The sequence below is a fragment of the Passer montanus genome, unplaced genomic scaffold, assembly GCF_014805655.1.
Source record: "Passer montanus isolate IOZ18808 unplaced genomic scaffold, ASM1480565v1 scaffold13, whole genome shotgun sequence".
NCBI classification, from domain to species: Eukaryota; Metazoa; Chordata; class Aves; order Passeriformes; family Passeridae; genus Passer; species Passer montanus.
In genome coordinates this window covers 13,106,777-13,395,134 of record NW_024359832.1, presented here as the reverse complement: position 1 = coordinate 13,395,134, position 288,358 = coordinate 13,106,777, and the positions used below count along the sequence as shown (strand labels likewise).

Below are 288,358 nucleotides of genomic sequence, written 5' to 3'. Positions count from 1 at the left end.
TACCATGGAGTTTCTTCTATATACAGTTTATTTTATTTTACACTCCCCTCCAATTTGCAATGGCCAGACTTATGGACCATTTGCATTACTGTATCACAGGTTTCTGGTAAAATAAAAGCAACCTAGTTTTGCAGTTTGCAGATAACTTTTTTAGGTCCTAGGAGGATGTGATAGATTCAAGATGACAGGATATCAGCATTCTGTAGCAGTTACTGATGTACCTATCAGTACAGAAGTCATCAATACAGAATAAGCATTTTGGTGTTCCAGGGTTACATTTCTGTTAAGGTTTCTGTGACAAAGCCTTTTCAGATGTGCTGAAGGTTTCCACAGTGAAACCATTCCACCATTCCACCTATATATTTCAATTGAGAAAATGTCTTTCTTATTGGCTTTAGACTTTAAATCTAGTAGAAACATCATTAATCACAGAGCACTATTCCCTGTTTTTATACAAGAACAGTATAAAATCACTTCTGTACATTTATAAAACTCAATGCTGGAACCAGTTAGCTTTCTTGTCACACTAGTCCTTGTGGGAGGCTGTCCTAGAATCCCACTGATTTACTGGTAAGGAACCTCCCTCCACTGTTGTCTGTTAAGTGGCTGTGCAGGAGGATTCCTCCTCCAGAGCCCATCTTGCTGTGCCCCGCTGTGATGTTGGCAACTTCTGCATTCCCAGTTCAGCACAGAGGGTTCCCTCTGCAGCTCCAGGCACCCCTGTGCCAGAACCACCACTGAGGCTTCCAGCCAGCTGTGTCTCACATGTGGCCCTAGAAACAGGCAGGGGTGTTAGGAAACAGATGGGGTGCTTTGCTCAGGGGAGTCTCATGAAAAATGCTGCTATTCCCAGCTGCAACTCTGCCTGTGGATCTCAGCTCTTCCCACCACGCTCTGGATATCAACAACATTGAGAGAGCTGTTATTTAAGGTTAAGGAGGAAAGCAGTTCAGTACAAAAACACTTTTCATTTGTTTTGCTTTTCTTGCTTCAGTTCCAATGCCCATCTATAAACACCAGGTTTGTTCCTTTTTTTTGTTTTTTCCCATGACGTGCATTTGGTTTCATGATGTAAATTAAAATTGAAAAAAAAAAAGAACTGCTTTTTAAAATTTAAAATTGTATTGAGTGGTGGAACTCTTTGATCTGTGCATTTCATGTATAAATTCAGCCATGTTTCAGTAGAAATGTGACTGTTAGAATAAAAGAAGTTGCAATTTAATTTACTTTTCTTTACTCTGGAAAATATCACCTCAGCACTGGATCATTTCTGCTGTGCTGAAAGGACCAGGCAGAGCAAAGGGGAATATTTTGGTTTTCTGTGAGTCTTTTACTTCTAAATACACTCTAGCAGATAAATATCTCTAAACCAAGAGACATAGAGGTAAATATAATTTGCCATACTCTCAGTGTGGAGACCATTTTTCTACTTGAATAAATACTAGTACAATAATACTGTTCAAAATTTGGAGGGGGAAATAAATAAAAGAGCTTAAACCCAAGAAAACTCAAGCTTCTCAAGGATTTGCCAATCTTTAACCATGCTTAATCTTGTAACATAGTCCAGAGGTACTCAATGAAGAAGTGATGAGGAATGAGAGGCACAGACAGGCAAAGGGCAGTTTGTTGTACCTACAACATCACACGTGTGACACAGAAGCAAAACTAGATGATGGATGGCTCCAGGTGTGATTTCAGGGTTTGTCTAAACTGATCTGACTGCAAACCAATGCAAAAAGGTGTAGTTGGATCCCTCCTGTTCCTCCCCAGGTACATGCTGCCACTTCTGCCCGTTCACACAGACGAGCTCACGGTTCAGCCTGGCTGCCTGTGCAGCTGCAATACAGCAGCAGGGCTGCAGGACTGCACAAAGGTAAGGACAAACACTTCTCTGAAGGTGGCAACATCTGCTCACAAAGCTGGGATTACCTGCACTCTGCACAGAAACTTGACTCTGATTTCAGGTTAGCAACAGATGCGGTAATGACATTTTTGTTCTTTAAATTATGGGCACTGTGGAAGAATGAGGGAACTAAAAGCACGAAGAAAGCTGGAAACATCTACGAAAAGGAAAACATGAGGAGGTTCACACAGCACTTCAGATGCACTTGCAAGGAATAGGAGCCAAAAAATGAGAAAATACATGGGAGGTGGTCTGATTTTCACATAGCACGGCTGACTCAGAACAAAATGTTTAATAGTTTTCAGCTATCTTAGAGAAGTGTAAGTATGAAGCAGTACCAGAAATTCAAGGAGCACTGCATTCCTTGTAAAAATGAAACACATGAAGTATGTGCTTTTAATCAGGCCACAGAAGAATGTGAAATTATAGAAGGGGTTTGTGATCAATCTGAGCCAATTTTACAAGTCTAACTAGGACCAGCTATGAGATAAGCTTGTGACTGAGATATGATCATTTTGGAAGAAAAACTGAGTGTTCACTGAAAAATGCAGAAGTAACCCTGAACTATGCAATTATAACTTAGAGCACAACCAGAGTTGTCCAGTACACAATAAAGACAGGGGGTTTATGAAAGGTAAGCAATTCTCTGACACTGAAGTCACAATTAAGGATACACAACAGAAGAACACTGGCATAGGGTGAGTTTCAAAGTTTGCAGCCATTTTGGCAATTTAAGCTGCCACAAGAGAAAGAAGTAAGGAATTAAATTAAATAGATGACATTGATTCTATCACTTCACAGTAGTTTGCAAGCTCCACTGCTGACAGGAACCACCTCTGTCAGCTCACTGCTCCAATAGAGGTGAATAGTCTGTAACTTGACTAGACCAAGCAGGGCATTGCTCTCTTGTACATCGACCCAGCCCATGAAGCAGGGAGTAGTTAGGAACAGGTAATGGAACATAAATGGGTGAAAAATACAACTTACAGGAAGGACTGTTCCCTCTGGGGTTGGAACTAAGCACATGGGTGTGAAAGAAAATGCAGTGTCAGCAGTGGAAAGGAATAATTGTTACCATGTTAAAAATTCATCCTACATTCAGTCTCATCAAGCAGGTAGACCAAAATTATGAAAGGAGAGTTTGAATCAGTCTTCTGTGGATAAAGTTCACCCCAGAAAACAAAACATAGCTAATTCCATTGCCTGTAGAAATGTTGTTCTTACCTTATGCCAAAAGAGGAGCCCAGGAGACACATTGTTCTGGGCATAAAGAGAAAAACAGATAACAGAGTACACACACTGTGCATCATTTTTAAAAGAGAAGAAATAAAAGCGATAGAGAGATCAAGACCATACTTTATTTACAGCTAAGTTACACAGCAAGGAGCAGGTGCGTAAAATGCAGGCATTTTTGCACCTGATAAACAAAACCTACGGATAGAAGTGAAGGAATAAAATGTAATTAAAATATTTTTCATGTATCATGTGAGAGGTTGTCATAGTAAACAAGCTTTGGTAAAAAAATTATATTCATGTATAACAAAAAAAAAAGAAAAAAGCCAACCATTTTTTCATGGTTATATGGGAATTCCAGTCAATACCCAGGTATATCTGACAACACACTTGATTATATAAAACCCACCTAGGGTTTTTTAGATAATCTTTTAACTGGAGACAAGCAATAGAAAAGCATTTTTGGAAACTCTAGGCAATTTTTGGCAGAGCTACAAGTTAAGACAAAACAAAATGACAAAAATATAAATATCACTTCAAAATTACAGAAATATAAATCCTGTATGAGAGAAAAAATCCAAAACCAAACTAAAATAAATAAAAACCCCCAAAAATACAAAAAAAAACACCCAACAAACAAACAAAAACAAATAGGAAAGTCTTTAACTTAGCAAGGCATTTAAGCAAATTAGGCTAAGGTGAATAATCCATAGGGAAAACTGTTTCATGTGTTACTCTTAAATGTTGGGACAAAAATTCTGACACTTTCTTTTACTTCTTCCAAGTCTCCCTGCTAGTTTTTTTTTTTTTTCTGGAAGGCATTAAGAAGTACATCTGATTCTGGCTCAGGTTTTTGGGATAGATCACTGGAGGTTTTCTAAATTGGTCGGCAGTCGATTTTGCCAGCATTCATCTCAAACTTCCCTAGCTTTCTTCAGGGTGCAGAGTAAGCTGGATCAGGTTTCATGTTTAAATTAATTTGGAATTGCTTGTTCCAAAAGTGAATTGGAGTTTGCAAGTTTTTCCACTTTCCCTTTCTGGAGATGAAATATTACTTTCTGCCATTATACTTTTCAAAATCAGAGTGTCCAGCCTTTCAGCCTATCTATCTACATGACCAGCTCTTTCTTGCCTTCTACCACAATTCATTTGTGTTCCGCACTAAATTTTTCTCAACCAAGTACAGTTCTATTCCTGTCAGATTTAGCCAGCTCTGAGATCCCATCTGCTTGGCTATATATTCTTTAACAGATTCTGTTTGCTATACGCTGACCTAGTTCAAAGTTACATTTGTTCATTGACTGTTCTGTACTCTACCTTCTCCCATGTTTATTTCACAGAAAACTGTATGGGTTTGCAGTTAGGTTTTTCACCTAGAGCACTTTTATAGATTAGAAACAGTACAAATTCAAGTAATGATCCCCAGGGACCCCATTTAATACTTTACCTAAATTGAAATAGCTTCACTTACAATCACTTTTTATTCTATATGGGTAACCACTGTGCTATTCATCTAATTTCATATTACTGGATCTCTTAAGTCCTTGAAGCTCTTTGCTGTGAGCAGTCTTGTGACAGTGCTTGCTGCTTAAATACACCCCATTATACCCCTGTGGTGTACATCTGAAGTATACTGTGTGTACAAGTATAACATTACACATGTTGGGCCACCTAACGATTTTTCTTTTGCTTATGCCTGCTTTGTTGATTAGAAAAGAAAGGATTTTCTGCTCTTACAGTCATAACGTTGCTGATTTTACATGCAGGAAAAATGTAGTGATGAGAATGACTGCCATTTTTTGGCTCTTCCCTCTAACAAGTGGGTTTCGTTGCTCTAATTTGTATACACAAAAGCATCATCATTACAAAATACCTCATAGACAGATCTTAAACTCCTCCTGAGCTGCATCTTCTTTTTGAAAGCTTTACCATTCCCCATAAAACTGAGATACTGGGTATTAACTCAGAGCCTACTTTGAGGAAGCAGATCTCCTACCATATAAAGGCTCCAAAATACAATGATTCCTGTGCAAGCTCAAGTGAAGACAAGCTAATCTAGCAGCAAGAAGAAAATCTCCAAACCAAGCAAAAATTTTCATGCTGACTGGAGGGGTGGAAGGGAGCCAAGCAGAGAAGCAGGTCTGACACACCAGGTTCCAGTAGCTCCCATCTCCAAACCAAGTTTCCAGAGGCTGCCACTTTTCTCTTTGGAGGAAAACTACAAGTCAACAGAAACAGCTGAGCCGTTCTAATGTTCTTTTCCCATCTTCACCCGGTTCTTAGAGTAAAAGAAGCAAAGAATCTTTAACGTTGGAAAAAGACATCTAAGATCGAGTCCACCTGATAACCTAGCTCCACCTTGTTCACCTGTCCCCAAGTGCCACATCCACACAGCTTTCAAACATTTCCAGGGATGGTGATTCCACCACTTCAATGGGCAGCTTGTTTCAATGCCTGACCATGCTTTCAGTGAAGAAATTTTCCTAATATCCAACCTAAATGTCCTGTGGGACAACTTGAAACTATTTCCTCTTATCCTGTCACTTGCTACCTGGGAGAAGAGCCCAAGCCCCAGCTTGCTACAATCTCCTTTCAGGTATTATGTAATTCTTTGATTTTTTTCTATCTCTCCTTTATACACCACCTGATGCATACCACCCATCACCACTTAAAAATCCTTCTGTCCATGGCTGAGAGGACAACTGGACTTGATCCAATAGATCAGCCTATCCTGCCCATTTAATTTCTTATCAAATAAACCCTGTACATTTTTCCATGCTACTGCCCACACATGGACCAGTGTCCTTAAGCATCTCCAAAATTGCCTCATTATCCTGCTTTGAACTTTTTTTGCATCAAATCTTGGGCTGAGGTGGGATGGGAAAGAGAGGACAACAAGAGCTAAAAGCAGGTCCAATGCAGAGCTGCAGCAAAGGGCTGAGGTAGCAAGTAAAGAATAATTTTGCTGCTCTTAAGTAAATGGAATGGGGGTTTTTTTACCAGAATCCATGAAATAATTGTACATTAAGTTTAGCTATAAACCATATAGCTAAACTTAATCCATGACCCTGGAAAAAGGACTTGGCTCTAAAGAAAATGTTTTTTCATATTCAGTTTCACTTTCCTGGTATAAAATACTGAGGAAAACATCATTCTAATTAAAATAATTCTATAAAAAAGTCATCACATTCTTGTCTTTTATATATATCACAGTCAGACATTTCAAAATTATTTCATCCAGCACAAGGCTTCCACGTCCCTTATGTTGTAAGTGATCAGTACTTGTGAAAGCCCACAGAAATTACACTGAAAGGCAAGACAATGAAAAAAATAAACCTTATTGCATTAAAACACTTCTTCCTCTTATCTGAGTGTTTGTACTCTCATCAGCTTTGGAGAATGTGAATGTTTCTACATAAAAATGATTAGTGCTAATGAAATCTCTAGTAAAGCATGTGGAATTTCTGGCCCTTCTATCTGTTGGGGCTGTAAAAATATTCTGTTCTTAGTGATATTTTAGAGAATTGTAACTATTTTTTAAAAAGTGAGTGCTTGGTGTTGCAAGTGACATTGTAGTTTCAATGGAAGGACTTTATCCAACACAGAGGTTTTAAAACCTTTCTTAAAGAAGGTCAGTTTCAATTCACCTAATATCCTCTCAAAGTTCATTCCACACCCAAGACCTTTTGTCCCCAGACTTTACATGTGTTTCTGCATCAGGTTTGTGAGGAGAGGAGAGGAAAGGAGAGAAGAGAGAGACATTACAATTCTGAAGCCCTATAAAGTAAAAAATGGTTTAGCTAAGAACTAAACATTACAAGTTTTATAGCTCAGGAAACTGGTTTTGTTGACCAGTAGAATTGATGGAACAATTTCATTTGCATTTTTAAATAAAGGTTTTATATAACCCAAGCTTTATAGAACCTCAATAGGTATTGTAATAATTACATCATGAATACTTGGGCACATTGGATCCTTCTTTTGAAACTGGTATTTTTGAAATGTGTAAGATTTATACAGCAAGCAACAAAATTATGTCCATCTTAATTCTGATCTTTAATGCTGCTGTCGTGAATACACAGATGTGGAGGATGCCCTGGAGGAGGAAGCTTTTCCTTTAGTAGCAGTCCCAGTGCTTTGGCCTTTCCCAAAATTGGTACTTAAATTTCTGCCATTGGGCTGCCCAGCAGGGCAAAGTCTGTGAAACTCGATGTATGGCATAGGGTGGTATTTGGTTTGTGTTTGTTTGTCTGGGTTTTTGTTTAGGTTTTTTTTTCTGCACTGCCAAGGAGAATGATTGATTTTTCCATGGGGTGGCTGCAGCAGAGCCAGTTTTCTTCTGCTCAATCTGTTTTATGGAGGTCACTGAAAGCACCTGATGTGTGATATAAGCAGAGAAGGAAAAAAACATTTGACAAGGATCCTAGGCCAAATACCACCTTCTTTACAGTGTGAACAGGAACCAAAGTAATCTTGAATCACTCATCTCCTGATGTCACCAATATCTCCTTTCTATGATGTGAAGTCAGTATATTTAGTAACTGTACTTAATAGAACAAGAGTTTCCTTTTGTTTCCAGGAAGAGAACATGAGTCAGCAATCCCTCAAAAAATGGCCACAAATAAACTCCCTCATTCCCAGAGATATTCCTGAAAAATCAGTACCCTAATGTGATATACAAAGACAAGGAAGCAGATAATATAGGGAAGTGCATCATTTCCTCACAGAGTGCTCTGCTGGTGGTCTTCTTTCCCCTTCCTTTCTTCTCAGAACACACCAGTCTGTGTTCTGCCAGATAAAACTGTCCCACGCAGCCTCCAGCTATAGCCCTCTGAGTCTTCAGGGCCAAAACACCCACATCCATTCAGAGATTCAGGTCTCATGACAGTATTCTTTATGAAGGTTCTAATTTTTAGAACTGTTGGGAAAATAGCAAACCAAAACAATAAAAACAAGCCTAATTCATTCTTTGAAAGTAATTAACTTTCAGTGGAATAATTTTCAGTGCTGCATTTCAGAAGGTCAGCAGTTAAAGGATGAGCACCTTGGCTGCAGCTCTCCAAGCAGCACGTACTCCCTTTGAGGCACAGGGTATGGAGTCAAGCCTTGGGTCAGATTTAGTGACTTTCTGCACAGTTCACTTGGGTGCGAAGTGCAGCTTTTTTGGGTTTTTAAGTACAGTACATTATCAGAAAAATATTTCTGTGTATGCCAAGGCATTTGGTAATGTTAACATTTGCTAAGACCACCTTCCAGAATTTCTGATTTGGTTTGCCAAGGCATGTAAGTGGATGCTCTTGTTATACTTGGGAAGGTGTAGCTTATATACATGCAACAGAATCTTTGAGTTTAAAATAAAAACTAAAGATGTAGCTCTGTACTGGAATTTTATGAAGGGTTACTATTTATACATATTTTCTGTTTAGCAAAGTTTTTATCTCTTACAGGACAAATGCACCCAACATTACTAAATATTACAGACATACTAACCTCTATTACTTATGCCTTTTTATTTTGGTTTCTCTTTAGCTTTTCTTCTCTTCCTTTTAGGAAAGAAAAAAACCCTACAAACTGTTATTTTGAGCTTTTTATAATGTACCGTGTCTTTTCTTGTTCTATTTTTAACGTATTGGCAATCACAACAACAATCATTCACTGAATCTGTTCCTGGCATCTTACAACCAACAGCTGAGTTGCTGACAGTGTATTGAGAGGGCTTTTTTTCAACTGGGAACAATGGGAATTCCTTTAAAAACTGAAGCTTTATCTGTCCAGTCCAATTACTTGGGGATTTTTTTTCTCAACCTGGTTAAATGTTAGAACACCATTTCCAGGCAAAGCTACTCTACTTGTGTCCCAAAAGGAGGCTGTTTCCTGCTGTTAACCACCATAATTTCAATCCCTACATTTATTCATTTGAATCTTAGTTAAACTGAGGTTTATCTCTTGTTCTTGATCAGATTATTAACCCCACCCTCACCTTGACTCAATCCCATTTATTTCAATGTCTTTATCTTCACAGAAAGGCAAAACTTATGAAGTGCAAGTGATCTGAAAGCTGGTGATTTAGCAGCAAGGTTATTAGCATACCTAGCACTGACAGCTCTGTTTTCTACATTATTTTTGATTTTTATTATTTTCTTTCTTTCATTCCATTTTAGCTCTTTAATCAGTCTTCAGCCGTGAAACATTTTCTTCTCTTAAGATTTGCTTGATAGAGTAGCTTTGGAAGAAATTTTTTTTTATTAGCATTTCACAGCAATTTTGTTTTATCTTTAGTTTATGGTTCAGACTAAATTAATCCTTGGTTAAGGCACTGCATGGCTCCGTGGGGCATTTGACATGCCTAACATATTAATGGTTCAAAATCACCAGTCATTTCCTTTCTCTCTCTCCTGGTTTATCTCTCTGTGTCACATTTTAAGTAAAAAAAGGCTCTTTTGGGATGAAGTCTATGCCTGTGCTAAGAATAGGGTCCCAGGCATCAGAAGCATTTACAGATGTTACTCTACATTCCAGGAAGTTCTGTGTGGGAACCTTTTGAAATTAGCAGGTTACATTTCGTTACTGTTTGATGGATATTCTTGTGTTTTTCCAGCAAGATATTTAGCACAACAATTTTATATGCAACTTTTTATTCAGCAGAACTGATCACCAAAAATATGGTTCAGATATTTTAAATTTCAAACTGCATAGTAGGCATTTAAGAGGAAAATAATTTAGCAGTGACTAGATTCTGAAATACTTCCTCAAGTTAACTATATATAAAACAAATTCTGTCTACAAAGTACCATGCAAACTTATCTCTGTGATGAAGATTATTTTAGAGGTGGAAAATACAGATTACTTAGAGTCAGATTTTCATATCACCTGTTTTCTTTCTGTTCTAAAAGGAGGGGGTGAAAAAACGGAGTTACATTTTCTTCCCTATTCTAAACAAGCAAATACCTTAAACTGTTATGTTGCAGAATTTTCCATTTCACTATTCATAAGAAGAGATTGTGTTCACTGAAATATACTGATCTTGGCTTTACTTCCATCCACTGGGTGAGGGAGTTATATTTTGTGCTCTAGAGCAAGGATGCCAGCACTTACAGCACAGGTCTACCTAGTCCTGTCCTACTCTGGCTGCAGCCAGCAGCAGCAGAACAGTGTTACTTTCCCAGGGACCCTCGAGCCTCCGTGGATTTGCTGCTGAGAGACAGGGCCACCTGAACAGAAGGTGGATTTGTGTGGGTTTTGCCGTTAATTTCTCCAGTCGTTATTTAAACCTATTAAGTACACTTTTCATTAGATATGCCACAGACAACACACTGATTTGAAAATTTGAGGCAAGGCATTTCACAGATACTGTGCATCACTTTTACTTCAATTTTAATGTGCTCCATAAAATGAAGAATCAAAGCCTAAAGGTTTACCTAGTATCACTCTCAATTCCTTAAAAGCCAAATATCAAATTGGGTTTTTTCATAATCATATTCAAAAATACAAATTTATCAAATTTTAATTTCCATTTATAAAAATATTGTTTGAAGTTAATTTTTTTTATATTCTAATAGTATGGTAATCAACAGACATACTGAGAGGCTATACAGCATAACCAGACAGTTGTTATTTTGTAATAGCACTCTAAAACTTCCTTCAGCTAATAAAAGTTACCCCATGCTGAGCACAGAAGCACTTTTGCTCTACACAGCATTGTACTACTGATGGGTGAGATCTTCACATCTGAAGTAATATTAATGGTGCCTGTGGATATTTTCATGTCATATTAAAGATTTCTTCTTGTGGAAAGTTCTAGCTACAAACATGCAATAAAAATGTAGCAGTAAAATCTGATAAATGAATGCACAGGGTACTTCACCAATAAGTAGGTTCCATCCCCAAGGGTGAAAGCCATGTCTGAGGGCAACTTCACTATAAATGACAGGGCAGGAGAAGGGAAAAGCATTGAAACTGGTCTTGCCTTGGAGCTGCACTGAACACTGGATCAATAGCTGTCATTAGCAGAGGTCCCTTAGAGGAAGCTGGCTGCCACAATGCTGACATTTAACCCATGTCATGTGGCACCACGTGCACACGTACAGAACTTCTAGTTTGGGACTTGAAGACACAGAAAATTAAAGGAGATTCCTAAGCTGAATATCAGCTCTTTCCTGGAATTTGAGTAGTTGTTGCATTTCAAGCAAAAGCAAGCTCTTGTTACAAGAGATCAGTGAAGTTACAGCTAGTTTTAATACTACACTTCACACAGTTCAGCTAGTTATGTATACTTGGAATCACTGGAACAGAGAAAGCAGTGCGCATCTGCACAAACCTCATTATCAGTTGAAGGCATGCCATATTCTTTTGATTAATCTCAATTTGCCATTGAATCTCATTTCATTCCAAATGTGTGTTGTCATTTCAACTAATATAACTAAAACCCCCTCTGAATAATGATCTTGCCAAGCTTGGTAAAAACACTGTTTGTGTTGTTTATACTGCCTGCCGCTACTGACAGCCCTCTCTACAACAGTCTGTATTTTTAATATTGTAGCATGATCACAAAACATTGAACATTGAGATAGCATACATATGTCCACAGAATCAACAATGAGATCAAAAAAATTGTAAAGAACTTTTATCTGCATATAGATACAAAATCCTTTTGTCTCCAAAGGCACAGAAGAAGTAAAACCAGACTGCTCTTGAATGCTGGATGACTTCACATATGGCAGCACTGTCTAGAAAACCCTCCAAAGGAATAGATTGCACAATCCCCTAACATCAAGAAAATTATAGTCTGAACAGACAAAAGGAGAAGAATGGAATGAGCCACAAAAGCAAAGTGACATATCCAGAAATATAGGACAGGATCTACCAAACGCAATTCTAATACCAGAGTCATCAATACTCAGACAACACTACTGGACACATAAGCAGTGTACTAACACATATTGCTGTTGACGCTTGTTTAAGGATCATCTTCTCCATTCCAAGAAACTACATTTAAGAATGTCATGCTTGAAACACTGAAGGCAATAATTCTCCCTGTAACTTCATTCCTTCTGCTCTAACAGAATGCCAAACACAAAAAATCTTGACTTCCTAATTTCCTCTCTGAAATTTTTAGACAGTAGTCCTTTGCTGTATGAAGCATAACAGAAAGTGTTTGCTGTGACCAAAACAATTATAAAAGCAAACTCTCACTGAAGTCTACAGAGGAAACAGAAGACAGAGTAATTTCAAGCAAATTACAGATCTGTGGTGTCTTCCAACAGGAATGAACTAAAGAGATCTTTAGATGCATTTTGCAATTTATTTCTGTCAAAAAGGTAGCCAAGATATTTTTGTCTTGAGGAAATGAATATAAATTTCCTCATAAATACCATGAAAGTTCATAATCTTGCAAAATTATCTTCATACCATGCTATGCCTGATGAAAATAGAGTAATAAAGAGTCCTAAATCTGTATTCAGAGAGGAGATCCTCCATAGTTCTTTTCATCTCATAGTCCTTTTCACCTTCTCCTTGGTTTATATTCTCCACCTGCACCCACCTTGCCATCATTGAAAACCTCACCTTCAGCTTTCAAATCCTTTCTCCTTAGAGCCTCACAGGAAACAGGCCCAGAAACTCTCAGTAATCCTGGTAAATCAGTTAGCAAGCTACAAACTTATTTTTTAATTCCAATATGAGGATGGGTTTGCTTTGATCTACTCTGGTGTACACTAAGATTTTTTCAAGAGCAACAAATACAGAGCTAACAGCAATGTCTTCTTCCTTTTAAAGCTGATGAAATATTCCTTTTTAGCAGTAAATCATAAAAGAAACTGATGATTCATTACCAGGGTTTTTTAATTCTCTCATCCCCATCAGAATTTTTTCATGGTCAAACTTTTTACTTCTGGTGACTGCCAAACAGTTCAGAAAAAAGCAATGCAACTTTTGAGAAACAAGAGCTGCATCCAGTGAGAGGATTTTAACCTTGTCCCTCCCCTTCCCATTTCCCTTTTCCTCCACCTATCCCAGCAAAGTTTAATGCCACAGAGGTCAAAGGCTTGGAAACAAACACAGAGTTCCCTTTTGTGCTTAGATTTAGTTGTATATCCACTTGAAAGGGCTCTAACCACACTTTGAGGGGCTCTTAGGTGAAACTACTCTGACAAATCTTGCTTTCACAAAATCTTTCCTGTTTCTCAGACTGCATCATCCATGCACACAGCTCCCACAAATCTCAGGTGGCAAGATCCTGAGGAGCCTAAATAAAAACAGCCAAGAACTAGTGTAGAAGAAAAGCTAGGAAAAATTGGATTGGTGAACAGTTTGTCATACCTAAGGAAGCAATGACACTCTGGGAAGAATTCATGCAATACAGAAAAAAATTTATCGGTATTTCTCTAGAACAAAACTCTGTTCCTAAGTGGCTTTAAAGTTTTGTTCCTGAAATTTTTCAGTATGTTTGAGCCAACATTTCTGAGGAAATAATGAGAAAGCAGCAACAATAAGTCCCATGACTCAACGAATTTAAGTTAAAATTCATATAATGCCATTAATTTGAAATCTGCTGGAGCTGAAAAAACTGGAAGTGTAAACCCAGAAACTTGGAGGAAAGTCCACTTGAGAGTAGCCATAAGTTATATGAATTCAAATTTTGAGAATGTGAGAAATACTTTTCATATTTAAAATAAACCTGGAAAATATAATGAAAATTAATTTTCTATTTCATAATTTTTAGCTGTAAATAATAGTAAACTGCTGATTGTAGGCTAAAAGCTAAGAACATCTTTATCAAGCCATTTGGAGGAAAGAATCAGTACCATCTTTCATTTGTACTCTTCCCCCATTCCTTCTTTTTCTTTTAAATTCTTCTTTTCGGACACACAGAAGGAATTTTCATTGTGTGGGGAAAAGAAAAAAAAAAGGAAAGCCTTAAAATATAAAAATTAATTTTACTAGAATGCTAATGAATGCACCATAACCCAGATTTTCTATGGCTATTGCATTAGGGAGAAAGAGTTATGAAACTTCATGCTTTTATAAATTCTGTTGAGCTTGCAGTCCTGGCTGAAGGAGAGAGCAAATTCTCAGGTGCTAAACATCAAATTGCTTATTGGAACAGCTGCTGCACTGAGCTGAGTAAGCAGGACGAGCAGGGAGTGGCTTTTTCTAGGCTAATCTCTGACCAGCATCAGTGCTAACACAAATTAAAAGGAATATTTCGCAATTAAAATATTATTATTGTTATTTCCTTTCCAATAAATGTACAGACACAAGTGTTCTTTTTGCACCTCTTACTTTTGGTTCCAGTTTTTGTCTTACACTGACTAGGCTCTGAAATAGGAACTTTATGTTTCCTATTCTCCAAGCTGTAAAATCTAGGTTGTTTTTTCTTCTTGTTGTTGGGTTTGTTTTGTGTTAGTTTCTGTTTTAGAGGGGTAGGGTGGTGTTCTTGAACAAATACTGCTTGAACTGGGGAACTGGAAAAGCAGATCTTTTTCCTTTTTGTGGAACACTGAAATGCACTGGAATAAAGATTACTTTAGAAAATTACATACTGGTTTTCTTCTTCCAAAGAAAAAGATTCTTATAATGTCACTAGCTCGCTAAACCCTTTAGAGTATAGAGGTTTTTTTTCTTTACACTACAAAGAAAATGTTCCCTGATTTTATGACACATGGGCAGAAAATGTTAAATATCAGGGAATGATACAGATTAGAATGTAGATTATTCAGTATTCAGATTCTTTAACTTCCAGATATGAGTTTGGGTGCAGTTAGGGTTGAGCAAGTATTAGTTACTCTGTGATGGAAACATGATTAATAATATAGATTAACAAGATTAAAATTAATATTATTATAATTAATAATATTAGCAACCTATTTTGGCTGTAAGGTAGGAGTCCTAGCGCATCTTTCACTGCAGGCCCTCTACATTGACAAGCTCTACAAGCAGATAGGAATGCCTGAAGTAAAAGGCATGATCCTGAAGAGCAGGCTCCATCAGACTTGCATTAATACCTCTATCCAACCCCTTTCTTAACCTCTATTTCCTAAACTTTTCATTTCACTCCTAGTGTTTCTGCATTTTTTTTCTTTTTTTTTTTCTGCAGTGAAGTAGGGGTTCCACTCCTGCTGAGGAATAAAAGGTGCCACTCCTGAGATCTCCTGCTCACTTTGAACAACGAATTACCAAGAAAGTCAGCTTCTGTTTCCAGCAGGTTCCAATTCCTGTTAGGAGCCCGCAGGAAATGGGCACATTGCAGCATCTGATTAAAGTCTTTCATAGCTTAGATTAATGCAGGGTCAGATGGTGAAAATTCTTTCTGTAATAGAGAGCAAGCAGAAACAAAGCTAAAAAGCCTATTCACTTAAAACTCAAGCACAAGGGGGAGAAAAAAAGTAATCCTAATAATTATATGGATGCTTCTGAAAACTCTCCTAGCATGTACTTTTCCCCTCAACTGCGAAAGAGTGTCCACAAACCTTCACATTTCAATAATTAGTGGGAGATAATTATCAGGAGAGCAGAAAGGAACTTCCATATGTTTTCATTACAATTAACAATAAACAAGTATAAAAACACAAGAAGCTTGATTTATGAAAGTCTAGCAATGCATTCTAGGGCACATCCAGGATGGAGTCAGACCTTCCCTCTTCACAAGCAGAGACAGAACTTTTAGATTTTCTGAATCACCACTTCCCACTAATTTTCATCTCAATCCTCTAGTCAAGCAAGAATCCTGCCAATCACTAGCTTGAGCCATAACTGTGGTACTTCACATGGTCTCAGTATATCAGCAGTTGCCTTCTCAGGGTCTCAGATTTCTTGCCCTTTTAACAACCCACGCTGAGATTTAATCTCCCAGGTGCTTCCTGTTTGCAGATTGTGCAGCAATAAACAACATGTAAGTATGCAGGTTTGCTGTGTACTGCTAGTTGTGAATCTGGAAGTAGAGAAGGGGTCTGAGAGAAGCAAGATGATATTTTTGCACATTGTTTTGAAAACTTGGTAAAAAAACACAATTATATTTTATTTCAGTTGAAAGTACCTTTACAGACACTTCATTTACAGAGATTTGTAAATACTCCCAGGCTAATGTTTTCTCAAAAAACATTCAGTTATTCTGTTGACCATGGCAAAAGTTGCTCTTGGGCCATTTAATTTCCAAATGAGCTACAGAAAAAACATAGGAGAATCTGATTAAATGTTTCCTGATCAGACAGTTTTTTAAATGTCCAACATACAAGTGTCTGTAAAATAAGTCTCTTGTCAAAGTAAGTGTATGCTTACTTTCCTGCATAATTAATTTATTAGAAAAACATTTCCAGATCAGACGTTGGGTATGTTTTGCAGCAAAAGACACTTGGTCTAGAAATGCTAACTGAAATGGTGGGAAAATGTTAGTCTTTGGAAGTTCGCATCAGCAACTTTTTTTCTCAGTCTTTCTAAATTTTAACCTAAGTGTCTCTTAATTATTATATTTTCCTCTATTTGAATTCTATGGCCTTTGCTATGTATTTTAACAAATAATCTTACAACTCTTGGATGCTCTGCCCTCAAAACATGCTGTGTTTCATTTTACAGGCATGGCAATTATAAGCAATTTCCCAGTCTTGGTGTGGACAAACAGGTGGCGACCCCAAACAGACTCTTAAATAAGCTTTTTATTCTTACTTGTCATTTTCCTGATTACTTACCCTCTAAAGTCAGTCCATCTTTGACTGCAATGTTTTTCTATATGTAGGTAAAACTTAAGTACATAATGTTAAAATTTGTATGTAGTAAAATGGAGTCATGCTTTTATTTCCTACGTAATCTATCTCCTCTTTTTTGTAGAATGCCATCCAACAGTGGCTGTTCTTACAGACAGAAGGACTTAAAGCATACCCTTTTCCTAGATGTCTGTGTATGAAAAAGAAATTTTTTCATCCCTTTTGTTCCCCAGGTATTGGAAAGAAATGAATGCAGAAATGAGAAAAGAAAACAGGTCTTTCTGAATCTTTCTGCAAGATGTTGTGGCAATGATGTACTGCTATTACTGAGTATATTTCTCATGGAAAAGGGGACTGAATCTCAAAACTGATTAAAGTCTCTGCTGTGAAAAGGCAATAGACCTCAGCTGAGAATCCAACCAGGATTTCAAAAATTATCCCTACAGCAGCTTAATGCATAAACAGCAGAAGCAGACACAACAGTTATTGACAATAAAAAATTACTCAGAAAGATAAAGATTGACATAGCAACCAGAGGGGTTGTGTGGCACCCCTCCAGTAGTTATTGGCATGGCATGAGGAAAATGGCACTTCTCTTTTGCTCCTTGAAAGTGTGCATGTGAGGTGGGGTGGGGGTGATGAAGCAGACTATCACCATCATAAATTTGACACAAGGTATTCATCCTTTTCTAGTTGTTATGAGCATGATTTCACATTGCAATAAAGAGATGAATTGCTATAGTTCAAACACACATAAGTCAGCAGAGGCCAAAACTGAAGATGACTTAGTTAAGCTACAAGGTTGCTGATAGGAGCTTGCCTATATAGGAAATCTACTGCAAAGTGAGCTAGAACACAAATTTATAGTATGTTACTCATTTCAAACAACTTTCCTGCGATGGTGAAAAGTAGCTTTCTCCAAAGAGAGCAGCCTTTACCCCATACCAAAGCCTGAGAAGACTGCATTGCACTCCTCAGTAAGTGTCTGGATGATTCAGCAGCAGAAACCTGCAAATGTACTGTGGAACCACGCCCTAGCTAACCTCATAGGTCTACTCTGTATAAGACATCCTCTGCTTAAAAGAAGATAGAGAAATTAGCTGAAACTCTAGAGTATCCAACCATATCATACAAAAAGGATTAAGTTTAGATTTGTTCAAGCATTATCAATTCACTTAAGCTATTTCATTGTTACATGACATTTCATTTTTCATTATCAAAGCCCAGGGTGTTTAAAAGGTCTACAAGAACTCTTCTCTCAATTTGTTTGCTGCTGTAGTTCAGCAATATTTAGCACCAAGATGTGCTGGCCCTTTGGCACTTTTCTTCATCTTTAACATAATTTATCAAAGGAGGTAGCAAAATACAAGTTGATCAGTCTCTCTGGTTTAATTTAACAAGGCAGGTCATACAGGCTTTGTTCCTTGACCAGCCATGCCAAAGTGCTGCTTTCACATATTAATGTGACATGACTTGTACAGTCATAATTACTATGACAAGATAAAGGGAATTAGTTAAAACTTAATTAAAACTACATGCCTTACAACTGTGACCCCGTACACATTTCATAACTTTACTTCTTTGTTTCTGGTTTATCAAAAGGGGAAGAGGTCCACATGAATTTCCCCACTATTACAAGTGCATCAATTAAGAAAGAAAATTAAACACTGATCATAAATAACCAGATAAGAAACAAACCTGAAACCAGACAAGTACTCTGATTCATGGTTAGTAATGAATTTCTTTGCTTATACCTATGTACTAAAGCAGCAATGCCTCTTCTCTGGGTATGAGAAAAATTGATCAGTGCAGAGGTAGGGCACAGAGATGGAAATCTGCAGTGACTCTGTGTTGCATTATTGGTAGCCTTTTCAAAACAGGCATTACTTAACAGCACCATGAAGAATAAAAATAAGGCTTGTCTTTTCACATTACAAATCAGGGTGATCAAAAGGAAACAACAGCTTTCGCTGGTTTATCATCACACTGTACAGCTCTGTAGAAAGCACAGAGGGAAAGCAGATAAGCCGTACTGGACTATGCTAAAAGTTTAACCCTGTGCAGGGTATTAGAAATAAGCATCATCAATCTAGTAATACATGCTTTGCTTTAGCAGCTACACTATTTTCCCACAAAAAATTCATAGGATGCCCTGTTGTCATTTGTTGTCTCCTCTTTTTGGTTAGGCACTTCCCCAAGGGCAAGACCACATTATTGTGGTACAACCCATTGGCAGAATCAGAGCAAAACATCCTCCTTTCCAGGTTCTGGCTGCAGAATAATGGATCTCTTCTTCAACTATTGTAGAAGTCATATGCTGCTTTTAGTGCACACATTCTCAATATGATGTGAGCTCCATGGTGACAGGTTCCCATCACTTGGGTTTGACTGTTTCAATCAGCTTTATGGGCTTCTCATTTTCAACAGCTCAAAAAACTCTGTATGTGTCAATGCGTTTCTTAACCCTTGTTCATCAGAAGACAATAATGGCAACAACTACAGGGAAACAGAAGAACAGGAGTGGGAAAACTTATTGTCCCAGTGTGACAATTGGCTCTTTTTTGATTGAGGTAAAGACGTGGCTCATCTCTGACTCTGGTACTACTGGTACCACATGAGCTCTGGCTCATAGGTTTTGCAGATGTTTCTAATCCTGCTCCAAAATGCTTCTGATGAGCAGTGAAATAGTTAATAGCACATGAATTTACAGTATAACTGACTATCAGCATTAATAGTGCTGAAATGAATGAGCCTGTCACACCTGTCAAATCTGTTGTTGCAGACCCTGGCAGGCAGTGGCCACTCCAAGGCTCTCAGCTAAGGACTGCCTTCTATGAAAAGCATTCCAGCACAGAGGACCGGGAGTTTGCACAAAAGAAGTGTTTTGGTGCTGTTGCACCTGCACAAGGAGACCTTCAGTACTATAACCTGAAGCTGCACGGGTGTGTCTAAAGATCTAGGAATTTAAGGAAATTATTAAGCAAAATTCATGCAAACACCTTTCTGGTTTTCTTTGTAAAGGAATGCTGCAAAAGCAGACAGTTCACCAGACTCTTGGACCCCCAAGTGAATTTGACCCAAGGTCTGACCACTTCACAGCTCTTATATGCTGCATCAAAACTAATTCAGGTGCACTGGTCACTGAGCTACAGCAACACAGAATGTGACACCACCTACCTGCTGCTTTAGTCAGCACCTCAAGGAAGAGCCTTGGTGTGAGCTGCCATGGCCATGCCTTTCTGCAGAAGGCTAAAGCAGGCCTGTAATTCTATTCACATTACATGAAGCAGAAAAGCCTCACAAGAATCAGAAAAGGATGCAACAAGGTTTTGCTTCTGCCCAGTATTTTGACATTTTCTCTAAGACTTTTTGGTGTATAAGAGCATTTAATGAACACCTTTTAAAGGGGAATCCCTTTTTTTTTTCTGGCTGCTGGATGAAGGGGAATTATGTGAAATACAGTTATGAGGTTTTGAAGCAGAATTAGCAGCTTGAACTCTTAAAAGTAGGAATAACAAAAGCGAGAAATAGCACAATCAATACAGTATAATCTCTGTTTTCCTATCCTGGGTGAGCCACACTGCAGCTAATTCAATCAGAGCATATCTACACAACAATTAGACCATAGCTATATAAGTATCACACTACTGTTATATAAACAGATTATATGAGCCTGCATACTTTGAAGTACAACACACTCTATATCACTGTAAAGCTTCTAAATCAGATGTTGCTGTATTTTCAAACTGAATCTAGCACAGCCTCATTCTTACAAGAGTTAAAAAAGTAGCACTACTAAAAATCCAAATTTTTTAGATATAACAGACTCAGGCAAAGGAAACTGCAGCAATGATTTAAGACATTATTGCCTGCAGTTCTTTACCTTGCCCGCCTGGCAGAGGCAACAGCCCCCACAGCAGAGACAACAAAAGCAAACTAAAGTTCATGGATTAGCATAAGCCTGTCTTCATTAGCAATTTAAGGAAATATAGAAGAATGCGAACTGGAGCACCCATAACAAAGATTCGTGTTCCTTTATGCTCCCTCTGCTCACTTATAGCAATGAGGCAATGTGAAAAATTAAAGCCAGTAGCATCTTGTCTCATTTCAGAGAAATCCAGACTTGTGAGCTGGAGTAGGATCAGCCAGCAGAGCACAATTTACCTGGCTAACAGAGCTATGCCACTGAAAATCCACAATAAAAACATGCACTCAACCAATTTTAAACATTTCTTAATTACAGTTCCATTAACAGTAAAACTGATGCTGCAAGTTGCACAGAGTGAAAAAAATGAGGCATGATCTGTCTAACTTTCAAGGTAGATGTCCCTTAGTGGCTAACAAAATCATCAATATCTTGAATCAAATGCAAATGTTAATAAGCTGAAATGCACACTTTTCTGCAACCCCGTGACAACCATTGGGATCTGCACATTTATAAAATAGTGAAACTCTTTTGGCAGCAAATCATCTGCAAATGTGTGGAAGATGTGAAAATATCTTTTTTTGCCCCAGCAGTAACACATGAAGTGTAGCACTAAAGAGAATGTTCCAGACAGCAATATTATTTGAAAGACAAAAATATAAAGAACAGAAAGGAACATTTACGGCTGTAGCAAGGCATGGCTTTTGTGAAGACTGGTATAAATAAAGTTCCAAATTAATTCTTATATTTTTAATTTACAAAATACTCTAATTTTGAGGCACCTTGTATGGTGTCATTTACTTAGTAAAAGCCACAGTAGCAAAGTAGACATTCATGACAACAAAATCCAGACCTGAAAATATTCAGGGAAAAAAGTTCATCTATGCAGCCCAAACCACAAAAGATACTAAATAATATCTGACTAGAAACATGATAATGTCAGTGGATACACGAGAGATGGAAATATGTATATAACCCATATAAACAAGGGAAATATTTTTGCTTTGAACTTTAAAACTGACCAAGTTTAAAGCACTCACTGGAACTACTTACCTGCTGTTTTACAACTAAAGTCACTCTGATCCTTGCACTGCTGAAGGTGTTCCTTCTTGCTACGTTTACCCAAATACAGCCACTCTAACCTGAGCAGCACTGCATCCCCTGTGTGTGCAGCTGGAGAACAATGACAGCCCTGCCATATGAGCTACCTAGGTTGTAGCCAGAGCAAAACCTCAAAGAGTCATCAGGAGAGACCTCCCTTCCACCCAAGTCTAACACAAAAGCACAGGAGGGGCTCTGCTGGGTCAGACCTACTGGTCAGCCTTTGTCTTCAGCCACATCAGAGACTGTTCCCAGCACAGGAGAGCGCATCAGGCTGGCCACTGCCTGCACCTCGCTCCTCTCTCGCTCTCCCAGCAGATGCTGTCTTTGGATTAGGGATTCCAGAGGTTCATCCCTGTCTCTGTCTTTAGCATCTGCCTTGGCTTGTTGGAATTTACTCCATGCCTGTTTTCCACCTGATGATTCCATCTGTCTCCTCTCCACAACCACCCATGGCAACGGTTTAATGATTTCACCATCCATGATGTGAAAAATTCCTTTTTCCCCAGCTTCTATCTATTGCTACTTTCAGTGAGTATCCCTAGATCACTGTTGCTGCGTTTGTTCAATAACTCTTGCATTCCTTGCAAACACCAGGGGTAATACATTCAGTTTTTACCTCTCCTAGTTGGAAGGTCCTAGTCTTTTTAGTCTGTCCTTGCAATACAGCAGCTGTCAGCCCCTCAGTAATTTCAGTTGCCCTCTTCCATAATTGTTCTGAGTCCTCCAGAGAGCTCAGGATGACCTACAGCACTTCAGCTGAGGGTTCTTTAAGGCTTTACATAGCAGTAAATGATACCTTGTCTTAATCTCAAAACTCTTTCTGATCAAGTCTGACAATTTTTTGCTTTTCTCGCCAACATTTTGCATTTAACCAACTGCCTCAGAGAATTGAAATTGGTGATAACTCTCCAGTTCTCTTTTCTGTGTTGCAATTACAAGATCAGCAGTATGTATATTTGAATTTAGTTTTCTGCAGCTGCATTACTGTACATTTACCTATAATGAAGTTAATCTGACACATTTTTGGCCCTCACTCAGTTTTGCAAGGTGTTTTAAGAGTTCTTCACCAATGTGTCATTTGAAATCCTTAAAGTTCATGAACTTGGAGCTTTCATTGCAAACTCCCTTCTCCAGGTCATTAATGAAGGTGTTGAATAGGAATGGTACCAGCACTGACATCTGGGAATCTCCACTAGTGACTCTTTTCTCCTCTGAAGTGACCTTAAAATTCACCTTTCTGGTTCCTAACATTTAATCAGATTGGAGTCCTCAAAAAGACCTTTCCTATTGTTTCTTCAATAATCCCAACTCTCTTCCTCCAGGGCTCTAGCCTGTACTAACACAAAGTAACGTAGAGATAGTCTCAACCAAGAAATAATACCTATGGTTTCCCCACCCAGATCCTTTGTGTGCTGAAAGATGCTTTTCCTAAAGGTCTCTTGCTACAATGCTAAAAGATTTTCTGGCCCCTCCTTTCACCTCTTATTTTTTGTCTTCTAAACAGTTCCACAGCTACTTATGCCAACTCCCATCTTTCTAACTCAAATAGTTTTCCTTATTTCACCACATAATTTGCTTTACCGATTTTCAGTGGATTAGAAGGAGTGCATTTACTGTGATTAAGAGGTATACTGTTTTCTCAAAGAAAAAATGGCTTCCTTAAATCTACTTCTATATGTTTTCCTTTAAACAAAATGTTTATATCAACATTTTAAAGAGTATTTAGCATAAGAGAAAGCTGGGTAATAATTTCATAACCAACACAAATGTCTAAGAAATTATCTGCCAATTTGTGACTTGGTTACATTTTCTTTACATAAATGATTTACAGATGAAGTACTAAACAGAACCCATTAAAGGGTTTTTTCATCTAGCTAGCAACTTGCTGCTAGCTAATCTGGTACAGCAGGAATCATGTCAGAGGGGAATGATCAAAGTATTGAACTACAAAATAAAGTAAAAAGGATTGGGTGACAACATTTTGATGTCTTATTGAAGAGAGAGTAAGGCTTGAAAACAACTTTTAACATTTGCTTGTACATTCAAAACTCAGTTCCTGTGTAGCATACACCAATTAAGGAAGGAGGGGTTATTTGTTAATACTATTTAAACTATAGGTGCTTTTCTGGTTCTTATTAGCACCTACTTGTCTGCAATGACAAGTGAATATTTTTGATAAACAAAGTCTTTGTTTAATTTTCAATATTTCACTTCTGGCTACCTCCTTCATGATAAAAAGATGCCAGCCAGATGAGACAGGGAAGGCGCTCCCCTGATTAAGCCTACTCAGCTGTGAGAATCTCATCATTTGGGTTAGGAATTTGGAGTTGCTGCTGATGGTATTGGTAATCTCACGTGATGTTGAAAAGTTCTCCTGTGCTGCTAGCTAGAGGAAGTCACATATTGACTGATGTAGCAGGGGTGTTTCAAGATTCACAATCCATCAGGCCTCGCAATAGATATTTCTACAAAACTGAGGAAGGTCAAACACTTCTAACATAAGGGGAAAAGAAAAAAAAAAAAAAAGACCCCACCCTTTTCTCCTTTAAAGGCTGGAGCCAGGCCTAATCTAAGTTAGAAATGAGAAACAGAGAGAGAAATGAGATAAATGGAAGAAGCATATCGCAATAGATATTTCTACAAAACTGAGGAAGGTCAAACACTTCTAACATAAGAGGAAAAGAAAAAGAAGAAGAAGAAAAAAAGAATAAGAAAACCCCACCCTTTTCTCCCTTAAATGATCAAAGGGTGGAGCCAAAGGCCTACTCTAAGTTAGAAATGAGAAACAGAGAAAGAAATGAGATAAATGGAAGAAGCATGAGAAATTTTGGGACCTCCTCTACAAACCTAAACCTTTGCTATCTGGAAATAAAAGAGATAAGACCAGCACAAAGTTATCTGACAATTAATTCTTACCAATAAGGCATACTGTGTAGTCTATCAACTCCTTTCCAGTGCCTTGTTTTCTCAGTAATTTCACTCTGTAGATTGCTATACAGAGGCAGGTTTACACCTTTGCTTTTCTTACAACAAAATCAAGTATTGATAGCAAGGCAGATTTTACTTCATTGTAGTTATCATATGGTTGGGTTAACACAAAGAGGTAACAATAAGCATTAACCACTTCTCTTGTGCTTCACTCATCTAGATTTTTTTCAGATTTTGTCTTCTGATTCCATGTCAACATGAGAAGAATCAGATCTAACCAATAATGATGAAATAAAGCAAGATAGTTATATAATGAAAAATTAATGTTGGGACTGCTTTTTTTCCCCCTCTGCTTTTCCTGAGTTGTAAGGAGGGAAAATCCAATTCCTGAGAGACTTTTTGTTGTCAGCTACAACACTAAAAAAAATATATTTTGGATGTTGATTTACACTTTTGGAAAGTATCTGCTGAGGGTTTGTTACACAGATTGAACTGGGGGTTAAGGCAAGGATGGGAGTTAGAGAACAAACTGGAACTGGAGCTCCATGGAGGTTTGTTTTTTTTTTACTTAGAACATTCATTTCAGGTTAAATGAAATATAGAGGGGTTCTTATCCATGACAATTCAAGGGGCATTTTTAGTACATGGTGAGAAAATGGAACTAAGGAGACCTGCTTATGGCCTGAAGTCCAGAGCTGAGATAAATTCTTTTGGGTTGATTTTCCTGGAAGAAATAGACCTGGGTACTGCCTATCTTTCTACGGTCAAACACTAAGCAGAGAAGATTCTAATCTTCAGTGTCTTAGTCCCAGCAAGAGGAACTATTAAGAGTCACTAACCTTTTCTCAAAGATAAAATGCAAAAAGAAAAAAAAGTCAAAGAACTGAAAGTTTAAAGTATTAACTCACACTTTCATATTAACTACCTCTTATTCTTCTGCCCTTTACTTGTAAAGGCATTTTTAAAGGGAAACAGTCTAAGTAATCTTCCAGGTGATATTAAAGATGGTAAGAACTGTCCTTTTAGCAACACTTGATATGGATGGGAATTGCTGTAAAATTTTAGTGTTGCTTCCTTGAACACAAAACCAGACAAACACATATAACACACAAATGTGAGGCAAAAGAACAAGAGGCAGAAAATGCAGGTTTTTTGACAACCTCCCTTGTGACGAAGGCAGACACTACACAAGGGATTACTACTGCTACCATGGGACTTGAGTGACCTATACCAACGTCAGCCTGCTTAAGACATTGCTTTTAGTTGCTTTCCAGGTTATGAGTATATGGCAGTGTCACAAAAGAGACCTTTTTAGCTACAAAGCTCAAAACAGAAGGCAGAGAAGAAAGGGCAGGGATATGAGGCTAAACCAGACAGTAGTAACAGGAGAAATAAATACCACAGCTAAGGTGCCTCTTCTGCTTCAGACATTCTTGATAACCTCAATAAAGGCTCTTGGGAGTAAGGCGTCTTAGTAGTAAGTATTCTTAGTAGCCAGGTGCAGTTATTATGGCTGAGCCCTCTCAGTTCAGTCTGGCCACTGTAGTAAACCCAGTACTAGCTGAGATGTTGTGTTGAGCTTTTAATCTGCATACCCTGCATTCAGTTCTGTGAACAGGACAGGCAGAAAGGTACCAAGAGATGGTATCTTCTTTCTATCAGACGTGCACATAATACAACTGGTAGGTCTGTAAGATCTTTGTTTTGGAAACAAATCATACTGTAGTTATATGAGACAATATATGTAACTTAGGGATTCCTAAGTAAACAAATTAAAAAACCTCTATTTACAGACCCTATGTAATAGCTTATACTCTGGTGGTTCATATTCAAAAATATCTGCATTAGCAGGTTTTATTATGGATCAAATATTGTCAAGGTTTTATTATGGATCAAATATTGTCTGCCTTTCTACAATCATCAGAAAAATCAGTGTAAAAGTAGGAAAGCTGGCACAAATCTAATACCATGTTCTGATTAAATAGACAGAAATGCAATTGTGCGCTTGTGACTGATCCAGATCTAATTTGTCTTGCTGGATGTTTCTCCAGAACATAGATATGGTATTAATGATCATGCAACCATAATCACAGCCTCTTCTTCTTGCTTTGGCTTTTGCAAGTAATTTGATATAAAAACTGGATTGGATTTTTGTGTACCTCTGACAAGTCTAGTTCTCTGCTAAGCAATAACACAGATTCAAATTCTCACTGTCTGATTTAACATGAGGATACCTATGAAAATCTCCGAGCAGACTGTACTACAACATTCTTCCACTCTTCTCAGATTGCATTGTCTCTGCAAAGCCCCATTTTGTGCTATGTTTGCAAAAGACCACTCACATTTCTGTGTCATGACCTACTTCATTAGTTTTCCTTCTCTTGTGCTTTCTTTTAGTCCTGGGCAAAGTTTCTCTACTTGGCAACTGAGTTAAAGACACTCTCATCTTTTCCTGTTGTCTGCCCTAGGCATTGCAAAACCATGCATGGCATTCTTAGGCCCAATATTCAAGATACAATGGGAACATCTGCCAAGTAACTTACCTGGTAAAGGTAAAAATCCCCTGATCTTTCATCATTCTATAGGCTACCAAGGCAACTAAAGCTCTGCCTCCAATGATGGAGGCATTTTGTCAAAGGCAGGACCTTGATGAAATAATTACAGCTGCCTCCAGCAGAGCCACAGGATAAGGGTAGGTGGTGTTGGTGCTGTGCCTCTCTTGGGCTGTATGGCAGGATAAATGCACTGATGAGAGCTCAGGCATTCCAGCAGAGAGCTGCCAGCAGGAGACACACCAGTATATGCCAGGAGCCAGCTGCCTGGACAGCAACTTTGCAGAAAAGAACCTGGGGCTCCTGGTGGACACCAAGTTAAACAAGAGGCAGCACTGTGGCCCTGCAGCAAAGAACTGTGACATTTCCTTCACTGTATTAGGAGGAAGGTTACCAGAGGTGGAGGGAGGTGATCCTTCCACTCTGTTCTGCACTGGAGATGTCACACCCAAGTTCTGTGTCTGTTTCTGTGCTCCTCAGTACAAGAAAGACATGGAGCTACTGGAGAGAACCAAGTGAACTAACACAAAGATGATGAAGGCACTGGAGCATTTCTCATATGAGGAAAGGCAAAGACAGCTGGAACTATTTAATCTATGGAAGAGAAGGCTCTGAGGGGATTTCATCAATTTCTACAAATAACTAAGATGAGACTATAGAGAAGAAAGAGCCATTGGTGAAGAGTGGCAGGACAAAAGTAACAGGCAAAACCACAGCAGCTTCCCTCTGAGTATCAGTTTTTTACTGTGAGGATGCCTAAGCACTGGAACAGGTTGCCCAAGTAGGTTGTAGAGCCTCCATTCTTGGAGATGCTCAAAAATCATCTGGACATAACCCTGGCAGCCTGTTCTAGCTGACAGCCAAGGGGGCTGTATAAGATGGTTTTGGATTCTGCATACCAGTAAGTCATGCTTTCCCACTGTTTCCCATGCTTTAAAACTGTTCACCCCTTGGTTTGTAGTGACGTTTTGGAACAGCTCATGGTGCAAAGCCCATTGCAGCAATGTCATAATGCTGTAACCTTTCCTCCCAGCAGACTTCCTAGTGCCATGCATTTGTGTCAGGACTTATGCCAAAGAAAGCTGGCAGAACCCCAAGCAGAACCTCACATGGTGTTTTAAGGAGCCTCAGAGGTAGCATGTGAAAAACAAACTTTCTCAACTACTGCTTGTTATGGTAGCACAGCACTTCTAACCCTAAACAGGCCCAAATTTTAACTTTATGAAGGTAAGGAATTACGATGCCAAGCTCCTCCCCATCTGAAAAGGACTTAGATTGGCATAGTTGATGAAATTGAAATATACTCATTTTCTCCTTCATCCAGGTCTCTTTGAATCACTGCTCTTATTTTACATTCCAGCCCCTCATTTCTAAATCCATCACCACACCTGCCCATTTCACCCCATGGATGCTCCTGTTCCCATTTTGAGAAATTCAGATTTGGCATCCATTGTTCCTTCTGAGGACTAAAAAAAATGCAAAGGCCAAGTGATACTGAAAATGCTTAGAATTTTGTAGCAATTAAGATAATTATCTGCTTATTTGGGTTGTTGTTTTTTTGTTGTTGTTTGTTTGGGGGTTTTTTGTTTTGTTTTGTTTTGTTTTGTTTTTTTTTTTTGTTCCAGTTTGTTAACAGTTGTTATTCTGAGAAAATCTGAACTTCCATTAAATATAAAAAGGTTTTCTTTTTGGCAGAGAAAATTTTGAAATTATCTGATTATATCCAATTCTCAAAATCTAAAAGATTACTATAAATATGTCACCATTGTTAATTTAACCTAACCCAACAGGTAGGGTTGAGGCAGGGGATAGGAAAGGCCAGTACTTTTCTTTCTAGCCAGAGAAGATAGCAATACTGCCTTTTCAGGCTTCTCATCACATGACTGCTCTTCTGAGCTGAACCCCAGACAGTGTGGCTTCTTTTTCCATGCAGAAACACTGGGCTAGGAAAGAGTTATACAAAAATTTATTTCCTGTAAATCAAGTTCTGCCCACACAGTTCACATTCTACTCCATGAAATAGGAGAGGATCCAATTGGAATAAGGAGATCTTCAAATGCTAACACTTCCATGACACTTTGATGAAGTAAATTTAGATTGTATTTATATTACAGGACAAAGAATTTTGATGTATCTCTGAGCATGAAATACAATCTCGGTGAATCGCCATTGAAAAAGCAGCTTGTGTTCAAGTATTCCTTGGTGAGATTTCACCCAAATCAAAGTATCTGAAGTTTCCCCAAGCTGAATCCCACAATCAGAGGGTAAAATCTTCCTAACCTCTGAAGCAGAAGAGGACAGCAGGCTAGCAATGGTGCTTACTACAGAATTAATTACTTTCCTAGTCTGTGGAGACAGAGTTGATAGAAGCCTATTAAATTGAAAGTTTCCTAGGAAAATACAGGGGCCAACAGTTTGGAGTAGTTTGGCAGAAGAAGCCACTGTGGGAAAACAATGAACTGGGGTCTTTGTTCCTGAAAAGCTGCAGTCAGAGCTAAGGGTTGTAGAAACCTTAACAAGAGTAAAGGTGACCAGCAGGAATGGAGAAGAAATATTATAGCAGATTGACTTTAGTTTCTGTTTATTTCTTAGTCATCTCTTACATCTATACTATCATATTACTGTTAAATATTATTTTGTGCTTATTTTTTAGTCATCCATACATCTCTATTATGAGGGATATCAGACTAACAAATGGATCTCTGGTCTCATAGAGTGAATTTTTGCTTGCATCCTTGGGGACAGAGAGGTGAAAAGCTCCACAGCTCATTAGTAGTGTCCTGTGATATAAGCACTAACATTAAGCTGGAAAAGACCTTATTCTCTGCAAACAGAAACCATTTAAATATTAAGTATTAAATATTTTTGGCCTTTACAGACCTCAAAGAGTGTCCATTCTTTTTGTGAACTGACAAACCTTCACCTTCTATACTGCTCTGCTTTTTGAATCTACGAAGCCTGCAGCACTCAGACTGTGTACTTTTTAAACTATAAACATTAAACAAAATACAAATAGTTTTGAAAAAATGCATTGCAAACCAAATATTACTGCAAGGGCTAAATTCTTTTTTAAGTAGAACATCCAACAATAGAAAGCCATTCAAAAAATAATTCCAGTGATCTTTTCAATGACTCTTCTGTAGCATGCTGTTACTGTTTTTCATGCTTTATCCCCTGTGGCCATAATAAAAGCAAGGTATTTAGCTCAAAAACTTATTAATCACAACTACCACCTCTTTCATTCCAGGGGGAAAAAAAGCATACATAAAAGGGAGTTCTCATCTATGTGAACCAGCTTATATAGAGGAGATCAATCCCTGTATATTCAGGTTCCCTTTTCTGGTGGTTTGTACAGTAGAGCAGCAGTGCTAGACACTGCAGCTGCTCACTAGCTATTTATTATAATCCTATTGTTTTTAGGAAGAAATTGCAGTATAGTATTTACAGACATTAGAAGAAAAATAAAACAATATTTGTGTTTGGATCACAAAAGACAGAACCCCAGGTCCCTAGACAGAATAACCATTCCCCACTTGGTTAAGGCAGCATGTTTAAGCCCCTATACCTGTGGCTGAAAATGACAAAGCTCTCCCCACCTTCCCAGCAGCAGAATCAGAAACCACCTTGCAGGTTCAGACCTGTGAAGGAACAGGCGACAAGAACATAAAATGTCAATGCAGACAAGCATAGATCAGCTTTTGGACAGCTGGATCCTGCCCTTTATTTGGCCAGCCATTCCCAGATTCTCACTACTAAGACATGTGTCCAGGTATAATGCCTAGAGGCACACAGGAATGGTGAGGATTTCAGATATTTTAACATAACTTCATAGGAAACCTATTGCCAGGAACAATAGTGTCTAACATGTTCCCCTTTATAACACACCAAAAGGTAAAGATGCAGGGATAGAACTAATTCCTCTTGAGCCGTGCTAAGGCTGCTGGCTCTCACATCAACCTACACTGCCCACAAAAGGGCAAACAATAGCAAAGTTTGTGAGAGAAGAAACATTCTTGAAGATATGACCAATGGATACATCAGTTTTGTAGCACAAGAACATCCCAGGGCATATAAGAGAAAACTGAGGTGCAGTCACAGACATCCACAGTTTGTCTTTGACTGTATTATACCTCTCTCCATCCAAATAGCAATGACTTAGCCTATGGGAATAAATGGAAGTCATCTTGATGCCTAACTGAGCACTAGGAGTGCAGTGTGGAGTGAAGCATCTAGGCAAAGGAAACAATACGGAGACATCTGAACCACAACCCCTTAAAAGGAGTCTTGCAATGCTTTGGTAGAACTGCCTTTGCCCTCTCAAAAAATACATTTAATTATTTTCTTAATTGCTGGACTTTTCTAAGGAAAATATTTGAAATCATTACTTTTAAAATGCTGCAGTGAGCATTTCAATTACTATTATCCACTTCCTCCTCTGTCATGCTCAGGGACTGATAACAATCAGAGAGCGCAGATGCCAGTCTGTATATTATAGTCCCAGCCAGGGTATTTGGCTCCTTGGTGAGATCCACAGGCAGTTATTCTGGCAGTTCTCAAATTGTCCCTGCCTAGAAAATGATTAAGGCTGTCGACTGACTGCTCAGACTACCCTGTTCTGGACATCTGGGCTCTTCTCCCCTTCCCTAACTTGTAAAAGAACAGCTGTTCTGTTCATGTACTGCACTTGTGCAAGTGTGCATCCATTCATTTATTAGCAAGGAATTGAGAAAAGCATGTTTATATAGGTCCCTTTTAAGTCACAAAACATATGGTTATCCCCTAGTCTAGCATGATTTCTCACAAACTGGAGAGAAAGTTTCAAAACAAATAGACAGAGAAATAACCATGGAAAGCCATGTCTGAGAAAAGGTCTCTACACACATGTAGGTGTGTAGCAGGTGATACATATTGCCTGTTGGTTTCCTCTGGAATCTCAAGTACACTTGTTTTAACATGTGCCTAAGAAAGCTGCCAGATACTCTGTAAACTCCAGCTCTGACCTTAACCAACTCTTTGACTTCCTGCATAGAATTTCCTCTGCATCAAATGGGCCAGAAACACTCCATATGTGGCTGATCTCCCAACAGCATTGCCCTTAAATTGTTTATTATTTCTTGAATGCCATCGAGGTTTCTGAGGTTGTGTAACACAAAGGGAAAAACATTGTCCCTGTCTTGTAAGACTTTATCTAAATAAGACAGAACTCTTAGTGCAGACATTCAAAGTAATACCACAGAGCAGAAATAGATGAAAGGCCAGGCTCAAAATTTCATCACTCAACTCTGCTATTATCTAACATTGCAGAACATGTGCGCTTTCAGTAAAGCCAGGTGTGCATGTAAAGATTTTCTTATATTACCCATATCAAGACAGAAAGTGACAAAAATCAGACCTGTTTGACATAATTATTTTGTCCAAAATCTTAGCATAGACGTGACAAAATCACCAGGTGCTATACTGGAGATGGTGGTTAATTGTTTTGAAGAAAGCTTGAACTAAATGCACATGAAAGTTACTGTGAGCTTACACACAGATAGGTATCTAGCACTCAGTAACTATTTCTGTGCCTGGCTCAGTAATGCACACACTTAAAAGGGTAAGAATTTGGTGGAAAATTGCTTGTGTTTACAGCCAGCAGGAGAATGTAGTTAGGTAGTTATTGGGGCACAGATGACACTTTGTAGGTTTCCAGTCTAGCCTGCTTCATGGCAATGTGTGTATATACCCATAAGCTTTGAGAAGCAACTTTACCCCAGCAAATGGGCACAATGATGTGGAAAGAAGTGAGCAGAATTCCAGACACAGCTGGAATCACTCAGTTATGATTGCAAGGAAGCTGGAAATGAAACTGATATGGGAAAGTCATTAAAAGAATTCAAAAGCAAAAACATGGTCTAAAGAGTAATTTTCCAGAGAAAATGGATTGGATTGGTAGGAATTAATTGAAAAATCTGAATATTGAGATGTGTGAAGTATCTGAGCTCTATTTCTGTCACACATGCTATCCTAGACTTGCTTAACAAAAGAATGTTCCCTCTGCAACAGGGCAAGGATACCTAGTTCAGATGTAAACCAAAGGATAACCTACCCGGGCATTTTGCTTTTTATGCTTCATGGTATTTCAAATCCTAGTCTAAATTCCCATAAATGAAGAACAAACATGACTACTTACTGCCTACACATGCCCATCTGCTCAGATGGCACAGCTCCCACTAACAATTTAGTTGGGCAGTTTCACTAAAGTCTAGGTGCCAAACCAGCATACGTTTCACAAAGATAAGTCTGTATGACACTACAAGCACCATTTCCTCTGCAAGATTCCCTTGTCTGGGACAGGTTTGAAGATTAGCCATCTAATGCTTCCCTGTTAGCTGAGTTTCATAGGAAAGGAGATAATGCAATCACAGTCTGACTCCTGATCTCTCAGTCTGCCCTCTTCTTTCATACAGAAGTTTGGCAAATCTCAAATAGATTTGACAGAATGGTTTCAAAGTCATTATTTTTCCATACATTTTGTTAAAATGAATGTCTGGTTAGAGGAGACCAGTGTTCAGTTGTGTAAACTAAATCCTTACTAGACAAGAGAAGATCACCACAAGCAATTCTTGTCTTACCTATGGGAAAAGCTACTGCCAGAACTTCACTGGTACTAGACAGAAGGGAATCCAATCATTAGACACAGTCCATAATAAAGAGGACAGATGATCACAGAACAACTGGGTTTTGATCACAGTTCCCATCAAAGTATGTGATGAAACCAAATACCTGAAGGCAAATACTGAAGAATCCCAAAGAGTTTACAAGCATTTCTTATTTACAAGTGTCTTTTCACCACTCAAACACTCCATGTGTGTAGTAGAATAAATTGGCAGCACTCTCAGCTTGCACAGGGCAAGCACAGTGCCATCCACCTACACGTAGCAAGAGTGCATCAGAATATCTGTTGGATTTTTCAGATTTTGCAAGTTCCTCGGTAATATCCTAATGAATGCTACACAACTTGGAAAACTCAGCAAGCTCTCTCACACTTTTCTGAATGTTCAGTGTCATCAGCCAAACACAGGAGAAAACCCTTTCAATGAACCAGCCATGAACTTCTACAGTGCAAAAGAAGGGTCTACATGGCAGCTTTCCCTGGCTGGTACAGTCCAGTCCAAGTACCTTGAACCTGATAAGACTACCAGCAAAGTTGCACAGAAACTCTCAGTCAAAGACACACTGAACTCTAAAGACCAGTGGCAGCAAATTGAGCTCGTTTTCAGTCTCAACAAATGGCAGTGCAGAGTAGAATGAGGAAATATAGGCTGGTTTCCAGCCACAGTGATAGCAAAACCCATGCATACTGGCCAAGAGACAGGACAGTCATTTATTTTTTCAGCTTCAAAAGAAACCCAAATCCACAAAACTCTCAGCATAGACAGGTGAGCTCTATAAAGCAGAAGCTGCGGCAAGGAATAGGAAGAACTACCACATTTGAGCTTGTAGTGTTGATGCAACCACACAAAAATCAGTCCCAGCTGTCCTGGCTAAAACAGGGAGGAAAAGGACATGAAGAGAACTGGATTAACAGTACTGAGGGAGATGGCCAGCACCCACAGCATGCAATTCATATCATCCTGGTAAGAAGAAAGAACATCATCCCATTTCCTTTCAAATCCACTGTGGCCACAGATAATTCACCTCTACCAAGAAGGAGCAAAATTTAATCTGGATATCTGAATTGTGTTGGTATTCCCACCATGAGACCTGCTCTAAAGTGGAACCCTCCCAAATTAGTATGTTGCTGTCAGAAAAGACAGACCATTCTTACAATAGAGAACTCATTGAGAAAAATAATTTTTAACTGATTTGAAATTGACATTTTGTACAATAGTATTTTGATTTCATTGTGTTTTTTCTTTGGCAGTGGAGGGGATTTAAGTAATAACAAATATTTTCTTTGGCAAAACTAACTTTAAGATTAGCATTATCATCACTGATATTCTATCCCAGACAGGGCATTCCCATTATAAATAGGGAATTTTCCAGGTATATCGGCTCTTCTAACCTTGTTGGATCAAATACAGCACTGTTTCTATTTACAGGTAGTTGATATTCTACAGAAGAGCTTCACTGGAGTTCTGTGTGTGAACAGTGTCACTGGGCAGTGAAAAACAGACAAATACAAAACAGACCAAGTTATCATTTTGATTTTTCTAACACATTCCTTGTGTTTTCTGAGAACCTTTTACTCTGTTAGATAAAATTGGAGAAGATTTTTGAAGGATCCAATTTTGCTGGCAGTTACTCCTCAAACTAAATCAATAACTAACAATTTTTTATAGCGAAGCCCTTTCAGTCTGAATGGCTGCAGTGCGTGTGCATAAACTGCAGTAATGTTTATTGTATACCAAGATGGAAAAGCTAGACTTTAGATTGTGTAACTTTCCATAACACAGTTTTCCTGAGGGCTCTTCAGCTCAGCAAGCAGCCAAGGAGAGGGAGGGGGGTGAATGCAGCAGATCTGTTTCTTTCCAGCTTGAGATGCAGATGAGGCCCCACCCAGCAAACCAAACCTTTGGCGTTCATCCACAAGATCCTCCAGGCTAAGGAAAGAGGAGCCATGAAACAATATAGCAGCACAAGCCCTCCTCAGCCTTTCATTCTGGTGCTTGCTTTCTCACAGAAATAAACTGCCCTACATGGCAGAGAAGGCTGCCAGGCTTTTGGCCCTCCATAACTGTAAAGTAGCCATGCAAACCTGGATTCTAACGTGCTAGCTTTTGCCCTGTTTCAATATGGCAGAAGCTACAGATTTTTCTTATCCATTCCTCACTGTGTCCATTGTTCTGGGCACAAACAGTGTAGACAGACTCTTCAACACAGACAGAAACATATTCTCTTTCCAAATTTAATTATCAGTCAAGCAACAGGAAGACTCTCTCATCTGAAATTTAAGAAGTAATCAGAATTCCCTCAAATGACAAGTTTTTTACTGCAAGATGAATGTGAAATAATTTGGTAGAACATCACCATCTGGTGGATACACCCACTGACAATTTGGCTTAAATTTTTTCTTTATCTCCCTGGTAGTTCTTCAGCACACTGAAGAATATTACATCGTATGGTTACAGAAAAAAATACATTCAGTCAATCCATTGGCAATCTGTAACTTCTTCTTAGGACAAAACAGAAATCTGCAAAAAGGATGAGGGGTGTGGAGAATTCCTATCTTCATATACCATTGTAGGTGGCAGACCTGTAAATAGAGTCCAGACAGGTGAGGCTACTCAACAACTCTTCCAGGTTGCTGTGGAAAGATCCCATCCTTTGTGAAAAATAGCATACCCCTCCTCCAAAGTCAGAGAGAAAATAGTACCCTGTTACCAGTTGGTTAAACAGCACATTCCACACCAAAGCTGAGATTTCTTTTTCCTTTTGCTCTCAGAACTGAGCAATTAGCCTCACTGTTGATAGAAATCGTCTGCTTTGCACAGTCCCTACTCCCCAGCATGTCAGCAAAGTGCAAGATGCCACCCTTTTCACAAGCTCTAACTGGATAGTGGAGAAAAAGGGGAGGAAGGGAAGCCAAAAGGGTCCATACTGTCTATGAAGCAATTCTGTCAGCTGAAAATTGTGTTCCCTAAAAACACCATCTACCCTTAGACCTTGCACCTCATATCACAGAATCACAGAATGGGTAAGGTTGGAAGGGACCACAGTGCATCATCTGGTCCAACCTCCCTGCACAAGCAGGGCCATCCCAGAGAACATGCACAGAGCTGCATTCAGATGGCTCTTGGATATCTTCAGTGAGAGAGAGTCCACAACCTCCCTGGGCAACCTGTTCCAGTGCAAGGTCACCCACATAGTAAAGAAATTCTTAGTCACATTCAGGTAGAATTTTTGGAATTTCCTGGGCATCAGTCTCTGCCCACTGCCTCTTATCCTTTGGCACCACTGAGCAGAGCCTGGCTCCATCCTCCTGCCATCCTCCCTTCAGGTACTGACAGACATTGATGAGGTCCCCTCTCAGTCATCGCCTCTTGAGGCTGAACAGGCCCAGCTCCTTCAACCTGTCCTCATAACAGAAATATTCTAGTCCTGCACCCCCAGGTTCCTCTCTGCAGAGCTGACAGGTCAGCCCTAAGCTGTGCTGGTGTCCAGGGTTATTCTTCTCCAAGTACAGGACTCCGCATTTGCCTTTGTTGAATTTCAAACAGTTGTTCTCTGCCCATGTCTCCAACCTGTCTGAAGCATGATGCTGAATATGGTAGTTTCTGTATACTTTATTTGCTTTTTGTTGTTATTTTGTTTTAACCAAAAGGCCTATCAAATAAAATGTATATACGGCTAACTGTCTAAAATATATATATGGCTGTCTAACTTTCTCATAGCATTATAAAACCCAATGATGAATGATTGGTTTCTTTGGTCTGTTTCCCATTTGTAGGAACTCTCATCCTACAGTTTTGTGTAAGACCTATAGAAATGAGCCTTGTGTGATTGTTCTCTGTGTCTAGGAGTTTGTCTGAATGTCCATCTGCAGCTTTCAACCAAAACCTGAGAAAAGGTAGTGGTCCCTACATCCATTATGTTGTGGAAAGTTCTGTGTCACTAGGATGCCATTTGGGTTTTGTCTTTATTTTCTATGTTCTCTGTATTCTTCACACATGTATTTTTAACTCTGTCACCTATTGTATTAGTGACTGTTTTTCCCAGTACTTTTCCATGGCTTTTCACTAAGCAGAGAGACAAAACAAATTCCAGAGCTCCAAGGGAACAAGGCCCCTATCCTATCTTGGTTCTTCCTGAAGAAGAATCCAAGGCTGAGAACAACTCTGTGAGATCCATTCTCATGGACAAAGTACAGCTAGTGCTGAAGGGGGGGCTCCAGAGAAGGGGCTTGACCTGGGGAGGAATTGCATCATCACTTGTCCTCCTAACTGGTGCCTTTTATCAATTATGCTAATTTCCTAAAACCTATAAAAATATACTCACCTCTGGGGAGGGTGGGCTTTAGTGGACGTCTTTCCATAACTGCCTCTGAAGGCTTCAAATAAAGATCCCATTTTATATTACCTCCTTACTAAAATTATCGGGAGTTTCATTTCCAGGTTGGGAAAAAGGCAACACTATGCTGATACATAAATAATGGGATTGAACTTCGACCATCAGGGAGACTTGTACAGCACAGAGACTGCAGAGAGTGTGGAGCTCAGACTGCCAGAGACAAAAGTGCTGAAGTCTAAGAAAAACTTTGACAAGATATTATAAGACAATTAAGGCTAAATACTAAACCCCATGGCCTCCCATTGCAAATTACCCCAATGTCTATATACTCTTTGCAACTTACACCCTTGTTTCACCAATCCTCTAGCCTGGCATGTTTAAACACTACATTATGCTGAAAACTTAGCAAAGAAAAAGCATAAAAATCATACTGATTTCATTAGAGATGTATTTAGAGCAATTTATATCATAATGTTTCACAATATAGTAGCAGAGGTAAGAGTAATGCAAGAAAATCTTTTGGTTGAGATTTTACATAATGAAATAAAACCACACAGCTGCTTCATACTGTGGTTGTCAGAAGTTTGTACCATAAAGTTTCCATGAAAGCCTGTGATGAGCAGTGACAGGGTGAAGTAAGGCTCTACATTTGCTCAAATAAAACTTGAAACACTGACAATAATGGATTTTTAAATAAGGATTTTCAGCCACTACCAGGAAAAAAAAAAAAAAACAAACAAAAACCCACCTTTTTAAAAAAACATAAAATATACCAAGAAATGGATAAAAACTAGCACTAGCACAGAAAATCAAGAGTTAACAGCAAAACACTGATTCTTACTTGTGAGTGTGTGGGAGGTCCCAGGGCAGGATATGACCTGAGAGACAAACCTGTATGCTAAAAGATTGTAAAGTCTCAAGGAGAATCAAAGCACCTGAGCAGTATTTGAAATACCTGAAGTTTTATAATATATTTAAAACAAAAGATCTTCTAAAGACAGCCAAAATGCATACACAGAAGATGACAGGAAAACAGGATCAATAGCAGATCAGAGATAAAGACATCCTTAAGACACTGTCAATAAAAAAAGTACTGTTTTTATTCATTGTTGTAGCAAGAGCCACCTTGAAAAAAAATGTTTAAAAGCAATTAAGCAATTTTACAGAAATAGTCTGGGATTTTGTGCAAAGCGAGAGAGACTCCACGCTTGCCTCATCTCCTAGAAGCATCCCATATTCTTAGATGTGACGTTGCCATGACAACCACAACTTGGTGACCTCGTTATTTCAACCTAATCCTGCTTTGAAATTATAGTTGCTCCACCCTTTTGCCTGGCTAGCCTGATAACATAATCATTGTAAATGAGGATGGAAAAACACAGCAGGATACCATTCCCCTAGTGACATGGGACTAGTCTCACCTTATCAGGGAAACAGAGCAACAATTAAACTGCCCAAATCTACAAGCCCAAAAGTAGATTTTTATTTTTGTTGTTGTCGTTGTTTTGTTTGCTATTCTTTTTTGAAAAAAAAATCTAATAGCTTGTCAGTACAGGGATTTAGTTTTAATGGGGGCTTTTCAGGAAATTCCTTTTAATTTAATTTAATGTCTTTATCAGGAAATTAAACAGCAATAAGGGGTAGTTCTTCTTAATTATGCATTTGTTTTGACTAACAGCTGGAGGAAGATTTAAGATATAGATGGAGAGTCAGGACAGAACTTGTTTAGCAAATCAGATTTGGGTTTTTAACTTCAAGCTTGCCTTGCTCTATTTAAACTGGTTAAAGCAGTGAGTACTACAAAATCCCAGCTGTAGACATTGTGGAAATACTTACTACTTAATACTTTACTTACTGTTATACTATTACTTACTATTGTAATACTTTCTATGTTTGCTCACATGTCACAGGTACATTACTGTAATTCTGCGCTTATTACACACATGGGCAACAACCATACCATTGCAGTGTTAAAGAAAACACTTTCTTGGCTCCTTGGGGAGGAAATTCAGAGTTTTCTAAGTACATAGGACATATGAAAGCTATATGAGGAAGATGGGGAGGAAATAACTTTAAAAGAACATAAATTTGGAGTTGTTGGCATATGATCCAACAGAAGCTCCATAGATTTTAGTTCTAAAAATCATTTTGGGACTGTTCTTACATACCTGTGTATGTAAGAACATACATACCAGTTTCTGGTACATTAAGACCAGTAACCTCCAGTTTCTGCCAGAGAAGTCTAATCTCTCCCTTTCTTGGTGTTTGCATATTTTAACATGTTTAGGGGCACATTTTACCTTAGAGGCTGTGATATTGCATGAGACTTCTTGAAGGAACACCCCGCACAATGAGGCAACTAAATTTGTAAATAATGGTCATTATTAGAAGAAGATGACAAAAAGGAAGAAGGGCAAGCTATTTTGACAGAGAAGTACAAAGAACTATTAGCTTGCTCAGTATGGATAGAAGACTTCTGTTATTATGGTTACTTTCAGAAGAGTAAGAAAGATTTCCTCAATCCTAACCTTATGTGTCTCCACCAGCAAAAGGGCTGAGTCAGCCTCTGAGGATATGAACTCATGATTCTAGAAAGAAACTCTGCATTTTAGCATTTGGAGAGTTGCACTGCTAAATTGTTCTTTCCAGATTTCATGTCACAATAGAGAAGTTTAGAGGGTGATGCCCTCTAAAATCAATCACCAAGGACTCCATGCACAAGCAAAAGTGGATTGGACACCCATGGATTCAGTGACCAGCCAGGAAAACCTTTATCCAGAAAGTGCTTTATTAGCAGTATAATCACAAGTCTGTTAGAAGTCTGATGTAGCTGATGAAGTAGTAAGGCAAGTAAAATGATGATTTCTGATAAGGCACAAAAAAGTTTTTGAATTCTACTGCAGCAGTGTTTGGGGATAATTTTCCTGAATAACTAATACAAAAATCCCAGAGCACTATAGCCATGCATTGCAGGTAAAACATGATGAGCTGAAGGCTGAGCTCTTTTCTCTGTGCCTCGAAAACACCTTTGTATTCAAAAGCATCTGCAACAGGCAGGGCTGAACTATCACTTGCCTCTGTTTGAAAACTTGCCACTCCCAGCAGAGAAAATGAAACCACTGACAGCTTACACAGTCACCTTCACACAGGATCAGCACAAGATTTCTCAGGCACAGAGAACTCAGCTTCTCTCCACAAAACAAACAAAAAACACAAACAAAAATTTAAAAAAAAAAGGAAAGAGAAAGAAAAAACACAGCCAAACAAAACCACAAAAAAGAAAAAAAAGGGAGAGAGAGGGATCACGAAAACACACCATTTCCTCCATGAAGGGACCCCTTAACATACACTTGGCCTTCCTTCTCCTTCAAGTGAGGTACTTTGCTGCCAATATCTAACCATTAAATGATTAGAGGAGAATAAATGTGTATGTAATCATTAGATATTTTTTCTTGAGTTGTTCAGCAGGGGTTAGAAATCAGTCTCCATTAAAATATTTTTCTTAAGCTCTGTTGAATCCCAAGCGCAGAGAATAGACATGAGTAGGAGATGTTTTTACAGCACTGCAGCAAAGGAAGCAGGTTTTCCTTCACTAAAAGGCCAAAGTTCATTTTCTTAGAATAGCAGCATACATTCCAAAATGGTGCCTCACATTTACCAAGAGCTATCAGGGAACAAGTGAACAAGATTTATGTCCAGATTCAAATTTAGTTCTCCTACATACAATAGTAAAAGGCCAGACCATTCAATACTTAATCAGGTTTGGAGTCTGATTTTTCCAGCCTTGCTTGAGATCACCATATATCTTTTGTGTGCAGGCTGATTAATCCCTCTAACTGCTGATTCTAACACATGAACAGGAATCTAGAAGCCCCAAATGAAATTCTAAGCAGGAAGTGTACTTTGACTATTGATTTTTGCACCTACAATCTGACTTATTAATCTATTACAACCTAGTTTGCTGTACACTTTTCAGAAAAAGGAATATATTCTCCCTGATACATTTCTGGTCCTGGATTTGAACAGCAGCTAAAATAGTTCTGTATTCAAAACAACTAACACACTGGGGGGAAAGAGTTATGAACTCTTCCCTGTGCAGTTAAAAGGGGACTGCATAGCAGACCTCTTGCTGAATTTGGGGGACACGACTCCTTACTGACCCTGATATGGAATCCGTAGGCATGAGGTTTATAGGCAACACAAAAGTTATCATGTACAAATGTTTTTCTGCTTCGTACGAATTTAAGACTGAAGTAAGAACAAAGCTCTGGCTCTCTGCTAGTTCATTAGTGACACCTAGTGACCAAAGCCTAAAGGAACCACGCTCCAGAGGAGCCGCTTCGCACTGGCCTGGATCCCACTACAAAAACTGTAGGGTGTGGCAGGACATAAACCAAATTAAAGACGACATCAGCTCTGGGGTGATTTAAATTTACACAGAAACTCTACATCTCCTTTAAAGAACAATGTTCTTCGAATCAAAAAGAAAGGAAGGGATGTTTTCATAAGCAGGAAAGAAATCATTTGGACAAGTAGAATGTGATTACTCACTGAGAGCCAGGAATGCTCTGGGGCAGAGCTTTCCTACACATGAATGATGTCCACAGCACAGGGAACAATCCCTAGTCCTAAAAATCTAATTTTTCTATCTCATTCAGAAAGGATAACTGCCAGAAAAGAGTGTAACTGCTCCTTATTATGGTCCAAGTTCTTGTTGATACAAAAGAGTCTCACCACCGCAGCTGTAGTGCAATATGTTATCCCACTTAACCTAACCAAAGTGGATCTCTATGTCTGGCCATACCAGTATAACAAAAATCTGACCATTACCTGGATCAATGACTTGTGGTTGCAGGGCAATGCTGGAAAGACTACAGTTTCCTCAAAAGGCTTGTCTTGTATTGTTACACTTTTTATATTGTATGGCTTGGGAAGTGCTATGGATATTTTCCCCATTTAGGTGGCTGGCTCCAGCCTTTAAGTCACCTTTATTTTGTGCCATGCTTTCCACACAGTGGATACCATGTGATGGTAACACAGAAGCTGCAGTAATGCTTATCACTCTTATGGAAACAGGCTTTGCTCCTGGTGGAAAGGATGCAACTTTCTACCTGTAAATCACTTTTTTTTTTTTCCCCCGGGTTTTCACCAGGTTTAAGATGTTTAAAATGCTCTGTGCTGCACTTGAAATAGAAAAAGTTTAAAGATGCCCAGGAATAATGTTAGGAGACATTCCAAAGGAACAGATTAGTCAAAAATTTGAAAAAAAAAATTGAGTTTAAGGAAGAAAACCTTGGCAAACTCCAAAGCAGAAGAGATTAGCAGAACACATACACTCTAGATCAAAAGAGAAATGTACAGTTCAAAATTGATCCAATTCCTTATGCAATATATCTCACACTATGCTTATAGTGGAAGCAATATTTTTTAGTCTTATAGGAACAAGTGGAAATTCAAGCCTTCATCAGTCTCCTTTATCTTCACTTTGTGTTCATGTCTCAGGGAAAGTGACTCCAAGTTGCAACACAGTAGAGAAGCAGGCTTGTAATGTCCAAACTGGAGGAACCATGCTGATTTGTGCAAGGATGTTGCACAAAACAGTTGAAATCACAGATGACTAAAGCAGCTGAAAAAGAACTTGGGTGAAATGAAACACATCCGTGGCCAGCAGCAAAGACATCATGAACAATACAGCCAGCAAAACTATAAGATTCTGAGAGCTTTCAAGACAGATGCACTAGAAAGTGTTCGGAAATACAAAAGAATGCTGCATGTTCTTTGCATTTCTGAAATAGTAGGGACTGATGACAGAGAAGGTTTAAGAATTTTGTGTTACCAAAAGAGGACAGCTACAGCCTTGACCAATTAAAAAAAAAAAAAAACAAACCCACAACAACCCACACAATGACTGGCAGTGTCAGAAATACATGTCTTGTTACACCCAAAAATAATCTGCTCACTGCAAAAAATTTGCCCCATATCCCATTAGAATTCTGCTCCTATCTGTACCAGAACCTAGTAAAAGACCCCCTCAAAGAAGGAGGAAAAAATTCCAGCAGAGACCAATTGATTGTCCCAATCTATTAGCCCTGGAAAAGTCCTCAAAACAAACACAAAGATCAGAGAAAGGGAAAGGTCCCATGTTTCACTCATTATGTCTTTTTCACACTGCCTGTGAGATAACTAGAGACTTGCCAGTTACCTTGGCCTGTTTTGTACAGAATATAGGTAAGTTTGAAGGGGAATAAAAGTTTTTGTTGATTCAATCTGCTAGCAAGACAGTGGTTACTTTTAAATGGAGAAGAAGCATAGACTTCTGAACTCAGGAAAACTCTGTGTGGCGGGTCTTTGATAAGCAGCTTTCACCCTGGCCGAGTCTCTGTAGTATAGCTAAGGGATCCATGGGAAGTGAAATATAGCCATTATTTGACCTTTATGAAATTTCTAAGAGTCAGAATCACTACTGGAAAACCTTCAGGGGTCCACAAAAGCAAAAAACAATGACGGTCATTGCCTTAAATTGGCAGGTCTTTAGTTTTATTCCTGTCTTCAGTGTGGGCTGGCTGTGACCTTACAGAAAGTTCACTGGGACAGGTTTGAGGTTGAAATGATCAGCTGTATATTGTAATATCTCCTATTTATACTTTAAGTAGAAGTGAACTTAACTGTATCTTGCATTAAGATTTGCAGCTTTCTTCATGTGGTATCTTTCTTTATAAATAGTGAAAGAATGGTCAATATCTATTCACAGCATAATTACGTATTTGCTAATTACTGTAGATTACATCTGAAGTGAAATGATCACACACTTGTTAGCTCCAATTACAGAAAAATCATTAGTCAGAGCTTCATAGTCCAGAATAGGTATAGTAGGTATTAAATAGATGTTTGGCTTATTGCTGTGCAACTCCTATTATATCAGTGTGCGTAGCTTAAATATCCAAAGGTTATAGCCTCTGCTATTTTTCAATTTTGTGATTTGAAATGCTGAATTGCAAAAACCCAGGTGCACATGCACTAGGGTGATGAAGGAGAGAGATTATCTTGATGTTTCATAAAATGATATGTACACAGTTCAATAAGAAAGCCCTTTACCTTCTGTGTAAAAATTCAACTTTTCCCCAAATGAAACAGAACATTAAGATTCAAGAACATAACCTTGTAATCAGATCTATTATTTCTTTGCATCAACCCTTAGATTGTTTCCTGTGTGGTTTTTTTTGCCTAATGATCTTATCATTAAGTTCAACAAAATTGAGTGTAATGTACTGAAAATACACTCAGCTGATATTGAACTTGTTGATGAGGAGTGTAGGCCTGTTAAAATTGACAAAACTGACAAGTTCTCTATTCCCCCTTACTTTATTGCTCTTTGGTTCAGCATGTAGCTTTGCAAGCAAAAACCCTTTATTGCTTGCTGGTTGAAAAGAAAGGTCATACTCAGGAATACATTTCATTAGTCACGATTCAGACACTTTTATCAGTTTTCCCCTTTGATGTAAATTCCAATTTGTTAATGGTATGTAGGTACAAAGGCAAAAATAGAAATATTTCATGGAGTTCTAGAGACTATCACTGACAAACTAAGGTCATAATTCTATTTCTGTATCAGGGAGGTGATATTTTCTTAAAAATATTTTCTTGGAGATACAGGAGCAGCAAAGACATCAGCAAAAATTTATGCTTTGGTTTTAGTGGTGCAGTCACTGCCAGGCTGAATGCTAAATGCACAGGTTGCTGCCCAGATTGTTTTTGCTGAAAAACCACTGAAAGATCTAGTTCACCACATGACCCCAAACCAGCTGTATCACAGGGTAGACAGGCAGAACTGTGAGCAAAAACCCAGGAAGAAGACTGGTGCATTGCCTAGACTCAGAATTTCAAGACCATATTTCTAAGCAGCAAAATTCTACCTAGAAAGTCTGTACTAACTTTTAATTCTTGTGACCACCTCAATACTTTATGGAACTAGACTGAGAACCACACCTATGCACAAAAATATTTAGTGATCTGTTTCAACAAATAGGCCTGTAAATTGCCATAAAAGCACGAGTAAGGGAGGTAAATTAATGAGAAATTACTATATAGATCAATGGAAAGAAGCGTTCAAAACAATTTAACAACTAACAGAGCTGCCACAATTATTCTGCCCTTCCTGATGCTGTTTGTTTCCAGAGCCAAATCAAGTTATAGCCAACACAGTCTGTGCCAACCCTCAGAAAAAATTTGAAAGCACTTCACTCATTTAAAAAAAATGTTAAATATTAATAATCCAATAAATATACCAGAAAAATACAATATAACTAATGCATAAATATCTACACATTAAATTAGGCTCCTAGTTCAAAATAACCAAGGCTCTGCCATTACATATTACACAAGTCAAAAGAGTATTTTACCAATTACAAAACAAAGAGCTTCAAAAGGAATAAAGCTGCTTTGTACATTGTGGTTATCTTGGCAATATGAAATCCTATTCATGTACCATTTTTAATATCTGATTCCCCTCAGCCCTTTTCCAGTCCAACCTGAACCAGGACTATCTACTTTATCTCCCAACTAAAATCCTTGCACTTGCTCTAAAAGGAGTCACAGATTGATTCTTCACTCAACATCATCAGCATATGCCTAGCTTCAAATAGACACTTTCATGACTGACACTAATACCTCCTATCTGACAAAATCTGAATATTTAATATATCCTTACAGAAAATCAGGGTACCAAGATCTCTCAGATAATTTGGGCTTTCCTCACAGATCTTTCTTTAGCATTGACACAGTCTTTGATTTTGTAGGGAGAAAATAAGAATAGTCATAAATTTTCAGACCTTTAGAATAACTCACCGTGTGCCTCAGGGAATCCTGCCTGGATCCTGCCTGGTGAATTGCAGTGCCACCACCACTTTTGGGCAAACTACCCTACATCTGTAGATCCAGAAAGGTTTCGGAATGAACTGCTACCAGCTTACCAGTCCCTCTGCTTTCCACAGACTAAACCGAAGCACCTGGGCCTAGTTAACCACTGACAAACAAAACTTGAACAAGGACTAAGTTTCTGCTTTCCATTAATATCATTTGTAAGTAATATTTTTGCCTGCAGGAAACGTTACAAAGTTGCCTCCAATTTCACATTAGGAACTACTTCTGCATTTAATTAAAATGGTTTCACATGACTGAAGTGTGCTCAGATGAGGTGTAGTCATGCTGTCTACAGATACCTGAAGATGAGTGAATTTTTACCTCCTCTGCTTGCTTTGCAAGGTAAGGGCATCTCCTTCCAGCTGTACTTCAGACTGATGTAATCCATTCCTTCCTTCTCCCAAAACAGATTACAACAGGCTGCCCTCTCCACTCAAACCTTCAGCTTCTGCAGTTCCTCTCCTCAATAACTCTCATGTGCAACAAAAGGTACTCATGCTTCTCACATTTGCTGTGGTCTTGCATTTGTTTGGATTAATAAAAGCTCTGATTCTATGGATAATGGTTACTTATATCTCTGTGATCCACTCATGTAGATGAGAAAAGAGAGTTCTCTGGCTTGCAACCCTCAGATTTAAATACTTCCAGATAAATTTGGCTCCTGATCCTACACTTCTGGTTTTTGGAGAGGTAGGACATCTGATGAACTATAAAATGTAGACTTCTAGACTAGACTTGTAGACTAGAAATGTCTGTTTCTACTACTGTTTTGGTCCTACCTCATTCCCCAAGTATATTAGACAAATTCTAATTCTTGTGATATTCATAAATCTTGTCCATCCAAACTACAATCAAGTACATTGAGAGAAATACATGATTAAAAAATAAATAGGGAACTCTGAAATAAAAAGTATTATTAAAGAACAAAGGCAAATGAAAAACGGAAATTAATACCTTATTTTACAAAATAGCACAGCATTTTCCATTTAAATTATTGTTTTCTCTTCTTTTACATTTTTCAATTCCCCTTTCAAGTGAAAGTGTGATGAATAATGATTTGTTGCAGAGAAGTACACTCACAATAAGAGTGAAACTACTTTTCTACTACTAAAACTACTTTTAGTTTTATTCTGCTTGCTTTGCTAAAACTTTTTGTATTCTTAAGTATTTTCTTGTTTTTGACAGCTGAGGGAAGGGGAGACACTGACACACACAAAATGGCAAGTCCTCCTTGTACTATGGAACATAAGTGCCTCCTAACACTGCAGCTGTGTGGCTGACAAGCAATATAATTGTTTAATGCAATTTAGTCAAGAACAGCTAAAGAAGGAAAAACCTGACTTTGGAAAAATCAGAGACAGATCCCTACTTTGCTCATTGAGGTTTAAAGAAAAGTCCTTTATATGCCTGAATGACTGCCTTGGCATGGGATACTCCCTTCCAAGTTCTGAATTTCATACCTTTTTTTCTTTCTAAAGCTGATTTCACTTTTGGACAGCATCCACTTAGAATTACTTGTATGTTTTTAATTTCTCCTTTGACTACAGAACTTAAACAAACAGGTTTGGCTGGCTGGATTTAATCAGAAACAGATAAAAAGTTTTGAAAATGAAAAGTAAGTATGCTAAATGCACCAAAGTCAGCTTTCATTCATTTACTCTTCCTTTACTTCTGTTATTAGATAGATTAATGCTCAAGTTTCTGAAAGACCTGAAGTAAAATGAAATCATGAGCACCAAAGATATTGAACTTACATGTCAATTTTTTTCCAGAAATCTTATATTAAAAGAGAGTCAAATGGAGTTTGTTGTCTGTAGCTAATGAACTAGATAAAGTTGAAAATGAGTCCAATGTAAATTGGAGATAAGTATCAAAGATTTCAAGAGCAGGAGCTTGACAGCTCTGGTATTAGCTAAGGGTCTTTTAATGCTCTAAATTGTTCTTTGCTCTTTACTACCACAAGACAAGACTGATTTATTACAACAGTGTTGACACCACTTTAGAATTTCAATTTATTGCAATAGAACAAGGTAAGTTGTTTGAAAAAAATTGAACTCTCTCTGCAGACAAAAACCTTGATATCTTTAGATTTGCTATTGGGGTCTCCTAGTTTCTAAAATTCTGGGTTCTTGGTTTTACCACTGATATAAAACTCCTTGACCAGACTCAACTGACATGAAAAGTAGAATTAGGTCAGCAATGAAAATTACTTATGAATTCTGTAAGCCCATCTCAGTAAAAAACTCAGTCAATTAAGGACATGTTATACTTCTACTTAAATACTCTGAACTCTGAATATGTGTAACAAACAAGCATATGCAACTTTCCATTTTGGGGGTCCTCATTTAAATATATCTGTGCCTAAAATTGGTCATTAGGTGTGTTAGAAATTGAAGCTTCATTGAATTCCCAGCTTTGCCATTGTCAATTGGCACTCTACTGTTGACTTTTCTAGAATCAGGATTTCATCCAGCATGCTACAATATAAAACAAGTTCTGAGAAGTTTCAGCTGCTGTATTTATCACAAGAGGGTTTTATCTTGGAATTATAAAAAGTGACATTATACAATTTACATTCTTTTTCACTGTTAATAACTTTTATTATTGCGCATATCTATAACTGTTGAATCAAACAACAATTATAGAAGTAGAGACTCCAGGCTTGCAGACTGTCATATATTTGTATAAGACTCAGAGTTCACATTACATTAATTAGAAAAATAGAGAGAAATAAAATGTAACAAAATCCTCTGTTCATTCTAGTGTACTTAGAACAAAGGAATAACGTCCTCCCCATCATTCAAGTAGTAACCACAAAATAAGAGTAAATAGCCTCCAACAATTTTCCAAGAGCCAAAACCATCAATTATTCCACAACCTGATGTCTAATCCTTCTTCACTACTTGTAACAATTTCTGCAATACAGTTATATGTTAGCCAAACAAAACAGACACAATACAAAACCTCAGGCATAGCGTGGAGAAATGGAAAGGAGAATGTGGAATAACTAGCGAATACATTATAGTAGAGCCTTTGCATCCAAAGACTTGCCTATATTTCACCTACATCCCTGCAGAGACATCAGTATATGTAATAGAATATATTATCCTTCCTTATAAACCTTTCCTATGCTAGTCAATATTGAACAGAAATTGTCCCTTTTTAAAATGGTAAAAGGACTACAGAAGACCTGCTAACTGAAATATCTGCATGGCCCCTAAACCAGAGAGGAGGAAATCAAGGTACAGCTGAAGAGTCCAGTTTCAGTAAAGAAGTCGTAGCTCAAATACTGAGTGTCATAGCTCAAATACTGATCACAAAAATATCAGCTGATGCAACTATTAGGATGTTTCAGATTGATGTATTGTAATTTTCACATATCAAAAAAAGTAGAGGGAAAGACAACAGATGACCAGCAGCTAATAGGCTGTCCTCAACTTCCTCTTTGTCTTAGCTTACAGGAATTCTGACAGTAAAATTATTATAAAAGAAATCCTGTGATCCTGAACAGATATGCCTACAGGGTTTTATGTAGTAAGGGGCACAGCACATCTCATATTACTGACTACTGAAATAGCCAGTGATTCCTTCCTTCTTTTGTTTTGTCAGTTCTCAGCATATTTCTACTGATTTATGTGTTAAATCAAAATTTTTCCAATCTTCCTCCAGAAATAGTTTGTGAATTGGCACTATTGATGTCCATGTTTCCCTTTACACTGTCACACTCAAATGAACGTGTAACAGTTCACATACAGATGTTTATTTTGCTCAGCCATCTGTTCCATCTGAAACAAAAGAGATCACAGAAAATGAACTCCCACTGTAACTCTCTTTCTGAATACATAAACAACTGGATTCTCAACAAAGGGTCTATTGGTTTTCACAGTGTGTTGGAAAAGATTGCACTTTATGGATGACTCAGGAAGTCAGATCCCTGTTCTGAACAGTATGGAATATTGGTAAGATAATAATGGAAAAATGATGAGTGACCATGTGATAAGGGAGCATACAGATAACTCTAAAATTTTTACTTGCAGGGTGGTGTTCTGTGTCTTTCTTTTTTTTTCTTTATAGTTGTAGGTATTTGTTTTTTTCCTTTTCAGACAAACCCACAACTGAGAACTGGATTGGACATAAGCAGATGCAGGGAAGGGCAATAAACTGAGAGAAACAGATTTAATGAGAGGCTTGAAGAGGGAATGTGGTGGGCAGTGCCAAAATATAAGAGCCTGTTTTCGACTGCAGGGATGATCTGGCCCATAAAGACTGAGTCACAAAGCAGTGGTCAGGTAAGAGGCACATGCAGAGGGGGCATGAAATGGGAATAATAAAATCTGCAACAAGTATACACAATAGTATGTAAAACAATAACAAGAAAGAATTCTAATTTGAGAAGGCCATTAAGAAATATTCGAATTTGAGTCAATGAGAGAAAAGGGAGAGAAATATAAGAGAGTGAAGTTTGTAGAGAAATCTGTTAACTAAGAAAGTTCAGTTACTTGGTGTGACTGGAAGACAGTAGAGGAAAGGGAAAAGAAGATACAGCTGCTACAGCACTGTCAGAGAACTGGTTCTCATGAATATGGAGAGATTTTGTCCACCTGGAAATAGTTCTTATCCATTCCTGCCTCCTGATCATATATCTGCATGCAAACTGTACCTTTATTTGTTTCTTGGCCACAGCTGTCCAAGGCTGTTCCAAACTTTGGTCCTGAAAGTTTTAGAATACCCTCAACCTAAAAACTGAGCAGGTATAAATCATTTACCTGGGGAATGATCTGACCCCCAAATAAATTAACATAAGTAGATTCTCACTGAAGAAGGAAAGAGTAACACCATGAGACAAGCAGGTTCACTATAACTACTGGCTCTCTTTACACTGACACATGTCAAGTCAAATTTCCTCACACCCCAATCCCAGGTCTCACTACAGGTTTCACTTGCTCTTACCACATTAGCCCATGTGCTCCTGCATTGGAATGGATAGCTGTACCATAATTCCTGACTTCAGGATGCACATTTTCCATATTATACTCTCTGAAACTAAACAATCAGATGAAGCATGAAATTTCATGCAATGGAGCCAAATTCATGTCCTGACACCTGCAGCCAGGCTTTCAACCAGAATTGTACTTGGGGACTAAAATCCAGGCCTAGAAGAAATCAAGCAATGCAACCTTGCCTCCTATTTAACAAGTTAAGAAAACTAAAGAAGCAAACAAAATCCCAACAATGACAATACTTAAACCTGGAGTTTCTGTGGAGGTATTCCTACCTTAAGTTTCCAAATATGAGTGTCTACCTGCCACAACAGCCTACCTGAGCTCCCTGTGTGTTAAGTGGCAAGTAGTCACTAAATGAAGTAATTTTTTTTTCTTTTTTTTTTTTTTTTTTTTTTTTAATTTGTCAAGGGACACTGTCTGGTATTACAGCAATATTTTTTAATGAGAAATTATTATTTTGAAAAATATTAAAAATATTTTTAAAATATGTCCATAAAATATTTGCACTATAAAGAAAAGAGTAAAAACACTTTATCTGTAATATTACATTTGAAAAATATTTTGGTATATTTGATGCATGCACAAGTTTGGAAAATAAAAGTTTTTAAAATAAGGTAATAATTTATAAATCTGTTTAAACTTCCCACATGTATAGCCATCTAGAATTACATTTACAGAAACCCAAAGAAGCACTAGCCAAAGATGATCAGACCCAGGAAGCAGCTCAGTGATGCTGTTTGGGTACAAACCTATGAAAGCTGACTCATCTTGTGTTGACACAGCAGCTGTAGCACAGGAAGAAAGCTGAGTTAGTCCAAGAGGGCTCAGCTACACCAGACTGCAGTAGGAATTACAGTACAGCACCTCATTTATGTCTGGCTCATAAGCCCATGCACTGCCCTGCCCTGCCCAGCCCTACACAGAAAAACAGAAACAGCCAAGACAAAGAACGAGTTTTTGAATACCTCAGGATTTATATTCAGTCCTATTGCATGTGGGTGAGTTTTCTATCTGACCTCCTGCACTATAAAAAATGTTCATCTTTAATATGTGAATCTTTCAGTTTTTAGAATAGCCATGTTTTACCACAGTGAACAAGGTTTTATGGAGCAACACCAGTGAAGTAGGACACCCAGGCCAAAGCAACTTAGATTCTTTGAAGTTCATGTTAAAGGGAAACTGCAGCACCTCTCCACTAGTCCTTTAATTACGGCACATTATTGATGATGTGCTTTTTCTACTGATGTCTTAGGCATGAAATAATGATGTTACACCACATATCCAAAGCAAAAAGAATAGACACTCTTAAACAGGAGAAAAGATACACAGCTGCTTTTACTGGTGCTGGTCTTGATACAGTCAATAACACCTGGTCTCATGGCATAAAAAGACTCAAATAGATTGAGCTTCAAATCATTCTTGCTGATTTTCTTATTCATGTACTTCAACATGTATATACACATCTTAGACATTAATCACTAGGAGTTTACATGCATACTAGCCAGAAACATTTTAGAAACACTGGTTCAGTCACTGCCATCTTGCTTTCAGTTTGCCTCATTCAAAATAGAGCCACTCTCACTGCCAGCTTTGACTTGATATACAGCCTTTTCAGACTCATTTCTGCTGTTCTTGATGCATTCTGTGTAGTCTCTACCTGGATATAACCACAGAAATTAACGCTGGTGCTGTAGTCAGTACAGTGACAGCATTAATAGAGCACTATTTTGTTGTCCACAATAAGCTCCCTCTTGTGTCTCTGGTGTTCTGTAATTAGGCCCCTTCAGACACACAGCTTGGTTATTGTGGTTCATCAGCTTATAATCCATTACTCTAAATAGCTTCATTTTCATTCTTCTTTTTTTTTCCTTTTCCTTTTTTGCTGTTAAATTAAAAAAAAAAAACACAGAAAACAGGTAATGGAAGTAAAAAATAATTACTCACCCTTCATCTCGATCTAACATAATGTTTATGGGCAGCAGGGAGAGCAGGAAGATGTTCTTGTGAAGAGAGGAACTTGAACAGCTTTATAGGACAACAACCTAGGAAGAAATGACAAGCCAATACCCACATTTACTGTTTGTAAATCTGAGCATTGATTCTGCTTTCACAAGTGGCTTTCATCAAATGCAAATCAGAAGCCTGGCATCTGCTTGAGTAACCAGGCAGCCCTGTCCCCCTTTCAAGGGAACAAAAGCCATACAATCAAAGGATTTTAAGAGGATGGCAAACTTATTGTAAGCTAGAAAAGGTTAAAAGTCTGCCAGGGCTTAAATATACCTCTCAGAACTCCCAAGTATGGAAGCACTTCTGACCTTTATGAATTTTTTTTTTCCCTGTGAAATGTTTCTGTATATTTGAAATATCATAAAAAGTGACCAAACAAAAGAAAGACAAACTTGTCTCTCTTATGCTTCTTACTTCCCAGCTGATTTTGAAAGCTTCAGAAAGCAAACTCATACAGTTTTATTTGTCCTCAGATTCCAAAAATCCAGCTCTGACCAACAACACTCTGGCTGTTGTACAGGACCTACCTGTGCTCCCCTGCATAAGTGACAGATCCTCTTCTGTAAAGATGAGCAACAACAGGAATTCACTCCAGACATACTTATTCCTTTCTCAGAAATCTTCACTAGCTGAGGCACACCCTGGAAAATGGCTGAATAACATCTGGGTTGAGAAAAACATTTTTTAATAATATTTTTATATTTTACAATAATACTTTAATAATATATAAACCTTTCAGATACATTGCTGTTGTTCTTCTTTGAATTAACTGACATTTCACTGCTTCCACTTGCTTCAGTTAAAAGCACACTTTCCCAGCAACAAAGAAAACCAGATTACTATTTCTACTGAAAATCTCTGAAAAAATGTCTAACACTAATTTCACATATATATTTATTGAATATAAAGCCTTTTGCTGTATGATAGCAGCATAAGATAGAATTTTTTTTAAAAATATTAAAACTTCATAAATTCATCAGAGTGTGTCTAATTGTCTTATTTCTCATTCATTTAAGAATAATCACAAAGCTTATCCCAATGATTATGAGGTTAGAAAGCAACATTCAAAGACTTGTAATAAACCTAAAGCGTCAGCTTGGTAAATTTTCAGATTTTAATTAGTGATTGGTTCTAGATTCCAAAAGAGAATACCATCTCACACACAAGTTTTAGCTTTATAAGAGGATTTGTCAATGTTATTAATAACTAGATGGCTAATAATTCACTCTGAGTAATGTCTGAAGGACCCCGCCACTGTTAGGATTCTTTGTAATTATAAGCATTTTCATTTAAAACAGGTCTTGGTTCTAATGTTATGAATGATCTAACAAAGCAACCTGTGCTTTCTTCTGAAGGAATCATAACTCTCTCAGGTGTTTAGAGACAACTATAGAGCAAAGGCTGGCAATTCTCTAAGGCAAAACCAGAACAAAGGAACAGCAATAGGAAGGAGGTTTGGGCTTGGGTTTTTAATATGTAGTAGAAATTAGATAAATCGGATTATTAAACTCAGTGTCACAAAATGTCATGGCACCTAAAAATTTACATAGTACTGCAATTAAATTATGTGAGCCAAAGGAAAAATCTATTGATACCTATTGGTCCTGGTGGTACAAGTGTACATCTGACCTTCAGGTCAGAAGGACGTACTGAAACCCACCAGGCTTATCCTATACTTTGTCTCTTTTTAATTCTATGTTTTCAGCACCTTATGTTGGCAGATATCTTTGTTGCATTACCCAAGGAATAAGCTTGAAACAAACAGCCTTCTCTCTGAAGCACAGGATCTGAAGTTCAAGTAATGCAGATATAAGTGACAAAAATAAAAAATCAACCAAAACAACCACAAAAACAAAACCAAAACAGAAACATTAAGGATTTAAGAAGAGGATCCAAACAAATCTGGAAACAGGTTCTGTTATCAATGTAAATATAACGGGTAAAAGACTACTTCAAGGAGGAAATATCACATAGCATGAATGGTAATTGTGGACTAAGCATCCTGCCTTCTGCCCATCACGCTCAAATACTCTCCCCTGTTTACTGCCAACGAGGATTTCTCCCAAATTCAAACTCCTCACAGAGAGCAAGACAGCTACAGAAAACAAAATGGAAAAACTAAATGAGACCAGACTACAACAAATGAACTAAAGGAAGAGGTCAGAGCATCAAAGGTGCAATAGCAAAGGAACTGGTGAGGGGTGTAAAACAGAGCATTCCTGCCAGCAACCCAAGTAGCTGACGGACACTGCCAAGTGATGCCCAGGAACAGAGACGTCACTGTCAGAGGGAAAGTACTGAGCTGAACTCAACATCTGATATTGAGCTGACACTTCCATCCAACCCACTAAGAAAGCTCTTAAGGCAAAACAATCAGGAAAAGAAAAACAGAAGTTACATGATGCTGATTTTCAGTACAGTATCTTGTGTTCAGAGATGATCTGCACCCACAGAAAGGTTTTCCCCACAAGGACATTTTTGGTGAGTAACATCACAAGACCTCCTAAAAGCAACATCTGGATTTAGAATATTCGAATCAGACACAGAAAACAAAGAAATTCTGTGCTGAGTCATGCTCAGAATAATTCTTACCTTCTCTGTGGTTCCTTTCAGCTGTAGATAGTAGACCATGTTTCCCAAGGAAGAATGCAAATAAAGTACTTCATTATTAGTCCTGCAAATAAATCACTTTCACAATACCAGCATTGCATATCTTGTTTCCATGTAATACAGTCATCTGCATAATAATTGGTCTTCCCAGACCCTTTGACAGAACCACAAAATGTAAGACCAAGTGTTGGGGTGACATGTTATGTTTGCTCAAGATGGCTATTCTAGAATGTCTGCAGTAATGCACAATGCACAATAAAGGTGATAATTTTTACCAAAAATGCTATCCAAAGTGCTGATGGCCTAATGTTAAATACAGTATCCTTTTTTATTATGCTAACCCAAGATAGACTCATAATACAAGCATGATACAGTGATAAAAATTAAATAATATAGACATTAAACTACCATATCATTTTCCACATAATCCTATGGTTTTAGCCATGTCCCACTGCACTATTATCAGATAATACATGCTGATTATTTCTTCAAATATGAGTCAGAATTTTTTGAATTGTTAGTTTCTACATCTCATTAAATCAAGGGGACACTACATAGGATAACACAGATTAATGGTTAAAATCTTTCTAGTCTCTTTGATATTTTTGATGTTGTCTCTTATTTTAAAATCAGAGCAGTGATAGTCCTAACTGTAAGATTTTCAAAGGCACTTCAAACAAAAACATCAAATATTGAAATTGCTTTAACTTCTCACCTGCTCTTCCATCATTGCGTTCACTTCTTTCTCCTCCCATACACACAAACACATGCAAACACATTCTCACACCCACCAAAAAGCAATGAAAATTAGAAAGAGTCAACATTTTTTAATGTGAAAATATAGAAATACACTCTCATAAATGTGAAGCTAGCATGGCTTGAAGTCTAAACATTCAACACATAATTTGTAACTTTAATCAACACATCTCATTTTGCTAATGTGTACTGACTGGCTGCCTGAGTGCTAATGAGCGTCCCTGAATGCTAATGGCTCTGTGAAACTAGATGGCCCCTGAGCATCACATGGATTATCTGAAACTTATTTGCATCTCAGATTCCCAGCACCATTCAGCTTCACCTCTCTGTGACCTTCACATTTTATAAACTAGGGAGAACAGTTGTGTTATGAAAGAAAAGCCAAAACTGAACCAAAAAATGCAGGCAGGCATATATCCATCTAGACTACCTTAGAAACAATTTAATGAGTTGAATATTCTCACACTAGAATATGGTCACTGTAAGTCATTATACATCTTGTCTCCCTTTTCTTTCAACTCTAATGCTTATAAGACATATGCCTAGGAATACAGTGTGTGTAACCAGGAAATAGTAAGAGGATGGTGAGAAGAATTAATACTTTTTAGAACCAATAGATTTGCCAGCAATTAAACATATTGAATATATTATACATTACTGTATGTATTACTATGAAGAAATTATATATACATATATAATAAATCCAGCACAGCTGGAAAAAAAGACAAGGATTCAAGTACACAAGACGTCCTCCAAATTCCATCCCATGTATTAAAATTGTATATTCCCTTTTGTCCAACATATAATGTTTATTTGGTGATGGTCAGATGTGTTCTGCAACTTCACAAAAGCCCCACTATCCTATTCCAATGAGTAGATAGTGCATTGATGCCCTGCTTTAAAGGGAAACCTATACTCAATGTATTATTTCACTGCCTACTGCAAGTCATAGGACTCTATAAAATGTCAGAAGTATTTTCCCTGAAAGATTTTTTTCTATTTGATTTGTGTTTCATGTTGTTTTGGTTCTTTGTTTTTTAGGTTTTTTTTGTGAAGAAATCCATAGATACAAATATATACATATTACATATTTTGGGAAAATAAACTTTCTTGTCTGTAAAGAGACATTAAAATTGTAATTGAAGAATATGATGCAAATATTAATCTTAAATAAACTGTTTATTACTTTTTACTACCTTCAAAGTAAATTGATAATCAGATCTGTTTCCCATCTTGAAATACAGCAGAAGCACTTGATGTATTGTTAAAGTCAAAACCCAGGAGAGGCCATTAGATCATCTGGTTTGATCTCTGCAATGTTCACTCCATTTTACCACCAAATTTCATATGGAATCCTTAAGGTGTGGTTGACTCAAACATACCTCCCAAAAATGTGTTTGACTTTGATCTGACAACTTCGAATCATGGAATATCCACACGTTCCCTGTGTGTTTGGCTTAATCATTTCTCATTTTAAATTTACTATGATAAAATTTTTTGATACATGAAGAAAATGAAAACTAAAGACTGTAGGCTTCTGTATCTGCTCTTGCATCCATCTGAACACACTAACATTGGCTACTTTACCCAACAAGTTCTTTTTCTTTTACTATTTACATTTTCTCCCATCCACTCTTCTGAATTTTGTCTAGCATTTCAGGATTTATTAAAAATTACCAGCATGCCAGATGTCTTTTTAATTCTTTAAAGACTGTTTGGTACAAATTATCTGCAACTCTGAAAGTGTTTATCCTTTAATGTCTATCTGTGCCCTGAAAAGCACTTTCTTATCCTCATGGAATGCAAACACATGGCTTTCCAAGTACAGAACAGAAAGTCATACTGAATATTTCTACATCTTCTTTATAATTACTAATTTATTTCCTGCTGGTAATGGATCTATAGCACCTCTAGGATTTCTCTGACTCCTCATTATGATTAGCTTTTGGTTTCTCCCCCATTGTCCTTGGATTCCTTACAAGTTTTCTGGATTTTTTATCTTCCAAATTATGCACACTGCTATTTATTTACCAAAACTACTTTTCTTTAACTATAAAAAATGGCATGTCCTACAAGAAGACAGCTGATATCATGAAACCATCTCCAGATTCAGCTGCATAAAAATCAGGTTTGTATAAGACTGAAGACAAGTTTTTAAAAGACAATGCTCAGGGGATCATGGATTCTTCAGGAAGAATGCAAATTAGTTCCTAAAACAAATTATGTCACTGCACAATCAGGAAGCCTAAGACCTTGCATTAAAAAGGTTATGATATAACCTTTATAAAGCACAAATCAGTAATAGAAATTTGGTAAAACAATTAGATTTGACATTGTAAAAAATTTTAGCCCATCCTAACAAGGATGAGCGTGATGTTTGTTACAGTCATACATGGTAGGTACCAGCATCTGCCACAATCACATCAAGAATTTATAAAGAAAAAACTGTAACGTAAGAAAAAAGCTAACATTTTAGCAGACTAAAGCCTATGTGAGTAACTTTATTGGAGAAGTAAATTGTTCTAGGTGCATGCCTCACAGTTTTCATAGGTAATTCTCAAATACAAATCTATACATTACAAATTGGACAAAAAATGAATAAAAAAGAAAGCATCATAATTTATAAACATTGTATCAGTAATAAACAAGTATAAGAGCATCTTGGACTGAAAAGATTTATTCAGAGGATTCCCATTAATACTACTGGGACTTTATTACAGTACAGCTTCTAAGCAGTAATGGTAGAATAATATTCCACAATAAACTACATCAGATGACGTTAATTAACTTTGGAGTCTAAAATGGTTGCATTTTTATTCTTTGCTTTCTTATGTTAACAAAAACAATATTGAGGATCTGAAAAAAGTTAATCTAAAAATGTAGACCTTGATTCATTTTGGCTTTCAAATAATTTGTTACTAAGTTGATACGACATATACAAAAACTGTCCTATCAGATATTTAAAGAATTTTGTGAAGTTTTAATTAGCCTGACAATTTTCAGCAGCTTGTCATCTAATACCATAGTGTAGCCCTCACTGTTTCCCACTTCTCTGTAAGATGCCTGAGTTTCTCTCACATCAGACAAGAGCCCACACTGTAGGTTGGCTTTTGCAACCAGTTATGAGTTGTTGTGGTGGGTTATGTAAGGTGAACAAAGGACCTTGCCAGATACTTAATTCCCCACTCTTTCTGACAACATTCTCAAGGCAGGCAAGTCAACTCTTCATGCCATGTAACTGTGCTGTTACTCCAGCACGGGGACACCTGAAAGAATCCCAGCAGGACAATGAAACTGTTCCAGGCAGAGCCCACAGGGACATGGGGCAATTCAGTCTTCTCAGACCTACTATTCTAGGCTTTCTTCAGACCTCTATTTAACTTCAGCTCAATGCAAATTCAAGGTTGGAGTTTTTCCTTACATGCATACAGCAGCTAACAATTGTATATGTTAAAAGAGGAAAAGAATTAGGGAAGCCAGTGGTAATACAGTGATATTTCACTGTATCGCCACTTTTGAATTATTCACAGTGATAATTTAGCCCCTGTGGGAATGTGGGAGAAGAGAGGCAGTGATTGCCTGTTGGAGTTTAATCTGTGCCTTGATCAACCTTTGCATTTGCCACCAACATTTCTGCCACCTCCAGGCTCAAGCAGCCAATGTCAAACACTACCTGCTGGAGGTATTTGAAGCAGAGTGAACTGCAAAGAAATTCTCAGTTTCAGTAAGAGACCCTGTACCACAGGGTCTGTATCACAGAAAGCATTTATTGTTATAAATATTGTGTTATTCAGAAAACAGAGCAGCAGCAATGTAAACAATGAATTAAAATACTCTTGTCCTGCATATTGGCATATGGATCATGTCAGTTTGACCTGCACACCTTCTGTGGGACACATTTGGAGCTAGATCACGAAACTGATTCAGACCGAATGAAATTGAATAAAACAAACAAATTAAACTAAAGTAAGATGAGGCCCAAAAATTCTCCTTTTGCCATATTTATAGCAAGGGTATATCCTGCATCAGAGCTAATGTTCAATGTGCCTCAAAAAAACCAGACTTTCCTTATTTTTTCTTTTTCTTTAAATAACTTTTATATTCGGTGTATTTTATATGTAAGAAAGGCATTTTGAAAGTTTTCTGTTCTTTAAATATCTTTCCCTTTATTTTCTAAGAACATTTTTCCTGTATAGGCAACCCTAGGGATGAGTAAATTCAGACAGTTCCTGAGCTATCTTCTGCCCAGGTTAGATATCTCTGGAGCTTTGAGGCTGTATATGTACTACTCATTACAGTAGACATTGGAATGCTGGTTTATAATGTCTGAAACATTTGTCTAAATCTCATGAAAACACATGAAGACCAGCTATACCTTGTGTGACTGACAAAGTGAAGCTTATCCTTTTATGATTAATCTTATTATCTCTAATAATGGCTTTAAAAGCTGCTGCACAAATAAAAGATATAATAATAAACTCCATACAGCACATCTTAATCCCAGTTTAACACTCTCTTCTAGTAGGAAAAGAAATCCTATTATTTTGTGAAAATTTGTGATAGACAGAAAAAGGTGTTGCTTTCATTCAAATCCTTCTCCTTTTCCACTCAAGACCTGAAGAGCAATGGAGAGCACAGGCAAATCTGCAATGCAGTAATCCACTGGCACACCAAGCACTTCTGTGAAATTTTACCCCAAAACATAAACTTCACATTTGCTGTGTGAAGTTGTCACAGACTTTTTGAGCATTGATGCCATGTCTGCACCCCTAGTGTCACTGTGTTACAGGTTTACCACAGCTAAAACTATTTCTTTGGCTGTTTAGTCTGTGAAGCATGAAAGCTTTATTGCTACCAAATGCATAATTTTGTGGACATTTATTCTGCAGATTAGTAAGCTTGGGAGACTTTGATCTGGTTTTGATTTTGACCTAGCATTTTAATTTCCAGTCAGGTCATAACAGCAGGAAAATGATTGGTAAATTTCTATCTTTTAGCATTTTATTTTTGTCATTGATAGAAATTATTATAATTTCCCATAAATTCACAAAAATTAAAAGTGTTGAGATGTAATCTCTTTTAGAGAAAATTTGAAAATTTTAAGAACCGATTTCCATTTCTCAAAATATTTTCATTTCATTCCTACTTTGTAACCGAAATTACCTAAAAATGATAACAGAGCTCCTTCTTAGCATGAATGAAAGGGGACAAGTTACTCTTCTTTAGATACAAACAAGTCACTTTATTTTTTATACAAACAAACAAAAATCCAGATCCAAATAAAACTCTCTCAGCTACAGTTCTTAGAGACAACAAGTAATTTTGTCAGTTTTCCCCTGCCTCCCTCCAAGGAAACAGGGATATCATTAATTCTACAGTCAGCAGCTGAAACCAGTTAGCCTGACTTCAGACCCTACTGATCACATCCCTTGTGCTCAGTAAACCCCAGACTACAAAAGATATATCACTTTTTCTTTCTAACTAGGACTCAGCAGTCAGACCAGAACATTATTCCTAATACAAACATGCATTTTTAGTCTGACCATGCACCTCTGTGATTATTTCGATTCAAAATGCATGGCCTTATAAGGAGGGGAAGACAGAACATAGAGTCAGTAATGAAAGCTATGTATTATTTTACCAGTATGACTTCATACATTCAAATTACAGTGCCATGGACTTAACCAGTCACACCTCACAGCTTTGCAGAAGTACAAAACAGGAACAATCCTCGCTGTAATTTAATTTAAAAGAAGCATGAAAAAAAAAAAAAGCTTTAGAAAATATTGGTTGTCCTGGCCAAAATCATGACTACAAATTGGAAAAAAGCAGTCCTGCTTCTCTGAAACAGTTAAGCACTAAACAACTGCTAATCTAGAGACTTTACAGCACACTGATTCACCAGCTCTCAGAGTCAGATTAATTCTAAGGACAGCCACTTAAATTGTAGGTTCTGAGATCATTCTGGGCTAATGGTGTAGAGAGAGAACAAGAAGAAAGAAGGGAAAGAAAAGCAAGAACATCTCTAATAAATAATATTCAGAAGGGGTTGACCATGCAGTGTGTTGTCAAGATGAATCAAACCCATATATCATATGGTCACTCTGCAGCTTTCTATAAAGATTTTTATAAAGAATGCATCTTTTGACTTGCAGTTTATTTGAGACAGTGCATTTCTGTGGATCCAATCTTGGCATTGATTTCTCAGCAACCTATGTGATATGGAAAGCCACTTCAGTTACAACATTGTAAAATGGTATTTTGTCACATGGTATTTTACAAAATTCTCATAGAAGAATGTGTGAGAGCTCTTTAAAATGCAAGATTCACCACAGGGGAAACAGCAGTTAGCTCTGCAAAAGAAAGAATGTCACATGGCTGAACACATTCTCTCATTATTCCCAGAAGCTAAAAGAGTAGCTAGAGGCAGAAAACTGACAATAATTATATTGCCTAGAAACTGACAGCATACATAAATCTACTGTATTAAGCCTTTACTCATTGATTTACTTTCCAAAGCTCATTTCAGCATTAGCCCAGAAGTAACACTGTGCAAGGCACTGCTCTTCAGCTTAAGGGAAATTTGGGTAAATTTTTCTTCCACACACTGTGATAATTAACGTTTTGTATGGTTGCTCTCTCTATCTTGTGGCAACCTGAATTGCCATGATTTTTTACTGCAATTTTCCTCCTTAGTAGATTGTCAGTAATACATGACACAGAAAGCAGACATGCTTAAAGGAAGAGTAATTCAGCCCTTGTTGAAATTGTTATATTTACAGCAAGAGCCTGAAGTGATGGCAAGACAGCTATTCAGTCCTGAATGTCTGTTTATGTCAAATCAGAAGAGCACAGTGCAATCAATCTAGACCCAGGAGGACCTTTTACTGAACTAATTTTGACATAACACTGGAAAATCAAAAACCAAAGTTGTAACTAGGAGGGAAAAATAAAGGTTGGTGATGCTACAGAAAAAGTGTTAACACAATGCTGTCAGAATGGCGCATACATGTTCCTGAAATTACCTCAAAGGCCAGTAAATTTAAAGAAAATAACTTCCCTTTAGCACCCTGCACTATTGCTGCTCCTTCAGACACTTACTGTAGAACATCACTCACTGGTGGGTCCCCTGACGGAGCAGGGAAGAAGACAAGCCCAAGTGGCAGCCAAAGGGAAAAAAAAAAAACCAAACAAGTTTTAAACTTCTCATATTTATGAAATCAACATTGCTATTTTGCTGCCATTGCTTGAGTAAACATCATGCATTTGTTATAAACAGATGGACAAATGGAATTAGAAGTCTGGAAAGATGTTCTATCAAATCAACTTATTACTTATGATGATTCTATTATTCTCTGATTTTTGTACATATTTTCAGGCATTTGCTTCATTTTGGATGTCTAATTATTAATATGGTACCATATCACTTAATGATATTTCAAAGTCAGCAAGAATATTAAAGATATTGAGACTCGTATAGCAACGTCTACTGCATATAGTACATTACCAAGTAAATAATGCAATTTTTGGAGTGATGAGGATTTTTTCTTCTATAAGTTTTGGGCTATACTGTCTCCTTAAAATAATGTTAACATATCATTACACTGGTATTTAGTGTTATTTCACCTCATAATCAAGATGAAGAAAAACTGAAGTCATTTCAGTACCAGATATTTTCATGCTTTTATTCATGAAGAAAGAGTGATAGTAGCATTGTCTCTTGAATTAATCTACCCTATTAAACACTTTAAAAAAAAACACCTTGCTTTTGCACCAATTAAACTAACTTTTATAGACCATTCACTGTAAACTCTACTGTTTCAAAGTTCTCTAATATACTGTCAATTAAGTATTTGGTTGGGTATTACATGCATGTTGCCTACAGGTTGTGAAGAATATAAAAAAGTCATAAAAATTCTGGTTTACTTTTCTTAAAATGAGTTATTCTACTTAAGTATTTCAAGAAATTATTTTCTCCTTATCCTACATGGAAAACCTTTAAAATTAATTGACTAGGGAACAAGATTATTTTGGGTTGTGCATGTACAGACTCCCAGCAAAGCCAGTCAAACTCCTACTTTCTAGCCCCATCAAATACAATGTCCAAACATGATCCTTGGCAACATACACCTCTCACTCTATAAGGACAGAAGCACTGTTTATATTTACATGAGGGGTAGTGGGGAAGAATTTAGGTGAAGAATCAGGATGCCCCTTGTTCCCCTCACTTGTTCTGTGACCATGTGCTAGACAGGCACAGCCTTACTCAGATTCTAAACAACTTTCTCTTGAATGGTGCCTATTAATTCTGGCTAAAACTCCCCCTTCCAGTTCTAATGCTTCTTGAAAATTAGTGTAAAATAAATCTATCACAAGGAAAGCAAAAAACCATTCTTTTCTTAAGCATATTGAAGGAAGATTCACAAGTGGAGAGGTGGAGGATGAGGATAAATTCTTGTGGTGTAATAAGTTTGAATCCTTTTTGTCTATGGAGATTCCACAGGTTTTACTCCATTAATCCCTTCTTCTAGAAAAAGCCACCCCCTAATATCCACTCTTATCCATTCTTTCCTCACTCATCCTTTAGTCAGGTTCCTTAGTCCTAACTCTGCATAGTCAGAAAGAAAACAAATCAAGGAGAAGACAAGTGGGTTTCGAATCAGTGCAATAAAATCCTATGAAAAGCTACAGCAGCCATCTGCAGCCTTCACTGGATTATGCTGGCAGCACTGGACAGCAAGTTGTGTACATTCAGGGGACACAAGGAGCCCCCATACTGACCCTGCTGCCACTTGAACAACATCAGTGATGTTGGTGATAGAGGAAAAGGTTCACATAAACACTGGCACGAGTACAAAGTATTGAAAAGGAATGAGGAGAGTTGGAACACAAGTTGATGGACCTTCAAGACAGAGATTATTTAGGATTTTGCCACTGGGTGAATGTAAAAATATTTGTTTTATCTGGTGTGACTAAATGATTTTCTTAAGTTGGTTACAATTTTGCACAATACAGCTATGTTATGTAAACAAAAATGTTTATTCAATGTTTTTGTTCTTCTGGTTTATACTTAGCAGATTGTAAATGCACATTATCTTAATATTTCATGCAATCCTTGGATTGCCAACATTCAGATAAAGAGTTCCTTTCAAAGACATAGTGGACTGGAAGGGAATTTGCATCCTATATATTGACATTAATCAGTCTTCCTCTTATTCCATGAAGGGGAAAGCCACATCCTAAATATGATTAATCTTTTCAAATAAAAAAGAAAATAATTTTTTCAACTACTTCTGAATCAGTAACTAACTCAAAAGACAAGTTTCAGCATTTCTTGGTAAAACAGATGGGATTTTTTTCCATCTGTTTCTTATAGAAACCCAAATTTGTTTTATTGACAATTAAATTTCTTATTAAATATTTACAGTTTTTACTGCATTTTCCTCATTTCCTTATTTTTTAAGGATGAAGAAAAAGGGGTACCCAAAATTTTTCTCAGGTGTACATTCTCACTCTTTCCTGCATTTTATATACCTTTACACATCAAAAACATTATGTAGAAGTAAAGGAAGAGGACAAGTTTTTTCCCATCTGAAAAACAACTTTTGAAAGCTGTTTGAAAGTTTAATGTAATATACATAAAAATAAAGTATCTTTTCTCCAATTTCACAAAGTGCACTTATAATCTATTTACTACTTTAAGTCAACTAGAATCTTCTCATTACAGACTTAGCTCTAAAAAAATAGGAAAATTTCATTCCATTAGTGCTAAAATAATCTAAACTGGCTAGTAATTTTGCCTTAAATCAAGCCTTTCAGACATTACAAAGTATTAAATTACCTTTTCTTTTCCCTAAATGAGCTTTTAAAAAGGATCTGATCCTCCTCATGACTTTTCTTTCTCTCTTTCTTAAAATAGACTGCATTTTAATTCCTCTAAAAAGAGAACTTGCTTTGGTAGATCAAGTTAACTACTGAACACAATTGCAGAAAAGAGCTGTCCAAACCAGAATATCCGTTGTGCATTTGAGATGAACAATCAAATCTTCAAAATAAAACTTGAAACTTTTTGTGTGAATTTATGTGCGTGGATTCATCTTCCTTTTGAAATCTTTCAGCACATATAGGATTCTGCCACCATGTTTAAATTATTCAGAGAATAGCTGCTGATACGAAAATTAGTGATTTTATTTTGTAATGATACCAGAACCACCATTGAAAGAATTTTATTAAATCCTTGTCAAAACTTCTTTCTTAGGCTTGGACTTTTAAAAAACTTTGCAGAAAGCTTCTTGCTTTGATTTTTGTATAGAAAACCAGTGAACCTTCAGTCATGAATTATTGCTTTGAAATACAGTATATTCATCATAGTGTATGTAAATTCAGTTCCCACTTACCCCTGATCATCCTTTGCTTGCCTCCCTACATACTTTTACTGCCACAATATATAAATTCATGTTTTATGTGGTTTTAATCAATAAATAAATACCTGTAGAGTGACATCTTAAAATTAGGAGATTAAATCCATAGTTCCCTTATTCTGTGTGGCAGTTTCTGCCATGGCTGGGAGATTGGAACTAGATGCTCTTTAAGGTTCCTTCCAACCCAAACCATTGTACTGAAAGCTCATTCATGCACTAGTAACAGGAGGTACCCCTAGATAAATCCTATGGGTTATGGCTCTAGAAGGTAAGGGGAGGCCAAGACAGCTGGTCAGTATTGAAGCATCAGTTCCAGTGTATTCCAGTGAGCAAGAAACCAAGCAAAGTGGGCAGGAGATCTGCATGGATGAGCAGAAAGCTTCTAGCAAATCTCAAACAGAAGAAAGAAATTTCCAGGATGTGGAAAAAGTGACAGGCCAAATGGGAGAATTACAGGGATCTGATGAAGAAGGCCAAGACTCCTTGGAATTGAGACTGGAAAGAGAAATCAAAAAGGATTTCTACCAGTACATGACCAGCAAAAGGAAAACTAGGAAAAATAGGGGATTGCTGCAGAATCAGGTGGGTGTCCTGATGGCGGAAGACACAGAGAAGGTAGAATTACTGAATGCCTTCTTTGCCTCAGTCTGTACTGCTGGCCCTCAGGAGTCCCTGTCCTGGTAAGAGAGGAATGCTGGAGAAAGGAAGACTTCCCTTTAGTCATAGACAGTTGGATTGGAGATCAACTAAACAGATTTAACACCCATAAATCCATGGGCCCTGATGGGATGCACCCATAGGTGCTGACGGAGCTGGCAGATGTTGTTAAGACACTCTCCATCATCTTTGAAAAATCATGGAGAATGGGAGAAGTACCTGATGACTGGAGGAATGCCAGTGTTACTCCCATCTTCAAAAGGAAAAGGAGGAGCTGGAAAACTACCATCCAGGAAGCCTCACGTCCATCCCAAAGAATACAGACTTAGAGGGCAATATAATGCTCACAGAATAGGCTGTAGTTTACATTTACCTTTGCCTGACCAGGCTGTGCATGGTAGGGGCAAGAAAATGTTGCTGCCTTTCTCTCAAGGTATTAATAATAGGAGGGATGGTTAAAAAAACTACCAACAAAGTAACAGAGCAGTGCCTGGCTTTAAGGACTAGAGGCAGGGACCCCAGATACACTTCAGCTGTGATAGAAGTGGAACAGTTCTCTTCATGACTGTAAACCATCATTCAAAACATCAGTAACAGCAGAAATATTTCATGGAGAAATGCAAGTAGATAATGGATTTTTCTAACTACTGAAGTTCTTTTTTTTTTTTTTTCCCTGAATCCTCTCTCCTGAGCTTAGAAAAACCAGTGTCCTTGTTGAGGACAAGACATGCTACCCAAACACAGTACTGCTGCTTACTCCAGGGGGAGAGCAGACACACTGTTAGAATCAGATACTGCATGACCAGCAATAACCTACTGCAGCAACAGGAATAACACAGACATTTCTTAGAGCAATCTACAGGTCTCAGTGGTCTATGAGTTCTCCCACAGATATCTTCAACATACCAGCTGTCTGTGCTCCCAGCCCTGAAGTGTCTGCCCACACACCAATGGCTACTCCCCCCATTCTTGGGACACAGAGCAGGTTTCCTTTTAAAAAAGAAAAACAGTACTGATTGCACATCAGACATGATGCTTCATCACATCAGAATTCCTGTTTCACTCTCCTCAGCAGAGAGAGCCAGAAACACATTTCCAAGCTGATGGTTCCCCCTCCCTGTGCAACTTTGCCCAGCACTCCACAAGGCAGGAATGAAACCACAGGAAGGAAGAGAAGACACTACAGGGTGTGAGTTGAAGAAACACCCAAAATCCACTGATCATAGGGTTTGTAGTGGCTAAGCAGAACCAGCAAGAAGAACCTCAAGTAGTTTAAAGACTGAAAAGACACTAATTACAAAATAATTGCAGTTTCTCAAGGGCCAGAACTGGTTCGTAGCTGTGTCTCCTGCCTTAGCTCAGAGTTAATCTCTGTTTGAGTTGACAGTCTACAGGCAATTGCAATATTGTGCTCCCTTGTATGTGCTACTTATTTTTAACCTGTGCTTTTCATATCTGCACTTTTTTTTCCTTCAGAGGAAGTGAAAAAAAAAGTGAACTCTTCCTATATAAACAGTTTGTAATTAAATTTTTAGTGTGAGTGGGAATTCCCCACTTTCAAGTTAAAATCTGAAAAAAATTTCAGTGATGCCAAATATTTTACTTTTTTTCTTCCTCTGTAATGTGTGTCTAACATGCTACATTTTTAGTCCTTACTGCAGCCAGCTACAAATCATGTGGCTGACAGTTAAATGGCCACTCGGAAGATGTTGTCTGATGTTGCTGAGGCTTTGGTATGCCCCGGGATGTAGGTCACTGTTAGTGCACAGCCTTTCTCATATTCTTTGCTCCCATGATGCATTTATATGATGGTGCTTTAATGTGACACTCTTTCAAAATAGAAGTCAAGAGATATAAAATATGTTTCCTACATAAATTATTTTTAATCTGTAATTTCCATGACTTGACATCTGCCATCAAATGAATATATCTTGTTTTTTTATTCTCAAGAGAAAGGCAGATTGTTGCTATCTCTACTGCCAGCACTCATCTCATCATCTTTAAACAGCCTTATTCCTGGTTTCCAGAGGTGCAAAAGAGACTCGTAAGTAGCAGAGTGTTGTGGGGGATTTACATAAAAAACATTGGAATGAAGAAACCTCCTAGGATTAGCAAGGCTTGCCCCTCATGTCACTTGTGGTCACATCACAAAATACCTACAAATGTAAAAAGCTCCACCTAGTAGACAGGACAGTATTTTACCTCCCTCTAATCCCACTGAAAAAGCTGATCCAAAATGTCATAGATCCAATGACTGGAACTTTATTCTAATTTCTAGGTTGACCCTGTCTGTTTAGTAGTGAGATTAAAATAAAATAAAAAATAATAATAATAAAAAAAATTTTAAAAAAATAAAAAAACCCACAAAAACACCCAAAAACCCCACAAAACCAAAAACAAAACAAACAAAAAAAAAACCCCAAAACAAACAAACAAAACAAAACAAAACAAACTAGTATATTACACCACAGCCAAAATCCATCTGCCTTGGCATTCTGTTTCCAACCATGAGCAGTATAGGCCACTTTGGGAAAGAATTTTAGAATCAAGCACTAGAAGAGCAAGAAAGAGATGTTGTGTCAGAAACAAGCATGCTAATTGAGACACTAATTTCCAACTGGAAACTAAAACTTAACTGACTATGCATATTTTCTTTGGTCCTGCTCCTTTCTGAACATTCTGAGCCTCTGAGAGGCATTTCAGATAATATTACAGGTGATTTGTGATCAATTTTTTTTTAAACTATTTTTAAGTAGAGTAAATAGCCCAGGCTGAACCTTGACCTATGATGCCTGAACTTTGCCATATCTGGGTTAATCTAAAACTAGTCTGTATTCCAACTGGAAACATCTGGCTTGACTGGGTGAAAATGGATATCACTAAACCATGTTCAGGGTCTGTAGGGACTTCATGACTTTGTACAGGTAGAAGTATATGGTTTTGAAGACGTTTGACTTTGGCATGCCTAAGGTTAGTGCCACTGGCTAAAAAGAATCACACATGGGACTTTAACACTTACAATCTGATTCAAAACTTGTAAGATCAACTTTTTCTGTCCTACACCTGTTCAATTTGTGGCAAGAAACAACCGATTAGCCAAAATACAACTGAAATGTTTGATTTACCAACACTCATTTTTCAGTGAATGGAAGACAAGTTGGCTTTAGAATACTGGCTCCAAAGAGCTCCACAGATGGGGCTCTTGACATGGTAAAATCGATTGTGAGTAGCCACGTACTGGACATTTTGTAGTTTCATTTCCACTGCACTTGCCATGAAACATTTTATAACTTCAGGTTATTAAGTTAGAAGCAGTAGGGAACATACAGTTCTCAGAGCACTGAGAACTCTAAATGCCAGTTTCATGACCAATGCAAGCACTGAAGCATTGATAGCTACATTCAGTCTTACCCCATGTGGTATTTCATACTAGTTATGACAAGCTATCTGAATGTCTTCCAAAAAATGGAAAGAACTGAAAGAAGACTGAACTTAATCTCTTACACTCCTTAAAATAAAATATCCCAAACTCGGGTATTGTCTTCTCTGTAAATTATTGTAAGGGGGCTTAGTAATTGTAACTTCTTGGAGTAAGAAGATGCTGCCAGTGAAAAGAACCACGTTTTTAATTTCTGCAGTGGTGTCCCAAGTGTTCCCTTTCCTGGTACAAGCAGAAGGATCTAGAATACAAACATGTTTGTTTCCCTAGGTTTAGTGAAACCACATTATATATTTTAATCCAAATCACAACATAGGCCATCAATAAATACTTGATAGTCATTTAATATTAATTTTGTATGGTTGGAGAAGGCTCCCATCAGAACAGCAGGCTGTTCTGGAAAACAGACAATGTAATTCATGACACTGTGGGAGGTCTGCATTACCACAAGGAGAATCACAAAATGGCCAGGATTAGAAGGGACTTTTAGGACCACAAAGTTCTAACCCCACTGCTATGGGCAGGGACATCCTCCACTAGACCAAGGAGATCAGAGCTTCATCCAATCTGGCCTTGAACATTCCAAGGATGGGGCACCCACAGCTTCTCTGGGTGACCTGTTTCAGTACTTCAGCACCCTCATCCTAAAGAATTTCCTCCTAATACCAAAACCTACTCTCCAAGTTGCCCTATCCTCACATGCTCTTGTAAATAGTCTCTCTGCACCTTTTTTGTAAACTCCCTTTAGGTGCTGGAAGGGCACAATTAGCTCAAAAAAGCCTTCTCTTTTCTCTCTGGATGTGACCATACAACCACTTTCGTATCCACCTAACACTCTTGCACAGGGTTTTTTTCTGAGGGTAGTAATACAGCATAACCTTGTTTGTGCAGGAAATACAAATCAGGAGTTAAAATTTCATCTTTTCTGATGGAACAGGTGCATTTTTTTCTATCACCTGGCTAATAATTTCAATTGTATTGGACATGGACCAAGTTGGTTGGTATTTTTTAATGACTGCATAAAGAACACATGGAGTCTTGGTTCCCTGAACACAAAAAGAAAAAATGTGATTTACTTCTTTACCTAAAACATTGGTCTTTCAGTATGATGTTGATATCTTCACACAAAACCCTGCAAACTAGTGCTAGTACAACCTTAGGTTTGTTTTATTATTCAACATGAAAACAGGGGGATGGAACCACTCCACTTCTTGCCATATACTGGTGTTCTGGGCTTGTATTCTTACCTTCAATTTGAAGAGTAACCCCTTCTTTCTCTTGTCCATGTTTGCTCTTATTTCACTTATCCATTCTATCCCAGTCTTCAGTATCACCATCATCCTCCAGTGCTGTTCCCACTTGCTCTCCATCAGAACAGACTGTGCTCTAAAGCTCTAGTGTAACTTCACCCACATCAGAGACCCTCTCTTGTTAACACTTCCACTTTGCTCAGCAATCCAAAGAAACCTATAATCACAGTGGCTGGAATCATGCCTCACATAAAGTGGTTTTGATTGAGATCTCAACAAAATGAATAGAACAAAGAATAATAAGTTTAACAATGAGTAAATGGAACAAAACTACTTAAGATCAATCCTTTTTTCCTGCTGAACTTCAAAATTACCCTGTAAATGCCACCCTCAGCGAAAAAGTATTATAGGGAAAAAAACCTAACATTAGGAATTTTCTTAATTATGACATGTTCAGCTGCAGTCAGAGTCTCTGCATGAAATCCACATAATGCAGTCATACACAAAGGAGTTGCTCTGTCTTCATCGGTTCCCTGTTGACTATAGTTAAGGTGAAATTAATGCATTAAATGCTGGAATATAACTCAAATTTGCTACAGCTTTTAGAAGTCTTAATACTGAAAGTATTTACCCAAGAAATTTTGTTGTAGCAGATGTATGTAACAGCACATGCATCTATTATATTTTCCTGAACAGAAAGTATTTACTTTAACCATTTAACAACTGTGAAACAGAAGTTCGACAAATTGGAGGTGTATCCCCTTATCTGAAATCCAGTGGTTTTGGCAAGTTACTAAGTAAAAGCCCAAGAGTTAAGGAGAAAATGTTAATTTGAAAACTCAGCCCCCACTGGAAATGACCAGTGGACTCTTCAAGAGTGACAATTCCTATTTTGTTCCAATTTTAAACAGTGTTTCAAAAGGTATCAGATCCTCATGAAAAAGTTAACTATGACGTTGTCTGAAAATCCAGCTCTTGCTCTCTACTGTTATCCACCTCTGTTACTTTGAATCCACCTATTTGTTTAGCCCTGGTGACCAGGGGCTGCAGAAGCCACCTGCCTGGGCACGCTGCAGTGCTGCCCAGATGCCTGCAGCATGCAGTGCCCAGCAAGCAGCCCAGGGCTGGGAAATTGTCCTTGCCCCTTCAAACAGTATTTCATACCATCTTCTGTCTTTACAGGCAAACACCACTGGGTCCTTCCTAATAACCACCAAGATAAAATGCTTAAGTGCATACATGAGTGCGTGCCAGCTAAACAGCTCCTACATCATTAATGACCTGTCTTTCCCACTCCATTTATGCTGTACATGATGTCCATGTCTTTATCTGCAGCACTCAAGACATGTATATGCTAAGCATGACTTATGCCCTTCTTCTCTACCAACAGGGTGAAGACAGACCCCCTCTGCAGCAGGAACATGGTGCCTGGCTGTGATCACACCAGATAAGCCTTCAACCCACCCCCTGCGAGGAGGTGAGAGCAGGGGCACCAGGGGACAGGAAAACCAGCAGGAAAAGTGGAGGAAAAAACCATTAGAAGCACAGAATACCAACCTCCTACACTGCCTGACACCTCTCAGAGCAAATTTTGTCTGAAAGACTACTCCACAGGGGAAAAACAAGGGAAGCTGAGACTGGGGAAGGGGGAGGATACATGTTTTTACACATTTGTGTTACCTCATATTGCTAATAGCATGGTTTCCTACATGCTAACTATACAGATGGTGTAAAGGCTTGCAGGGTAACACTTTGGTAGAAGAGAGGCCTGAATTTGCAAACAGGAAGTTTTTGGGGGGCTGTAAGGAAAAAGAAAATATGTTATTCGCAAAATTTAGTCATGTTAAAGTTATTTATCAGGTAATGTGGATAAGGTAGGTCATTAACCCCTGCTGGATTATGGACTGATTTTTTTTTATTAGCGCAACCGTGTAGGCATGAGCCATTTCGGGCATACATAGCTATGCCCTGCTGCCCAGGATATGATTCACAGACTTTGAAAACTAGAAGCTGGCAGTTTAGGAGTCTGGTCATTGTTCTAAGGGAGGGTGGAAAAAAATCTCGACATCCAAGCATATGGATATCAAGGACCTCAACAGCTGGAAAAAAAATCTTCCTGGGGCCCCAAGAAACCCTTTTCTTTCAGGTGATATTTGTGTATGGTCTTAAATAAAAAAGCTAAACAACATACTAACTTATATTAATCCAGAATTTACTATGAGGCCCATTTCTTTTATTATCCAACCCTGTCTCACCGAGATGTAAGGATGCATTGACAGAAAGAGTATTTGGTTTGTTCAAAATTAAAATCAATTATTTTTCAATTCCAGCTGTCATAGTCAGGAAAAATTAATGCCTGTTGTACTGGAGACAAATTATCACTATATACTACCAGATACACAGGTAAGTGATGTCCAAACTACCAATCTTTGACAAAGCACTTCTGTTTTCTAAATCACTAAATTTGACTGGTGGTAACAGAAGGATATGACTGCTGCTTGTGGTCACAATTTTACATTAGGTTCAATGAACAAAAAAAGGTGTTTTGAGCTTTTATTATTGTACCCATTGAGATAACTGTGTTTTATTGATATGTTCTGATGCATCAATAGATCTCAACACACTATAAAATTATCTCATACATATTTGGGATATGAGGCAGAGGTACAGAGATGTATTCAAAGTCTTCCACCAAACCAGCAGCCAAAGCAGGAGCAGAAACCAGGGGCGTCAATCTTAAGGTTTTACTATGCCTTCCACTTGTAAGAATATCCTAAGTATGTACTTAGAAAGTGCTTAAGAGGAAGTTCACACAAGGAAAATACTAAGAATAGTGGTGTAGTTCATATCTACAAAAGGCACTGGATAATGAATATTAAACTATAGAAATCAGTGTGGCTTGCTACTTTTTGATCCCTCCTAAATAGCTTTGTATAAAAATATTATACATTCCTGCATCTCATAGGTAAAGAAGTTAAAACTTTAATACTCAAAACCCCATAGTAATTAACTTTTATATCTCCAAATTCCACCTCTTTGTTAATAACAGACCAGTCTGAACAGTTACTGGTTGGTTTTTTTTTGTTGGGTTAGGAAATTCTTATAATCTTATGTGCAGTGCAGCAGTTAAATAACCTGTTTCTATTCATACCATGTCCAATCCTTTAAAGCTCTGCTGCAGAATAGTGATTGTCATTCCACTTGCTGATAACATGCCAACAGCAATGGTACACCCTGATGTGGGACTCCCTTCACAGCCTTGGCTTCTTTTTTTTGTTGTTGTTGGGGTTTGGGGTTTTTTTGTGCTATTGTGCCTGTGTATTGGTGGTGGTGGTGGTGTTTGCTGTGGTTTGTTGCTGGTTTTTGGTTTGTTCTGCTTGAAGCTGATGGAGTGATATCTAAAACTGGTATACAGAGTAGGCTGCATGTGCTCAGCATAGGAAAGGCCAGGAAGGTCAGACTGTGGGCAAAAAAGCAAAAACAAGGGACGAGCCTCTCAGCAGAGGCTGCGGCATGGTTAAAACCCTCGCTGACAAAAAGACATTCCTTGGCAGTAGAGAAATCTCCCCAATGCGGTGGAAGCCTCTGCCCTCTGCCGGCACTGCTGAGATCAGCCTGGCTCAGCCGTGGGAGGCTGCGATCAGAGCCGAGAGCCCGCACAGACCCTGCTGAGACCGGCCGTGTTTATAGAGCCAACCCTTCCCAACAGGGCGTTTCAGGAAGTGCAAGATTAACAGAGATCTAAATCTCAAGTGACATTTGCTACTGACTTCTGCAATGCCTTTCAGATGTCTGCCTACTTCTCACCTTGTTCAACACTGCAAGGGTTAGTCTCAAGCATCTCCACATGCTATTACAGTCCCCATCTGTTTTCTTCCAGTGAGCCAATAAAAGGAAGAAGAAAGATAATAAATGTTACTTCTTGTTGTGGTAGTAATTTTCATTCCACTATTAAAAAAAAACCAAACAACACACTTGTTTAGCATGTGCTTCAACAAAAGATTTCAAAGTGCAATTTTGCATTACAGTAGAACTGGACACGCTGAATGACTCCGCTATTATTGTATTTGAAAACTTTTCTGTTTTCCTTAGAAGCAGAGCATGATTTGAAATGTTTATTTTGTGGCAATTTTTACTAGATAATTGGAAAATTATTTTCTCATGAAAATATAACTAAATAGATTAAACCTGTTGGTAAAATATGTAAATCTCACTTCCCAGTGAACTCTGAAAACATTGTGGACTCTGTCCTGAAATGAACAAAAGGTTCTGCAAAGCAAAGGGCCTGGAGCCAGTCAGGGTCTGCAGAACAGCAGCCACAGTCCACACAGCAGCTCAGGTTCCACCCAACTTAACACCTGGAATGTCAAAAACAGGCTCTTGCCCAGTGTTCAGAGGTCTTTGGCTTTATAACCATGTTACTGATTTCTACTGTACAAGCCTATTTTGTTTGTGCTCTGTTAAAATCTCCTTTCTCTAAACCTGTAGGAAAACCCCCTTCCTACAGAGCAGGCCTGTCCCAGCTGCCCTGGCCGTCTGACAAAGCCATGTTTTTGTCTCTGCACCTTTGTATCAGATGCCATGTACAAGAGCCATCCCTGTTTGAGGAGACTGAACTGTGTGTAGGCTGGACCATGCAATTGCATCATCTTCACCAAAGTGCATTGGCTCCACTCTAGAATATTGATTTTCAAACAATATTACATCTTTGAAACCCAGAATGCTGAGTGCAAGTGGGCTGCAGTGTCAGCAGGACTGATCTGGTATGATTTGTGGTTTATTTTTCAGCAGACCCTACCTGACTTCCTAGTAAACAGTAGATGCATCTTTGAAGGAAGGTCACATAGAAAAATACTAAACAGCCTCTGTGCATATAAATTTTTTTGTGTGACAACATTTGTACAGTCCCAAGTAAAAAAAAACATGATAAATTCAGCTGCTTAGTATATAAAAGAAATTAATACATATTGCAGTCCCTAAATTAAAGGAGGATAAGCTTCTAACTTCTGTAGTACAGTGTTGGTAATCATGCCATATAAATGTAAAATATCAGCAATTCAGAAGTTCTCATCAACACTGGAGTGGAAATTCATCATGTACCTATTTCTGCAACAAGCAGTAAGACATCCCTGCCTGATGGGGGAGTTGGACTAGATCTTCACAGCTCCCTTGCAGCCCAAACCATGCCATAATTCTGTGAAAATCTTCAAAACAGGACTACAGTCTCCATTAGTAGTGTGGGAGCACTACAGAGAGCTCATCCACATGGAACACACCCACACAGAGACACATTTCTGCTCCTCATTGCAGCACCACCAGATCTCTGGGACAGCTGAAAGAAATAAACTTTGGAGAGATACAGGATGAAACTGGTCACAAAAAGCCTCTTTAACATCAAACTCCTTAGGCTAAATTTCTCACTGTTCTCAGACACCTGGCTCATTGTCACACATTCACCTCTACTGTCACTCTCCAGCTTCAGTGATGTCATTTTTGTATCTTTCTGCTCATACCTGCCATGTCATGAAAGTTAATCCAGAAGTCTTGCATCCACAATTATGCTTTAACACTATTCACTGCTTTAGCTAGCTTGGCAAGGGGAAGCCTTGAAATCCTCTTAGTTTGTAGTATGATAGCTACCCCCTTTTCCAGAATAATTGAGTAGCACCTTACAGTTTCATTCCCAAGCAGTCCCTTGCAGTTTTTGTCTGTACTCTTAGCCTGTACAAACTGCTGGTGCAGCAGCATCATTGCAAGCTTTTCACTTAAAAGCAGATTTACAAACTGACAGTCCTGGTTTGACACGACAGAAAAATTCCCCTCTATCTTTGCATCCTGCAAAACAAAACAAGTAAAGAGACAGTCATAGCAAAACAGACAACCATTCTATGTTAAAAATAACATGAGCACATGTGAGCTTTTCCAGTGGGAAGAGGGGTAAGGTTTCCTGACTCATGGCAGTAAATCCTTCCCCAACACAACCCTGAAGTTAATAAAAACAGGGAAGTGCAGAGGGAGAACATACACACAACTTTGCATGTTTAATTGCTTTCAAGAATGTTCCCAAAAATCCAACGGAACTGATTCCGTGTAAGTCCATACTCAGAACTTATGCTTGCACTCTTTACCTGAACTGTATTTCCATGTAACATGGCTGGATTTAAGAAAACATTTGCCTCAACTGAAGGCCTGCCTCTATGCATGGTTAGTACATCTTCAGCACACACAGAAATGTATTTTATGTACCATCAGAATTGAATAAGTAAAAAAATTAAGTCCTTTACCACAACTGAACTGTATGTTCAATTAAACCAATTAAAATGTTATCAAGATATTGGGATTACAGTAATGGAGACAGCCCAATACATAAAACAATATATATTTATTTAGCACAAAAAGTTCCATTTTTCAAGTGCATGTATGCTTCTTCTACTACTTTATGGCACTTGGCTTTTTCAGAAAAGTCAAGAACAATCATGACTAAGACAAAGACATACTATTCATTTGACAGAATGACTTTTATCCTACAACTGTAGGGCTGAGAGCAGTTTCTGAAGTGTAAGGCAAATTAGGAATTCCTTCTCAAGCGAGTAATCTCTATTCAGTTTCATTAACTCAAGTGGAACGTTCACAAGAGAAGTGTTACACAACTAGGACATGATACATGACTGTGGTGCTGCCTATGGCTACAGCCAACATAATATGCAGGGGTGGGGTTACATTCTCAGACAGAAAAAGACAGAAAATTGAAAGATCCACAGTAAATTGCCAGAAACAATTACTGACAGAGAAAGAAAATCCAACCATTATGTACGCAATCACATGACATAGTTATGCACAATTCCCACTTGACAGAAAACAGGTAAATTGCCATATAATGCTCAGAATTAGGACATCTACAGACTTTAGATGCTTTAAAGCCTGAAACTTTCATTTAGAGACAAGTTGGTATTATTTGGTAAACAAATGCTGATAGCTCACAACTGACAGCACTGAAACATTACTTGAAATATTACTTGGTTCCATTCATGGAATAGCTACAAACACTGGATACAGAAGACCATTCAAATTATACTGGTGGACAGATTTTCCACAGCTTCTCCTTTGCTGAAGTTTCATCACTTCAAGTGACTGACATCAAAGATGTGCTGCTGAAACTAGTTCAGTCTTCCCACCAGTAGTTATCACCTGGATTAGACTGCCAGAGCTTGGTCGATCCTTTCCTGTTATCCAGTCATAAAAGGTTCTGTTTTAAAATAAATAGATAAAATAGGGTGAGGAAAAACAAAAAAATTACAACTACTATCAGGTATATTGACAGGAAGAATAAAATACAAGCCTATTACTTTTCCTTCTTTTCCTACTGCTATCACTAGTGATTTCTATGTGATGTGATTACAGGATTCAGACTCTCAGAACTGTGCAGAGGGCCCAGAGAAATCCAAGGGACATTACAGCACACAGGATTTCCAAAATATCTCAAAAGAAAAGGGAACGGTAGAGCTACTTTAGTTGCTTTTATAACATATATATAAAAGAAATACAGTTTTATGACTAGAATAAAGTTGCTAAACTCATTACTCTGCCACTGGCCATTATAACATTATGATATTTAACTGTGAAAGTGGTCTCAGTGGGAAGGAAAAAAGCCTTAAGACATCCAAAGTAGTGCTGAGTAAGATGGACACCTTCTAGGTAGCAGACCAGGAGACTCCTTATCAAAACACAACATAATCTCCTTCCTCAAAACAGACTAGAGAGAGCAAAGTGTATTTTACAGGTCCTTCAGCCTTTCCAATAGTGCACACATAGCAACTGTCATGTTGGAACATTCCACAATCCAACAAGAGCTACCAGGGCACAAAATCCAAGTGCCACATGGGAAAGGATTTCCTGCATTGTTCCCAAGATGCAGATGTTGCCAACAGATTCCCAAGATGCTGATGTTGCTCAGTGAGATTTTCAGTTTTCAGAGCACTGGGGTAAACTTCAGGGAATTAGAAATAAAACAAACCAATCAAATGAATTCTCCTGCAAGGATAAATTACTTAAAAGTTCAACTTAAAAAATGAATTTGCAACACTGCAACATCTAGCTAAGCTGCCCCTGGAGCACAATAAACTAGGCATCTTTTCCTGAATGTTTTCAGACCAGCTAAATTCAATTGATGAGGCTCATTTTAAAAAGCCTCATCAGACAACTGCAGAGGCTTCAACTAAACAGATGCAACTAAAACCATTTCCATCTCTGGCATTCACCTTAAAAAAATTACAAAAAAGGAAATCTGATGTCAGAACTAAACTAGACTCTGAACAATCAGCAGTAGGTAAATTCAATTCCACTGTCAGTTCTAAAAGATCTTAAAATGTGAGTTCACCCTCAACAGAAACTGTGCTACTCCCCATCACATGGCAGAAGGCAATACTCATGCTGCACCTTCTCTGAGGAATGAGAACAGTAAGGCAGATAATCTCAGCCTGGCATTACACAAATTACAGTTGAGGCTTCAGCATTTTGCAGCATCATTCATGACAAGTTTTAGTGGATAGTACAAAAAAAAAAAAAATCTGTACTAAATTCTTCTGAACAAGAGCAAAAATGTTGCCAGTTGAGAGAATTGAACTAACATGTCATAAACTGGGCAGTAAAATGTGTTTAGAAAAAAAAAATCCCACCCAAGTTGACATGCTTATTTGCAGTTTATCTTTAAGCCAGGTGTCTCCTGCACCTGCTGTCTGCAATTTAATTTGTCTACAGGCTTTAGGAAATTCTCCAGCTTCCAGCTGCTTAAGGCTATCTTCCTTACTGGAATAACTCATGTAGAGAAGCTGAAGTTGATGAAGTCAGGCTAATTTTCTCCAGTTAGGAAGCCTGTGCAATTAAACCCAAAGTGATTTAGAAAGATACCCAATAAGATGGAGGAAAAAAATCCACCCAAATCCAAGACAGCTGTTTAAAAAGAACAGGCGCTGAGATGAAGCAGTGAGAGGGACAGTGAGCAACTGTTTAGTTATCTCACAGATACTCACTCTGCAATGAATTCTAAGGGTGTCCAGGAGCTGAAGTCTGCATCAGGCATTGATTTCCTGTTTGCTGGTGTATCTAAGGTAACCCTGTGATTAAAAAAGATAAGCAAGCATTTCATTTATATATCATGTTTCTGATGAGCACCACCTGCTTCAATTCACTGCTGTAATATGTCCTTTACTTTTACACCACATTATATGGATTTCCCTTGCATCCTCCCCTGTGTTAACTGTATAGAGTCATTAGTTTCAATGTATGTCCAAGGCTCCAACTAAGAACCCCCCCAGCTTCCTGGCTAGCTGAGGAACTGCCTATTAGAGCCATCACTCAGCTTGCAGCTCCTCTCTCACCTCTCTCATGCAGTTTGGGAATGGCAGCAATAAACCTGTTCACATGTACTGCCCAGCACACATGCACTACTATCCATGCTTTTGAGAGACCAAGTGCATAAATATAGGGAGTTTTGACTTTGACAATACATACTTACACTACATACAATGACATGTAAGGGTTAACTTTCCAGAACACCCTCACTGAAATGCTGTTGACAATCCAAGGTGTATTTATCCTCTCAAAAAGTCATTTAATAACAGAGTTTTGTATGAGAACTACACAAGAGCACCATGCACAAAAATCCAGAGATCTTGGTGTGTACCTGCCTACAAAGCTCTGGAGAAGGTGGTGTCAGTTATCCAAACACATTTAATGCCATTCCTGTCTGACCTGAAGAACCCCTTACATTTTGGGTCCTGAACTAGATATGGACCTGGCAAGAAAATTACTTGCAATTTTTGCAACAGAATTGATAAAATTAAACACAGTGAAGACCTACTAGGCCATCTACTTTGTACTAGCTTTCCTGACAAAAAAATGAAAGCAGGTAAATACAAGCTAATTTTTTTTTTGGTTTACAGGTCCTCAAAGTAACTGAATTTTACCAGTCAAGCATAGGCATGCAGCACCTTATGAAGAAGCATCTTTAATCAAGTGAAAACATGTCAAATAATCCTTTGCCTTACTATTATCACAGAGCTAAATCTAAAACATCACTGAACAGTTGATCTCATTTTTACAGTTCTGTCTAATATTGAAATAAAGAAATCACACGTTAATGCATGGTTACAGTTAAACTCATTAAAAGTAAATCAAATTTTAATCCTAACATCCACTGCTGTTTTGCAAAGGCAAAGAAAAGAATGTAATCGTTTTAGGGTGACTTCTGCATCTCTTTGTTCATCCAGTCAAGATGCATCCTTTCCTGTTAGTAGGTCTGAGAGGCTGTTTGTGTGCTGTAAATAGGACACTGCAAACATATCTGTGTGGCTCTAGGTTGCAGCAGTAATTAAATTAAACAAAGCAGGCAGAGACCACTAAGCAACCACTTACGGTAAAATGGCAACTGCAGCAGAACCAGATGGCAGCCCACAGCTGGCACCAGCCAGACTCTGACAAAGCTGATGCACTGCTCCTTTGGCCATGCCATAGGCAATCATCCCTAAAAATTAAAAACAGGCAAATGAGAGAACAATCAGAACAGCCTTCAACATCAGCAGTAACATGACAGAAACTAAAGACTGTTCGATGAATATTAGGACCACTTACCACAGCCAGAAAAGAATCAGAATTTTAAAACATATTAAAGCATACATATTAAAAGAAAAAATGCTAATATGAATAAAAAGGCTTTAGTAGACATCCAGAAGTCAGTCAACTTAGCACTACAGAAATAAGCAGCTTACCAAGGCAAGCATGTTTAGTCAATGTATCCAAATGCACCCTGAAGTATGTGACCTACAGGGCTAAGTTCACAAATTTAACAGAGTAAGATGCTCATAGACTTTAATACGGCACTCTTCTATTAATTTTCATCATATAACTAAGATACTTGTGAGTTTGGACCCAAAAAGGTACAGATCACTTCCCTCTCAAATCTGGAATTCACTTGGTCAGCATCCCAGGTCTGACAGGCCCTGTGGAGAAAGCCACAAAAAAGCCCAACTCCCATGGTAGACAATTAATAAATAATGTGCAGGGAAAGAAAGCTTCTTCCCAAAAACTGCTGCAAGAGCAGCATGAACCAGAGCATAAGGCACACTGCTCAGGAACAAGATCTGGACAATCAGAGTGCCAGAGGTCTCAGATGTCTCAAGTCATGTGTCTGTCAAGAAGTCCAGACACAGATAAAGTACCTAAGAAAACAGGTCTACGACAACTGAATGTCTTCCTTCCTACCCATACAGCTATTCAGCCCCTTTCCAATGCTCCTAAAGCAGTATTTTGAACATAACAGAAATACTTCTACAATGTAATTAAAGGTATTGTATAACATCCATTTTTATTAGAAGGAATCATGGACAGCACTAGCTAACTTATTTTATTGTTATGATAAAAATATTCACATCTGTATCATACTCCTCTCTCATCTTGCCTAAATCAAACATTCTAATTCTTCTTAGAAACCTTTTCATGCCCGATACATTTCTCAAACGTCAAACTGTTAGTCTCTAACTGTTCACATAATTTTCAGTGTTCTTCAGTTTGCAGTATGTGAGGCAAGATTTTTCTCACAGGAAAAGAAAAATCCCATTAACATCAAACAAGAAAAAGATTCTTTCTTCCAGAACAGCCGGTCATAACAAGGCTAATAAGGCATATTTGCAAAAGTTGAGTAACAACTCTTTCCCAATTCTTCCTGATGTTAATAAATTGCATGTGTTTGCCCAAAGCACTGCTGTGACTTTTGGAAAAATCCATACCAGCTGAAACCAGCTAGTTCAGAACAGAAAGGCTCATCACTTTGATTCCTGTGTTGTGGTCTCTTCCTCCCAAGACCACCCAAACAAAAACCGTGAAAATCTGCCAGAATTCACTTGTTTTCATTTGTGTATAGTCAGTCAGCAGTTCACTGTGAATTATTCATCTGCTTAGTCTCAAAAATAAACCTTTTATCTTTGACTACAGCAGACATAAAAACAAACTATATAAACAAAAGATTAATCATTAACTAGAAAATATATAGAATATTTTTGCCTGAACAGTTTTAGGCAAAGGTTTCAGGAATATTAATAAATTTTATATGTTTTAAAATCTTAGTATCTAGGTCTTAAAAATATTGTTGAAATGACACTAATAAAAGCTTGGGAAATAGGATATTTGTCTCAAACTTTCCTTTTGCTGCCTGTGGGCTTGTGTCAGTGCCTTCTTTTTTTCAATTTTAAATTGCTCCCAGATTTCTTCCTCCATGTAGACCAACATGATTGAGGAGCAAGATTAAAAATGCAATACAGTTCCTATTAAATAGTTACCTGAGGACAAAGCAAACAGTCAACAGGCTTATCTATGTTTGAAGCATAGACTGGAATCAGAACATGAACAGGATAAGCATGGTTATCAGAATCAGCTGAGTCATCACCAACAGAAAGATTGGTCAATTAAGGACTCTGTCAGAAGACAAATAGGAAATTTAACTTTGTCTAAGAATTGTACTTCTATTGCTGTGTGCTTCTAGTCTTCATTATCTTCCAAACTTTCCATATCATATACTAGCCAAGTGCATTTCACCAGTGCATGTCAAATACTATTTAAATACTGATTCTATGTGCTTGTACCACAGCTTTCAGAGATTCAATATTGCTACCTGTAAAATCACATTTTCCTTACACATTTCAGCAGTAGGATCCCGTTTGTGCTAGATGACAAGAAACTGGGGTGTGAAGCTATTGCCTCACAAACAAGAATGCTCAGATAAAAACTGTCTCTAACTGCTGGTGTCCCTGCAGCTGTCGTGCATAGCATTTTACCTGGGGTTCCAGATAAGGCAGCTTGAGCTCCTGTCAGAGTCAAGAGGCCACCTTCTTTCAGATGTTTTGTGGCAAGGTGGCTGGAAATAGTTGATGTCCAAACACTCTGCTTCCACATCAGATCACAGTTTTTGTATAAGGCTGATTAGGAAGAGAATTAGTGAAATTAGCCAAAGGAAGAAACAAACTCTGATTTCCTCACTGTTACAGAGTGCAACAACACTATGAAAACATGCTTTCTACAATTTTCTACTCATTTATGTCTTTTGGATCTCCTTTCTGTTTGAGCCTGTAACAGCCAAACCAGAAGGGGGAAGAAAGGGACACATTTCACCAGAATTACTCCATACAGAAAACAAGGCTATTTTTCTTCTTTTGTCTCTACAGTTGTGGGTACAAATTTTATTATGAATATTACATGTTTAAAGGCCTCTTTTTAATCTGAAGGATTTTCTGTAGCATGATTAGGCAGTGGCCTCCAATCTTGTATTGCACAGAAACAGCTCAGAGAGCTGCAGGAAGCAACTGAGGTTTTATGCATAAAGCAACGTCTTAGGAAACAACATCAATGGGTGTTTTGTACCTTGCCTGACACAGGTAATCTCAGCAAAAATCAGCTCATAGATAACAATGCTGAGCTCTGTCAGAAAGCACATCAAAACTTTCTGATAAAAATTAGTGCATAACAAACATTACTGAAGAAACTAAGTGCTGTGTAAATTTACAGAAAGCAAAAATTCAGAGAAACCCTAAGAATCACCGTGACTAAGCTATTTTGTACTTCTACGTTTTTGTCCTCTTCTGGACTCAGGAAGAAAGATTTTAAGGACTTCTCTCAGATATCATTCATGTTTTCACCAGCACATCTGTACCAAAGGCTTACACTTGGCTTTGGCGCTGCCTCCAGCCCATCCTCCTGCTACACACAGGATTGCATCCACCTTTTCTTCACCAAGAAGTTTTCCAACTTCTGCTGTCACCTTTAACACAAAGAACAAGAACATACTGAAAACACTCAATTGATAAGGTAAGGAGGTAATCACCGTAAATGCCTTAAAGCTACTTTTTCCTACTTATGTATCTGAGGACAGGACACAGCAATTTAAACAGCTATAGAAAATTAATAATTATGATTCATGAACTCAAACCAAATTTTTAAACTGTGTTTGAAAATACCTATAGATGAAAGTCAGATGAATGAAAGCCATAGAGTGTGTGATGTCACTGGAAATAAGTGATCATCAGGGCTGAAACACCTTGACCCTTACCTCTATTATTAACAAAAATTGTTATTGACTTGCTTTTGACAGCTTCTCTTCCAAGTACGATGTTGTTCAAGATGGGAAATGAAACTCCCAGTCTGACCAGGACTACTGGTGTCACTTTTGATAACAGTGCAAGAAAAACAAGTAAAGGTTACCTCCTTATTGCCTCTCTGTAGAGTGCAACCATCAGTTTGAGTCTGGCCACTAAATCTGAGCTTGTATACTTCTAGATATCTATAATTTGTTCTCTTTCAAATATAAGACCTCTCAGCTGGTAACAAATTTTCTGTGTCAAAGCAAATAGCAACAATCCATCTCTCAACAAGTGAAGAAGAGCCAATAGCTTTTGCAAACTGTATTGTAAACATGTTATGTTACTCCTCCAAAACTTTAGGAGTTGTATAGATATAAAAAACCCATCTTGGCTAGATATTCAGTATATCAGTAACAGAAGTTGGTTCAACACTTGAAATGTAAAAAATTAACCTTATCTACCAAGAATAAAGCAAAATACTTTTTTAGGCTGACTTCAATTCTCCCACATCCACGTTTGTGGAAACAAGTGCATTCCCCTAGGGATCCCTTGGGGCTTAGGTTCATGTCCTTTGAGTATGCCATCTACTTATGCACAAGACATTTTTAAGTTAAGGTATTTGAAATAAGTGCTGCATTTTAAGATATCCTTATCCATCTTCATTATAACTCACCTGGTTAAGTCTGTGACTTTTAAAAGTCAAGACAAAAACAAAGCAAAACAGCCTTATGTGCTAAGACTCCAATATCCCGGATCAAGCTCCTTCTGTGTATTCAGTTAAAAGGAATTACAACAAAATAAACAGAAGGGACGAGCAGAACCCGAAGGACCTTGAGGTTCGCGGTACGGCCGCACGACCGCCACCGACCGCGCTGCTGCGTCCTGCGTGGAGCCGGACCCATCCTGCAGCCGCCTTGTTCACCGCGGGCAGCAGCGAGAGAGATGCACAAACCCCCGGGGGAGGCTCCGTGCATCGCCCGGCCGAGGGGACGCGCACCCCCGGGGAGGCTCCGTGCATCGCCCGGCCGAGGGGACGCGCACCCCCGGGGGAGGTTGGCTGGTGCGCCGCTCCACCGCCTCACCCGGCACCGGCCGCCCCGCTCCCGCCGCCGACCCACCTGCTCGGCCTGCTCGGGGAAGGAGTCGGTCGCTCTCACCACCACGTTGGCGCTGGCGTCCGCGTTCTCCGCCAGGTCGATGCTGGCCACCCACTGCCGCGGCGAGAGGAACGGCGCGTTAGCGGCCCGCGCCCCGCAGCGCCCGGCCCGGCCGGGCACGGCCGCTTCCCCGCGGGGCTCCCCGCCTCACCCCCTCCCGGCCCGGCGCTTACCCAGTTCTTGGACTTGAAGTAGCGCACGCACTGGGAGCCCAGCGCCCCCCTGCCCCCGTAGACCAGCACCCTGCGTGCCGCCATGCCCGCTGCTCCGGCGCTGCTCTCCCCGGCGCGGATGGGCCGCCCCACGGGCGGGCGAGGGGCGGCAGCTCCGGCCGTGGGTGGTGCGAGAGGCGGGGCTGGGCTGGGCCGTGCGGAGTGAGGAGAGAGAGGAGGAATCCCAATGCCTCGGCCCAGCCACGGCAGGAGCCTTGTTACTAGTCCCCAGGGCTCCTGTTAGTCGGTTAATGAATTAATTAATTCGTGGTTCTGAAGGTCCTGCCAGGGCTCGGGTAGCAGTAACCGTAGAAGGGCGGACAATTACGGCGGGTTTTCTTTAGCGCTCATGGATCGCACCTGTCGCTTGAGTTGCCCCTCATGAGTGCCCCGATCTGCGGCTCGGCTGGCCCGGCCACCCCGGCTGCCGGGGACTTCGTGCGCCCCGCTGGAATTGAGAAGATTGCAGAGCCATCGTTTGTGTCCCTCAGACAGCCCTGCCTGCAGTGACATTTAGAGGCTGGGTGGGAGCAGGCGCCGGGAAGCTCAGCACGGCTCAGGCGACTGCAGAATCCTTCAGCCAAGTTATGCTGTTTTGATGCTTTGTCCCTCGCATATAGATATTTACCCACTTTTAAAAATAATCCAATAAACTGGATTCTTCTTCAAATTTTCTTCACATGAGGTTGTAGTAAGAAACTTGATGTCATTTGAGCAGGACAATTAAACCCCTGAGGAAATATTAGACAGGCCATAGAGATAGGATTACTTGCTACAAAGAAGCATCACCCCATTACAATATAATGAAGCCCTTACTTGCAACCATTTCAGGATGTTGTTGCAGCAAAATGTATTTTTTGCCTTGATTTTTAACCATACAGATTAATTACTGGACCTTCAAATTGCAAAGAGAAGTATCTTGAAATGTCTGGTATTCAGCTGTGGATTTTGGAGCATGATGAAAAATGGGAAATACGTCTGACTCCCGCAGAGAGGGCTTGGAGATGATCCCTTGAAAGCACTAGGATGCCTGGCTGCTTTAAAAAGACATTATTTGCCTTGGCTTCTCTAATAAGTTTTGTGTCTTTTATCTTGATTGTTGTTGCAATGGGGATCCCAAAGTGGATGACTGGAAAGATCCTTTGCAAAACAGGAGCTGATTTGGTCAATGCCACAGATCCAGAGCTGGTCAAGTTCATTGGAGAAATTTACTATGGACTCTTTCGGGGTGGCAAAATACGCCAATGTGGCTTGGGCGGGAGGCGTTCCAAATTCACAAGTAAGTACAATTTTGGTTGAATGTTTAGTCTAATATCTAGTTCAAATTTAACATTCTATTATTTTTGTTTACAGAACTTGCAGAATGCAAATTTGTATTATTAAATAAATATGTAGTCTTTATGGTTTGACATTTGGAGTGTGAATATAAAATTTCTATCATTTCATGAATGCCTTTTGCTACAGTTAGATTCTGTAATCCTAGAATCAAGCTGGGGAAAAAGATCCCTAGGGATAGATGGAGAGTTTCCTTTTAGCTTTATGAAGGGGGTGAAAGTCATTTGGAGATAACCCTGTAAATCATACTTACCCCTTGAGTGACTTTTTCCATGCCAAGTTTTGCTCTGCCACTCCTCTGCCTCTGCCCTTGCCTCGTTGTTGAACTCTTCTGAGATTTTTTCCCTTTAAGAAGCAGAGATTTATTTAGCTGGACACATTTCTGTATTTCTCTGTCTGTCCTAATGCAAATGTCTACTATAGCACATATCGCTAACTTTATTAACATGTTGAAGAAATTCTTTTCTATTAAATTGGGAGACAAAAATTGCTGAACTTTTAATAAATGTAGCAACTCTTCTAAACATATTCCTTTTAACATAAAAGATTTTCTTGGGGTCTTGAAAGCACTGAGCTGTACTCTGGATGATTTCCAAATTTCACGCATCCTGTTCTGTAGTGAAAATGGTAATTTGCATTGAAGATTTTTATTTCAGTGTACAGATTTACTGAAACTTAAACCAATATGAGTTGAAGCTGTTGCAGTCTCACCCTCATCCTGTCCTGTCCCATCCTTTGCAATGGCTCTGGTAGTTGAGGTGAGGTGTTTCAAAAGTTAAAATGGCCAAAAATTTAGCCTACAAAAATAAATACTTGTTTGGCCATAAGATTATGTCTGACTACACAACTACACAAGCACTTCTATAAAAATTTGAAGGCAAGTGTGACTGTGGGACTTCAGAGGGAATATAGAAAAGAACCAGAGCAACCTCAACTTAGACCAGCAAGACCTGTTGTTAAACTGGATGAATTTGGACTGGTCAAGCTCTGACTGCAACTGCAACTTCATGACATGGACATAGCAGTCATGCTCATCCAGGCCCAGTTCTTTCACCCCATCCCGGCAGAGAGAATGAGGAAAACTCTGTACAGCTTTTTGGACTATTTAATGAACTTTCTGATTTTTTACTGTGCAACCTGAGTGGAAGGCATAATGTTCCACAGTCACTCTGGAGTACATTGATATGCAATTGCAGGACGTGAGCTGGCACTCCTTAGACAACCAGAGCTCTCACTGAAGCTAGTAATAATTCTCTCCTAAAATTATTATTCTCTGTAATAATTATAGTTATTATTATTATTATTCTCTATAAAACATTAAGTGCAGTAGGCACAAATATACATTTTGGTCAACAAGGATTCCAGAGATTTTCCCTTTTAAATATTTTACTAACTCTACTAAGTTTGATATTTTCACAATACTGTTTTCAAACAACAATACACAAAGCAGATACTTTTGCACAATGGTAACCAGGACTCAGGGTTCTGAGTTTGACTTGACTTTTTTTTTATTTGAATGTCCCCCTTAATCTCCAAGCATTCTGAATTTACTGGGGTGCAAGAACTGTGAGAGTTTTCATGAGGAATGTGACAATATAAATGGATTTCACTGGCACCATAGATGAAGACAAAGCTAACACATAATATGGTGCAATATTGCAGTACCTCTGACACTTCAGAACTTCAAATTACAATAATTTACTGTTATTGGTACATCCCCTTTCGCTCTGTTAACATTCACTAGAGTAGATTTATGGCTGGCACACTCTCTTTTAACTGGGACAGTGACTCCATTGCCCTAACAGGTGTCTACTTGCTCTTTTGTACTCCTCAAGATGTATCACCTGGCCTCCAGCTGCAGCTTCTGGAAGTGTCCTATCCAAGTGCAGCATGTATGTTAGACCCACAGGGTTGTTAGGATGGTCCTAAGGCACCTAAGCTGGCATAAGATGCTTCTGTTTTGACAATTGAGTCAAGCCCTGAGAACAAGCTGGGGAAGCCACACTTTTTGCCTGTGCACAGCAAACGCTGCTGGATTGTGTCAGGAGTCTCCATGGCAATATCCTTCTCATGGATTCTTATTTCTGTGTACTAAACCAGACTCACTGGGCAGGTGATTGGTATTTGGCTACAAGACTCAGAAAAGAGACCAAATAATCCTTACAACTACCTTAATATCTCTGATGGTTTGTAAGGAGGCTTAATTCCATCTGCTTTGTTGTTGCACTGCCAGTTATTTTCATCAGAAAGCAACCTAGTTTTTAGATTCCCATTTCTCATATATACTTCTGATTCTCATTACTCCCCTGATTTCTTTTTGTCAGTGTCTTCTGCAGCTCTTCTGTGCACCAGGTTCATCTACAACTCCAGAAGGAGCTACTGAAAGGGTAGATTTGTTGAATCACATAATTTTTGTATGGGATTTGTACATATTTATTTTTTCTACATGATCTACTATAATTCTGTCCTGTCACGATCAAATTATATGCCTGAAGTTCATGGTGACATCTACCAACTATTGCTGCCTACTTTTTGGGTGGCTTGTTTGGACTTTGGGTTTTTTGTCAGTTATGTAGTACAGGTAGGAATTTATTTATTTGTTTATAATACAGTATACCTTCTTTGTAGTAAATGTAGTAATTAGGCAGCACATTTTTCAGAATATGTATGAATTGCAGTGCTATGCTAGCTGAAGGTCTGCTCTTGATCACCTTGCATTTTAGGGTTCCTCTCAACCAGCTTCTCTCTTTCCTGTCAGTCAACATCACCTACAATTCCCTACTCACATTTCTTCTGATTCTAGAGGGCTGCAGGATAAACTAAATACTCAGGTGTACATTTCCTGCTGCTGGCCAATCTGGCCCTCCAACAAAGGAACTGTGTTTGTGAAGACAGAACTAAGAATATTACTGTTCTCAAGAGACAAGTGTCAGTCTGCTGAGGGAGAGCTTGTGCCTGTAGCAAACCATGGCAGCGCTTCACCTAAAGCCCACCTGACTGCAATACTTTACAAGCTTCCTACATCAGTGGCTAAAACACTGCCAGAAGCCCAGAAAAGCATAAAAGGGCCAGAGACAGTAGATGAGAAACAAAGAAGGGAATTTTAAAGGGCAAACCTGTGGGATTAGGATGTATGAAATCAGGGCAGATCTCACTGGAGCCAGCAGTAAAAAGAGGATTAGGAAAAAAAAAAAGAAGAATAACATGAGAAAATAAACACAGAAAAAGGTGATACTATTTTAGGCAGCAAGGGAACAAGGAAACGGAGACTATTAGACTTCAAATGGATGAAATTAAAAGCATGAGACAGGAATGAGAAGCTCAAACCAGGAGTTTGGTACAGAGAACAGAGGTGAAAAAGAGAGAGGAAAGTATGCAGCAGACACTACAGCACCAGAGATAAAGACATTAATACTGCTAGATAAATAAGCAGGACTTCAGCCTGAATCCTTATTTACAGATCCTGTGTAGAGGATTATTCCTGTAGAACAATATCCCTGGTTTGATGCACTGAAAAATAAAGCATCAGGAACTGAGATGTGTGCAACTAGCTGAATTCCACATCTCCATTAAAAAAACAGTCTTCCTTAAAATATAAGTTGAATTCGAAGCACCAGCACAGTGTGATATTTACCATCATCAAGAAAACCAATACACTGAGTAGACAATTTATTTTTTCTTGACAGTTTTCCCACACATGGTGAAAAAGCTGAATACAGGCCTGCATGTGATGATCATAATGTTCCTCTGTGTGGCCATTTTCTTTTCTCTGGTCAGTTTTGGATTCTGCATTCTTAACGCAATAAAAGTTCCTTACCGGGCTATTAACGGTCCAGCAGGAGCATGTCTTTGGAACTTCCTTGCAGGTAAAGTAATTTTCCAGTGTTTTTTTGTAGTCATAGAAATTCATAGAAAATTATACAATTCATAGAAAATGATACAAGTTCCTTTCTTCCTTATGAAATACCTCTTTGATTTAAATACTTGTGAATACAATGAAGTTGGCAGTGAATTCACACCTATCAAAACAGAACTTCCAGGTGGTGTCTTGGCTTATTGTGTCTAGTTAATAGTTCACAGGAGGTATGAATGCCTGCCTTGAGGCTTTATGTCATGGATAAAAGTGTGTTTGCCCACACAATAAAGCCTAAGCATTTTGAAGGTGTTTAAGCCATGCCTTTGTCTGTCCCTACTCTGTATAGTGCTCAGTAATGTATTCAGTAAGTCTTTTGAAGCATGACTAAAGATCTGTCTTGTTTTGATTTGATAATGGTGAATACTTACTTCATTTTGTTGCAGGTGGATTTGTAGTACTTGGAGTCACCAGCTTCATGGCTGCTGTGAAACTTCATCACCTCACAGAAAGGATTGCCAATTTTCGGGAAAATGTCTTTCGGTTCGTTATCTTAGAAGAACGCTTCGAAGACTGTTTTTGGATTTGTGTGGCAAGTGCCACTGCACATGCAGTGAATTTGCTGCTAATAGCCATCAGTGGAATTCATTTCCCTAAAATTAAGACTAAAACAGAAGAAGTGAATGTTACAGCAGAAGATATCATGTACTAACAAAGCTACACAAAACTATTTTGGTCAAGTGAACTGTTGTAACAGGAACAGCTTCTTGGCTCTTCAGCCTTTGTTTTGGATAGATGATTTATGTACAAACCTAAGTAAACATGCCATTCTACAATAACAGCAACTAACATATCTGTTAAAAAACAAAAAAAACCCAAAAAACAAATACTCTAAATATAATTTTTCTCAAAACAGACTGATATCTGCAGTAAGTATATGGTGTTTCAGTTTTTAGAAAATTTGCACCTTTTTTTTTTAGAAAGCGAAGGTAAAATATTTCATCAAACCAAATGTCTTCTTTATTTAGAAAGACAACATGCTTATCACAAATCTTTCAAACTATAAGGTAATTTCAAAAGAGAAAGAATGTATATTTGGCATTTACTTTCACAGAATTGTCCAGAGCATATTAAGAAGGACGTATCTTTGATGTTACACAGCATTGAGAAAGAGAACTGTGAGGCTGAAGTTAAGGGGCAGCAAAGGCTAAATGTGTGTGTATGAAATGTTTTTAAAACAGAAATGATCCAATACCACAAGGCAAAGAAGTGAGAAATGTAAAGTATATGGGATGCTATTAGTCTGTGAAGAAAAATTTATTAGCTGCTGGATGACTGTTTTATTGCAGCTTCTGGAAGTAAACAGATTAAGGGTAATAGTGCTTTTAGATAACCTGGAAAATATTAATCTGACACATTAATTTTCTTCATAACTGTGTTAATTGTTAAGTCTATCTGAAATCAAGTAAAAGTGGTGTATGATGAAACAATATTGAAATGGATAGAACTGGCTAAATGGATGGAAAAGTTATTTTCTTAGGAAGGACCATAATTTTGACAAGGATTCAACCAGTTCATGGGTCCCAAGGAGCGAATATTTTTGAGAAAAGGATATGGAATATACCATTAGGAATGGATGCAGTGGCCTCTACCATCTCTGGTTTGGCTCTGCAAGGTTAGCAGGATTATGAATAAAGGAGAAATTTGTGAGGAAGCCTTTGCAATAGGCCCTACTAACCTATTTTCTTCAAGACACCATCAGCCACTTTTGTTTTTCAGAAGCACTAAAATTATTTTTAAAAAATTTAAAGATAGATGGAAAATTATGATGAGTATAGAGAACTGTTACAGTTTTAGTATAAAGGAGACTCAATAAAGCAGAAAAAGTTCCTATTTTTTTCCACCCTCTTGCTTCATTGTTCTTGGTGCTTTCACTCAGACTGTGCCCCGGGCCACAATTCCAGAAAGATGGTGCAATAGCCTGTACATGGATAGGCAGTAAACAAGCCCAGGCTACAAAGATGTCTTGGGTGGTAACAACACAGTACTGCCCTGAAAACTGTCCACAGGGGCCTCTGTGGTACCACCACCTTCCTCTCCCAGAAAATTCTGAGTGCTTTGAGGTAGAAAAACTTGAAGTGTGGCATAATTACACAAGTAGAAATTGTAATACTTGTCATTTGTAATTGTTCTATGAACATGTATAATTTAGACAGAGTTACTGTACAGAAAGAGTTATATTGTGACATGTAATTTAGCTTTTACTAAATATAATTCTCTTCAGGAAGTGAGAAGGAAGCAGATTCTTATATCCTCCATACTGAGTGATTGCTGTGAAAATGCTTTTCACTAGTATTAATATGCATGCATGGCAACACATACTGATAGTGAACTGCTTGATGGTCCCTAAATTTCAAACCACTCCAAAAATATCACTGAATAAGAATCATGGGACTATTTAGGTAAGCACAAGATTAAAGATTTGTTGGAGTGGATTCCTAGGTAGGTCACGGTAGCTCTGAGCAAACCTGTAGAATGCACTGTATACATGAAGTTAAAGGGGATAACTGGGCTGATGAGCACTGTAATTTCTTGGTTTGACTCAATTCAAGAATGGAGCATACTCTGCAGTAAAGGTCCAAGAGAAGATTTCTGTTACAGCAGACCTGCAAAGCGTCCTTGTGGGATACTGTAGCTGCACAAATTGAATGACCAAATAATATTATCACCCAATCACTGTGTTGTGACCCGTGAGAAAATAGTATTTTCAGTTCAGAGTGAACAGAAGTATTGCCATGCATGAACTAAACTTCATGAAGCAGATGTAAGACTAAATTAAACTTTCAGCTGCACAGGTTGTCTGAGTTTTACCACTCCTAAGATACACTGATAGGTCAATGCGTGGAATATTTGCCCTGGGATATTTTGTCTGGAGAAAAAAAGGTTAAATGCAGGCATACATATTTGAAATGTACAATTACAAAGCCCACCCTGGGGTTAACAATAGGTAAGTTTATCACTTAGACCTTTTCAGCTTTCCCTTGTACATCATAAACTAATTTCAAAAATGTGCAATTTGATATATGTGGTCTACTTTATTTACACATTTGTATTATGCTTCACGTAGTGTATCTGATCATATGCATGCTCAACATGTAGAAATGAGCACTTCTCTGGGGGCACTTCTTACCTTGGAAGATTTGAAATCCCAGATGAGAACATTTATGAATAATATCTACCCAGAACTCTGAAGCTATTATGGGCCCAATGCTGTCTTTCCATAAAGTTAAAGACAATTTCATATATCCCAGAAATACCCACTTAATTTGTATGTACAGAATAATATATAGAAACTACATGAATGTGGAGAAGCTATGGAGCTATGGAGTCCAAGAGCCTTGCCAAAATAAATGAAGCTGAAAATGAATTACCTCTTTGATTCTTTAAATAATATTGTAGTTTAATGTTAAAAAATGTATTTTTACAAGATAAATCCAATTGGATGCAATTTTCCTCAGTCATTGTTTCTGAGTGCTGCTGACCTTAATAAAACATGATATTTGTCCCTGCACCACTTCATGGAAAAAGCTGTGAGTTGGGAAGTGCAATGGACTCCTAGAGAACAGGCCCATGTTCTGCTTATCTAACAGCATAACTCCACTTAAAGATGTATGGAAAAGCAAACATATATATTGTTATACATATTGTCATAAGGTGTCTTATTGTCACATATTAAAATGAATTACTTAAAATCTATGCTTTACACTTCAGGGGCAGGGAAAGAAACAAAAAATATGTCAATCACCTGAAATTAAAATCCAGTGCATGTTCAATGCTCTTCAGAGTGACAATACAGAAACTGTCAGCAAACTCCAACCAGTTCTTTTCCTTGCAGTGCTTTTGCTGACCATAAATCTACTTCTGATATTGCAGTGATAACCCTGCATTCTGTTGTGAATCCTTCCCTTCCCTTCCCGTCCCTCCCCTCCGTGCTGCCCTCCCCGGTGCCATGCTGCTGCCCTGCGTGCGGAGCGGGGCTGCGCGCCGCCTCGCCCGGGACGTGCCCCGCGCCTGCAGCTGCTCGGCGCAGGGCCCCTCGCCGCGGGGCTACAGCCGCGGCGCGGCCGGCAAGGTGAGCGGGGAGCCGGGCGGGGGCTGCGTGTCCCTTCCGCGCTCGGCTCGGCTGAGCCCCCCGTGTGCCCCCCGGAGCTGTCAGGAGCGGTGCGGCTCCCTCCGCTTCTCTTGGATGTACCAAACTGGAGGTCTGCGCTGGCGGGGAGAAACTTTTGTACTTAAAATTACTGATTGAAAGAGTTTTTGTCTTTATGTGATCGGCAAAATTATTGTAAGTTCACTTATGCTGTATCTGGCTTCCTTTTCACACTTTAAAGTAGTTGTAGTAGTTGATCCTGGTTTACAGAACTGTTACGCTGTGCATCATGTGAGATAAATTGAAAAACTTAGATAAATGCATACAGAAGTAGCAGTGGTTTGAACACTCTTTACTCTCTGATGGGTCTCTAAATTCCGTGTTGTTTACATTAACGTGTGTCCTTTTCTAGGGTCTTGTTCTGGGAGTCTACTCAAGTGAAAAGGATGATGGTGCTGCCCAGTTCACTAGTGCGGGAGATGCTTTTGATAGGCTTGTGTCTGGAAAGCTGAGAGCACTTCTGTCTCTGTAAGTGTGTGATAAGCTTTTGAAATGGACCAAAGTACCTACAAATACCAGTAGGAATGACTTTTTTTTTTTTTTTTTTCGTTATTACTGTCTGTGTTCATATCGCTGTCAGGCTGCTATTTGCTTTGACAGTTTGGAGGGGAGCTCCCATGATAAAACCAGTCACTGAGCAAACATGCAAAAATTTCATGGGAGCTGTCCTCTGCTCTGAATCAGCACAGAGCCAAGCATCCAAGTGCACTGCGTGGTCGTGGAGTAAATGCAGTACTGTAAGATTGATCACAAGTAAGGCCTTCTGTATTGAAAGAATCTTTTTGTGTCCTAGATGTGGGCCACCTTTGAAGAAAGGGAAAACACGTGTATTTCATGGTTTGCATCAGGTACGAACTTTGGGGTTTTGTATAATAGTTGATTGATGTGTAAAGTTTTTCCTTACATCTAATTTTATGCTGAGTTCACTGCTTGTATGAATGGATAGCTCTTCTTCCCTCTTCTTGACTGTTTCAACTCCGTTCTGCATGGCCCATGTTTGCACAGCCTTTTGCACAGTTCTGTACTCCCTCCAACATGCTGCAAATGGAGAGGATGTGAACAAGTCTGCTCCAAAGGTGCTGTACTCTGAATAGCTGCTCTTGAATGAGCTAAAGCATGGCAGTTTTGTATCTGACTTCTGTGCCTCCTGTGTCCAGGAGGGGTGAGTCTGTGAGGAGTCAGTCTGATAGGTGCAAAGAACTGCAAAGTTCCAGACTGACAGTTCTAAGACAAGGTAGTCCCTTCATAGGCTTTTGTCAGAGGTTTTAAGTCAGGTGCTTGAAACGTCTGAAAACAAGTTATGGGGCTGTTCTTCAAGCAGGCATAATAGGCTATGAGATGAGGATTCATCTGCTCAAAGTCAGGCTTTTGGTTCCATTTGAGAAGCTGGGATAGAACTAATGCACATGTGTGAAGCTGACCAACATGGAATGATTTGTGCCTTTTGGAGTCCTAGTAAGGCCTAGGCAGGTATGTGATGTGACTTTAGGTGTTTCTCTCTAAGCAACTGCTTCTTACATTTAGGCTATTTAAATAATCTGAAATAAATCCATTTGTAGTGAGAATTGCCTACCATGTATAAATTCCTGTGTGGACACCCCACGCAGGTGACACCGGACTTGGTAAAAAGGCTCTCAGAAATTTCATGGGATTTGAGTGCACTGCAGGTCCCACTATCCCAGTTCTGCATACAGGATGGGCTCTGAAGTGAGTAGCAAATATCTGCAATAGAAGACAGGAGAATGTTAACTGGTATCACTGATTTTCTGGAAAGCAAACACAAGTTTAAGCATTTTGTGGACTAAAAGACTTCAGTGTAGCAGTTTGACAGCTGATTGTTAGAGGCTGACAGAGATGGGAAAGCTTAACATTAATTTACTTTTTTCTTAAGAGCATAGGAACATTATATACATTCACATATATAGCTTGGATCTTTGTGCAAATTTGACTTCACTCTTAAAAGGTTGCTTTAATACTCATTATTTCTTCTTTCCTTCCACTTGTATACAGCTTACAAGGCAAGCATGTAGTCTGCTGTGCTACATTGTTTTCCTGAGCTCTGGAAAGGTTAACCCTGTGCAACTTTGGTTTGCTACCTGTCAAATCCTGCCAGCAGAGCTCCTGGGATGAGCTAACACATTGAGCATTTGAAGTGATTTTATTGTCTTGAACATAGTACTGTGCCAAAAAGGGTTATGATTCTCCAGATAAGTTTTGTCCTTACAGCTTGGAGTGTGGATCTGCTTTCCAAGGACTCTTAGGCTTGCCCTTGGGAGTATCAGATTTACCATGTATTGAGTATAAAGCCCTGTCTGCCATGTGTATTGCACGTGATTATTAACTGGATAACAGAATAACTGACTTGCATGCCTGTGGCAAATGACTGGGAGCACAGCACAGCAGCACCATGCAGGCACTCGTAATGGAAAGTGCCTGATACAGAAAAAGTATTGCATCTATTTTAATGCTATGCTTGATTTGATTTGGAAAGTAAAGTCTTTTTAACAATTCCACTGTGGCTGTAACAATGAGAAAAATTAATCCATTTGTGTGTTGGCTTCATCTAGGACTTTCCAAGTGTGGTGGTAGTTGGCTTGGGTAAGAAGAATGCTGGAATAAATGAACAAGAAAACTGGAATGAAGGCAAAGAAAACATCCGTACAGCTGTTGCAGGTTAAATATTTTGTAAATTGTTAAAGCATTTTGTCTGTAAAGCAATTGCAGTTCTGCAGCATGTTCCCCTTTTGAAGACCAAGTCTAGGTATGCCTTTGTTTTGAAATGCACAACTTACTGCATGGTTTGATAAATGCATGTACTTGTCACTGATACTCATGTAAATTTTTCCTTAGTGAGCAAGGAGTTATCAAGAATGTAAATGAAATCTGAAGACTGAAATAACTGCAGTTATTTCTATGAAATAACTTTCCTAAACAGTGTGACATTGAAAAGGCACTTGTCTAATTTGTATTTTGGGGCTGAGGAGCATCACCAATTCACTTTATAGTCACTCTGTACTTACGTACGCACATATATAATATATATTTTTATATATAAATATATATATTTAAGTAGGCATACTTATTTCATAACTGAGATATTTGTGTTAGAAATCAATATCTGTCACAACATCAGTACTATGATTCAGTATGTTATCTGTTGAAGACACAAAGGGCTTATCTTAATCAAGGATGACTGCTGCATCTAAGTGTGTAAAATAAGCAGTTTTCATTGAAGACTTTATAGTCTGATTGGAGATGATAGCTGTTTGTCCAAAGTGCTAGCCTGTAGCTGCCATTTACATTGTTAATTAATGTTCACTTTCTAGCTGACATTAAACATAGTTAAATTCTATTTTGCTCCCAAATAATTTATGGAATACATAGTTTATGAAACGGTATCTAAACTCATCTGGAAGAAAAGAACAGTCATATTCTTGGCAAAAATCTAAATTATGACAAATTTCTGATACCTGTAGATAGTCATAATTCATAGCATTCCAGAATGATAGAGCCTTGCTTTGCTATAGAATGAACTTTTAAGAGTCAGAATAACTGTGGTCTTTCCTTTTTTATTCTTGTGAAACATTTTAATAATTATAATTCACCATTATAATTCATAAAAGTGATATTTTTAGTAAGAATTTGCCAGTGTACGGTCATTAGCATTTTTAATTCTTCTACTGCATTATCTGTTTGACTGACTTACTTATAAACTCAGCTATGTCTAGTTAAAATTATTTTTTCCTTGCAATGTCCCATTGATCACCTCAGACAGCTGATCTGTGCAATAGCTGGCCTTCAGTTCTGTGCCATGCTGTATTTTTCAGTTGGCTGCAGGCAGATCCAGGATCTGGAGATCCCTTGTGTGGAAGTAGACCCCTGTGGAGATGCACAAGCAGCTGCAGAAGGTGCTGTCCTTGGATTGCATGAATATAATGAGCTGAAGCAAAAAAAGAAACCTGTAGTTACTCCTCAGCTTCATGGAAGGTGATGGCAAAGGAAAGCTTGCCTATTTATTAATCTGTTTGTTTGCTTATTTATAAAACTGTATGCTTGTGTATGAGAAAAACAGAACTGAAAAAATAGGGCTAACAACAGTACTCTTAACTCCTACTCGTTTGAATTCCCTGAAGTATTTTACATCTCAAGATGCACAAGCAGCTGCAGAAGGTGCTGTCCTTGGATTGCATGAATATAATGAGCTGAAGCAAAAAAAGAAACCTGTAGTTACTCCTCAGCTTCATGGAAGGTGATGGCAAAGGAAAGCTTGCCTATTTATTCATCTGTTTTTTTGCTTATTTATTAAACTGTATGCTTGTGCATGAGAAAAACAAAACTGAAAGAATAGGGCTAGCAACAGTACTCTTCTTAACTCCTACTCGTTTGAATTCCTTGAAGTATTTTGCATCTCAAGTATATATATACTATATATATTTATAGTGTTTGTTCCATGTGTTTTAATGCCATATTCAGAGATTAAGGGTAAATAAATACTGCTCCATAGAAAAGAAGGACCAGGATAAAAAGCAAAAGCTACCTGAAGAGAAGTTGTGATATACTAGGACTTCTGTGGTATTGTGTGCCAGAATTGTGGAGAACAGATATTTCAAATTCCATGAATGGATAAATCCTTTGGAGAATCAGGAAATGCTAACTGACACCAGACCAATGTGCTATGGATATACTTTACATAGTTCATTTGTTATATTTTCATTCACAGAGTGTTATGCAATAAGAGGAACCTGGGTTCTTCTGCTCTCTAAACAGACATCACTTACTGAGAGCAGAAAGTAGAACCAGGGCTTTTGGTTTCAGAACAATTATTGGAGTGGACTTTAGATGTTTGGTATAGGATATTCTGTCATGCAGGGGAGAGGAATTTCCTGTATGTGCTTTAAGCAGGTACAAGTTCTTCCTTACAAAGAAGTTAGTGAAATAAAGTGGAAGCCTCTTGATTAAGCATGTCTTGATAAGTTATATGTAAAATAAACACTCTTCCTATTTTGTAGCACTGCAGATACTTTAGAAACTGATTAAATTTGTATGAAATAAACATTTCGTGAAAACACAGATGGTCCTATGACCAGTTATGGAAGTAAATTTTTTTATATAGTAATTTAAGTGGGAAAAGACTTCTGGAGGTCATTCCATCCAGCTCCAACTTGGATTAGGGATAAAGTGGACATTATATACAACATTAAAGCCTGGCATTTGTTTAGTCCACATTTTAATATCTCCTGAGTTGAAAATTCCAGTGTTCTAGAGTTTAACTACACTCATAGTGAATTTTTTTCTTTGTGTCCTATGCACTTTTCCTTGTTGAAACTTGAGATTGTTGTCTGCTACTGTCTTACTGTGCAGCTCTGAGATGTGTCCGTGTTCAGACACACTCCTGCTTCAATTCATGTTTTCTCAATTTGTCTGCAAGGATCTGTCTGAAAACCTAGCTAAAGTCAAGAAAAATCACAGAATTTAGTCTGGAAAAGACCTTTAAGTTCAATTACATCCTCTGTGGTCCTTTCTCAATTTGTCTGCAAGGATTCTGTCTGAAAACCTAGCTAAAGTCAAGAAAAATCAGAGTTTGGTCTGGAAAAGACCTTTAAGGTCAATTACATCCTCTGTGGTCTTCTGTGACAAACCCTCTTGTCACAGAATTCATTTAAGTTGGTCAGGAATTTGCTGCAAATGTAAAATATGGTTCGCAGTGACCATCTTGTCCTTCATGTACCTAGAAATGGCTTTCAAAATTACTTTCTCTACAAACTTCTAAGGAATTTGTCTAGGATAACTGGCTTATATATTTCCCTGTACCTAGAAATGGCTTTCAAAATTACTTTCTCTACAAACTTCTAAGGAATTAGTCTTATATATTTCCCTATATCCTCCTTGGCATTTTTAAAGGTGCATATTTGTCCTTTTCAGTCATCAGGGACCACATTCAGTTACATCTTTCAAACTGAAAGAGCCTAGGCTTGCAGTGATGCCAGCCAGCTCTCTCAGAACCCTCAGGTGTGTTCTGCCTGCTACCAAGGACTTGTGTATGTCCATCACCCTTAAGCTAAGTCCTAAGTCTCTCTTCCTGTCATGAGGAGTGCCCCTCTTTCTTAAACTCTGTTGCTGAGTACAAAGAACTGAGGAAGGCCCTCAGGTGTGTTCTGCCTGCTACCAAGGACTTGTGTATGTCTATCATCCTTAAGCTAAGTCCTAAGTCGCTCTTCCTGTCATGACGTGTGCCCCTCTTTCTTAAACTGTTGCTGAGTACAAAGAACTGAGGCATCTGGAAGCAGATCTTGGTTGATGCAAAGCCAGCTTTGAGAACTTCAGCCTTCTCAGTGTTCAGTAGGTTACCTGCACCATTTAGCAAGTGAACAGTGTTATTCCTGTCCTACCTTTTGCTGATGGTGTTCCTGTTGAAGTCCTCTAGGTACCTTTCCCACTTCTTGCCAGTTTCAGTGTCACCTGACATTTTGCTTCTTAATTACATCCTTCCATATCCAGGCAATATTTCTGTATTCCTCCTGCATTCCTCTATCATTGTCCTTCTCTTTTTAGAGGCAAAATGCTGTTCAGTGCCTTGCTTTGTGATAACTTATAAAGTAATTTGTCTCAGTAAAAGGGAAGGTTTTGTACTGGTCATCTGTCAAAGTAACCAGAGACTTCCCCATTCCTATACAGGCAGCTCTGTGGTGCTTGCTCTGTCATTAGTTAGTAAAAGGGAAGGTTTTGTACTGGTCATCTGTCAAAGTAACCAGAGAGACTTCCCCATTTCCTATACAGGCAGCTCTGTGATGTTTGCTCTGTCATTTGTGAGTGAAGTGCCTTGAGTGCACTGGGAAATGGGATCCAAATCCCACTCTTCCTGCATAACCATATTTCAGTAAAGGGAGAAACAGAATTGGAAACTTTAAATGGTAAATAAAAACTTTCAAGGCTGTTAAAAGTAATGTGATTACAAACTTCAGAAGGGGTATTAAACCTTGTGTTTAAGGATTTAAGCCAATCTTTGATTAGTAAGGATTAGGATAAGACCTAATGAATTGGATAGATAATTTTCCATCTGTCTACTCTTGGATTCTCCTAGCTTTCTCTGAATTGTTTGGCACTGACTAGAACCAGAGACAAGTTACTAGGCTAGAGTCCTTGTACTAAGATAACTGGTATTCTTAATTTCTCCAAATTAATGATACTGCATTTTAAGAAAAAGAATATTTGAATGCTTTTCTTACTTTTGCAAATGTCTATAATCCTGATCATTGTTGTTGTTTAGTGCTGAAAGGGGAGCCTGGCAAAAAGGTGTTATCTACGCTGAGGGGCAGAATCTTGCTCGGTACCTTATGGAGGCTCCAGCTAATTATATAACTCCAATCAAATTTGCTGAACATATTGAACAGAAGCTCAGAACTTTCAGCAATGTGAAGGTGCACATAAGGTAAATTTCATGGAAATTATTCCTCTGTATTGTAGAGGACCATAACAGTGAAATAAGATACCTTTGAGGTTATTAAAATCTGAAGTTATTTAAATCTCATTTTCCTTTTGCTACTTCAAATGACAAAAGCAGGGGAAGTGTTTGGGGAAAAGGTGTGAGGGGTGCCCAGACTGCAGGCTGTTGTCAAGCATTAAGTGAGCTGCTAGTTTGCAGAGGAAGCAAAATACTATGATGCAGTAAAATCATTAACTGTCAATTAGTCATGCAGTCAGTTATTGCTTAATTAGCATATGTGCTGGGAAAAGAAGCCTCAGTGAACAGAGGGCTAATATTAAGTACCTTTTGTTTTCTTCCCAAGTGGGTTTTTTACATACCTTTGCTTTTTTGTATGGATATGGTAATAAAACATCTTCTATTTACTGCTGTTACTGTTGGGATTTTTTTAATAGTTTTTTAAAATGTGAGATGGAGCCATAAAAGCCCTGGCAAGTGAATTTGCACAGCTGGTGCTTCTTGCCCCTGAATTTCTACTTTCTGTTCTGTAGTGGAAATTATTCCTGGTTGTGCAAGTTTTGGAGGCTATTTTGTTGAAAGCAAAAGACTGGGGGAAATCTTGCTAGCAGAAAGCTAAAGGTAACCTGCTGCAATATGTTACTTCACATACCTTTAGCATCTACAGCCTCACAGGCAAGTGAAAGATCAGTGTTTCTGATGCAGGAACTGTAGACAAGCTGTTGTTTTGTTGGGTTTTTTAAACAAGACAAAACAAAAAATCAAAGTGCAACTGAAGAAATATTTTTCTGATTCACCAAAAAAGGTAGTAGTGGTTGGATTTAAACTACAGTTTCCAAAATAACTAACTAAAATGAAATGGTTTGTTTACAAACTATCAAGAATCATGATATCTTAAAAAAATCACCTTAGTTGAAGTGTCCAGTTGGGAAAAAAAATAAAACAACTAATACATGTTTCTATTCCAGACCAGAGTCTTGGATAACAACACAAGAGATGGGAGCATTCCTGAGTGTAGCTAAGGGTTCAGCTGAACCTCCCATCTTTCTGGAGATTCACTATTTAGGGAGTGCCAATACAGATGACTCCCCGTTGGTATTTGTAGGAAAAGGAGTTACATTTGACAGGTATGTATGCTTGTATGCCAATATTTTAATTACTAGAGGGACAAAATGCTTTCCTGCTATTCATGTTCAACAGGGAGATGCCTTTTCTTTGCTCAGCACTGTCTTCCAGTGCCATTCCACTGAACTTGCATTGTATAGTAGCTTGTGCTGCCTTTTCTGGCAATAAGACAACATCAGTTATCCAAAGTAGGAATTCATATGACATCATCTTGTAAGGGAAAGAAGGAAATTCAGAAGGAAATAAAATAAAGAAGGTGGTATTTTTTTTTCTTGTCCTGAACAGACCTGTGGATAAAGAATTTGCGTGTTTAGAATTGCAGTATGTCAGTGGACATCGAGATGATGCCTAAGGAAATAGAAAATAGTTCATTCTTTGCAGCAGTTCATTATAACTACTTTTCATGTCACATACTGCTGAAGAATTATCAGTCAGTTCCCCATCCATATGTTGATTTTTACCAAGTGTACTATTTTGTTCATTATGTGCACTGCTATTATGAAGACCAATGAGTTACTCCACTGCAGTTTACCTGGATTTTTATGGTCTCCTAATTAGGAGGAAGTAATACTTTATCTGAAAGGTAAAACCCAGATACCTTGATTCCAGTACACCTGCTAGGGTTGTAGAAGTACCTGGAGCAGCAGGTCTAGCATTTCCTGATATTTGGTGTTAACACACACTGACGGACAGAACATCACCAGTGTGTGTGACATGGAACTTGAGCTGTTTGTTTCAGTGGTGGCATTTCCCTGAAGCCGTCATCGGGTATGGATGCCATGAGAGCAGACATGGGAGGGGCAGCAACTGTCTGTTCAGCCATTGTGACAGCAGCAGCTCTAAATCTACCTTTGAACATAATTGGTAAGTGGTTTTGTATGGAGAATCCAAAAATCTTAGTTCTACAGGATTCTGTGAGAGAGTATTTTTCTAGTATTAGCAATGGTAAAAGCCATGTACAAGCAGCATGGACTCTTGCAGACCTACCTCTCTCATTCCCTTGCTCAATCTCTCTTCCATTTTTACTTGCATATGAAAAAATTACTGTTCTTTACTTGAATAAAATATTAGAACACCAAATGAAGATTTTTAAGGTATGATTTTTACATCTTAAGTGAGAAATGTTTGTCAATAAAGATACTGCCAGTGAGTCTTTGAAAAGTCCTGATCCTTCATTACAAGAGGAACGTGCATCTCTGTATAAGCAGTTAGAAGGAAAAGGAGTCAGGAGTGCCGAGCTACCTCTATAAGTGTGTGCCACAAGTAAACAGGAAGAGGGATCAGCTCTAGTTTCATTAGGTGAATATCTCAGCAGAAAACTAAAACCATACCAGTCTGCTGATACCTTTATGCATGTGCAATGATATTTTTCACTGGAAAAAAAAAGTTTATTTTTTCTACAGAGGTAAAATTAAATGAGCTGATTCAGACGCTGTGGCAAGACCAGTTGGCAATGACATAGAACATGGTCTGCAATAAGTTTTAGTTTGAGAAGCTCGACTTTGAGTGAGCTGGTATTTAGTCACTTCTGTGCTTCAGCCAGGAGAGGGCAGCGGTGCCCAGGCGCAGCCTCGGCGTTCCTCACCGAGTGCGCGGTGGGGAGGGCTGGCAGTGCAGCCTGTCTGTACATCATGCCACTGAGAAGTGGTGCCCCACTTGTGGACCTTGTGCCAGGTGCAGGCTTTCCCTGTGAGTGAACTTCCTTATTCATTCCATGATCCCAGTCATAGTTGCAGTTTTGACACTGAGCCTGTTTTTTGCTCATTTCTAGTTGTTCTTGGTAATGTTAGAGTTATGTGACAAGTCCTTGGACCACTCTAGACATTATACAATGAGCACAGTTTGAATGGCTCAGAGTGTTTATTTCAGAAGTTTTTAACTGCAGAAAGAAAGTAAGTTCCTTTACGGTGAATAATTGTATATGTGAGACAAAAAATAGTATGTATTGTACCTCTGATATCACTTGTCTGGAAAAAATGTAGAAGAAAACCCTAGTGGTAAAGTAGTGTATGTGAGAGAGCCTCGTGGTGCAGCATGCAGAGGAGTTTCACTGATTGAAAACTGGACCCTGTGTCTTCCATTAACTGGGAAAATTTGGATTTTGAGTTTAATTTCAAAATTACACTCGTACTATTTTCTTAAGGAGGTATTTGGACTTTATCTAAGTGGGGTTTTTCTACAGCTTTTCTGAGAAGAAAAACTAGTAGTTCACTTTTCTTTTTCTCTCTCTAAGGTTTGGCACCCCTCTGTGAAAATATGCCCAGTGGTAAGGCAAACAAGCCTGGAGATGTAGTTAGAGCCAAGAATGGAAAAACAATACAGGTATGCATGTGAAACTTGGAATTTGGGTACTTTTAGTGAACTGGTTTAACTAACCAAGTTGACTGGAGTCAGATTAGATTTGAAAAAAATCACTTATAGATAAGCAGTGCAGATGTACTGTTTTTAAAATTGTAAGAAGCATGTTACTAACTAGAAATTGCTGTGGTAGGATTTTTTCGAATATAGATTGAAGAGATGGGACATGTCTTATAAATTGCTAGGAAAAGCTGCAAAGTAAGGTCATCTATTGAGCATGCTGGAACAGCTCATTTGGCACAAGAGGTTGTTACAATGCTCATAAATTCAGGCTCGAAGTCCAAATAAATAACTTTAATTGCTTCCAGCAGACTCTTGAGGTGAATTCCTTGCTATCTGGACATCAGAGTAAGACATCAGTTTCCTGCTGATGTAACTACAGTCTTTACATTGCCAAAATGCTCAGTACAATCAGAACTCTGAGTCATAGGGGCTGTTGGTTCAAAGGAGCTTGCCAAATCAGTACCCAAGATACATATTTCATATTTATTACAAATGGTTCCATACTCATCTAATAGATTAAATTGTACTGAAAGCCATTGTGCTGTAGATCACTGATTTAATGCAGAAGTAGATGGCTTTCTTTTTGTCTGAATTTCTGTGATTCTGCCACTTCTGACTTGATGAACCTTCCATTTCTTTACATTCATCTCTGAAAACTGAGTTCAGCCACCCTCTGCTTTGAGGGAAAAAGACTGGGCATGTATTCCCCCACCGAGAAGAAATCTGCAAGAAAGTGCTGGTAGCTTCAAGCACATGATGCAGCCCGTGTGCTCCCCTGAGACACTTCTCCAATCTCCAGGCTCTTCTGAGGAGCCAGCAGTACAGACACCCAGCATGCAGAGGAGGTTGTAGTGCTGAAGGATGACTTACCTCAGCCACAGACTGCTTTTACATATAACTGTATATCAATACTATGTTTTTTTCTTTCTTTTTTCAGTGTAGTTTGACTAAATTTTTCATTATCTGAAGTTTCTAGGGTCTCTATCCAACAACTGTTTAAGATATGTGAGAAATATATCAGTGAAAGACACATTTATGATACTTTATCTGTTTTTTACTGATTTTGCCTTTGAAGGTAGATAACACAGATGCAGAAGGAAGACTGCTGTTAGCTGATGCTCTCTGTTATGCCCATAATTTTAACGCAAGGGCTATTGTGAATGCTGCAACATTAACAGGTAAGCAGTGTCTCTTCCCTGCTCACTTTGAAGTTAGTTTTGTGTTACTCATTAGTTGGGCTGTGGAGTAGTTGTGCTGTGTATGTAAACCCCACCTTAATTCAAAGGCAACTGAGATTATTTTCCATGTTTCATGACAGCAGTGAGCACAGCATGTGTGTCTCTGGAGTGGGGAGGGGATGTGCAGGGTACATGCTCAGCAGTGGAGATGAAGTTGGGTTGGCTCAGCCCAGCTGGAGCCAAGAGCAGGAAAACCTACACAGACTTCAGTGCTTGTGCACAGTGCTTCCCTGTGCTTCTTCCATCTCTGAGCTGAACCCTCTCAGCTCCCAGGCCTGTGTGATGCAGAGGTGGTGACATGTTCATGGAAGAGTCCTGCCCAGTCCATCTGGCACACTGGAGCCCAGACAGGTTCCTGAATGCCTTGCTGAGTGCCTGAGCTCTGACCCAGCCAGTGCCAGTTCTCCCACTTTGAGCTGGCTCAGGCCTCCATGATGGCAGGAGAGTCGTCATCATTCCTCAGGAATTTGTTTGACTGAAGTATTTTTGTGTAATTTGCATACTTTTAGGCATTATGTGTTTTAATTGTTTCATCTCTACAGCTGTATAATAATGAAGTTGTAAATTTAAATTTAAAACCAGCAATTTTGTATGCATGAACTCACTAACAAGCTGTCATGGGTGAGGTGACTGTAGCTGCAATAAAAGCAAACGTGGAAGAGTAATTCAGACAGGACTCTACTCTGTTGCTTAATTAATATGCTAAGCAAAATAATTATGCTTATACAGATTCTCTGCTAATGCCTTAAATTATGTTCCATCAGTTTTACCAGTTCAAATGCTGTGGAAAATTTCAATAGACAGAGGGGAAACTGATTTTAAGATTGTTAGCTTGTATAAAAGTATTCCTCTCTGGGATCCTTGGGCACCAAGCAGGAAGAAGGAGGGCTCCCATAGAAATTTCTTTGACATATTTTGCTAAACTATTTTTATTTTCTTTTTCATCTCACTAAGGATTAAGTGTTGGTATTAGATAAGCAATTCTGGGGCATCAAATAGATAAATATCTAATCCTATGGTTTAATATTTTGATAAGGATTATTTTAATAAATTAAATGTTTAATCAAGTAGATTTACACATGATGTGCATAAGTCTATGTAAGTGAAATTCACAAAAGAGAAAACAGCTCAAAAATTGTAGAGGTCTATAAACTGGAAAAAGCCATTCACTTGTATTTTCTATATGACAATAATAATATCTATGGTTTTTAAAAGGATGCTGTTATTGTTTAATACATTATCTTAGAACTATTTCTAAGAAACATCAATCTGAAACCAGAAAGTTTAGTTTCATGGAAAACAGAATATAATTTTTATGATTTCTTGTGGTTTTTTAGAATACATAAATGTTCTAAAGATGTTCAGATTTTCAAAAATGTCACTATACTAAAGTCTTCAAGTTTTGCAGTCTGATAAATACCTGTTACTGATAATGGGAATTAAAAATGGAAAGTTCTTTGAGGAGTTAGGATGCAAGGAATAGCTCAAGTCCACCTTTGCCTTCGTCATATAAACTTGAAGGTGTGTTTCTTTAGGTGCCATGGATGTTGCATTGGGATCTGCTGCAGCTGGAGTGTTCACAAATTCATCCTGGCTTTGGACTCACCTCTATGAGGCAGGTCACCTGCATTATTGTTAAATCATAATAGTAATTCAGTGATATGTCTTATTGAAAAGTCAGTAGACTACTGAAAGTCTTTATGCAAATCTGAGAGATGTTATTATGTTTTGAAATTTTAGAGGAATGATGTCAGTACTCTATTTAGTTGAAAATAATATTGACTGTTAATTACTAGCTCTTCATTGAGATGTAATATCGTACACCAAACATCTTAGGGATCTGCATGTTCTGATAACTCACTACATATGCATAAACTCTGGACTACTGGCAGTAATTAGTTCATGTTAAAAAGATAATTGATCTTGCTTAACAACATGGATACAGAAATTCAGAGAGGCCTTGTGAGTGGCTGAGGTCTGATGGATGAAGGAAGCTTCTGAGGGAAAGGATTTCTATTGTCAGGAAAAAGGAAAAACAGAAAAAAATATGGTTTTTTGATGTTGCCTTATGGCTAACACTAAAGTACTTAAAAAGCAGGATTGCCTGTTTTGTTTTGCAAACAGTGTATATCCAATGGGCTGAAGGTTTTTAGACTGGTAAAACCTAAACAAAAAGAAGCATGCATGAAAACAGGGCTTACAAGTGCACTTAGAAAAAGACGTTCCCAAAATATCACTGGGTTTTTTTCAGGCCAGCATTTTGACAGGGGACAGAGTTTGGAGGATGCCTCTTTTTGAGCATTACACAAAACAAGTCACAGACTGTCCTCTTGCAGATGTGAGCAACATTGGAAAGTACAGCAGGTAAGATGCACCAATACCTTCCATGTGCCCCTTTCTTTCAACCTATTTGTTTGATATTTGTGATGTTGGAATTGCTTTGGGAACAATACATCTTTCTGTTTCCCACAGAGCTGGAGGAGCATGCACAGCTGCTGCATTCCTGAAGGAATTTGTGACTGCCTCTCACTGGGCTCATTTGGATATAGCTGGGGTCATGTCAAATAAAGACGAGGTGCCCTATCTCCGCAAGGGCATGGCAGGGCGGCCCACGAGAACGCTCGTGGAGTTTGCAGCTCGATTAAGTCAAGACAGTCACAATGCCAAATAAAAATACTTGTTCTAAAATCATCCACTCTGCCTTAAGAAAAAAAATCTTAAAAGGTATCATATGTTCATAAATTAATGCCCCAAGCATATTTGCACTATGGCAATTAACTAAAAATGCATTTTATAAAATGTTACTTGGGAAAGAATATCTCGACTGTGAGATTTTTCATCCCTTACCCTATTATGCAGCAAAATAAAAATTATTCTGTTTGAACTACTGAAATATTTAATACCAAAACATGATAATGGGAACTATTGAGACACCTATTTTATATGCAAATATGCATAACTGTTGTAAGCAAAAATACCTTATTTGAATGTGAATTTTGACTGAGAATAAACAATCAATGATAGATGTACCTCAGTTTTGAGTGAACTGTAGGTGGTGTCAATGGGAACTCTGCGAAGTTTTCCATAGAAACACCATTCTGGCATTTTTTCCTTAGAAAAACTAAACGGCTTTTGGTATGTACTGAGGCAGAAATGATGCTGTGTAATCAGCATTAGCATGGCTTCAGCACAGAATTATGTAGTAAGTTATAAACATGTCAAGAAGTGTATATTTTCAGAAAACTAGTGGGTGCGAGTTAATGTTTGTGGTTTTTAGGGGGACCTGCCCTTATCTCACATGGTTTTTGTCATTCTGATAGTTCCCCTCTTTCTTGGCGTGAGGTGGCCACCCTTCAAGCAGGGATATTACTCCCAGAATCAGTTAAAACATCAAACAGACCTGACACTTAAAACCTGAGGTGATGTTTTTTTGACAATTTGGGAGATCCAAGCCCATGAGGTGGGAATTTATTTTGGTTTCGGGTGGGTTTTTGTTAAATGCTGTTGTGGAACAAGTGATGCTGAAGCAGTGCTTCCCCAGGCTCGCACCTGCGAGCCGCAGGCAGGGCAAAGGCTGGAGGAGGAGGAGGGTCCCTCTGGGGCGGATGGCTTTGCTGTTTCTGCTTGCCTTGTTCCAGCAGGGCCAGTGCTATCCTGCGGTGCATGGGAGTGTGGCCAGCGGCTTGAGGGAGGAGATCCTTCCCCCCTCCTCTGCCCTCCTGAGGCCACCTCTGGAGAGCCCTGTCCAGTTCTGGGCTGGTCAATGCAAGGAACGCGTGGAGCTGCTGGAGAGGGTCCAGCAGAGGGCTGAGGACGGACGGCCTGGAACATCTCTTATGAGGAGAGACTGCAGGAGCTGCGTCTGTTTAGTCTGGAGAAGTCTAAGCAGGGATCTCGTTAATATCTCTTAGACAGGTGCCAAGAGAATGGTGCCAGACCCTTTCCAGTGGACGAGGAGCGAGGCACCGACGCCTCCGGCTGGGTGGCCCGAGGGTCGGGCCCTCAGCGGGCGGGGCCGCCCCGCTCCCGCCCCGCTCCTCCGCATGCGCGGCCGCCGCTGCCGCCATGGCGGGCGCGCTGGGCGGAATGTTCGGCTCGCAGGCGCCGGGGCCGCCGCCGCCGGGCCCGCCCGGCCCGCCCGGCCTCATCCCACCGCCCGCGGGGCCGCGCAACCCCAACAACACGCTGGTGGACGAGCTGGAAGCGTCCTTCGAGGTGAGGGGGGGCAGCCGCGGGCGGGCGCTGCCCTGCCTGCGCCGGCCCCCCGCAGCCGCTCAGCGCCGTGCTTCCCTGTCCGCAGGCCTGCTTCGCCTCGCTGGTGAGCCAGGACTACGTGAACGGCACGGACCAGGAGGAGATCCGCACCGGTGAGCCCGCGGCGGGAGCAGGGCGCCGCCCCTTCCCGCTGGAACGCTGCTGGGAGCGGTGGCAGGAGAGGAGCGGAGCCGGGAATGCCCGGGCTGCCGCGGGAAGGGCGGAGTGTGCCGCTTTTGGCGTGCAGTGAAACGCGCCCAAGCACCAGGGAGGTGATGCGGTGCATTCGGAAGCGGAGTGAAGGGACATGGCAAGGGCCGGCCAGGCAGCTCAGTAGCGCTGCTTTAGGGCTTGAGTGATTTCCGTGGAGCTGGAATAAATATTAGTATGAACAGGACTTTGAAAAATGGCCCTTGACTACTCCTTAGAAGTGCAGTTGTCCCTGAAAATTTTCTGAAACTTCACTCAAATGGCGTTTCAAAATCGGTATAATGCTTTTTAAAACTCCTTTCTGGCTATTTGATTATACTCATGTACTGGCATGGAACAACTTTTATTACCAAAACAGTAGTGTGTAGTATATGAGGACAGAATATTGTCCTCAATAAGTGCATATTTGAGAACCCTACACTGAGCTTGTTGCTTAAGCATGAAACCAAGTTCCATGATTTATTTTATTACTCCTTGTCAGAAATAAAATAAAATGAGGGAGGAAGTGTTGTCCTGCACTTCTAAAATAACTTGTATGTTTGCAAAGCAGTGTCTTATACAGGGACTTACTGGTTTATAAATACATTATTTTAGATAGTCTGAAGATTTTTGTTCTAGAAGGTACTGTGAAAAGTGTTTTTCATAGACCACTACCATTACCAGCCTGAAATCTAATTATTTTGGAAGCTGTTCTTTCAATATTGTTATTATATGTTTAGGTGTTGATCAGTGCATCCAAAAGTTTCTGGATGTTGCAAGACAAACTGAATGCTTTTTTCTACAAAAAAGACTGCAACTGTCAGTCCAGAAACCAGAACAAGTAATTAAAGAGGTATGTTAATTTACCTGTCCTGTGCTAGATCAGATAAGGTTCATCACTGTGTTCATAATTTTGGGTTTCTCAACATGATGCTGTACCTTAAGTTGGTAGAACTTGGCTGTTACCATAACTCATCATGAACCTGGAGAAGTTGGATACCTGCTGCTGTGTGGAGTATTGGAACACAGCTGATAATTCATTGGAAGAGACCAACAAGTTAGTCAGATTTTGCTGGGGATGGTGATCTCTGAAATTTGTGACATAGGTGAACAGCACTAGTGCATTCACAGTGCTTGCCCTCTGTATCATTAGACACTTTTCCATTATTCCATTTTTCTACTCAAAAAACTCAATGTCTAAAAAAGTTACATGCTCTTTATGTGGGGTTGGTTATCCTTTTCAATACTGTCTATTTACTAATACACAATGTTTTCATCCACAGGATGTTTCAGAATTAAGAAATGAATTGCAGAGAAAAGAAGCATTAATTCAGAAGCATTTGAGTAAACTGCGACACTGGCAACAGGTCCTGGAAGACATCAGTGTACAGCACAAAAAGCCTGCAGAAATGCCTCAAGGTCCATTAGCTTACCTGGAACAAGCATCTGCAAATATTCCTGCTCCAATGAAGCAAACATAATCTTCAGTTTTACACAGCTCAATATTTTAAAAGCAATGGTGTTCTTTGTATGCTTTTTGTATAATGTAATTTGTACTGCAGATATAGTTAAAACAAATAAGCCAAATAAATTTTCTTATTATTTTCTTTTATTACAGAAATACGGAATGATTTTATGTTTTAATGGAAAATACTCAGAGTTCCTGTTCAGGGTGCTTTCTGGTAGAAGTGTGTATTCCAGAATGCATCCGGTTCCTTCTAGAGAGAGTGGCCCTTGCTTTCTCCTCTCTTTGGTATGATCAAAATATTTGCAAAGATTAGTGTTTGATTTTTCTGGAATGTTTAAATGTTTTGTGATCCACTAATTATCCATGAGTACCACTGCAGAAACAGAAACACTCTTAGAATTGTCTGTATGTAGGTCAGATCACTTTTTTTTTTAAGTGAATTATCACTCTCCCATCATACTGGCTCACCTCATGAAACGTGTCTTGGGATATTCAAATTTGGTTCTTACAGGATGAATTGAAATGGAAAAACACACACAAAAGAGTGGGATATGTAATGGAGGCCTCATATTACTGATGTTCTGACTCTCAGGCTACTGGAAGAGGTGTTCCAAAATGCCTGCTCCAAAATACAGACCACTCATTGTGGAGGTAGGATCACCACCACTGACCAGAATACAGATTTACCTTCTATTGGAGTGCTCTATTTAGTAAGTTAAATGTAGCCAAAAAAGCTTTTGGAAGCAGAAATAGCAAAAGAGTCCTTTCTCTGTATTACTAAGCAATAAATTTAATTCATCCACTTTTCTACTTTTTGGGGGGCAGAGTTGAATAATTAATTGTTGTAACCCTGGAACTAAGAATTGCTAATTGTGTATTGAAATTTATATTGTTATTGGGGCAGTGTGGATGAAAAGTAATTAAAACAGTGCTGCACATTTCCATCCTCACAGATGCCAAGGTACCCATCAGGGTTTCTGTACACTATTTAATCTCTGTCTTGATTACAAGTATGAAAAATGCCTTTTTGCCAAATCTACTGCCAAAGTCACTTTTCCAACCAAGCAGTTCCTCTTGGAAAAAATACTAGATAACTGGGATGAAAAGTGTTGGTATGTAGAAGTGTTCTGCCCTTCCGCCCACCTCTGCACCACCCGTGAGATACAGTGGCTGTTTTGTCTGAAGTGAGTGCCAGTGCTCTGTTGGTGTAGCTCTGGCTGGCTGTGGGAGGTGAGGAGAGGTTAGGCTGGGCGTACACCTCTTTGCATGTATAACATTTTTTTAGGTAGCTGGGCCTTGTTGGTTGAAATGAAATGGGGATTCAAAGCAACTGAAGAGGAACTGTCCTGTCTTAAATAGCAGGCTGCTGGTTGCACATTTGCCTGCCTTTTACACTTAATGGGTTAATTACCCAAGAGTCAACTTCTTCATGGGTTCTTTCCTACCGGCAATGAATTAGCATGATCTGATAAATGTAGTCATTCCCCCACTTTGCTTTTATATGGGCATAAAATTAGTATGGAGTTAAAAGGTACAAGGGTGCAGTTGTCATCACTGGAACTCACTGTACAAGTCTGACTTACTTCAGCATTAACATAGAACTCTTTTGAAAAACACAGAAATTGGATGATTTACTAGCTTTAATGTTCGTACATACACATCATCCTAATTTATCAGGCTGATACATATATTGAAATTCAACGGGAATATTACATAGCAAATAGCTGACTATATAAAACAGTTTATGAAGCAAACCAGAAATTATTTCTGCTATAAACATGCTATTTTTGAAGGTGTGCTACATGCTGTACAGCTTAAAATTAATTTAACAAAAAGCATTAAAAACTTTTAAAATTACATTATTATATGCAGAACTTACTTTAAAGAGCTGATGAAGCAAGCATATAAATGTACAGAAGGAAGATATTTTTTCAGCTGGTGCCAAATTGACAGAACATATCAGAGTCCAAATTCCATATTTAATGAAATTGTGGAGTGATACAGTCTCTTCATTAAAAAGTCTTTTCACACAGCTGTATCCAAACTTTTCCTTCATTTTTTACAGGAGTTGTTAAAAAAATGCATTTTCCTGAAATTCATGCCTGTAACTCCATAGTTACCAGATGTAAGAGAGTGCAGGTATTTCCTAACTTAGAAATTTTTTTTTTCTTCTGTTAAATCATCTATTGGATTATCATCCCTAAAAAGAAAACAGGAATGACTTTTATAGTAATTCTGAGAAGTATGGAAATAGTTTGCTTTAAAATGAAAAATACTTAGTAAACCATTCTTGATGCTGAGGGTCTTGTTTTTGGTCATCTTTGGTTTGTGGTGGTTCATTGCCATGTGTCCTGTGCAAACAAATAAGCATTAGCATCACCAACCTACTTACTTACAATCTTATCAACATGTAATACTTTTCCCAGAAAAACTCATCATCCCTTGAATGGTTCTGTGCTCACATGAATGGATGAGACCAAAAGGTGCCAGCTACAGTTTTAGTGGGATCTGTGCCAGCCACGTAACTGGACTAGCAGTACTGACTGTAACATTAAGAAAAGCATGAAGCAGAGCTCAACAGCTATGCAGAAACATCTGAACATAGTTCTTAACCTGACACCCCCAAAAAACTAAACAAAAGGATGCTTCAAGGATATGAAGTCTTGAAAATCAGAGAATGGCAGCTGCAATTCACTCTTAAAAATACCAGATACAATTTATGCATTTAACATGTTGCGTAAAAGCTCTGTTTGAAACAGAAAGATTTATCTGAACGCTACCTGGCATTTATAATCAATCCTATTACATAGTCCCTGATTTTCCATCATTTAGGATTTTTTAAACATATGATAGCAAATAGGACTTAACTTATGATTGACTGATTTAAAAGAATTAAGTGAGTAGCAGCCAAGCCACCCTCATTTTCCCTGCACATTTGTTTCCCACTAAAACAGAAATCCCATTTGCCTTGGCAGTCATTTGGCATGACACAGCATGTTTGTATCTTAAAGAAGTGGGAATTGCCAAGCAGGATCTAAGCCTGTGTCCCAGGTTGTTTTTGTCAGCAGTCAGCACCATCTGCCCCCAAGGAAAGAATTCTCTTGCACATTTTTCACAGGATAACTAAATCTCCACCAGGAGATAGCTGAGAAGGCTGGATTTTGCCCTGAAATACAGTGGTCAGGTTTGGGGATTTTTTAACTGTATATTAGCTACGTACATTTTTAACTATTTCTTGAAGAGAGTGTTTATGTTATAAAACACTGAACAGCGTTTACATAACTCAAAAATTTGAAGAATTGAAGCTCCCCAGAAAGAAAAAAAGCAAAGATAATCAGTTTTCAAATCTCTAACCTTTGCCAAATGATCGGCCTAGATTCATTCAAATACCTCTTAAAATAAAAATATGTCATCCACATCTACCAAGATGCCATGTTCAAAATTAACAACATTCTTAGTTAAATACTTGGAGCTACTTTTCCCTTTTTTTTTTTTTTTTTTGGTGTGGATGTGTGTGTCGTCCCTTTTTTTTTTTTTTTTTTTTTATTTTTTTTTTTTATTTTTTTTGGTGTGGATGTGTGTGTCAGTGTGTGTTTTGTTTGGTTGGTTTGTTTTGGGCTTTTTTCCCCTACCAGGAGGGGTTGCAAGCATAAGGTCTGCTGGGCAGGAATTATAGCCCACTTTTACAGTACAGTTCTGGACCTGTCTGTAGGAAACCAAACACAGAGTTCACTGCACAGTAGGAACCTTACATTGTTGTGTATTTCTACATGTCAAATGTCTTTGAAATGCCTACAAGATTCTAAATATGAATTCATTTATCATCATACAAAATGGACAAGTACCTTGTGGCAGCACTGCTGTCTGAGGACTGTGTTGATGGAGAGCCCACCCTGAGGCAGCCGGAACTCCGGTCTAAGCTTGTAGATTTTGTTATTTGAGGAGCACTTCTTTTTGATCTCAAGTCACAACTCAAAAAGCTCTTTGCGTAGGAAGCTAAATTCGGAACACTGACAACACGACTGGGCACCTCAACCTTTTTCTTCTGCTTTTTATTGTAACAGAAAACTTCATTACATACACATTTTTTACAATTTATTCTATGAAACCTTAACAATATCTCATTCCCAAATACCTTATGAGGTACACCCAAATAGGAAGATTTCTATCTTTTTCTATAGGCATTTAAATTAAATTCTCAGAGTATGCTGTATCCATGGATTTTGTCATCCAGTTAAAACAACATGTATTTGACCCTGAGATTTTAGACATATCAAGGTGCTTTCCACCAACTTGACCTCCCTTCTTTCTATGGCTATTTGTAGAAATATCGTGCAGAGGGGCTGAGGGCAGATCCCAAGCAACTCAAACAGATTCCTAATTTTCCTCACTGCATGCAATACTCCGATTAGCAACTCCCAAATCTGCAAGCAATGTCTATGCTTATCCCAATGGAAGACTGATGTCAGAGTTCTAGTGTTTTATATTGGCTTAAATACCTGTTATCTATGTTGCATATATACTTCTAATAAATTTCTCCTATGCTCAACAACTGACTGTAGGTTGGCACTGGAAAGAATTCTACTGAATAACATCATAAAAAAAGGATAGCATTTTTATTGTCCTGATATGATCCAAATAGTAATAAAACTATCAAAAATACTTATTCAAATTAGGAATAAAACTATCAAACTATTGATATTTTTCTATCAAACGATCCAAATTTGATATCAAAATGTCAAAATCAACTATCACAAAATTAAAATTGTGATTTTAATTGCATTGCTCATCCTACCTTCATGGAGGGAGTCAGGCATGCTGTATTAGGGTTGAAAGAAAATGACCGATTCCTGTAGGATTCAGTGTTGGCTGAAAATGAATGCTGACATTTTCTTCCTTCCTGAAGGGAAACAAAGTCATGTGTATGAAAACACGTGGGAAGCTGGTAAGGAAAGATACATTTGTCAAAGTATTCCAGAACAGAAAGAAACAGCCAGAATGAAGCAATGTGTGAATAGAGCCTTGCAATAGATTCTGGAATACATATGTCCATATAAAGCAGTCTTACCACCAGCTGCTTGATAATCTCTTCTCTCTCACTTAATTTGTCTTGCAGGCAGTTTATAAGGTGTGTGTCTTCAGGCCTGGACTCCCACTTTCTTGACTTTTCTTCTAATTCTTTAAGTCTGTACCAAAGAAAATGCAGACCAGAATAAAACTTCCTCAGATTAGGTTCAAGAGAAACCTTGGATATACTCTGCCCTATGTTCCAAGTCTAGAATACAGGGACACAGCCAGGCCTTTCCAATAAAACTGGATTTTTATAAAATGGGCACCTGTACATGGTTTATGTAGAGGTATAGAATCTTCTGGAGTTCCAAAATAAATTTCCAGGGTTAATCCACAACACCTGTCCCATGTAAAATCCATCCCCTTATGTAAAATAATAACAAGCTTGCACATTATGTTGCCAGTCTAGTTTCCTAAAGAAAGAAATCAGTGTCAGAGTAGCTATGCGTATCTATATTCATCTATTTGTTCTCTTTTCTGACCCAGTAACTTTGGAATCCTTAGAATGACTCAATTCCTGTAACTTTCATGAAGACAGGCTTGCATACACATGCTGCTTTAGTAACCCTGCTAAGTCAAAACCTGTAGTCTGAGTTCAGCTTTTTTAATTCCTTAAATGTCTTTTTTTTTTTTTAATGTGTGGGTAAATATTTTCGAGAAGACTACCCCTGACTCTTAATATCTTAGAGTTATCTCTGAGTTAAAATAAAAAGATAAATCTTTACATCTGAAAGGTTTAAAGGTTAGAGGCCTGCTTACATGCCAAGTCTCTCTTCTGGACTTCTGCTGCTTCTAAACAGTTGGAATAAAAGAAAAAGAGGAGGGATATATATAAGGGATTATTTCTGAGGGATCTCTCCTGTTCAATCTGAAGCACCACAGAACTTCTTAAATCCACAGGGGGCTGCAAACTGCATTTATTTACATGAGCATAATTTTCCTTGGAAATTTTTAAGGGAATGAGAATGATGTTAAGAAGCTTTTATTCAAAGATGCTGCTCTGCTGAACAAAATTAAGTACGTGGATCGAGGCCTCTGGTATCACAGATGATTTTACACTTCATAGAATTTCTAGATCCTATATGCAAGTTTTCATTTAGCATTGTAAAACTTCAAGTACAGTGCTTTAGATTAAACAATATCCAGAATTTATTACAATGTGGCTGGGTCTTTTTGGTTTGCAAAGACAATACCTATACACTTCTATTTTGATCCTTATAACATTTTACTTATGATTAATAAAAAAATGGTATGTACTAAGAATAATAAATATAAACAGAACTCATTGCCAGCATGAGCCAGAGTTTATTGTTAAATTACTTACGCAGTTTCTAAGGAGAAAATCTTTGCTTGGAGATGTGCCTGAGTGCTGCTGAAAGCAGATACTATGTTTTCAATTTCCTTCCGGTGATCTTGTTTCAGTATGTCCAGTTCTTTTTTATGCTTGATATTGAGGTCTTCTACCAGTAGCCTTTCATTGGTATTAAAATATGTCTGAATTCTCAGGTTTCAATATTATCAATTTATTATCACTGATCAAAGCATGCACTTTTGAGGAGTTTTTTTGACTGCAAAGGTAGTTAACTGGGCAAAGATCTGGCTTCTGCCTACAGACTTGACTGACATTTTGGTTGCAATCTGAGAAGAAATATTTTAACACTGAGGAAGAGAAAAATTATTTTGAAAAGTACTTGACCTTCACCCTTCAGGAAATTCAAGGTCTATTCCATATAATGGTGCTATTGTTATTCTGTCTAGGGTTAGTTTGTACATCAATCTTAACGATAAAATATGACAACAAAGTACCATAGGAACTTACTTGTATTAAGCAAAATCATGTTGAAATATCTGGCATTTTAACATGAGGTTTTCATGATACATTTCAAGACATACTGCCTATCAGTGTTGTAGAAATGCTTTTAACTATAACATTAATCTTTTTCACACAATATATTTTGGAAGATACTGCTATATGATTAAGACCATAAGCTGAAAACTAAAAAAAGCTTAATATTTTCTTAAGTCTAACCATAACACTGCATTCTAATATCAATCCCAAAAGCAATAGGCATCTATTGAAGAATCATAGTTTGATTTTTGTTTGCTATTACTTGGAGAAACTTTAACTCAATAGAGAGCCCATGTTCTATGGTTTACTAATTAAAATAGACATACTCAACTCAGCATATTAACAACTGCAATTTCACAAAAGACAATAGGCTTATCTTTCATTTTCCCCTATCTTCTTTTTAATGTATTCCCAATCCTGTTTCACTTGTTTTTGAAAGGCTTCAGGAAAGACCAAAAGGTCCATGAAAGTTTTCTCCCCTTAAAATTAGATCACAGCCATGGAAGTGACTAATTTGGCACTTAGCATAAAATAAGCAGCAGAAGAATAAGGGTAAAAAATGGAGAAGGATCCCTTGAAATGAATATTCAGGAGTAGAATATGTTCCTTCAGAAGAGCCATTTGTGGACTTGTTCTCTCTTCCCGTAAAACCACCTTTGTCTGCTCTTATCCTCATCCTTGTAAAAGCGTTCTGTACTGGAGGTGGAATTCACACAATTCAAGAGAATTGAAAGAGGAATTGTTACTTCAAGCAGATTATGGGTTTCACTTACTTGGCAAGAGTAGGACTAGTAATTTTAAGTAATTTGTTATAAAAATTTGTCACATGCAAGTAACGAGCCACTATCAGCTTTCAAATCAGAAAAGAAACTGGCATAAGACTGGGGCACTATTGTTAAAAGTAAAAATAGCAAGTGCTTATATGCACCAATTTAGCTATTCCCCTACACAAATTATTAGTCTGGCAAAAACAAAACAAGAGCTGCAAGTTAGTTTTTCAAGTCTTCCCTGGGTTAATTTCAGAGCAGCCTGAGTCAGGCACCTAAGTCCACTTCAGTGCTTTGGTCCTACCTCCATTTATTGGAAGGGTTTCTCCTTACATAATTTCCATTAATGCTTCCTTCCCAAATGCTTACTGTAGTAGAGCTACACCGTTCATTCCCTGTAAAGAAAATCCTCCAGCCCAGCAGCCTTAGCATTTGAGGCCTTTTAGACCTCAGCACTGACACGTGAATAATTCTTCTCTTCATGAACAGAAGCTCTAAATTCCTTCAAGATAGCTTGAGGGCATTAATGAAACTCTCTGGTTTGCAATTCTCTCTGTTGATCTTGCTTCAAAAGCTTGAAATGAAATTCACTTTGAAGTAACTCTCCAAAGAGTGCAATGGCAAAAAAAACCAAAAAAAAGTTACTCATTCTTTAAATATCTACTGACTGGTAGACAGGAATGAAGTTACTCTGGCCACTCTGACAGTCTGCTGAGAGACATTCTATCCATTGAGTGCTTTTCTCTGGACTATATGGGCCATCATTTTAAAGATTCCTTTAAGAGCACACTCTTCAGAAATCCTTTTATATATACAGCTTGTGGAGTTAGGGGCATACATTCTATACCATTGCAAAAATCAATTGAAAGGTACCCACACACCAGATGCCTCAGTCTCTCTACAAAGAGAATGTGTTTAGTACGTTCATCCAGAAATTTCAAAGGATTCAACCGCCATACAAATGCAGTAAGCAGTGAACCCAGTCTTGTCTCCTTTAAGGTCATGCCAGGGGAGGTTTAGGTTGGATAGTAGAAAGAATTTCTTCAAAGGAAGCATGATTAGACATTGGAAGGGGCTGCCCAGATGTGTTTAAGGAAAGACTGGACATGGCACCAAGTGCCATGGACCATGGGCACCTAGTTGACATGGTGGTGTTTGGTCAAAGGTTGGACTCAATGATCTCAGAGGTCTTTTCCAGACTAATTGATCCTGGGATTCTGCACTTTTTTTGAACAGAAAAGGGAAGACCCATTTGCACCACGTGTGCTGAGCCTGTGGCTACACTAAGACATGGTTTACCTTCTACAAGATGGCCAAGACTCAAGTCCCCTTGCCTTTCCTGTGCCCTGACAGCCTCTCACAGTACCAGGCTCCCCATCAGCCCAGAGGCACTGTCAGTATCCACTGGCACTGCCCTTATTTCCCCAGGGCAGATCTGGCTGCCACAGCCAAAGAAAACTCTTACAGGGAATATATGGCATTCTCAAGTGTCCCCTTTGGAACTGACAGTCCATTGGTTTCAGTTACAGAGTATGTAAAAAACCTGGTATTTATTCTCAGAGACTTCTACGTTTTTTTTAATAGCTCTTCAGTGAGTTTGGGATTTATGTCTTCCAGTGCCTTTGAAAGGCTGACATTATGCACATTTTCTTAGGTCACTCCTGTGGGGATACACTAGACATACTTTTCTGTAACATATAATGAACAATTAGTTCAAATGCATCTATTATGGCTGGAGGAAAATGTGAAATGAACTACCGATTTTGCAAAATTTCTAGCTTCTGAAATTAGTACTCTAGAAAGGAAAGATTCTGACATGCATCACACTTAGAACAACACCACTCACTCTGGCATTATTATTGAATCTTTAGATAGCATTGTCAAGTGTGAATTCAAGGCAAACCTTCTATGTTGTTTATCTCTATCCTGAAGCTGTGCAGCTTCTTGCTTCTGTGACTCCAACTCAGCACTGAGCAGCTCCATTGTGTCCTTCAAAAGTAAATTCTCTCTCTTGAGTTCAGAAATTTCACTCTGACATTTTTCCAGTTCATCGTGAAGAGATCTGATCTGGCTTTGGCTACTTCCTTCCTAAGAAAAAGGACACATTTAATTATTCACAGACTCTTATTTTTAATATTAACATCTTCCTGGAATTGCGTGCATTACATTTTTGTGATTTGATTTTTCAATTATATGTGCCATGCTACATATGTGAAAGACAAAATCAGGGATCAAAAGTCCCTGAATATATTCTATAGTCTCCACAGAATTTATTTTATTGTAACATTCATTCATTTACTTCTTTTGTAGATTCTGATTTTTAATTTGAAAGAAAAAGCCTGCCTACAGGGTAAAAAATTATAAACATTTCAAGTGAGATGTAAAGGCAGAAAACCCATTCCATTTCTGGAAGAGAGTGTATACTTTTATTATCACTGGAGAGAGAAATTTGATACTATTGCTTTTGCTAAACACAGCATGGCAAGTACAAACTGGTCCCTTGCCTGTTGCTTCTTCAGTGTTCTCACACTCCTCAGCTCCATTTGTAGTTCTTCTATTTGCTTCTTTAGGTTTGTGCATGATGCCTGTTGCTCGGACAGTTCCATCCTTAGAGATCCTAGTAACAATCAGACAGTCATTTAGGCAGAGGCCAGCTGGATGGGGAAGGCAGATACAGGGAATGTAGATGAAAACATTAACTCCCTACATTTTGCTTTGTTCCTCAACTCCTTCCCTATTAAGCATAGTGGCCTCCTATTACTAGGGAGGTAACTCAGCTGAGAAATAGTAAGGTGATATGGAGCTACAAAAGCAATGAGTCCACATCAGAGTCAGAGAGGTAATTCTGTGGCAGGTGTACTCCAGACTACATCACCACCATTGTGTCTTCTAACCTTGAAGATTAGAACCCCTCAGCTTCCCTGTTAATTCAGCTGGTGTTCTACAGACGGCCATAACGCAGACTGAGGAAAGCTCTGGTTGTGTTAGAGAAGTACAATGCTTATGCAAGCTCATCTGTCATATACTGCAGCTTTTGGGTATATTAGGTACAAATTTTTCAAGTACATGAAGAAAAAATTTTTATCTCTGTTGTCTCCCTACAATTTTTCTTGAAGAAGAGAATCTATCTATTCAAAGTATAAACATTAGAAAGCAAGAAATCTTTCTAGCAAATTTTAATTACTGATGGAAAAATTCCAAGAATAAAATTCAGTTTGTATGCAAAATACTTTCAAATTATTCTTTATTTAATTTAAAAAAAATTATAGATGAGCTTTAATAACCTGAGATTAAACCTGGAGATATTACATATCTTGCTAGTGCAGTGTTCTGTTTAGTTCTAAACAGTTTTGGGCACTTTTGAAACTGACTAAACAGTACAAAGGGAGCAACTGATCTCCACTGAACTCAGTAGAGCAGACTTGAAGCACATATAAAAATTCACCTCAACATAGAAAAAGAAGAGTAAAATCACATAAACTAATTATAATTTTCTGATCTAATATGCCTGATAATGCATACTTGAATGCTGTACACCATACAACTCTCTCAGCAACATTTTGCTGCTGACAATTGAAAGCTTGGTTAACAAAGAATATTAAGATTATATTGTCGAAATTGCAGGGTATGAAATAAGAAATTAATAAAGATTTGAGCACCCAGAAAATGGGAAAGAAAATGAATGGGATGAAAGTCAGTGGTTCTCAGCACATATATAATCAAGCAGTAGGAACTGTGCATGACATGAGGCACTATACCTAGCAACAGGGTTTGCTGCTTTTGTATCTGCTCAAGTTCATCATGTAATTCTTTCTTTGCTTTCTCTTCCAAGGTTTGTATTTCCAGCCTATGAGACTGATGCTGGATCTTCAAAGTCTCATTAAATTCCTTTTTCAAACGCTCTTCTGCCTCCTGTAAGCAAAAGTCCCCCCAAAAAAAGTAGTTGGAGCCTGTTTATCAGATTGTTGTTTTGCTTGTAATGCTATGATGAAACTGGCCTTTCATTGTAGAACTTTAATTTTCATCACCAGTTTACATGACATTTTATCAATGCAAGCATAAAAATGAGCTGAAGTCGAAAATTAACACTTAATAGGTACAAGATAAATTATCAGTGTATCACCTCAGATTTGTTGAGCATGGTGAAATAATAACACTGATATCTTTGCACTATTTGACTTTAGAAAGAAAGTTTTATTTTTCATCACACAAAGGCCTCCAGATTTGACTGGTTTGCCATTACTTATTATAGTGTGTCAGACAAAGGCATCTATCCTTCCTTGAATCACTCTTGGGTCAGGCTTCCACTGTCATTAGAAGTACTGCTGGTACACTGCAAATGATGGAGCAGCTGCTCTGTAGTGGCTCTGAAAGCAAACTCCTATCCTCAGTTTCATTCTTACCAACTCACTGCCTTCAGCTTGGTTTTGTCAAAACTTGAATTTTATTTGGAATATATTAACAAGATATTAAATTCTACTTAGGGTGTATTTATTACCTGTGTTTCATATGTTAATGTACTAAACTGTGGGAACCAACAGGGACATCTGGATTCCATGTCATAATCATGTGTACATTTTTCAAGTTGATTTATTCTTGGACAGCAACAGTCTTTGGAACTTTAGTATATTGCATTAACATTTTGGCACTGAAATCAATCACTTGAACCTTTAAAAGCTTTGGCTATCCTGTTACTGAAATGATTTCTTGAAGGTACATAAGGTAATACACATCACTATATGTGTCTATTATACTTCTTAAGTTTTTATGTATAAATTAATAATGGATGAAACATAATAAAACTGAGTCCTGTTATTAAAACTCTCCCAAATTCCCTTGTATTTCTGAAGCAGGTGCACAGATAAAGGAGCTTGTATTCATTACAGCCTAACTGTAGGATATAATTTATTCACAATGTTGCCTAAGTTAAAATGTCAAAATTATTAAAAAACAAAACAAAAATCCCACAAACCACCAACCAACCCACCCCTCCCAGTCTGATGATGAGGAGGTTTCAAAACACAGAATAATTAATTATGTGCAACAAGAGCAACCCATCATCAAACTAATTGGAGATAACTGAGTTTTGATAATTGGCTCTCACTTAAATGGTTTACCCCATAAATATATGTATTTTTTTTACATTAGTAAGTAGTAAACTGACCTTGAGTTCCTGATTCTTGCTTTTCTCCAACATTTTTAAGACTTTTTGATGTGATGCCTCCAACTGCAGTTTAACATTTTGGTTTTCTTTAATGGTGTTTTGAAGATCCTGCAAAAGCTTCTCTTTTTCTTTGTTGGACTGTAGATTATGTTTCTTCAGTGACTCCTTGAAATTATTTGCTTGCTGTTCTAATATTTGCTTCAGCTGAGCCACCTTCCAGAAAAGTAAGTCAGCAGGACAGGATTAATAGCTCCATTCATAGTGAAAATGAATTATGTAAAGTTGAATACACTTTATGAGCTTGTGCTGCTTTATGAAAAAATAGCATGATGCTTGTTTTGTGCAAGGAGCCCTTTTTTCAGTAAAGAATGACAACCTTTTTACATATATTGTCTGTTGCTCATCAAGTACTTTTTAAAAATTTCAAATCATCTCCATCTCATAGGTACAATCCATAGTTCAATTTGCACAATAATATGGCACAAACCAGAAGGCAGGCCTAAGGCTCTGCTGAAACCATCCAACAAACTGATGCATTTAATCTGAAAGAGCACCTAGCTTCATCTGCCTCAGACTGAGTTTAAGTTCACTATTCATCCAGTTGTTTCTTGGCTTCTTCCATTGTGTCATTCAAAGAAACAAATTTTCCAATTTTCCTGATCAAGCTAGTGAAGATTGCCAAATACTATTTGTAATGAAAAACATTAATTGTCTTTAATATATCTGCGTAATGGGATCTGTCTGTGGCCTGGATACACTCCAAGAATAGGCAGATGCCAGAGCCACCTGCCAACCATACTTTTGTTTCAAGAGATGATTGATTTCTTTTATTACTTTTTAAAGAAATATGTGGTAAATCATAAGATTTAATCAGAGGCACTTTGGTTTCTGGTTACAGGCAAAAAACCTACTTTGTTTTCACACCTATTGAACTCAAGCCAATATTTTCATGTATAAAGAAAAGAAACACTGAAGTTTTTAGGTACTGCAGTTCCTTATAAACCTAAACTTTGATGTGAAAGACATAATGCTGTACAGTCCCTATCAGCTGACACAACATGCATTAGCATCACTACACTCAAGTATGCATTTTTTAATGAGCTTCTTGAAAATAAAGGGACTGAAAAAATGTGTCAGAAAAATAGGCTGTATATTTTATAATGGAAAAATTTGAAACAGGAAAAACATTACTTGGAATACTTCTTAAGCAGATTAGTCAGCTAGACAGGAAAGATCAATAGAGGCCTATATAAACTCCACCTGTGGTCATGTTGTTATAAACTTCCCCAACTCTTCACAGACAAGTACTAGCCCAAAGGACTTCTCATATGGAACAAAAGATCATACTAACTAGAAACAGGCTAAGCTGGGAACATAATGTAGTAAGAAATCAGATCAAAAAGTAGTTTTAAAACCATTGTTTTCAGTTTTTAAGAGATGTACAGGCATACAACATATTAACATATACAGATATATCAGGCATGCAACAACATTCTTATGAATCCTTGTACTTCTAACAGAGGTTAAGAGACAAACAATTCCATCCTATCAGGTTTCTTCCTCCTGTCCTAAGGCATGCAACAACATTCTTATGAATCCTTGTACTTCTAACAGAGGTTGAGACAAACAATTCCATCCTATCAGTTTCTTCCTCCTGTCTGGCAATTAAAAAGGTTTTCAAATCCACCAGTGAAAATCCTTCTCTGGAATGTTTTGCAGTGCCCAAGTTTTTTTTCTGCTTCCTGACTTGTAAACAGGTAGACAGACCCTCAATTTGCTTAAGTTGGTAAAGCAGCATTTAAGCCAATGAAACTCTGCCAACTCACATCAGTCCAGAATCTATTTGGATGTTTTCATTATTAACAAAGCAACAACACTCTGGGATTTTGTGTTTTATAATGTCCTCTTGCTGCAAAACAAAAGTTCTTGAAAAAACCGTACTTCAATTACATTACTAATTCACTTTTATCTACAAGAATTGTATAAAGTTCACATCAGTCCAGAATCTATTTGGATGTTTTCATTATTAACAAAGCAACACTCTGGGATTTTGTGGTTAATAATGTCCTCCTGCTGCAAAACAAAAGTTCTTGAAAAAACTGTACTTTAATTACATTACTAATTCACTTTCATCTACCAGAATTGTATAAAGCGATCTCAGAGATGCAAACACTACCTAACATAACATAAACAGTAATATGGCATAAGAAGTAAAAGCAAAATAAATTGTATTTCACAGGTTTTTTAGGCTTATTTCAGAGTTACTTCAATTAAGTTCACAGAAACAATATTCCTAAAGTTGTGGCAATTCCTGACCAGAAGAATTTCTGACTGTGTTCTTTGGCTGCTATTTGGTGGAATCTTCAAGATTCATAAAAACTCTGGGCATTGCTGTGCTAGCATTGTACAAAGATGTATCATGACAAGCTGATGTTTGCACTTCCATTTTATGTATCTTCTAATTCCAGAATAGAACAGAAATGTAGAATATTCTGAGCTGGAAGGGACCCACAGGGATCATAGAAGTCCAACTCCTGGCCCTGCACAGCCCCATCCCCAGGAGTTACACCACATGCCCGAGAGGATTGCCCAAACACTCCTTGAATTCTGTCAGTTTGATGGCTGTGACCACTTCACTGGAGAGCCTGTTCTAGTGCCCAACCACCCTCTAGGAGAAAAACCTACATCCAACCTAAACCTTCCTTGACAGCTTCAAGCCATTCCTCTGGGTCTTGTCACTGGTCACCAGTGAGAAGAGATCAGTGTCTGCCCCTTCTCTTCCCCTCCTAAGGAAGTTCTGGGCTGCAATGAGGTCTCCCCTCAGTCTCCTCCAGGCTGAACAGACCAAGTGACCTCAGCTGCTCTTCATACAGCTTCCCCTCAAGTCCCTTCACCATCCCTGTAGCCATCCTTTGGACACTTTCTAATAGTTTCATATTTTTCTTGTGTTGTGGCACCAAGATCCTCTAACACATGCTGAAGAGATCCTGTAGCTCAAAACCAAGGAACTGGAGAGCCCTAATGAATTAGCATTCAACCCACACAGGATCTCACATCTTTCCTTCCAAATGACCAAAGAGATGCAAGTCTGATTTCTTTATCCACAAAAATCTTATTAATACAGAAATTCTGCCACTTTGAAGTGCAACCCCAGAGAGATGAAATTATCATTCTTTTGTCTACTTTGCATAGTGCTCCAGCTATGTCAGCCAAACCAAAAACAGGTCTTAGGCAGCCAAGAAAGCTATTTTTAGGTCTGAAATTGTATCCAGGTTAGAACTGGATTAGTAACAGCACATTGCCTAACCTTTGAGGCGGAAGCTCTGGGTGAGCCATTGCAAAGGTTCCCAGATGGGAAACATGCCCTAAGTGAAACATAATATTATATAGTAAATGGTGCTTTCTTGGCTGTGAATATTCATGTACCTACAGCAGGAAACTATTACAAGTTGAAATGACTTCACTACCCTGGCAATATTGCCAAGTAATTAGATCAGAAAGTAACTTCTGGAGTAATCAACAAAAATGCAAAATTTCTCTTTAAATGGAGCATTTCCTCCTTTTTGAGATCAGTCAGATTCTAAGATACAATAAAATGTTTCTTAGGGTATCTTCATATTTACCATGGCTCCGTGAACATGACATATGGCATGCTACATACTATTTAATATTATTTATGTTTATGGTGGCAATAATTTTCCATCACTCTTTGCCAATTTACCATGATCTTGTGATGCGACTGGATGAGCAGTTAGAAAACAAGTTTCTTTCATATTTTACTGTCCTTTCAAGAAAAGTAATTTGATTACCCATGACCTTATCTTTTGCATTTGCAAAACCTGAGGAATAAACCTTCATGTCATAAACCTTTCACTCTGAATAGGCCAACACAGGTTGGATTGACCCAAAATTCTCACAGGGAAGTGGCATGCAGAAATGTGTAACGAAACTTAAAAATAGCCAGAAATTTCAGAACATTAAACTACACTTAAATTCTGTATTTGTAAGACTGGGAAATAGACAGAATGTCAGAATGTCACTGTTTGATAACAGAATGTATGTTAACAGAATGTTTTAGAGAAGAAATTAAAAAGAAAAACCCATGCTGCACTCATAACTAGTACAGCTAGTGTAGCACAGATGGGAGAAAAACCAGGCGTGGCTTACCATAAATAAGAACAAACAACCCATGCCCTGAGTACTGGAACATGCACACCAAGGGGTAATAATGTCATGTGGGAAAGTGGAGGCAGTAAAGGGAGGACAATGTTTTGCTTAGCCTCCTCATGAGCCTATCTGTCCTCTCTCTGTCTTTAAACACTCAGCAAGAATTTATTATGGCCACTGAGAGGCTACAAATGTCAGCTGAAGAAGATCTAGGTCTTCATCTTTTGCAGAGTTGTTGCCATGCAAACCCCCACTGAACTTGAGGGAAGTGAAACTGGTTAGAATCAGTGAAGACACATCTCTATGCATTAAATCAAATCAGAAAATTAACAGGAGTTGTAAGGAAGATTCTAATCTCACTCTGCCTGTAAATAAACAATCAGAGTCACTCTGCAACCCTGATATAGGCAAACTCCTCACCTTAGCACATCTCCAAAGAGTAATATATAAAATAAATAGGCTTGTCAAACTCTTCATAGATATTTAGAAGCAGTTATTTCTGTTATTTCTATTTGGAGTCCTTGCATATTCTATTGAGTGACAGACACAACAAATAGCATTAAAATCTAATCCAGAACCTCTCAGATGGGATGAAAAATGAAGAGACTTTTTATTACTGCATTATATTTATGCCCAGTTTACCTCAAGTGACGAGTTTTGAAGTTTCCCAGTTAGAACTTCTTTCTCTTTCTCTAGTTGCTTTAGTTCACACTCGGATTTTCTTTTAAATTCATCTAGCTGTGTCTGGAGCTCCTAAAATGAAAAAAAAAAAAAAAAAAAGAAGACAAGAGCATGCAATAGATGGGACAAAACATGCAGCATGAAAAAGAACATATTTCTTCTACCTTAACCCAGATAATACAGCAGTGTGCACAACAGTACATCCTACTGTCATTTAATGTCATCCATGTTATTTAATTTAAAATATATTAACAGTTTGCTAATATTACTGTGAGATAATACAGCTCACATTATCCTAATCTTCTACTGAAAGCCCCAGATAATACAGCAGTGTGCACAACAGTACATCCTACTGTCATTTAATGTCACCCATGTTATTTAATCTAAAATATTAAGTTTGGTTTGCTTCTTTCTAATATTACTGCGAGACAATACAGCTCACATTATCCTAATCTTCCACTGAAAGCTTCCTTAAGGTGTAAAACTGCACAGCATGAAGAGTCTGACTGTTTTGTCTAGAGTGGTGTTAATCTTCAAAAATTATTTAGTATGCAAGAGTCACCCACAAGACCTCAAAAACCATAAATATACATTGGCCATATAAATAACAAGATGACTAATGGGCAATTAGTGGAAAGAGAATCAAAGGAAGCAATATCTGACAGCATCCATAAAGAAAATAATGGTGAGGAAATAAAAAGAAAAGAAAATAATAATTAAAAAATGAGGATTATAAAATTGCCATGTTGCTGGAAATAGTTAAAAAAATCAATGAGAGCATCAGTTGCAAGACAGTGACCAAGAGCTTGTAGCAATTGTTTGTAGCAAGTGTTAGCAATTAGTTATTGTAGAAAGACTGAATGTGCAACTTGTAGAAACTTCCTGAAGTGACATGCATTACAAATTCATGAGTGTGCTTGCTCTTCCTATTTGTGCAAATTTGCTCACTCAAAAAACATTCTACAGTGTCTTCATGCACTACAAATGAAGGAAACTGAAAAAAATAACTACTTAACACCTCCCCCATCCTGTACAGCTGCTTCTCACACACCCCTGTGTAAAACTTAGGTAGCAATTAAAGGATGGAATTAAACAGATACATAGATATTGCAAGGGTGGAATTAGCTTAATTTTGCATGTACAAAAAGGAGCAGATATAACTGTCTTTTTGATTAAAACGTGAAGATCAGGTGCAACATTCCCACTTCATCTCTGTCAACTGACTTTCTTCTCTGTATTTCAATTTTTCTGTTTGGAAAAATAGATATAACGTTTCCTTAACAGCTGTTACAGGCCTCAGTTGATTAAGAGGATATAAACAGCAACAATAATGAAAAAAACTGTAATTTTATTTGTTTTACTAACTCAATATTTTTATTATTAAATTAATATGAATCTCTAAGAAGATATTATTAGAAGTAATAATATTTAAAAGTAACAATATTTATTATAATATTTATTGATATCTTAAAAAATGTCTGCTACTATGCCTTTTTTCTAAAGTATGAAGTGTGTGATACTTAAATTCAATCCGACTCACACGAAGAGCTTCAGCCTGGTGTAATTTTAAGAATACATGTACAAGCTAATTATAAGTAAAATACACTATATAAAAGGCAAAGTCATTTCCATGAGGCTTCACTAGGGTAACTATGTACCTTGAAGGACTGCATCTTCAGGTACTGATCAAAAGTGAGCCATTCCATAAGCAGATAAAATAATTTACTCACCCAGGTTCAATTTTGAGAAATAAGATTGTATAAATGTATAAACTCCAGCAGTTTCATGGAAATTAATTCTCTTGGCAGCACTAAACACAATTCCTAGTCTCCAAGACTGGGCAGCTACTATGAAGCTCAACATTTAGGGACAGCAGCTGCTTGCTTTTATGACTTCTCAACTTGTCAGCAAGTGTTAATTATTCTCAAGTAAACACTGAACTCAGAAAGTTATAGCAGTGCAAACTGCAGAAAATGGGTAGAAGTTCATTCTTAGCACCAAGAAGGGTCCAAAACCAACCTTCTTTTTCTGTCTAGATCTTTGATGAACACTGAAGTCCATTAGGAGTCAGAACCTAACTTATAACCCCTCAGCTTATGCTCAAATTTGGCAAATCAAAGACATGCACTGACTTGTGAGCTCCACTAATCATTAAAGCACATGCTTAAAACTAAACGTGTGCTTCAAGGTTATCCTCCCTTTGAACAGAATTCAGCTCATGTTTAGGTTCCTACTGCACAAAAAACATTAGAGACTGCAAATTTCCTAAAGCCAAAGGATTCAGTCACAGACAGCAGCTCTGATGACAGTGAAATTCTTTGAAGAATCTCTTAAGCCAATTGCTGCTAATGCACATCAACAACAAAAATAACACTTAAAACACACTGAAAAAAAGGTATTGCTGAGGTAAGCTGTTTGGATCTACAAGATGAACCTTCTTTCTGACTAAAGTTAAATAGGGATATATATATATATATAGATATATGTATGTATGTATGTAGGTATGCATTCTGAATAGTTGTAATTTCATTGGTAACACATGCACTCTGAATTAATTTACCAACATTTTGCAGAATTAGATCCTCTGCCTAATCAATGCAAAATTTGGATTAAATAAATTTATCTATTTCACAGCAGCAATCCATGAAAATTTAACTCAGAAATTGGAATAAGACCCACAATACATTCTTCTTCAGGATGGATCTTATATAAAACACTCCAACTGCCACATGCAAAGAATGCAAGGATAAGTATTGCTAAGAAGGCCATTTATCCCATCAAGGATAAATTCACCTTTCTGTCTTTGGAGCCTTTCACAGAAATAAATCAGTCTGACCTTTTTTCTTTTTCTAATTTTTTTTTCTGTAGCAAGAACATCCTGGCATTTTATGTTAATTCAAAGTGCCTACAGTGAGCATAATTCAAATGATGTTGCTGTGACCAATAAGATTAAAACCAGATGAATTAAAGCATCTATAAATAGAAGAACATTCCTACCTTCTGCTATTTTTTTTTCTGATTCCATGAAGTTTTAGACTGGCCTGATTTCCTTTGTAGCCTTCATTACATGATCTACCATTCCTTTTAACAGCTATTCCTTCAGACAAATCTTTTCCTTATAGTACTGATGCTTGATTTTACTAAGAAAGTTCTTTCTTTTATTCATACCTTCTGTGTAAACAGCTACAGTTTCCATAGTCTATAAAAGACACTAGATATATTACACCAAAAAAAAAAAAAAATCCCCAGGATAAAACTCTGGGTTCACAGTAGTCTAATTTGTAGTGAAACTGCTATTTAGGTGGCAATACTCCATTGAAAAAATATTGGCTTTATTTTAGTTAAAAATGTAGACGTGAACTGATTCAGGGTGGTAAGCCTCTTCTGCAGTCTAGGAATTATTTGGGATTTTTTGTTCTGGTTTGAGCTTCAGTTTGAGCTCGCTTCCAACCATGCAGGCTCCCTCAAGGACATCCTTAGTCCTGTGAAAAAGTAGAGTAGATGATTTGCTGACTGTGATGCCAAGTTCAATTTTCCTAAATGGCAGCCTAACAATAGTTAAAGAGAACTAAGAAGTGTAGAAAAGATTCAGGGCTGAACAGTTGCTTAAGGGGAGATACTGTACAGAGGGTACTCTCAGCACACACACATTCCTCATTTTACTGAGTTTATTCCTGCTATCCTTTCTGCACAGCTTTTCAGAATAACCATTTTCTATATTTAAAAATAAATAAATCAGTGTTCCAGCTTGACCTCAGCAGAGAAAGTCTGCCGTAGCCATTGTTCTCTTTAAGGATTTGGTTACAGAAACAGTTGAACACTATGCCCTGGTCTAGCCCAAGGACTCCTTTGCTCTCTTTGTAGGAACTCAGGTACTTCATGTTATGAACACAAGTCAGTGTTCCACTGAATGAGCTCAGGGATCTGGGAATCCTACAGGATTGACTTCTGTACAATAAAGCCATCAATGGTAAAAAAAAAACCTATGTTGATTTCAGTACTTTTGGTATGCCATGTCTTTGAATAGTTGAGAGCAAATCACCTGTTAAAGCTCTTGCACATCTTCAGAGCTGCTCTTTCCTGACTCTCTTTGGTACAAGTCATTTGCTGCGGCTGCGTTATTTGATGTTTCAGTTCATCTACTTTTTTAACAGCTTTGCTTTGGGAATTCAATGTAACTTCCATATCTTCTGTAGTGCCAAAATTTACATTTCAAGTAGCATAAATAACTTGCAGAATTTCCAATATCAGTGAATACTAACATGGGAAATACTTTAGAATGACATTAATGAGCATCTTACCTGCTTTATGCAGGATTTCCTTTTCTTGATGTGAATTTCTCTCTTTGACTACACTTAGATCTTCTTCCTCTTTTTTCACTATACATTTTGATCCCAGAATTTCTTGCTGTGTTCACTTAAGCTACACTTCCAAATCCTAAAATATGCATGACATTACTTTCATATTTATTACATATGTAATTTTCTTGTAATGAGAAATAAATGGTCATTTTCTCTCTTGGTGTTCCATTATATAAATCACCTACAGAGCTGGTTTAAATGCTTTTTTTTTTGCTCTTCCATACCTTTAAACTGTCTCTGCTGCCGGAATATTTGTGATGTGGAGCCCTTCCCTCACACATAGTTGGCATCATTGTAAAGTGAATACCCATCAATAGTTACCATCCAAAAGATGTCTGAGATTATCCTATACTTGAAATAGGTTATATTTCTAATAATTTCATGACAATTTATGCCAAAAGTTAATGAACATTAATTAGGGCTTTTTCAGTTGCTGAAATACAACAGTTTGTAACATAATCCATTATACAGATGCCTAAACTCAGAAAAAAATTGTGTCCAACTTTGCTGGGACTTCTTGTGTCCAGACTTTGCTGGGAGTTGTCTTTCCAAAACTAATGGAAAAAAAATGAACCATAGAGAATGTTCTATTTCTGGAAGTTCTAGTTGCAGTTTCAGATGTCTAGCATAATACTGCAATACTCATTCAGATAAAATTGCCTTTTTTTTCCTATACGAATGTGAAGTAAAACCTCATTTATTAACAGTATTTAACACTCTCTGTAGCTCAAAACTTCAAGGTAAGGGTGCTACTTTTACCTCTGGCATATATGCCAGAATTCTTCCAAACTAGACTGAACAGATCAGACTTTATTATTTGTCAACCTTTGTATTCTCCTTTGACAGCAGTAATAATAAATGTGTACTAATGTAATGCCTTTCATCTAAAGGTCTCAAACCTCTTGGCATACACTAAGGAGAAAACAGGAAAATTCATCTTGTTGAATCAATAGTCCTTTCACCTTTTAAGCCTTAAAATGCTTTTCCTGCTAGTATTTACTAATGCTCAAAGATGTTTCTGATTTAAAAGATGTTTCCACTTCCCTGTCTGCCATTGTCCAAAGAAGTCTGAAAAAATGGTGGCATAAAAAATAGTCAATTTAGAAAGGAGAAATTTTTTTTTTGTTCAAACTGTAAAGAAACAGAAATCAACATCATGTCTAACTCTTTCCCTACTTCCAGATTTATCCTAGTTTGAAGGTATCTCTTCAAAGATTCAAGGCAATATGCTCCAGTGGTATGTAAATCAGCCTCATTCCACAGACTTAGAGGATTTGAAATGTATGAGTTGAGCATATGTTCTTCAGAAAATATTTCAGTTTTACCCAGCTGAAACTGAATTTAGAAAATAAGTTGCTAATGACACCATCCTCTTACTTCCACTTCTACAAATAATGTAATTCCTCTTCCACTTCCACAAATAATGTAATAGTTTACATTATTTGTTCCTAAATTACCGCATTTCTTATACAATAAATCAGAAGAGTAAACCATGCACATAAATTTTCATGTGTTTAATCTTAATTTTCCCTGAACCTCATCTAATGTACACACAAAAAAAATCAAAATCTTCCTTTCTCTCTTTTCCTCTAATGCTTCCAACTTCTACAGAGGCAGGATACTTTTAGTACTGAAAAAATATTACAGATTGGCTTAATTAAAAAAAATTGCATCTCTGCCATCCATTGTATCCTCTTCACTTTTCTGAAGAAGATAGAGGTTGTTCTGCTACAGATCTACACACTGAGACAATGAAATCTGAATAATGTTGGGAAAGGTGTATTCAATTCATCCTCTGATCTTGTAAAACAAAGAGGTGGGGACTGTATTGAAGGCTGAACTCCCTCTAAGAACATCCTCAAAGAAGTAGCTCAGAACTCTGCATCATCAGCAAAACAATAGTGGCAAGCAAGATGTGAGGGCAGATGGTGAAAACAGTTAAGAAGAACACAGCTGACTGGGCTGACCCTGCTCCCTGCAGAATTCTGGGGCTCTCTTCCTCCAAAGGAAGAAAATCTTCTTTCCAATTAGGGAACAACTTTTGTTATTCTGTAATACTCCAAGTCTAGACTTTCAAGGTGTTTTCTTATCTAATATACAAGATTGCCATCATAGGGCTGGAGGCATGTCAGGTAGGTGAGTTTACGTGATGTAAAGGACCAAAAGTATCAGAAAGAAGTTGAACTGATGAGCACAGAGCATGGCTGGGTGCTTTGATTTCAGCACTGTGCATCAGCATCTCTCCTGCACTCTGACCTTAGGTACCAAAAGCAGCTGTTTGGCAGATTTCCCATGACATGCCAACCTCTGAAACTGCATCTGACACATGATGCAACCAGGAAGGGTCTGCTGAGCTGTGCTGCAAATGTGTGAGATACACAGCAGTGAGGGCGGGCGGGCAGAGTGCAAGGTGAGAACCAATGGCCAAAGTCGCACAGCTCAGCACATAAAACTTCACAAGTGTAAAGGACACTTCATTAAATGACACCTGGTACAAGCCATTGCTGCAAGAGTCATACAAAACACTTGATTCCTAACCTGCCAGCTCAGGTCTCATATCTAACCCTCTTTATAGCCATGCATTGAGCTACTGGCAACCGCAAGGGAAAAGGAGAATGTGCTCTGTAAACAAACACTCATTGGTAGCAGTAGTGCCTGTGTGTTGTTCTTGTCACATTTCTGGACAGAAAACGTAAAACTTTCTTCAGTTCAGCCAACAGATAAATTTTACTTCACTCCTCCCTCAAGGAATACAAATTATAGTGTTCAAAGTGTTCTCCTAATGAGTTACTAATCATCTTAACTCTATCTTTAAAAATGCCAGCATTATATCACTCCTATTTCCATTCTAAGCCTCTAAAACTGCTTTACTACTTAAAAAGCATTTGAATCAACATGATCTTTAAAAGATCCTCCTCTCCCAAATATTAAAGAATTGATAATTTTCACTTTCTCAGGCAGAGATAGGGATTAGCTCTACCTGTATCCGCTCCTTCAGCTTCTGGGAATGCTTCTTCCTCTCATTTATCTTCTGGCTTTTCTCCTCTAGGTCTGCCTCCAGCTTCTTTACCTGCTGCAGCAAAAAACCTTCCTCAGTCTCTGAGCTCTTCTTTTGCTCTGTTTCTCCTTGTTCACAGTTTTCTTCTCTCACAGATTGCTGCATAGCTATTTTCAAGGTCTCTTTGTCTGTCTCACATGGGGCTTGCAGTTTTCTTGTTTTCTGAGTATATTCTTCAGATGTTTTCTGGTTCTCGCTCTTCAGGTTTTCTATCTCATTCATTACAGTGTGCCTTTCCACACTACATTTTTCATCTAAATTTACTTTTTTATCTAGATTTTCTCCTCTAAATGCTTTGCATTCATTTAGCAGTCCATCAAACTCCTGATTTAAATGTAGAGGTTTGTTTTCAAAGCCTGAAGTGGTGTCTGCTGTGTCTGTAGAAAGGCCCGTCTGTGCTCGTTTCTCTTCTGTTCTTGACTCCTTCTCTTCTGCTTGCTTTTTACACAATATTAACTCTGCTAAGGCTTCTTCCTTCAATCTCTTGTGTTGTGCTACTGCAATTTCAAGGGCCTGAATATGCTTTCTCAGTAACTGTTCTTCTTCAGCTTTGCTTTTACACTGGAGAATCGTTTCTCTTGTCTCAGCAAGAATATTTTGAATTTCTTCTTCATGAGCCTCTCTCAAAGCCTGTATACTGTCCTCATGTTCATCATTCTTAGTGTTCAGGGCATATATCACCTATCAAACAAGAAAAATAGAAAAGTAAAGTTGTGAACAATAGCCATTAATCCAGTTACTGAATTTATCAAGGTGTTAAACACTAAAAGAGAATTACTTCTATAGATTAATATTTTTTTGGTGGTGCTGGCTCTTTTTGTTGTTTCAGGTTTTTTTCTCCTACTAGGAACAGAAGGGACAATTATAAACTGAAAAACCTTATAAAAAATTGGCAAACAGTATTTAAAAAAAAAAAAGGTCAGAAATTTCTTTTTTATTCTAGGTAAGTTGTCACTTCATGTCACTAGTTTGATCTGTAATACAAAGAACGAAGTTGGGTCCCTTCCCTAGCTAACTGACTCCTTATTTGAAGTTCAGCTCATCTGACCTTCAGTGCAGCAGGACTACTAAAGCCACACTGCCTTTAGCACAACAAAGTGCTGGGGACCACTAGTGACAAATCTGAACAGTGAAACATGAGCTCCTGACATGCAGTTCCTGTGGACCAAAATCACTTGATATAAATGAAAGTATGAAAAGCAGATTAAATTCTGCACTCCTGACTCCAGTCAAAACACCATGGAAGATGCACTCCTGGAATCACATTCCTGACAAGTCAGTTTGGTCAGCGTTTCAGGGTAGGTATTACCCACCTGCAAGCATCTTTTGACTTGATTCTGAGAAGTGTTCAGGCACTGTGTTTCAGGGTCTTTTCCCCATAATTTCAGTAACAGCTATAAATCTCAAAACTGCTTTTAGCAGATTCAAGCACATCTCTGATGAAAACAAGTAATTTTTCAAAAAAAACCCCTGATTTAAATCCTTTAACACTTTATAATTTCAGTAACAGCTATAAATCTCAAAACTGCTTTTAGCAGATTCAAGCACATCTCTGATGAAAACAAGTAATTTAAAAAAAAAACAAAACTGATTTAAATCCTTTAACACTTCATTTTCTTTTATAAAATGCAGAATAATAATTCTCATGACTGTAAGACCACATTACCCTAAGCAGGCTTCATCTGTTACCATAACATACACCAACCATCTCTCAGAGAAGCTGTTGTACAAGCACCCAGCTGCTGCTTCAAAAAGAAAACTCTATTAGAAGCCCACAGTAGCCTGAAATGAAGAGTAAATGCCCAACTTAAATTTACAGCTACATATAATTACAAAACAGAATAACTGCCTTGAAAAGGCACATGCTTGTCTTTTCAGACCTCCACTAGGACATATGGGAACTAATCCAATTTCTACTGGACATAGTTATCTAATTCAAGGAGAACATTATGTAGGAAGGTTTTTGACTTGGTTGGTTGGTTATGGTTTTTTAGGGATAAATTACTGCTCTAAAATCTAGGTTTGGAATTTGTACACAAGTTTTGACACATATTTTCAATCTGGCCTGAGCCCACAGAAGTTAATCAAAAGATTCTGAGACAACGTTTGAGAAAATCATAGCCTTAAGTAAGTAGATAAATAAATAGAGAATCAATGACACAATTAATTCTTTAATTATGCTAGAGTTGTGGCCCTATAATCTTCAAGCCTTTATTAGGACAAGTCTCAATTGACAGATCAGTAAGTGACTTGATCAGAGTAAGTGTCACAAGCCTGCAATGTGTTATATAAATCCAGATTCTGAAGATGTCTTCAGAATTATTGAATTTGCTTATCTATGTCCAACCACTTTTTGTGCTATCTGTACATGAATAACACATTGAATTTCAGTGAACTACAAATGCAAGCAAATACACAAATACATGTTGTGTATAGTCAACTTCCTCCCTGGCAGTAATGAATTAGGTACAGAAGCCTTAAAATTCACAAATGCAAAACACAGTCCAAACATATTTCTTGATAAACATTTGACAAAATAGAATAACAGCATCATAATTCAGAAGAATACCAGACAAGAAGTCTACATTTAGGTAGGTATATTTTGGGGCCTTAGGTAACAAGCCATGAATTCCTCTCTGTTATTTTTGACCATTTTCCTTTGAAATTGAAAGAGTTACAGTATACTCTGTAATAGTATACAGAGTATACTGTATACTATTACAGAGTATACTGTATATATACTGAGCAGATTTCTTCATCTCACTAGCTAAAATCATTCTATGAACAGTTCTTATCTATTCAGGAGACAGACATAAAAACTCCAAGATTATTCTTGCCCACATTTTCCACACTGAATGACCAGTAATTAGGTTGGGTAACCCTTCAGTTAACTAGGTCAGATGCTGCTGATGGTCATATTTCTGTATTTCACAGAAGTTAATCAAAACAGAAATGAACATCCAACCTTTGTGACTCAGACTTTCACTCAATGATAAAGTTATCTGGTAAATCACCATGGCCTGTCTCATGCTATGCTGTGTTCAGGATTCCTCTAAAATCTGACTTAATTATACAGGTTTCCCGAATTCCACTGAGCCAGCTACTAGCCATTCTAACTACCAGGTGGTAGTTAGACTACCACCAGCACCTTAGTTGAGTTATCTAAAACAATGGAAGAACCTGGCCTCCCTGTCCCATCTATGAATCCTACACTTCTGTTCAATACTGGCTAGAACCACAGTGAAGCATTTTGATTTGCATGCCCTTAAATTTAATCTTCAAGCTTGAGTGCTGAAACTGCCTCCTCCATATCTTAACCTTCTTAAAAGATTTAATTTTGAGACGGCTGCTGCTCTCTACTTTATGAAATTTAAACTCTTCCCTTTTACTCCCTACTGAATATAGCTCCTATATTCCTATTCCAGATACCTCATTTTGAAGACTGGACTTATATGAGATGAATCCGGTGCTTTATGTGCTGAAAGGAAAAATACTGGAAAATTATTTCAGACCTGTACATTGTGAGTGTACACTAATGTGGAATAAATCCTTTAACAGCTGTGTTGATAAACAGCTTTTTAAAAGCAGCTCTAAAACCGATCATTTGACAGTACAGACTGAATAGCTTTAAATGAAAAGAGCACAGCACTGCTCTTGGAGTTGCTACCATAATACCAATGGCTTCTGCCTCCTCACAGCTCTCCAAAACCAAATGGATTGGGAAACACTGTACTGAATTTATAGCACCTGAGTGTTGCATGGCAGGTTGGTAAAAAAAAATTATACATATATACTTGAATATTAACAGTGCAGTGAATGTGAATCTTATTTGTCCTAGTTTATCCTCCAAATGCTGTAAATCTAAATAGAATTTCCTTTCTCACTTTCCTTAGGGTGATATAAAATAACAAACAAACCAAACCAAAAAAAAGAGAGAAAAAGAAAAGAAAAAAAAGAAAAAAAAAAAAAAGAAAAAGAAAACTTTCAACTGCACCTTAACACTGAGGACTGTTAAAGCATTCAAACAAAAAACTACTCTCTTCCTACAGTAGTGTTAAATACTACTCTTAGAGGAACCTGACTATCATAATGAAAAAAATAGTTCTAGAAGGTTGCTTTTCTAGCTGAATAAGACAATTTGGCATGGAAGGTGGAGTGATGATATTAAGAATAATCAAAGAAAAGCGGATCATAAATAATCTTCTTTCAGGCCCAAGCTAGTAGACACACAACCTCCCTGACAAAAGAAGTTAAAAGCAAGTTCTAGAAGGTTGCTTTTCTAGCTGAATAAGACAATTTGGCATGGAAGGTGGAGTGGTGATATTAAGAATAATCAAAGAAAAGCAGATCATAAATAGTCTTCTTTCAGGCCCAAGCTAGTGGACAAGTAGACACACAACCTCCCTGAAAAAAGAAGTTAAAAGCAAAAAAAACCAAAAAAAACCCAAAAAAACCCCCAAATACAAAAAAAACCCCACCAACCAACCAAAACAAACAAAAAAAACCCCAAACAAACAAAAACCCCAACCAACCAAAACAAACAAACAAAAAAAACCCACACCAAAAGACTGAGAAGAGGCCCTGGATGAAGGTGCCAAACAGGGTACTCCCAGCATCACTCTACACAAAGCAGGGAAGGAGACAAACTTCTGTTAGCAAGGAAGAAGTTTGCTGGAGGCTCACTGATGCCAGGTGACTCCATGCATCATCTCCTTTACACTTTTCTTTGAACTCATCTTGTCTGCTTGCCAAGCAGAGCAGAGTGTGGTACTGATAAACATGCCAGCCTTAAATGGTCTCTTTAAAAGCAAAGGACAGAGAAATTATCAAAAATAACTTCAGTTATTTAAACAAATGGCTCCTCTATCCCTTGGCCTCCTTTGTCATCAGCTCCACAGGCTTTCTAGAAAATAAACCCACCTCCCACAATTCATTAATTAATACTCTAATCAGTCTCTCATGTTCTAAGACTGAAGAATAATGTCTTTTAATTACGGTACAGGCCTAGGCTATGATTAGCTACAATTCTGATCCCATTTTACATCTATGCTGATTTCATACATAGGTAGTAAGTGATAAATGATACTGCTCTAAGGTATGACCTGGGACCTAAAGTACTAAGTCTCAGCCCTCTCCTTGCATTCTCTGTGGTACCCTGAAAGCACAGGAATAATTTCATGCATCCAAATATTTGCAGCAATTGTTCATACAATAAACACATATGTAGTCCTGTGTAGTATGAGAGAAGCTTTAAACGTCACTCCAAACATCCCAAAGAGGTGCATGGCTTGTATCCCACACCAGAATGAATGCTAACTACAATAATAAAAAAGGATTTTGCTCCAGATGGTTCTCTTTTATTTCATGGTGAATCTATATACTTTCATCCATGATAATAAAGCCCTTGAGGCCCTGGAAGAGTCTCCCAGCTACCTTGTGCTGCACTGCCCTGGAAGAGGTGGTGCAGCACAAAGGTAGCCAATGGCTCTGTATGAAATCCACCTGTGCTTACATGATCTGATGGCTCTTGGGCAGAAACTCATGGTGCAAAGTCTCACTCTCCTGAATCTGCCTCAGGCTTGCCTTATCTAGAGATTCACCATAGAAGAGGGCAAGTTGATCTTACATTGTTCAAATTTGGATATATCACCTCTTTTCCTACATATACCATATGTTATAGTCAGTCCAAAAAATACAATGAAATAGTAAATGTATCAAGAAAGCATAAGCATAAAATGTCTACAGGTTTCTAATATATTTTAGCACATTTTTTGACTATTTCTGCCACCCCCTTTGTTTCCTACTGCCTTTAGTTTAAATTTAATACAAGAAAATGGCACAGGTACATTTATTTGGTCCTTTTACCTTCTTATTTTTCTGCTTGGTGTAGTGTAATACTGAACACAGAACATGGTAGTTGAGTGGTTTATGTATTGAACTCAATCTCTCAAGTGTGATCTAACATAAAATGAGCTCTGGCCTAAATTTTACTAAAGAGACATCCAGCCGTCCCTCATTTGTATTTTACAGTTTCTAAAAAGCCACAATAATAACTGTTAGGCAATTTAAGAGTTATGAAGGTAAAACTATATTGCAAGAATATCTCCACAAGCAGAGCAGGTGCTATAAAAGACACCAATAATTTCAGCATAGAAAAAATATGCTGTAGAGCCACAAAAGTTAATTGGGAGTCCAGGAAGTGTCTTGACTACAATAAGAGTCACAAGACTAATCCGTGTTGTATAAACACCAAACATGTCTCCAGAATTACTAAATTTGTTTGTCTATGGCTAACCACTCTGTCAGATGTACAATGTGCAAGAGGTGGAGGAACTGACAAATGTATGTCCTCAGTCCATTTTTGTCACTGTAGACCAGGTGAATTTTTAGTACACAAGTTAAGTCACCAATTCTGTGTTAATAGAAAGAAAAGAAAAGGACCTTATTTGCATGAAATTAATGGATAATTTAGGTCTGGTTTTTGTTACATATCAAGCTCTTCTAGGGTATAAGCCTATCTAATACTCACAGAAGTTTGATCTCAATTATGCTTCAAAAATATAAGCTAATGCATCAACCAGATTTAAATTCAGTGGTGATAGAATTCATCTGCCAAAATAACACTGTATTTTGAGAAATGTTTCATTATATCCCAGACTTTTAAAGAACTTTAAAGAGTCTAAATTGCAGACTTTATTTACAGACTAAATTGTAGAATTGCAGTTCAGTGCTTTCAAGAGTTTTGGTTGGCTGGTTTTTTTAGACATTCTAGATATCCACCTGAAATTTTATGCTTCCAAAATACCTTCTGATTTGCAGATTACAATAAAACAACATTGTCCAATTTTACAATAAATACAGTACCCAAAGAGACATGTCAAGTAAGCTCTCACATGATTCCCATGTTTCCAAGTATTTACTTTAAATACAGCAGTATTTGGAAGTCTTGCAAACATAAGCTGTAGAACTGTTGATTTAATTACAGCTTGAGGTGAAAGAGATTTTTCCCAAACATATACATGATTTTGTAGAAACAAATATTGTAATTTATTTAAAACACAATATTTATTGCAAGTTTTGCCTTTTATGTAGATCTGTGAGAGGCATAGATAAAATGAATCGTGTTTCTTCCTAATTCAAACTAAAGCATTATACAGATTGGATCAAATTCTTACTCTCCTGTAGTTTGCATTCTCAGAGAGGTTTTTTTAAAATTTAAAATATTTCTTTGCACATTTTAGACATTTTGCTAATTAAGAAAAGAAACCATCAGAACCCTCAGGTATCTATGAATTTATAATACCAGTTTCTGCTACTACAGGCACCAAAATTTAAGTTCTTGCTGCTGTAAGCAATTCAACCAAAAGATCACAGGGATTCAAGAAGTGATTGTAAAATTTACTGAATAAAAATCCAGTTAGGGCAATAAAGTATTAAGATACTCTGCCAGTCTCTGGAAAATCTCACAGATCAATGAAGGCAATGAAACTTCAGACAAGAACACCAGATGCCTGTCATATTCCTGTAACTCTCTGGGCACCATCAGAATCAGGCTATTGTCCCATACCAACCTCACCATAGCGTTTTTTAAAAGATATTTTTCTTTCAGTTTCTCTCCTCATTTTCCAAGCAACATCACTGAACCCCAAGTCAACATAGTGTTATGAAGCAAAAGGGCTCCATAATTATATACATCATAATACTACACTGTTACTTTTGTACCCAGGACATTTTTACACAAACCTTTGTAAAAGTAAAATGGAGATAGATTGAATACAGTTACTACTCACATTCCCATTTCAGGAAGATACTCTTATTAAGCATATGCTGGACACCTTCTGGGATTGCATCAATGATCATAAAACCAAGAAAGTTTAACCACCATTTATCATCAGAAAAAGTGGAAGCAGACTGCAAAGAGTATAGCAGCAATGCCCCGAGTTGCATTGCTATGTCCTGTAGTCTACAGAAAATTTATTCTTTTTATTAAATACTAAGGCATATCAGTATCTTAGTAAAAACATTCCAACATTGTAAAACATGTGAAAGTATTAGCTGTAGTTCTCAACAGCCTTGTTGTCAAATTCTAGTAGTTCTCTCTTGCTGAATAAAACAAAGTAAAATAATCAACTGCAGGCTCATATTTACGTTTAATTGTAGCTCTTCTATAACCCTCTAAGAGGGTTATATAGTAACAACCAGTCAGTGCATAGTCACAGCCAGATGCTCCTGCTTCCAAGGATAATTAAAACAGAAGACTTCACTGGTAGTAAACTGTGTTTACTTTAAGTGCCTAAGAAACAAGTCAGACAAAGTTCTGAATGACAAACACATTTAAAAAATATAATCTTCCTTCAGAAGAATTTCACCCAGATCATTAACTTAAGAAAAAAACATCCCTATTTCAAAGCAGTCAGTCAGTTTGCAGTTTCTTTATGAAATAAAGGCAATATTTCCTCAGTAACAGAGTTGTGTGTGCTCTGCTGTCTCCAAGCTTTGGAAGACAAATGAATACACATGAAGAAAAATACCAAGTTTGAACCAGCACAGAGAAGATTGAATTATTGTGCCCACTGGGGGGTTGGATAAATTAACTCAGACTTGGTATTGTTCTAACTATATTCACAGACTTCCTGCCAGCTTTAAGCAAAAGCCAAAAAAAACCACCCAAAACTCACATGTCTATCTGTTCCTACTTAAAAACACAGGTTAAGTAGTTTTTAGAACCAGACTAAAGACAGTTTGTTTGTGTACAGGCAGGAAGAACAGTGAGACACTTAACGTGTTTAAAATATGACTGTAGAGGTGGCAACAGAGAGAGTTCTACCTTAATGTTACAGCTGTTTTAATAAAACATGGACAATATTTTAACTAAAGAGGATGTGATAGCTGAGGGGGTGGGGTGGGAAGAACATGATACTTTATGGAAAAAAAGTATTTTATATACAATATTCAATGCTGGAGTGTTCAAAAGACTAAAATACATAGCTCAAAATATTTACATGAGAATGCCTTCAACTGACTTGGCAATGACTTCTAATTTGGGTATAATTTTCACAATTGTAAAACACTGGCATGCACATACTGGTTAAAGGAAATATTAGGAGAGAGGTACTATTATAGTGTGACTGAAAAAGGGACTTTTAAATATTACCATTAAAAAAAAAAGAACATCAAAAAGCTATAAGCTTAAAATTTTCTTTTGTGCAATTAATGGATCATTAGATATTTTATTGCCTATTGCCTCTAATTTGCATATTAATAATGAAAAACATGTTGTATATAAGCATTAACCAGTACACATTGATAAAGAGATTGAATTCATTATGTACTCTCCATTATAAAGTCGTCCTGAGTTGTCAGTTACTAAGACCATCAGATTTTCTGCAAACTTGGTATAATTAGTGACAAATTTGTATGGTAAAGAAGTAATTCCATACATAGATGTCATTCTTCTCCCATGAATTAATTTAAATGATAATTTCTAGCTGTCCAAATAAGATACTAGGCACTTTCCTAATAGAAGTATGGCTTTAATACTGCTTTTGACTAGCTGATCAACACAATTTTATGACATTGCACATACATTTAATAATACAGGAATTCCTTTTTAGGGAGGAACTTTCTGTAAGGAAAAACATAGTAATGACAAGTTAAGAAATCAGCCTGCTTATTCTTGTCAGCTCATAGGCAAAAATAATGCTAGCTTTGATAGCAAATTGTACACAAAAATAATGAAAACAAATACATCAGAAAGTACTTGGGGATATGGATGGCTGATTTTGTTGGTCTTGTTAGCACATGATTTAAGCAGTTTTATAGATTCTCTCTATTTGCCTACATGGAAATAATTTTTTAGATTCCTTGTTGAAAGGAAAAATACTGTTGCTCCAAAAGCATGATCCTAGTTTTTATTCTATTCTATTTTGCTTCATTTTTGTAGAATACTGAATATGTCTCTGGAGAGATGAGATCAAAAAGCCTCAAGCACACAGGAGAGCTCTGGTAGCATAATAACTAACTGCACAGCAGCTGAACACTGTAAGCACTGGTTACTGAGTACTGTTAACACATCACAGCAAACAAGGTCAATAAACTTAAACTATGTGGAAAAGGCCACATTTTTCAACAGGAATATGAGTAGACCACAGAAGTGCTCTGAGTTACCCAGCTGTTAGGTGCTTCCAGAATAAACCATTAAAATTTGATCATATTTCATGTCTAAAACCAAGAAATGTCTGATAGCTTTATGACAAATAAAGGGGGAAGGGTTAAAAGGTCTAATATATAGCCCTGCTACAAGACACTGCAGTGGTGTACATGGTTTATGCCCTCACACACGAGCCAGGTCACTTGCTAAATTCTTAGGTAAATCTCCACTCACAAGAGTGAAGCTAACAGAACTAAATATGAGCATAATAGAGCAAAAGTTAGCCATCCCTCCCTTAAACAATAAAGGAAAGAGGGTTTTGCTTTTCTGGCTGATTTTCCACTGAAGCTTATTGAATAATGGTCATATTTTCTACCTTGCTGACTGAGCTGAGGGGCTAAACCTCCTAGTGACTGCTGGTGATAGGCAGTCAGAACATGTAACATTTTGAACTGCTCCACACAGAGTCATTAAGGAACATCTGCCTATGTTGCTGCTTCTGGAAGAGGAACATGCTTCCCTTTGACATTTCTTTCCCCTTAAGGGAAAAAAGGATTTGCAAGTGCATTTTACCAGCAATTAACTTTTCCTTGCATCAGCACTCTCTTCCTCTGTTACAACTCACAGTACCCAACATATATACATAAAATTTTTGCCAGACTACTTTGAGAATAACTGTTTTCTCTCATTTAAAAAAACCCCTCCATTGGTATTCAGGAATTTGTTTCTAAGAAGGAAACAGAACTAGTTTGTGGCTTAGGTAGCTCTCTGATCACCAGGTACTGTCGCCTTTCTAGGTACTCATATTAGGCTTGATTTCAGAATTGCAGTCCAGAACAGCAGGTTTGGTTTGAGCCCCACTGGCAGAGGTTTGAAAAGAAGCCTGAATAACACGGATATCTGTGGTGTATCCAGTTCCTGTCAGCCCTGTCCAAACTGCCTCTGTTAATGAAAGCTGATCCTCAACACTGTACTTCAAGAGCTCATTTGAATTTCTCATCCTATTTCAAGTAAAAAGGAGTATGCTGAGATACCATAAGAACATGAAAATCCCTTAATAGCCAGGAGATGTTACAAATCCGTAACTTGAGGCAGCAGGGAGTGACACCCCAAGTCTTATAAAAGTCACCATGCATCTTAAACTCCACATCATTGCTAAACAGATACAGAGAATTTGGAAGCATGAAACAGCATGCCATGGGTCCAGTGTCTGATGGAGAAGTTTGAACGTCATTATTGGTATTACTTAATAACTACTACAAAGTCAAGAATTGTACTACAATCAAATACAATACAAATACAGCCATTTCAAGAGAAGTGAGCTGCAAAAAACTAGTAGTCTGTGGCTCAAAGCAAACAAAATATTGCTAAAGGTTTGTATTTTTTGCAGCTACAGCCAAAAATGTGGAGAACAGAAAAAATCCATGAGGATTGGTATGAAAGCTTCCTATATTCTACCTCTACAAAACCAGAAATAGCAGGGCAGTAGAATGGGAACAGCTGTCAGACTCTCTGCCCAAATTTGCTGTTGGGATTCCCTGGATCCCTGTATTCCCCTAACCAACACCTTAAGACATCATCAGCACTACATGCAAGGACAGGAACTCATCACCTCACCCAGTTTGGTTCCTGTTGATACCTTTACACACTTATTCTTTGCTTTTGAGAGGAGGCCCCTAGTGACTATATAACAAAGAGTATGGAAGTCAAGATCTATATCTTATACCTAATTTACATATTTTGTACTCATTAACAAAGAGTATGGAAGTCAAGATCTATATCTTATACCTAATTTATATATTTTGTACTCAGCTGGCACAACACTGAGTGGATGAATAATGAGATCGTTATCTCCTCATCAATGAAAATCTACAGTCACTGAGACAGGAAGTTGCAGCTGTGCAACAACACAGCGCTATTGCATACTGAGTTAGAAACAAAAAGGAAAGTACTATGGGCCATTTAAATTTAGAAGGGATTTTATTATAATCATTCAGACTGTAATATAACCAAGAAAACAAGAGCTTTAAAAGCGAGCTCTCAAAATTCCTAGGCCAAAAATTACTATAACAAATTTCCCATATAGCCATTTTTCAGTTGATCTGGTTGGTGTCAGATTTTGCTTCTTACTGGCTTGCTGTTGGCACTGCATTAGTCTACACAGAATTCAGAAGGGAAAGCATGTGATTTAAATTCCAGTTGTGCCATGAATTCTCTGTAATTGTAGTGTTATTGCAGAGAAAATTGCTTCTTAAAAGCCACATTCCAAAACAGAATTATTTGCTTTCCAGAAGTATTTTTTTGATCTTCAGGTATAACTCATCTTTATTTCAGATAAATGAAAAGCATCTAGAGGGGAAATTCTATCAAAACTAAAGAAATCAACCCACACACATTTTAAAAGTAGAAATTTAGCAAAAGACATCTGAAAAAATGACTGCAATAAAATTATGCAATGTATAAGCAAAAGTAAGGATTTTATTGTGCACAAATTCTATTAAACATACAAAGAACCTGTAAAGTAAGTACTGGTATAGTACAGAAGGTATAATACAGGAAGTATATGTAATTAGTCAGCTCTTGTTTATGTATTGATGCAGATGATGTACACTATCACATAGAGTTATTATGAGAATGATAGCACTCTAACTAGTAAGCCATTCTCATTTGAACATCTAAATGACTTCTTATTCTTTGACCTGTATTTTAAGTCAATGTTTTTTCATTTCATGCCAATAAGTCTCTATTAATTGCAGCGAGGTTACAGACCATGTAAAAGCTGCACTAGTAAACAAGGGTAGTAAATAGGTTTTCCTCACTGACAAAGATGCAGCATAAGAATAGGTTAATAGATAGTTGCTATTTCCTACATATTTACATCTACATTTCTTAACACGGTGTGGAAAATATCAAATAGTTCACTATTGACTAAAACTTTAAAGTACAATATACCAGGTAATTTAGTCCTGTCTCTTCTCCAACTCCTTTTACAAACGTCATTTAAAGTAGCTCTTATGCACATCAGGAACAATTAGAGTACAATAGTCAGAGTACTATTGTACCGTAGTACCACGCGTTGGCTGCAGCTTTGCAACAATATTACTTGAGAACCTATAAAACTCGAATTACTTGCAGTCTTGGTAATTCTAGAAGCAAAGCGGATACTATCAATCCCTGTGAACAGCTCCCAGACAAACCCCGCGTCTTCGCGGAGCTCCTCCCGTTATGGTCGCACGGTAACCAGAGCAGGGCAGTGCAGGCGTCCCCCGGCTGCCACAAAGGCAGCCCCTAAGGACGGGCTGCAGCCCCGCGGGGCAACTCTGTGCAGGGAAGTTTGTGCACAGCGACGTTCTCGGCAACAGCCTAAGAAGAGAGGACCCGTTTCCCTTCCCTCCTCTCAGACAGGGGCACCAGAGGAGACAATTCCCTGACACCCCCGGCCAGGACAGCCTCACCTCCCTGGAAAGTCCGCAACAGCGCGACTTACCTTAGTGAGCTGGGCAATCTTCTTGCACATTTTCACGTGCATTTCCCGATTGCATTCCTCTGCCGAGCTGCTGCGAGCGGCTTTAGATCCATTGCAAGTCCCGGGCTGATGAATGTTGTTTATGCCAGAGGCCATTAGGCTTGAATTTTAATCACGTCTGTCTGCGTACGCTCCGGGTAGCGCGATCCCGGCCCCGCTGTTCCCCCCGCCCGGGGCTGAGCGCACTCACAGCCCCCGGCCTGGAGGAGCCCCAGCCCTGACCAGGGCACGCTCCAGCCGCCGCCGCTCCCCCTCCTCTGCAGATGTCCCAGTCCTTCAGCACAACACCCAGGCGAGCAAGCAGAGAACAGCATGTGCAAGCGTCCTGATTGGGATTTTTTTCCCTCCCCTTCTCTTCAAATGGTTGAGCTTCCGCCAGGAGAAGACGCCTGCGGCTGGGTGCTACAAATTCCCCGCTGGAGACGCTGAGCCAGCCTAGAGGCAGTAGCACAGACATTGCCGGGGATCTGTTGTAGTAGAGATTGCCTGAGATCAGATCATGCTGCCTTCTTAAGTGTCAAAGGACTGCAGAGGTCATCTGAGAAGAGAGTGTTGGCACCTTTCATATGCTCTGTTATTTTGGCAATCCTCTCTAAACCACGATGGGCCCATAGGTGATGAAGAAAACCTTGCTCAGCTTTTGCTGCTGTGTTGAAAGCAGAATGGGAGCCAAAGGGGGGCCCACGAGCACAGCTGAGCCCAGGAGCGGTGTCCAGGATCCGGTCTGCCTGCCTTATCCAAGGAGACTCTGTGCCCTTCAGTTGTATTAAATGCACTGGAAAGGTGCCTGAAGAAAACTGACAATATTACAGGTCTTTGTTTATTTATTTTTTTAAATGTGCACACTGTTTCAAAGAGATCAGGCTTGGACATGTAAAATAAGTAAAGGGACAGAAAAGGCAGAAAAATACATACACAAAAAAGGGCAAGCTATTAATAGGATTTTTTAAAGAGAATGCTACAGTGAAGTGTAATGCAAGAAGAAAACTTGGTGAACACGTTTAAACAAGTCTAGAAGAGAAGAAGTAGGAGAAGGCCAAGTAGGGTGAAGTAAGAGAGGTAGAAAAGAGGAAAAAGAAGAAAGAACAGATGAGGGAAGCCAAGAGCTGTCCAACACCCCTCTGATGTGTCACTGCACAAGAGACCCCATGGAAATGCTGGGGACTCTACCTCAGGCCCTGCAGCCAGAGGGATCAAGAGGCTGCTTCTGCCCTGCTGCCTCTGCCTGGAAAGGCAGGCAGCTTTCCAGTCTGATCTCCTGCAGTTCTTGCCATCTTCTTGGGTGAGAAGCTCCCACTTTGCTAGTGGTGGGTTTAAAAAAAAAGAGCTTCCTGAGGACTATTAGAATTGAGGAGGAAGATTATCTGGTGTCAGTTAATGGTAGGGCAGAAGAAAAACAGAAAAACCTTGGTGAGGACAAAGAGAGACAAAGAATTGTTAACACTCCTAAATTGAAAAGATCAGGGCAGAAGAATACCTACAAGGCAGTGGGGAGAAGGAACACTGTGAAGATGTAAGAAGATAAGACCTTGGGACAGGGAAAACAGCCCCTTGACTGCCAGGAGAAAAGGAGAGACTCTGAATCTCCAGAGGCTGAAAGAATCTTCACTCCAGGAATGAGAGGAAATGAAGACTGAGAAAAGCAATGTATGAATGAAAATTATCACAGTTGCTGAGAGATGCTAAGCAGAGGAATGATGTTTAGCCCAGAAAGAACATTGATAAGAAAAGGTGAGAAATAGATCCTTGCACAAAGGAATGACAAAGTACAGTTTCTTTATTCACTGTCACCAGTGTCCAAGACACTGCTGGAACTTCTCCTGTGACTAGGACATAGGGACATGCCACTGCTAATTGTCTGATATCTGCTAAGACATGTACTCACACATAAGTTTAACTCAGTTAATATTTTATAATACCTTCTCTATCTGGTCATCAATTTGAGAAAAAGCCTAGGAATTTAATTAAATGTAAGATTTTTATTAAATTGACAATCTTATTAGGACAATCAAGAGAAGAGCAAGGACTGGAGCAAAGTCCTAACACATTGTTTCCTCAGAAAAAAATAGAACAAACTAAGTGAAAATAGAAAGCAAATTAAGAAAATTGCAAAAGGTTTTATAAGTACTTACAAGAAGTTACCTGTGTTATCACACAGGTGGACAGTAACATTTATGGTTGTTCTATTAAACACTGGACCTGGATGCAGGGGTAGATAGAGACTTGAGACACCTATATGGGCAGAGCAGAGAAGCACAGATCTTCAGATATATTGGGAAAGGAATAAACTACTGAGATATCTTCAAGCAGGCTGTTTATGAATTTTGGGGCATTAGAGGGAAAGAACTTGAGACTTTGGTACAAGATGGTGTTTTAACAGAACATGATGGTGTTTAACAGAACAAGATGGTGTTTTAGCAGAACATAATTTGTCACTGGTGAAGCATTCTCAGTCCAGACAAGACTTCTCAGGCAATACTTCAAACCCTGGAAAAGTTTCAGTCAGATCTCATGCACCAGAAAATGCAACAACAGAAAATAAATTCACAGGTGACTAAAGTTCATTAGTTTCACTACTCAAAAAACCCAACATAGTATCAAGAACAGAATTTCAGCAGATAATGCCAGAATGTTTCAATGAGCATTTAATTTTTTGGGTTTTTTTTTTTCCCCTTGTAACTGATCTAGGAATCACCTATAAATAAGAAGACAAAAGAAGGATGTCACAAAGCATAATCTAAATGTGTACTATACAAATATGGATTTTGTGAGAATCATATGGAACACAAGTAAATTACAAAATGTGTCTGAACTTGGGGCAGTAGATAGAAAAACCAGTTTAAAGTAAAAATCAAAAATCTAACCAGGAAATGCATACGCTTCTTGAATTATTATTGCTGCATTAATTTTTGGTAAAAAAAAATTGTGAGAGAAGGTGGTCATGTCAATACAGTTTTTATAAGTCTTTGATTAACTGTACACAGGTTTGTAGCTTTGCTGTTCTAATTTCCTTTCTGAAAAAAAAAAAACAACTCAAAAACATACATGAGCAAAAGAACTATAAGCCTTCCATTTTTCATACCTCCTGCTTGTTGAACACTCAGACTACATTACTTCTGCAATCTCCTGACTAGCTACTAGTTACTGTTAAAAGAGCCATACCCTCAAATCCAAGACATAAAAAAATATATTTCTGTTGCCAATGTTTAATACATAAGTTTTCACCTTTAACACATTGCAGACAGCTTTCCTAAAACACAATTAAAAAGCCCAATTCTTTCACTCTTTGCCTTTGAAAACGGTAGACCAAGAGTTAGTCATTATCTGTCATGCTGTGTCAGAGCTGACAGCATGGGGCCCTGGGTGCCCTGAGCTGGTGGGTGGCATCCTGCCCACGGCAGAGCTGGGGTGGCAGCAGGAATTAGATGATCTTCAAGGTCCCTGCCAATCCAAAACTTCCTGTGATTCTATGTTTCAAATAAAAAAGCTGTATTACTAAAACTTACTTAAAACCTCTCAACTTAGTGTGTCAGTAAAGGAAGATACACCCTCGAGATTCTAATTCCTAAATCACTACCCTCATTTTTGATCTCCATTTACATTCACTTTGGTACTAGAGTAGCTTTTTGACCCCAGAACAAAGAATTCAGGAACCATTTTCTCTTTTTTTGACAAAGATTTTATCTCTTTGAAATAAAAGGGAAATAAGAATAAAAATAACAGTCAGAAGACTCATAAAAGTTATGCTGCTCATCTAATTCACTATTCTATTTCCAATAAAACTTGTTTTGGGATTGAGTTAAAGAAAAATGACAAATATAAAGTGTTGCCACGGATGCATTTGGGGTAATTACCCATGTTATACATAATTACATATAAAAATATTATATATACTTTATATTTTTATACTTTAATATATACTTTATATTTTTTATTTTTCCCCACCTCATAAAACAAACAGGGTTCCAAAAACAGCAGGACAGCTACCGATTTCCTCATTGACGGAAAACATTAACTATTCAAAAATGTATGTGCAATTTTATAGTTTACTTTCATATATACAAGTTTTGGAGGAATGTGGTGGACACAAGCTCAGATTCTATTGCATAATGAAGGCTTGATTATGGATGAAGCATTACTATGTTTATGTTTTAAATATGGAAACTGGAACCAACCAGACACATCAGATATAAAAGCCCTTGAACATCTAACAGGATAGCATCAACTTCCATTTTTTGCTACTTCCATTTTTTATCCAATGACCTACATTTGATATTACCACAAAGTAATTGGCATGCAGCAAGTTTGGCTTACCCTGTGGCACTGTATTTGCTCACATAACAGGACCAACAAAGCAAAGAGAAAGGATCTAGAACAGTGAGTCATGAGAATTAGATAATGGCAGATAAGGTCGCTTCTTCAAAGGACAAGAAAAAAAGCTGGAATTAATAGAGTGCAATTACCCTCCAGGGCCCAGAGCACCATTCAAGGTTCAGAATTTCATCATTCTTTGCTGGATAGAACTGTGAAATCCCACTGGCTATAACATCTGAGGCTTCATTACATCCTTGCCCTCCCAGTCAGTCATTATATCCACCCCTCAGGAAGCAGCTGGTCCTCACTGAGCCCCTGCAGTTAGCTCAGCGAGGAACTGAAGGTGCCGGGCAGAGCTGGAATGGATTCCTGGGCCCAAAGGCAAAGGCTGTGGCTTCAGGCATCACATGAAGCAGGGCAGGGCTTATTAAAGCTGATCAGTGCAGTCAAGGCTGCACTAAAGTAAGCTGTAAAAACTATGATGGCAACATTTCTGTCAGTTGAACAAGGTATCTGGTACCACAGAAACATGACCAACATTTGTGATCCTACTTCAGCACGTTATTTACCTACACATGAAATATCAATTTTACTGAGAATTTTCTATTTCTACCTGTAAATGCAAAGCCTAGCAGAAATATTTAAAGCAGTCTGCAAGAAATAAATCTCACATCCTAGATGAAACCTGTGGTAAGGGACTATGAGGTATTCTCCAGGGAAGGTCTTCTTCCATAGAACTGAGATGCAGGTAGGCACAACTGGGATGCTAAACATGTGAATCAAAAATCATTCAGTTTGCATTATGATTTAATTTAAAATAACTGTCCTGTGTTTTTAATGCCACAAGAATCACACAGGTTTATCTGCTCATCTTCCTGTTTGCATCTTCTTGTCCACAGACAGGGGCTCTATTGCAGAAAAAGAAAAAATCTATATGAAGGTAATTATCCAGTAAAAATACATTAAATAGAAAGATTGTTACACATTGTATTTCCCCACAAAATTTAACCTTAAAAAAATGTTCAAGTCATTGATGATTTGCAGTTGATTATAGTGGTTTTGTAGAGTGATTATTTCTCCAACATGAAAACTTTTATAAAAAATGTTAACATGTAAGATTCTATGTTACTGTTTGTGCACATAGAACCAATTTCCTACTCTCTAGGAGCAGAAGGTGATTAGGCCTGATCCGTATATTTTAGAAATTAATAAAAACATAAAATTCACGTTTAAAATGGAGGTATCTTTTTTAAACATACACAAATGCATGGTAGTATGATATGTCAGGGGAAAAAAGCCCTCTGCCATATATTTAAATTATTTTATGATTTATTTTAATCTATAAAAGAAAATACTTTGTCTCCAGCTGCTGCCTTCCATTCTTCCATTCTTCACATACAGCTCATATATATCCCATAATCCTTGACACCATTGTAAGGAGAAAATAATTCCAATTATTTGGTTGATTAAAATCTGCTTCTTAAATAACACTAGGAAGATTCAGATCTAGAACAAGACTGACCCCTAGTGGTTTGTTTTTGTCTTTTTTTTTCTTTCTTTTTTTTTTTTTTTCTTTAGACAAAAATTACCCTTCTTCAAGCCAGGTCCTGCCTATTTGACCTATTGTCATTTGATGGTTTGTCACCTGTCTTTACTAAATAGCTGTCATCCCTTGAAGTCCATCAGGCACTTTTTTTTTAAAGCCCAAGCATGTATGGACGTCAAACACCTTAAGTTCCTGCTGTCCATGGCTTGTGTTCACTTCTTTGAATGTTGTCTGTAACTCTGAAATTCAGATATGTGTGTGTGTGTGTATATATATATATATATGTACATGCTCAGAATGTTTCCCCATAGCTAATCACCCCCGGCCTTGTTTCTCATTAATTGTGTCATTAAACGCTCACTGTACGTTCCACAACAGTAACACAGCTCTGGGGTTTGAGCTCAGTTATCTTTCCCGGTTTTAATGAGATACTGAGATAATGAGGCTTCTTACTATTCTCAAGTTAAAGGATTTCTGGGAAAACATTAAGTTCACAACAAACGCTTGGCAACTCGGGGGAAATTTCCACTAGAAAGGGATTCAGCGTGGAAGGAGCACAAATGGGTGTTGCATCCGTATGTCCGCCTTCTCGGGCCCCTCGCAGAGGGTACAGGAGAGCGGGAGTTCCAGTGAGCTTTCATGGTTTAGACAGCGGCTGAGCTTTCTCAGGTTTCGGAACCCGTCTGTACTTTCCTGGGGCTCACGTCCGGAGAGGACTTTGGGAGAGCGGCTCCGGGCGGGTTTGTCAGGCGTATTTAATTACTTTGGCCGACGTAATCCTGGGAGCCCTCGCCGGCGCCGCCTCCCCTCAGCCGCAGCCGGGCTGCTGCCGGCAAGGGACTTGGGAACAGCCGCAGGGCCCCAGCCCATCCCTCTCCCTGCCAGCCCTCCCTGAAGGGTCTGGAGCACAAACCCCACGAGGAGCAGCTGCGGGAGCTGGGGGTGGAAAGCCTGGAGGAGGTTCAGGGGGACCTTATCACTCAATTGCCTGAAAGGAGGCTACAGCCACATGGGGTCGGCATCTGCTCACAGGCAACCCGATACAGGACCAGTGAACATAGTCTTATAATGCGTCAGCTTAAGGTTGGGACATTAGGAAGAATTTGTTCACAGAAAGGGTGATTAGACAGGGTGGGCCTTCACAGGTGATTAGACAGGGTGGGCCCTAGGAGAAAGGTGAGCGGGCTGTCCAGGGAGATGGTAAACGCCTCCAGCGCGCGGGCACGAGCGCGCGCCCGCCCGGGTTTCTCGCGAGATCGGGCGCTGCTCCCGCGCTCGGTTTGAAGCCGCGCGCGCGGAGGCCGTGGCCGTTGTTGGCGCGCGCGCTGGTAAAGTCACCATCCCTGGAAGTGTCGAAGAAATGACTGAAAGTGCCAACTACACTCGGTGCCATGGTGTAGTTGACATGGCAGTGTTCGTGCACTGCTTGGACTGGAAGATCTCAGAGCTCTCCTCCAACCCGGTTCTTTCTGGATTGTGTAGAAATGGCGACGCTCCGCGCGTTCCCGGCCAACGGCCGCCATTGGCCGCCCGCCCCCGGTCCCGGTCCCGCCGCCGCCGCTCGGCCATGGGAGCCAAAAAGAAGCTGCTGCAGGTGCAGGAAGCCTTCCAGCTGGCCCAAAAGCCTCACCAGAACCACGCGAAGCTCGTGGTGGCTCTGAAGAGCACTTATGCGCAGGTACGGCTGCCCTCGGGCGGCCCGGCGCGGGGGGAGCTGAGGGCGGCAGCGGTGCTCCGCTGGTCCCCGCGGGCCGGGGCCGCCTCCGCAGCGCTCCCCTCAAACGAGCACCAGCGAGCCTGAGGAGAGCCGTGACTTAACAACAAGTAAACAAAAAGAACCCCCAACCCTCCCTGAAAAACCCACCCAAATGCCGCAAAACCAGGCCCCTGAGCTATTGCTAGCGCAGCTGTCTCCTGCGGGCGCGGCGGTGAGAGCTGCCCGCGGGTGCTGGCGCTGCCCGGGACGGTGTGTGGGTGCCGGGATGTGGGTGTGACACAGGGTAGTGGACGGGGTGTTTATTGTCATCCTGAAGTCTGTCGGCCGGGTGGAACCTCGCCGTTGTAATGTGCCTTACAGCAAAATACTCACTGAGTGAGTCGGGTGTGCCCCGACCGCTGGCTGTAGCCCTTTAAAAATTTAAATTCAGCTGGAAGTTGTCAATTGTAAGCCCACTTTATTTTTCTGTGGTACAGCTTTGAAAGATGAACTGGATAGTTATCTTTTGTTGTGGTTTGATCTTTTTTTCCCAGTTGGATGATAAAGAAGACTTTAATGAAAAATTCATTCACTTCCTCAAGTATGCTATGATAATCTATAGGCGGGAACCAGCAGTGGAACGAGTGATCAATTTTGCAGCTAGATTTGTTACTTCATTCTATGAGATGGAGAAAGAAGATGATAGTGAGCAGGGAGAAGAAGATAATTTACTTCTGAATTATGTGTTTAAATTTCTGCTTGAGGTACAGTTAATTTATTCTTAAATGTCTAACATTTCTAACATTGAAAATGGAAACTTTTTGAAGTGGGGAAAATTTGCTGGTACTTGACAATACATACAAATTAGAACTTAAAAAGTGAAAGCAAAACAAAGCTAGTGCTTGACAAGTAACACCATCCCCATTCCCCCAACACAAAAATATTCACCACATCACACACAATAATCCAACAATTAGAATATCAAAATTTGGACCTTTGAGAAAAATGAAAGCTCTCCTGTATGGCTATCAGATATGTCACTATAGGCTTTGCTATAGGTATATCTGTAAGCATGAAGTGGTGGAAGTGTGCTGGAAATTAATTTATACTCTTCCTTTGATAACAAAATTATTAGAAGATCTTCTGTACAGCTGTAGTTGGCATGTGTATTAGTCCTTTCTGGTTACTGCAACTGTTACACAGAAAGATACACAGTTCCAACAGCATGAACACATGAACACACAAATAGTTTCCTAAACTGTCGATTTGCCATGGAAAGATTATGGATCAGGCCTAAAATAACTAATCACAATTGCTAATGTCTTTTTTTTCTTCTAATGTTTAATGGAGCCAGAGCAGTAAGCTGCTAATGCACTGCAGTGGTCAGCGTGCTGCTTCCTTTGTAAAGGCACTGCTGATTTTCTAGAGCTATAATTGCTTTTCAGTTCTGTGACTTTTTGAGATTAAAAGTAAAATTAAATTGGAAAAGCTTTTGAAACATAGAAGTGCATATTTCATTTATTCTGTAGAATATTAGGCACTTAGATGTGCATATTAATAGCCTTATGTTGGAAATGAGAAAAGTGTGATTATAAAAATACCTTTTTTTCTTCCCCTAAGTCTCACAATGCCAACAGCCATGCAGTTAGGTTTCGAACCTGTCAGCTTGTTAATAAGATTTTGGGAAATATGCCAGAGAATGCTGAGATTGATGATGACTTATTTGATAAAATTAATGGAGCTATGCTGATTAGACTTAAAGATAAATTTCCAAGTGTGAGAGTTCAAGCTGTCTTGGCCCTGTCAAGACTTCAAGATCCTAAGGATGAAGACTGCCCTGTTGTTAATAGTAAGTAGTATTGGTCTTCCTCTTTTGTCTAATTTACATTACTTCAAAGTATTTCAAAGTTGGGATTTTTTTAGCATTGAATAAATGGATGTTTGAGGGTATTCTTGTAATAATTCATAAACTGAAACTCTGCTATAGGAGATGGAAGATGCAAGTGTTACGTATGTTCAAGGGGAAAAATACAGCTGTTAGGAGAGATCTGCTACACAGTCATACTGGGCTCAGGCTGCTCTGAACTCAATGTAGAAGTAGGCTTGTGAAAATATGTTGTATACTAGAGTGGGGCTATAATATATGTTTGTTCAGTTCTTGCCCTCTAAGGACCCTTTGGTACTGTCAATGAATTGGTACAAAACTGTTAGTAGAGATGATAGAGAAAAACTGTTGTTGTTTCAAGTTATGATCACTTTTCTAGAAGAGATCAGCATCTCTACAAGGCAGGGATCTTGATGATGTTTGAGGGTTTCTTTGTGTATTGTATGATTCTTGCCTAAGTTTCCATTTCCTTTGCCTCGAGGTAGACAGAGTGTACATTTGTACCAGCAGAGCTGGTATGTAAATTGTGCCCTGATTAATCTTTACGTATTGCCTTTTGTGAAGAATTACTTAATTGGGGTTTTCTGTTGTTAAGATAGCTTCTCTTAAATGTTATTTTCTATGTGTTGTTTATAGGTTACTTATTTAGGAGCACAAAAATTTCATAGTAAATCATTGTCTCAGAGAAAGATGAATTCATGTATACTATGTTTGAACTAAATTTATAGTTGCTTTGGATTTTGCATAAGGTTCAAAAATATAATAAAAGTGTGTGAGGAATGTGAGGCATTTACTGTAAGAGTTTTGGTAGGCTTAATGGAGATTGCAATTTTACATTTATAGAAAAATTTGAAGATCTACTTCAAAAAATAATGAAAAGGTACAACTAGTGAATAGAGGTCTTAAAGAGCCAATATTTGCAAATATTTTATTTTTCTGCTAGTAAATGGCAAAATGGTTATTTATGGGTGGGATCTAGAGCAGCAAATTTTGGAGTTATTAACTGAAGATCTTACTTATGATTGTGAACATTATTTCTTTTGACATCACAGCTCAGCATGTAGTTACCTTAAAATTTTGGGGTTGTGACCCTGAACTGTTTCCTAAATTGTCAGCTCTGCAGGGGCAGGAGAGGGGTTTTGGTAACAGCTGCTAATTTTATTTTTAAAAGTATTTTCTGTTTTTCTATGTTTCAAACTCGTATAAAAGCATTATTATGACTATTTTATTTTCAGTTTACAGCATGTTGCTTGAAAATGATTCCAACTCAGATGTGAGACGTGCTGTGCTGTCGTGTATCGCTCCGTCAGAAAGGACTTTGCCAATCATTGTAGGCCGCACCATGGATGTAAAGGAGGCTGTCAGAAAGCTGGCATATGAGGTAAATTGGATCACTTACCATTAATTTCAAAGGCTGACTTAGGAAAAAGGCTTTAAATCTTTTAGTATATTTCACTTTACACTAAGAACAGTTAAATAATTTATTTTCATTTACCAAAATTTTGAGGGGGGAGGGTGATTTAATACAAGTTTTCTAGTTAAAACTTCTGAACTTGACTGTAGAACTTGCTTGATAGAAATTACTTGTGTGATAGAATTTGTCTGTAGAAGATCAGGTAGTAACAGTATAAATTAGGTGTGCAGTGTATTGTTTTTTCTCTATGCCTTTTGTGACATTATTGAAGCAAATTTGCTTCTCTGTTATTACATAGTGGATGTTAGGACCACAGAAGTAGTAAAAAATTGCATGGTTTTGGTATTGAAATTTTGGGAATTATCAACTGTTACTCATGTTTACATGCAAAGGTAAGAAAGTATGCTAACATGTGTGTTTCTTATGCAGGCATCTTATGGGAGATCTTGAAATAAAATGTTCAATCTTTTCCCACAGAACTGTCTTCTACTTATTTTATCTTAGGTTAGATTGTTTTTTTCAACTGAATGTCTGTGTTAGTAGGCTTTTTAAGGAAAGTAGTAAGTTCTGTAATTTATTGTAGGTATTCATTACCCTGCTCACTCTAAAGAGAGAGGATACTTTTCATGTCCAGGTGTTGCATTCAAGCAGAGCTGATGAGCTTCTAAGCTATGTGTTAATTTTATTGTTTATTTTACTGTACATTTTCTTCCATGCACAAGGACCTGATTGTTAATTGTTGGTACAGTGCTGTTGATACAGGTAGTGATTTAGATTTATGTGGTTAGCTAAAATCTAAGTGTAAAACCCTAGTCAGGTAATGGGATCTTTTGTTATCACATGTGGAAATATATTTTAATGTCTTAATATTTTTTTAAGGTTTTGGCAGAAAAAGTTCACATGAGAGCTCTGACAATAGCACAGAGAGTTAAATTGTTGCAACAAGGACTTAATGACAGATCTGGTAAGAGATCATAGTACAATACATAGTACATCTTAATACTAATGTTTAAGAGAGAATACTTTCTAATGTGTTGGGGTGACGTATGCAAAAGCTGTGATAACAATAATAAGAAGCTCAAAGGGAGTAATGAGGTACCAGGAAGTGCTTAGACACATTAAATCTGCTTGCTGCTTTGTTTTTCCAGGCCCCTTATAGAGAACAAATCAGAAAAGAATTGCACTTTCAAAAAACCTAAGAGCCAGTGAGCTTTAAAACAGGACCAAGTGCTATTAAAATGAAAAAAAAAAGTAATTACACACAGAATTAGAAAAATGTAATTAATTCAGTGTATTTGGAAATGTTACACTACAGATATTTTTGTAACTAATAAATGTATTAAAGAATTTAAATGTGAACATTAATGTCAGTTTGAAAATATTTCCTATGTGCTTTCAGAGAGAAATCTTCTCAGCTGGTTAATTTTTTGTTTAACTAGCTTGAATATTTTTTTAATGAATCTTTGACCCTTATGCATTTCACCATGGGGCAGCTTTATTCTTTTTAATGTCTTTTGTACTGTATCACTCAATAGAAAGAGCCATTCAGAATGTACTCATAATTGTGTGGGGTGGTGTTGCCAAAAGAGCAAAACATCACCTGCATCTGAGCAAGACACTTTTGGCCTGCCTACCTAGAACACCCTTTTGGTTTTTTTTCTTCCCCAACAGCAGCAATTGTATGCATGAATTTTACAATAGAAGCTACCAGTTTTACTCAGTGCTGATGTGTAATCCCCCTGCTTTGATTGGAAAGCCTGCACTAAGTTGAATTTTACTCTGAGAATTTCCCTTGCTGAGTGATATGCTGCTTGGGAATTGTGAGAATTATGATTTATGTGGATATTCACTTACAAAACAAGACTGAAGTACTGGGGACTAGAGCTCTTTAAGGTGTGTCATGCATGCATGTGTTTTTATTGATTTGTTGTTATTTTTGGCTAGCTGGGATCATATTCTGTTCTTGACAGGAAAGGAAGAGACACTCAGCTGAGTCCTTTTTTCTGCTGTGTAGAACTACACTTAAAAAGACCACCTCCTTCTGTATGTGAAGTTTTAGTCACTTTGCCCCACCTATCCTGAATTAGTCTGTAGTAGCCTACAGAAGTTTGCCATGTTCTGTTTCTGAAGTCCAGCACTGAAAACCCCATGTTCTGAATTACTGTTTCTTATTGATACACTAGTTTTCTGTTTTATCTAACTAGCTCCTGCTTTCTGCTGGCTCCACCACTCCCACAATAATCCTTGGTCTTGAGAGATACTTCTTAGGGTGAATGCATTTCTCGTAGTAATCTTTCCAGACTAGGGAGGAAACTACTTTCCCTAATTTTTCATGTGATCCTTCACTTGTCAGGAAAAAGTACTTGTATTCCTTTAAAGAGAAAGTATAGTGTTTCTATGTGGCCTGTTTTTCAGTGACATTGATGTGTTCAGCATAAGGAAGTGTCTTCTTTTATGATCCAGGACAGATACTTTTGTAGTGTCTGTCTCTTCCTTGGGATGATTTTACATCCCAGCTGTTGAGGACTTTTGTTTTTCTTGACATCACAGGGGAAAACATCTGCCAGGGTATGTAGTTTGACTGATCATGTGCTCTTTGCCAGGTAAGATAGGTTGTATTCCAAATTGGCTATTCTATATTGCAAATGTTGCAAATCCTGTAACCCTGAAGATATATATATATATATATCTTTTTTGAATTTGCTTATCTGGGTAATTCCTGAGCCAACAAGCAAGGAACCTGCTCATTCAAGGTACCTACATTAAAACTTTGGATGTTTTTCCATATTGGCTTCAGAACAAGGGCTTATGGTTTGATAAGGTCTAGAATACGTAATCCACATTCTGCTTAGTTATGCTTTTCAGCATAACTCTCATTGTATTGTATTCTACTAGTTTATGCTTCTCACCTTCTTGGAGAGGTTTCTTATCCTTAGGACTGGAAGTTAGCTTTTGCTAGCTTCCTTTTTACAGTTCTTTTTGACCTCTAAACTATATTTAAGTGCTGTATTTATTATCATGAGTTGCAGATAAGAGGAAAGATAAATATTGTCAGTGTCTGTGGATTTTGTTTCCCTTGTACTGGATATTGTTTTCTGAACGAGCCTAAGAGCAAAATTGTTTTGCTTCCTGGTTACTATGTTTTTATCTCCATCAGACTCTTAGCCTTTCAACTTCCCTGCTTCAGGGGTGAATGCATTAATGATGTATACATTCTGGATGTTCCCATAAATCCTTTTTTTCATTAATTAAATAGTGCTCTGTTGATCCAGGAACTGTTTCTTGTGGCAGTGGTGTGTAGGGAGTTAAAGTGTCATATGTAAATTTCATAATCCATTCACATAATTGAAATAGCATGAGAATTCTGTATGTCAATTCACATGTAGGATCCTGCCTCCAAAAGAGGCCGATTCCTGAAACAAAGCAAGTATGTAACAAAGCTTACTCAGAAAATTTGGGACTGGAGCATCTCTGTTACAAGAACAGGCTGAGGGAGCTGGGCCTGTTCAGCCTCGAGAAAATGGGGAGGGGACCCCATCCATGTCTGAAGGGAGGGTGCCAGGAGGATGGAGCCAAGTGCTGCCAAGCAATAGGAAAAGATGCAACAAGCAGAGACTGATGCACAGAATGTTCTGCCTGAATATGAAGAACTTGTGTACTGTGCAGGTGACCAAACACTGGAGCAGGTCGCCCAGAGAGGCTGTGGAGTCTCCCACACTGGAGATATTCAAGAAGTGTCTGGATGCAGCTCTGTGCCATGAGCTCTCAGATGGCCCTGCTTGTGCAGGGAGGTTGGACCAGATGATGCACTGTGGTCCCTCCCAGTCTTACCTATTCTGTGATTCTGATTTTGAATATTTCTTCTACAGGAGTTTGTGGTTTGTAGGTTTTCTGGGTTGAGACGCTGTCTTCAAATGTAAAAGTTTTTTGGACACAGTTGTTTTTTTTTTTAATTCCCTGTGAGAGGAAAAACTACATTGCCTCAAAAAAGGGTGTTCCCTAGGTAGTCCTTGCTCAACAGGGTTTTTTTTTATTTAAGGTAATGTTAAGTTTAACTGTATAATTACTTCTTTTGCAAAAACACTTCTATGGAAAAATGTTTTGTGAAAGTGTATTTAAAATTTGATATTTTTTAAACTTTGTTTTAAACTGTTTGCATTCCTGTATTATTAGATGCTGTTAAGGAGGTAATGAAGAAGAAGCTACTTCAAGCCTGGTTACAATTCACTGAAGGGGATGTTTTAGAATTGCTTCATAGACTGGATGTAGAAAACTGCCCAGAAGTGGCCATCCCAGTACTAAATGCTATGTTTTCATTATCTCCACTTCATGACATTGTTCAGAACTGTAAAATCGTTGATAGCAGGTATGCAGAGCATTCATTTCCAAAAGATGAGTATTTTGTTTGAGAATATAAAACTAAATTCCTTTTAACCTCTTAAGGTACTGGCACATTTCCGCTGTAAGAAAGTTATTTCACTATTATTGATGCTTTTTAAAGCCAGATAGGCCCACATCTATAGCTTTGGAATGCAGTGCATGTAGCATCTACTGATTTCAAAACATCTGTCATGCTACTAAGCAGGATAGAAGGCACTTCCTATGATACTGTGCATTTCCTCTCATAATACAGAGTAAGATATTGCTATTGCTTTTGAATCTGTGACAATTTGTCACTTAATTTTATCATGTGAGATTAGACTCCTACCACTCTTCAAAATCATTTCATTCTGGTTGGTCTGACTTTTATCCTGAGCAAAATGAAGCTTCCATTCTGAAAAACTGGGCTGAGAATTTTTTAAGTGCCAGATCTGTTAGACTAATGACATTTTGAAAAGTAAGTAAAATTACTTAGTTTGTAATGAAGCTTACATTAATTTAATTTATGGAAAACCCTAGGATTGTTTTTGTATGAAGTTTCTGAGTACAGCTGGAATGATGACGTTTCAGAATGATAAATGCTAGATTTTTAAAGTCTGTGATTCCTGTTTGTCAAATTTACTTTTAAATAAAGACCTGTTAGATTAATGAGAAGCTGTCAAATGATCAGCTTTCATCTACGTGTTGCCTTGGGTGTTTGGCTGGGTTTTTTGTTTTGTATGTGAGCAATCTAAAGCAAAACCCAAACTGTTGATAGTTTACAAGTAAAATGGGATTCAAGGGAGTAAAAAGTACCACCACAATGATACTGTCTTTTCTGTTTTGAGGTAGAATTAATGCACAACTTAATGTTCTGCTTCGAAAACAAGGATTAATTGCCATGCTTGGCATGAAAAATACTATGTATCTAAAAAGGAGTCGAGGTCTCATGATGGATGATGGCATTACAGGGTTACTGAGAAAAAGTTGTATTAGATTTTGCATTTGACATACTAGGATTGCTACTCCATTATTGTCTCAAGATCTTGTATTAAGAATGGAAGAAACAATTCATAGAAGCTGAAAAATATTTTAATGCGGTTTTGCATTTCTGTGGATTAGTGATGTTCAGTTTTCCCCCCCAGACTTGTGGGGCAATAGCAATGTTTCATAAAGTACCTGGCTGGTTACTCTAGAAGGTCTGAAGAGTTGGGCAGAATGTTTCTGCAAACTGGTGTGAATAGCCTTGAGATCAATACTGAGAAGGGCAATGTACTGAATGGCTTGTGGAGCTCTGTCCTCAAGAGAGAGGAATTGATTTTCTCGATCTTTAACTATTCTGTGGGGAATAGCTTTGACAGGGTTTTATTTGCATTTTAGGAAATAATATTTATTTCTTAGTTTCTAATACTTCTGTGTATTTATTGTTTTAGACTTTTATTTATCTCTTCATATTGCTTTGTTTATTTTTGTTTAGAAAGCTGATTCCACTGGAGGATTTAACAGCTGAGAATGTGTTATATTGGAGATGTCTTTGTGAATATCTAAAATCAAAAGGTGAAGAAGGTGAAGTTTTACTAGAACAGGTGTTGCCAGAACCAGCTATATACGCAGATTATTTATTGAGGTACATTGCTTTTAAAAATAAATCTCTTACAACTAAAGTAGATTTTTTTTTAAATTAGAGAATATTTCTTTTATTCAAGTATTCAGGTATCCTTCAAACCCAAAATTGTGCTTGAACAGAGATTTTAGCTTTTCTTTGCTTTTTTGAAAAGATTTTTGAGATATTTTTTAGAGCTTGCAGAAACTAACATTTCTTCCATTGTTGCCATTTGTGAAAATAAAGTAAAATTTTCTGCTGTCCCTAAGAAAAGCATTTTTTAATTGAAACTTCCCTTCTCTTTTGCCTGCTCAAGCAAGCATGCTTCCTAAAAACTTAATGTTTGAAAGCAGTGACAGAGCTGCAAAATGAGCCAGTTACAGAACAGTTATTTAACTGGAGGGCACAGGAGAGTGGAAATGAATGTTTTGTTAAGGCAAAGAAGTCATTGCTACTTTTCAGTATGGAATGTGTTAACATGTTTCATAAACATTTATTAAAAGAAGCATCTGTGCTTCCTTAGTTTTGAAATGTATATCCAGTCTGGTGGGTATAAATTTATTCATTCATTATTCATTTAACAGTTCATGAAACATTTATTTTCCAAAAAATCTGTTCTTCCATAGAACATTTGTTCTGTTTTCATCCAATCTTACTCAAAGTGCATTCAATTACATTACTCTTCAGGGTGAGGCTAAAATTAATCAGGTTTGCTAGTAATTGTTCATGGTATCAACTGTTAAACCCCTCATTGCTGAGCTGTTGTTTCAGGTAAGATTTTCAGTTCTCAGTCTTCTGGTGTACAATTGTGCAGTGCACAGTAGGAGTGTTGGTTAGGAGGAGCAGGAACATGCAGGTCACTGGGACTTCAGAAAAAAGCAGATTTGTGAGCTGCATTTCCATATTGACTGTTACCTGGTGCAGGCGACATTATTATTAAATGATCAGAAACAATTTTCATTTCAGATCTTCTTAAATAGTAGTTACATGCAAAATTTTTTTTCCTAAATCTGAAGAAATTGTAAAAATTTACTGAAAATAACAAGCTGTTAACTGAAAAGTATCTACAAAGGTGAGGTGGAAAAAAGCGTCTTTTCACAGCTCATGTCAATATTTGAATTGTATTTTGTATATTGAATTTTGTACGTGATCTTTCACACCAGATTTTCTGAACGTGCATAACTCTCCCTGATATATAAAATTTTGATAAAAAACCAATTTAGTCTAGAAAAATAAAGAAATGGAAAAAACCGATTACACTTTCCATGCTATATGGCTGAATGTATCTGATAACACATTATTCTGTGATGACATATTTCATCAGATTAAGAAGTCACTGTATACTTTCATGATTTTCTTATATTTTGTCTTGTAGGCAATATAACAATTCTGAACTTGTAAAACATGCATTGTACCTAAATGTGCAGAAAATAGTAAGAAAAATGGTATATCTATACATTTGTTGCTACGATGTTACCTTTATGCATTTTTACAGAACTGGAATGACATTAGCATTACTTGACATTTTATGTTCCCTATTGTATTACATTCACAAAAGGGATTTTTTTTTTAATTAAGTGCATTATTTTGAAACTGTACATTATTTGGTATAAATAACTTCCTGAAAAATAATCTATGAAAAGAACACAATCTTTAATTTTTAAGGTTTGTGCCTAATGTAACCACTTGTTTATACAGGACAAGAAAGTGGTGGGATTTTTTATTGGGGTGGGGCAGGAGTGAATATTTGGATTTGTTTGGAGTGTGTTTATTTATTTGCTTATTTATTACTGTCCAACAGTGAATCTGAATGTAACTATATCTGTTCTGTTTGGATTCAGTTATCTTCAAAATATGCCAATTCTCAGCGAAGAACAAAAAGAAGATTTTAATTGTTTTGAAAACCTGATGACGAAAGAATTCATAGGCCAGCAACTGATTCTAAACATAGGCTGCATGGATACCATGGAAGAGGGAGGAAGGTAAATTTAAATATCAAATTTGTGTTACTAAGCTTAAGACAGTCATGCCTGAGGGCAGGCATAGAACCTCTGCTTGGGAAAGAACCTGATCAAACAGACAAAATACAGTTCCAATGCTAGTTGGACTACAAAGCAGTCTCCTTAGTGGAATTGGTCCCAACATTGTGCCAAATATTATCTGCTTACTTTTATAGAAAAATAAATTCTAATTCTGATTCAGCATTGTTAGGGGAAACAAATTCGGTTGTTTTCATAAAGTATTATTGAGATTATGAAATTAGAGAACTTAAAAAATAAAGGGAGAAAAACTTATTGCTTCACAACAGATGACTTGTAATAAGTAGCCTGTTTGTTTCTTGTGTTTTTAAGCTATAATCTGCTAATGTCTAAAAGGCTACAAAAATCTTAGATGCCAGGCTAAATTTTGTTAACTGATAATGTGAACAGCCTTTTGGTGTGAAGTGAGAAGAGCAAATGAATTTGAAAATTCATACCATCTCAGGCATTCTGTGAAAACTTGCAGTTATGATAGTATAAACAGAGCAGTAATTTCAGACTCTCGGTGGAATGTGTAAATGTGTGCCAGACTGGCAGGATAGTTTAAGTTGTATTTTTTTTTTGTTTTGTTTTGGGTTTTTTGTTTTGTTTTGTTTTTTAGTTTTCAGTCAGATAATTTCCATGAAAGCATTCTGCAGTATTGGTACTGTTTCTGCTGGTATGACTTTTCTTTGGACATTAGGGACATATGATTAAAAATTCAGCATTTTCTAATCAAGTGAAAACAGGTAATGTCAGTGAAAGACAAACATGGCTAAGAAAGAAGATACATTTGGTACTCAATGTAGCTGTGGAGAAAAGTTTCATACTGCATTATGAAGTCTTCATCACAATATCCCCAGGTTGGTAGGATAGTAACTCTTATGTCTTCCATTTTCTTGAATAAGCAATCTTTGTTTGGTTTTTTTTCTCTAATCCAGAAAGCGTCTGCTAGTTATTTTACAAAAGATTCTCATTTCACCTTCAACTTCAGCAGCACTTATACCTCTGCTTGTTGAAAAGTTGCTCAGTATTGTTAAGGATGAGGACAGAAGGATTCAAATTGTAAGTAATTGTAAAATCTTGTTTTCTAGTCTCTGTCTTCGCCATAAATCAAACAGCCTGTATGAAACATTGTAAAAGTATCAGTATTTAAGTATTGTCTCCTTCTCCCTTGTTTTGTTATTTTGGTTTTAAGCATAGCTGCATTTTGTGGTTTTCTTTAAACATAAAGAGACCTTTATGTTTAAGGATGTGACTGGTGTTGTAAATGCAGTCCTCAGACTAGGAAAGTTTACACTTCAGTAGCCTGTTCCAGAATACTTTATTGTATTAGATGCAAAGTATTTTGACAAAAACATTCAAAGTGAGGATGCTGTAGATTTCCAGGTTTCATACTTCTCTTCCTTCCTGTTAACTCATATAGGTGCTTAAAGTCTTCTTGTTCCTTGCTTATCCAGCTGGATGGGAAAAAATGGGATTGAAATGTGCTCATGGTAACATTGTGTTTTCAAATTGAGGATTATTTACAGGGAATGAGCTGCTAAGAGAACTGCACGGATGTGGAATACTTTTTCAGAAAGATATATTTTACATTTGGAAAGGTTAAATGCTTAGTATATATCTGAACTGCGATTAATGGCACTAATATATTGTTTGTAACAATAGATTGCAGAAATTATATCAGAAGTTCGTGAGCCAATTGTTGCAATTGACCAGCCTATTGATGCTGCTGAAATAAGAAAGCGGGAGCTTAAGGTGAGCAGATTTTAGTTAATAACAAAAATATTTTTTAAGCCTAATCATCCATAGTTTTATATAGTAGGTTAATATTGGCTAGTGTCAATAGGGAATCACTGGCTAATACCACAGAGGTTACTATATTAATTTTCTTTTTACTTTGTATTTCAGCTGGCTGAAATAAAAGTGAAACTTTTTGAAGCAAAACAAGCTTTGGAAGAATGCATTACTCTTCAGGATTTTAACAGAGCATCAGTATTAAAAGAGAAAATAACTGAGTTGGAGCACACAAAAAATGAAATGATAAAAACAGCAGAGCAAGCTGAAATTAAAGAAATGCGTGTGGAGAAGGTCCTCTTCCCTTTCTGTATTCCTAATTGCTGGTTATGTTTTAAAATCTATTCTTAATTTCAAAAGAAAGTGTGGCTTGTCCTTGTCTCAAATACATTTTAAAAATTGAAATCAAACATTTATGGTATTAGTATTCTCCTTCTGCAGTTATAGAAGCCAATAGTATGCTCTAGCAAAAGATAAATTGTATAGAAGCTGATGGTATGCTCTAGAAAAACAAATTGCAATCTTGTTCTTACTCTTTTTAATCTTAACTAACTGCAAACATAAAAAGGAATTTATTTGGATCATAGATTATAGACACGTGATGATTAATATTTGGATCATAGATTATAGACACATGATGATTAATATTCTTGCACAACACATGTGTAGTGGACAGGAAAAGTGTATTTGGGCAGGGACAAATTGATTAATGGCCCCATTCTTATCATAGCCACCATTTGTATTAATAACGTTTTTCTCTTTTCCCTGGCCAACTTGAAGAATGATCCTGAAACACTGTTGAAGTGTCTGATGATGTGCTATGAGGTTCTGAAGATCATGTCTCTTTCTAAAGGAATCAGTCCAACCATTAATGAAATCATTCAATCTTTGGTATGTAGGAATACAAAATAACTGGAACTCCTTAGTAAATGCAAAAATATTAAAGATGCCATTGCATTCATACTGTATCTAGTCTGTTTTTTCTTTTGTGTGGATTTTTACAATTGTCTTCTCAAAACTCTTTCAAGTACACCAAAGTGGCATCTGCATTTCGTAACTTGGGACTGGGTATTTTTTCTCTGCAAGAATGTTAATGTCTTCCATGAAGAAATGTGTAGGCTTGTTGTTCTGTGTTGGTTTTTTTGTTTCCCAGAGTGATCAGCTCAGTTCTGTTTGAAAACAAGTATTTATTAAAAACAAACTCAAAGCAAAACACTCATGTGACTTTTGCTATTATTTTGTTGCTGATTTCAAACAGCATATTCAGTCTGCTTCTGTTTATATCTAGATAAACAGAGTATTTGGTAGTTGCCATTTTCCAATACTGTATCAAAATAAGTTATTTCTAATTTCAGGGTAAGCATATTTTAGTAGAAGTGTCTTATTTTCAGTTTATGTATTTTGTCTATAAAGTTTAATATTATTGTTTTCAGATACTTCCAGGTGTAACTAATGTCCACCCAGCTGTGAGAAATATGGCAGTTCTGTGTTTGGGTTGCTGTACCCTACAGAACAAAGAATTCGCCCAACAACAGCTTCCACTGCTGTTACAGGTAAAATATCTGATGAGAAATTAAACAATGCTCTTTGTGACTTAGCAAATAAATCTAGTCTTGTGTCTATAACGAGCTATGATACATAGTAATGTTCTTTGAGAACCAGTAATTCTTGATTTTCTGAAGATCTGGAGAGTGTGGTTTGCTGTAGATTTTTCTGATGGCTAATAAGATCCTGTTTATCTTGGTACTAGCATGTTTTACCTTTGTAAGGTCACCCATTGTCTTAAAGTTTTCTAGGAATTCCTGACTTTTAAGGTCTCACTTTCTCTTCCAAATCTGGGTGAGATCTGTCATGTATTTGTTACTCAATATAGAAAAGAGAAGCTGTAGGATTCTCTAAGCTTTCCTTGGGAAACCAAACTAAAAATATGTCTGATGGTTTTCACACATCTGTTGCATACTTCCCTATGATATTGGGTGTCTGATTTAAATTCTGAATAATTAATATGTTTATACTAAGGATTAAGGAAGAGTTGTTAACTAGAGCATAAAGCAATATTCCAACCAACAAACAATAGTACGGCCAAACACCTGTGGATAATGGAGCATGCTGGATGCTGTAACATCCACAATTCCCATCTTTGTGATTGTTGTGATACCAAGCTACTTATGTCAAATATGACACTTGTTAACCCTGGTTTTTGACCCTGGATTTGAGGGGTCAAATGTGGGTGGCCACTGTGCTTTTCTAAGAGTGTGTTCAGGCAGACATTAGAGAAATGGCAGCAGGAGTTGAAGTGATGTGCTTGGCTCAGACAAGATAGAGTTGTCAGTTGTAGGAGAACTTTGGGTTCCTAAAAAAGTAATGTTTACTAGTGTTTTTAATTTGCCTTTGAGTATGTCACATTAAAAAAATGTTTGTTTGGAGAGGATTTCAGTTACTTTAGTAACTTAAATTTTTGAGTTAAGTAATCTTTCTGCAGGTACTAAATCCCACAATCTCTATGCAGGCTGCAGTCAGAAGCAGGGTGTTGGGCTAAACAGATGTAGAATCTCTGGGCTAACCCATGATTCTTGGTTTTACGTGCATGTAATTTGAACTATAATACATATAGTAACCTATGTAACTTTGACTTTTATTACTGTCTTGGTCCCTGTTGTCTTTTTACATACTGTGATTTTAATTAAACTGTACTTTTGTTTAGCTATATTTCTGTAATGTCTAACACTCTGCGGCTACTACAGGCAAACAGACTGTTTGTCCAGGGTCTGTTTATGGGTTGAACAATAAAATTACATCTCATACGTGGCAGTTCATTCCATGAGTGAAATTAATTTGATTTTATGTAGTGCAAATTGCATAGGTGACTTTATAATACAATCTGGGAAATAATTTATCAATTCAGGTTTAAATTTGTATCACACCTTCCTAAAGTTGGAAAATTGGTTTAAGTATTATACAAAGTTTACCAAAATAATCAATCTTATTAAAGGAAAAATCTTATTATGCTTATTTCAAGATTGGTGGTCTACTGGAAGATATATTTATTTTCCTTATTAAACCTAGGTTTTACAAGTAGATAACATAAAGATAAAGCTCAGTGCTTTAATGGCAATCTTCGATCAACTAATGCTGTTTGGAATTGAGCCTTTTAAAACCAGAAAAGGCAATGACTCTCAAAGTGACAGTGCACACATTAGAACTGAAAATGGTGAGGATGAAAGTGAAACAATGGAGGAGGAAGAGGAGACTGCCACAGTTCAAAGCCTTCTGAAGCTTCTTTCTGGCTTCTTAGACAGTGAGGTAAGGAATATTATAAGATTTGCCTTAGTTTTGTTCTAAAATTATTTTTGCAGATGGCTTGTCATCCCATTAGGTTGCCTGGGAATATTATGTGATGTGAATTGAAATTAATGATCTAATATTAAAATACCTGTCCTAGAAAATGACTACAAGTTTGTCACTGGTACAGGTTAAGATTACCCTTGAGCAGCTTTGTGTTCTGTTTGCAGGTGGAAATATGTGAATGTAGAGAAGTGATTGGTAAGATAGGGTATAGGCTATTACAGTAAAGTATTAGTGAAAAACATTATGGTTGGTGTGTTGTGTATATGATGAGCTCTTTCTTCAGTATTCAGAACTTAGGACAGAAGCTGCAGAAGGCATTGCCAAACTGATGTTCTCTAGGAGGCTGATCAGTGCCAAGCTCCTTTCTCGTCTTGTTCTGCTGTGGTATAATCCCGTGACTGAAGAGGATACTCGGCTCCGACACTGTCTAGGAGTCTTCTTCCCATTATTTGCTTATACAAATAGGTAATGCTCTTTGTAATTTGTTATATGACAATATACACTCATCTAGCAGTTTTAGGAACCTTTTTTGGTCTTGCACTAGTAGACCAAATATGGCACAAATACAAATTAGATTTAGACATCTAATTCAGTCTCCTATGCCTATTGCTTTTGAAAGTACATAATCTCATCCTGTGGCCATTCTGAAGACTTTCCATTAATGGCTTTCCATGTGGCTTCCCTTTTTTTTTCTTTCCTAAGCCCACAATTGAAACTCTAAGGTATTGAATAAAATTAATTTAAAAATATGTGTTTTACTTATTTATGGTGTTGAGCACTACAGGTAGGCTTTGAAGTGTCACTAAAAAGTAGCTAGCAGGAATGCTTCAAAAGAAAATAATCAGTGCCCAGCAGTTATCAAAGCAGCAGGCTGCTGGGTTGTGGTTTGGGGTTTGTTTTTAGTTTGTTTTTGAACCAACGAATACTCCAATTTAAATTCACAGCATATTCAAATCTGCTGTTTATTTTGATGCTGGACAAAAGAGGTAGAGAGATGTAAGGGAATAAGAGCTTAAATAGCAATTCTTATCTCCTTTTACCTGCTGCTGAAAGCTTACTTTTCAGTAGCTGCCAGTGGTTTTATTGAGTTAGAACAAACTAAGCATTTATCTGCTTTTTTATAGTTAAGTTTTAATTTAGATGTATTACGTTATCTTACCTATTTTTCAAACCAAATTGAATTAAATTTTTGTGGCCTATATGTTGTCACATTAAGAGGAGTAGTACAAAGGGGAGTTGTATTGAAGAGGCAAAAAACACCTAAGCAATGTGGTATTTGCTGTTGCTAGAAAAAAGCCAAAGAAAAATACCCAGTTTCTTATAGAATGGGGGTTTCCCTACTCAAATTCTTATGAAAGTAACAGAAAGATTTATTTAATATGTTTCCAGTATCTCTGACAATGAGTAATGAATTTAAGCTTTTAACATTGATAATCTTTTACCTGTAAATGTCATCTGATGCTATGAATTGCATTATCTTTTTTTATGAGTTCTAGTGATTGCCCACCTGAGTAGTCCCATATATTTCCAAGTCATTTTGCAAATGAAGCAATTTCTTGTGGCACCTCATAGATGATCGTGTTCTTGAAAAAATAACATGTTATATGTGTTAAGCAAAAATCAGAAGAATCTGTGGAGAAAAAAAATCCTATGTCTTACTCTGGCTCATTGATGAAAATCTCTGTTTAGTTAGGAAATCTTATTTATTTTCTGTCTCAAAAAATGGACCATTTATGATCCATGACGCAGACAAAGTTAAGTTGAGCAATTTACTGTCTTCAGTGATGGATGCTGTATTTGGAAGTGAATTATTAAATATCAGGTGTAATTCAGAACTTGTCTGTAAAGTTACCATTCAGCAAAGAAGAATTTGGGTAATAAATGAGATTTGGTGGAGGCTCATACCTAAATTTGATACCGATCTCTCACTGAATTTTAAAATTCCATTACTTGCTTTCTTGGTTTTCTCCTGTAGTTATTTGGGTTCAAACAGGAAGTTAATATAAATATCAGCAAAAGTAAAGGCTTCACTTCAACTGTACCTTGTACTTTTTGACATCTTACTTGTTAAATTGTTTTGACAAGTCTTGTGGAACCACACTTTTAGACAACTTGCTGCACGACCAAGTGAAACATGATTTTTAGGCTTGCTTGGCAGGAGTTATGAACTCTTCTGAGAAAAAAAATCACAAGTATTTCTTCCAAAAATCCTGTTAACCACTGCATACTTTTTTGCCAGGTTTCCTTGCTTTCTTACACAATGAGAAGTACCTCCAAAGAAATATGCTAGCAGAAAGGAGGAATGAGCAGAAAATAAGATTAACCTATGAAAATGAATTAGAAAAATGTATTTATGGAATTTTTTTCTCTTGTCCTTCAAGATAGAACATGTCCATATATATCAATTGGGTTTTCAGTAGTAAGGATGAATGTTCGAATTCTTCAGAGGAAGGAAGTGTTACTTAAAACTTGCTTGAAATACCATGTGCTAAAATTTCAAATGGTACTATGAAACAGTTTTGATATCTTGATCTTGCTGGCTGTTGCTTCCAAGAATGGCTGCTCCTACTTTGCTTTGATTGATGTACCAGGTCAGTGAACTTTCATCATGGAAGAGAAAACCTGATTTTGTCTTATTATGCTACTAATATTTGACTTCATTGAAACAGGTCTAACCAGGAGTGCTTTGAGGAAGCTTATCTTCCAACTCTGCAAACACTGTTAAATGCTCCTGCAACATCACCTTTGGCTGAAGTAGATACCAGTAATGTTTCTGAACTGTTAGTAGACCTGACCAGACCAAGTGGACTGAAATGTCAGTCCAAGAAGTCTCAGGACTATCAGGTACAATGCGTTAAACTGTACGAAAGTAGTACTTGTGTCAGATGAGGAAATACTCCCCCTTAGTTTACTGCTACCTGTCAGGGCCTCTCTGGGATTCCCAGTGTCAGCAGTTGGACTAAATGAGTGCCTGTTCAGGTATTGAAGTCTTTTAGCTTGACACTTTCCTCCCACTTTTCCTTCCCTTTTCTTTCCCCCCATCCCAAATTTCCCCTCCCTCTTACAATTACAAAATGTTAATAGAAACTTGCACATGGCTAATTGTTTATATTGTGGAAGATATTTATAAAAATCAGTTGGTGAATGTACTGAAAATAGTGTATTTTAGGAAGATGTTTGCTGTGTAAAATTAGCCAACTGTTTAAACCTGATTGTTCTCACTGTTGTCTCTTGTAAATAGTTCCCAGCAAAATTACTGATACCTGATTTCTTTCCTTTGCAGGAGTTAACAGTGCACGATACTTTAGCCATGAAACTTTGCAATGAAATCCTGGCAGACCCAACTGCACCAGATGTCCGTATTTATGCAAAAGCTTTAAATTCTCTAGAACTCAGTAGCTCTTCTACAGAGAATCTTCTGGTGTTGCTCGATGAGATTCAAGAGGTAGTACCTAAAAAGCGTGGTTCTTACTTTTTTAATCATTTGTATAGTATTCTGATACCCTTAAAAATGAAGGGCCTTTTGTTTACTATGACCATATGACTGGAATTTATCTCCTAACCAGTTTCGGAAATGAATTTTTGAATAATTTACAATAATCTGAGCTGATATCACTGCATAAACCATAGACAGTATAAGCAGCTTGAAACAGTATGCCTGACTTGATACATTGCAGTACTATAAGTTCTTTTGGTAACTGTGGGGTAGTTATTTTTAAGTTAAAATAAAATTCAGTATTAAGTCTTGCAATTTTGCAGCTTATCTTTAGTTAATTATTAACAGCTGAAATTTTGCACCTAAACTTATGGTGTAGTGGGAAGATCATTAGGCAACATGAAAAGGATGCTTGATTTAAGATGAAGTAGGAAAGGATTTCAAGAGTTTTACTTTGGTGCTTTTATTATTATGGAAAAAAATTGAAATTTGGAAGTGTGGCACATTGGTATATAGAACTAACACAATGGTATATAGAAATGTTGGTAGGCATGCTGAATCCACGATGGGCATATCATCCAGTGGTAGCTGTACTGTGTCCAGTTGTGTTAATTTTTTTCAGATTTTCTTTAAAAAATTATGAAAAAACGGTATTTTAGTGCCTAGTATTGATGGAGAAAGTTTTTCTCCTTTTAGCTTGACTGGTCACTTTCATATCACACATGGCATCCTTTGCGCAGTAATTTCACCTAATCCTATTAGTAGAGAAATTTTATAGATAAAAGAAATAGTTGTAAATTTAAGTAGCATTTAACATTAAATGTCTGCTGTCCAGAAAGTGGAAGATAAACCGTGTCAAAGAACTATTGAGAAGATCCAAGCGAAATTAACCAAAGATCCTAATGTGGGCAAAAACCACTCTGGAAGAACTGAGGAAATAGATCTCTCTGAAAGGACACAGGAAAGAGACATCACATCATCTGAAAACACTGCTCACAATGAAGAAGGTAACTCAGGAGGGGTGTAGTACTGTAGCACGTGTACAGTTCAATGAGTTGTTTAGATGTTAGGAAAATAAGAAGTAATAGGACTTGGGAGGCAACTCCAGCTCCCTCAGCTATTCCCCCTGTCACTTGTGCTCCAGCCCCTTCCCCAGCTCCTCTGCCCTTCTCCAGACTCACTCCAGCACTTCCGTGTCTTTCTTGCAGTGAGGGCCCAGAACTGACCATGGGATTTCAGGCGTGGCCTCATCAGTGCTGGGTACAGGGTCACTGCCCTGGATCTGCTGGCCACAACGTCTCTGGTGCCAGCAAGGATGCCACTGCTGGCTCATGCTCAGCTTACAGACATTCAGCTGTTGGAGCTGGTCCCTTACAATATCAGTGTTCTCAAATGGAAAATCATTGTTCCCATGCTCATGGTCCTCTGATTCAGGGAACTGGGCAGCTCAAGGTCCATCAGTAATATTAAAGAATCAAGCATATAAAGCACTGAAGGCTCTGCTTTTTCTCTAGTCCTGTTAGTCAGGTGACTGATCATCTTCAGCAAGTGTTTATCCAGTGTTTTGTTTGGATTTTCTCCTGCTTTTACTGTACTTTCAAAAGTCCTCCTTTACTATCTCACAAAACACTGACCAGGTTCAACGGTAATTGAGCTTTGGCCTTCGGTCCTTCTCCCCACAGGTACAAACCACAGCTCTGTCATCTTCCTGCACAGCCTGACCTTGCTGTCAGAGATCCTGCAGTTCCTTTTTCCTCTTGAGCGCCACAAAGAGGTCCCTGTTCAGACAAACTGATCTTCTGTCCTGCTTGCTCAGCTTCCAACACAGTGGAAGGAGCCAAACAGTTGTCAGGAATAGTTTATGTATTATTGACCTTTGCTGGGGTGGAGTTACAGCTGAGTGACATTTTAAACTTCCTGTTAGCTTTATTAGCTACTTTCTGGTTTAAAGAAAAATTGAGATTCACTTGTGTGGCTTTTTAATGTAGCAGCCAAAATTTAAAATCCTGGTATTTAAGATGAAATCAAGTTTTAATTTGAGTTCTATGTGTGTTATTCTGTTTAACAGAAAATAATAAAGATGCTCTTCATACTCCAGTTAATAAAGAAACGGCAAAATTAAGATCTACAAGAAGCAAAACTGGCAAAGGTACAGTGGCTACAATATTAGTTGTTTTTAATAAAATAATTTCATAGTAACTTTTTGTGAAGGTATAGATGGGAAAGCCATTCATACTCTGTTGTAGATTTACAGTTGTATTTGTTAAAAAGATTAAAGTAGCTTGTGCTTTGGAAATTTTTGTGCTGTTAGCCTCTCCCAATAACAGATTTCAGAAAAGAAAAAAGGACTGACTACAGGATTGCAGACAAGCCAGCCACAGCCATTGACAGTAACGTACAGGTGTTTCTGGCAGAAGTAGAAAATTGTGTAGTTCTGGTTGTTGGTTTTTTGTGACCTTATTCTATCAATGCAGGCTGCATATTTCTATGTTTCAATGCAATATTAAACACTGAAGAAAAGTAGATACAAAACTAGTTTAAGAAAATAAATGGTGTCAAGATACAAAAAAACTTTTGCTTATACTTAGGGCAGCGGAAAGCGGCAGAAGGGAGGTCTGTGAGCAGAAGAAAAACTGGTACGAGTGTAAAACGTGGTCTTGAAAGGTAAATCCTTAACTCCCCAACATCAAAACTATGATGTCTGTTCTAGTAAGGAAGTTTTATTCAAATATTTTTCTTTCCCAAACATGTATGTTTTGATATCCTCTGTTCCAAAAATAGTGATAAATGTTTAAGGAAAAAACATTTCTTTGAACTGGTACTTTTGAAACAGTGGCAGGTTATGCCAAGAAGCCTGTAATGTTTTTTCAGCATCCCTTTTGTGTGTTGAGTCAACAGATATTCTAGCTGAAAAAAATCGTATTTTTGGGTTATATTATTGCTCTTCTTCCAGTTAAGTTTTTTCTGCCTTTTTTAATCTGTTCTGTGGAAGTACAGATTTTTTTAATTTAAATTCTTTTTCCCCCCCTCACAGTTTTGTTGTTTGTTGACCAACGTGTAGTTGGCAAGGATCTAGAAATTACTGAGAACTGAATATAGACAATGGATTTCTTTGCTTATGATCTTGCAGAATATAAGCATTAAAACAAAATTATCTTTGTACTTTTCAGCTGTGTTCAGCTCTTTCTTAAGCAAGTAATCAATTTATTGTGGACTTTATTGTGACCAGGGTCAGTCTCTCCCATTTGCCTATTTGATGTGTTTGCTTTGATTCCATCTAATTTTGGGGGAATTTGACTCCATCTAATTTTGCTTATTTAGCAACTCCTTATCACTTGCTTATCTATACTGATACTGCTATATCACTTGAAAACACAAATATATTCTCAAACAATAAAAAGTGTTTAATTGGTAGGAAGTATTTTTGTACTTTAAGACCATGATTCAAGTTTGTTCCTGTAAAAGCTCTTCAGTTTTTGTAGTCTTTTTTACCTAACTCTTAAACAATCTGTGTTTCAGTTGTGATCGAATTCCAGAACCAGTCCCAGTGTCAAGTTCAAGGCCTCAAAGACAAGCAAAAACTTTGGCACTGGAGAAAACCCGAATGAATCTTTCTAGACTGTTGAATGAGGAAACAGATGAGTGAAGACGGGAGAAGAAAGTGCCTTTGTCAACACCGGTAGTTAACATCAGGCTTGAAAATAAGATTTTTTTCTTGCTAGTCATATTTACTCCTTTTATATGAATCATTTATAATTCTACATTTCTATATTAGGTTTTTTTTTTAAATAGATGCTTGTATTTCTTATATTTTCTGATATAAAGTCCCTCATTCATGTAATAAAAATGGATTAAAATATTACCTGAACAAACTTGGATGTTTTTTCTTTTACTTCATAGAGAAGAATGCATCTTGTCTTCAAACAAAAATTGCTGTTGGTGCTAAGTATTCCATAGTTAAATCTGTTTTGATATTTAACAGCAGCAGAGAGTGGTTGCTTGTGATGGCAGCAATTTTGAATGTACCTACCTTTATGGCACTCGCTTTCTTCATTTTTATAAGGTTTTATAACAGTAAAACCTGTTCAGCTGATACTTAGTATTCATGTTAATGTAAAATAGTTTTAATTGGGAGTTCTGCTTTCTGCAGGTGTCTACTTTATTTTAAACAATGTCAAGTGGTAAAACTGAGTAACTTATTTTACAAATCATACTGAAAGTCTACTGATGCTGACCTTGTTATACAGAATCAGGGATGTGCTTTTAAAAAACATAAAAATATTTGTGGTACAAAATAAGATCTGGTAAGGAAGGGAGTATTTAAATACAGAAGGGGCAAAAAATAAAATCTTCTAAGGTCAGTGTTGTGTCTTTTTTCAGTAGTATCCAGTTGTTATTTTTTGTAGCTCTGAAGTTGAAGATGTAGAATGCTCAGGAGCTGCAGAGGACAGCAGATGCAGCCGCCTCACTCGCAGTGGCTGCGGCTGAGCAGTTTCACTCGCGCTGGGAGCGCCGTGCCTGTGTTGCACTGGGGTCTTCTGGGAGCAGTGGCAGCAAACTCCCTCCATTCCTCGAATGCACGCCTCACCTGTTGATGCCAAATGCAGCTTTCTAAGGAACTTGCATTTTAAATTGGTAAATATGCTATAAATGGCCTTTGGTAATTCTCAGGAATGACTCAGGGACACAAGTGAAATTTAGTATTCCTAAAGCATAATGCCCAAGCTATTATGCTATTTCCAAGCTTGCATACAGGAAAGAGAGGGATTGTGTTGCTTTTCATCCTTTGCAGTTTTTGTTGGAAACTTGTTAAACAGCATAATGCCACGACACACTTTTATGCTGGTATTTGCTCTATTTAGAAGCTTCTGTAACTGTGGTAAGTTAATTTTGTAATTTTGAACACAATTTTGAGGTCCTGATCTCCCTCCTTGGTAACTCTTTAAATCCCCAAATTGTGTTGTGGTATGAGTTTGTGTACATGCAGCCACTTCAGATCAGAGATGCTCTCTGTCCCTTTGAATGCTGCCTGAACATACTTGAAATGGGCAAAGTATGCAGTTGTTTTTCTCAGTTGTAAGAGCTTCCTTGGGGCTTCAGTTTTTGTTTTGGTTTTTTTTTGTAAATTTAAGTTCTCTCTCATCCTTTCTCTCTTGAGTGGATTGTTTTTTAAGCACTATTACACTCTGAGCAACTGGTGCTAATCCACTCTTGTTTTTTCTTAAAATGAATTTTTGAGGCAAAGCAGGAGCAATAAAAATCCACAAAGGCCTCTGGGCATGCCTTCCTGAATAAGAATTTTGTCTTTTGTAGTTTTGCCTTCTTGCTGTTCTGTTGTGCCTTGCCCCATATACAGGTTCTGTCTCTGGCATCTCTTGGGAATGCTGGACTGAAAAGATGAGGTTTCCCTCAATTTGCCTCCCAGTCTGTGGATGCCTCTGCTGTGGATGTGGCTTCACTGGTGTGTGTTAATAGAAAATAGGCTTTTTCTAACTGGACGTCCCTGGGGCTGGTGTGGGGCTGGAGTTCCCAGTGGGAGTGGCCGAGGAAGCTGGGCTTGTTGAGCCTGTGAATGTTGGGAGAATCCCCAGTTAATTGCAAGGTGTCCAGTAAAAAGATAAAATTGGGCTCTTTATTGTGTATGATGAGAGGATAAAAAAAACCAATTGGTATAAATTGAAACTCAGACCAGAAGAGAAGGTGAAAAAGGCAGTGAAATAAGTTAAAAACTGCTGGAACAGGTTGCCTGTGCAGGTTCTTTCCTAGGAGTTAAGACAGGGCTAGGTGTGAACTACTCACAGCCTTGAGCAGGGTGTACAACTATGGACCTTCCTGATGTCCTTTTATGCCACACTTACCCTGTGATCCTTTCAGACCAGAAACCTGAGCAGCAACTGGCACTGAATTTCCAGCTCCTCTGGGTATATGGCCTGCTCAATTCCCTGTGAAGGGAAGGGTTTTCTGTGTAATACAAAATTTGATGTGTTCTTGACCTTTTCAGGAGGGATGGCTGTGTAATTGCAGGGTGGGACTATCAGATATGTGCTGTCTCTCAAAGTTCACTATTACTGATGATCAAAGTTTCAATGTATACAGCTGACTTCCTGAGAAGGACACATGGTAGCAAGAATACATCCAAAGGTGACAAGGAGCCAAGCTTGGAATTGTCATCCTTGCAAGAAAAACATTTTTCTTGGTATGCATTACTCCTTCTAGCTAAAATGATACTGTTTTTTACTTTAATTCTGTCTTGAAAGTACCTAACTTCCCAGATTCTTAATTAAGGAATAAAATTTTATTCCTTAAATTTTATTCCTAAAATATTTTAATTTATTTAAAAAGAGCCTCTGTGTTGCTCTGGACCAATTACTGTGTGTCATTCCTCCTTTTGCTGGCTAAACACAAGTGTCAAACATGAACTAGACCTAGACTTGACTGCCTATTAAATAACAGTAAAATAGCAGTGGTCACTCATCAAACTTAGATCCCATGTTTATTCCCACACTAGTTTTTGTTTCTTAAAACCAATGTTGTGATTCTTGTTTGCTTGTGTATTCAGTGTCCTCAGCCTATGCACTAAAGCAGCTTCTCTTGAGAACAGGCCTTTGGCTGGTTGCTCTCCAGGCTGAAGGATAGCAGGGGCTGGTGAGCTTGGGTTATGCCTGAAAACTCAAAGGAATAATAATATTTAATAATAATTTGTTAAAAAAACCCAGGCTTTTGCTTGGACCTGAGGGAGACATGTCCAAACCAGCAAGGTGCTGGTATTTACTGTGTCTTTGAAATCAGAAAATCCATGTGGTGTCTCCTCCCATGGGCACACAAACAGTTCCAGCCATGTTGGCTCCAGTACTTGTAAGACTCCTGTCCTGCCTGCCTCCCTACTGATCCTTGTGCTTTGGTGGGACTCCACTGAAGTCAACTTCAGTTCCTCTCCCCTTTAATTCTCCTTTTGGCTTTCTTACCCCACAGAATCCACATGTGTGTAACAGTTGAGATACATAAAGACCTTCTGAACAGCTCAAAACATGATGAATGTTTATTTTTTTAATCACATTCTTTTAATCATGTCCAATGCTTCAGTGACTCAATACCATCTTGGGATCTAGTGCCACCAGAATTCATAACAATCTCTTTCAGTTACTGGATTGCACCTGCAAACCAACAAACCTCTGTAAAATGGAAATACATCTTCATTTTTGTAAGGTGAATCCTTAAAACCTTTGTTTTATAAAATACAGTTTCTTCCAAGGAAATTTCCTTCTGGAAAATTAGTACTTGTCAAGTAAAGGACAGACAACTCATCATGAACTAAGAAACTTCTACTCTAGCTACTGAATGTATGACTCCAGAAAAGAGAAGTATATTATATGGTTTTATTCTAACACTTTTTTTATAGCTGTAATAATAATAAAGTTTTGATGAACCAAGTACATGAACCTTGCTAAGATCATTTAAGCATGGAATGTCTACAATGTGGTCAGCTACAACCATTTACTACTTCTTTGAGTAGAGATAAAATTTTGATTTTACATTGAATTTCCAAAGTACACGGAAAAAAATGAAATAGGAAGAGCATTTACATCCATTTTAATTGGTGGCAGGCATAAATTCATAAAAACAAATGGGAAGAAAGACCATTTAGCAGAAACCTCAAAAAGTGCAGATACAGATTTGTTGAATGACAATCTTTCACGAGATTCTCCAGCAGGCTTGGTCTTTCTTTTAGACATTAGGGTCATTAAACACTGTCACACAGAAGTTCTCAAGGTAAGTGAAGATGAAAGCATACTGCAGAAACAAACTGGTGCTTCCACACATTTCAATCCGTTGGTGAAGGAGATCTCCTCAGGTAATTTACCTTTGTACTGCTTTGCTTCGAGGTAGTCGGTCTCCACCTGTTACAGATTTGTTTGAATTATTATCATAAGTCTTTACATGGTGACCTATGCCACAAATTACATAATATATTAACTTTCGTGCACAAAAATAAAATTGGGAAACCATAGTTAAATTTAAAGAACATAGAAAAATCACAATACTATTAAAGGGGAACATCCGATTCTGATATAAATTTGAACTGCAAGAATTTCATGATGGTCAGATGTGAAACTTCATATTTAGAAAAGAAAAAGTACATCAAACTGAATAATGCTAGTAGTATATAAAGCCAAATCACACAAGATCATTTCAAGATCAATGTAATAAATGCTTATTATTTAGCAGAAAAAAAATCAGGAACAATGTACAAAATAATAGTGCAAGAACAGCTGCAATCTATTTGTTCTCATCAGTTTTGAGATTTTGGTTAAAAACTTTACAGCTGGCGAGAGATGCTGCTGAAAAACTCAGATTCCACTCAGTGGGCTGATTAAGGCACATCTTTATGGACTTCAAATGTTCATTTTCTGTGTTCATGTCTATTGAATTCTGCGGCTCCGAGACTTTCACTTGTAGCGTGCTGTGAGAAAAGAAGTGGGGGTAGAAGAGGGAAAGAAAATGAGAAAAAGTTTAGTACACTTTCCTCTTGCCCTGCAAACAAGCTGATAAGAGGCAAGATGAGGTGGTGGCAGATCCTGTATTCTGCTGGGGATTTTTGTTGTTGTTTTAGTGCACGATGTTCCAGAAACACTGAGATTAGAACCCAACTGTGCTGTGCAGCAGATTGGGTTTGTCTGTGGGGATGGCTGAGGCCCTGTCCCTTGGCAGTGCCAGTCCCAGGGCAGTCTCCTGCTCATGCTGCTCCTTTGCAGGAGGTGCAGGAACAGCTGCTCTTGCTTCAGTCATCTCCAGCTGACTACTGAAAAGGCACAGAGCAGGAACTGGGCAAGAGTTTGGGGCTTGTTTTTATTGCTGACTTAATTTAGTGCAGCCATGGAAGGACTCACATATAGATGGTATTTTGTTTTAAATCTAGGGAAAAAAGTAACACAGGAAGAGAATGCCAGTCCTTTGCGGGGGTCACCAAGCAGACTAGGACACACGTGTGGATTGAATCATCAAACAGTTTGGGTTGGAAGACACCTTTAAAGGTCATCTTCTCCAACCCTGCAATGACAGGGACATCTTCAACTAGATCAAGTTGATTAGAGCCCTCCATCCAGCCTGATCCTGAATGTTTCCAGGGATAGACAACCAGCATCAGTTTGGATAAGAAACACTGTTTCGGTGTTTCTTATCCAATTCATCCTTATAATCAAAAATGTCTTCCTTAATATATAAAGCACTCAGAGGTGCTTTAAGATATAAAATGTCTTATCCAATTCATCCTTATAATCAAAAATGTCTTCCTTAATATATAAGGCACGCAGAAGTGCTTTAAGATATAAAACACACTCAGAAGACAATTGCAATCCTCAATTCAAACTTCCCTTGTATTTTGCTGTCTACCTCCTGCAGTGATTTATCCCCGTGTGTGATACATTGTTTCTCACCATCCTTTTCAAAGTTTTTGAGCATTTCTTGAATAACGAAGTTGAAAATATTTCTCAGGTACTAAAAATAATTAATTAAGGATAGGATGTAATCATGCTAAAACCTATCTGAACACAGAAACAGCTTTTACTTGCATTCTTGAAAATATTTCTCAGGTACTAAAAATAATTAATTAAGGATAGGATGTAATCATCTAAAACCTATCTGAACACAGTTTCCTGTCCAAGGAGTATTTAAGCAGCAGAAACTTGCACTTCAGGAAAAGAGGTTCATCAGAACTCATTCTGGAGGACTGAATGGGCTGTAGTGTAGTGATCACATGAGGACACCAGAGTAGCTGAGCACAGTCAGTGTAGAACTATACCCTGAGGCTTTTCTTACTGAAATACCAATGACTGACTTTGATTAAAACATTTCCAATGTCACAGCAAAAGGGAAAGAGCTTAGGCAACAGCTAGAATGCCAATTCACTGTTGTTTGTCACAGGTATCAGAAACAGTTTTAATTCTTTCACATTTTCTATAAGCACCCCTCAACGCTGTGTGCCTTGCTGATATGGCAGTGAAACAGAAATTTCTCATTTACTAACACTAGTTCCCAACCCTCCAAACTGGTGCACTGCCCCATGCTCTGCATTTCCACGTGTCATTATTCAGCCTGTATCTTTTGTCTTGTTTTCCCTTGTGCCCTTTTCCTCTGGTTGCTCTGATCTTTTCCTTCCTGCAGGAAAAGGAGTGCAGGTGTAGATGATGGACAGGACTTCAATCAGCAAGGTTACTTTCTTAAGTTTACAACCTCTTCAGACTTGGATCTTTGCCCTCAGGAAGTCAAAGGCTTTATTTAGGACCATGGGATTAAGTGCATATGGAAGATGGTGTTAAGGCTTCAGTTAGCAGCTGAAGCCTCACCCCCTACTGATTTTGTGCTTTTCAGGCATGGCCATGTAGCAAAACACAACTTCCAACTACTTCCCAACAGCTAAGTGAAGGATAGGGCAGGAATGTTTTGGTTTGGTTTTCTTTAAGGGTTGGGGTGGTTTTGGTGATAGTATATACCTGCAAAGTACTTTAAAACCCAGCATTTCTACTGTCTTTAAAGCAATAGACAGATAAACTGTTGAATGTTGGGCAGGTGCCAGACAGGAAAAGCCAAAGGTTTTTTGTTTTTTTGTGGGACCTGGGAACTGCACCAGCTGGTAAGGGCCGTTTTCCAAACTACCCTGCTGGTGGTAACAGCATATCCTAGACTCGGTGCAACTGTGGCTATCATTCTTCTCATTTGCTTGGACTATAAATGAAAACACTGAGTGCTATTACAGCACCAAACAGCCCTTTCCAAGGACTCAGCTCTGTCAGGGAATGTCCTACTCTTCATCTTTTAGGTTTGTGCAGGTTTCTGTACAAGGTGCAATAGGTTGGATTGAATTTGTAAAACTAGAAATGGAGTATGTGTTGATAATTGTCATGTGGTGATCTATTTACCTCTCAGAGAACTCTAGGAAACTCAAGACATTGCTTTTTAAATAAGTGCAAAAAAATAGGAATAGAAAAATGTTAATTTTTCCCCTAGTTCCTCGGTATGTGTAACATCAACACAAAAGGTTAAAGTATTTTAGAAAATTTTACTTTGATAAAAATTAAGTGGAAAGTAATATGGTTAGAGATCTACTTTAGTATATTTGTTAACCAAGAAGAACCTAGTCTTTTATCATTTCATTCCTTTATCTGTAGTGATTTATTTTCCAGCTGTTGATGTAACAAGGTAAAAAAATTCTGTATTTAAATATTTTTAAATCAGAGAATGTAATTAAAGGATAAAGTTAAACAGAAGCAGCTGAATTTTTCCAGTCATCAATAGATTCTACTCTAAATTTTATTCCACTCTATTTGCACAAGCTCCACTGTGCATTAAGCATTCCTAGCAAGGTGTTACACACAGCCTGATGGTCCCAAAAGCCACAGAGCCCATTTCAGGAGAGTCTGGAGGATATCCCCACTTTACAGCCCCCTGGAGCTCTGCACTGACAACACTCACTCCAGTAAGAAAATGGAGTTTCCTTTAATTGCTTAACAATTAAAGGACAACAGGCATATATTGACCTTACAGAATGGTCTCCAAAAAGGTTAAAATTTCCAATTCTGATTCCATGTGTTTACCATGCCAGCAATTATCTGTTTTGTTTTTATTCACTTGGGACTGACTCAGTTAATCAGCTTCCATGCATGTGATTGTGGAAGTGAGCTACAGGTGTTTCTGTGACATGGAACATCCTAAACTCCAGCCATGGCATATCCAATAGCTCTGTTTTCTCTAGGGAATTTGAAGACAGGACAACACTGCTCAAATCCCAGTGAAAAATATGAAAACCATCTTCATTTTTTTCACAATTTGTATGACAAATTAGTGATATGTTTTGAAAATTCAGCATTTTTTCTTCCTCTTTAATTATACTACCTTTTCCTAGTCCTTTTCTCTAAATAGTCATGAAGTGCTCGTAACATATTTACTGCTTAATTGAAAAGATTTTATATTTTACAATGTATAATAAGTGATCCATATAATTCTTGTCTCTTCTTACAAAGTAAACAGAAAAAAAAGAGATATGGAAATGTGACTGTATATACTTTTTGATCTGAAACAAGAACAATCTGAAAAAATGTCTTGGGGAGCCAAATTCAGCAGCCCCTCAGCAGGTGCTCTGCCATGGCTCTGTGCCAGGGGCCTGCTCAGTCTCAGAGAGGTTTGATCTTCCCCAGAGTGGCACTGAGGACATGGGCACAGTGGCTGTGCAGGGTGACAGGACACGCTGCTGGCTCCGTGCAAGCTGGAATGCTCTCACCTGCTCTGGGCTGTCTTTGGAAGCTGCTGCACGCCAAACCAATGGGGCTGGAACAGTCAGCAATGACTTCAGGGTGGTTCTGTGTGTGTTGTGACTCCCAGCTCCCCTACCACCACTACTGAATCACCTCTGAATTTACCATCTTTCGACAGTGCTGCAGGAAGGATGGACTGCCTGTGCTTTTCTAACAAATCACCCCTGTGTTACCCTAACTCATCTCAGCAGCCAGATCAGAGTAACACTGATGGCCTCTCAGGTCCTCTCTGGTCTCCTTGGCTAGGCAGAGAGCCCTGTGTGTAGTTCAGTCTCCAGACCTGCTGGGGCCTAAAGGGATCATCTCTCTCCACAAACATTTCCTCCTATCATTAAATAAAAAGGAATAAATAGAAAGGTTTGAATCCAGCCTTTTACTAAAGTAAGCAATGAGTGGCCTCCCCATGTTCCTAAGTGCTAAAGAAAACATTGTTCTTTTGCACACTTCCTGTTAAAACTGCCTGAATACAACTATTTTTGTTTGCTAATTCACATTTCTTTCTTTAGTTTTACCCAAATCATCATTATACTGTTATAAACACTGATTTTTAATGGCAGGATGGGAGAGCAACACCAGAAAATTTGAGGCTGCCAAGTACAAAAGGAAAATAATATTCTTTGAACTGCTTGTTTTCTCTGCAGTTTGGAGCCACATTCTTCTGGAAAAACAGGATATTTGACACCTGTTGTTGTTGTATGAAAATGATAAAGTTAAAAAAAAAAACCTGGCTAGCTCAAGTTCATATATTTGCTGAGTTAATCTGTCACAACATGTTGAAAAAAAGTAGGAAAAAGAAAAAGTAGGAATGGGTAAAAATGTCTCTAATCTGTTAGGTCAGTCCTCAGCATTTCCCATCAGAGACTGCCATCAATGCAGTGTGCTCACATGCTGTAAAACAGCTATGAAAGTATCACTGCAGGGCTATGTTTCTCTAAGTCTTTTGCAACACCTACAGATAAAAACATCTCCTTCCCCACTATTTGGGAGCAAGGTCAAATTGGCTCTTACCCTCCTGTCTGACAGAAATTCTGCAAACTGCACTTGTTAAACACTGCCAGCAGAGATTGCAGACTGGCAGCTTGGAAAGCATAAGAGCATCTGTGACACACAGCAGACTCAGGGCTTTCACAGAAAGGTTTCAAAAACACTGAGTAGAAACTGTAAAACTTTAGCAAAATTTAAAAAAAATGTTCTCAATTTCTCAAAAAAGGAACTAGTGGAATACACTAGGTTAAAATCAACAATGACTACAGTAGCCTCAGTATGACTTCCAACAGAGACTGATTTGATAATGTAATATATATTGAAAAGACAGCAAACCAAGCATGCACAGTCTGACTGATTGTCTCTAAAATGTAAACTCATTTTTTCCACAATGCCAAAACCCAGCAGCAAAGAAATTTACAAAGAAAATTTTAATGTCTCATTTCCATTTACTGACAGGATTCTCACTGTAGTATGAAATAACATATTTCAGCTGTGTGGACAGAATCTCATTTGGGAATCAGAGAGAGAAAAAAATGCCCTGGAAATCAATCAAAGCAAGATGGGGAGATAAGCAATATTCTGAGAGTCTTAAAAGTCAGATATAAGAGCTGAGTTTAACACAGCCAGAGTGCTAAGACAAACAAATCAGCACAGAATACGAAGACAGGAGGTGAACTGAATGGAGACAAAAAGATGGGAGAGAAGTCAGCCATAATCCCAGACTGAAATTACAGTGGAAAGTTTATTTTGCTCTTCATATTAACTCAGAGTTGTTTTCTTGGTTTGAGGGGAAAAGAAAAAAAAAAAAAGAAAAGAAAAAGGAAATATGAATGAAATACATAGAAAATAAATGAGAAAGACAGCAAGAAGAGGCAACTAGGAATTTGTGAGCACCCTTGGCCTGTCAGTGAAAGAGCATTACTAACTGGTAGCTTTTTTTCTGAATCTATATATTGACATACCAATACACTGCTCAAGCTTTAACTTGCACAGAGACAAAATTATATAGCAGTACTTATCCTTGGTACTTCATCTTCAAAGAGCACAGCACAACAGCAACACTGAACAGCAGGTGGTAACATTTTCAGGTAAACATTTGGCAAATGGAATGGATGGCAACAGTTTGAGGGTGTAGGTAGAGAAATAACATAACTTTCTCCCCAAAACCAGTCAGCATCAGAAAATTACACACAACAGATCATAAGCAACATGAAAAGGTTTAAATTGCAATTTCATTGAAGAATTCAGGAACTAAAACTCTGTTAAAAAAGAAATTAATCAGGCTTGCACAGCCATGGAAGTACAGAGCTCCATCTTAATGGCTCCCCAAAATACAGGGCAGACTTGAATATATGTTGACGAGTCTAAAGAGCAACAACATTCCTTCCCCCATTATTTAAAGCAGCCTGCCTGAGAAAGTTTTGTAGACCAGTGATCTTTTTGACAAGAATCGCCATGTTTTGTGGTATTACAGACTCTTTAGTAGTCCACAGAAGACACAGGGTTCTTCAAGAACAAGGAAGAAGAATATTAATGTAAGCTGTCACTGAAGTGGGCATGAAGAAGTAAAAAAATTTTAGGGCGTAATTAACTAGTGGTGATAGTATATAACCTCTTAATGAAAAAAAAATTCCTATGATCTCAAATTGTTCATAGCATACTGCCTTAAAAGACCTTGGGAACAGAAAGCAGCTAAGATTCTAACAGTTGAAAGGCAGCATCATTAATCTGATGATGAACATAATGAATTCTTAGATTCTAGACACCACCATGAAACAAGCCGTCCTCTGATCATCAGTCCCCTGAAAGAAAACTGATTTCTAGTTATAACTAGAAGTATGCAAATAAATAAAACCCCTAAACACCTGTTGTACAGATGAGCACTGTTGTATTTGACTTACAAACATACTATAACAGAAGAAAAGCTTTTGCTATTTTTTTCTACCCAGTCATAATTAAGACAGGTTTGGAACAAGGCACAGTAAGGCGAGCTGGGGGCTCAGAACAGCGTGTGCTGCTGGTTCAGGCTGTCCTGAGGAAGCACAATGCCTCCATCTCAGGGCTGGGATGAATGCAGCTGTGGAAGTCCTGTCACTTGAGCTCAAATCTTTAATCCATAACAGTTTTTTGACATTAAATGCAATTATGTTATGGAGAGAGATCATCTCAGAAATACGATGAGGCAGTCCCTGGGTGGTTTAAAACCCACCAGACTTCTCAATTCAGGAAGGTCAAACAGCAATTTGCAATCTGCAAATAAGTAATTTCCTTTTCTGAGATTTCTACTACTTAAATGTAATTTAAAACCAGCTGTAAGTAGTAAACTGATAAATAGGAAATGTCAGCAACAAATATGATACAAAGAGAATTTATGCAAACACACATCACAAGAACTTTAAACTAGAAAGACAGGTAACAACAACAACCAAATTTTAAGAATTGATACCTTAAGTATAGCTCTTAAATATTTACTTGCATTGTAAATAAATTTCTTAAATTAAAAAAAATAAATTATTATTATTGAATGTTTTGAAAATTATGCTAAGTGCCCCAATAAAAACACTGAAGCCTAACTTTAAGTAGTTTTTTCCCCCCTAAAATTTACCCTGCATTCAAAATGAAAGACTACATATAGACAAGAGAGCACAATTCAACTAAGAATTTATTTTTCAAGAAATATATTTTAAATAATTCTTACAGCTTCTAGACAAGATTTTTTCAGCTAGGTTTCCATTCCATGTACAGGGAAATAATCCACTGTTTGAACCAAGATTTCAATAGTTTGAAATAAGACAACTTTGAGGGCAGGCCTGTGTCAGTAAAACATCAAGTATAATGTCTGAGTATTTGTGAACTCCACACCTTAGGTAATAGGAACCTGTGACAAGATCCATCTGGGAAGACTGACTTCTCTGAACATCTTAATTTTCATGTATTCATACATTTTAATATGAAATGTGAAAGCCTCATTATTCTAATTCCTAGCAGAATCATAATTTAGAAATATTCTACCCTGAGCTACAAAATGAAAATAAAGAATAAGACCTGCTTGGAAAAACCTGACTGTAGTCACATTACTGATGGCCTGACAGCTGATATAAAACATCCCAAACCAAGCAGAAATCCAGACTCCTGCTTTTAAAACTATTTTAAGTACTAAGTTAATTTTAAGGCCATTTCTACTGGTACATATTAAGTAAGAAAAGTAGGTCTAAAGTTGATCTCAACTGAAGAAAGAGCTGCAGCCAAGTTAAGATACCTGCCCCACTTACAGATAAACCATGATAAAAGACAGAAGCAGATTCCTTTTATGGATGCCCAGAAGTGACAGAAAGGAGCAAGTGGCAGTGAGTGGAGGATGGAGAGGAGGTGAGTGGCACAGCTACTGAAAGAAAGTGTGGAACTCCTGCTTAAATTTAATTTGTGGTAAGGAACCAATAGAGCTGAAAGCAGATATAAGTCAGGTGAGTTTCTGCTGCTGAAAAGACAAATCAAATAGTAAAGAAAGATTGAAACCAAGCAACAGAATACAGAAAAGGACACACTGCCTCCAGGAATCATGAAGTTTCTCACTAAAGGTTTACATCCTCTTGACACAGCAAGAGATACTATTATCTGTCCTCCAAAGAAATTGAAGAATAATCTAAACAGCCTTTACTGACGTCTGGAACATGAGAGGAATCAGCATCAAAAAATGGTCCTCTTTCAGTTATGAAAAAATGCAAAGAAACAAAAACTGCTTGACCTGTCCCACAAGAACAGAATGTACAATTTGCCATGGATATGGCAGCAGAAACTGCAACTTGTCTAGAGTTATAAATCATCCAGAGCTGTTGGCCCAAAAGCATGGAGATAGGAAGATGAAATCTGTTTAAGTATCTTGATCTTGGAAAAGACATATCTCTACACTGTAGGGAAAAACTAAATTACCTGGTCTTCAATACGAAAAAAAATGGATTAAAAATCTGGTATGGCTTTTTACAAAAGACTTTTCGTATCTGGGTTTGAAGAAATCTGTGACAGAAGCTGACTGACGTTTTGTACATGGTATTAAAAATCTCTTGGCAGGTGTATGGACCAGACAGAATGGACCAGCCAAAGTACACAATGAGAAACATGCAGTAAAAAATCAAAACAGGAATAAAACTGGGCTGCACTCATCTTCTACAGAATGTCCTTTGGCACTCACAAACACACAGCTTGGCATAAAAGGAAAGCTGACGCATGAGCTGAGAATCAGTTACAGTTTGGTACTGAAGGAGAGCAAAGTATGAAGGCAGGATGCAGAGAAATGTGGAATAAAGAGAGTGCAATGGCCTGGCTGGTCTGAATAAAGAGGAGCAGCAGCAGTGCTGAGAAATGAACAGCAGCTCAGCAGGAGCCCAGGGCAGGGCAGGCACTGCTGGGACAGAGGCACAGGCAGCTGCCTTGGAGCACCAATGGCAGAGGTGCAATTCTCACTACAGGAGCAGAGCTGATGTGCACTGACTTGACATCCCAATTGGACTCATCACCCTCCTTGAAGAAGAGTGCCTACTTTTCTACAAAAAGGTACAAAAGTGCAGGGAAAACATATCTAATCTGATTTATTAAGTGAGTAATTAATAAAAAAAGTTCATCACTGAGAATGAAATATAAAGTGAGCATTTAGATGAGAAAACAAGTCAGTCTGCTGAAAGCTGGCAATCCAACAATGGGAAAAAAGAAATAACAGATGAAGGAGATATGAAAATTGTAGTTTTCATAGATGGTTTCAAGATGATACCTCATGCATTGAAAGGAGATGATGGAGAGAGATGTGTCTCAAGAACAGCATTATTTTATAAAGTTACACTGCAACCAATCAAAACATTGAGTCCTAACCTGGTTAGGAGTGTGGAGTATGTATTATCACTGTTACAATAATTTTAATCTTTCATTTGACTAGCAATGAAGTAGGATTTGCTTTTCTCACTTTTTATAAAGCTCTATTAAAAAAATCCTTGTGAGCAACAAAGTAAAAAATTCTAAGTAACTTCCCAATTGTCATCTCAATCAAGGTTCTACTTGCAGTTTTTCAAAGAAGTGATTTTCTCTTAAAATCATACCTTAGAAAGGTTCACAGGGAGCTCATATCCCTGTATAAAAATAACTAATAATAAAAATCTTTAAATAATTATGAAGTAAACATGGCTAATGAGGACTCCATAAACTTGCTTTATCCAGATCACACACCCCAAACCACCACCATCATGTCTGAGGTGACACTGAGCACAGGAAGAAGCAGGACGCTGCCCCGAGTGCCACCAAGGGCAAACCCACCAAGCTGAGATGCTCTAGTGGGGTGTGCATGGCAACACTGGCAAAATGATGCTCTTAAAATATTAAACTTCTCATATTCAGCAATTTCCTTTCAGATATATCCATCTAATTAGTTGTTGATCATTGTAAAAATATCTGTCTTAATTAGAACCTGAAGGTTGTCAACAGCTTTCAGAAACACACAGCATTTTCAGTGACACCCAAGATTCAAGGACATTTTAGAGAGCCTTTCTTTTCTGTTGACCACAGAAAACATTGGAGAGGAAAAGGTTTTTGATAATGAAATACTGTCCTTAAAATATGGCAAAATTACAATTTCTATTAAATTAATATCCAGTTACCAAATAACAAAAACATTTCTATGAGTATCAAATGCTGTTTAAACAATATCTTTAAGGCACAACTGTACAATTATAGCAAAATGAAAGGACACTGCAAGCAAAAGGATGAACAGTGAATAAAAGTAGCATTATATTTGGCTTAAATTCTGAAAATTATTTCAAACCATCAAGGGTCCGATTAAAACTATCCTTTGAGGAGTGAAAGATGAATTAGGAAAGGAAAATCTACCCAAGAATACATGCAAACAACAACCCAGTCATGTCACACCATTTTAAATTTCCTCCCTCGACTCTGGAACCAGAATCTACACTTTTTGAATGTAATTAACTGAAGATTCCAGTATAAAACACTTTACAAAGATGTGGTGAAAACAGAAAAGCAGCACTAGCTTTAGCATATCAACAATAGAGAAATGCAAACTAAGGCACAATACAGAAGTCTCTATGAATTACAGCATCTCTCTTGAACTATTTTCAACACCAAAATGTGGAATTGTCTCAGCAAAATTAATCTGCTCTGGTCATGGTCAGACTACATAAATACTTAATTTACAGGTTACCTCTTCACAGGCTCTGTTGATTTACTTCCCTCCTTTTCTGTCTAACAACAACAGAAGCTCTGCTTTAAGGCCATGAACTCTCAACAGAAGAGAGAATTTTAAAAAGGATATGTACTTGTCAGATTTTCAAAAGCTCTGTGCAGGCCTTGGAAAGCTGCTATTTTCTCTTCTAGTAAAAGGCTTTCAAAGAAAGACAGACTATAGTCTATGTTTATTTAGTATTACCACTCCCTAAAGAAAGCTGAAAAATCTAGCCATTTCCTCAGGACCAAGGACAAATAGGAAAATATGACCATGAGTTTCTCAGTTTTTGAAGAGGTAAAATTAAAAACAGACAGCAAAACAATACTGAATAAAATGATGAAAAAAGCACCTCAGCTTAGGTATAAAACTGGGTATATAAATCCTAAACAAAGCCTTAATGATCATGGCATTAAGCTGCAGAAAACTGCGTATCCTAGCAGGTAAAGAAATGTGAAGACCTCAGAGCCAAGTTCTTTTAAAAAGTCCATTATTCAAAGAAGCAAGAGTAAAAATCCTTAGCTCAGAACCCTCAAAAGAAGATGAGTAACAGCATACTCTAAGGCAATATGCAAATAACCACAGTTTAAAACTGAACAGCACCCAAAACCTACATACCCCACACTAGATCACATGATGTGAGAAAAAGAAAAGGAAAGAAGAGTATGTAATTTGGCAAGTAGAATTCCAGAGTGTAAAACAAAATGGAGCAGTAGACTGTGGCATGGGAGCAGCTGCTGTTCCATCATGGGGAATGAGGCAGAGACCATTAAGTTCATTAAATGAGTAAGGATTTACTGCACATGTATAGTCATCTATATATGAAGTGTACCTTTCTGCTTTTACACTTCTGCATTAAAAATGGCCCACTTACTGTGAACAGTCATTCATCTCATATTCTTCTTATTTTTCTATTAATGCTCTTGCTTTGGTTTATGTCTGCCTGTGAAAATGTAACTTCTTGTCTGGAAACTACAGGTATGAAAATTTGTATCTGCTTACTCTGCATCACAGGTGAAATTTATTTTAGAGCCAAGTAATCCTCTGATGAAAAGCATTTGTGAAAAGAGCTTTCTAAAATCAAAAGATTTAATAACTGTTACACTATGTCTCCTCTGCATTTTTCCTAACCCAATATTTTATATTTGTCACTCATTAGGGGTGTAGAGTGTGGTCCTTCATGAAAGCTGAACAACCTGCTAAAGCCAATCTTGTTTGTCACCAGGTCTTTCACAGTAGAAGGGAAGTGATCCTTATTTGTAGCTTTATTATGACTAGAATGCACTACCATGAGACAAATAAGCAACAAGACTGGAATATTAAAGCCATTCTAACACAGATGTGTAAAAAAGAATTAACAAAATTTTCCCTTCCAATTTTTTTGTGAACTTATAGCAATGGAAGTTAAGTTTAAGAAAATGTTTGTCTGTAATATTAATACAGATGTTATTTTATGTGCACAATGAAAAGACCAACTAGACTCACAACACCAAAGTTTTCATAGTTATGATTCTTCACTCTTGCACCCAACTTTGAAATGACCACAAAAATTAGCAACTTCTCTTTTCAAGTACTGCACAAACTTGATTTCATTAAGGTAGAATACAAAAATGACATTCAAACATAATAAAAAATTAAAATTGAAAAGTCATATTCTCTGCTGACAAATTCAATAGATCTGTTCTAAAACTCCAGATTACTTGAAAAAAAGTGAAAATATAAGGCCAAAATTAAAAAGTTCATGTTAGATGAAAATATCCTAACTTTAAGTGACAGAAATTGATTTTTAAAAGCTTTTGTATGCAAACTCCCACCCTGATATGAAGGCTAAGAGCATAGGTCTGTGATGTCAGCTGTGCCTGCTACTGTAGAAGGTTCACAGTTTCTTTTCCACCTGTATGAAGTCCACACCCTCTGAAGCAGATTTTAAAAATATTCAGTACATTGTAACATTGTAAAATGGAGTATTTCACATGTCTCAGTTTTATTGTTGGATTAATAGTTTTTTGTATTTTAGCTTGGCTTTCTTGAAACCTTTTGCCCAAGTCCAAAGCATGTTAATGTGACCTTCAGTGTTACAAATAAACTACTCTTGTGAAAAGAAAAATGCTTTCCTAAAAACATGCTTATGTAATTTTCTTTGCACAATGGAGAATAACAGCATTTCAGTGTTGCTGAAGAAATTAAAATTGCCAGAAGATGAATTTAGAGTTAAGGGGAACTGCCCCTCACCATGTCAAATGCATTGTGGAAGCAACAGTTCAGAAGAATAAACAAACCTCAAATGGACCCATGTATCTACCAGCCACCTTATCTTGAATACAACAGGCAAAGAGAAAAAGCAATTAACTCTTTTCTCTTGCTGCAATGAGTGCATGGCCAGTTCTGGTTGTTGGACACTACCTTGAGCTGTAAGAATTCAATTGTTTATTCCTGCTTGCACATGCTAATGAAAACCAAGCGTACATAAAAAAATTGGCAACAACATTCTGCCCACCTGCCACAATGTTTCACAATAAAACAGCATCACAACATCTCTCTCTTTAAGAACATTTGGTAAGACCCCAAGATCCGCAAAAGTTTAAGAAAAACTTCAAATACTGACCATAAATGTGTCTACAGCAACATTTCAACATGACAACAGAACAATGATATAGTTTATGATACCACATAAACAAAAATACAATCCAAAGAACATATAAACGAAACATGATGTTTTCATGTGCATTTAACTCCCAGATGCAGGAATTATGTTTGAAGTCACATGCATGCACAGCTAGAAATCATGTTGCTTCTTTTCAGGGAGTAGCTACATTAGACTAAAAATGTTTCTATGATTTCCTTGGCTGGTGCAGGGAGTACACAATGTTGAATCAACACAGCAAAACAAGACATCCTTCCAATATCAGACAATCCTCTGATAGTGCAATAGTACCCCTAAGAAAGATCTGGGGGTTACAAGTGTGGAGACAATTCCAGAATCATCATTCTTTGTCTTTTAACATTTCTTTTATCAATGAATTTCCGATCATAGCTTTTCTGAAGACAATGACTGATATGAGAAACCATGAGTAAAAGGGAAAATAACAAAAACTGTAAATGAAGTAATGTAAAATATCAAAATAGTTATCAGATTTCCTGAAAATCCAAAACTAAAGGATGAAAGTTATCAGGTAGATAAAATTGAGTCCCAATTAAAACTAACATGAGACCGTATCACAGTAATAGGTCTTGCATTACCATAGAAACAAAACATTTACAGATAAATATAATTGGAATGTAACATTTTCTCAATGAGTTACAAGTATGAGAGAGCTCTTTCTTCATTTGTAATATAGAAATGGATATGTTCTATCCTTTCCTTTCCTAATTTTACAGCAATTTTGTGTCAAAGTTTGAACTTCTTAAAAACAAGTTATTTATGCTGAGCTTGGCCCCAGATCAATGAATTAAAATACAAAAGAGTAGTCCATAGATAAAAAAATGCTGTACTTTGGAAAAAGCAGAGTTACACTGAATGAGCTTAATATGAAGAATTCTATATATCACATGAAGCACAAAAGAAATAAAGCATACAAGAGCCATTATATTGTTTATATTACAACTTAAATTAACCTTTCCATTTATTATCAGAGATACTTTTCTAAAAGACAGAATACAAAGGAGGACCTAAAATTTTGACGTGATATTTTGAATAAGGTTCTCATATTTGGCCAATATATCAGATTAGCTAATACAACATTGCTTCTACAAAGGCAGTAACTTAAATTACATTGCAGGAGTTGTGTTTTCACACCTTAGTAATTTTGTTGAAATAAGACTTCTGTTTAAGGATATCTCTTCACTCAACAGAAGAAATAATTACACAAATGTACCCTCTTTCTAAGTAATATAATGGCCTTTTTGAGATCACAATTGTATTAGAATGTATTTATAAATACCTATCTTTAAAAAATGATTTAATTTCACACTAGCCTAAAAAGATTCCAAGCCAAAGTATTTAGCTTAACAACCGTATATAGTACTTGTGAATAATAATTTTACATTTTAAATTGTTGTGTAAGGATTCAACGTGCAAAACCCTTAGTCAGCAGGTTTCATTTGGCATGGAAAGGATTCTAAAATAAGTCTCTGAATAATTTCCAGAAATACAAAATACTATCTTTTACTGTAAAATTACAAAACTATTACAGATTTGTAACAGAAATAATCCAATGAGAATTTTTTAAAACCAGCTACATGCTAATGCACTGAATTTATGTTTCACTTTATAGTTTACTACTCCTCACACTATGAGAAACTACACAATGGAATGAAATTGTGTTCCTTTTAAAGTTAACAGCCAGTTGTGACTGACTTCAGAATGCCAGAACTTGACCTCTTGTCTGTCTAAACTATACTGCTTAGCTTATCAGAGCTGAAAGAATGGTGCAAAACATTATAAACATTTTAAAATTGCACTTTCTGGATTATTCTGATGTTATGCAATGTTTGATTTCATGATTTTTCTGAAATTAAAATGAGCAACATGCAATAAACAAAAAAGTGCTTAGTTGTTTGACTTCTCCAATTCTTTATGATTTCAATTTTAAGATGAAGTGGGGAACAAGAACTTACCTACTTGGTACTTTGGGTAATAAGGTGCCATTTGTCCACTACTGCATGATTGTCTCTTATGCCTTTTTCTTAAATTTGTATCAGTGGTCTCCCATTGTGGACTTTTCCTTTTGTTTATTCTAGTAAGACCTTCAGAACTACCAGCAGGATTATCGTCCTGGTTTACACCACTACTTAATTTTCTGCTGTGAAACTGGCCATCCAGCTTTTCAATCACTTTAGAAGAACTAGATCCTTTAGATGCTTCCACTTCATTTTCTTGTTTCTTTAATGTATTTTGTTTTGTAGAATGGGACCTTAAAAGAGGATGTCTTTTTTCTTCCATATAGGCCTGAGTGCTTTTACTGTCAACAGCTTCAGGAGAATAAATGACATTATTTAACTTAAATGAATTGTGCTGCTCAATATGGTTGATTTTTCTCAGAAATATCCTACAGTCTTTAAAGGTTTTGGCTTTCCAAGTATTTTGAAACAGTTTATCTTGGCTTTGTTCTTTTCTAACATTTTGTTGGCAACGAATTGTTCCATTTGCCTCTGAATGTGACTTAAGTATATTTGCTAAACCAGGATGTGGGTTAAAGTCAGACGATCCCATCATCTGTTGAACAAATGCATCTCTGGTTTCATTTTCAGTTGGCAAGAGGCTATTCTGAGACTCTACCAAAGTCTGAGTGGGCTGGATTTCTACCGTATTTTTCTCCTGCAGCTTGGGTGTTTCATCATTGGTTTCCCCACTTGTACTCTTAAACAATTGGCTTTGGCAAAATAACTGCAGATTTTTCTTTTTTGATTTCCAGCCCCCAGGAGCCTGATTATAGAGCTTTTTTGTTTGTCCCCACCTATCACGCTGCAACTTCTTAAATTCATTTCTTTTTAATCTGGCTAAAGTGAAATTACTTTTCATGCTTAAGACTGGAGACCTCACCATGTTATGTAATATTTGCAATTTCCCTGCTGGTTTTGAAGGGGAGGATAGTGCAAACTTTTTAAAGTGCTTTCTGAAAGGGCAAGTGCTAGGATCAGATTGTTTAGTTTCCATCTTTAGCTCTTTAGTACTAACTACTTCTATGGGACTGCGAGCATTTGCCTTTCTCACAAGAGAGAGAGACTGTGTTTCTGTAGTTTGCATAAACCAGGTGCAGAGTTCATTCATATTACACTTTTTCTGGAAAAGCATTTTTATAGGTGATGTTTCAAGTCCTACAAGGCAGGAGTCTAAAGGGTCTGACATTTCAGTATTACAGTCTCGTTCAATGGGATCCCTTTTTTCACGTACACATTTGTCAAACTCACTTCCCCCCACTCTCAACCAGGTATTAGTCATCTGTTCAAATCTGTTGTTTAGTTCTTCCAACAAGGTGTCACTTGAAGTGGAAGTAGGCCACCACCTGAGAGAGGGATTTGACGAAAAAATGGGATCTGATGATACCTCATTAATGGGCCCTAATCCACCATCCTTAAGATCCTTTTTAGCATTTCCTGGATTTCTCTGTTCTGAGGTATCTCTGGATGCTGGGCACTGATTTGATTGTGTAAGTTTTTCTTTTCGCTCTTTAGCTTTTTTCAAATGGAGTTTGTAAGATTTATGTAGTAAGGCACTTCTACAAGTAAATGCACTAGAAGATGCTAATGAATGCAAAAAATGCAGTGAAGGTTTTCTGTCTCTAGCAGAGTGTCTCGATGGAATTTCACGTTTTCTTGACACTGTTGTAGTAACATTGTGTGATCCATCCTCTCTAGAATCTTTCTGTATGTTCTTTACTTGACCCATATTATTGCACAGTTGATTTTTTCTTTCCTGTGGTATGTTTTTTTCTAACACATTCTGCTGTTGCAAAGGAGGCAAACCATTGCTGATGCTCACTTTTCTTTCCTGAGGTGAAAGCCTACTGACAGTCACTGATATGCCGGAAATTTTTACTTTTGCTGGCCTGCCAGGTTTTCGAACAGTGGTTAATGGTTTCTTAATCTGCCGTATGACATTGCTGCAAGGATGTGGTGATGCCAGATTGCCCTTGATAGGCCTGACGTAGTCATAACCAGAGACCTCCTTTTCAGTAGAAGGATTCTGGAAGGCTTTTACTGTTTCAGTCAAAGCATTTCCAGTTTCTGCATTGTGCCTTGCTTTGCTGGCATCATTGGCAAAATTAGAATTAATATGTTGTGTGGGCAGAATGCTGATGAGATTTAGGTTACCTTCAGAAACGTGTCTCTTAGTTCTTCTTGACCTTCCAAAAACAACTGTCACAGTAATATTTTTGTTGCTGTTAACGTCTTCCATTGCTGCTGCATCAGACTTGAGGCTTTTACCACCACAGCTAAGTTCAGGTCTAGGTTTTGTGCTTCCACTCATGTCTACTTTTGGTTTAGGAGGCCGTCCAATGGGTCTCTTAACCTGCTTAACTACTTGAGGACCTATTTTCTTTGGTCTACCAGGTTTTCTTTTAAAAACTAATTCACTGCTACTGCTTGATTTCTCCACAACCTCATCATTTTTTTTTGAGTCATTTATGTTAATTTGACCAACCGGACAAGAACTTGTAACAGCTTCTGCATAAACACAACTTGACCTCTCCTGAGTATCACTTTCACTGCAATCACAACCATTGACACAGACTGCATGAGAAAGGTCACCTGTGGCTTGTTTATCCAACAAAGCGTTTGTGTGCCCTTGAAACAAACAAAGATCTGTGCTTCCCTTAGAAGATGCAGCTGCAGATGTCAATGTGTATTTGACTCCTTCATGACTGTTAACTTCTGAGACAAACATAAGCTTAATAGGACTAGAGTAGTTTAAGGGAGATGGGTTCCCCCCAGCTTCAGAAGTAACATGCAAGTCCCCATTACTGGAAGCTGACCTGCTTGAATTAAAGGTCAGAGATTTCAAAAGGCCGTCATTAATTTCTTGATCTATAACAGTTTCTTGTGTGTTTGATGCAACGCAAATTGCTTTGATTTTACTGCTGCTTGGCACATGTGAATGTGGAAGGAGGCTTTGTCCTGTGCATCCCATTTCGCTCAGAGTGAAAGGTAAGCCCCTTCTAGTAGCTGGGTTCATAACCTGTTCATAAGCATTATCTTTTAATTTTTGGCTTATTTTGTAACTATCCAACAATGAGTTGCTAGTTTTTCTGGATAAGTTTATTGTATCTTCTAAACGCTCCACAACAACTTGCAGATTTGCGTCTCTCACAATTTTGCTTATATTTATGTCACTGCACCCTTCAGCATGAAGATTTTTATTTATTCTCATTTTTTCCAAACTTTTCAAGGACTTTTTTGTGCTGGATGGCTTTCTAAACATGATATTGTTTGTTACATACACAGAGTACCACCCAGGAGGCACAATGTTACGTTTAGTTCTACCCAAGATTTCATTACTCTCATCCTCCAAAGGAATCTGACCAGTCTCTTTTAAGGTTGCACAATCTCCTTGTATATTTGGGAGTTTTGCCTGGCTAGCTGCAATAGCACTATTTTCTGAGAGAACTAAAAAGCTCGAGCTGGTCTGAAAATCAGTAAGAGGTAGATTGAAAGACTCTGTTTGGTGTACTGGAAAGCACATTGGTTTGGTTTGGCAATTCACACATGGATTATTTTCAAGATGTTGCAAAGTCTCATCTTCTATCACAGCAAAACTATGTCTTTTATTTGGATGCATTTTATCAATTTTTTTTGTAGATTTCTTTGCATTTCTCTCAGAAATTGACTTTTTTCTTACAAGAGTTTCATCAAGGCTTGCAAGCTCCCTCTTGATTTGCAAAGACTGTCGTCGAATGACTGGTGAATCAGGAGAATTATACGTTGCAAATAAAGTTTCCTGACGCTTGCGAAATCTTGTCTGAATAATTTTATTTTCCACTTGTTTATCATGTTGGTGAAGTAATTCCATAAAGCTGTAATCACTTGCCTTAGCATTATGCAAAAGAGAAGTTATGAAGTCTCCTAATTTGACATCATTTTCTGGTGCCCTGTCACTGCTAGAAAGTTTTACAAGATTTGTTGCTAGATCTGTAGTGTCTATTGATTTCAACTTCTCATTAATGCGGTCCATTAAATCTTGAAAAATGGCAGAATGTTCACCTTTCTCAGAGCTCATATAACCATCATTGCTTTCCTGGTCTGCTGATCCCAGTGCTCCATCTGAATAATCAATCTCTTTTCCTTTGCATGTTTTACCCTCATACGCAAACTCTCCCTCGCTTCCTTCAGCTGGCAAGAGGGATGGAGGCTGGTTGATGGATATTTCAAGCTTGTTGTTGTTGTCTAAAGTTGGAAAGTCCATAACCATTCCTTCTGACAATTCAAATTCTTTACTGTGTACAGGTGATAGTGGAGGTGGCGATGGACTGCGGGATCTGTTTGAATTTTTAATGCTGTTTAAGAGGTCACAGTCCTTAGCTGAATATGTACATGCTGCTGCTTTCACAGAATGCCTGTTATAATTTTGCAACTGGTCAGCACAATACTTAGGAGAACTACATGCTTTGTTCACCATTGTCTTAATACATCCAATTGCTACAGCTTGGCATGACAAAGAATGGAAATCTTTAATACAAACAGACAGAGGTGGTAAACAAGTGTTTGGCCTTTGATTTTGTAAACAGCACCTTTTTGTCAGCATGTGTCCATTGCAACTGCAAAATGGAACGGGAACATCCTCTTCAGTAAGGGAACTGGGAGTTTCAGAGTGGACCAAATGTGTTTGCTTGCAACTGCAAACTATAGGAACATTTTCATCCTGTAATAGGAATTTTAACATAGCCAAAGTCTGTTGCCAGTGATATGAACAAAAAGACTCCAAAACTTTGTTTAATGTTGATTTTCCTTTTTCCAAATTAGCTGTTTCCTCTGAATTTGCATCAGCTGTTGAGCTTGAACTGAAAATGAAAACAAATCAAAACAAAATATAAATTACAGTAAAACACCATCTCTAATGTTTGTTATAATGGTTAAACTCAAGCCTAAAAACCTGATGTTTACAAAACAGTTCTATTTGCAGTATTCAATCATACTTGCAAGTGTCACTAGCAATGATGTGCATCTTATCAGTGATAGCACTAAACTACCAATAAGAAAAATAATAATGAAAAAATTAAAGGCAAAAAGAATAATTTGAAATACAGCTTCTTGAACCTAACTGTAATTACAACAATGTTAACTTTCTGGTATTTCAAACTATCTTAACTATTAATGAAAGAAAACCTCACCAAGAACCTGGCAAGCTTGGTATTACTCTCATTTCACTAACTGGGGCACAGAGAAGGTAAATGGGTGAGGTTCAAGGTTGTGGCAGAGGAAAATAATGGATCCATCTCTCCTGAATCCCACTCTTTGATATTTAAATACTCAAGTGTACTGAGTGCTCTTCAGGATACACTTTAAGATATTTCTAAAGACATTTTTATATCTGCATTTAAAGAACACTTAACAAGCTAACAGAAAATGGAAAAACAGCCTAGCAGTCTTCGCAGGTAAAATTTTCCCTTTCAGTTTAAAAAAAAATTGCAGTGGTGCATCACAAGCTCTTAATTGCAATATATTAAACACACACGTGTGTGCACACACACAAAGATTCCTTAAACAGAAAAAAAGATAATCACCACTGGAATAAGTAATTTCTGAGATAAAAGCTAATATCCTTTAAATATCCTTAAAACAGGGTAGGCCTATATCAAAGGACTGCTGAGCAGTTGTTCTCAAATGTATTAACAAAAAAAAACCAACCTTATAAAATACTACTTTAACTATTTATTCAATTTCTTATAAATTATTAAAACTAATGTCACTACTTACCTAATCAATCATTTATACTGAAAAGCTGAACATTTTCCATGGTAGAAATTAATACAGGTATTTCTTCAATTAAATACAAAATCCTTTTGCTGGATAGCAACTATCAAAGATAGTTAACACCTAGTTCAAATGTTTTACTGAAACCAATTGCATGAGCATAAAATGTTGGAAGAATTCTGTTTTAGAAAAGTATGTATAGTTTAAACATATCACCAAACTCTGAACATGACACTAACTTTGTTCCCTGCTATATCCCCTGTAATTTTTTTGTATTTAAGCCTATACTTCCAAAATTTTTCATTTTGATTTTTTTACAACTATATTGATCAATGAACAAACATATTTAAAATTTAATGTGCTGTATTTAAATATAGTTACCTATTCATTAAATCATACCCAAAATTATAAGCATCAATAATAACTTTTAGCTTCAAGTTTCTTATTGGAAGTTATTACACGCAAGCTTGTATTTTTACTGTCCTAGACAGATTTTAAAGTTAAGAGCTTAAAACCAGCCAACTGTGCATAATAATTCTTCATGTTTTTTTCCTTCTCCTGTAATATTCCATATGAAATGGTATACATTCAAAATCAGGCATCTAGATTATACTAACTCATAAAGGCATAAGATAATTGTGATGGTATTAGTTGAAGCTGCGATAATATTTAATCTGAAATGATTAAGTCTTAAAAATAAAAAACCCCAAAACCTCTTTGCAGTTGCAATCTAAATTAAAACCTGCATTATTCAAGGGAATGTCAGTGTCAGGATTTGACTCTTTTTGAAATGCCACTACACTGAAAAAAGTCTGTTCCAACAAATTCAGGAGTCACAAGGTATCAAAATCACTACACTTGTAAAAAGAAAGTTTATTCTAATAGTACAATTAAGGATAAAAGTAATTGCCCTCCCCATCACCATGATTATAATTAAAGTTTTGAAAGGCCAGATTAAAAAAATCAACATGCTGCTAGGTCTTCATCTTCCATATTCTGTTTGTAAACCAGAGTAAATTTGTTAAGTACTAATTTGCTAAAAAGATAGCTAAAGCACAATATTTTTTCAGACTGAATTTTTAAACTAGAACGTTTCCATCTGTCTAGAGTTGCAAGGTGTGTCTATAGCTTCACTGGAGAGCTTTAACTATAGAGGACCTGTATCTGTAACTGCTATTTAAAGTCTGTTCACTAGTGAAAGAAACTTCTGGAGCCTTACAACCTTCTCAAAGGGAGCGACCAAATGATCCACAGGCCTCAAAATTGTTTTGAATTTGCTGTGCGGAGATCAATTTATTGTATAAAGCAATATCTTGATTATCACACATTCTTATAAAGCAATTTTCCTGATTATCCACCCTCGTGTGACATCTATCATCTGCTTTCCCTTAACGTGAGTTAGTTTCTAAGGCTGACAGACAAAAGACAACTCTCATCTATTCTACTGCAATAGTACCACAGTCCAAATGATCTCAGTTTGTACACACACATGGAGCCCTTACTCAGCCACCACTTGGGAGCAGAGTTTACTACACAAACAAATTCAAGCATTAAAGCAACACTTTTTCCTTGAAGTGTCTCCCTGCAGAGATGTCAATATGTTTAAACATACTAATTTTTCAATACAAGTATGGAATTATACTTCAGTTTCCTGTAACACCTTCCTATAGCTCTTTAAATTTGTGTTGTCACACTGCAGTTTAGCCTATCCTCAGGATAGAAGACCTAAGCAATAATTTCACAGAAGGAAGACCTATCACCCTGACAAACTGCACACTTCCTGCAAACCACACACAGAGAGATGGCTGGAGAGAGCGGGCAGGAAACTGAGAGGTGGGAGGATCAATATGCACTGCTACCCTGGTACCCCCTGGATCGCTCCAGACCAAGGTGAAGCATGGAACGATATTTCCCTGCGGGCACATAGGGGCAGTTAGTAACATGGAGTGGGGATTGCCTAGAGTCCAAAAATGGCACAAAGGCAACAACGTGATAAGGTTAATTCCCAGACTTTCAGTGTATTAATTTACATATAAAGAAGTAAAATTTGGTCTCCTCCACAAAAACTGTCAGGAAGAGCTCTATCAGAGGACTCCCAAAAAGGGTCCTTCCCCGGTCGTCTCAGCCAGAGAGAAGATTGATCACTCCAGCAAGAACTGTACAGACTGGGAACAGGAACAAAACTGGAACAGAACAGAGTTTCAAGTACTCATACAAACAGAATGGAACTACTATAGAAATACAAATCTGTCTTACAGAAATGTTTCTTTTCTGATTTTATTAAGTAAATAATACCTCAAAAAAGCTATATACTATTTGCCATTTTTAGCTGCTAACTAAAGGGGGTGTTAGAAAATTAATTTTCTGATTTTATTCTCATTAGTAATTAATCAATTCTGAGAAAGAAAACATCCTTCCTTAAAGCTACTATTTCTGATAAAATTCTCACAGCAAATTAGTCATTATGAGCTTGATTTGTACAGTTCTTGGTCTTATGCCACTGCTAATCAACTTGTGCCTCAAGAATAAGTCAAATAAGTCAGTGTACAGGTTTTTGTTTCTTTCTTTTTTTTACTGAATGAGCAAATCAATCACACATCAGTGTTGTAAATTTATGTGCAAAAGCATTGAAGTGCTTTACTACAAATTACAACGTAGAAACACGTTAACTAAACAATTAAATCCATACAATCAGATTTAGGAATATAACAACACAAAGAAGAAACAGAATTACAGTACATTTACAACACAAGACAAATACATGGAATTCATTAGAAAATATTGTAATAAATAATTCATGAATTATAGTGCAATTGATTTATGCATAAATATAACTAATTGCCTAAAAATCAGTTGTTAACAAAAATCTGTCAAAAATCAAGGCAGCCACAGAGTTTTACTAAATTACTGCGACAATGGAAATACTGCAATTAAAAAACAAATACAAGTATTTGTACTGTAAACAACTAAAAAAATCAGTCTCACTAAAGTTAATATACAATTTAATATAAAATTGTCATTAGCTACCAGAAATGGTTTAAACAACTTTACTGAGCAGTAGTTCTAAAAACAGAGGCACTGTTTTTTAATATAAAATACTTGAGAAACATTCAAATAAGTAGAAAGCATGTAGGGCTTGCTTTCGCCTTCATTTAAAATTCTGCTGAAACAGGAATTTTCAGAAATTGTCAATTACTAAGTAGTGACTGGTAACTGAATTTATAAAACAGTTCAAAATGTATAATTTAAATGACATTAATGAAATACATAGGGGTTTGGGGAGGAGAATTTACACATTTCCCTGCCTTTCCTTAGTCGTGTAATTAAAACGTTAGCCTAATAATTAGAAACAAATAATTCTGTTCTTTAAACACTTACAGGTTGAGTATCATCTATAAACTATCAAAAAATATTTTAATTACTATTTCTGACCAAAAAATAAATACAAGTACTAAAATGTTGAAAATTAATTATAATATTACATACAAAACTACTGAGTACTGTTAAGTCAATAGTAAAATGATCCCTGATTTATGAATCCTGTTAAATTTTTGGTCAGGTCATCTTTTAAATGATATAAAAAGAGTAGTGTCACTTGCCTTCAATATAAAGATCTGACTCAAAGTTCTAACAATGTCTGAGGAGTAGAAAACATCAGTATGGTACAAATATTAGGCAATGCATTGAAGCCCCAGATTTTTGCAAGTAAAACTGTATAAATACAGATGTTGAAACTTTTAATGCAGTTTTTTTAGCTGCATTTTTCAGTGGGGATATATTCACAAATTAATCCTTCTGGCCCTCACAAAATATGGCTTAATTCTTTTAAAATGAAAGATGACCCTGACATCGGCTGTTCTGCGAACTCCTTATCAGGTACAGTTCTGCTTAAAATCATAGAATCACAGATTAAGCTGAGTTGGAAGGGACCCACCAGGATCATTGAGTCCAACTCCTGACCCTGCACAGGACACCCCAAGAATCATCATGTGCCTGAGAGATTCATTCTGTAATATGCAAGTAAACCTTAATGACTGAAGAAGATTCAGTATAGATCTGAGAGACCAAAGAACTGAGATACTGGTTGTGCAGTTTCAGAGGATTGTTCTGTTTTAAAGTGGATGTTGTCATTTTTCAGTAGTGTTAATAGGTATGGGCTGGATTTTGCCACCAGTATTGCAGTATGCTCTCCACTGAATTTAATGGCAAGTCTATCTATAAATGAAATTACCTGATGTTGCCCATATGCATCTAATGTCCCAATTAATTTCTACAATTAACCCATACACACGCAAATTTAAGTGGGGAAAAAAATGTGTGCATGTGCACCATGTGTATAAAAGTTGGAGAGTCTTTTTTTATGTCAAATTAGATACATAGAGAAAAAATTACATGTTGAGAGGAAAAGGGCATTGATGTTCAGTAGTGAATGTATGAAGCAAGCCCCCGTTTATATATAGACATATAATTTTGATATTACATAAAAAAAATTAAGTGTGATAAAAAGTCCAATGTGAATACTTTGAAATTCATGTAAAAACTGCAATAAGAAGGTAATTGGTCTCCCTTAAATTCTATTAAAAGTTACCTATTTAAAATGAACTAACTTCTAACTACCAAATTTATAAAGAATTTATATTATTGAAAGTTCAAAACAGCTTCACTGTTTCATATTTGTATTTCTATCAAGACCCTGAACTGCAAATTTGGTTATTAGCAAGATGATCATGTAACTTGGTATTCATTTTGATAAACTGAAAATGTTTTGAAATGTCACAGCAGCAAATATATTACAGTTACAGTGAGGTTTTTCAATAGGAGTGTGACACAATCCTTAAATAAATTTTAAGTAGTCATAACATCAACTAACCAGCACGTTTAAACAAAAAAACAAACAAACCCAAACCATTCTCAAGCTCATTCTGTGCACATTATGAACATGCTCTAAGTTGCATTCCAACTTTCTTTTTAAACCTTACAAGTTACCTTAACTGTCAAACTAAAAAGGAAAATTATGTTAAAAGTTTAAATTATTTTATGCTCTTAGTATTCCATCTTATTTCATATTTAATAATTCTATAACTACAGTAATTTCTCAGATTTCATAAGTGTACACTTTGTAAACACCAATTTCTTTCTAAACCAACAACAAAATTTCCTTAAAATGATAAAAAATGCAGTTTATGCCTGCTAAACACACATTTTTGTAATGAAATGCTTTTCTTACTTGTATTGGATATTTAAATAACGAACTTTTTTTCTTTCACAGAATGTACTATATCCTACTAATACTTCACAAATCCACTTCCTTGTGAGGAACTATATATTTTTTTTAATCCCTTGCTGTGTATAATCTGAGTTACTTACAATTTATTGCAAGTATTCTGTGAACTATAAAAGTCTGCTAACCCTTGGTTGTGTATTTCCATAATAAGATGGATAATTGAATGGGTAAAGTGGTTCTCCACCAATTAAAAATTATGCTTCACATGACAAATACTTGTTTTCCCAAAACATCTTTATGCTAGTGACTACTAAATAAAACCTGAATCTTTTCACCTATTTATACATGGATTATATTAAATACACACTATCAGAATTAAGTGAGCAACTCTATAATTCTGTCCACAGTGAAAACCCTGAATAAAACTATTTTTCAAAAGGCATGTATGTGGTTTTTGAACTGTATAACTTCATGTCTTCTGTCAGAGTGAGCATATGTGTTTCTCACATAGTGTGTGTATACAGACATACATACACACACACAAAACAATTTGCTAACAATTATTCTACACAGGCTTGCTACTATTTTTGCAGCTGCCAGTCCCTGAATCTGTCATATTAAATAAGCCAGTATCTGGTAAACGGAGTTTCTTCTTCGGTGGAGTCTTCAATGTTCCAGATCTTTCTTTTACTTTATATTCTAAAGTGCTGTGAGGTACCCCATAAATTCCTTGTGCTTTGGAAACACTCATTTTCCCACTCATTACCATTGCAATTGCTTCTTCCATTATTTCATGGTCATACTGCCGATAGCGGCCACGTTTTTTCCTTGGTTGCTTATTATCTTTACGATCCAAACTATCTTCTGTATTTTCTGAGGTTCCATCTACTGTCCCATTCTTAGCATTAAGACACAAAGGAGAGAGGTCCCCATGCAGAAAGTAGGAGTCAACACTTGAGTGAGTTACAGGTCCAGAACATTCAATTTTGTTCTGTTTAGGGAGGATATTTTTCAATTTTTGAAGAGCTGATCCTTCTAAGACTGAGGAGGTTTTAGAAACGTGGTACATAACATCCAGAAGACCAGCAGTATCAGACTGTGGTTTGGACACAGAACTTATTCTTAGCTGAGGAATTTTTAATTGTACAGTGGGACTTGAAGTTTCATATTGTAGATTTTCACTTTTTTCTTTAAACTGAGTGACCATTCTCTGTAGAGTTAACTGGTGGAGGTAACTGGAAGCTGTTGGGAATTTTAATTCTGAGGTTTCAAGTAGACTGAGTTTACTTTTTTCTGTGCGCTCTGCTTGAGCTCTTGCCCACAAGGCTACTTTTTGTAGGACTGCACAAGTTTCTTTACTGTCTTTAAATGAATAACTATCATTGAAATCTCGAGTTTTATTTTTAAAAGGTGCAGGCTTTCCTGCTGGTAAGGCTTCTAAGTGGAGAAGTAAAGTTTTTTGAGGTATGCCATAAAGTATGCCTGCTTTATTTATGTCCAGTGCTCCAGACTGAATGTCTTTCAAAGCTTTTGAGAGCAAACCATCTGCAAACTCAGCACTTCTTTCCACATAGTCCTCTCTGTTTCTGTGTAGTCTCCTGGATGGATGGAATGAAACGATGGTAAACTGATGTATGAGAGACTCTCACACAGCTATGGAAGGGAAGGGTCCACTCCTTTATTATACTCCTTGCTTCGGTAACATCACTGCTTCTGATACTTTTTAGCCTTTGAGATGTGGTAGTTAAATGATTATCCTAGCAAAATGTTACAGTTCTGGTAGGACAGTGTGTCAAAAATCATACCGTGGCTTCTACAGCAGCCCTTCCAAGAACTTTATATCCTAGCTCAGTATTTAGTAATACTCTCATGTGCTTGCTATATTCCCTTGTTCACATGCTTGCAGAGCAACACTGTTATAATTTTAATTATACAATTAACGTTCTGTTAAATACCCAAATCCTGAAGGAGTTTTTGTTAGTAGAAACGTGACGTTACCGCTAAACAAGTAATAAAAGAGTCAACCCCCTTATAGAAAATTTGCAGCAATAGGTACATAACTACACACAAACATCCCAGACTTACACAAAACTAGGCTTTCTACTACAAGAAGATAAAGTGCTGTAGTTAACAATCAAGTCCATTTTTCGCAAAATAAGACAAAATTTTAAAAACTTCTACTCACTATTTACAGCTCACTAATTACAAAGCCATCCATTTTCAAAGTTTTTCATATCAGCAAATTAATAAAATGCACTTTTACATCATTTAACAAATGCTGCTACTGTAGTCCTATTTGTAATAAGTTATTTGTAAGACGTACAGGTGACAAAAAGGGTCCTGCTATGGCTAGTGGATGGGAGGATGCCAAGATCATAAAATCCAACAAAACAAAGAAATTCACTAATTTTGTGGCAGCTTTCAGCAGATGCAATAACATTTTCCTTGCTGAATAAAGAAATTTAACCATTTGCCACCACACACCATAGTCAGAACCATGATGTAAATAGAAGTATGATGACTAAGAGCTCTCTCTCACGCGCTTGCTCTCTCTCTATTAAGGAATATTATAGATAATAGTCATTTAACTTGTTCATGTTAGTTGAAGAAGATTTTGTGTCTAATTATTAACATGGTCATTTTTGTCCAAAATTGAAGTTCCCTAAATAAATTCTAAAAGAATTATCTGAATTTTCTTCTACTAGTCTCTTACTTATACTGTGTTATGTAATCAATTTTCATGTAATTTTTAGTAACATGAACTAAAGTTTGGTGATTGTTCTGATAACTTTTCTTTAAACAGAAAAAAAAGGAAAAAAGACAAATGAAACATATGATATATACATAGACACACACTTATGAGTGACAAAAATTCTTCTGAAAGCAAAATAGGAACCACATGTGTGTGCCAGTATATACAGGTATGTTATGAACATAAAGCCTGGCCAAAGAAGAGAAACCTGGATTGTCTTTTTGATAAGCCAAAGAGAGTCCTAAACATTGCTTACCCAGACACTGAGTTTTCAGAACACAAGGGATCATATTTTGGTTCTTCCAACCTTGCGCTTTTCTTTGTAGAGAGATCTAGCACTCCATCCCCTGCAAAGAACGAGTAGTGATGACAACAGTGGTTTTAAGGAAGATCTCAGAGATTTTGTCAGCAAATGTATTTTCACCTATGGCATAATTTTCTAGTGTGCTACTTTATCTTCTAAAATTTCTGACACCTTATTCCATTAACAGTATCAGCCATCAGCAAATGATTTTATATATTTGATTTGTCACCAAACTTTTATAAATTTGAGAAAAAATAAAAAGTAAACCCATTCAGAAATAACAAAATTTAAATGAACCTGTATTAACCAAACATGAATGCTTTCCTAAAAATTACGTGTCTATACTGCACTTTTTACTTTTAAGGCAACCAAAACAATGCACTTGATATTACAATTATTATTCATATTTACATACTGTAAAGAAACACACAATTCTGATGCTGAAGTTAAACTTGACATAACTAAATCCTAGGCTTACAGGATTATTCAAGCTAATAAGGATCTCAGGAGGCCCCCAGACCAACCTCCTGCTCAGAGCAGGGTCAGCAGTGACACCAGACCAGGTTACTGGATGAGCAGGTACCAGTAACTGGGTAACTTCCCAGTATCCAGGAACTTCCTCATGACTGGGAAAAGAGCTTGAGCCCAACACAGAGTTCTAACACTTTAAGTATACATACTCCTGCTGCTGCCTATATGCAATAATATTAGAAATTAGAAAAAAGAAAGACCTAAAGTGGGGTAGGAGTCTGCTCTGTCAAGTCACTGGTAAATGTCAAAATTCAAGATTTACACTTGGCTGTTAAAGTCTATAAAGTACTGAAACAGAAAAATATACATTTTAAAAATCAGTATTTAAAAACATCAATGGTTAAAATACTCCTTTAATTTTTTTTCCTTAAAAAAAATCAATGACATTTAAGTTATAGTTAAGTCCCCTAAATATATTTAATTTCATACCTTTCTTCCTTGGTTCTCTGTTTCAAACTTGGGCTGTTTTGTGTGCCTGAGCTCTGCGAATTCAATTTTGAGTTTCAACATGTAGCTCAACATTCAACTCTATAACCACCTTTATACTACCCCTTATTGCATTTACAGTGTCATTTTCATGTTACTGCCTATTATTTCTAAAACATCAATCAATTGCACATATTTTCCCACAGCCTCAGATGCAGACAATGATTGAAGCATTCAAATGCCAACAGTCAAATAAGAAGTCAAGAAAATTGCTTGGGCAGCTCTCCTTTACGCCAATAATGCAAAGAAATAGAATTCTGTATAATAATCAAATCCAGATTTTTCGTTTTGGATTGCTTTTTTACTGTCTTCCACAACTATTTTGTACTATTTGAAGGAGGTCAAAGAGAGAAAAAGTAACATCATAATTCAGCATTAGGGGATGAATATATATAAATATGCCCTTTGTCAAGGGTGCTTCTTTTCACCCGAATACATTCCTTTCAAAATCTTAAAGAGAAAGAACTAATGCTAATCAACCTTTTTTATGCATTGATATTACAGAAGAAAAAGCCAATTAAGAACACTACAGGAAAATTCTACATGGACATTTTGGCCTGCCCAGGAATACCCAAGCTCAGGCCAAAGTCCCTGAGTCCTGTGGAGCAGATTTCATCTGTTGTGCTCTGTCAGTCACACAAAGTCAATCTCCCTCTCCTAAGTGCTTGTGTGCTCCCCTTCACAGCAGTTTCTCCATTTTCAGTTGACACTCATAGACATCACAAAAAAGTTTAGAAAACATGAGTGGAAAAGAAACTACTCCAAAGTTGACAACTTATCAAGCAATAGAACACTAATTGTCTCTCCACCAATTCACAAAAAAAAAGGCAAGCTAACAGCTAGCTAGATTTTTAGTAAAAGAAAGAGCCCCAACAAATCAACAAAATCTGAAGGCTCTTGTAAGATTCCATAATGAAAATAATTTTCATTCCCAATTCTTCAGAACTGGCTTTGACAACACCAGGCTGGCAATCAGTTGAAAAATTACTAATAGAACACAATAGCAAAAATTCAGCCTCCTGAAACAAAAAATTAGATATATTTTCAGGCTCTAAAGGATGTGCAGAACTGAAGGAATCTGAGGTTCAAGGTATTTGGTTCTTCCAACACAGCAAATGCAAATTCATTAAGCACATGAGACCTCTCTGAAGACAATGCTTTATGGGAAGATGATAATCAGTAAAGAGAATCATACAATAAATTTGATATACATGCAAAATACCAGATAGATTCAGACTATAGTTTGTTTTTTTTTTAGTAATCTCATTTGAATTTTTAAAAAAGCAAACCAACCAATCAAAAAAAAAAAATCCCACAAAAAAACCCCCATCAAAACCAACAACAGACAACCCTCACAAAAAGCCATCTCAAACTGGTAGGAAAATGAGAGCATTGCTGTAAAGCTCTAAGACGTGAAATCCTACCCAATGAAATGAATGTATATACACAGCTGAGATGTTCACTTTGGTACATTAGGTACAGGATCAAAATGTTTGCAAAGAGGCATCCTACAGATGGACTATGAATCTTGGAAGCTTGTTACTTGCAAGGTAGGGATAGTCTTCTCTAAACTGAGATAGAACTTTCTATTATTTCTTATAAATCAATCAAAACAGGTGTTACAGCAAGAATTCTCGACAGGAACTGAATTGTATCAGGAACAGAAAAAGGACTCTGTAAGGTGGTTTTAATAAAAGACATGAAATTACTTCCACTCTTTAGGTGAATCCATGACTACTAAGAAGTGACTCTTCATAAGAAAAGGAATATAACACTACATAATATAGAAAAATATATTAGATATTTTTCAGGTTTGCTATTCATGGTCTTCTAATGCAGCTATTTCTATGCAAATTAAATTATTCTTATCCTCAAAGGAATGGCTCAACCTCTGGCCTTTGATTCTCAGCACAAGATCACCAGGTGCACCAATACCAAGATGAAACTAAGTGCGATCAAAGTTCATTTTCAAAATAACCAGTACCACAATAATTTGAAAGTCCTCCAGACTAGTGATGTTAGGGAGGCAGGGAGGGGAAGGGGAAGCCACAGAAACCAGTTCAGCCTTGAGTTCCTACAACTAGTATTTCTACATTGATTTCTAAACTGATTTTTTTCTGGGTTTCAGGAAATCTCTCATTAGCTATTATGAACTGTCTTATTAGATCAGATAACCCACACTACCCAGTCCTCAGCCTCCAAGGCAGGGGAGCATTCCATTCCTACTGTGGAAGAGCACATCAGCCTGGCTACTACCTGCAGCTCTTTGCTCTCCTAGCAGCTGCTATCATGGGCTTAGGGATATCAGATTTATCCCAGCCTACTCTAGCTTTAGTTTCTGGCCTTGGTTCTGTTAGCTGTGAAATCTAAGGCCTTTGTGAACCCAGTGACACAAGACCTCCTGTCAGAGGAGTTCTGATGTTTAGGACCAGTTGAACAAAACCTGCCCATTACCTGTTTCTTCCTCTAAGAATTTTCAGAGTCTTACGTAGTTTTATACAGTGAGATTTAGTAAATAACAACTCTCCCTTTACCTTATTCATCCACAGGATAAAGGGTTTTGTAGCAACAAAACAACAGTCTTGTCTTCAGTACTTTTCCTGATGGTGCCTTGCCTTTTGCTGGCTATTTTCTGTGCTTCTGAACACAGAGTTTCCAGGAAATTGTCAGTAGGAACACCAAAGCCTTTTATTAATTCTTAACTACCACTCTGAGTAGCCCCTTTTGACTTGAAGTGCTATTTAGTAGCATAAAAAATGCCAGATTAAAAGTATATAGCCATACATTGGGTGATGAGGGCATGGTTCTGGCAGTACCTGTGAGGACAGGGCAGGGGCTGGCAGGGCACAGCTGAGTCCAGCAGCCACTTGGGCAGAAACTCTGGAGAACTGTATTCAAGAAAGAGGGAAAAGTGCCTGATGGACACAAAAAATGGGCACAAAAAGGATGAGAAAATTGCAGAGGTAAGTCCAGCAGCAGAGAGTAACCATCAGGTGCAGAGTGTGGGCAGCCCACACCCAATCCCCTTGCACTACAGGGGTGGTGGTGTGGTCACAAGTGAACCTGGAGTGAAGCTGAGGCTGGGAAATGAGGGAGGAAAGGCAGTGTTTTAATGACTCTTTTTGTTTCTACTGCCTGATTTGATAATGAAAAATTAATATTAACAAACAATATTCAAATTATTTTTCCCAAGCAAAGTCTGTTTAGCCCATGATGGCAAGTGGTAGTAAGTAATGACCATGTCCTTAACTCATAAGGTCTCCTTTCTGCTCTTCCCATTTTCTCCCCTGTGCCATCATGAGAGAAATAAGCAAGCCAACATCTGACAAGGAGTTTGGCTGTTAGCCACCATGGCAGCCAGTGAAGAAAAACAACTACTCCTCTCAAAAATGTATCTTTTCAGGGGGACTTCCTCATGCAAAAGTATTAAACTGTTTCTTGAATATATTTACAGCTCATACAATTTATCTTGGGAACATTCTACATGTATCTTCAAAATGCATAGTATTTTCACCAATACATATAGTCATGCCAGCATATTAAGAAAAAGAGGTTTATTTTGAGTAAAGTTTTCACTTCTTTTAATACACTGCCAGCTACCTCTTGATGTCTTCCAGTATATGATGGCTAAATGAAACAAGGGAATTATGAAAATTTTCTTGCATATTTTGGCTATGTTTACACACTATCAGTATGTGGTTCTGGATATCTTGGTTCCAGAAGATGCAGAAACAAGAATAAGCTTGTGCAGCTAAACCTGCAGATTACATATTGGTACTGCTTCTACTTCTGACTCTTAAAGTCACATTGCTTAGAAGCTTGAGAACTGTCAACCCTCCTGTATCTACCAAGTGAAAGAAGCCTCTGCATCAAATTTGCTGCTGCTAAGAACACTCCTGAAAGAGCTCAACCCCATGACTACAAAAGGAACTAAGCTGCTGCAGGATATTCCACCACTGTTTCTTACTCACCATTTCATTCTGCAAGGATGCTTCTTCATTGGCTTAGTTTAAAGAAAAAGCAATATTGGAAAAGCACACAGCAACCCCCCCACTTTCATTAGATGCAGTGCATGGAAAACATGTTTTGTTTCACTTTGCAGAGTACTTGTTATCAAGGCCTGGACAGTCGTAAGAGTTACATGGATTAGAAAAAGGAGCAAGATACAGGTATTTTTGGAGACAGTTGCTGCTAATTGACTGACAATGAAATGATTCCCTGATTACCAGCAAGATACACAGGAATGAAAGCACCCTGCTAAATTACCACACTTCCACTGCAGAGGGAAGGAGAGCACACTCTGGGACTCCACTATCAGTCAGGAGTCAGCTGGACATACCTGCATGCCAGTGCTTAAACTTGTACTCAGTACCAAATGCTGCAGTTCCAGAGGCGCAATGGGTTTACCTTGGCCAGTAGCAACACCCCTCTACCACTCTCTGTCCTCAAAGGGGGGCAGAAAGAAATGAGATGAAGATCATCAACATAAATACAGGGAAAATACTTGTCAATTACTATTACAGGCAAAACAGACTTGGGAAAAATGAATTTACTGCAATTTAAAATAGATTTGGGTAATGAGAAAAAGATAAAAATTAAAGCACTTCCCCATCCCTACCTTTTTCCAGGCTCTCAAATTCATTCCCAATCCCTCTATCTTCCCCCATCCCCAGATGGCATTGGGAAGATTGAGAATGGAGGCTAAAGTCAGTGCAATTCTTCTTTACTGCTCCTTCTCAACAGGCCACAGACCCTTCAGGAAACACCCAGATGCTCCTGTGTGGGGTCTTCCACAGGCTGCAATGTGAATAAGTATCTGCTCCAGGCTGCAATGAACACATGTTCCACCATGGTCCTTTCCACGTGTTCTATGGAAATACCTACTCTGGTGCCTGGAGCACCTCCCTTCCCCTTTCCCTCACCTCATTGTTCCCAGTGCTGTTTCTGACCCCTCTCTCTGCCTGTCCAGCATTTTTGCACTTTCTTAACCATGCTTTCACAGCAGCACCATGAGCCCAGCTCCTGTGCCCCCCTTCAGCCTGGTGCAGGTCTGTGGCTGAGCCTTGCACAGGGAAGCCACATAAGCTTCCCACAGATGCCACCCTACAGCCCACCCTCAGCTACAAAAACCTTGCCATGTAAGCCCAAAAATCAGGGCTATTAGGTCTGGAAGTGTCAGACCTAAGGATTTTTTGGTTTCCGAGATGGCTTCCAGAGGAAAATAGGAAGCTTTCTTTAATGGAGAATTTCAGTAGCAGAATCTCTTTTCAGTGCTGAGCTAGCACTTAGCTTGGATCAGCTCACTGCTTCTAGTAATCTGGAAAAGAAAGTTTACTCCTGCCTCTCAAGCCCAAGAATCACTCTCATAGTAAAGGAGCAAGACTGTCTATTTAACTAGTTAGATCATTCATTTCAAAGATAACTATTGCAAATACAAAGCAGCTGCCTAGGCAGAAAGTGAACCTAAAGAATTTATGCTTGGATTCTTATCTGCTTAACAGGATTTGAATTAAACATTTCAACTTTGAGGATCCATCAAAGCAATTTCAACTTCCTCCTGTTACTGCCACTTTAATTTGAAAATTGTAACAGGAATTACAAATAGCAAATAGTAAAGAGAATTGCATGACATTTAAAAAACATTACTAAGAATGGAACCATGGTACAGTTTTTAGAAGTCTCCAGACCAAAGCAAAATACTGTGTTAGAGAATGATACATTTCGGAAAATAATCCAGTTAAAAAACCTTCATAATTCCCTACCATAAGCACATGACACTGTAGTATAACCAAGCTGTCTTCAGGAAAAGTAAAGAACTGAGAGATGGGTGCGATAATAATACACAGCCCCTGACAAAAGCTAATTGAAATAACTTTTTCATGAATCTTTGCAGTTAAAACATAATGCAAGCAAAAAGAGCAAGATGACATTTTTAATCTTGAATTTATTTGCTTGTGTTGCCATCACTACAGTAAAAAGCTAAAATAGTTCAAAACTAACACATTCATGGAAAACAGAAAGCACAATACAATTTCCCTTGTAGGTAAGATGTTCAAGCCACCTTTCCCAAATACAGTCTTATTCCACTATTATTTCTCATTTCAGCATCTCTGAATTTCACAGCAGGATGTTACCTTTAACATCTAAAAAGCACTCCAGCAAACATGGCAGTCTAAGCCCTGAGACTCTGCAGTGTCTTACATAGTTTAACGTGTAACTTGTACACTGTGTGTGCCAAGCAACTATTTTAGATTTAGGTGTTTCACAGAAGGTGCACAATTCTAAACTTGTTCTTTAGCCTTACTATAAGAAAAATCCAATGACATAAAAAGATTATCTAAATAACTCAACTTCTCTATATTTTAGATTTTTCTTAGAGAAAAATCAATGGATTTTAAGATAAGGGTGGCAGCATAACTTTCTTCCTGTCCCTGCCCACCTCCTGCCTTCTCTTTCATTCCTCAAAGATTTATTTGGGCTCAGCAATGACCAGGACCTGCCTTTGGGGACTTTGCCCCTTCATGAACATTTAAGACTAGTTATTAATGATCAGCTGCTGAAGTAAGCAACATGCTATAGTGCTGATATCAGGAAAAAGTATGTTTTATTGCTCTTGCAAAAGAAATGTGCTTCAACCTGGCCAATTATAAACCTCTAAAATCTGTAACTCATCTGTAGAAAAATTACATCCAAGTACAATAGGTATTTTCTCACGATTTAAACCACTAAGTCTTTACTAAACCCTGGCATGAACTGATTTCCACTGACCATACAGAATAAAAGCAAGAATTCTAGTATTTTTTTTTCAGTCAGAGAGAAAGGATGCTTCAAATTTAGCCTAGAATAGGTATATTTATCATGAGGAATCCATCAGCGTTCCCTGCAGCCAAGGATCTCTAATTAAAGACTGCATCATTAGGCACACACATACCAAATCTGCTAATACATATTAAAACAAACAAAAAAACTCAAACAACCCCAAAAAAACCTAGTGGTCTGGCTTCTTTCAATTTTTTTAGTATGGTATATGACATACATGTCAACTTTTCCCTTTGGTCTGCAGTATTACAGGATTAACACAGACCCTGATATCTGTAAAAGACAAAAGCTGCTTTTGCCATTGCTTTCAGTTGCACATGACAGTCACAACCCTTCCTGAAAACTGCTGCTAATCCACATCTAGTTCAAAGTCCAGAACACTCTTATGATTATACTGTTATCGGTTTTGGATAGCAATATTCCTTGAGGGAAAGAAATTATTTCCTTTTTGGAAATGATAGTGAGACAGACCTTATTTTTCTACCTTTACTCTCAGTTAAGAAAGTTGCACTCATCTGTAATGATTAAGGGATGAAGCATGGAAATTTTCTCCCAGATTCATCTTCTCTTCCTATCATTCTAACCAGCCTGTATTTAAAGAATCAAAGTGTTCAAGAGCTGTCAGAGACTGCATGACATTTCCTCCCTGAAATCTCAGCATCTTTTTCTCCTTTCTCAGGCTTCTTGATAGCCATTTCTTCAAAGAAATTTTTGTACCACTGTTACCTGTGACAGCACAGGTGAGAAGACTTAGATTCAGTATTCCAAAGCTGAGAAATTCCAATGCCACTTATTTAACATAGGCACTAAGAAATCAGAACGCTTATCTGCTAACACACAATATGAAAACTGTTTCTATTTGACAGGACATGTATTTCTTAAGGGAGTAAGACACCATAAAATAAATAAATATCAGATACAGAAATTTACCTTGCTGAGTATTCTGCTCTTGAGTTCGATTCACAGTGAGGTCTAGAGGGCTATCCTGTTCTTCCTGAAGGGAGTTTTCCGTTTGGTTCATTTGGATACTTTTACACATCAGACTTGGTTCAAATGACGAACCATTTCTGTTCTCTTGAATTTTGCTACTTTTTGAAATGTACTCAATCGCAAACTGACGGATCATTTTTTTCATTAATTCCTGAGCAACTAGGGGAATGTTAGGATCACAGTTCTGAGGAAGATCTAGAAATAAAAAACACAGGCAACAGATATATTAAGAACCAAACTTAATTACTTTTCTTATAATAAATACTTGATATAAGCACAGAAATGTGTTAAATAAGTACATGTGTAATGAAGATATTAATTCAGATGTCTCTATCAATTTTTTTCAATGAGCATTCCTAACTGGAAGTCATTTGAAAGAACATATAGTACAGATCATTAATTTTTACCTTATTTCTCCTATCACAGCATGCAAGTAAGAGTATGTGGGGTTGCATTACTTAGAGGACTCAGAATCTGTACTGTTGGCAAGTAAGTTGAATTTTCATTTTCAGACTGTTCATTTTCAGTTTTGAAAATAAAGAATTTTGAATACAAACCATGAAAGTAAAAAAAAAAAAAAATTAATACAGAAAGAAGTTACTTATAAACAACAACAATAACAAAAATAATTTTCAAGTGTAGTTCTAAAGGTTAGTCCTCTTCATAACACAGAACAATTGGACTTTTGAGGAACTGGTCTCAAAAAGAGAAAAAACGCAAAAAGATATGTGTTCCACTCTGAGATTATAATCCCCACGGTAGGTTTAGGATTGAAATGTCAGAACTGATATGATGCTACTTGAAATATCCCATACAATTTGTAGTAATACAAGCAATTGAATACAAACAAAGTTTTAAGTTTTTATTGTAAAATCTTACAGGGTTTTCAGGACATTTTCAAAGTGCTAGCAATAAAACACTTGGAAGCTTAGCTTTATTTCCTATTCTAAACTAACTACATCCTAATTTTTTGCTTGTGTACTAACTATATTCTATATTTTGCTTGTGTATGTCACATTTTAATGGAAAGAAGTATCTCATTTTAGAAATGAACAAAAAAGAAGGATCAAAAATGATATATATTACTTTAATGCTATGTATCAGCTAGAAAAAAGTTTAACCTCTTACTGAAAAACATAGCTGAAACTGTAACTGTGAATCACCAAAAAGAATCCAGATAGAAGCAACAGAAAAAAATGTAAGTGTAACTTAGCATGAATAATGTAATTAAGAAACTTAAAGTAAGCTGTGCTACTGCACTGATGACTGCAACACACCATTGCACAGGACAAGTACAATTGACCATACTCAGAGATCCGTGTTTTCCTCTAAACTGGCAGCAGTAGTACTTACTTCACTACCTCACTTGTCCTTCTTTCCTTCAACTCTACACTCCTCTCCACACAAATATCCTTTTTCAATATATTACCACTGCCCATCCTTGAGTTCATAGGTAATGAGTGAAACAGTTTTCAATCAAGAAGGGAGAGGGATTTAAAGCAAGTGTGAAAGCAATGAACAAGAATTAGCTTTTAGGTGAGCTCTGATTGCCTGGAGGAAATACCAAAGGACATGGTTCTGTAGTTACTGGGATAATAAAGTTAATCTGAAACAAATAAAATAGATGATAAATGAGGGTTTTTTTCATGGAAGTGAAGAAACTGAAAGGGCTGGGATGGGTAGATGTTTGCATGCAAAGGGTACATAGAAAGGGTCCTAATAGGAAGTTTGGAGGATCACACGGCATATTTGCTCAAGCATTCTATTCTAATGAAGTTTTATCCATCACCTATCAAGACTGTGACTGGTAGCACTGATCAAGGAATGCTGCTCAGGTTAAGGATGAATGAGCGGAAGATTTTTTGTTTTTGTTTCAGGTTTATTTAAAACATACTCCATTTTGAGAATTCATTTTCACCAACAGAGCATTGCAAGGAATTACGAACCTGCACCTATGAGATCTGCTGTCTATAGCACACGAGAGGGCAGCTGACTCACTGCTCAGATGCTTCCTGTCAAGACCTTTTGGCCAGCCTCTCCACAGTGCTTGATGAGGTACAGTGGAGCTCCAGCAATTTTAAGACATCTTGGCTTCAAGAGAACTTACCCAAGGCATGACAAAACAAATCTGCTTATGGTTAAAGCTCTATCTTCCAACAATCTTTTCAACTAGATCTCTACCAAAATACCTAAAATTGACAGATGTTTATTGAAGAGAGATATGAGGTAAAATTCTAAATGATGGAGGATACCGACAAAGATTTCTCCCCACTATGTAACCTCCAGGCACAGCAATATAAACAGAGCATACCTAATTCCTGATTCCTAAATAACAAACTCAATAAATGTTCAACTGGAGTTTACCATCCTAGAGGTACACTTAGAAGTAAAGAAAAAAAATTCAACAACTAATACTGGAACAGTAAGACAATAGATGTAAAGTACCAATGCACATGCAAAATACAAGAAAAGAATATGAAAAGTTAAGAGATTAAATTAAATAACTGAATTATCTAGGAAGAAAATTGTTTGCATGACAGGGAAATGGTAGTTCCAGACAATGAAATCTACTGATCAACAGCTTAGCTTGAAAACCCAAAAATTTGACTGGCTGTAATCAGAAACTCATAGAAAATAAATTATACAAAAACATTATCAAGACCGAGTAGGGTCTGGAATGACCCTACTTATACAGAGCAATTAGTTTGTTGCATGTACACAAGAAAAACTTCTCTGACAACTTCTGGGTTACAGGTGATCATCAGTGCAAATGGGAGAATTACTTTACATCCTGGTGTGATCTGTACTTTTAGGAAGCAAAAGACCAGAGAGCACAGGCGACCTACAATTAGCAGGAAAACACAACAGCCTGGAACAGATTTCTCTTTATTAATCATCATTCCCTGCATCAATTATTATAAAACTGCAAGACAAAGCTAATTTAGAGCTGTCAAGTTTTTACTGCCCTTCTCTTCTACTTTAGGCTCTTTGCACCGGTAACAGTCAAGCATATATTGCTTTTAGACACTTGCAGGAGAAGTCAGCTTTTCCCTTAGGAGCAAAGTAATCTTTTACCTAGTAAGAATGATAAAGTATTTATATTTTTGTTCTTATAATAATTTCTTTAGAATTAGTTTAATTTTTTGTAATGACTTCCAAATACTCCCTGTGAAGAATAAATGCAGCAGAACTTCTTATATATTCAAATGCTGCAGCTATTGTTAGTTCATAGATTTTAAGTTATTTTACTCTAAAAAGGTAACATGATGAGGGGGTGGTGTGTGTGTATCCAAGAGCATATACTCTGAAAGACGGGCTCCTGGGTTGCATTTGAAGTGTTCTTGCTGCTAAACATATATTCAATCAAAAGGGTTAGACTCAGGTAGACTAAACTTATCTGCCAGAAGTGCAAATAGTGTTGCTATCACATTGACTGTTCTGTAATGCAAATCATTAACTTGTAAATCGTGGTGGAAGTACCTTGGGAAGTCTCTAGTAAAACTGCTTATTCAAAGTAGTCATCTTTGAGGTCAAAGTGAGTTCCTCTGGATTTTACCTAGTTAGGTAAGGAATATTTCCATGGATGGGAGACTCTACAACTTCTGGGTGGCATGTGCTACTGCTTGTCTGTCCTCATTTTTCCTTACATTAAAAAGAACCTCTCATTTCAACTTGTTTGCAGTCTGTCATTATCCTGCTATGCACCATTGTAAAGACTTTGACCCTGTCCTAAAATTAGAATATCCTGAGTTGAAAGGGACCCACATGGCTCACCGAAGTCCAGCTCCTGACCCTGCACAAGACAGCTCCAAGAGTCACACCATGTGCCTAGATTATTGTCCAAATGCTTCTTGAACTCTGTCAGGCTTGGTGCTGTGACCACTTCCCTGGGGAGCCTGTTCCAGTGCCCAACCACCCTCTGGTGAAAAATGTTTTCCTAATATCCAAGCTAAACTTCCTCTGGCACAGGTTTGGGACTGAGGTTGACCTCGGGTCTTGTCACTGATCACCAGAGAGGAGATCAGATCCTGCCCCTCCACTTCCCCTCAAGAGAAAGTTGTAACTGCAATGAGGTCTCCCCTCAGTCTCCTGCAGGATGAAAAAGGCAAGTGACTTTCAGCCACTCCCTGTATGGCTTCCCCTTAAAACCCTTCATCATCTTTGTTGCTCTCCTTTGGACACTCTCCAATGTTTCATGTCTTTCTTATACTGGGGCACCCAAAACTGCCCCAGCACTTGAGGTGAGGCTGCCCCAGCTCAGAGCAGAGCAGGACAATCCCCTCCCTTGCCCAGCTGGCCATGCTGGGCCTGATGCCCCCAGGACAGGGCTGGCCCTCCTGGCTGCCAGGGCACTGCTGACTGATGTTCAACTTTCCATCCACCAGGACCCCCAGGTCCCTTTCTGTAGTGCTGCTCTCCAGTACCTCATTGGCCAGTCTGTTCCACCCAACATGGGAAAGTACTTCAGCCATTCTGTGACTCATAGTGGTAATTTTCCAGTACACATGAGATATGTGTAATTAGCCATACAAAATTTTTAAACACAATGAAACGTATTTTGGGCAAGAAAGGTATTAGAATTCTGAACTTACTATCACTACCAAATATTTCTTAATTGTTATCAGCAGATGGCACCAGATATACTTGGTATGACCTGAACAAGTTTTTTCCCTAAGATGTTTTATTAGGACTTGTGACTATAGCAAAAACTATAGCAAAGTTTTAGATTTGCATACCTACATCTGTTTAAACCCCCATTTTTCATAGCTGTTATAAAATACAAGGCAGCTGTATTTAGCTCATGTATAATGTATAATTTAAATCCAGTAGAACAGTCTCTAAAGGTCTGCAAATCTGATATTACTAGGATTTATTAGGATAAAAGAAGACTGAATTGGTATGATGTAATCTGATATCTTCTGCTTGTGATTGTCACGGTAACAGTCTGAATGGAAGAGAAGAGAGTAATTATGTAATGCAATTATGACTAATTGCAATGATTTACTTTAATTCAAAGCTCACATTTGGGATTAATACTTCCTCAGTTTATGTGCTGCATGAGCTTGTAACCGTTCAGACCTGTACTGTTAACTATTCTGCACATCTGCTATGTGTGATTACAGACTGCAATGTCTATGGTGACAGATGTGATTGTCAGGACAATGAACAATGAGTTAAAAGCTCCCAAAATAGTGTTTCACAACAATATTCCATTTATTGAAAACCAGTACTTCTTCACTAAAAACTCAACCTTATGACTTAATTTGTCTTCTGACACAATGCCAGAAGGCAGTGAAAAGCAGCAGGGAATCACAATCCCCCTCTACCTGCAATCTAGTTGTGCAAGGAGCAGGACTAAGAACACATGATTGCTTCTCAGTGTGCTTCATAAATTCACTCCATCTCTCCCCTTTTCACAAAAAGGCCACATTTTCTTTTAACAACCCCACCTCAACAGCAACCAAACTGTCCCAGTGATGTTCTCAGTTCTACTTGTAGAATTGTCCAGGTTGCTGTCAGGTCATCAGCATGTTACAACAGGAATACAACTATTTATTCTGAGGCATATATCATTATTAGTTCAGCTAACTTGACCAACCAACAAACAGAAGAAGTAAGTTAACTCTTCTGTTCTCATAAACACTCTACCTTTTTTTCTTCTTCTACTCAGGTTGTAATGTTCACTATTCTATATCCATTCATATTTCTATGAATCCTTGTAAATGTAATAGAAATGATCAAGAAATGCAGAATCAGTGAAGAGAATAACACTGGCAGGTAGGTGGTGAACACAAAAAGTATCCTCTTAAGAATGGAGTGAAGACCCAACTAAACATTCTTTCCCGATGAAGTTTAAGAGGGACAGCAAAGCTGTCACAGAAGTTTATTGCACAAACTGTGCCAGTGATTACAGAAAACCATACAGATTTTGAAAGGACAAATTAGATTTCTAAAGATTCATAATCAAAAGAAACTGCAGGTTTTGGATGAAGTAGTGTGTGCAACTCAAAACTACATCTCAGAAAGTAACACTTTTGTTTTGGTCTGAGAAAATGTGTGCATGATTACATTGTGATAGGTTTGCTAAATTAGATATACATTGTCCAAGATGCATAACCAGCTTGTGACAGCTATGCAGCTGAAAGAAAATTATGAAAAGAACAGGAGAACTCAAATTCAGGTATATGGTATGGTATAAGAAAGCCGTATTTATGAATAGAAATATTTTACAACATAACAAGGACATTTAGAAACAGTAAAGAGCTTTAAAAAGCTTACAGGAAAATTACTTTGGGATGGGAAACATGACATTGAAGATACTTCGCAGAGCAGCCCAGAGAATCAGAAAAGATTCAAGTAATCTCAAACATTCCCTCTATAATTTTGTGCCTAAATTCCTTAACTTCTACATGAGCTTCTCATGTCTGAGTCATCTCTTGATGGATCATCTATCCTGAAGATAGAACCTAATTCACTACTGTTTTTCTTTGGTTTTGTTTAAAGAGGTCATGTTAATATTGCATGGAAAAATGAGCTTCTAAGAACAAACAATGTGTATAACTAGAAATACATAAAATTAATCACCCATGAACAAAATGGCTGATCAGGCTTTTAAACAACTGTGATTCAACAATGATCACATGTCACACTCTATAATACTCATAGTATAAAAAGACCTATATGTATTTTTTGACCATACTGTTTTTCCCTTAACAAAAAATAGCTGAACTCATGTAAGTGGTAAAGCATCAATCTAAGTCTACTCTGCTTACACCACCAAAAGGGTAAAGAGAGATGTCGTACTTGGGAAGAAAGCATTTGGGTTTCAGTCACATTGTTTAATGGCAACAATCAGTGTTTGATGACAAGAAGGACTTTGGATTTGCTGACGTGTCTGCTGAGCACAGGACTTTCCTACAGACAACTTTAGACTACAAAACTGGTCTCTCACTAATACATAGTGAATTTGGGTTCCTAATGGGAAGACCTTAGTTGTTTACAGCATTTCAAGAGTTTACCCATTTTGGCAGGAGTTTTATCATCTTTTGTCCCATATTCTACAGACAAATAGTCATACATTAATGTCTGAAGGCTGTGTGCTCCAGGCAACAATATATCATTGCTGCATGTTTTGAGATCTTCTGAACAAGTTTCCTGATACAAAAAAAACCCAAAAAAACCCCCAACAAAATCCAAGCCCACAGCCAAACCCCTTACAACTAGTCTGCAAATTAAAGAAGCCATATATTAATTTCTTCAAGATAAAAGATTAATGGGACGAAGAAATGAATTCTCTAATTTCCTCAATAGTCTTAGAAGTTGTTCATAGAGGCCTAAATCAGCAAGTTTAGGAGTTTGCAATCCAAACAAGTGTTACTCCATTTTAAAGACAGCCAGCCAAGAATTCTACAATTTTCTAACAATGAAAGAACATCTGGTTTGGGACCAGGTATAAGAACTATTCCTTAGCTAAACAATTACTGGAATTTTTTTTTTATTCCTTTCTTCATAAGTTGATACTTGAACTCAAAAACCTACAAAAAATCAGAAAGCAGACTTGGGTTTTTCTTAGTAAAACTCATCATCTTCCTCCTAAAATCCAAACCAGTTACTTGAATACCTCATAAATTGGTTTCACATGCCCTTTACTGATTTTTTTCTTTTCACTTCCCGTAATTTGAACAATTTTAAAGACTTTGCTAAAACCTGAACTGAAGCAATATTCTCAGTAAATTCTTACACAAAAATATAGTAGTACTTCAGAGAATCACAAAAACAACTGGAAGTCTCATTTTTCAGTAGACAAAACCTCTTTAAACTAGCATTACTGATCTGGCAGATCAAACCAAAAGAAAATGCTAAAAGCCAAGTGTTCTTTGTGAAAAACTTCACTTAGAAGTCATTCACTCCACTAAGGTGAGGTCATGCCAAGTTTCCCTTCTCCCATGATAGAAGTTCCTCTCAAGTAGTATCAAAAGAGATCATCTGCAGCAGAAGCATAAAACAGGCAAACACTGAATAACATTGTACACATCAAGACCAAGAAGAGATCTGACAAAGTAGAAATTTGAAGGAATTAAAATATCTGCCTAGGGAGATGCCACACAATTGGGCCTGTGATGAAAATATAATAAGACTTCAAGAAGTAAAGAGATGCCAACTTCATTGGCCATTTTATTTCAAATGGAAAATAGCTGGTTTGAAAGAAAGCCACGAGTCCAAAGGATGCACTCAAAACGCTGTTGCACTCCATTCAGTTCTTTAAAATAAAAAAAACCCCAAAATGTAGACTGAGTAGACAAGTCTGTACAGAAAAATACCCCAGGTTCAAGGGCATAATAATCTCTCCTGCTACAGCAATTTAAAAGGGAGGAAACTAACTTTGCTTTTTTCTCCCACCTATGTGAAGAAGAGAGTGTCTAACTTTAACTCTTGTCAAAAGCAAGAGAGAGCTGTCACCCTAGCCATACTCAGCTATTCTGACACACACATACTAAACCGAAGAAAAATCTATGAAAATTGTAGTTATTGCATTCACAGTAACTTCATTCACAAGAACCTGAGGAAGAAAATTAGTATTTCTGCTTTTGTGGACAGTGAGTAAACCAAGTAACGCTCATGAACTAAGCTGGTTTGTCATTCACTCATGTACTGCTCTAACTTGATGATAGAGCAAAGAATAAGAACAGTCAAAGAATTAATGACCTACTAAGTACTACATTTTGACAAGAAGTTTTAACCTCCAACTTGGATGTATTTGAAGGAGCAGCTTTCATGCAAGAAGATCCCAAATTCCATTTTGCAATTTGCAAAACACATTCTCTTGCCTAAAATGTGTTTCCCACCGTAAACCAGAAGTGAGAATTTAAGAACAGAAAATGTTTACACGCTTTAGATTCCAGAGAATAATACCTGGGGTATGAAAACAAACAGCAAAATAGCAGCTCATGATAAAAAGAAAAATCCAATACAATTTATGAACAGGGATTCAAAAGAATGGCACGTATTGCAAGAGGATGAAAAAGAATGGCAAGTAGGAAGGGTAGTACTTCATTTGGTGATTCAAGTAAAAAAAAGATTAAGGAAAACCAAAGGAATAAAAAATAGAAAGAGTAGAAACATCTCAGTAGATAAATAAAAATTACTTAGGAAGCAAAATTAACCCTGAATAACTTGATTCTTCTAGATTTTTTTGTCATAGTTTATGATACAAAAGACATGTTTTTATTACCTTTCTTTCGAAAGAGTGCATTTAGATAGTTTTCTGCTTGGCATTCAATCTTATCAGTGTTGGACTGGCCCTGAGATGACAGTTCCTCTGTAGGCGTTGACTGTGAAGAACCGAAAACTGATGCACGATCCTAGAAAAAATATGAAGATCATAACATCTTTCAGAAGTTAGTCTGCTGGTAGTAAAATATACAACTAAATTACTGAGCTATTGAATGGACTAGAACCACTAAAATCAAACTACCTTGAGTCAAAATGTGGAATTAACTTATTTACAAAATTCAATTCTCTGACTCTTACTTTCATACCAAAAAATTAAGTGTTGGAGAATAGAATAATGTTTAATAGAATGCTCATACTTACACTGGCTGTTTCTTTATGTAAATTACAAAAGGAACATTTCTCATCCATAGACCAGTCAGTTAGCTCTTCTGGCTCACAGTCTTAAAGGAAGAAAAGAAAGCTAGATGTTTTAAACAAGCAAAAATGGATTTTGAGAACAACACACACTTCCTAAAATTCTCTTAAATAAATTCCCTTACTAATATGGTATATATTTATTGGTACAGTGCATTTTGTCATATTCAATACTTCAGATATTTTCAAATTCTTGTGTGGCTTTTACAGCTCAACTTAAAAATAACAGAGTGCCTTCCTTAGAAGAAAAGGTGAACTTGTGTCATTCAATTGATTATCTGTCATAATTACTGGAGGCATCTGAATACTGCATTGCAGACATCATTCTTTTTAACTGAAGTGTGCAAACTTGTCATAAACTAAGCTAAGAATTAGGACATAGACTCCTCACCACGTGAGCTATATGCATCATACTTATAGTATTTTAACTTATTTGATATAACCACTATAGGCAAGCCTTATACTCACTTGCAGCACTTGATTCATCTAGAAATGTACCTGTATATGTTTTATCAGAAAAGGTACTCCGGTCTAGAGGGAATGCAGGACTTAAACTTACATTGCCTATATCAAGTCCAGTCTTCTACTGAATGGAGACACATAATCTACCTTCCTTAAACTAAGCTTCATTTCAAAATTAAGAGTTTTCAGTCAATACCTTTCTCTTCACAAACACCAGCTACTTTAGAACTTTCCCCAAACCATCTGTGCTAGTAGCTAAAACAAAGCTTTTAATTTCTTTTTTAAAATTGCATATGGCAACTTATTCCAGTTTGCTTTTGTGGCAATTTTATTCTTGTACCCATGAACAATAACTAGATATTTAGCACCTTGATGAATTTACAGAGACTTTCATTATCCCCTTAACACTTAGTTTTGTGGCTAATCTAGTCCAGCTGCTTTTCCTCATGAGATTCAACTCCATCTCTTCTGCACAAGTCTCACTTGAACACCTGTTTCCTGAACATGGGGAGCAAGATCTCAAGATGATGTCTTTTACCTTTACACCAGACTTTCTTACACTGCAGGCAGTATTTTCCTACAGTATCCTAGTTATGCAGCAGCCCTTATTACAGCTGCAGTGTTTTGGCATGTGAATCCAAATATGATTAACTACAACACCAAGGTTTTCTCCACCCTGTTCATATGCTCACAACCTAAACAACTTTTTCACTCCCATTATTAGTTACCAGGTATGTTTCCTCCTTTTCTCCATACCATTAAATTACAGTCAGTTCTGTTTAGGGAGGCTCTTGAGATTATCTGCTTTCAAGAGCACATGATGGTAGCCTGATCTTGGCTGGCTGCCAACCCCCCAATCCACTGATGCTCTCACTGCCCCTCTTCAGCAGGGCAGGGGTGAGGAAGTAAGATGGTGGGAGACAAAATCAAGGGGAGAAATCTGAGGGTCAAGATAAAGACAGGGAGATCACTTACCAATTACTGTAACAGGGAAGTCAGACTCGGAGAGAATCAATTTCATTTATAGCCAATAAAAACAGATTTGCATAATAAGAAAGGGAAAACACTAAACCACCTTACAACCCCCTCTTCCCAGGCTTCAGCTTCACTCCTTCATTCCTGACTCTTCTACCTCCTCCCCCACCCCAAACGGTGCAAGGAAGATGGGAAATGGGCTGCTCTCATTCATAACAGTTCCTCTGTGCCACTTCCTTCTCTTTTTTCCCTTGTTCCAGCTTGGGGTCTCTTCTATGGGCTGCAGGTGTTCACAAACTGCTCCAGTGTTCTTTCCACAGCTGCAGCTCTTCATGAACTGCTCTTGTACGTGTCTTTTCCATGGGGCACAGTCCTTCAGGAAGACACCATTGCACAGACACACCAAGGTTGCCAGAAAACCTGCTCCTGCATGGGCTCCTCTCTATAGGCTGCAATTCCTGACGGAGGCCTGCTCCAGCATGGGATCTCCACAGGCTGTAGCTTCCTTCAGGGCATCTCCACCTGCTCTGGTGGGTCCTCCATGGGCTGCAGTGTGGACATCTGTCCCGACATGCCCTCCATGGGCTGCAGGTTCTACGTGCTCCACCATGGTCTTCTCCAAGGGCTGCAGGGGAATGAATCTCTGCTCCAGTGACTGGAGCACCTTCCCCTCTTCTCTTCTTGCTGTCTGCTGTCTGTCACAGTCCTCCACCCTCTTCCCACAACTGCTGAGCTTTTACTTCTTCTCAAATATATTATTAAAAGGCAAAATAAGACTAAAATTACTCTGAAAAATAAAGGTTCTTCAGTTGAGCACAAACATAATGTAAGTAGCTCCATATTATTACTTAAATTTAGTGTGCTCAGCTCTAAAAAACTGATTTAGAACAGAATTCTGTATTATTGTATTACATGCTTTCAGGGATGCAAAGCAGCAATTTTTACAGGTTGGACAGCTGATGTTTAAAAACAGACATGGTATTCTTCTTGGCTGGACAGTAACAAGAGATAATGAGTCCTTTTTGCTGAATTAATCTACCTGTCCCAGCCTATTAGAGCTATTCCTTTAGGATGTCCACAGCATAAAAACAACACTATTCCCTCACAACAAGTTCATGTTTTTCCCTGCAACCATGAACACCCTATTTATGAACCTTGAGATTCTACACCTAAAGTCTAGGGCAGGCTTTATACTTTCAGAGAAGTTCTTCTGCCTTGGAATCCTGAATTTCCACTGGTAAAAGTCAAACTAGAGAGCAACCCTTGTGTATTGCCAAAAAAGCAAACCTTGAGAAACATCAGCTCTACATAACATTAAACCCTTTATTCAAAGCAGTATAAATCATGTACAAGACATATTAAGTCTACCAGCGAGCTAAGCAAAAGTGATACCAGATAATATGCAAGATATACCAAATGCCAGACAAACAGTCTCAGGTCACCACCACAGGAAACGTCCTGATACCAATATGAAGTTTTTAACTACAGATAGGCAGCCATATTCTCTAGAAAAATCAGAGGCAGCACAGACAGCACTGTAAGCTGAGCAAGCTTTCCTCCAGCTGCATTGAATTTAGGATGAGGATCATCTTCCCCTCCCACTTTATCTTGTTTGGGGTCAGATGATGAAAGATTTGCAGACAACCTATAATGCTTGCTAGCTCATGAAAAAAAGTTGCTAAGACTGTGCAAAAATAATTTTAATACTAAATACAGCACAGACCATTACTTGAAACCAAAACCCTTTAGCACAAAGCTGTTACACTTATTTCCATTTATTAAGAACAAAATGGTGAACTTGGACAAAAAATAATTTTTTTTACATTTCTTAAGAGGCTCACATCTTTGTTTCCCCAAACCACTTTTCCTAAGAAGTAATACCAAATAAAGTAAATTATTTCAGACATCTGTAGTACTGAAGAGATTCCATGTTTCTATCTCAAAATACAAAATAATTGTCTAGTAAATTTAAACACAAAATAGCTTAAAAAATTAATCTCTTACTTACCAGTATTTTCTGATTACAATAATGTCCCAAATGATTTTCTAGCTATTTGTGACAATTTTGAACATATCACTGCCTTTCTTTTTATACAGTGCTATTGCTTCCTAATAAGTACATTAAAACAGCTGAAGTATTTCTCAACTGCTTCATATTTTAAATTTCATAAAACCTCCAATTCTACTAGATTTTTTTTCTAATAAAATTTTTTAGGAATAGAAATACTCCAAAAGAACATAAGGAAAAAGAAAAGCCTTCGTCCTGTATAAAGACTATTTTTTCCTGGCAGAGAAAGAGCATTGAGAGCTGCTTTTTTCCAACAAGACATAGTTCCTCAGTGGTTAGGAGACTAGAACCCCAGCACATAATCTTCACATAATTCTTTTGTGTGTACAAAAGAAAGTACACACATGCCACCTGATTAGAGGAACAGCTTTTTGACAGTTTAGCTAACTATCCAGAAGTAGAAGTAAAACATAACAATTTATATGTGAATTTACTGAGCTGAAAACGGGTATGAGTAAAGGATTAGAAAGCCCTAAAGATTCAATGACATAAGAAGCCTCAGTTCAGAGCTTGAACCAAGGTCAGACGCCAAGATACAGAACTTGACCCCTCTGCAGCCAGAAGCTGCAGAATCCAAGCAGTCAGGATAACAAACTGGTGCTGAATAATGGTGACAAGAAACACTTTAACAAGTATAAAGTAAAACCTACATATAAAAGAATTTCAAGACACAAAAAAATGTTTAAAGGGTATTTTCTTGGAAAAGTGTAATAGTCTAGTAAAACTGAAGTCTACCTTTTAGCATTTAGAATTGTCATTGCAATTTATTATTCATTCAAGTAACTTAAGATAATACAATATTTTAATCTATAGATCAAATACTATTTCAAGAAAGAACTAAGGAGGAAATATATCAATCATGTTACATTTTATGCACATTATTGATCTTTTTCATGTCACAATAGATAAAGCCAACAACATAAGAGAATTAAATGCTATTGTATCTAAGCAGCATACATTTCAGCCAATTCTCACATATTTCTGCACAAGAAAGCTACATAACTTCTTGAGGTATGTTTGAGGAAACACATCTTGCTGCTAATGAGCCAAAATATTGCACATTGACAGTATTAGTTTAGTGGTTATGATGAGGAAAATAAACAGCCTAAAAGATGCAGTAATTCAGAGACATTGCTCAGAGTATAAAAACATGTGTTCTTCTAGCAGCCATATTTTTTAACTAAGGCAAATTATTTACTTTGTATCTTAGTTTCATTACCTGTGAAATGAAAAGTGGCATGTAGGACAGTGGAAAAATTTGTACAAATTTTACTTGAAAGTTCTGTATTTATCTTTAAAACAAAATTCAGACTTCAAATCAGAAACAGCCCTGCATACTATATTAATGATAAAACTGACCTCTACTGTACCAGTATAAACCATTTCACATGGCATTATTGAAGTTACAGATACTATATCTATAAAAACGAACCAAAAATACAGTAAGGTAAGGTAGGCATCCCAACCTACCAGCAGTTCTGGAGCAGCTGTCTCAAGAACTAAAATAAATTTTACAGATGCCTCAGACATGGAAATAGGCTTTAATTGTTGAAGAACTCTTGCACATTACTGACAAAAATTTTCAGAAATGAAAAAAAATTAGCTCTGAGATGCTGCATTTTAGATAAACACAAATTTAATTTTCAAGACAAAGTCACAAGGCCATCAAGTAGCAAAGATATGCAAAGCAATGGAAGTATCACATTTTAAATAGGTAAGAAATCCTCAACTGCATGAGGCAAATAAGTAAAAGGTTAAAGACAGCTCAAATACCTGCACACATGAACCCTAAAGGAGCAATATAAACTTTACAGTGGCTTAGACTTTGGCCACTACCTCATTAGCTCAGTACTTTCTGTTTTCTTAACCAAAAGAAAAAAAAAAAAGAAAAAAAGGAAAAAAAAAGTAAACCCTTTCATACAAAAAATAAAGCTTTAACTACTAATCAGTGTAAAGCTCAATACATACAACATATTGAAATTACAAATAGAAAAAAACAAAAGAGATACTGCACACTTATAACAATATCCTGTTTCCTTTTCAAATGTTCTTATCACAGCAGATGAGAATACTAGTCATGAAAACAAGCTTTAATCCAACTGTACATATTTCTTAAATGTTTTTATGTCTTATTAGTGGCATGCCTAGTTTGAGAAAGAAAAAAATATTCTGAAAGCATCAGCCAAGTAGTATTCCAAGTTTCCCCCCTTCCCCATGAAAATACCGTGTTATGCATATGACACAGGCCAAGGAACTTGCACATTATGAAAGGGAAAAAAACCATAAACAAGTTAAAGGAATTGCTCCAAAAGTATTCTAAGCAAAGACATACAGCACATGCCAGTCTGCCTCATGTACTAGCACTAAGTGATGTGCTTACAAACTACACTATCAGACAATGAATTGTAGAGAATTAGATGGAACATTTTTAAGGTTTCATAACAGAAGTAACATTTTTTTAAGTCATAAAATGAACTTGGCAAACAATTCTTTCAACACTGCAAAGCAAATTTTTGCTCTATAGTCCCCAGGTTGTCAAAGATAAATCATTCCATACTTAACTAAGGACTTATGTGTTATTCACAGCTATTCCAGCAAAACTAAACCCATTTGGACTAATGCTGGGTCTTTTAAGGGTAATGGAAAAGGTGTGTATATACATATATGGTTGAACATACTATATATACATAGTATATAGTATGCTCATATATAGTATACATACATATATACATATAAAGTACTACAAAAACTATAAAAACTAAAAGCTTGATGTACATATAGTAAAGATGTAAAAAAATATGAATATATAAAAATCATAAACTTTCTTGACCACTACAAGACCAAACTAGCATCCATTACCTTCCTTTTACCAATTAATGTCAATAGGAAGCTGAGCAGCTTGTCTGCCCTTTCTAATGGATATTCAAAAAACAAAGTAGGAGATGCAGTATTCCAGAAGAGTGAGTCTTTTACATGAGAACTTTTTGCAGAAAAGCTTAGCTAATCCAAATTCCCCATACGGGAACAAAACCTATGTATCACTCTCCCTAGTGTTTCGCTTAGGCACAGTATTGACAAGAAAATGAAAAAATGAACATTGGAAAGAAAAGCACTGGAATATTTCCTTTTTCAAATTCAAGATAGATACTTGAAACTACTTTTAGCTAAAAGAAAAGTCAATAAGTTAAAGTCATTGCACTAAAAGCTGGCTTATTTACCTTCAAATAAACTGAGGTCTCTTCGTAGCCTTGGTCCATAAAGCCCTTCTAAAATACTTTCAAAACCTGGAGACAAAAGAAACATTTAAAACTGTAAATCAAAAGTTTCTTAAAAGAAAGCAAAATTCTATGAGCAATTCCAAAAATTGTTACATTTATCAAACAAATATTTACTCCTTCCACTATAGTACTACTCAATAGCATTAGAAGATAAAAATAAGACAAGGCAACTGCCATCTGCCCACAATCAGCCTATTAAGCCATGCCCCAAGAACCTCATTAGACTTAAAATAACTACCACAGAATCCTAAAGGTGGGAGGATTAGCCTCATAGCTCTAAGCAAGTGAAGGAGTTTCTCTCTTAGCCTGAGAATCAGTCATGTACAGAGAGAGGAAAAAATGAAAATAAAAAAATTGAAAACTTTACAGATCAGAAACTTCCCATGATCTCCTGAAACTACATAATCTTAGCAAGCTAATATCACAACAAATAGAAAAAAGCAAGCTGCTTTTGCTTCTGATACCATGACAGTGCTCTCTAGTCCTCTATAACCGTACAAAAATGTTTTAAAATGGAGGATTATATAAATCCAATTATTTTACAGATTTACCAGTTAGTCTGTTTAGGTATTTGGTAAAAATTAAATACTTTAGTAAGGGTGATGAGACAGAGCAAATCAGATGATTGATAAATAAAAAAAAAATTTTAAAAACCCCAAACCCACAAAAAAAGCACATGACAACTGATGAAATATAATGACAGCATCAATATAACAGAAGTTTTGTTCAATACAGAAACAGTTTCCAACTTCCCCCCTTTCTCCTTCCAAATAATAAGCTTATTTGAAAATAAGAGGATAATTCAAAGCAGCATTTGAAGGTTCTCATCCTTTATACTAAAGGCCTGTCTGTAGGTATTTTGCTAGACCACAACTTTGCAAGACTATTTTATCATCACACCACATAAAAGATACTAAAATCATCAGAAAACAACTTCTATCAACAAAGAACATTCAGAATCACAAAATTTGTTCATCATGTGATGTCTTTTAGGACAACACAACATCCTGTTCCCTTCCCAAATGTTATATTTACTTTTTGGTTTAGGTCATATGTACACTAGTATAAGGAAGAATAAATATGTACCATATTTGAAGCAGACAAGGGAAGCTATCTTAACACATAGGAGCTGTTCAGCTTGACAAGTCAGATTTTGTTAAAATTTCTATTGCAAAGTAATTTTAATATATGGACTATACTGTGAAACAACTACAACCTCTACAAATCTGGTATTTGAGATTGAATATAAATGTATTTATATATTGAACTATATGGATTTCATTTTCCACTTTTCTTTGTACTAAATATAGTACCACGAGACAACACAAATTAAATTAAAAAACCACCGCCCTCTAACAAATATATATACACACATCTTTTACACAGCCTACAAAAACTAGAAAGCAAAAAGCCCAAAGCCCAGGCACACACTAAAAATTACCTTAAAGCATCATCCAGCAACTCTTAGATTCAATGTAATATAAATTCACATCATATTAGCATTGCACAAATTCCCTATTCTTCTGGCTCCAAAGGGTTATGGACAAAAAAGGCAAGAGAGTTGAAGCCTGGAGTTAAGGTAGCAGTCCTCAAAGCACAACAGAGCAGAAATACAAACCACACCATGTGTATTGCTATTAACGTTACACACTGTAAGCCATTTTAGGTCAGCAGCTAGTTGCATTCTGCCAAATTACTGTCCCTGGGTAAAGAAATGAATGAAGCAGCACTTGGAGACAACCCTGCTTTATTTCAGAAGAGCAAACAGCAACTCCTATTTTTCAGGACTTCATCAATCAAACAACAGGAAGCTTGTTTACCATCCCAGTCAGCACCCAAAACCTCCTTGGTCTTTGGACACCTACAACCCTTCCCACCCTGTGCAGGGTGGTACTTGTTTCTGCCTTTACTTTTGTCCTTACCTGTCTGCCCTACCACCTGCTCCTGCCTATGCAAAACCATGAGCACAGAAACCCAGCTCTGTAAACAGCAGCTTGTCAAAGAAAAATGCAACCTCCACACACACTTCCATACAGCTCGTATTAAAGATGGCAATGAGCACACTGCAGGAGTTGCTGGGTTTTTTTTCTTTCTTCTCTTAACCCTGAGGGAAGTTTACACCAGCCTGCTTCTTTGTTAATTCACCAAGCTTAATTCCATCCTACCCATCCAAAGGGCTGCTTCTCTTCTGAAGTATTACAGAACTTCTCCAAGGAAACACAACAGACTTACCCTGCCCAATCATTTGCTTCCTCACGTTTGGACATCGGATGCCTTCTTTTAAAAGAACACTTACTTATACAACCTAAGAACATCAAGAGAACCTTTTTCCAGACCTTAGGCTAAAAGTTTCCCAGAAAGCACCTGTGTTACTTCCATGTTCCACAAAGTATTACCGCCTTTCAGCAGAATTGATACAATTTTAGTTTAACCTAAACATAAAGATGTATCTTACTTTCTAGTACTGATGAATGAATGTTGGCACTGTTTTCTAAAATGTAACCATCTGGACACAAGCAGTTCAATAAATCTTTGTTTTTCTTCTTGAGTCAGTATGCTTAAGCAAACAGTAGTCACAGCTTTGTAACTCTCCAGAACCTGAAGAGCCTACAGAAACCAGTCAGAAATACACTTTGCTTGTATTTTAATGATTCACTAATCGAAAAAATTTGCTTCAAGAAAGTTTTATAGAATTGCTGTCTCATGGTGGTTGATTGCCTATTTGATTCCAAACCTGGTCTTCCAAAACCGTTACTTGAGGTCTGACACTTTCTAGCTCCAAACTGAAAAGCAACACTTTGCTCTAGTAACTTGCAATACCCTGAATTGTCAAACTCCCTCTTTCTCTAATAAATTTATCGTATCTTCATGTAGAAAGAATCAGCTTTCTTTATTGTCTGACACCTTTTAAAATCCAAGACAGGTTCCTCCAACAGTCTTCATAAGCAGAAATTTGTGACAGAGCAAGTCTCTTAACCCAGTTACAAGCTTCCACGGTTTGTATTTCTGAATAAAGCTGCGAATAGGTTTTTTTCCCTATGTTAACTCTCCCTCCCACCTTTCCCCCACCACTGATGCTGCTTTCCTCACTCGGGGCTGGGATGGGACAGGAACTCCCACAAGGAGGTCGGCTGAAGCTGTGATCTCCAGCAACAGGAAGGGGGCTCTCTTTTTTCATCGGTACCTATTTGTGTACCGAAAAGGCAAACAGCCCAGGAACAGGTTCTGTCAGGTTTGGCATATATGCCATGGATCACAGCAAAGGCCACCAAAAGGAAGCAATAGGTGACAGTAACTGCAGGCTCCCATGGGGCTTTTGCCCAGCAGCTAGACTGGCTGTTGCAGAAGTTCAGCTCTTGCTCTGGTCCAAACCCAGAATGTTATAGAGATACTCTTATGGCTTATCTGGCTGTCAATGTAATAAATAACAGATCACAGGTGTTGATCCAAGGTAAAGGCTTTCCTAGGGCAAACAAACATCCTGTGGGATCAACAAGTGACTACATGGCTGCAGGCAGGACTTCAGCTCTTATGACATTAGGATCCTTTAAGAAACAGAGTGTTGGAGAAAGACAGGATCTGTTTGTTAATGTAAATCATCATTGCCAACAGGCTTGCTTCATAATGAGGTCTTCAAATTATGTTTGTCAGGAAAGTGGAGACTGAAGCCTAGAAGAGAGAAGAGAATGGCAGAGAGGGCAAATGCACACAAGGACTTTACAATCCTCCTGAAGAAGCGGCATAAGCAGGGACACACCTTAAGTAGCTGTTTATGAACCCACGCAGCAGAGGAAGCAAGCACCAGCAATACACCACAGCACGTAACAATCTCACTGGTGAGACAATTCACACAACTGCAGTGGATGGATACTGGCTTTTAAGAAAGGGGAAGTGAGAGAGTCAAGGAGAGTGCTTAGACTTTAACTTAAACAAGTGGAGCCTTAGTGTGGAATGGGCTACATGACAGTTAAAAATCTACAGGTCAGGATTAACCCAAGTGAACATCATAGTTACATCTGTTACAGACTATGCCGACTGTAAATCAGGAGTAAGTAGAAGAAGTCTTTAAAAAACAAAAATACCCCCCAAAAACCATGACCCAAAAAAAAAAAGCTGCACAATCACCAACACATACATATTTCCATATGCTGGAAACACAACATGCCAGTGCACAAGCCCAAAAAAAAAAAAAAAAAAAAAAAAAGCTGCACAATCACCAACACATATGCTGGAAATGCAACATGCCAGTGCACAATCAACTCAGGGGATTCTGAGGTGTCTGGAGGACAAACATGCCTAAGGTGATGGACAAGCTCAATAGGGGAGGCACTGCTATTCATCATTAAGAAAGAGATAATCAGTGATGTAACAGTTAACAGTGGTCCTGGCCACAGTAGCCATGAGATGGAATGCAGGACCCCAAGGGAAGTGAGGAGCTTGAATAGCTGAGTAATTTTCTGTAGGCTTAGCAGTCACTGATTTACATCCCTCCCCCAAGATAGGGGGAGCACAGTGGAACTAGAAATGGGATTCTGTACTGTCTTGTCTAAACCAAAGAAGTCTCATATGGGCCTATGAGATTTCTATAGCAAGGTTTTGATTGAGTTATCCTACTAACTATTTCATAAAGTCAAAGAATTGCAAGATGAAGGGCAACTACCACTGAGTGATTCAAAAAAATAATACTTTGTAAATAAATTCCAGTATGCTTAGTGTTTCTACCAGTTTACTCAGATTCAAAACAGGATTATTAAGTCCAAATGAAGACAGCTTTCTTCACAACTTTTTATTTAAAATCTTAAAGAGGAGCTGCCTTTCAGCTGCTCACAAAGCTTAAATCATGAAGTTCTCCATAATGTTTTATCACTGTAAACTACTTAGTGTCTGAAATATCTTGAAGCCTATCTACACATTAGAGAGTGCCACATATGAACAGTTCAGGCTGTAAAATTCTTTGTCATTAATAAAACAGAGTAATAATTAAATTGATACACTCCATGGACGTTTCCAGCACTTTATATACACTTATATATAAGAGGTACTCAAGTAATATACAGGGACTCTTCCTCATGACCAGACACAGCCTTTCTTCATCCTGCTCCTCAGCAGCAGCTGCATGGCTGTGAATTATAAAAGCCTCCTGCATTCAGAAACTCAGAAGTGGCCATGCAGTCCCTGCAACTGTGGAAGCAATGGACAGTCTGTGCTGCACTAACCCTAGAGAAAATCACTAAGTGAAGATTCACAGAAACTGTAATGCAAAGTTGGTCTACATTAATTTTGAACAGATACAGTAATTGAACAGTTATACAATACAAATTGAGGTTGGACAGGTTTAGCTACACATTGGCTATGGTTCTTCCAAAAGCTTTATATCCATAATTTCTGAGAGAAAACTGTTACTTTAGCCTTGGAGTTGAATTCAACATCCATCTCCTTCCCTCCCCACATCCTCTAAGTGAACAGAGAATGCAAGTGTGTTTTCAAAAACTTGAATGACTCAGACTATATGTTAGAAAAATAGCTAAGAAAAGAATAAATATCATGCAATAAATGGAAGCTGACATTTGACTACCACTTTCAAATATACCACTTCGTGGGTCTGAAGATAGGAGTAGTACTTACTCTACACTTGGGAAAAGGAACAGAAAAATATGCACAAGTTGTATTAAAAAGTTTTTGATAGGTTTGGTGCACTCTATGTCACATTAATTTCTTGATTCTTCTAACCTTGTATATTTCCTTTCCCCATGTCTTTTTGTTTCTTTACTAGTCTTCTTTCTCTTCCCCTTTCCATGTTTCTGTTTAAGAAGTAATCCAATTCTAGAGCTTTTGCTACAAGACTTCTTTTTTAAGCCTATATTTGGGACATTTTTACTAAAATGTAACCATTTTTAGTTAAAATGTTAAAGCATTTTTCATTTGTTCTTTTACTCAGCACTAGAATACAGTAACACTAAATCTCAAGAGGTGCCTTACAAAACTTGTACAAACTATAAGAGCGACACTAATGACCTCACAGTAAGCCACCTAAAAGAACCTTTTGCTTATACTTGCTTTCCCCTCCTCTGATCTGCTGCAGATTTTCCAGTTTAGGAAAGTATAAGCTTTTTATCAGTTCATCTGCTTAAAGATAAAAGTGCAAATACTTCTAAACAAATTCACTTCTGGTTTGATATTTTTCTAAGCCATAAAGACTGTTTTATTCATACCTCTGGATGCATACCAGAAACAGCAGATAAATGCACCCTTACAGGGATAGAGAAAATTTAAATGAAAGAGGGAGATGCTTATCAAGATTGCTCAGCTGATTGATAGTTACTGCTCTACTTTTCACCTGATGTGAAAGGTTTCCCTTTAGATGAGATCCTATTGTCCTCTCTACCTTGCTCTATGTGTTAAGGAATTTGGAAGATTCTGGGTGCATGCAAATTAAGTTCTGCTTGGTCCCTTCTTTTCCAGCATATCACCAGCTAGGCACAGGGTAAGACTGCTGCACAGTGCTTTGAAGGACAGGGCATGCACGTGTGTTTGTACTCCAATGAAACGAGACTTTCAGCACTACGGCCTCTGCAGGCCCTGTAGGAAAAAAAGAACCTTGAGGCTCTGTAAAACACAATTTTATTAATCCACCTAAGAAAGTCAGCAGCAGCATATGTTGAAATCTTCACAACTTCTGTGTGCCTAAAAGTTTACTTCCATCACCCTTCACTTTGTGGTTTACTATACCAAGAATCACATCAGAATTATGGTAGTTCAAGTTGTTTTTATTGAAGTCCAAAACACTTGTTATTTAGCTTCTTAGATAAAATCAGGCCTCACCCCTGTTAAGTAACAAACACCAGCAAGGAAGATTCATGTATCCTCCTTATTTTTTGAATTTAATATTCTCAGCAGAGAACACAAAAGTTAAAGAAAAAAAATTGCACATTTTAAGCAGTGTGGAGTTTAGCCCATTACTGTTGCTTTTTAAATCAAAACTAATGTGAAAGTAGGTTCAGAACTGCTGATTTCAATTCTTAAAAGGTTGCAGAATTTAATAAATGGTCCTTAAAATATAATTAGGAAAATCCAAAGAATAAGATTACATTTAATGAGATTGAGCACTGTACTGCCACACACAGCATTAAACTACCTTCTTTTATTTTTTGGTGTGGTAACAGCTACTGGTACTTTACCCAGTTGTTAAAGGGACCTGATAACAACTCCTGAGTTCAGTTTCTGTTTCTGCATTTGCTTCTAAACACTTATATAGCTGACATATGAATTCTGATCCCATTCTGAAGTCATATAACCTATATTTTGAGCTGGTATTTCTTCATCTGTGAGGACTACTATATAATTTATATGAGGAGTTTCAGAATCTAAAATCACATTGGAAAGAAATTATGGACAAGTAAGGACTGAAAAACAGATCCTGCACACTGGCTTACGCCCCAACCAACAGGCCAACCTCCTCCATTACCTGCCCCCTTCACCCCATACACCCTTTAATTTAAGCAGCAGTAGCTTCATGTCAAGGTATAACACACGAAGTTCTGAGCTAAAACTCGCTGACATAACTGACATTACCACGAGAAAAATAAATTGGATTTTCCCCCACTACCATTGTAACATTGCACTGTTTCATGCACCTGAAAAGTGATTCCTTTTGAAAACAGCATGTAATTCAAAATAGTACTGCATCGAAATAAACTTCAATTCTTCTGCTCAATCTGTACATTTTCATGACTGCATTATTTAGCTTGTTGCTAAATACAGTGTAAGTATGGAGGTATATCTGGGGCAAGTTTTGTGGTTTATCTTACAGAGACCGCTACCTTGGATTAAAACAATCACACCACAGACAGAATTCTGCCTCATTGGTTTTGTCACATATTTTTTTCTTTTCAAATGTACCCCAGGCAGACAAAGCATCAGTTGCAGCTTCCCTGAAAGAAAATCTCTCACTTTTCTTCAAATTCTCCCTCAATAGTGCTTCAATATTTACTGATAAATATTATTTATCATTAATACAGGTGCAAGAGTAGGAAGCAGTCTTTTGATTTGGCTTACTTAAAAAGGTCATCTGCCTTTCTTAAAAGTTATCTCTTTCATAGGAAAGGGACTTGGAGCTCATGTTCAGTCATCTTTTAGCTTCTAATCATGTTAACTTACAGCCTTTTGAAGTACACACCTATATTTTCCAGGTGCAGCTTGCCCACCTGAAAGCTGTCTACCATTATTTGCCACTACAGAAGGGAACAGGTTTACCTGAAAAATGGTTATCTGCTCCAAACTCTTGCACATTTTTGCTTCCAACTGACAGGAAAATAAAATTAATTACATCAGAAACTCAAACCCTTCAAGAGTATGTGTTTATTACTCAGCCATCATCAAGTTCCTTTGATATATCAAACCACTCTCAATTATGCAGAAAATATTTTATCACCTTTCTATAGCTCTAATTCAAAATTTTGAAAAAAAGCATAAAATAATTACACCAATTTTTTATTATACCTAGTTACCTTTATCCCACCATTGGGATATAAGCAGAAATTCCCTTACAGCTTGGTAAAGGAGAATACTCTGTAGAGAAGAGAGTTATTTTAATATTTTATAGAAGTGAAGCAGTATGTTTAACAGACAGAGAAATTAAAATTAAGCATTAACATCTGTGTCAGTTGCTTTTGCCTTTCCTTTCCTGCAACAGGTCAGCAGCTGTCCTTTTTGCCCACTGTTCCCCCTTAACCATAGAAGGATTAATAATTTTAGTTTTGCTTATATATTGATATAAATCTCAAAGTCACAGGGTTTTTGTTGTGGTTTGTTTTAGTTTGGTTCTACTTACTTGTTTTCAAATTTACTACCACAACAATCTGGAAAGGATTGACTATTGTATGAAACAACTGAAGCACTGAGTTTAAAAAAAAAAAGGAAAAAAAACCCCAAAAATACAAACACACAAATCAGTAATCAAACACTCATCTTTTTGCCACTTACACAAATGGCAAGAAAAAAAAAAACAAACAAAAAAAGTAACTTGCTAGACAGAATATTCAAAACAAAGTATGACAACAGAAGGAAAAATTATTATATCTTTATTCAAACATTTTATTCTTCCTGTTTGTAGCATCACTACAGAATATCTATTCTTAAAATAAGAATATTCAAAACAAAGTATGACAACAGAAGGAAAATTATTATATCCTTAATCAAACGTTTTATTTTTCCTGTTTGTAACATCACTACAGAATATCTATTCTTAAAATGCATTATTTGATAAAGTGTTGGACAGATTATCAGGTAAAAATCAACCCATTTTTCTTGCAGAAAAATTCTTGAGACTTAATTTAGGACAGATATTGCACAGGAATGGAGCAGGGCAGGGGCTTCTGCTGAATATGTTGTCTAGCTTGAATCCATTTCTTGCTTAGAGCACTAAAAAAGTTCTCTTATAATAGAAAGTCCTAACATTTAACTTAAAACACTCATTTTCTTTACCATATTGATTCAGTTCCCTGAGCAAACAGGAACCAACATACCAGAGATTCCAAAATGAAAGGGAGGAAATCCTCTATTTAGACTCCAATACAAATTCCAAACCATAGCTAAAATGATGCTTTTCCTTCTCTGCAAATCCTGACTCTAAGAACTAATGCAGCTGAGGACACTGCTGCTGCCAGCAAGACAGGGTGACCAAAACTTGAAATGAGACTACAGAACCATGCCAGTTCTAACTGCTTAGTTTTCACTTAGGATAAAAATCCTTGGTTTCAACTCTCTGTGCTGTGCTTTATTGAGGGGATGAAGACAGTGATGAAATATAGTTTCAGAAAAATACTATGTACATCAAAAGAACTCGCTGTAACATGAAGCAGTTGCAAGCATTAAGCTGAATACAAAGGAGACTGACATTGGCCATACCTCAGAGGCAGAACAAAAAGAGGAAATGTCCTGCCTCCCCCACAATTGTTCATAATTTTAAAGAAAAGGGTGGCAGCCAACAGGGGTGGGAGGGGGAAGTTTTTGTAGGTTAAATAAAGACTGCAATTAGCATCAACTTAGAGTTCAGGTATTTATAAACCACAGCAAGAAAAATGAGGTTCAATAAAAAGAGAAGCAGTTTCATTCTCCCAAGTAATCTTCTATGGCTATGTGTCCTTGCAGACTTGTAAACAGGAGAGCCCGACATGACACCTTTTACTGTACCTTCAGACATTGCCAAGGTTAAAAGTAGATTTAATTTCTAATGTAGCAGCCAGATATTCTGAGAGACTTGTGTTATTTATAATTCAAAAGGCATAAGGAAGACACTTCAGAAGTGACTATGCTGCTCTGTGGATAGGGAGAGAGAAAATTCCAAGTGACAGTTACTAAAACTTAATTTCTGTTCTCTCTAAAAACTCTCTTGGAACAGTAATCTAATCCCAGCTGTTGCACTGGGACATTTAAATATGGAATTGGTGTGAATATTGGTGTTCAGCCTGAAGCTTATCCTGCCTTTCTTTTTCCAAGACCCTACATCAGAGCTAGCTAGATACCAACTGTTACCCAGAACTGCACTAGCAATAATTTGACCAGTTCATAGCTTGTATTCTTACAGAAGGAAATTCAGAGGGAGGAAGAGACTGTAAAAGATTACATCCAGCTTGGAAAAATGCTCATGATTTCCTCATTTGGTATCAATTTAAGTCTTTTACAACATGAGGAGAACAATGCCCAAGAGTAAGACATAGAAACAACTGTCACTTTCAGAAAACCATGTGCCTAAAGCATGTGTCTGTTTCTTAATAATCATTTTAAGATTTATAGGAGGACTAAAAAGTTTGGCTATTTTACCAAACAAGTTTAGAATTGTTAGACAAATTCTCTCCTGCTCCTTGAAGGCCTAGTCAGATGTTCACTAAACCACAGAAAAAAGTCAAGTCCACAGCAAGTCCATAACAATGAATAGGTCACAACATTTTTTTACTACTATGCAGTATCACACATCCAACCAGTATCTGGGAGAAAGTCTAGGAGTCAACTAACAAATAAACAGGTCTTGCACACTTCCTGGATTGTAAGAATCAAACAACATTGGGCTTTCCACTAAGAAAAGCTTTTAGAAAAAACAGTTATCAGAAAACCCCAGTACACTGAGTCAAAAAAAAAGGAAAAAAACTCAACCAAACCCTTCCCCAAAAAACAAAACAAACAAAAAAAAACCCCCAAAAAATCAGAACATTCCTAGCCTGATGAGCTTTTGAGAAACTAAAATGTAGGATTCTGTGTTACACCAGGTGTCTACTGCAAGCTAATGAAGTTGCAAGCCTTCAGAGCATTCCATGAAACTGCTGCCTGACACTAAGTTTTACAAGGAAGAGGAATTTCAGAAGAGATTCAGTTTCAAGGGAATTTTCAGGTTTCTTTCCAATTATAATTTCTGTGTCACTCAAACAACCTATTTCCCACAAATAGCTTTGAAATTATGAACTGGAAAAAAGTCATTCATCTCTCCCAGCAGATTCATCTTCTTCCTATTCAGAAACCATTTGTTACTGAGAAACTATTTATCCATTTCTATTCTTTAGAAAGTTTGAAATTGACTGAAATCCTGCAACTAGACTCAACTGAAATCAATTGTCACTTTTCTTACCCGCTGAAGCTCCAGAAGGAATGGCTTCTTGTACCAAGCTACCAAGCTATCACAGTCATCAACTCTATAAATCTTGGTGTCGAATTCTTCAAAATCTTTATTTTCAAACATATCGTTAACACAAATGCTGAAACCAGATCATTAAAAAATATTCTAGTAATCCTAGAAGTACCACAATGTTAGTAGTACAATGAAATTATTGCAATATACCTTTTTAATAGTGGTTAATTTCTTAAATTTGTCTTAAACTCACTTTTCTGCATTTTATAATACCTATGCCATGTATTTTCACCTTTAATTTACAGCTTATTTTTACAAATACCTAGTTAAAAAAAATAAACCAGCAATCTCCCCAGCCACCATTTTTAAATCCAATCACCTTTAATTTACAGCTTATTTTTACAAATACCTAGTTAAAAATAAAAATAAACCAGCAATCTTCCCCAAGCCCCTCTAACAGCCACCATTTTTAAATCCAGGCAGAATCTGCCTTCTCAAATTTGACAAAATTTAGAGCCAGCAACATGTTAACAAGAAACTGACTTCCATCTATTTAAAAACTTCACTTGAAATAAAAATTTTTAACTATGCTTACTTTCTCTAAAAAACATGTTCTGGTGCTCAAGGCTAAAACTGCAAGTGCCTCAGATGCTCCTGTAAGATTGAAAGAACTTAGCTAAACTGTGATTTCAGACCAGTTCTTAAACATGCTCAGTGAACAGAAGAAAAGATGTCATTGCTCAAGGCACGTAGGCAGAGCATCCCAGCTCACAGGTCATGGACAACCAACCTCAAATCTGCATCATTCAAGTCAACATCTGCTGAACTTGCAGAATACACTGAAATGAATAGACAGAAGTTTTCAACTGTTTGACTTTTGATTAAGAAGGCTGAATAATTTCATTTCCCCCTGGAGATCAGAAAAGCAGACATACAGAAATAAAGACTTTAAACGCTAATTTTAGCTTCACATTGGGCATTTTCATCACATAAAAGGTGTCACATGTAAGATGGGAACAGGAAAAAGTCTCTGGGATTTGCTTTTAGTATTTGACACAATTCAAAAGCTTAAGCAGGTGTGATAGAGGGGGGTTTTTTTGGTTTGGTTTTTTTGTTTTTGGTCCTGGCTTTTTCTTCTTTAAGTAATTAGGATGCATCTGTAAAAACCTTTTATAAAGTTTCCTCCCAATCACTCAATGTTCTTTAAGTAATTAGGATGCATCTGTAAAAAACATTTTATAAACTTCCTCCCAATCACTCAATGGCACAAGATAAAGGAGAAAATGTTAAGTCTCAAAGTGTGGGAATTGAACCCATCTGCAGTGGAACAGAATTCATGCAGCACTGAAATTCAACCATATACTAGATATGAGAATTTACTGGGAGATTTTTGTAACAGTTTTGTATTAAATTTCTGATTAGACTCTATAAAATTCACATTACTAACAGCTATCCAACCTGAGTTGGGGAGCAGGGAGAACACCACAAAAGAAAGCCAGATACATTTTTAAGTAGCTAGTGGTAAGATTCTGAATACTTGGATCAGGTTGGGAACAGACAAGAGCTCTTACACAAGGCAGATGGGTTTAAACAGTAGCTATCCTGTCTTAGAAACACTCTGCTCCTTCCATATTCCAGCACTGTCTTTTCCTTGGCAAAAGCAAATACTCATTATTTCCAGACAGTAATTTTCACTACTAAATTTTGTTAGTCTGCAAAGACATACCTCTTCACTTCATACTATGCAAAAAAGGAAAAAAGTGGATGTCCCTATTTCATTCCTTAAAAAACCAACTCAGCACAAATTCTGTATTAAGATCAAGCAGCTGAAAGAAAAATATATTCAAATCAGTTGTTCTGGGGTTCACTTATTTTTCTCCATAAGAACCATAAATAATACAATAAATAGAAAAGGCAGACTCTTTAGCAGAGTTCATTATTCCCCTCACAGTTTAGTGAGTTTCTTTGACCCAAGAAGACAGCCATAACCCATTGCTTCCCACAAATCTCAAGCAAGACAAAACAAGAAACTTCAGTACTGATCTGTAAGTAGAGCTTACAGATCTTCAGCTGATCTGTAAGTAGAGCACTCTTCCCTCTAAATGAAACAATTTGGAAAGACAACTGCTACCACTTAGGGAAGCTAAGTGAACTGCAGGGTCAAGAATACATGAATAGGATTTCTTAAATGAAAGGTGTGATCACAGTCTGCATTTCCAGCAAGAGGGAAACTTCTCCAGGAAACAGATCAATCTCAGTACCAGCATTCTGGAAAACTTAGTATACAAGTTACTTATCTGGTACCAAATTTCTTAAATCAGTCTCACAGGTAAAGATCACGCATATCTCGCACACAGAGCAAAAAAACCCCATTTATTATTTATCAGAAAGGTTGAGAATGAAAGAGGAGAGAATGCCTGATTGCTGCTTGAGATGCTGAATGCATGAAGCTGCCGAGTATCCATTTTGAAACTACCTTGAATGCCACTTAACCAGGTCAGTTAAGGCAGATGGGGAAGTGCAGCACCACACAGAGCAAAGGAGAGTTACAGCTCTTCAATCACACCATCCAAATCTTACCAAAGATACAACAACTTATCAAAGTTACCAAGTAACTGCTCTCACAAACAAGAGCAGAAGAGGCTGTTTTGGTTCTTTGAGCTGGTGGCTGAATGAGGCAAAGTGAATGATTCGATCCCTCAGCCTGAAAAGATGTCAGGATCTCCTCAGACAACATGAGGGAGTGGGAAATTACTTCAAGTTACATCAAGTAGCAGCTGTCAAACTACTACTGTATGTGACAGCCTGGAGTAAAGGCCTTATAAAGCCAGCTATGGGCCAGCAAAACCCCATCCTGAACCACTGGACAAGTATTCTTAAAGTCACCAATTAAGAGAAACATGCAGCAAGTAATACCACAGGCTTCAATAACCTAAATTCATCATGCAAGTTTCCTCAGGTCATACTACAGTGTGTTTCTCTCACAGCTTTTTCTCCTGAAGTGTAACACTGCAGGAAGCATTGACCACTTAAATACGAAATCTATGATACATTAAATTTTCAGTTCACTCTTTGAAGGTTTGTGGAGTGCTTGCCAGAGGTGACACCAGTAATTTAGACATGACTGATTTACTGACAAACACTTGCTCAAAAGCTCTGCAATTTTAAGACTTCCTAAGCAGTTTATCTTTGATATGAATTCTCCAGTGAAACATTGATGTTTTGTGGAGAAGCTCTAGCTGTAAGAAAAAGCTCTGTTCTGTTCAAGTGATACAGTGAGGTGCAAAGGACCCAGGGATCATCTACCATTGCTTCTGAGGGCTGTGCACAAAGCTGATCTAAGGTGAGTACTGAAGTGCAGTTTTTCACATCAGCACCAAGCTCAGAGCCCTCTGGAAAATTCCAATGTTCCAAGATAAGAAATGACACCACTAGTTCCAAATGGACCATCTTCTTATGAAATCCTATTTCATTAGGGTAGAACCCATTTGTTCAGGAGTCAGTAGACTTCAAAAAGGATGCAGATGGGAAATAAAGGTACTTTCCAATATATTCTAACCAGCCTGATGATCTTGTTGAAGAAATTCTTTCTGAGAAGGTATAATATCTGGCATTTCAAAAGGAAGGCCAATATGAGTTTAAGGGTAGGTTTGTTGTTGCTGTTTAAAAAGCAGGGATTAATGCAAACTGCAGTAAGGCACCTAAATAAAATGAGAAAGGCTAAAAATCAAGAGCCACCTCACATTTCTGAGGTCCTTAGAGAGCTGTGAGTGCTTGGTGACATGGAACAGGAGTGCATGTCTTTGGACACCACTAGAGCAGACTGGTATTAAGTGCTTATGGCATATACATCAGTTAGAGTTAGGACAGATGTGTTGTCATGGTTTAACCAATTTAAACATCAACTGGCATCTCAAGACAAAACTCCGTCAAGGCTGCAGGGTATTGTGCAGGTAAAATAGGCACAGAAGTGACAAAAAATGGGGAAGACAAGAACAAGTAATGCTGATTGTGCAGGTAAAATAGGCACAGAAGTGATAAAAAATGAGATGGTCTAGCCTCAAGAAGACAATTTCCTTATGAGTAAGTTTTACCTTGCTAATACATTTAATCAAGAATTAAAAGAAGCGTTCAAGTACACTGGAAGTTCTGACTCACTGCATCAGCAGAGAGTATGATGCAGGCCTCAAAGATAAATGACATTTCATTCCACATCTAATTAAATGACATGCAGGAACATACCTGCAATGAAGCAAAGAATCCAATAAGAGCTGCACAGTTGAAATTGCTTTGACCAAAGGATCTCACTTCCTGATAGATCACAGGACACCTATAACTGAACATGATTTAGGCATCAACAGAAAGAGGTGTGGCAGGACTTCAATCAGGACAGCTTTGAAACTCTCTAAATATCATAGGAAGGTCTCCGAGCTCAAAAGCCACAACAGAGTGCAATACACAACAGGTGGCAAAATTCCCAAGTAAACAGGAATCATAGAACAGGCTTGGAAGAGACCTTAAAGCTCCTCTAGTTCCAGCCCCCTGCTGTGGGTAGGGACACCTCTCAAAATAGCAGAAGCGAGTGTACAAACCTTACTTCCCCAACAGCCATTGCACTGTATCACTTTCAAGCTTGTTTTTAGTCAAATACAACTCATGAAAGTTGAGAAGAAGGACAGAGATGGTCCAGGAAGAATAAGAAAATTGAAGGAGCATGTACCAGAATCAGAGGTAACTCCACAATCACTGCATCATTTAGCTGATAGCACAATAAACTTTTGAAACAGCTTGTCACAGCTAGCACTCAAGGCCATACACAGAACAGTCTAAGGCAGAAGTAAAACCCAGATTCTGTTTTCTTCCCCCTCATCAGTGGTTAACACCAGAGTGACCTACATCTGAACTAAGGTCACCAAACAGTAGCCATTTGATAATCCTCCCCCATTTCCAGATTACACTTAAGTGAAGTCAGACCTTCTCATTTAACTGGGCCTTGCTGTGGCACACTCTGTTCTTTGAACCAAACTGCCAGCTGTAATCACAAGCAGGGCTCCTTTAAAGTAGTCTTCTATAATCTACATTATATATGGCAGTAATACTAATTCCTTGTTAATCAAAAGATGTCCAGCAGTTTTACAGCAGCAGCATTTTATCCTGGCATTACTAAACGGTATAGTGCTTTTCAAATTGACAATAAAACTTTTAAATAAGATACACAAAGCTTTTTATCAATAGTTATGAAAAGGAGGAGCATATTCAACCCTAGATTAATTACACTGCCCTCTGACTTAGTGGCTCATCAGACTAAAAATGCACTAGAACTAGTTTATAAAGCTAAATATTCCATAAAATTCCATGAAAGTGGAATTATAACAGTGAGAACTATTATTCACATGTAAGACTAACTAACTAGTCTTTAATTAAGATGATTTGAAGAAGCTGGGAACTGTGGAAGGAGGAACAAAAATACTTAAAATCTGAAAATCTAGCATTTTTAAAATAAACTAGCAACATTTTACAATAAAACACACTGAAAACCAGTAATTTTTCCCACTGAACAGCACTTTTAACATGAGTAATCAATCCCCAGGTGCCACAAAAGCGAGGATGTCTCATAATTGGATATCAGGACCCTACTAATTTACAGAGAAACTGAAAGCAAGGAACATGGTTAAAGAGGTCACAAATTCAGTGAGCTTTCATTTACCAATAAACTTAAAAAAAATTTAAAACAGGAAAAAATTATATCTTGCGACATTTACCCAACTCACACTCCTGCAGTACAACACACGCTGCTATGGATACAAGCCTGGATGGATGTTGAGAACCAGACACATGAGCAGTAACTGAGATGCTAGAAGAATTTTGCCATGAATGGGATCTTTATCTAAGAAGGGGTTAATCCAGCTTCTCAAGATACTACACAGGAACCTGGACTGTGCCAGAAGTGGAAACAAAAAAAACCCTGACACGTGGCTCTTTGATCTGCAGAGTGACATGCTGCTGACCACACCCCATAAAAAGGAATTCAGTCTCCACAGCTCAGTGCATTTCTGCAGATTCAGAGTTCTCTGCTCTTTGCAATGCATCTTCTGTGCCCTTACATGCTCAAACAGATGAGCCACTACCATCCATCTTCTCTACTCTGCCCTCACTTCTTCCTGGCTTCTTTATGCCTGTAGTAAATGGAAGCATAAATTGGTAGATTAGCAGTGGAAAAAGAAGAGATGTATCATATAACTTTATATCCCCAAACAAGGTTGTGTTTGACTTCGATTTTGTTTGGTTTTGTGCTCTGTGGATTTTTTTTTCCTAATGTATGATAGCCAAATTTAGAATGCCATCTTACTTTTTACAAGTTTGATACTTTACATGTGAACCACAGCAATTCAGTTCTGTTACAACCTCTATTAACGTTCCAGCTTATCTTATCAAAGTTCCCACCAAGCACATTGAAAAGAGCAAAGTTCAAGAATAACATAAAAGACAGTAGCTCTAAATGGGACAAAGAATTTTAAGTTAGTAAAGTCTATAAAGCTCTGCCTGACCTCTACATAAACAGACTGAACTCAAAAGGTTAGAACAACAATTTACTTTGAAGCCCTGATACTTGAGTCATAGTCAAGAAAAAGGGATCCATTGTAACCATCTACTCAAAACACCCATATAATGCAGCTGAAAAATAAAACAGGCAAGGGTGGAAAAAGGAAAGAGGTACTCTTTTTTCCCGCATTTTAGCTGTAGGCAGTACAAGCCCTAGCTATTTGAGAGTGGCTGGAATACAGCTCCTCAACAGCACACCCTGATCTGGTAACTGACCAGCAGAACACATACCTATTATTCCTTCCCTCACATATCCCTCACATAGCAAGGCAGTTCAGGAGACCCAACTAACAGACAACCAACCCAGAGCAACAACAACAACAAAATTTACAGTAGGCCTCCCAGGCTAACTTAAAACAGAAGGCAGTTCACTGTTACACCAGACAAGTTCTACTACAAAGGGAGAACAAGTGGAAAGATTTATTGTTAGTGGTAGTGTATTCTCTCTCATCAAGTCTTGTTGGTTCGGAACACGCTCCAGCCAACTTACACACTTCAAACACCCAAAAATGTTGATAAAATAATCAGTTACTAAAAACCAGAAGCCTTGTTCTCCCCAGTAAAGCTACTTAACTCAAGGGAAAAAAAACAGGTACACTGTAAACCTGATTGGAAAACTGATCCAAGTTAAACTAGATTTGACCTTTTCTTTCCTCTTCTTCCTCCTGCCACGTTTCTCCTCCTGTTTTCTAGGTTAGTGTTAAGGTAGATTAGTTTTACAGTCTAGTTTGTTGAACTGTTTAATAAATGAATGCTCATACCAGTCAACATAAATCATGAAGGTAGGTACAGTGAGTTCAGAAAGAAAAACAACAATACTGTGTCATGCATCAACAAAAAAAAAAAATCCCCTGAAAGTTACCAACCTCGAACATTAGAGTGCACAGTTACTAAATGCCAAATCAAGGGAAGAACTGAGAGGCAGTTGCAGTGACTTTATTTGCACTCCATGATTTTGGTTTACACAAGTTCCAGCTTAGGAAATTCTCAGTGCCTATGAAGTAGAAAATCAGAGTTTAAATTTCTCAGCTCTCTATCAGCACATAAAAAGTAAACAGCTACCATTTAAGAACATACAATAAGAAAGTTCAAGCTATGCCTAGAAACACTGACAAAGATTACAGTACTTCCTGGAACACTTAAAAATTGAACTGCTTCCACATACCAGCAGCTAGACATAGGGAGCACCAAAAACAATCACAGGTTTTATCAACACTACTGAAGATATGTGTATCTGCTTGCATGCCCAGCAACACATTTCTGCTCCATGTGCAAAGAATTCAAACCAAGCACTGCATGCATGCCACACAATCCATGAATTAGTCTATGCAGCAGGAACAGTTTCATCTTTCATAAAAATTATGCTCCACAGATCCTTACAATTGCAGGTTCTCAAGGAATCAGTGAACTAGTACTGCATCTACAGCTACATACACAGAATTCCTCCCTCTGCCTTTTCAACTAAATCTCTGGTTGTCATTAATCTAACTTTTCTTGTACTGTTTTCACCACATAGACATTTCTCCCAAGAGTCAATCGTAAGATAGCCCTTCAAAAACATGACAACAGTGGGCAATTACTTCTTTCTGACAGAAAAGCTGATGAATTGAAATGGATTGTGAGAGGATACAGAAAAGAAGCTGATTTAACACTGCTTATTTGAAACAAAGGTAGTCCAACACAAAACAAATCCCATGTGTTTTCCCTTACTTCAGTCTAAAGACAGTTAATTCAATACATACACTGCAGCAACTGTCAATGACCTATATATACACACTGACCATTTTTTCCTCTTTTGTTAACCTGTTTTGTCCAGGGGAAATTGAGATGGTATGTTTAGAACTGTGTTCCATTCCTGTCAGCTAAACCAACCCAGTGGTTCCTTTCTGTTATTACCCATGCTGCTTCTGTTGCAAAGGTCCATCCCCATCCTTGTGTTAGCAGCAGGAGCTATCAGATATTTTTTTGCATATCCCCAACTCTGCAACAGCCAGTTGAGCAGATAATGAGTTAAAACAGATCAGACAGGGGTCCAATGAGTGCTGATGCAAGTATCTAAGAGGCATGAACATATAGTCAGAATTGCAATTACTCCATTCTAGTAACACTTCCATGGGACTTGACAATGCACTTTATTGCAGTCTTAAACTGTGGTTCACAGTGCGTGTTCAATGCTAGTGCCCACTTGCACACCTGACTCTGTAATACTAGTTTGAGCTATTCCCTTACATGATACCATCTTGCCCTCATTGCATCAAAAACCACCTGTGAACCTGTGCTGTGATTGAGATCTAGATTTAATTCCTGTTCTTCTTTCGACATTTGCAGTAACACTGAGATTACTTCCTTGATCTGCTTCACGCTGGAATCACACCAAGGGTTTCACATCACAGCTCAAAGCACAAGAGATCCACAGGAACACCTTACACCAGTATTACTGCCCATCACACTGGATGATGGCACTGTGGCCACAGCAGGCTTGTTGGCTGTTTAAAGGGACTAGTGTGCACCTTTAGGAGTGCCAAGGGAGAAAAAGAGTTCAAAGCAGGTATCATACTGAAGTCACTACTGCATGTCTTCTGTTAGTGGCCTGACAGGTGACAGAGCACTGAACCACCATAACTATCACCAGTAGATACAAAAGAACATTACAGATAAATACAGTAAAATAACTGGTTCTCCCATTAGTGCAATGGCAACCATAGAAAATTACCTAAAACCATGGTGGTATTAAAAAAAAAAGACACTATCCTGCTGCAAAGTACTTACAGCCACATGGAAAGTGAGAACACTGCTGCATATTGTGGGAATAAAGAGATGAGGTATTTAATGCAGAAGTGTTGCAAGTGTGGGGATACCAGCAAATAAAGCAGCTCTAAATCTTTTGTATGGGGGGAATTCCTCTCCTTGGAAAGTACACTTTTGAGACAGCTTGTTCAAAAATAGTAAGCTGGAGCAGAAGTTCAAATACTAAAACAAAATAAAAAATTGAAAGTCTAGATCTATTAAAACAGAATTAGATGCACTAATGTATCCTAGTTTTGAAGGAAAAAAGGCTGAAAAATTTTAACAAGAGTAAAGGAGTATTTGTATGCTAGATTTCATAAACATACAAAAATGGATTTTCACTTTGATCAAATTTCAGTTTTCATAAGAAAGCAATACCAAGGCTATTTCCTGTCAAATGTGTGCCCTTGAGCTGCAGTAGAGGAACAGTAAAACTTCTGCCCTTCCCCCAAATAGCAATGTATTTTTTTTTTAGAAAAAGTAGCAATATTTTAATCTTTCATTGAAAATGAAAGTTTTACTTAAACGGTGATATATTTTCACAACACACTGCAGGGTCCTAGCAAGATTCCAACATCCGTGGTTGGAATTATTTGGCACTTTCCATTAAAAAGTCCCACATTACTGCTCCAAACCTCACCCACAGGCTACTGTGATAACACAACAAAAAGGTTCAAAGGGTCGGGCTTTCTTGCATCCCAGCCATTACTTGGTCTCTCCTCTGTGCCTAATCATGAAAGTAATGGGAACTCAAAGTACTTGCCAACACTCTACCTATGAAGTTCAAGTGAAATTGGGCAGTGGGATCAATTACTGCTTGAAAAAAAGCTGCATAAATCCTGTTTTTTATGGCTGATCACAAAGCTAGACTTACAGGTCCATACTGCCAAAGCCTCTCAATCCAATGGAATGGAATTAATCAATTCACATGACAAAGTTCTAATCAAAGAGCATCAGAGAGCACTTTTTAATCCTTCTGATATTCACCTCTATAAAATGCCTTGCAATTTAAACCATTACAGGACTCAGTTACTGGCCAACTCAGGTACTTAAATCCTGAGCTTTCTGGCACTTTTCTATAAATACAATTTACAATTAACATATTTTGTGTTATGCCACAAAGACTGTACCTAAGCCAAAACATATCAGGGAGCACTCTTGATAAGTATAAGCAATACCTGTTAGCACATACTATACAGCTGTAAGGACACAACAGACTGAGATCTCCAGGTGCTTTTTAAGAACATCTAGTTTTGAACTCTGATCTAGTCATGCAAGAGCTAGGAACACCCAATAAGCACAAGTCTAAGCATCTTAGGAATGTCAGTGCTCAACATAACACACACAAAGATTTCCAGCTGAACAGACATTTTGTACTGAACACCTATTTCAAATTTCTGTTAATACATTGCATTCATTTATCACGTGGAGTCTTTTGTACCTTCAAGTATGTTTAGATACCAAATAAACAAATTTTCAGTGACATTTTATCACTTTTTCTTTTCAAATTCTTTAAGTGTTTGAACATTTTGACGTGAGACTTTAAATCATATTCTGCAGGTCACAAATAAACATATCAGGCTGGCAAACCCCAAGCTTTTACATATATGCATGGGCTTTAGAGCTAAATCTGCAACCAGGCTTTGACCAATGAACAATTCAGCAACTGAGCCCTTCAAGCAGAAGTCCCTAACCATCACTAGCCCTGCATTGAATATTATTTCAGCCTCATTGTTGTAAATATGAACAGTGTTCACTGTGAGCCTCAACCACTGTCTTGGATGTGTTATCTCTGGCTCAGTTTACCACTTCCATAAAGAAAGTAGATGATGAATCCTTGACAGATAAATTATTTCAGTGTTCAAATAATCATACTACGGAAATGCCAATACCAAATTTAGTATCAATACAGTAAATGACACAATATGTCAAAATAAAGTTGTTCATCCAAAACGTTCTACAACTGGGGGACTACTGCCTTACCATATTGTTTTTCTCACTTTACTACAAACATGACTCTTGAGAAGAGAGCCAAATCCATCAAACTCACCACTCCCTCCACCACGCTGCCATTTCAGCCATCAACCCAGCCATTGTTCAGGTAACACTAACTTTGTTAGACTCTTCAAATCCTTCGGAATACTTTGGCAAGTGAGAACAATTAACCATTTTTACTTTATTATTTTTAGCTATTGTAGGAGGTTATTTTACAGAATTTAATGCAACAGAATTTCAAATAAGTAAAGGGAAAAAAAAAACCCACACAAAAATCCCCCAGCCCAAACCTGTTAAGCATACTCTACCTCCATTATCCTGACTACTCACTTTCTTGCCACTTTGTTTACACTCTCTCTCTGATAAGGGCTGCTCAACAGGCCTGCCAGGTAACAGTTCTTAACTAAGATAGCTCTTGACTAACTATTAAACCATAACCTATGTCCTTTCTCCTCAGCGGTTGCTAATAATTTCAGGGCTCCTTTCTATTCACTGAATTTCTCCTCATGAATATACAAAGAAATCACACCCTTAACTTTTATTCTAAATAAGACAAACCTGAATGTGAAGCATAACCACAGTGCAATCAGTGTAAAATGTAAGTAATTATATGACAGTTCTGTATTTTGCAATTCTCAGTGAAAGGCCAACCCAAAAGGCAATTCTGAAGTAGTTCCCTAAACCCAGGAGACCTGCCCAGTAGAGGAGTCAACTTATTGTATTTCTTTACACTTCTCAGTGTGGGTTGTGCTGTGAACTGTTTCTCAAACACATCTGGCAGTACACAATCACCACCAGAAGACTCCTTCGGCCAGCCACTGTCAAGCAGACTTCTGGGATTTCAGTTCAAACTTTTAAGTGAAATGCCATTAAATAACAGGCAAACACTGAAAGTGCCACTTGTGAGAGATATCCATCCTCAGATTTAACACCTTATCACAGCATCTATGCAAATAAACTGGCTCTCCTGTATATTCTAATTAAACTGCATTCTTTCTATTAGAAGCATTATATAGTGTAGTACTGTTTAGAAAACGCTATTTTCTAAACAGTGACTTGGAGGAATAAAAAGACACTGCAAACATACATGGACATGTTAACATATACACAAGTGTTATAACAGGTGTTTACAAGTGCTCTTGGCCCAACACAGCAAGATCAAGAAGCTTGCACGTAACAAGTACTTATCAGGTTACTGAAAAATGCAGAAAATCCAGGGATAGTGGATTAGTGCTAATTGCCTGTAAATACAGGTATGCCAGCTTGTTAGGTATTCCCTTCTTACTCTGCTCTGGTCCCAAGCGCCCGCGGAAACACTGAATGAAGCGCTGCTCTCCCTGCCAGCCACGCTAGATGTGTTTCCCCGCTCAGCCATCGGGGAGGATCGGCACCGACTCTAACGCTCTACTTGAAGATCAACGATTCTATTTCCCCAAGAAGGGAAACGACTCTCGAAACAATACAAACAGACAATTCCTGGCCTCAGCGTTCGCACCCCACCTCCACAAAAACAAATAAACAAAAAAACCCAAGCGAAGCGCCCGCCGCCCCGGGGCGGCACACGTGCCGAACGCCAGCGCTGACAGGGGCCGGGGCCGGGAGGGGAGGCTGCGTTTGCCCGGGCGGAGCGCAGCGGGAGCAGCCCCGCTCCCGGGGCTCCTCCAGGCGGGAACGCCGCCGGTGCCCGCGCGCCCCCGGCAGCCGGACACGCGCGCGGGAGCCACGTGACCCGGGAAACCTCCCGGCACGAGAGCCACCGGGGCAGCCCCGGGGGCGGGCGGGGGGAGAGCTGCGGTCGCCATGACAACTTCCAGGGGGAGGGAAAACTTCAAATCCCAACCGTCAGTGCAGGAGCGGCTCTCTCTTAAAGGCGCACGCACACGCAGACACACACACAGAGGCGGGCTCCCTTCCCCCCTCCGCCCCCCAGGCACTGGCGATGGAGGAGGAGAGGAGGGGGGCAGCCACCGGCGCTCGCCGCGCGAACGACGAGGAGCCGAGACAAAAGGACCCGAGCCGAGAACGGGTCTCGGTCGGCGGTGTCGGGAGGGACCCAGCGGCCCCAGGCAAAGCTGTAACACCCACCCTCTGCTGCCCGGAGGCGGCTTAGGACCTTCGCTCTCCCCTACTGACCCCGTCCCCGCTCCCACCCTCCAAGAAAGCCGCTGGAGCCGCTCCTCCATCCCCGCTCTCCCCCCTCCGCCCACTCGACAGATCTGGGCTCGGAGAGCCTCGCCCGCCCCGCTGCCCGTTCCCCTCTCAGACCCCGCTCGCCGCCCCGTCCCCCGCCCCTCGGTGCCCCCCGCTGCAGCCGGGGCACGCCGCCGCCGCCCCCTCTCTTACCCACACAGTGCATGAGCCGGTGCCGCCAGGAGTCGAGTTCTCGGCGGACTCCCCTTCGCTCCGCCGTGCAGCGGGGGCTCCGGCACTGGGAGGCGGCGGCAGGAGGAGCGGGAGCCGCGGCGGCCATTCCTTCTGTTCCCTTTTCCATCTGCCTCTGACCTCACGCCCGCTCATTTACATACGAGCGCGCGCTCCCCCGGCTCCTCTCCCTTCCCCCCCACCCCCCTTTGCCTCGTCGAGCGCGCGCCCGCGCACCCCCTTCTCCCCCTCAGCATCCGGCGCGGGGAGCGCGCGCGCCGCCTGGCGGGGTGACTGACGCGCGTCCCCGCTCCCCACGGTTCCCCCGCCCCGCCGCCCGCCCTGCCCGGGCCCCGGTTCTCCCCCACAGACCGCGGGCCGGGCCGAGAACCGGGCCGAGAACTGAATACCCTTCCCTGGCCGCTACTGTCCCGCTGCCCATCGATTTCTCTCGGCCTACAGCTCCCGCAGGGCAGCGCGCCACCTGCTCTGGCCCGGGCAGGGCAGGCGGCAGCAAGGCACGTCGGGAGCTGTAGTTCGTGAGGGAGGGGAGCGGCGCCGCCTCCGAGGTTTCTCCCCGGGTGGGCAGCGCAGCCGGCCCTGCCAGTGGCTCCACCGCCCCGCGTCTCACAGTGCCGGACTCAGAACGCCTCAAAAACCGGCGCGGTTCTCCCCTTCATCCCACAGTCTGTCCTGGGCGCTGCTTGGAGCGGGACTCCTGGCTCAGGCGCCTCTTCCAGCCCCTCGCCCACACCTGCCCCGGGGCTGCCGCCAGCTCGCTCGCTCCCCCCGGCCCTGCCGCCATCGCACGGGCGCGGCTGTCACACAGCGCTGTGCCTTACGAGGCAGCTCCCCAGATTCACGCCGTAGGGAGATTTTCAAAGTTCTCTGAGAACTGCTGCCCAGTTCACCAGTCTGTTTTCAACCGCTTTGCTTTCAGTCCAGTTTTTGTGGGGGTGTTAGTCATGTAGAGCCGGACAGGGAGATCTGCTCGGGACTGGCGTCACCGCAGCGTTATCTCCCACCACCCCTTGGAAAAGACTAGCGTGAAAACTAGCGACCAAATCACTTCAGTATCTGGGAGCACGCCTGAGAAGGCTTACTATCAACCTACAAACTGAAGTCGGATTAAGGTAACTGCAAGAAAGTTAACACACAAATGTCAGACTGGATTACTTGGAGCACTTGACAGCCACTTGGACCGGCGGTAGAGCTGCTCTGCGCAGTCACCCTCGTGGTGTGCCTGCAGCGCAAGACACATATCCCTCCTCTCCCGTCTAATGTGACAATCGCTACCCATGCCTTGCAAGAGGGCAATTAGCAGCCTTCAATTCCCTAGACAGAACAACCAAGATCTGCAGTTTTGTCAGATCCTGGTTCGTCTTTGAGTGCCTCCTCCTCCCCCACGTTCCCCTTCACATACCAGTCTTTGTATGTAGTGTCATTTCAGCAAGGAATTACATTTTCTGTTTGGAGGTTGTAATAGAATACAGCATTTAATAAGGTCCATAGAAAAGACAGGGCACCATTGCTTCTCCCTTTACTCCCCTATATGGGTTGAAGGTGCAAGGCTGGAAAGAGCCAAATCACTCTATCTATACCCAATTTTCATCTTGTTTTAGAGTATAAGCAGAGTTAACAGGAGCAATACTGTGTGAAAACTGCAGAAGAGCTTAATGTTTGAACAATGAAGGGGAAATGATTCCCCACTCATTAATCACTCTACAGATATGTGTAGACTCTAAGAAGCAAGGCTATGTAGGAGTGGAGCCCTGACCACCTTTTAGTGGAGCCTGTCAGGGGAATGGCAAGACTGGGAGTGCAGGTGTGAAGGTAGCCTGTTGCTTCCTCTAAGTTTTCATCATGCAGCCAGCAATAAATAACCAGCAACTTACCAGTCTCTTTCTTCACATCAGATCTATTGCAAATACCTTGGGTCTCATACTGGCCTTCCAAACAGCATCAAAAGTTTTCAGTCTTACCTCAAAGACATAGCAAAACCCAAGGTAACTCAGAGAAGACAAAACCCACACAAAGTAAAATGTAACCTTATTTGGATAACAGAAAAGTTTCAAACTAATAGTATCCTTCCTGTAACTCATTAATCACTCTACAGATATGTGTAGACTCTAAGAAGCAAGGCTATGTAGGAGTGGAGCCCTGACCACCTTTTAGTGGAGCCTGTCAGGGGAATGGCAAGACTGGGAGTGCAGGTGTGAAGGTAGCCTGTTGCTTCCTCTAAGTTTTCATCATGCAGCCAGCAATAAATAACCAGCAACTTACCAGTCTCTTTCTTCACATCAGATCTATTGCAAATACCTTGGGTCTCATACTGGCCTTCCAAACAGCATCAAAAGTTTTCAGTCTTACCTCAAAGACATAGCAAAACCCAAGGTAACTCAGAGAAGACAAAACCCACACAAAGTAAAATGTAACCTTATTTGGATAAAAGAAAAGGTTCAAACTAATAGTATCCTTCCTGTTTTTTTTTTTTTTTTGCCATAAGACTGGTTAAAAACAAATCTGTCGTGAATTGGCTTCTACTGCCAACCTTACCTGATGGACATTTCCTTCTGAACTTCATAAAGATGTTCTTTTTTTATGGGTGAAGGACACATTCAGGGATTGCTTGTAGAGGTCCCTGAAGTTCAGTTCTGCTTCTGCTGGGACAAACAAAACTTTGGGAACAGATGGCAGATCACATAATTTTTTGTAAAAAAATTTCATAAAAATAAACTTTATCACTTCTGTAAAGCAGGTAATTGAGCTTAGTGAATTCAACACAAAAGAATTTTAAATGAATGGTGTTCAACTGAATCCCTGAGCTTATGTGATGTGAATCAGTTTCATAGGGACACAAATGTCCCACATCTGAAGAGTTCTATTTTGAAGTTTCTATGATTAAATAAAGAATAGGGAAGGAGCTACATCCCCCTCTCATTTTGGGAAATTAACATTATTTTTGTTGCAGTTTCAAGGTTTCTCCTGTTTGAGAGACTTCTCTAGGCATGAAAAGAAAAAGTAACAAAACTGAAAACTTTGGTGGGCAGATTCCAGAGAGGAGGAGAAGAGGAGAAAGAAAGCATTTCTAACTGAATTTTAGTAGTTGTCTAGGTTTTGAGCTCTTATTCCTTCTGAAAATACTGCCTAGAAATAAGATATGCTGTAGAGACCAGTTTTGGACCACTCCCTCCCTTTGAGATGTTTTATTTTTCCAAACAAAACTGAACCAGGTAAGCCAAGGATCCTGCATCATCAAACTTTCAGGGATGTTATTTTTACATTAATAGTACTGGGTTTTCTACTCTATGAAAATTATTTTCAAGCCAAGAGATTACTTCGTATGTGGATTTGTACTTTATTTTATAGAAACATTTCCAGTTTTCTGAACAAGGGTTGGCTCAAAACTCCAAGGCTGATTGAGGGCAGAAGCTGAAGCAGTGAGGGGTAGTTTCAATTTAGTTAATTTTAGCTGCATGTCCTAGCTAATTTTTATGGGATCAGAGTGCCAGTTACTTAGAAATGGCTCTGGAGACAAAATCCAGTACAATTTTTTTGAAGCTACAAGAATTATTACTGCTGTTCTTGCTGTTTCATCTCATATTAATTTGGGGGTAAAGAGAAATTAAAACCCTCAGAGATGTTTACAGTTTGATACCACAACCCTTAAAATCTGACATTTTGAATTAATTTTTTGAACATATTAGGGAGATTTAACTATCTTATTGAAATATTGCAAAATTGGTCATCACCAAAACCTCTTTATAATTAGTCCCCAGAGGTGAAATTTACTCCTGTACAGACAACTTTTCATGGCTCTTTGTCACTTAAGTGCTGCTTTATGGAAACTGGGGGCAATGATGAAGTGTAATTAAAAGAGTCTAACTTGAACAGTCAAAACCTTGTAGCAAGCCTTCTGCAGATGCAATCAGTGGTGAGCTCCCCTCTCACATGAATGCAATTAGTAAACCTTGAAATTGTCAGTGTTTTGGTAAAACAGAAGGGGTTAAATGATGAATTGTGAGATGGCTTTATGAATGAATATTGCAGATAATCACTGATACTTGAAAGACATACTGCAGCAGAAAATAGAAGGGTGGAAATAATGACACTGGAGGATATTTCACCATAAACACTGACATGATCATTCTTTTTCCCTCAGCAGAGGCAGCTGGACCAGCAGCTGTAGAGCAGTACAGCAAGAATGCTGTGAGAGAGGGACCAGCCTATTATTTATAACTCCTGTGTCTGTGGTGGCAAGCAGCACAGCCCAGAGAAAAAGATTATCCCTAATCTAGTAGTTTAGACTTGGAATTTTCATGACAACCTCAATCAGTGTGAAGATACACAAAAATATGTTCATAATCCAGATGTTGCTGATATTTGGGTTAGGGGCCCTGTGAGCCTTGAAAGTTAAACTCCAAACATTTCTTTGCATTGTCATCAGTTCTAAATGAAAATGAAGGGAAATGAAGGGGAAATGAAAGAACACACTCTAATAGGAACAACTGGAAAAGTTTCCTTTTCACGCACAAATGGAAGAATGAGCTTTTTAACAGAGCCAAAGAGTCAGGCAACTTCAGGTCTCCTCACTGTCTTTTGGATCACCAGGAAGAAGTACAATTTGTAAGCATTCCAGGTTTACATCTTTATATCTCTATGCTCATATAAAATGCAAAATAGTTTACAAATGGTGATAGGTGGATAAGACTATAATTTAATATCAAATATCTTACAGATGAAGAAAGAAATTATCTGTTTACACCTGAAATTTCAGGGTGTGTAGAATATTGTGAGTTGGAAGGGATCTGTATGGATCATTGAGTCCAGCTCCTGGCACTGCACAGGAAACCCCCCCCAAATCACATCACATATTGGGTATAACTCAGGATATATATTTAGTGTTCAAAGACTGTGTATTTCAGTAGATTATACTATTAAAAATACTTCTGTCTCCTTATTACAGGGTCAGCTTTTGTGATTCTCATTGGCACTAGCTGATTCCACTGCCTGTATTTCTGTTCCTGTTATTGACCTAATTCTAAGTACACGAAACATGATTATTTCAGGCAGATGACCATTTTTTACAAACATCTTTGTCCTTTGGATAGGAAGGTAAAAAATGGGAATATGATTCTTGCGCTCTAGCAGTAGTGCTCTTAAATCTGTGAGCATCTACCTAGGTGTACTGGTTTAGGGCAACCAAAAAACAAAGTTTGTATCTGAGCGGATGTGCTCTTATCACATCATCTAATTAGCTTAGTGAAAAGCAGACAGGCTTTCAAGAACACCAATATTCTTCATGTCCTGTTTACTTATATCAGCTATTTTAGTTAAATAGAGATGTCACTTCCATATATCAAACTTGCCTTTTTTGTAGCAAGCCAACATTATAACGAAACTCTACAGTAAATTTTTATAAAATAGATGCACTTGGTTTTATGTGGGTAACTAAAACATGAATAGAGCTCTCCATTATATACAATTCTAGAATATACAGTGAAATTTTCATAGGTTATTTTCAGGTCCTTGTTATTGTTTAGAGACTAAGGATCTGGTGGTACAGGGGCCAAAGGGCCATGGTCTCATCACATGCATGTTCTGCTACACAAGGGAATGCATGTATGGAGGCTGCATTGTATTTAGAAAAGCTCTTAGAGCTAGAAAAACCATCACACAACTTCTATGGTGAGCTGAGCACACTTGATTGTAGTAAAATCATGTCACTTCATAGAATCATTCCTCAAAGTGGTCAGTAAAGTAAAAAAAAAGGGACTTTAAACAACACAGGCTTGTAAGGTGAAATAAAATATTAATATGCAACTATATGAAAGACTCCATGATGTTATAGTATAAAAAACAAGTAGAAGAGAAGCTTTTGTTTGGTACTATTTAAAAACATTTATTATTCTCAAAGTGTTCTTAGTGTTCTTTTGAGGATAATACATCTCGTTTCAATACTAGTCTGGCAGAAAAAGGTGTGTCAGTGGAAGCATTCTGCTTGAAATGCCAGAAAATAACAAATTACTGTAGATTAGACTGCTGTTTTAACGTGTCATTATTTGACTATTAAAATTAAATTTGGAGGGAAGGTAAAATCCAATATATACTCCTAAGTGGTGTCTCCATAGCACTATCTATCAAATATGGCTGGTTTTCCTTCCATTTAAACCGTTATCCTGTGTTCCACACAGCCGAGTAATGTCACTCACTCTCTCTAAAGTTTCCCATGTGGCCAAGTAATTTAAGTATGCCATCACCAGAGCAACTCTGCAGCTGAAAATATACTGCTATTAAATCCAGAGAGAATAGATCACTAATTGCAGCTTAATATTAGAGATGGACATGAAATTCTGAGCCAGCCATCAGAGAATGCCCTGGTAATCCAAACTTGTGTTATAATTGAAAAAGACAAAGAACTGTTTATGTCTTCATGAATGACTTTTACAATTACAGTACCTAAGAACTTGTTAAAGCTAAGTAAGACAAGGACTGCTACTTCTGTACACTACAGTTCAATTATTATTTAAGCTAAGAAAGACTTTTTCCCCAAAGCTGAAAATATACTGCTATTAAATCCAGAGAGAATAGATCACTAATTGCAGCTTAATATTAGAGATGGACATGAAATTCTGAGCCAGCCATCAGAGAATGCCCTGGTAATCCAAACTTGTGTTATAATTGAAAAGACAAAGAACTGTTTATGTCTTCATGAATGACTTTTACAATTACAGTACCTAAGAACTTGTTAAAGCTAAGTAAGACAAGGACTGCTACTTCTGTTGCACACTACAGTTCAATTATTATTTAAGCTAATAATAATTAGCTTAAATAATAATTGTAATATTAATAATATTAATATATAATATATTAATATTATTAATATCAATTAATTAATTAATTAATATTATTAATATAAATAATATTAATATATTAATATTAATAATTGTAATATTAAAAGAACCTACTGTTCTTTGTATGGAATGTCACACTGGGTAGGTTTCCCTGTATGAAAGTTGAACCAATAGAGCATGTGACAAGATGCAGCATGTGTGGAGCATCACAGGAGGTGGTTCCTTCCCCCTGAAGGATTGCAGTATAAATGAAGGATTCCATGAGCAACACCCAGTTCTCAAGCTGGCTGCTCCGCTCCAATGAGAGCCATTGCAAGGAAGCAGAGTGTAGGGTATCATCTCCTAGGTCTCTTCTAATCTCCCCAGGAGTGTGGGTCAGTGATGAGGAAGGTGTATGCATGTAGCAGGTTTTTGATTTTACTGCAGAAATTCATGTTTTGGAGTCCTTTGCACCTCTTTCCAGCTGCAGTTTCCAGGCTGCAATTTTATAACCAACCTAACCAGCCCCCAAGTGGTAGTCACTTGGGTAAGGCAGTTTATTTCCTGTAACATCACTTGCAGAATTATTGCCTCTTGAAGGAGAACTATTCATGGATTGATTTAGAACAACTATTTTTATTACATCTTTAGGCTTCATCCTATCAATTTTACGTATAGCCTTCCTTTTATCTGAATTGCATGTGGTTTAAGCTATATTCTGAATCCCCCACTGATCTCCCCTTTCCCTCTTTTCCTACCAATTCTGTATCTTCATTTTCAAGCTAAACTTCTTGAATTGAAAAAAAGTAGAAGAAAAAGAAAAGAAGGAATATTGTATATGAAATTCCCTATACTTTTAGCAAAACAGGGAGAGTAAAATAACTTCTCAAATCCAAAATAAGTTGGAAAAAAAAGGTTGTTACTGCAGTTTCAGTAGCTAGATCAGTCTTGTGGGGTTTCGTTTGCTGTGACCTTAGATTTCTTCACATAACTGCATTCTTGAAATATTTGGATTTTTGTCTGCTGGTTCTCAATAAGTATCTTTTCATGTGGTTATAATCAATCTCAGTAGTGCTGCAAAGGTACTGAAAATAACATTTCTATTTTGTAAAGGCACTTAATTCAACAAAATCAAGATGTTCTCTTATTTTCCCTTTTTTCATACTGAGATTTTAAAATCAAACATGGAATTTTTTGTCATTCATGTTATTTCTCAAGCAGTTTTTTGTTATTAGTTTCTTACATTTACCATTTTCACATTAATTTTAAAGACTGTTTTTGTATTAGGCTAATTCAAACAAAGTAATAGAATTAGTATAGATGCATATTAAGTACTCCTTTTTAGGACTACATTAACTAATCCCCTCAGCTAATAAAAAAACAAAGTCACGGTAGGCTGAATATGACAAACTGAACAGCTCCTCATTGGATTCCTGCTGAGAAAAGTAGACAGCAGAGAGGATCTACTGCAGATCATCATGAGAAAAAGTGTGATATTTCTGTTGTTTTTTCCCATAACTTGATCATCCTTGAAAAAGCCTTTTCATTTCACGTATTCATGGACTGAGATGCAAAGAGAAGTAATCCTTTCCTTCTCTGTCTTAGGCAAGGCAACTTCCTCATAAAACCCAAACATTTAGAGGGTTTCTTCCTTTTCCTCCTCTTGTTTAAAATTTCATTTCCACCATTTGCCATGAATGATGTTTTCACAGCTAGATATCTATATTCCCAGGCAATTTCTCCCCACAGTGCAGAACAAGATGGCTGAGAAGCTGGTGTGCAGCACTTCAAAGCGATGACCCCTCTGCTTCAAGTTTGGGCCCAGTGCCACAGCAATTCAGATCTATTCCTTCTCCATCGATTCTCTCTCGTCTATTACATTCTGTTTTGCATTTTTGTTCTTGCCTGTCTTCTTAGGGTTGAATCAAGGTATGTTTTCAACCTTTTCTGCACTGAAATGTTTACAGTTTCTTTCAAAGGAAAGCCAAGAGGCCCCTGTCTTAAGTCTTGGGCTTAAAGAAATAACAGAATTTGTAATGCTAGTGTTAGAGCTGACAATGTCTTGTTTTTTAAGGTTGAAACTCTGTCTTAACTGTAGAGCTTTACTGTTAAAAATTAAAATTAACCACTTAAATATCACACAAGTGTTTTTACAAGCCAAGGCTTTACCATCACTTCATCAGATTTGGCTGACAAGGTTTTGTAATGAGTACTTTTCATGCCCTTGTAATAAGCTCTTCCTATTTAGATTATTTTTCATATTCTTAGCCCTTTATGCATTCTCACAATCAGCTTTTTCTCAACTTTCGTCAGTCAGGTGTTGCTGCCTTAATACAGATTCTAGTGAGATACTCCATCAGACTGGAGAGTCAAAGGAAGTGCTCAGAATGTTTTAAGGCAACAGCATTTGTTGCTGATAATTTAAGTGGGCTCTAGTCTTTCATTATTTTATCTACAGGTCTGTGAAACTGGAGGAGATGTAACAGAAAACTAATTGTAGAAATTGCATAAACTTTTAAAATACAAATCAATTTTGATTTTGAATTCAGTGCCCAGTGAAAGGATAACAGGAACAAGTTTCCTACCTCTGTGCAGTTACAAAATGTTTCTTAAATTTAACCAAACATGCCAATTCTCATCTTGCTGTTTCTTATTTCTGCAGAACTAAATACAATTACAGCACTCTGAGGTTTGGTTTTTTTTTTCCTAGGACAACACTAACTGGTTATTTTCAGCTTCACAAAGCATTTGGTTAGAACAGCCATACTTTCTCTTGTTAAAGATATCTAAGAGGACTGTGATTAATGTTTAAAGAGCTCCATGTGTACCCAATTATGAAACCAATTAATTTAGTCAAAGACTAGATTAACTGCCATCTGTGGCCTGATTGTTTCTTAAATTTGAGTACTTCTGATCAAAGTTGTCATAAACAGTCTTACACAGCATGTGACAAATCAATGTTGTCCAAGGATATCTCGATAGGAAGAGAGTTCATCATTAAGTGTTCAATATTATTATGCAAATTCTATCACCATTCTTTTCAGCATATACTATTTGGGATACATTTTATTTGTTTCACTAGAAGTGAAACCTTGGAGCTTGCTAATAAAATAATGCTGCTGTTACTTATGTAATAGATAATACAAGAACCATATCTAGGATGAGATGATAAATATACACACAGTCGAGGACAAAAGCCAAGGGGAAGGCATGAAAAAAAGCAAGCTGGAGAAACAAATGAAGCAGAAAGTTGAACTCAGATTTGCCATTATGATAAGACCTTGCATGGATATTCAACTGGTCACCAAACACCATGCACCTATTTAACTATTTGATTTTGCTTTTCTCTTTTTCATTTCACAGTGACCCTTCACAGTGACAGTATATGATGTTCAGCTGTTCTATCCAACATGGCAATTGGCTATACCATCTGCAGCTATAGTATTTACTCTGGGAAGCACATCTGTGCTCTGACCAGAGCAGAGAAAATGAGGAAGTAGGTTTATCTAAAGATCGAATCTTAAGCAGTGGTGGAGTTTGTTGGGAAACAGTGGGAAAATGGTCACCCTTTTGATCATCTGGAAAGATATTTCCTCTTAGTTACAGAGGTATTCAGCCAAGCAATAACATGCTATGGAGCAGAGAAATGCATGTAAACCAAATCCTTCTCAACCACTATGCTTCCTTAAAATGCCAGTTTGTAACCTTAAAAACAACAAAAACACCTTAAAGGTGAAGAAACAGTTCAATTCCATGCAGAATCCAGATCACCTGCAACAGATTTTTCTCTCTCAGAAGCAAAACAACATATACATATATACACACACACACATAAATATCCCTTTTTACACATACAAGACCCAGCAGCAATTCCTTGTCATGCAAGCAAAGCTCAGGATGAAAAGTGAAGTCAAAAGAAAGGAATGTTGAAACACATTCTTACACATTTTTGCCTTCACATTCCTTATTTTAAATATGAAAAAAAAATTAGCCATGGATTAATGGGGCCTTACTAGTGCAGCAAAGAAAAGTTTGCAAAGAAAGGGTCATTATGACAGTTTTTCCTACTGCCTATTGAGAAGAAATAGAGCTTCTTTGTACAAGCAATAGGCAAGAATAGCTAGAGGAAGAGGTTGTAAGGGAATCCTCTTGGTACAAGATATACAAACCTCTAAGCTTCATAAGCTTCTGGAAGTTTCATTTTAGAAAATTTTCTTTTAATTTTGATATAACTTGCTTAAGAAATGATGACTTATAAATCTTCTTTCCTCAAAATATTAAGTGATCTGGTCCTCTTGCATCTTTCATTGAGGAGAAGTGGGGATTCTTGAGTTTATGGAAAGGTTGTTTGAAGATCTGCTCGCTTGCCTCTGACATAACTAATGCTCCTATCTCCAGCACATACTGTGGGCTTTTAGGCAGTATCAACAAATTTATTATTAAAAAAAAAACAACCAACAAGCAACAAAACAATGAAGCAAACCCAAAACAGAATTAAAAGGCCCCTGTAACATGCCAACTTCAAAAGAATCAGAGCAAAGGAAGATATATTCAAAAATTACCCAGTACAAGAGCTGAGAAATGCAAAACACAAGCTCATCACTCCCTAAATTAGGGCTTGTGGTGGTTTCACCCCAGCCAGCAACCAATGACAAAAACATCTCTACATTATCAACCGTGTTCAGAACAAATCCAATACCTAGCCCCCTAGCAGCCATTGGAAAAAAAATTACCTCAGGTGAAATCTGCACAGCTATAATCAATATCTGTTTCCTTTTCTTTCCTTTCTTTTAAAAGAGATGCATTTCAGATTACAAATTAGAACACAAAGGTTATTTTTATCTAACCTGATTACCCAAGCTGAGAGCTAGAACCAGACCTATTATGATAGTCAACTGAACTTTTTGTACACAGCTTACTCTCTGGTATTCTTTGTTAATAAATCAGTGACTGGGTACAGAGAGAACAGCTGCCTCTCTACTGCTCTGGGTGTTGTGCTCTGCTCAGTCCATAGGCAGAAGGGGGAAATTCCCCTGGGAGCAGTTAACCATACTCACTTGGGAGAAAGACTTGGTGTGAAATAATAGGATTATTGTAATAAAGTGATTTCTTTACTACTTGATATGAAAAGCTCTCGCCTTTTTAGGAGGGTGAGAAAGTCTGAAGAAGAGAACACAGTGAATTTCTACAGGAAATAAATTTGTAAAAGAGTTGGGGTTAAGATGCACTAGCATTAATACTCAAATACTCAAGTCTTATAGGAAATAGAAATAATTTTTCTTTGTTGAGGCATTTGTACAGACTGTATTTAGTTTGGGGAATTTCTGAGTAAGAAAAATTAACTTCAAGGAAGGTTGTAGCCTTTAGGGGTTTAGCAGGTAGGGGAGAGATTTGTTCTCAGACTATTTTTTAAGCATGTCTCAATATTTCTGAATTTGCACTTGTTACAGGTATAGTTTGTTCTACTTTTTAGGGGTTATAAAGCTGTCATATTTTTTGGGTGACTTTATCTTTAAGAAAAGGGGAAATTTGGGTAGGTTTTTTTTTTAATATTACTGAAAGCTTTGGTCCTGACAGAATATTTATGTGGACAATTGCTTGCTCTTCCAATAATTCCATTATAACTTACTTGATTGCAGGTAAAATATTAATATCTTTGTGTTCTTACTTTATTATTCAGCTCTATATCTGCAAAGTAATTGGGGGTTTTGTCATCCTTTAACCATTTTTGTCACCTTTTCCAAGGTGAATGTTTAGTAAAGCTTTGTTTAAACTATGCAAGTCTGAGGCTATATATGGTATCTTTTTTTTCTGGAGAAAAGTGTGATAAAAAACTTGCAATATAACAGGCACAGGGATAGCTCTCTACTCCTGAAATGAAATGCAGTGAGTACTTAACAACCTGAACAACATTTTTTAGAGAGCAAACATCAAACTGTGGATTAATAGGTGGCCTTGCTGAATGCTGTAACTGTTGTTAACTGTATCTGTCTCAGTTCTGGTGTGAGCAGAACAAATTACATTTATGGAAACCTGGGAGTTTTTCAGAACAGCTAACAATGTTGTTTCTACTTCTTATGATATTCCTATGATATTTTGGAGAATGTTTACTAAACACAAAGGTGTGGAAGTGTTTTTGTATGAATTTAGTGAACATAGAACATTCCATCCATGCTGAATGATCATTTTCAGAAATAAATGTCCATTTGTTTATAATGAGCAATAGGATTATAGTAATTCTAGCTCATGTTTTCTTATTTGTTATGATTTTTAAATACACTTTAATAATATCAACTGCATGTATTTACAGGTCTTTAAAAATCAGCATTTTAATTAAACTGCACTGAAATTATGTCCTTGTAAATATTTACTCAGAAAGCTTCTCACTGGGGTGAGGGACAGGAAACATATACACTGCACAATTATGGTTAAAATTACTGCAAACATAACAACCGTATCTGTTTAGCAAGAGAGGTAAGAAATGGTACAAATTGTTATAACATGAAGGAAAACAAAAAGCAAAAGGGAAATGAAATGTTTTTGTATAAATAGGCTATTGCTAAGAAACATATCAATCTCAAATTACAAAAATCAAACAGATTTCTAAATTAAGTTCCAACTGGTGTGACAGCACTGAAAAAAGCTAACAAAATTAGCAGGAATAGAATTTACTCAGCTTCATTTCACTTCCTTTGACCTGAATACTTTCTTTCCCTGCTACTGTGTAGAATTATAAAATGGAGTCTACATAAAGATATAGTTATCAGTTGTACCAATGTATGGCTCTAATTCAGGAAAGCACTTAGGCAGGTGATTAACTTCAGGCATCCACTTACCCACTTGCCTAATTATGAACTTAAGTGCATACCAAAAGTTCTTTCCTGCACTGGTTTGGTGCTACGCCTGCTGACCGCAGAGAGCACAGCGCTATCTGGGCCAGTCCGAAAGGCCGTGCTCAGGGGCTGGAAATGGTCTGTAAGCACAGCTGCCTGCCACTCAGGTGAGTCCACTGACTGCCTGCCAGAGCTCAAGCTGCCTTGGTAAAGCCTGATGGGTTATGCAGCTTGCAATATGTAGGCTTCCTTCTGTTTGTCTCTATTTTCCCAATATACTGCTATTCCTTTGGGAGGGAGAGTACTACTAGACCTCAAAATCAGAGGAGTTGTATAGTAACTCAAATAAAGAGTTTATGAAGCCTAAAGTATGATCCCAAAAGGCCTTCATTAGTAGCTGTCTCATTCTAGATGCACTTGACTTCCTTTGCTTCTTTTCCTTTTAATGTGTATATGTGTCCAGACACCTCTTTTTGTGCTTGTCCTGCGTGGATTTTTCCTGTGTTCTGCCTTAGTCTGGCAGCAATCTGGGAACCATTTCTCTACCAAATCCTCTAAGCAGCTTCATCTGGGAGGTATTCTCAGAGCATACCTAATACTTACTACAGGATTAGGCCCTTCAGAAAATGCAGTTGTAATGTTTTTTAAATCAGTTCTAGGAATCACTTTCTGTAATGGCAGCCACAACAACCTGCAGACTGTTATTGAGTATTCCTGCCTTTAACAGAAATGTCTCAATCCGTAAGTTAAAGTTGGGCTCTCCCTTTCCGATCCAATTTATAATAAATTCCTTTCTGCATGATGTCACAGTGTCAGTAGTATGGAGAGAGGGCACATTCTCCCCCAAATCCCCCAGAGAGGTTCATGGTTACAGATATTTCCTGAGAGACAGGGTTTTAATTTCCTGCAGTTGGAACCAAGAGTGGAGTTGGATCACCTTGCTGAGTTTTTTATTTAAGAGGTGAAGATGCATTGTCAAGAAGGATTTGTCAGAGATAACCTGGCAGCTTAAGTCTCAAGGATGGCTTATCACTAGATATTTTGGGAAACCCTAGAGTTAGAAGGTGAACCATTGGCAAGGGAGCACTTGGTGTTCCACTAAATTATTATTATATACCTCATAAGAAGAGATAAACTTCCTGTCATCTGTTTCATTCAGCATAGTTTTTATAATTTCTCTTAAAAATCTTGGGTTTAAATGGTTTGTATCTATAAACAGCAAAACTCCTATAGTATTTTGCTGGACAGAAGGGCTATTTATGTTCATTTCAGCAAGAGATTTTCCTCACAGAACCTGTAGAGTTTAGTACTGGTGATTGTGTCTTATATTGTGTTATTTATATTTTTTGAGGTTTTCTTTGGACAGTAACCTGTCCCCCAGCCTAGATGTCTGGCCAGGAGTGAACACTATTACACATGCTTCTGGTACATATCTTCTACCTTATTTTAATCTGAATGCAGATTTTGGTCTCTAAACCAGTACCATGATGTGAAGTGTTGCATAGTAGGTGGCAGTGAGTGGGAAACATGCTTAAGAACAGTAATCTTTAAATTAAAATGCTAATGTCATATAATATTCCTTCAGTAAAGATAATGAGCCAATTTAGTAATAGCAATACCTTGCTGATGGTGTTGAAATATGAGCATTATTTTACTCAGGACTTTGATCTTTGACTCTTTGAAGAACTATAGAACTATGTAGAGTAAATACATGACAGTAACTCCATACTATCTCAGAGCAAGTAATGAATTCAGTGACTAGAGCAATAAGGTTTTTTGTTAAATGGGTGTTTATTTTGTAAAACAGTGAGGAGATGGTCTTTTAGCATCTCTCAACATATAAACACATAAATATTTATTAGATATTCCTGCAATAAAAAAATTCCATAAAACTTTTAGAAAACATTTTCAAAGTCTTGCATCTGGCATTTAACAGCACTTTTGCTCTGCTGGCCATGCTGCTTTTGATGCAGCTCAGGATGCTGTTGGCTTTCTGGGCTGTGAGTGGGCATTGCTGGGTCATGTTGAGCTTCTCATCAGCCAACACCCCCAAGTCTTCCTCCTCAGGCTGCTCTCAATCCGTTCTCCTGCCAGCCTGTATTTGTTCTTGGGGTTGCCCTGACCCACGTGCAGGACCTTGAACTTGGTCTCATTGAATTTCATGGTCTTATAACATATTGAAAAGTGGTTCAATATAAGACTAAAATAAGACTAGTGGTGATCTGCTCCTGGCTATAAATGCAAACACAGTTTTTCTGGTCTTAATTTTAATCATGTTATTATTCATCCCTACTTTCTTGGTTCCATATCTTTGGAAGTTTCACTTACATTAGCAGAATATTTGCTCAGATATCCTGTTAGTGCAAACCCTCAGACTTTTAAACCCCACATCTGCTGTTTGGAATTGTAATTAACTCATTGAAGTTGTTTTAAAGACATATAAAAAGTGAAGATGTGATTTGAACAGAAAAGGACTCAAGCCTGCATAGAAGCTGATGTGTGGACAGTGTGTCACCATTAAATGCCAGCTAGGTTATTGAAGATTTTGATCATGTAATTGTGATTGTTTCAGTGAATTTTAGTGTAGTTAGTACACTGGGGGATACTCAAGTCCATGTGAATCATCAGAAAGATATAAGTAAATAAGTACTCACCTAAGTAAGTGATAACTCAGAAGAGACAGGCAGTTGTATACATATAAGTAACATCCTTGCTGCAAATTTGGCCCCTGGTTGTATTTCCACTATCTCTCTCCAGGTTCTCACTAAAGTTTCAATGAACGTTAATTTTGCACACACTGTGCTCAGTAATACTGCCATCTTCATCACTTAGATAATTGACATGATTTAGAGGATTTTTTTTCTGTATTCTGCCTAAGAAACAGAATGAACTTGACTTCCTATATTCTTGATATCAAATTGATGCCAACATAATATAGTGTTGTTTACAGTTTCTTCCTCACTTCTAGTTTCTGTTCTGGATCTCTGCCAATTACTGTCTTCCCACACAAACTATAAAGTCTTTCCATGCATCTTGCATGGACCTTGGTCACTCGGTAGCCCAATATATTTTTAGTTAAAACATACAGGTTTGCATTTAAAACTTGTGGGATATTACCTCAGTGTTGGGGAGATGCATTTCTTTTAAAACTCTATCAGGAAAATACAGGCAATCTTTCAAAATTTAAATAATTAATGTCATACACTAGCTAAGTTTGCCATTAAGATAAAATTAAGTAATTGTTTTTTCCTTAAAATGTGAGAATATGAATTGAGGATTTCATTTGA

General features: G+C 37.8%; 7 protein-coding genes across 19 annotated transcripts; 4 read left to right on the top strand and 3 right to left on the bottom strand.

The window, feature by feature from the left end:
• Positions 1–79,759: 79,759 nt before the first annotated feature.
• Positions 79,760–89,067, bottom strand: QDPR (quinoid dihydropteridine reductase). The gene is made up of 7 exons (XM_039699007.1): positions 88,853–89,067; positions 88,641–88,733; positions 87,107–87,203; positions 86,224–86,364; positions 83,810–83,918; positions 82,426–82,509; positions 79,760–80,642 (listed from the first exon to the last, which is right to left on the bottom strand). The coding sequence occupies exons 1-7, from the start codon at positions 88,934–88,936 to the stop codon at positions 80,534–80,536; spliced, it is 717 nt and encodes a 238-aa protein (XP_039554941.1). The 5' UTR covers positions 88,937–89,067; the 3' UTR covers positions 79,760–80,533.
• A 149-nt stretch (positions 89,068–89,216) lies between these two features.
• On the top strand, positions 89,217–94,943 carry CLRN2 (clarin 2). 2 transcript variants are annotated; one of them, XM_039699009.1, is made up of 3 exons: positions 89,217–90,170; positions 93,913–94,092; positions 94,538–94,943. In XM_039699009.1, exons 1-3 carry the CDS (start codon positions 89,918–89,920, stop codon positions 94,789–94,791), a joined length of 687 nt encoding a protein of 228 aa, XP_039554943.1. In that variant the 5' UTR covers positions 89,217–89,917; the 3' UTR covers positions 94,792–94,943. The 2 variants fall into 2 exon arrangements, with proteins under 2 accessions (XP_039554943.1, XP_039554942.1); XM_039699008.1 differs by having other exon boundaries at positions 94,526–94,943.
• A 3,100-nt stretch (positions 94,944–98,043) lies between these two features.
• LAP3 (leucine aminopeptidase 3) lies at positions 98,044–113,488 on the top strand. The gene is made up of 13 exons (XM_039698825.1): positions 98,044–98,211; positions 98,642–98,757; positions 99,083–99,137; positions 100,857–100,962; positions 102,117–102,276; positions 105,557–105,718; positions 106,699–106,857; positions 107,595–107,719; positions 109,089–109,177; positions 110,292–110,394; positions 111,990–112,069; positions 112,706–112,818; positions 112,927–113,488. The coding sequence occupies exons 1-13, from the start codon at positions 98,089–98,091 to the stop codon at positions 113,123–113,125; spliced, it is 1,590 nt and encodes a 529-aa protein (XP_039554759.1). The 5' UTR covers positions 98,044–98,088; the 3' UTR covers positions 113,126–113,488.
• Positions 113,489–114,478: 990 nt separating this feature from the next.
• On the top strand, positions 114,479–116,518 carry MED28 (mediator complex subunit 28). The gene is made up of 4 exons (XM_039698826.1): positions 114,479–114,669; positions 114,755–114,821; positions 115,638–115,750; positions 116,181–116,518. The coding sequence occupies exons 1-4, from the start codon at positions 114,520–114,522 to the stop codon at positions 116,376–116,378; spliced, it is 528 nt and encodes a 175-aa protein (XP_039554760.1). The 5' UTR covers positions 114,479–114,519; the 3' UTR covers positions 116,379–116,518.
• A 2,005-nt stretch (positions 116,519–118,523) lies between these two features.
• On the bottom strand, positions 118,524–155,899 carry FAM184B (family with sequence similarity 184 member B). 5 transcript variants are annotated; one of them, XM_039698819.1, is made up of 12 exons: positions 155,120–155,898; positions 141,405–142,163; positions 134,025–134,135; positions 129,216–129,428; positions 127,810–127,963; positions 126,556–126,668; positions 125,955–126,139; positions 122,760–122,906; positions 121,434–121,551; positions 121,161–121,265; positions 120,211–120,413; positions 118,524–118,716 (listed from the first exon to the last, which is right to left on the bottom strand). In XM_039698819.1, exons 1-12 carry the CDS (start codon positions 155,252–155,254, stop codon positions 118,626–118,628), a joined length of 2,334 nt encoding a protein of 777 aa, XP_039554753.1. In that variant the 5' UTR covers positions 155,255–155,898; the 3' UTR covers positions 118,524–118,625. The 5 variants fall into 5 exon arrangements, with proteins under 5 accessions (XP_039554753.1, XP_039554754.1, XP_039554755.1 ...); XM_039698820.1 differs by having other exon boundaries at positions 120,211–120,410; XM_039698821.1 differs by lacking the exon at positions 122,760–122,906.
• A 6,661-nt stretch (positions 155,900–162,560) lies between these two features.
• On the top strand, positions 162,561–186,440 carry NCAPG (non-SMC condensin I complex subunit G). The gene is made up of 21 exons (XM_039699102.1): positions 162,561–162,696; positions 163,269–163,478; positions 164,335–164,563; positions 165,835–165,980; positions 166,893–166,977; positions 170,187–170,379; positions 171,850–171,999; positions 173,817–173,957; positions 174,935–175,058; positions 175,662–175,751; positions 175,905–176,084; positions 176,571–176,681; positions 177,224–177,343; positions 178,857–179,093; positions 179,422–179,603; positions 181,808–181,982; positions 182,422–182,583; positions 183,410–183,581; positions 184,643–184,723; positions 185,163–185,238; positions 186,094–186,440. The coding sequence occupies exons 1-21, from the start codon at positions 162,586–162,588 to the stop codon at positions 186,218–186,220; spliced, it is 3,102 nt and encodes a 1,033-aa protein (XP_039555036.1). The 5' UTR covers positions 162,561–162,585; the 3' UTR covers positions 186,221–186,440.
• Positions 186,441–189,587: 3,147 nt separating this feature from the next.
• LCORL (ligand dependent nuclear receptor corepressor like) lies at positions 189,588–271,880 on the bottom strand. Of its 8 annotated transcripts, none has more exons than XM_039698791.1 (8): positions 271,388–271,880; positions 245,980–246,045; positions 239,203–239,282; positions 238,841–238,970; positions 229,549–229,803; positions 220,735–220,825; positions 206,710–211,589; positions 189,588–190,472 (listed from the first exon to the last, which is right to left on the bottom strand). In XM_039698791.1, exons 1-8 carry the CDS (start codon positions 271,533–271,535, stop codon positions 190,432–190,434), a joined length of 5,691 nt encoding a protein of 1,896 aa, XP_039554725.1. In that variant the 5' UTR covers positions 271,536–271,880; the 3' UTR covers positions 189,588–190,431. The 8 variants fall into 8 exon arrangements, with proteins under 8 accessions (XP_039554725.1, XP_039554726.1, XP_039554727.1 ...); XM_039698792.1 differs by having other exon boundaries at positions 189,588–191,035; positions 271,388–271,879; XM_039698793.1 differs by having other exon boundaries at positions 271,392–271,508.
• Between the last annotated feature and the right edge of the window lie 16,478 nt (positions 271,881–288,358).

Excerpts from the sequence above, each read along its gene's own strand:
- QDPR (XM_039699007.1), bottom strand. The coding sequence starts at position 88,936 with ATGGCGGCACGCAGGGTGCTGGTCTACGGGGGCAGGGGGGCGCTGGGC. Across the intron at positions 87,204-88,640 it reads TCCCCGAGCAGGCCGAGCAG|GTGACAGCAGAAGTTGGAAA; the intron begins GTGGGTCGGCGG and ends TTTGTGTTAAAG. Across the intron at positions 82,510-83,809 it reads GCTGCAGTTGCCATTTTACC|GGTTACCTTAGATACACCAG; the intron begins GTAAGTGGTTGC and ends TTTTAATCACAG.
- LAP3 (XM_039698825.1), top strand. The coding sequence starts at position 98,089 with ATGCTGCTGCCCTGCGTGCGGAGCGGGGCTGCGCGCCGCCTCGCCCGG. Across the intron at positions 105,719-106,698 it reads AATGTGAAGGTGCACATAAG|ACCAGAGTCTTGGATAACAA; the intron begins GTAAATTTCATG and ends TTTCTATTCCAG. Across the intron at positions 107,720-109,088 it reads TCTACCTTTGAACATAATTG|GTTTGGCACCCCTCTGTGAA; the intron begins GTAAGTGGTTTT and ends TCTCTCTCTAAG.
- LCORL (XM_039698791.1), bottom strand. The coding sequence starts at position 271,535 with ATGGAAAAGGGAACAGAAGGAATGGCCGCCGCGGCTCCCGCTCCTCCT. Across the intron at positions 220,826-229,548 it reads AGAGCAGAATACTCAGCAAG|GGGATGGAGTGCTAGATCTC; the intron begins GTAAATTTCTGT and ends CGTTCTTTGCAG. Across the intron at positions 190,473-206,709 it reads TTACCCAAAGTACCAAGTAG|GTGGAGACCGACTACCTCGA; the intron begins GTAAGTTCTTGT and ends AATCTGTAACAG.
- FAM184B (XM_039698819.1), bottom strand. The coding sequence starts at position 155,254 with ATGGCCTCTGGCATAAACAACATTCATCAGCCCGGGACTTGCAATGGA. Across the intron at positions 126,669-127,809 it reads GCAGCAAACCCTGTTGCTAG|GATCTCTAAGGATGGAACTG; the intron begins GTATAGTGCCTC and ends GATTGTTACTAG. Across the intron at positions 121,552-122,759 it reads ATTTTCTCCTTAGAAACTGC|ACTTAAAGAATTAGAAGAAA; the intron begins GTAAGTAATTTA and ends TCTTTGGTACAG.
- MED28 (XM_039698826.1), top strand. The coding sequence starts at position 114,520 with ATGGCGGGCGCGCTGGGCGGAATGTTCGGCTCGCAGGCGCCGGGGCCG. Across the intron at positions 114,670-114,754 it reads AGCTGGAAGCGTCCTTCGAG|GCCTGCTTCGCCTCGCTGGT; the intron begins GTGAGGGGGGGC and ends CCCTGTCCGCAG. Across the intron at positions 114,822-115,637 it reads CCAGGAGGAGATCCGCACCG|GTGTTGATCAGTGCATCCAA; the intron begins GTGAGCCCGCGG and ends TTATATGTTTAG.
- NCAPG (XM_039699102.1), top strand. The coding sequence starts at position 162,586 with ATGGGAGCCAAAAAGAAGCTGCTGCAGGTGCAGGAAGCCTTCCAGCTG. Across the intron at positions 172,000-173,816 it reads TACGCAGATTATTTATTGAG|TTATCTTCAAAATATGCCAA; the intron begins GTACATTGCTTT and ends GTTTGGATTCAG. Across the intron at positions 182,584-183,409 it reads TGCTCGATGAGATTCAAGAG|AAAGTGGAAGATAAACCGTG; the intron begins GTAGTACCTAAA and ends TCTGCTGTCCAG.
- CLRN2 (XM_039699008.1), top strand. The coding sequence starts at position 89,918 with ATGCCTGGCTGCTTTAAAAAGACATTATTTGCCTTGGCTTCTCTAATA. Across the intron at positions 90,171-93,912 it reads GAGGCGTTCCAAATTCACAA|TTTTCCCACACATGGTGAAA; the intron begins GTAAGTACAATT and ends TTTTCTTGACAG. Across the intron at positions 94,093-94,525 it reads TCTTTGGAACTTCCTTGCAG|GTGGATTTGTAGTACTTGGA; the intron begins GTAAAGTAATTT and ends ATTTTGTTGCAG.